General features: G+C 39.0%; 2 protein-coding genes across 4 annotated transcripts; one reads left to right on the forward strand and one right to left on the reverse strand.

Moving 5' to 3' along the window:
- Positions 1 to 11397: 11397 nt before the first annotated feature.
- Positions 11398 to 113942, forward strand: LOC130922844 (stromal membrane-associated protein 1-like). 2 transcript variants are annotated; one of them, XM_057848022.1, is made up of 12 exons: positions 11398 to 11716; positions 23323 to 23456; positions 30005 to 30090; positions 36577 to 36652; positions 46874 to 46939; positions 47064 to 47126; positions 69203 to 69263; positions 70364 to 70470; positions 73492 to 73564; positions 100412 to 100601; positions 106186 to 106373; positions 113028 to 113942. In XM_057848022.1, the coding sequence occupies exons 1-12, from the start codon at positions 11599 to 11601 to the stop codon at positions 113093 to 113095; spliced, it is 1230 nt and encodes a 409-aa protein (XP_057704005.1). In that variant the 5' UTR covers positions 11398 to 11598; the 3' UTR covers positions 113096 to 113942. The 2 variants fall into 2 exon arrangements, with proteins under 2 accessions (XP_057704005.1, XP_057704006.1); XM_057848023.1 differs by lacking the exon at positions 73492 to 73564 and having other exon boundaries at positions 11400 to 11716.
- Positions 113943 to 116760: 2818 nt separating this feature from the next.
- On the reverse strand, positions 116761 to 226847 carry b3gat2 (beta-1,3-glucuronyltransferase 2 (glucuronosyltransferase S)). 2 transcript variants are annotated; one of them, XM_057847624.1, is made up of 5 exons: positions 226006 to 226847; positions 167131 to 167275; positions 148557 to 148705; positions 120061 to 120162; positions 116761 to 119959 (listed from the first exon to the last, which is right to left on the reverse strand). In XM_057847624.1, the coding sequence occupies exons 1-4, from the start codon at positions 226492 to 226494 to the stop codon at positions 120076 to 120078; spliced, it is 870 nt and encodes a 289-aa protein (XP_057703607.1). In that variant the 5' UTR covers positions 226495 to 226847; the 3' UTR covers positions 116761 to 119959; positions 120061 to 120075. The 2 variants fall into 2 exon arrangements, with proteins under 2 accessions (XP_057703607.1, XP_057703606.1); XM_057847623.1 differs by having other exon boundaries at positions 116761 to 120162; positions 226006 to 226846.
- Positions 226848 to 248963: the final 22116 nt, after the last annotated feature.

A 248963-nucleotide genomic window follows, 5' to 3' on the forward strand; every position in this document is an offset into this window, starting at 1 on the left:
ACCAAGTAGATTTCTGACCGTAACTTTGTGCATCGCGAGCGTGATCTGCATAGTGAAGAGACTAGGCAAAATGCCTCTATGTTAAAGTAGGGCTGTACATGTAAGTAAAAGCCACCAAAAATATGACCACATAGGTGATCAAGAGATTTCTTGCCCACCTCGGCAGTGTCATGTCAACCGAGTTCGCCTAAACAGGAAGAGCGCCCTGGATTTGCTTCACTGACCTGCAGTATTTATGAGCACTATAAGCTCACCCCCACCGTTCAGTCAGGCTTCAGTTAAATAGCTGCTCGACCTTGGGACTCGGTTGAGATGACCTTTTTGCAGTAGGCAAGGTGAACCCAGGTTTTCCTCTCCGCGATCTTTACGGCTGTAGGAGTCGTGAGGAGCACTTGGTATGGGCCTTCCCACTTGGGCGAATGCCAGTGCTTCCTTTTGATGCTGCGGATCAGGACCCAATCTCCAGTGAACATCAGGTCATTCTGCTGGGAAGAGTCAGAATCAACTTGTGGCGAACACAAATCCTGTCTCACTTCCAACGTCTTTCGCATATAATCGGCTAAATTAGCCTCTTCATCTATTTCCCACTTAGTGGAGAAAATCGGTAAACAGTATAGTCTCCCGAAAAGAATTTCAAAAGGTGTTAATCCCGACGTACTAGTAATGTTAATATATAACTTTACAAGATCCAAACATTGTGTCCATGGAATTTCTGTTTCATCAGTGCATTTCTTCAATCTATTTTTAATCGCTTCATTCTTTCCACTAAACCCGCGCTTTGAGGATGTCACGTGCAGGGAATTTTTGAAGAAATGCAAAACAATTTCCCAATCATGTCGAATATTTTGTTTACAAAATGTGTCCCATTAGCTTCAGGTATGCCACACCTAGGGATAATGTCTTTACACAATGCCTTTTGCTACCATTAATACATACCCGACGTTGTGAAGCGTTGTTTACTTTAAAATATTTCTGCCCAATTACCATTTGAATAATAAAAAAATAACATTACCCCAAATATCAGCGTGCCCATTTTCCGAGCAAAACCGATTTAAAAAATGAAAGAAAAATCCATTTAAATGTGTATGCCGTTTGGGGCGAACATTGCCATGAGGATTAGGTTGAGCACAGACCATGCAAGCCCCGCAAAAAACATTTGAAAACACATTTCTAACCTAACCATTCCCACTGTTATGACATGAGACCCCCCCCCCCCCCTTCCATGCTCACATAGACCCACCACGCAATGTTACTCCATGTTTGACCCATAAATTGTGTTCCTGTACTGGACATTACAGTCACATATCAATAAGGAAAGTGTCCTCTGGCAGTTTATCCCCAAACGCCCTACCAAAAGACACGAAATCAGTGCATTGCAGCAGTGCAGCGAGTTTACGAATGGCGATTTGGTGTGGTACTTGCAACATGTTAAGGCAGCTCGTCAAGAGACCGGCATGGTGACAGGTTAACCCATAGATGTTATCATAGCTCTATATTTTCCCAATATTGGGCGAAAATAATGCATGTAGAAAAGGCACACTATGCGCATGTAACACTATCAAGGCGCATGTAACACTATCAAGCCGTGAGGAATAGTAGGCGATAGGTCTTAAGTTGTCACCATGTTTCTGTGTTAAAACAGAGGTCATGTATTCACCCTTGCAATCAACTATTTGGACAAAAGGTTTAAAATTATCAGGCAGAGCCAAAGCGGTACTAGATACCAAAGTTTGTTTAATTTGAAAGAAAGCATTTTCTGCCTCTGTTGTCCATGTCAAAGGTGAAGACATTTTTAACGCAGGGTCATACATGATTTTAGCAAGGGGGTTTGTGATTTCAGTGTAGTTAGGAATCCACAGTCTACAGTAATTTGTGAGGCCCAAAAAGGACATCATTTGTCGCTTAGTAAGCGGTTTTGGGGCTTGCAACACGGCAGTTTTCCTATCTTTTAGGATCGTTCTGCCACCCTTGCTCAAATCGTGCCCCAGGAATTTGACTTTCTCCGCCCACAGTTGTAACTTTTAATTAAATTTATAAAACATATGAATTAAAATGTATGTTTATAATCAGAGTTCTTAGTCTTTAAATTTATCTCAAGCTGCATAATTAAAATAAGATTATCCGATTTAACAGCCTGAAACATTGACCTCTTCCCCAAAACAATATATATATATATATATATATATATATATATATATATATATACAGAAGCAAATTAGTTTTTATAAACCTACATAAACTCCTACCCGATTATAACCACAAAAGAAACCAAAAGTCAGGTCAATAAAAGTGCTAAAAATAAAAATATCAAACATAAAAGTAATGCATTCAAAGCTCCAAATCAAAATGAAGAATTAGACTTATATTGGGAGGATTGTAATCATACATTGTAAATTAAAGAATTGTAATGAGCATTATGAAAAGTAAATAACCCATGTCCAAAACCCCATATTATTAGTATTGCATCAAAGAGTGTTATGCTTTGCAATTAACCCAAGGTTTTAAAATTACAATTCTCCCAGCATAATTATCTCCACTTGGCGAAAAGCCAATATATGCTTCCGCTCCCAACTTTTTCAGTTCCGTCTTTTGGAATTTATCAGTTAATTTTGTCTTGGCCTATCATTACAAAATCGGCCACTTATTCCCACTATAATTTCGTAACAACAAAATTCAGAGTTGTCTTTTCATCCCAGAATCCGAATTTGATGAAAATGTCTGTTAACTATTTGGGTCACAGCTGAACAAAGATAGCCAAATTCTATCAGCATGCGATCCAATTACCTTAAGCAATATTTAGCATTATCAATTCCCCAAAAATCTAAATCAAATTTTCATGATGTTAAGAGTAACTCATGACAGTGATTCTATATTATTAATTCGCCACTTTCATACACTCAAAAATGTATCTAAGATGAATCATCACTTTCACTGTCCCCTTTAAAATAATTTGTCAGCACAATCATTTATTTGATAATTTATTCACGAACAGATTCACACACAGAAAGCGGCAAGTTTAAAATTGCTCTAACGTCTGCTAAAACTGGTTTTTCCACCAGCTGTTAATAGTTATTTATTTTGTGACATATACCAAACCGCTGCTCCTTCCTCAACAGGAGTTTGCTAATCAACATTTGGACCTCTTTATCTTTAAGACTTGTATTGATATCTATTATCATTCCCAAGAATTAATGGAAAGTCTTTTGACAGTTCTTACAGTATTTTGCCATGTACTTCAAAATCTAATTTAGTCAATCTATTTACTATGTCATTATGTGTGATTCCTTTTCTCTTTAAATCTACCAATAATGAGTACGTTTTTCTATTTCTAAGTCACCTTCTTCACTGTAAATTTTATAACGTCTCACTAACATCATTTCTCTGGAATCTAGCCGAATAATTTTCCCCACCTTATTTTGAATGTTAAAGACTAGTTCAAAGATTAAAGGCTATTAATGACGATTAATACGTCAGATTACTCTACTTACTTGGAGTAAATATTATATGTTCTTATTTGCCCGATACATCTAAAAGTTGGTCATTTTTCACCTGAATTCAGAAGAATTTTACTTTCAAATAATATTGTTCATAATATTATTTGAAAGTAAATCTTTTCATGAATAACATTGGAACATTTCTAACAATCTTAGTTTCTTTTATCAAACATACTAGCTCTTTGCTTAAATAAAATTGCTTAAAATAAATCTGTTAAATTTGAGACGTAAACTTATCAACAGTTGATCTTTTCCTTCTTCAAAACATTAACTATTTTCTTTCGCTTTTAGCCATTCTCTTATTTTCTTTTAAGAGCATTCTATAAGTTCCAATTGAGCTCAATAGTCTATTTTTATCTCTAAGGATATTCCATTCCAAAAATAATATCCTGAATCGTATAAGGGAAAGGCTGGAATATTCCCAGCTGCAATCACAACCTTCCCTTATAATTAATTTGGGCAAAAACCCAGCGGATGCCGTCGAGGACCCCATGTTGCAATTAGGGGCCACCGAAGGGCCGCACTCCTCATGTTGAAAGAACTCCTCCTTTTTCCGATTTTGCTCATTAACTGGTCAGCTATATACGCAATAAACGGTCAGCTATTTACAAACAATTCCCTCGCTTATTGACGCTCCTCTCCCACGCCCAGAACTTTCTCAGCTCCTTTTTTCCACTTCAGACGTCCACCAAACAACCAAACACATTCGCAACCCATTTTCCTAAGCTTATGGTTACCTCTGCCCTCAATACAACTTACTCAAACTTTCAGCAGCACAATTCACCAATTATCACTATGGTTGGCATAGTAGAGGTTAATTCTTTGGGTGATTCTTTCACTTCCTCTTTTATCTCTTTTATTGTCCCTACTGGACATCTCATCGTCTCCCTTCTTATGGAATAAGGCTTCTGGTTCTTTTCCACTCTTTATTTTTTGTTTAATCTTTCCCGTGTCTCTCCGACGACATTGAGCCATTACCATCCAAAATCTAGTATCCTCATATCCGTCTTTAGCCATTTTTTCCGCATTGTTTTTCCGTTTCATTTTAATTTGGCCCTGCAGGTGTGCGATTTTTTTGGGTATTAAGTTGGCCATTAAATCCGTACTTGGTGATCCAAAGATTTAAAAATCTTATTTTAGTTGGACATCGACTCCCAATGAATTTCCAGACTTTACACACGAGATCTAATTTAGGATCTTTCCCCCCATCGAGATTGCTGTTAGTTTTCCCCATTTGGATGTAAAACTGGATCAAGCCCTGAACCTGGTGTTCCTATGGGCCGATTGTCAGTTGAAAGTGGGGTGACAATTAATTTCTCACAGTGGTAGTGGTCAGGCTTCTACCTCTCAGTATTACTGATAGGCGGACCACTCTTGCTATCCATCCAAAGTGAGTTGCCACTTACCGTCCCCACTTGTTTTATGTTAGTAAAAAGCACACACTCACACAAACCTCATCCACACACCAGTACTGTTTCTATCCTATGTGATTATTCTTATTATCCGTTCGTTTAACTGCCGTGCACAGGCTTTGTAGACACTTTTGAGTTATTTCTGACAATAAAAAAAATTTCAGACCAAGGGTCCCTTCAAAATTTAAAATGTCGTTTTTCGCCTTAAATTCACACAAGATTCTCCTTAATACTATCTAAACTTCGCTAAAAATTTTAGCAGTTTTTGGATGGTATTTTAATTTATTTTTTCCCAAGAATTGAGTTTCCCACTAAAATTTACTCTTTTTTTGTGCTTTATTGAGTTTTATTTAATGTGCACGGGTTTCTAGTAAACATTTAGATCGTTTTTACGCGTTTTCTCGAGTTTCGATTTTTTTGGTGTCGTATGCAATTCAAAATTCAGATATTTTTATTTCTCGTGCTAGAGTGTTCTATTCGTCTCCTAGAAGTTGTTAAACCTTCATAAATCCCTTTTAGTAGCGTTTTAAACTAATTATGAACGTTTTTAGATTTCAGAGTTTTCCTTAATTATTCGCCTAATTTTCAACTAATAACCAAGTTTAATCACAATATTATTTACTTCTCTATATTATTTGTATTATTAATATTATTATTATTATTATCATTATTATTATTAGGACCCGTTGCCCTTATAGACGCGCGTAGGACCCGTTGTCCTGTTACCGATTTACAGACACCTGCCTGACTTGAGAGGGACTAGTATTCTCAAGATTTTACCATGATAGACACGGAACGTGCACCCAGAAAAGACGTAAGATATTGTGTCACCTCCTTTTTAAATGCGTCTACTTTTACCACAATAGACACGGAACGTGCATTCAAAAAAGACGCAAATGAAACATTTAAACTTCAACCTATAGTACTCTGCGTTCGCAGTGTATCACGACCACGTGATACGAGCCTCTTCCCTGCCACACAAGAGCCTCAAGTACTAGATTTAGCTCCAAAGTTTAATGACTAAATCTAATTACTTCCTTCCTAGGTGCGTCTATCAAAATAGACACGGAACGTGCACCCAAAAAAGACGCGAAATATCGTATCGCTCCCTTTCTAGGTGCGTCTATTTATTTTACTGAGTTTAAGTACGTACAGGACACCGTCGCCCTTAAAAATTAATCAGCCGCACAAATTGTGTCCTACCGTGAGATGTCTTCAATCCTTTCGGTTTTGCTTCAACCCTTCGCCTCCAGAAGCGGAGGTGAGGCCAGTCCCCTCGAAAACCGAGGGACATGCACGCTTTGAATAGAAATCCCCTCCGCTCCAGGAAACACCCTGTATGTCGCAATCCGGCTCGAAGGACCAAATAAATGTCAAGTTCAAAAATAGATCCTTAGGTAGACATTGTAAAATTACCCAAAAATAAGGATAGGAGACACTCAGTTTTCTTGGCCAAGGAGAGCAAAAGAGTGACTAGTGCCAGTCACCAAAATTGATCTAAAGAAAAAACCCTCCTTGGTATTTTATTTAGGGGTTTGTCCTAAAAAAATGGATGCCACCCTGAGGGAGAGGGGGAGAGCAAGCTGGAGACACCCATGTGGTTTTCGATTGGATATGTGTGTGCATGTAGGTGGACCTAAGTAAATACACGTGTGTAAGCAAGAGCTCACGTAAACAATCATGTAAACAGTCAAAATGACCCAGACACTTCAGTTATGCAACGCTGCGGCCATGGAAGATGTCCTCGGATGGAAAATTGTCCTAAGGTCTAGACAAAATTCCAGACGCCAGGTGCTGAAGATGCCTCGGAAGGTCTAGTTATGCAATGATGCGGCCATGAAGCAAGGCAGTTGTCATCCCGACCCCCTTTTACTCTTTGTAACACTTAAGCATAATACTACAACCTGGTATGGCAAGCAATAATCATTTACTGGTTATATTAGTAAGAAAAATATGGCAATATGTATTATTTATGGTATATAGGAGCACAAGCAAATATTCAATCAATCAATAAAGCAATTATGTATTATTCATGGTATATATGAGCACAAGCAAATATTCAATCAATCAATCAAGCAAATATTTAATCAATCAAACCTCGATGATTACCTCAACACCATACATGGACGCTTTTAGAGGGCAAAAAGCTTCACTCTACATACTCGTTTTGAGATACGTTTTTTTTTTTTTTTTTTTTTACATCGTTGAGTATGGCAGTCTGACATATATGACAATCTAACGGGTATGACAGTTGGACAGTTGTGGCGTTCTGACGGATATGGCAATCTGACAGGTGTGAGGTGAGGTTAACTAAACCCTGATCGTGAAAAAGAACAAAGAAAAGACAGCCACTAACCTAGCTTCTTACACTAAACATAACAGGTGAAAACGGGTTGAACAGAAATGGCGACTTACCCCTACTGCTTCATTAACAGTGTGAAAAAAAACGATCCAATAATGGCAAAACACAAAAGACCTCACCGAAAAAGCGGGAGTGTATCAAACTAGCGATCAAACGCACACGAGAGTGAATGGTGAGCAAACAGCTGGTGAGGAAGACCACGGCAGAATGCTGTCAAATGCGACCTCCCAGAACGTCGACAGCGGCAGGTTTAAGAAGCTTGGCACCTTTTCGTCATGACCAATCAGCGGCGGCGACGTCGTCTTTCCGTCTGGCGCCGATCGTCTTGCGTCACAGTGGGAGGGGAAGCAGCCAGCTGGCGGAGGCGACGATCGGCTGACTGAAATTCTTAAAACAAACAAAAAAAATTAAACGGCCAGGGCCGTCACACAGTCTGCTAGGTATATCAGTCTGACAAGTATGGCATTCTGACTGGTATAGCAGTTTGACGGGTATGGCAGTTAGGCGGGCAGTCAAGGTCGTTTGGGCGGTCATCAAGGTCACACAGGCAGAAACTCAAGGTCGTTCGGTCGTCAAGGTTAAAAAAAATCTTGCCATACATTGTCGCTTTTAGAGGGCGAAAAGCCTCACTCTACATACTCGTTTTGAGATACATATATATATATATATATATATATTTTTTTTTAACACAAGTTGATAGGTATGGCATTCTGGCGTGTATAACAGTCTGTTACGTCCCACGGACGGCTCGCTAAGGGCGTAACATAAAACGAGCCACACAAATTCACAAGTGGCACAAATTTATTTACACGGTCAAACTCACAATGAACAATATATACAAAATGCGGATGAAGCGCGGCTTCAGGGTAAACCCAGGCCAAAACAACAAACAAAAGGAGTCTACACTTAAACCCCACGCGCTAACTAAACCCTGATCATGAAAAAGAACAAAGAAAAGACAGCCACGAACCTAGCTTCTTACACTAATTAAAACAGGAGAAAACGGGTTGAACAGAAATGGCGACTTCCCCCTACTGCTTCAGTGCTCTTATTTTCAGTGGTGAACAAAAACGATCCATTAATGGCAAAACACATAAGACCTCACCGAAAAAGCAGGAGTTTATCAAACTAGCAATCAAACGCACACAAGAGTGAATGGCGAGCAAACAGACGGTGAGGAGGACGGCGGCAGAATGCTGTCAAATGCGACCCCCCAGAACATTGACAGCGGCAGGTTTAAGAAGCTTGGCGCCTTTTCGTCATGGCCAATCAGCGGCGGCGACGTCGTCTGTCCGTCCGGCGCCGATCATCTTGCGTTACAGTGGGAGTGGAAGCAGCCAGCTGGCGGAGGCGACGATCGGCTGACTGAAATTCTCAAAAAAATAATAATTAAAAGTCCAGGGCTGTCACACAGTCTGATAGGTATGTCAGTCTGACAGGTATGACATTCTGACTGGCATGACAGTTTGACAGGTATGGCAGTTTGACAGGTATGGCGGTCGGCCAAGTATGGCAGTTAGGCGGGCAGTCAAGATCGTTGGGGCGGTCATCAAGGTCACACAGGTGGAAACTCAAGGTCGTTTGGCCGTCAAGGTTAAAAAAAATCTTGCCATACATGGACGCTTTTAGAGGGCAAAAAGCCTCACTCTACATACTCGTTTTGAGATACATAATGTTTTTTTTTTTTTTTTTTTTTTTACATCGCTGAGTATGGCAGTCTGACAAATATGACAATCTGACGGGTATGACAGTTTGACGGTTGTGGCGTTCTGACCGATATGGCAATCTGACAGGTATGACAGTTTGATAGGTATGGCATTCTGACGTGTATGACAATCTGTTACGTCCCACGGACGGCTCGTTAAGGGCGTAACATAAAACGAGCCACACAAACATTAACAGTGGTGAACAAAAACGATCCAATAATGGCAAAACACAAAAGACCTCACCGAAAAAGCGGGAGCGTATCAAACTAGCGATCAAACGCAAATGCTGTCAAATGCGACCTCTCAGGACGTCGACAGCGGCAGGTTTAAGAAGCTTGGCGCCTTTTCGTCATGGCCAATCAGCGGCGGCGAAGTCGTCTGTCCGTCCGGCGCCGATCATCTTGGGTCACAGTGGGAGGGAAAGCAGCCAGCTGGCGGAGGCGACGATCGGCTGACTGAAATTCTCAAAAAAATAATAATTAAACGGCCAGGGCCGTCACACAGTCTGATAGGTATGACATTCTGACTGGCATGGCAGTTTGACAGGTATGGCAGTTTGATGGGTATGGCAGTCAGGCGGGCAGTCAAGATCGTTTGGGCGGTCATCAAGGTCACACAGGCGGAAACTCAAGGTCGTTTGGTCGTCAAGGTTAAAAAAAAATCTTGCCATACATGGACGCTTTTAGAGGGCGAAAAGCCTCACTCTACATACTCATTTTGAGATACATAATGTTTTTGGTTTTTTTTACATCGCTGAGTATGGTAGTCTGACAGATATGACAATCTGACGGGTATGACAGTTTGACAGTTGTGGCGTTCTGATGGATATGGCAATCTGACAGGTATGACAGTTTGACAGGTATGGCATTCTGATGTGTATGACGGTTTGTTACGTCCCACGGACGGCTCGCTAAGGGCGTAACATAAAACGAGGCACACAAATTCACAAGTGGCACAAATTTATTTACACAGTCAAACTCACAATGAACAATATATACAAAATGCGGATGAAGCGCGGCTTCAGGGTAAACCCAGGCCAAAACAACAAACAAAAGGAGTCTACACTTAAACCCCACGCGCTAACTAAACCCTGATCATGAAAAAGAACAAAGAAAAGACAGCCACGAACCTAGCTTCTTACACTAATTAAAACAGGAGAAAACGGGTTGAACAGAAATGGCGACTTCCCCCTACTGCTTCAGTGCTCTTATTTTCAGTGGTGAACAAAAACGATCCATTAATGGCAAAACACATAAGACCTCACCGAAAAAGCAGGAGTTTATCAAACTAGCAATCAAACGCACACAAGAGTGAATGGCGAGCAAACAGACGGTGAGGAGGACGGCGGCAGAATGCTGTCAAATGCGACCCCCCAGAACATTGACAGCGGCAGGTTTAAGAAGCTTGGCGCCTTTTCGTCATGGCTAACTAAACCCTGATCGTGAAAAAGGCCAAAACAACAAACAAAAGGAGTGAAATGGGACACTTAACTTACACAGACACTTAAGGGGTCTGCTTCATAGGGGTCAAACAAATCAAGCATGTATTTTGGTCCAAGGCCATCGATTTTAGATTATGTAAACAAGCAAAAGTATTTTAAAGTCCACCACTTGACTCACTGGAAGCCAGTGTAATGATATCATAAGCGATGTAATATGGTCCAATTTACTTGTATTTGTAAGGACTCTGGCAGCAGCATTCTGTACTAGCTGCAGCTTCCTGACCGATTCTTTATCAACACCTGTAAATTTACCATTGCAATAGTCTAATCTTCAAAAATGTTTTTCCATGTCTTGTTTAGACAGAAGCCCCTTAATTCTGGCTATACGTTTAGGTGGTAATAGGCAGATTTAGTGACGAACTATTGATGGCTGTCAAATTTTAGGTCTGAGTCAATAATTACGCCAAGATTTCTGACTTGATTTGTAGCTGTAAGTGGCATTGTGCCAAGGTGCGTGCTGATGTTTGACCTTTCCTTTTTTTTTTTTGGGCCCAAAAATGACCACCTCTGTCTTCCCTACATTTAGCTGGAGAAAATTCTGGTATATCCATTCATTGATTTGATGAATGCATTTACTCAGGGAGACTAAGGGACTATAATCGTACGTGGACACTGAAATGTATGTAGAGTTGTGTGTCATCTGCATAAGTGTGATAGGACATGCCATACTGTTCCATGCTTTATGAACATTGTATTCATTTATAAATATATTTGCTACTCTTTTAAAAATACTATACTTATTAACAATTAAAATGCATTATTTAATAATAATTGCTAGTATTAAATATTTTTAATGTCACTTGGCCTATTTAGGGTGAAAGGTTATAAGTGTCAAGTTTTGAATTGCTAGCTGTCCACTGTAGTGACCACTGTCCCTGAAAGGGTTAAAATGTGAACCGAATAGCTGTGTCCACCTGTCTCATTAAAATATCCGATGTTCTTGAACGCAGCAGGGATGCTGCCGCTCCATGTTACCTTGTTAGCAGGTTGGATGCTAGCAGTGCAGTCACATTGAGGCTGGGCTTGACGGGCATGACACAACCCTTTTAAACATCAACTTGCTGTCTTTGTCATATTCCTCGGCTGTCAACGCTAAAGGACTAACATCCACACTTCAGCAGACATGACGACGCGTTCTGAAAGAGAAAAAGCCCAGAAACTGAATGAGCAGCATCAGGCCATTCTATCGAACCTGCTGAGAGAGGACGAGAACAAATACTGTGCCGACTGTGAGGCAAAAGGTAAAGTTTGCATGTCTGGCAATCGAAATACTCCAAATGACTGTGCGAAATGTTAAAATGGTGTGTGTGTTTGATTGTAACATTTTACAAAGCTAGCAACCTGACAGTTTCCTATGCTACAACTCTTTCCTGTTCTCAGCATAAAAACGACCACAATACCATAAAACGAATATTTCCAACATCGATGCTTTAATGTTATGTCATGTAACGATCGCGTTTAGCGCATGAATTAATTTAAAAAGGTAAATGACAAAGTTATATCAGTTCACATCATATAATACACATCTTCCGCTAAGTATCTAAAAAGTAAAAGCAATAGGGCGCCTGTAGTGTAACTGCAAACAGGTAATAATTCAAAGGGGTTACTCTTAGATAACTTTCAATACAAAATATTGCTATGCTTATTTATACATTCATCAAAACGTTACAGTGTAAGTGACTTTTGGGAAATTCCTTTTGGTTTGAAATCTATTAGCAATTGCTTCCACTTTTGTTTTGCAAAGCTGTCATGAACTTGACAGTGACGTACGATGATGTATCGATGTCACGTCCTTGGCTGCTTTATTTATGAGCGGAAAGCGTCCTTGTACCTTATTAAATTCTAGCGAAATATTCAAATCAAGGCGTAGGTTTTGTCTTAACATCGGTAGGAACGATATAAGCATTACCTGCATGTACACTTTTTGCTAGGGACGGGACATTAACAAGACCAAACAGATTATTGAACAGGGCTACATTTCTCACGCATATGAACCAAATTCATTGATAGGCTAAATGATCAATGCAATATAAATATGTATTGACTTATACTAACTTTCATGTGTATTGGTTCAGGTGACACAACGTTCGATTTAAACCTTTGTTTTCAAAAGCTACTAAAGAAACGTTTTGAAGTGCAAGTCACTTTATTTAAAAAAAAAAAAAGGAAAAAAAAAGGGAGGTTTCCAAGCTTGGGTTCACTTCTGGGGGACACTGGAGCATCTCTAGGCTCAAACCAAAGTATTGTAATATAAAAGTGATGAGGGAAAAAATTAATGGAAAAAAAAATCTGAGATGTCCAAGGACCGATCTATATCTGAGGCATCCTAGACTACCCCAAGACTGCATTACAGTAATGCGCATAATGCAAACAATGATCTAAATAGGCATGTGCCGGTATGATATTCTAACAGTATGATAACCTTAAGCCAAAATTTCACGGTTTCACGGTATTGCAATTATTACAGCTCTAAAATGTATTACTTTGAGATACCGGTATCTGGGTTTAAAAAAAACAACAAAAGCTTTTTTCCATTGAACAGGATTTTTATTTTTTCAAAACATGAGCAAATTGGAACATAAATATAGTGTTAAGTTAAAAAAAAAACAAAAAAACAACAACAACAAAATATTCAGAATAAAATTAAAATAAATGCAGTCCTTTATCTGATCCTAAACCCACAGCCGCAGCTCAACATTATTTCCGTCAGAACAAAAATAATTGAATTATTTTCCATAAAAAGCACGTGTGTATGACTCGTATCATGTTTACATTATACACACACTCTCTCAACACAGACAGTTGCCAGAGAGGAAAAAAAAACACGTTTTACCACCGCTAGACACACTAAACACGCTGGAGTTAACTTTCTTAGCTGGTGGGAAATGTTCATGACTATGTTTACTAACCTTTAATTTTTTGTATAAATGCGAAATCATATTAGAGGTATTGCCTCCTTGGTAGCCGCTCTCCGCAAACATGTTTTACATGTCGGTTGGCCCTCCTCCTCTAAACCGCGGCAGTCTGTAACTTTTCTGTAGCCGATGTATTCCCATACCAGCAATTTCATTTTCTTCGATGGGGGGAAAACGTTCAGGAATTTCACCTCCTCCAGCTGACTCACTGACACTGAGCAACAACTGGTGGGGGAGGGTTGAGCTTTACAGCTGCAAATGAGGGATTTCTGCATTTTTGGGACATTAAAAATAACTAATACCATAGGGACGGTATGACGGAAAACTTTTGCGATTTTGAAACCTTGACGTTTTCATACCTCGGTATATCTTGAAACTGGTAATCGGCACATGCCTAGATCTGAATGAGGGACGGCTAGCTCGACTTCGTTTTTTCTTGTGGAGGCTTGCCTGACTGCAATAGTTTTGCGGGTTAGCAAGTTCACACAGTTTAATGCTATGCTAACTGTGATGCAGGTCGGACTTTCGGTAGTAAAATTAGTAGTGTTTCCCCCACCACAACATGAGGTCTTTTTTTACCTTACTTACAGTGGCTGGCGCCGGCCGAAAATAGTTCTAATATCCTCTTCGTAGGGAACGTAGGAGGCAGCATATTGTATTTCTGTCGGAGCTGTGTGAGTGTGTGTGTCTGTGTGGCGGGTGTGGCGGGAGAGGGGGGGTCAAGTCATCAGCCAATCAAACGTGCTTTTGGGGGGGGGGGACTGGCACATTCAGCAAGTGAAAAAGGATAAATGTTAGTCTGAACATAATGAAAATAATTCCCTTAATAATGGCGGGGTCTATTCTATCCTTACAACATATGGGAAGTCTATCTAAATTACCTATATCACTGAACACATAATACAGTGCAAATAAGGTTGCTTAAAGGTTGGTGGGGACAATTTCAGCATCTTGAAAACTGAAAAGTTGGTAGTGTTATGTCCCTACCGTCCCTATACAAACCTATGCCCTTGATTCATACAGTACATATAACTTAGTACTTAGTATAACTTAGTACTTAGTAACTTGAGTACTACAAACCCTTGCCTTTGATATTACCCTACGAATCATTCATGATGACAGTTTAAGATTCATGTGCAGTAAATTAAAAATGTTGCTACGTGTGTGGAAGAATCAGCTTTTTAACTCATTGCCTGCCATTGATTGCGATGATGTCGAATCCATTTTGACTGGGAGGGCTGCCAGTCCCCCAGTCAACTCTAATTGGATGTCAAGCGCTGCCTGGCAGTGAAACATGATAGTTAATGCTAGCCATCCCAGTTAAAATTGATTTGATGTCAATCACAATGAGTTAAAAATGGCAATGGTGATTTAAGAGCAGATAAATCATAAAACACCTTTTGAGCCAGCGTCTAATCGCCGTGTTTGACTGTCAGTGAGGGGAAACCCAGCAAATTCAATTGATCCATGTTAGTTTTGAGTAACAGGGCCTAATTGTCAGAATTGAACTAATGAGGCTAAACTTTGTTAAGCATTATTGACCCCCCACAAAAGTTTCATTTCATAATCCTCGCTGACTGACTTAACGATTGACAAACTATGTCAAAAAAACCCCATTACACATTGCAGAAGTGGAGACAGTGATTTTGATAGTTGTTTACCTTGGTCTGGCATTATGAACGTTTTCTTTTAGGATGTTACTGCATCACACTATAAGACCAGTAGATGGCAGCATAGCATCAAACAACCTTCAAGAATGGTTTTGCGTCAATCGATAGATATTTTGTGGTACAGTACTGTACAGTAAAATTGTGATATTTACGGAAAAATATAAGTAATTTTTTTTTTAGATTCAATTGTGTTTCATAGCATGGATTTTCTAAGTTAATTTTTACAGAAACACCCAAAAATTAATTATTAGAACAATTCTCTGCTATATTTTGATTTGATTGTAATGTAAAAAACAAAATGCAAACCTACATCTCTACATTAGCATATAAACATGATTTAAAATGCCTCATCTTTCGGGGCTAGAAAAGGGGATGTGCTTGAACTCCAACCCTGTCTTGCTTTTTATTTGGGAAGTCTAAATGAATTGATAATTTGATCAAACTTGTTCTTTCTCCATGAGTGAGGTCTGTATGATTCAGTCATCCGAATTATGCCTAAGGTCAAGGAATGCGCCAGTGCGTCTCAATATAATGAGTGTTATGATGCAAAACGAATAAGCAAGATGGGGCATTGTGTTAGCACGTCTGCCTAGGACTAAAAATTTCAGTGTTTGAATCTCAACTGACTTTTCAGTGTGACAACTGATCTCCTTGTTTGTGACATGCATGTTATGTTAATTTAAGACTAAATAAATATGACTTTACTCTGTGTTGAGCTTTTGACTGGCCACCAATCCAGGGTCTTACCAGCCAAAAGACAGCTGTAATCGGCTTCTGAGAAGCGTCTGAAAATGCTGGATACAAATTCTAACTATTATCTTGTAGAATTGCCATACAGCGTTGTGACTGAGACAACTGCCCATGTGAATACAGCGTAGCGTAAAAAATAAATGGAACAGCAATACTGGTAGATCAATGATTTCTCCTGCATAAACAATAAGGCTCCAAATAACGATTATTTTTATGATCAATTAATCGGACGATTAATTAAACAATCAGTCGATTAATCGGGCAAATGTCACATTTTTCAATTACAAAACAATTTCAATTATCAAAAACAATATTTTACTACAGCTTCCTGACTTAACCGTAGTCTACAATTGTACTTTTTTAAATACATAAAGATTTCAAGAAAGTTTCTCAGTATAAAACATAAAAAGAATTTCTCAGTACACAAATCAGACAAAAGTCATGTTCATTCAAACAAGTGCTGCTGTATATTGTTTTCTTGCGAGCAAAGCGCTGATATAAATTGTGTCAATGAGTCATTTATTTTCTTTAAACAAACTAAACAACAAAATTGAATAAGGAGGAGGCAGACTGTAATGAATCAGTTTTCTTTATTAAACAGTTGTTCGTAAATATATATATAATCCAAATCCAATTTCAAGGCACACTATATGACAATTTAAAGTTTGAATGGAAGTTTGTGTTGAAAGGAGACTCCGAGCTATTATATGAATGGATTTATGTGTCTGGTTCCTTTATTAAAAGAAATTAGATAACTTTACTATCTAACAATAACTGATTTGCTAATATTCTTCTCTAAAACACAATACAAATTGACAATTAAGACATTGATTTGCATAATTGCTAACTAGCTTAGCGCTCCGTGTGAAGTAGTAACGTCTCATCAACAAAGAATACAAACAATCCAAATGGCTTAATTTACCCACCTCTCAAGGAGGCACAGTAAATTTAACTAGGGCTGCAACGATTTATCGATGAACTTGAGTAATTGGATTAGAAAAAAACTTTGAAGGATTCATGTAATTAGAGTGGCTTTTTAATAGTTTGTTTTGAAAGTGTTTGCATTTAGTTTTATTCATTTGGGTGGATATACTGTCTTCTAGTAGCAACATTAAATATGAACAACTAAGCTAAAATGGCTTTATCCTGCAGATCCCTGTTAAGACCAACATAAGGTTGTAAGCTTTTGTTTGAGCTTATATGATTGTTTATGAATTCGTAATTTAGTTTAGAAGTATAATTATCAGTCTTTGGTGGGAATATATGTTTGAACGATTTGTTAGAGCTCTGGGGGGGGGGGGGGGGGGGGAGACGTAGCGTTTTCTAGCATTTAAGCTAACGTTCTTTTGCCGCGCAAGTTAGCCAATTGTTCTTTTGTTGTACTAAGATCAGCATTCAGTTATTTTTTTGTTAACCGTTTCAGGCTAAGCATAGGTATTTTAATTTATTTTTACAGTGTATCACAAAAGTAAGTACACCCCTTGCAGTTCTGCAGATATTTAAGTATATCTTTTCATGGGACAACACTGACAAAATGACACTTTGACACATGACACAATGAAAAGTAGTCTGTGTGCAGCTTATACAGTGGGGAGAACAAGTATTTGATACTTGTATCAAATACTTGTTCTCCCCACTGTATAATAGAGTTAATTTATTAGCCCCTCAGAACAACTTAAAATATAGCCATTAATATCTAAACCCCTGGCAACAAAAGTGAGTACACCGCATGGGAACCACGTACATCCCTAAATGTCCAAATTGAGTACTGCTTGTCATTTTCCTTCCAAAATGTCATGTGACTCGTTATAGGAGTGCTGTCAGCATTGCTGCAGAGATTGAAGAGGTGGGGGGTCATTCCCACCACAATGCTTGACTGTAGGCGTGACATATTATCTTTGTTCTCCTCACCTAGTCGCCGCCTCACATGCTTGAGACCATCGGAACCAAACAAATTAATCTTCGTCTCATCAGACCATAGGACATGGTTCCAGTAATCAATGTGCTTTGTGGACTTGTCTTCACCAAAACTGTTTGCGGGCTTTCTTGTGTGCCATCTTCAGAAGAGGCTTCCTCCTGGGGTGACAGCCGTGCACACCAATTTGATGTAGAGTACGGCATATGGTCTGAGCACTAACAGGCTGACCCCCCACCTCTTCAATCCCTGCAGCAATGCTGACAGCAGTCCTGTAGCGAGTCACCTGACATTTTGGAGGGAAAATGACAAGCAGTACTCAATTTGGACATTTAGGGATGTACGTCGTTCTCATGTGGTATACTCACTTTTGTTGCCAGGGGTTTATATCTTAATGGCTATATTTTAAGTTATTTTGAGGGGAAAATAAATGAACTCTATTATATAAGCTGCACACAAACTACTTTTCATTGTGTCAAAGTGCTATTTTGTCAGTGTTGTCCCATGGAAAGATATATTTAAATATCTGCAGAAATGCGAAGGATGTTCTCACTTTTGTGATACACTGTAAATGCATTTATTGCTCTTGTGAAATGAAATACATCGTTTGAAGAAACACTCAGGCATTTTGTATTTGCATTTAATGCTCTTTTGAAAGTGCAATTGAAGCAAGCCAAAATAAATTGGCGGTAAGTACTGTTGCAAGCATAAACACTTCTTATTTCTACATTTCCTTAAGTTTTATTTTGCAACGCATTAAATGTTCGTAATCTGATTATTCGAACTAACAAATCAATAGATTAATTAAATAATTGATAGCTTTCGACACTTAGTAATATAGTATTATCGATTCAGCATCCCAACCTGAGTGTTACAGTGACCTCTCTCTCTCTCTCTCTAGTTTTAATCACTGGCGTGCGTGAGCAACCTCACATTACGCACAAAGAAGGACCCAAACAGGACTGCTCACAGCTGCCGGCAAATATCAGATTATGAAATCCGTTGGCAACTAATTTTATTAATCGATTTTAATCGATTAGTTGTTGCAGCCTTAATAAACAAACATCTTCATATATTATGTGATGGTATTTACATGTGTTCATTGGCAGTTTATCCACTTCTAATTTCTGATTGATGCTTCAGAACAGTGTCATAGCACATTACAAACATGCGCACACACACTCACACAGGGTGTCGGGGCTTTAATTTCATGCTCTGCTGGCTGCCACCCTTCCTCCATGTTCTAGTGGAGTTCCACTGTCCCTCATCAAGGCTGCAGGGTATACGTTTGTTTGTGCTTCTCTCGGCTCTGATGACTTTGTTTATGATTGCGTGTGTGCAATTACCCTGTGTTTGTGTGAATGCCAGCACATGTCTGCTTGTATCAGTGTCTTGTGCATGTTTCTTATGTTCTTTCATACTCAAGTATGACTTGGTCCACTTCAGTTGACAGTTTTACCGTCAGCAAGACTGGATGCCCTCATTTTGTCACTCTTCGTGATTTGAACAAATTTACCTGCATGAAAGTGTAAGAGCAATAACGCATTGTGTTGAAACAGGTCAGCAGGATTATGTCAGGGAATATTCTGGAATGTCACAGCATTGTTCAAATCTTGCTATGTTTAAATCTTTGCCTGATGATGTTAGAGAGTTGGGGATAAAGACTACACCAGAGGTACTCTCGTAATGAACTAATTTGTGTTTTGTTCAAAGTACTAGCAGGTAGTATCTTGTTTCGTGGTCATTAGTAACTACCAGTTTGAGATGTAGCGAACATGTTATTATGATCGAATAAAGCAATGTTTGCCCTCTGTTGTGATTATCATGAAAATGTAAGCATGAATTATATTCTGAAAGTAATCCAAATGATCAGTCCATCACGGATTTTTTTTTTTTTTTTTTCAATTACAAAATAAATAAATAAATACAGATGACCTGTCCTGATCCGATCACGTCGTCTCATTCTAACCCCTGCTGTTTTTCCTTATCAGGCAGTGCCTGTTGCTTATTAAAGTTAACAAGATCGACAGACGTTAAGGTTAGATCTTGCCTGAGATGCTTGGAAGCCAAAACTTCAAAGCGCCGCATGCGTCAATATTCGCTTAGCTTGTTAAACAGTTGCTGTGGCAACTCATTGTGTGTAAGTGAGCAGTTTGAGCAGATTTGAGTGGACTCTCACTGAAGCATTTATTAAAGACACACATTTTTCTGCTTTGTTCTTGTTTAAAGATGGGTGGGACAGCAACTTGTTTAAAACTTATAACTATTTGAAGTGTTCAAGAACCATTTATTAAAATATATAGAGTATACAGTGGGGCAAATAAGTATTTAGTCAATCACCAATTGTGCAAGTTCTCCTACTTGAAAAGATTAGAGAAGCCTGTAATTGTCAACATGGGTAAACCTCAACCATGAGAGACAATGTGGGAAAAAAAACCCGAAAATCACATTGTTTGATTTTTGAAGAATGGATTTCCAAATTAGAGTGGAAAATAAGTATTTGGTCACCTACAAACAAGCAAGATTTCTGGCTGTCAAAGAGGTCTAACTTCTTCTAACGAGGTCTAACGAGGCTCCACTCGTTACCTGTATTAATGGCACCTGTTAAAGTCATTATCGGTATAAAAGACACATGTCCGCAAGCTCAGTCCGTCACACTCCAAACTCCGCTATGGCCAAAACCAAAGAGCTGTCGAAGGACACCAGAGACAAAATTGTAGACCTGCACCAGGCTGGGAAGACTGAATCTGCAATTGGTAAAACGCTTGGTGTAAAGAAATCAACTGTGGGAGCAATTATTAGAAAATGGAAGACATACAAGACCACTGATAATCTCCCTCGATCTGGGGCTCCATGCAAGATCTCACCCCGTGGCGTCAAAATGATAACAAGAACGGTGAGCAAAAATCCCAGAACCACTCAGTGAATGACTTACAGAGAGCTGGGACCACAGTAACAAAGTCTACTATCAGTAACACAATGCGCCGCCAGGGACTCAAATCCTGCATTGCCAGACGCGTCCCCCTGCTGAAGCCAGTACACGTCCAGGCCCGTCTGCGGTTCGCTAGAGAGCATTTGGATGATCCAGAAGAGGACTGGGAGAATGTTTTATGGTTAGATGAAACCAAAATAGAACTTTTTTGTAGAAACACTGGTTCTCTTGTTTGGAGGAGAAAGAATACTGAATTGCATCCGAAGAACACCATACCCACTGTGAAGCATGGGGGTGGAAACATCATGCTTTGTAGCTGTTTTTCTGCAAAGGGACCAGGACGACTGATCTGTGTAAAGGAAAGAATGAATGGGGCCATGTATCGAGAGATTTTGAGTGAAAATCTCTTTCCATCAGTGAGGGCATTGAAGATGAGACGTGGCTGGGTCTTTCAGCATGACAATGATCCCAAACACACAGCCAGAGCAACAAAGGAGTGGCTTCGTAAGAAGCATTTCAAGATCCTGGAGTGGCCTAGCCAGTCTCCAGATCTCAACCCCATAGAAAATCTGTGGAGGGAGTTGAAAGTCCGTGTTGCCCAATGACAGCCCCAAAACATCACTGCTCTAGAGGAGATCTGCATGGAGGAATGGGCCAAAATACCAGCAACCATGTGTGAAAAGCTTGTGAACAGTTACAGAAAACGTTTGGCCTCCGTTATTACCAACAAAGGGTACATAACAAAGTATTGAGATGAACTTTTGGTATTGACCAAATACTTATTTTGGCAACGTGATTTGCAAATAAATTCTTTAAAAAAATCAAACAATGTGATTTTCAGTTTTTTTTCCCGACATTCTGTCTCATGGTTGAGGTTTACCCACATTGACAATTACAGGCCTCTCTAACATTTTCAAGTGGAAGAACTTGCACAATTAGTGGTTGACTAATTACTTATTTGCCCCACTGGATATACATAGTTTTTTTTTTCTATTCTACTATGGGGAAAAAAGTGAAAAAACGTCTTATACAGTGTGTATCTCTTTCCAATGGTAAATCTGAATAAAAACAGTGAACGGACAAAAAAAAATTTTAAAAATGGGGGGGTTGGGCGCTACTTCGCGGGTTTTCTACCTATCGCGGCGGGTTCTGGTCCCCATAAACCTCGAAAAACGAGGGATCTCTGTAAGTCCTAATAAACAGAGACAAAATTACATTGACCAGGGGTTGGCAATCCTTGGCACGTGAGTTGCATGCGGCTCTTTCAGCTCTCTGCTGTGCGTCCCTGTGGCCTTTACATTCCATTGAATCACATCACATCTTTTGCAATAAGGAAGTAGAAACAATATCTAAAATGTATTTAATAATTTTTTATGTGTGTTTGGTACACACAAAATGGTCAACGTTCGTAGCAGTTCCTCATCTTTCTGCTTTTATATCTTGAACAATTTTAGTTCACGGTCTGTTGTGTTTTGATTAGATTGTCGCACACTTCAGCAATGATTTTTAAAGAGCCCCGTGCGAGTGGCCCGCAGAGACAATTTCATGCATGCGCCGTCTTTTTTGAGAGCGCAAACTAAAGGGAGGCCAGATATCCAACAGATAGAGTTCTGCTACGGGGGCTCAGCTTGTTGATTTAGGCTTAACACTCAGTCATCCCTGCTTTAATGCCCCTTTAGGCTGTCGAGCGTATTAGTGCCACTGAATTAACACACTGATGCTCTTACCCGACAGGCAGGCCTATTGCTCTAAGCGCAATTCTGCCCCCTTCCAGCAGGCATTGCAGTAATAATATTTTGTAGCCTGGATCTATAATAGTCACTTCAATTTGTCAGGCCAATCAAATGATTTGACATATTCCCTGCATTGACATGCTCATTTACAGAAAATAAAAACCCAAAACAATATTGACCCAGGTTGCCCGTTTGAAAGTCCATGAAATCATCAAACACATTTGCCGTATTAAAGGGCATCCTTAATCCGCTTCTGTTTTTCTTTGATTAGCTCGGAGCAACTTCCAACTACTTTTGATGCAGAGTCACTAGCATACCTTGGTCAAAAATGAACAGTTTTTGTGATGAGAGCTTGTAATGCTGCAGGCAGGCCTTAATAAAACCTGACCTGGCTTGTGTTTCCAAGCAGGTGCGCGGCAAAATGGCAGCATGTAAAATGGCATGGCAATGAATAAAATAGTTATACTTATCAATAGAAAAAAAACATTAACTGTTTTTTTTCCCCTAAATATGCTGAACTAGGTATTTAATATCTTATTTTGATATTCTTCTCTACTTTCAAGAGAAATTTTGACACATGATTTAAAATATTTAAGCCCTCAGGCTCATGTTGCAGCATCTTGTGGTATAATTTAAAATTTCCATCCCTCCTCTCCGGAAGCCGAATGTGTGTCAACAAGAATAAAAATCCAGCTTTCATCTGCCTAGAGGTCCTGGATTTGCTTGAGATGCACAGGCTGCTTATAGCATTGTTTCTTGTTCTCTCCTCTTTTAGTGTTATGTAACTTCTTGGTTGGTCGGCACTCACCGAAAACAGCCTTCAATCCTTAGGCCTGGTGGCCATATAACTTAGTTATGTGATGAAAAAAGCAAATCCTTTGGGAAGTTTTAAAGCAGTAATATTTTTTTCCCTTCCTCTTTTTCTTTTCCAGGTCCTCGGTGGGCCTCATGGAACCTTGGTGTATTCATGTGCATCCGCTGTGCTGGAATCCACCGCAACCTGGGTGTCCATATCTCCAGAGTCAAATCTGTCAATCTTGACCAGTGGACCCAAGAGCAGATGCAGGTACACACACAAACACAAAGACAATAGTTGGCGAGATCGATCTCTCGAGATCCCACTAGCAACAAGTTAATGGCAGTTATTACTAGAGGTGGGAATCTTTGGGCACCTAACGATTCGATTAAGATTCAGAGGCTACGATTCGATTATAAATCGTTTATTGATGACCCCCCCCTCCCCGTTATTAGCTGCTTTTGTTTTGTACATTAGTTACAAAAACTGTTAAAAGAAAAAAAAAAAGCCTCGCAGGCTTAAATAAACGACTATTTCAGTATCAAGTTAACAGTTAAAATCAATAAATGATATACTCAAATCGCCATTCTGTATCAGCAGCTTTAAACTACATTAAATTAATTTAATGTGAATCCACCGTTAAAGTTGTTAAAATTGCTCCCTTTATTCCATAATTTCCCTTCTGACTACTTTCGACATGTGAAAGTTTAAAAACTATTTTAAAGATAGATTCAAGTCAATATTTTGCCGATTTAGGAGTATTTTAGATAAAAAGTTAATTAGGTTCGCTTGGAAGGTTTGCTACAACAGCCTTGCAGGGAAGTCTACTGCTTTAAGATGGCGGCCGTTTACTAACGCCCGCATCTAGCTTTCTGTACATGTGCTGCTAACACCACCGAGTCTGTTATTTTGCATCTAGTCCCATATAAATATGATATATACCCTACCATTATGTGGACGTAGTTTGTAGCAGCTGTTGGCAGCAGTCAGGTATGTTGTTGTTTTTTTATCTCGCGGCATGAGTTGGGCTAGAGCCGTGAGTTGAGCATTGTCATTACCCGAGGGGCCGGGTAATGACAAGCATGATGTTTAGTTACTCTCGCTCCGTTCCTCGTTGCGTGCCGAAGACCGCACGGCGCGCTGAATGTGTTTCACTTCCGCTTTACTTGACATATTTCAATAATCGGAATTTGGATGTTTGTGAATCGTTCTCGAATCTTGCACGGCCGAATCACGAATAATCTAAGAATCGGAAATTTTGGACGCTTCTAGTTATTACTGTAATTTTGGACTCTCATTTTAAATCCTGAGGCTTATAGTCCTGTGTGGCTTAATTCTTGATTCATTTGAGTTAACACTTTATTTGACAGCAGCGTCATAAGACTGTCATAGGACCTTCAAAATTATGACATGACACTGTCATAGGCTAGAATGCTTATGACAGGTGTCATTAAATGTCATCTGGCAAATTTTGTCTGTAACTCCATTTATGTCCAGGATCTTTTACATCCATTAAAAAGTGAGATAATTTGCTGGATGACTGTGGTGGCTACCACTACCACCACAATTTAGTGTTTCAAGATTTAGGTAATTTATGTGACATTTTTTGGACATGTATTTTCTAGAGCTGTCAAAATTATCGCGGTAATTAATTTTTAAAATAAATTACGTTAAAATATTTGACGCATTTAACGCACATGCCCCGCTCAGACAGATTAAAATGACAGCAAAGTGTCATTTCCACTTGTTACCTTTTTTTTGTGTTTTATCGCCCTATGCTGGTGCTTGGGTGCGACTGATTTTATGGGTTTTAGCACCATAATTATTATTGACATCAACAATGACGAGCTACTAGTTTATTTTTTGATTGAAAATTTTACAAACTTTATTAAAACGAAAACATGAAGAGGGGTTTTAATATAAAATTTCTATAACTTGTACTAACATTTATCTTTTAAGAACTCCAAGTATTTCTATCCATGGATCGCTTTAACAGAATGTTAATAATGTTAATGCCATCTTGTTGATTTATTGTTATAATAAACAAATACAGTACTTATGTACAGAATGTTGAATGTATATATCTGTCTTGTGTCTTATCTTTCCATTCCTATAATAATTTACAGAAAAATATGGCATATTTTATAGATGGTTTGAATTGCGATTAATTACGATTAATTAATGTTTAAGCTCTGATTAACTCGATTAAAAATTTTAATCGTTTGACAGCCTTAGTAATTTCTAATGGGTGCAAACTTAAGTTAATATTTGTCCGAATGTTTACTGGATTTTATTTTATAATTTGAGGTAATGACCACAGCTGTGCAAGATGTGGCACCTGCCATTCTGGAGAGGGAAATTTAAGTTGATTTGATTATGACTATTTGGGGTAAAGTTTTCACTGTTTGTTTAAATGCACATAAGTTGATTATTGTTTGAAGTTAATGTAATTTTTCCATCTGTTGTTTTATTAAGTTGACAATGAATGGTTAATTTGTCATACCTCCTTCAGGTGGTCGTTAGTAGAGTCCGCCCTGATTTAAACAGCCACAGAGATGTGTCTGGAGGTCAGTTTGGTTGAAGCTTTTAGTTATGTTGGCCTCTTTTATATTGGGCCCAAGATGTATTGTTAAACTGTTTCTTTTGTGACTTTTATTAAATTGAATTTTCACCTAAGTTGAAACACCAGTGTCCTTGTGTATGTTTGGTCCACTACAATGACATTCATTCATTAATACTCATGTCAGTGCCATGTTATATTTATGACGGTCTTACGAGACAGTCTTAGGTGCAGCTTATCAATGAAAAAATTCCGTTTTGGTGTCAAATTTACGGGGAACCTTATAGTCTGAAATTTATGGTAAGGTATTGTGTGCATAGTATCATATTTATACATTTTAATCTCACACTGAGGGGACTATTGATGTTAATCTAATCTACGTTCAGACTGGCAGCGTTTCTTTCTTGTGCGATGGGCATAGCTGTCATGTCTCCCGTTCTGACCAGGAAACTACGGTATTTTACCCTTTTCCGTCGTCCTCCCGTATCGCTGTTTTCCCGTAATCCTCTCGTATTTATATAAAAAAAAAACAACAACAAAAATACAGTGCCAGTTGTCGCAAATTTAGTGCCTTACAGTGAGAACAAACCCGAAACAACAGAGGGGATGAATGCATGGAGGGAGAAGGCATTTCTGCCCAAAAAACAAAACAAAGATGTCCTGTGAATATCTTGAAAAAATGGACAGCAAATTTACTTTGTTAAAGAGGAGCAGGATGGGGCCAAGTCATAATCACAGCATTTAATATCAACAATGGTAGGCCTACTATATAAGTATAACACCATTTACCATAACACCATGAGATTCTGATCACCTGAAAATGACTAAGCTGTTGATAAGTTGTTTTTTAATATATTTTGTACTGTCCCTTAAAATGTAAGATATACGAGAACTTGATTGGAGTGGTGGGACAGCTCACAGTGAGCACTGGAAAATTTCCCTTCTTTTCAAATTCAAAATTTAACAGATATGGCGATGGGTTTCTGTCCAAAGTCAACGTAATTGCATGTGGAATGGCAACCGGCGGCCTCGTGACCGGCAACACGCGTCAGGCATCGCGCTTAACGAAGTGGCGAAGTCGCCAGTTTGACGAGGTGGGCTGCGCCCCGAGATGTCAAACGTTGAATTCTCGCGCCGCAGAGTAGATGGCTGAGTTGATCTTTCTGCGCTAGATTTCAGTGATGACAGGGAAACAACCAATCAAAATATGTTTTTTTCTTTCATTTGACGTCAGTTGCCGAAGCCAGAACCTTCCTCAATATCCAGTGAATAGAAGTCCAAAGAGAAAAATAGTCAAATTATTAGGAGATTAAAGTTGCAATATTACGAGAATGAAGCCATACATTGTACTATTAAAGGGCGGGGGGGGTCACGTGTCCGCAAGACTGACGCACGACGGATTTTCTTGTAAGAGAAATCAACATGGGTTTCAAGAATGTCAGTGCAGGTGGTGAAAAAAAAGGAAAGAGATGAGGCTTACTAGAAGTGTGCGAAATTTCCGATTCTTAGATTATTCGCGATTCGGCCGTGCAAGATTCGAGAACGATTCACAAAAATCCAAATTCCGATTATTGAAATATGACAAGTAAAGCGGAACTAAAACACAGTCAGCACGGTCGCGGCGCAATGCAGTCCGTTCATCATTGCGTCCCGAGAGCAAACATCATGCTAGTCATTACCCGGGTAATGAGATTGCTCAACTCACGGCTCCGGCTTAACTCATGCCGCAAGATAAAAAAACAATAATACCTGACTGCTGGCGACAGCCGCTACAAACTACGTCCACATCATGCTACGGTAGGTAATAGATATCATATGTATATAGAACTAGATGCAAAATGACAGACTCAACGGCGTTGGCAGCACATGTATTGAAAACTAGATGCGAAATGACAGAATTACCGGCATTAGTAAACAGCCGCCATCTTAAAGCAGGAGACTTTTCTAGAAGGCTCTGTTGTAGCGAACCTAATTAACTTTTTATCTAAAATACTCCTAAATCGGCAAAATCTTGACTTTAATCTATCTTTAAAACAGTTTTAAAACTTTCACATGTCTAAAGTAGACAGAAGGGAAATTATGGAATAACGGGAACAATTTTAACAACTTCAACGGTTGATTCACAACTTTAATTTAATTGAATGTAGTTAAAAGCTGCTGATACAGAATGGGGACCCGAGTATTTTATTTACTATTTTTAACTGTTAACTTGATACTGAAATAGTCGTTTATTTAAGCCTGAGAGGATTTTTGTAACTAATGTACGAAACATTAAAAGCAGCTAAGCGCTTGGGGGGTTTGTGGGTGTCATCAATAATCGATTTATAATCGAATCGTTGCCTCTGAAGCGTAATCGAATCGTTAGGTGCCCAAAGATTCCCACCTCTAAGGCTTGCCATTGAAATGATAGAAAAATATGAGGAGGGTGTGCGCGTCCGGTAACTGGTTCGACAATACGGCCGAAGAATGTCTACGATCTCGACCTTCCTCCTCCGACCTCCGTTCGCCAGGCTTTATAAGTTAAGGTGACAGTTATTATTGTGGTAACATCGTCAGCTTCCTCAAGTTTTTCGATCATCTATTTCAGAAGTTGTGCAACACAACACGCCTACTGTCCGCCGCAGTTGACGTCTACAGCAACAGAACATTAAAAGAGAAAGTAATTATATATATTAGTAATTATATTAGTATTCAGAGTTGTATTCATAATTTATTTGTTTTGATATGTGTAACTGCTGTTTGTAATGGTACCAGCTGTATTTAATAAGGATTTAGTGTAAGTTTTCAGGCTGTGGAACAAATTAATGGAATTATAATGTAGTTTTATGGGAAAATCCTGCTCGACCTGTAACGAATTAACTTCGTATGTAGAGGCGCCACTGTATATAGCTTTCACAAATCAACTAAAGGTAAAAATGTTACTTGAATGGGCTGTAAAATTATACCTTGTACCTGAAACGTAGGCGATACCCCACTTTTTAAAGGATTGAAATTGGCCCGAATATAAGACGGCACTGATTATAAGACGCCCCCCTCTTTTTCAAGACTCAAGTTTGAAAAAACTTTTTGAACACCAAATTATTTTTTATACAGAAAATAATTACAGTACATCTGAAACAAATGATTATAACATATATTTGAGAGAAAAAACATGTTATTTTGCCTCATTCAAATCTTAATATCTGAACATTTAAATATGTAAACTAAAGTGCAATCACCTTCGTAAGTGAATGGCTTCTGGTTTTTGAAATGTAAATAGACCAATCTATTGTGATAAAACAACAAAATTGCAATAAATGCATTAACCATCAAAGTGAAGTCTAACTGTAACTGTAGTCTTGAAACAAATCTGAATAAGGAAAAACATTGCAATGAAATAATGCAAACTGGTTAAACTTGAGAGTAGCTGAGATCTGTCATGACAGAACATCACTTCAATGATATCTGGCGCCATCTAGCGTCGTGAATGGATATAACATCTAGACCGTGAATATAAGACGACCCCCACTTTTTCAGCCTTATTTCAATGCAAAAAACAGTCTTATGTTCGGGCCAATATTGTAATATTACAAGATTAAAGTCATTTTATTGCTCATTTTATGTTACGTGAACCGGAAGTTGTTTGGTTTCACTGGCTGAGACTTTTGGCAATATAAGGTCTGTATCAACATAAAATTAATTTTGGCGTATTATTATGAGATTGAAGTAATAGGGGAAAGTTGTTGTAAAATCACGAGGTTAAAGTCATTATACTGCTTATTTTTAAGTTACGTAAACCAGGAGTTGTTCATCGTACGCGCATGTCAACATTTGGAGACGTAAGGTCGGTGTGAACACAAAATGGCATTTGGCGACGGGCGTTGCGTGACAAAACCTGGCTAGTCCGAATGCAGCATGAAATGAGTTTGTGTCTATTTAACCAACATGTCACATTGATTTAATCCCACACCAAGCAAGGGGTGTGTATAAATGTATTTGAAGTTTTCGTTTAATCATTGTGTGTGTCTGCACAGTCCCTAACTATCTGCTAGGTCAGAGGAGCACCTCATTCTCTGAATGTTAATTGCAGCTCTCGGTAACCAATTAATTATGGATGGTTGAATAGTCTGTCGTGGTCTTGTTTTCAGCTATTATTACCACATTTATCTTTGTCCCAATCCGCCCTCCTAATTTATGGGGTCAATGCGTATATAATGTTGTATTGTATTTTTTTTAATAACTGTTAAGTAATATTTCTTTATTGTTTTTTTTTTTTCAGAGTATGGTGGACATGGGTAACGGTCGGGCCAAGCAGATCTACGAAGCCCACCTTCCAGAGAACTTCAGTCGCCCGCAGACTGACCAATATCCTCTTAAAGCAAATAGCGTGCACTTGGCCTTTGCATATTCAGACATTTGAAGTGCATTACACGGCATACAGATGCTGTTCTTTTAGCAACCTCTCCACATCTTAGCATAAAAAGTCATTACAGTTGAGGCATTAATGCACTACTAGCTCAGACTGTGTATAAGAGTATAACAAGTTTGCCCTTTTCTGCTACACGTGATGAGACATTTGTGCGGTTAACACAGCAGCAAATCTTTGTATTTCCACCAGCAGACTGAAATGAATCGATTCTGATAGTCATAGAGTTGGAAATGGCACTCTAATTACATATCTGACAGGTTGGTGCGTGTGGAAATCATTTCTCAGAGTAGATACTTCATTGGTCGCAGTCAGTTCACAGAGCGTGTTATACAATACTTGTACTAAGTATGCTCTTTGTCTAAATGTCTTGATGCAACCAAGGGTGGAGAGAGGCCTGAGGAACTCATGTCTGCTTTTGGCAGGTGACATGGTCCACCTGTGACCTTCAGAGTTTACTCCTAGGTTACACTGCTGAGTTTTTCCTGCGGTGATGAGAATCCGTACACTCAAATCCGAGGCCATGGTTCTCATCCGCAAAAGGGTAGATAGACTGAGCCCTCCGGTTTAGGACTGAATCATGAGCGAGTCATGTTCAGGAGAGGGGAGACAGTTGAACTGTGAGATTGACAGTATTTTCACTAAGAGTTGAGCTTCATTTAATGGCCAAGCTCTGGGGCACTGACCGAAAGGACAAGGTCACGGAAACAACCTGCAGAAATTGGTTTGCTTTGCAGGGTTTCTGAGCTGACCCTTAAAGATAAAGTGAGGGACTTGGACATCCAGGATGGAATGTGAGTGTGCTCACACTTCTAATTTTTCCCCGCTGGTATGGACCAGCGTAGAATATCATCCATTTAGTCCAGTATTGACAATAGCAATGTTAATGTTAGATAAAAAGATTTTTCAGTGCCCAGTAAAAAGATTATGGTTAAACTCTTTGTGCAATTTGACAGCGCTTGGAATTTTGTGGCTGTTAGGCTGCATACACCTGTTTGATTTGTGTCTGTATTTTGGGGTGGGGAGGTGAGGGAGAGAGGTTAGCTCCTATCAGGATTCTCTCTTGTAAACAGACATAAAAATACTGTCAAGCACTTGGCACTTGCAACGCCTCTATTGACTGCGGTGGTTTTCCATTTGTCATTTGAACACTGGTCCATGTCTGTGCATCATTTATATTTCTGCAGGAATATAACTGCACGTGTTTGAAATATTAACGGATCCTTGATATCAATATTACTATATTAGTAACTCTTTCAGTGCCATTGACGATGTTAGACGTTCAATTATTTACAGTGGTATGAAAAAGTATCTGAGCCTTTTGGAATTTCTCACATTTCCTCATAAAATTACCATCAAATGCGAGCTAATCTTTGTCAAAATCACACGGATGAAAATACAGTGTCTACTTGAACTAAAACTACCCAAACATTTCTAGGTTTTCATAATTTAATGAGGATAGCACGCAAACAATGACAGAAGGGGGAAAAATAAGTAAGTAAACCCTCTGCCTAAAGAGACTTAAAGAGCAATTGAAACCAATTTTTACCAAACATTTTAATTCAGGTGTGTGCCCAATCACTGATGAGTGGTTTAAAGCTGCCCTGCCCACTATAAAACACACACCTGGTAAGAAATGTCTTGAGAAGCATTGTCTGATGTGCATCATGGCTCAGTCAAAAGAGCTGTCTGAAGACCTGCGATCAAGGATTGTTGATTTGTAAAAAGCTGGGAAAGGATATATAACCATCTCTAAAAGTCTGAATGTTCATCAATCGACAGTCAGAAAAGTTGTTTACAGATGGAGAGAGTTTGGCACTGTTGCTTCTCTCCCAAGGAGTGGCCTTCCACCAAAGAGGATGCCAAGAGTTCAGCGCAGAATAGTCAGAGAGGTAAAAAAGAAGACTAGAGTGTCTTCTAAAGACTTACAGAAATCACTGCACAGTCATGACACACATGTAAGGGCGCGAACGGCTGCGCCGTTGGCTCGAGCTTATTGGCGCAGTGGTTACCGAACTTGCCTGCCGACTAGAATCGTCGCGGCGCGCGGGTTCGCGTCCCAGCCTAGTCAGAGGTGGGAGCGGAACGCGGGGCGGCATTGATACTCGGGTTACAAGTGGGGGCTCGTCCGGGATCGGCAGCGAAGGTTTCGGGGGGAGAGTGGAACGGGTCCACACAGAGTGTATCCGTTGTAGCACGTGGAAACCTCCCTGCCGATTCCTTCATGTAAGGACGCCAACGGCTGCGCCGTTGGCTCGAGCTTATTGGCGCAGTGGTTACCGAACTTGCCTGCCGACTAGAATCGTCGCGGTGCGCGGGTTCGCGTCCCAGCCTAGTCAGAGGTGGGAGCGGAACGCGGGGCGGCATTGATACTCGGGTTACATGCACACATCAACTATATATAAAACTATGGCCAAGAATGGTGTTCATGGGAGGACTCTACAGAAGAAATCACTGCTGTCTAAAAAAACATTGTTGCTCGTTTAATGTTCGCAAAAAGGCACTTGGACACTCCACAGACGTTTTGGCAAAATATTTTGTGGACTGATGAAACCAAAGTTGGATTGTTTGGGAATAACACACAACGTTATGTGTGGAGGAAAAATGGAACAGCTCACCAACATCAACACCTCATCCCCACCGTGAAGCATGGTGGAGGGAGCATCATGATTTGGGACAGTTTTGCTACCTCAGGGCCTGCACAACTTGCAATCATTAATGGAATAATGAATTCAAAAGTTTATCAGGATGTTTTGCAGGAAAACCTGAGGTCGTCTGTCAAACAGTTGAAGCTAAAAAGAGGATGGATGCTGCAACAAGACAATAATCCAAAACACAGAAGTAAATCAACTTCAGAATGGTTTCAGAAGAACAAAATACACGTTCTGGAGTGGCCAAGTCAAAGTCCCGACTTGAACCCCATTGAGATGCTGTGGCATGACCTAAGACAGCAATTCATGCCAGACATCCCAGGAATTTGACTGAACTACAGAATTTTTGGAAAGAATGGGCCAAGATTAGTCCTGATCGATGTGCCAGACTGATCTGCAGCTACAGGAAGCATCTAGTTGCAGTTATTGCTGGCAAAGGGGGTGGGGGGCACAAAATGTTAAAATTGATGGTTCGCTTATTTATTCCCCCTTCTGTCATTGTTTGCATACTATCCTTATTAAAATATGAAAACCTATAAATTTTTGGGTGGTTTTAATTAAAGCAGACACCGTTTTTTTCATCTGTGTGATTTTGACAAAGATCAGAGTATTATTATTTTTTTAATCATATTGCTGTATATGTAAATGAATTTATAACTAGTAGATGTGTAATCCATTTGAATTGTGAGGGATGGCAGTGAATGAATGAATGTTCCCAGTTCAAATGGATTGGACGTCTATTTCTGTCAATGATAGCCAATGAGTTAATCGATAGACATTGGCAGAAGAATCTTTTGCAAATACGGCCAAATATTACTGTATTTTTAATTTTTTACTTTAAACCTTTTTCTCCCACTCTGAACCCTGCAGTTTGTAGTCCAGCGCACTTTATTTATGGATTTTGTTTAAAGGGGGAAGTTCAATTTTTGACATTAGGCTTAATTTTCAAGGTAGCAGGGGGTTTAATTTGTCGGTGGAGTTGTTTTCAACAAATTCCGTGCAGTTTGTTGTTAATGGCATGGCTCCGGAGTGGCTGAGCTAGCGAGTGTCAATGGTGCTTGCTAGCATGCCAATAAAAAAAAACAACCTATGCCAGCATGACAAAACACTGATGACCTATACAATCAATGATGTTAGCTATGTTTTCAGGATCAAGTTATCAAAGCTTACCATTGCATGGCAATAATTGTAGTATGGACAGAAACATTTGTAATCCAGCAGCTCTGCAGGGAACAGGCTGTCTAAGCAAGCAGGGCGGATTGTTATAACATTGTTTTTTTTTACCGCAGATTTTCTTGGTTGGAACGAAAGGGACTCCCCATCGCCAAATCAATCACCCTGACACACTCTACTTTTTACTCTTTGCCCACTACATGACTTCATTTGAACAGTTTGATCTGTTAATATCGTTTTTTTACTGGCATGCTAGCAAGCACCATTGCGTCGCGCTAGCTTAGCCACTCTGGAGCCCTGCAACTAGCAAATCACTAACAAACTGCACAGAATTTGTTGAAACCAACTCGACCGTCTAATTAATCTTGTTAACTCGAAAATTAAGCCTAATATCAAAAATTATGAACGTCCCCTTTAATAAGATGGATGTTTTTTTTTAATATAAATATACCATAATGCAGTGTGCACGCACACCTGCAACTTTGGTCCAGTGCATTTTATATGAAAACCTACCATTTTCTTGTAAAGTATGGTTGGTGTGGCTTTTAGTCAAGTGATGCTTATAGTCCAAAGAGTATGGTATTTTAATATTCCACATATTGCACATGTACTAGGGGTGTAACGGTACACAAAAATCTCCGTTCGGTATGTACCTCGGTTTTGAGGTCACGGTTCGGTTCATTTTTGGTACAGTAAGAAAACAAAATGCAAAATATAAATTTGCTAGTTGTTTATTACACACCTTTGTGCTTTCAACAAAAGGAACATTAGCCTATACAAAGCTAGAATTCTGCTCAAAAAGTAGCAGGTATTTAAAGATAATCCAACAACAATTTGCCTTTCAGACCCCGCGTATTAGTTAGCTTTCTTTCTGAAAGAAAGAAGAAAAAAGAAGTCCTGTGCTAAAGAGAAAAGAAATCCCAATGACAAAGATTTTAACATGTATTTTACAAATGAAATGCCTCAATGAATCATTTTTTTTTCTTATGAACAGTTTTCAAAAGCTTTATTGGTGGATTTTCTCAAGTTAAAGCGCCACACAGAAATTATTAAATTTAATTGTGTAAGCAGGATCTGTGTATTATTCTTATTATTTAATTACAGGTGTTTTAGCTCATTTCAATTTATTTTATTTAAATGGGCTATTATTTATTTTATTATGTGTTTATATTTTACAAACGTGATGTAGTATTCATTTATATTGTATATTTTATGTTGTATAACTTTAGTTCCTATGTGAATATTAGTTCCTACTTGTTTTGTTGTGATAGGAGGGTTGTGTATTGAACACGGGGCCGTGTTGGTTATTATTATAGCAGAGAAGACTGCAGTAAATCATCAAAGACAAGTCAACTGTGCCCCAATTTACCACTCAAAGAGTTCTGATGGACTCAAATAGTGGGTTACGATTGCATATTAGTTTGAAAATCGACCGGATCCACCGTATTTTTACACAAGTGACTTCCGGTCTGCCCGATTCTAGCTACCGGTAGTAGTATGGACGCAGGAGGGTCGCATCTCACGTCAAATAATAAACTCTGCCGTTCTTTTCGCGTGCCTCGTGTTGAGTCGCTTCTGGGACGCGTCTAACACGCGGCCGTACTGCGACTGGTGTGCATTGGCTGATTGACTTTAACGCCCGCGTTTCACTGCGTTCTCGTGGCGGCCACGTCGCGCCGTTGACGTTTCTGAGTTATACTGTCGTACCGTGTTGGTCTTCATTATAGTAGAGAAGACGGAGTCAATATAATCTACACAAAGAAACTGTAACCCGATCGACTCACAGCCTCGAAAAGTAAGGGTTACATTACGTCAGAAACTCGTTCGGTACGCCTCCGTTCCGAACCGAGCACCACGTACCGAAACGGTTCAATACAAATACATGTACCGTTACACCCTTAACATGTACATTACATAATTTGGATTTACTTTGAAAATTTTGCTCTTAGGTCCAGTAGGTAAAGCATCCTATTAGAAATGATTGTGGTAAAGTGAAAACAAAGGATACAACAATATTAAAAAACTGGGAATCTATCAAAGAAATTACAAATAAAGCTTAAAAAGTTATTACGAATTTAGAATTTACAGGGAGATTTGCTATCTGCCCAACTCTTGTAATTTACAAATACCGCGAAATACTTCAATAATGATTTTTTTGTTAGTTTATTTGTTAAACTCTTTTTAAATTCCAGCATTTTTAATGCCAGCTAAGCTAAGGGCCCACTTGGCATGGAATTTGCTGAGGAGCACTTCAGCTTGGCAGTGACACTTGAAGCTCTCAGTGGATAGACATAGTGCCAGAGGCTCTGGAAAAGAAATCCATTTTAAATCCAGTCCCCTTTTCCTTGGAAAACAATAACTGCACGTCAGTGGCTTTAACCTTCAATGTCATGAAATCACTGGAGAGGATCAGAATTAAGCAGCTTCATGTTGTTGGGAGGTCGGATCAATTTTCTACAGTTACTAAACCATATCCTAGATAAAATGTTGATAACTGAGTTAAATTGGTTGAAACTTGTGTAGAAAATTGAATTTCATTTTCATATTATTGATTGTATAAAACTGACTAATAACTTTTTATTCCTGAACTGAGATTGTCAGGGCTGTGGAAATATTTATCCGTGACAAATATGAGAGGAAAAAATACTATGACAAGGAGGCTCTGGATACAATCCTGGTGAGTATAAAAATGTTTGTTGTTGTTAATAATGTTGAATTTAACCCTTCCTAAAGAATACATTTAACTCATTCGCTGCCATTGACAGCGCTAGAAGTCCAATCCACATTCAATCTCAGTTCTTCCAGTTCAAATTAATTGGACATCTAGAACTGTCAATGGAGGGCAATGACTGGCAATGAGTTAAATACTATGAAATGGAAAAAAAAAAAAAACTTAGTATTATTTGAGGCCATAACCATTTTAATTTTATTGATTTATTTAAATGAACATTTTATTTTAGTTTTTTAAATGAAAAATATATAAACATAAATATTATTAAATATTTCTTAATACAATGTTGGGTAACACTATTTGACGGCGGCGTCATAAGACTGTCATAATACCATCATAATTATAACATGACAAAATCATGGGCATTTCCGAATGCTTATGACAGATGTTATTAAGTGTCTTCCGGCAAATAATGTCACTAACTCCATTTAAGTCCATATCTTTTACATCCATTCAAAAGTGAGATGATTTGCCGGATGACACTAAATAATATCTGTTACAAGTATTCATTAATGCTCATGACAGTGTCATTTTATAATTATGATTGTCTTATGACAGTCTTATGGCACCACTGTCAAATAAAGTGTTACCAACTACTATAACTAGCAATTAATTAAACAACTGGAACAGTAACTGAAGAAATAATTGGCACAGAACATGAATTTTGATTTTCATTTACATCTGTAGCGTTACAATGCATGCTAGGAGGCATGTTGGACAACAACAGGGTTGGTAGCAGGGCAGCAGAGGTTGACTCTCTCCCATAAGGGAGCAATGATTGCCACATGAAGCTTTTTGAAGCATTGATGGTATCATGACGGTATCATGGTAGTTCATTTGGTCTTAGGACAGTATTATGACGCCGCTGTCATATAAAGCGTTACCGGTTAATATCTTTCGGTGTAAATATCCCATTATACAGTGAGGACAGCTGCCCCTTATAGTCCACTGCGGCTTATTTATGAACAAATGTTGTTTTCGTGTAAAATTTGGTGGGTGGCGGCTTATAGTCAGGTGCGCCTTATACTGTAGTCTGAAAATTACAGTATACATGCATGCATGTACATTTTGAGTCATGGAGGTTTTTTTATTTTTTTTATTTTTTTTTTTAAACCAAATGTGATGTCCACATCTTTGTGGGATTCAGGTTTTTTTAATTACCAGAAAAAGTAAATTGCCCTATAAAAGGTTAAAAGAAACAGTAGAATACTGTTACTGTCAACTGTTGTCAATTTATCACCAATCACATGGAAATATCTGAGGTTTAACTCCAGTGAACGTAAAATACAGTTTTTATTTAAATCTATCTGGCCCTCTGCAACACTAGAGAGTTTCCCAACTAAAAATGGCCATCTGAGCTCATGCCACAACAGTGCCAGTGATGGTGATAGAAATCCAAACCATTTTGACTGGGAAGGGCTGGTAGTGAACACTACAACACAGATTAGCATTGCCTTGACTGCAGAATAACAACAAACACATAAACAACAATTGGAAAGCTCATAACTGCGTGTTCATGAATAATTTGTGCAATAAGGGCTTGCTACTGATTGTTTGATTGACTCTCTGAGCCTCCTTCTATTATCCATCACTTTCAAAGAACTTAATGCATTATAATCAATGTATGATTTTTAAGAAGCACCATTGTTTTGAAATACATACCAAATTCACTAAATGTGAACTCCTGACAATAGTGAACATCCAAAACACAGTTAATGGCATACAGCAGAGCTAAGGCTGCAACAACAAGTCAATAAAACCTATAATTATCCATTAATAAATTTGTTGCCAACGGATTGGATTATCGATTATTGTCGTCAACTAATACAGTAGTTGCGTACCGCTACTCCATGGCAGCGTCGAATGACTCGAGTCCAGCTTGGGCACACAATTGTACTAAAACATCACAAACAAGGCAACATTTCACTTTTCACAAATGCAATATTTGCAAAATTGACTTTTCTTGGCACGAATCATGTAGTCTCGTATCATGTAATCTACGCTCTAAAAACACGAACATAAAACGGGATCAATTAATTCGGCACAGTTCAACAGGTTGTTGAACACTTCGTGCGTGGGTGTTACGTATCACATGGATGTATTGAACTTTTTTGGTTTTGCATGTTCGTTTCAGTTCACTTTCATACGATTTCGGTTCTGTTTCATGCATTTTTTTCCTCTTTAAATTTTGGTTGCAAGCTAAGGTAATCAGAACTGAAGTCTAATGGCAATTTCTGCAAGGACACACAAAGTGTCGGACATTAACTATACAGTGGTACCTTGACATACGATCGCATCGACATACGATCCTTTCGACATCCGACGTAAAATCTGACTCGTCATTTGTCACAACATATGACGATATGCTCGAAATACGACTTTTTATGACTGCGTAGAAATTTCATTGTTTTCCCGCAAGATGAACGCACGGCAGAATTTCTTCGGAGAGTAATCAACATGGGTCGACAATACGGCCAGGAATATGTCTACAATCTCGACGGTCCTCCTCCACCCTCCATTCGCCAATCTTTTTAAGTTAAGGTGACAAATATTATTATTGTAACATCAGTAAGGAAGTCGCCAGCTTCGCCAGGTTTTTAATCATTTACTTCACACTTGTGGAACACAACATGGCTGCTGTCCACCGTAGCCAACAACAACAACAACAAAAAAAGTAAAAATTTCCAACTCTACCGCACCTCTTTGACGCTGTCGTCAGTCACACGGTGCATTCAGGAACAGCGTGCAAAACACATCTACCACATCAGAACCAGATTTGTTAGATAAACAATAATTATTATTATTCCGATTTGTATTTAGAATTTATTTATTGTGCTATGTGTAATTGCTATTTGTAATTGTACCAGCAGTATTTCTTAAGAATTTAGCGGAGGTTTTTGGGCTGTGGAACAAATTAATGTATTTTCCGCTCTATAAGGAGCATCAGAGTATAAGGCGCACTTCAATGAATGGCCTATTTTAAAACTGTTTCATATACAGGACGCACCGCATTATAAGGCGCAGTAGTAGTAGTTGGGTTTGCGCTCTACATTCATTAGATGGTGCTGCGCTAAAGGGAATGTCATTCCATGATTAACCAATATTGATCCATATACTAGTATAAGGCGTATCAGATTATAAGGCACACTGTCTGCTTTTGAGAAAATTGAAGGCTTTTAGGTACGCCTTATAGGGCAGAAAATACGGTAATTGAAATATAATGTGAAAATCCCGCTCGACATTCAACTATTTCAACTTCTAAACCAGGTCCTGGAACATCTTAAACTCGTATGTGTCACGTTTAAAGAACATCAATGTCTTATTATTATTGTTTTATTAATCATTTAATTCATGCTAGAATGTTTAAGTAAATAGGGATGGCCCGATCTGATCATGTGATCAGAAATCGGGCCGATCGCGCCGTTTTTCAGAGGATCGGAATCGAGTGAAAAGGATCGGGTTTTGATTTAAAAAATATTTGTTTTTCTGCCTCATGCTCATACAGCCTCACTCTCACTCCTGCTGCTTTTCTTGGTCAGCAGGCAGCTAGAGATGCTTGTTAAATGATTGACGATGACAGATGTTGAATGTTTGATCTTGCCAGAGAAGCTTGGGAGCGCTACCTACAAGGCTCCGCATGTGTCAATCATTGTTTAGCTTGTTAAACACTAGCGGTAGTGTGTGGTTGCAGCTCATTGTGCGTGTGTAAGTGAGCAGCGTGAGCAGATTTGAGTGGACTTCCTCAATTAAGCATTTAATAAAGGCAAGCATTTTTTTTTACGTTATTCTTGTTTGAAAATAATTCAGATTATAAAGTATGTGAATTTATAATAATAATAATGATAAACACACCGTCTTTGACTTCAACAGAAATGTGTTACAACTTAGCTTGAGAAATGTTTTTCCCCATTTTTAATCAAATGTATGTTATGTAGCTTGTTTAGAAAAAAATTAATCATTGGTACAATTTAAACCAGCACTTTGCCGAGACTTTGCAGAGGGAGGAAAAATGTCAATCAGCAGAACTTTTTTATTTGATTGAACTGGACTTTGCCTGATTAATGTACTGAGATTTGCCTGATTAAATTACAAAGAGAAAGTTGGGTTTTGAACTCCTAACCTTTCAACAAATTTTATATTCTTGAAAGAGTATAGTTGTACACTTAAGTCAGAAAGTTATAATAAAATTAGGGCTGTCAAAATTATCGCGTTAACGCGCGGTAATTAATTTCTTAAATTAATCACGTTAAAATATTTGACGCAATTAACGCACATGTCTCGCTCAGACAGTATTCTGCCTTTTGGTAAGTATTACAGCAAGGTTTTTTGTGCTGTCTAACAGCGAACTCTTGTGGTCGCTTTGCGACATGGTTTATTGCTTTTTTGCCAGTTCAATATGGCTGCACGACGTCTCGGCCTGACGCCTACGTTGTAATGTTGTGCTTATATCATCCTTGGACAAGATTTGTCCGTAAGTATGGTTGTTGTAAAGAATGTACATATTATGTTAGTAAGCGAAATGTTATATTTTTTGTATGAGACGCTTTTTGTTTATGTTTAGTGAACCTGTATAGCGTGCTAAGCTAACGTTGTTGCTAATGCAATGCTTGTGTACTTTTTTTTGTAGTTTCACTACGGTCTAAAGAGGACGATGGTTTGAGGCCATTTTAATAATAAATCAGATGAAAAAGGAAGAAGTCTGATTATTAAGGCGTTGTTCACTAGCTGTCTAGCTTTGGAAAAAGTAGACGCTTCGGAGTGAGGGCAGCATAGACAGATTTAAATGACAGTAGAGTGAAATGCCCACTACAGTCCTTATGTACCGTATGTTACATGTATATATCCATCTTGTGTCTTATCTATCCATTCCAACAAATTATTTTACAGAATATACATATAATTTACAGAAAAATATGGCATATTTTATAGATGGTTTGAATTGCGATTAATTGCGATTAATTACGATTAATTAATTTTTAAGCTGTAATTAACTCGATTAAAAATTTTAATTGTTTGACAGCCCTAAATAAAATTATTATATTTGAAAAAAGTAGTCATTTTGTCTTCATGGTTACTTAGAGCATGCCTGGAACAACAAGTGTCATTTATCCGATTAATCATTTAATTAATCCTCCAATCAATCGATTATGAAAATAATCGTTAGTTGCAGCCCGAATGTGGAGCAAGGGGGCAATTTCGCTACGTTAGTTCACAAGTCCCATTTCAAGCTACAAGGAAGCTGCACACTAATACACACATTAAACACTACGCTGTCAGAGTCCTGCTAAAAACATCAAACATGTACTGTATATGGCGTAACTTAAAGTTCCGCTCTGAGACCCACAATTTGGCCAAATTTCAAAATTGTCTTATATGCATGTGATACATCATTGGAAAGCTTAAAATCTCAATTTTCTGGGGGAAGAAAAAATTTGAACAGGAGGGCATTTAAAAAAAAATGTTTTTTTTTTGAAACAGCTAACCCTAACTGGAAGCGGGAACACGTGAAAGCAGAATTACAGATGCCACGATTTTAACGAGATGTTATCGCGTACTTACCTTCTTTTGATCAAAAAACTTCATGTAGCATGTATCACCGAGTGTCAAGGCACAGCTGTGAATGGGCACGGACGGATTTTTGGGGGATTTTATGGGTGAAGCATGGTGATATAACAAGGGTCGCGATGCATAAATCGCAGACAACAAGGAGTGGTCGAAATGTTCTTTTTCATATATTTACCCTTTGAAAAGTTATTTTTCCATTTTTCTTTGTTTGGATCGGTTATTTATCATCTAACATATTGGGGAAAATGCGACAGTAACAAAAAAAAAAAAAAAATACAATTAAGCGATAGTTATGAGGTAGATATCCGTGACTTATTTACGGACGCCAAATTTTTCATTGTGACGTAATTTGTTTAAAAGTTTAAAATATGCGCGTGAATAATTTTTGGAATGCGATTTATTTATTTATTTATTTATTTATTTATTAAAAATGAAATATTAGACATCAATTAATAAATCTAAGCTAAAAATGACAGACCTTTTGAATAATAAATATAATTACTTACTGTATTTTTCAGACTATAAGTCGCATTTTTTTTTTTTTTCATGGTTTGGCTGCGGGTGTGACTTATACTCTGGAGCGACTTATATGTGAAATTCTTGAAACATTATTATGTCATTTCACATGTTATTTTGGTGTTTTGGAGTGACACTGATGGTTCGGGAAACTTGTTAGCATTTTCTTTATGCTATATTTATCTGAATAACTCTTTATAGCTACGTTACATTAACATACTACACTTATTTAGCATTTTGTCCTTTACTGTATTTTTATTTTAAATTGCCTTTCAAGATGACATATCTGTTCTATGTGCTGGATTGTATTAAGTAAATTTCCCCCAAAAATGCGACTTATACTCGGTGCGACTTACATATGTTTTTTCCTCTTTGTTGGGCATTTTATGGCTGGTGCCACTTATAGTCAGGTGCGACTTATATTCCGAAAAATACGGTACCTTTTTTTTATGGCTAGGTTGAAACTAAAGCGGTTGCGTGACATCTGTAAATGGGGGGTTTCAGGGTAAAACGGACAAATTACAAATAGTTCCGGGGCTTATTGCGCCATTAATCACATGGCGCACACATCAAACACAACAATTCTTTGGGCTTAAAATACAGCAGTGTCTTTTAAAGAGGAGTGCAAGAGCAGAAACTGCTTTTTAAGTCTTGCATGTGTTTTTCACCATATGTAATTTGTATAATTCTAAATCATTTGTCGATGGGTTCTTTCTCATTCTATATTTATTTGATCTCTCTTCCTATATTATTTTCTTCATGTTTCTGTTTGGTTTTCTTTACTCCTCATGTCTTTGATTTCTCATATTTTGCCCCTCCCTCTGTTTTCTTTGGCATTCTCCTAAGCACTGCCAGCAGCCAAACTATGATCTCGGATCTGTTTCTGCCTCCCACTTATATGGTTGGCTTTTATATGCAAATTAATTATTAAAAACAAGTCATTATCACTTTGAGCAATGGTGTGTAGATAGAGGAAAAACAGAGAAGAGACAGACTGGAATAACCCCCAGCCATAGCTTTGGTGCGAGAGCTTGCAATTTCTTTGTTAAACGAAACGTTTTGTGCATTCTTGTCTCATCAATGGCGACATACAGATAGTTCTGAATTTGTAAGCCTTAAAAAAGGCGATGGCTATTGTCCATTTAGTGTGGAAATGAGGAACATTTTCATTTTTTGGACTGAACTAAGCATGTTTTGCCTCTAATTTAGAGAATTATTCACTATCCACGTAACTGCACCAAACCACAGTCACTTTTTTTTTTTTTTTACAATAGAAAATGCCATTTCTGGAAAAATTATGTGTGTAATGCTTATGGGTCCTGTACCTGTGTATTTTCGGTCGCTTCCTATTAATTTTAGGACATTTCCGCTTTTCTTGTTAACTCATTGGCTGCCATTGGCGGCGCTGGACATGCAATCCATTTGGAGTGGGAGGGGCGAATGAATGAATGTATCAGATTCACAGCCAGTCCTTCCAGTTAAAATAAATTAGATGTCAGCTGTTGTCAATGACGAGCAATGAGTTAAGTTTGCGTAACTTTCTTGGTAATTTAAGAGTACTTTACCCTCTAGTGCAGGGGTGGGCAAACTATTCCACAAAGGGCCGCAGTGGGTGGGGGTTTTTGTTCATACCCATCATGAGGACAGCCTTTCACCAATCTGGTTTCTTACAAGTGCAATCAGTTGATTGCAGTCAGGTGCTTCTTGTTTCCACTGAAACCTCATTGGTTAAACTGTCTGTGCTGAATCAGTTGGAACAAAGACCAGGACCCACTGCGGCCCTCGAGGACCGGTTTGCCCACCCCTGCTCTAGTGTCACTTCCTGTACATTTTGGATCATTTTCAGGCATCTCTGGATCACTTCTTGCAGATTTTGGGGCTTTTTCAAGTCACTTCCTATAGCTATCGGGTATTTTTTTGTGTTTTGTATATTTTTGTCAAATTTAAGTGGACGTGGCAACAACTGTGAATTTAGTTATCATATTTATAATATTGTTTGTCTGTGTTCAAATTTTTTTCCAATGGTATATTTGCGTATCTCGTGTATTTAAAGCAACACTAGGTAACTTTTCAACCTTTATAAAATATTTTCATAACATTTGTGATATGTCGACTGACAACAAGTTAAATGACACCACTTTTATGTCTTTTTATGGCTTTTACTGGCACTAATTGACTTTGAGGTGAGTGGAAGGAACCCTTCACCACAAAAAAAAAAAAAAAAACATGTCCTGACTACTTTATGGCATATGTCACTTCCCCCTTACCCCACTATAATAAAGATGGAAGTCGATGCTAACCCCTTTGCGTGTATTCTGCAATCCGGCGCTGACGAGTTCGGGTGGGGTGGTAGCGTATAGCTACACTAAAGCTAGGTTCATACTGCAGGTCTTAATGCACGAATCTGATTTTTTGTCATATGTGTTTTTTTGGCGTTTCAGCAGGAAAAAAAAGTTAGTTCATATCTTTTTCCATTCTTTAGAAATCAGACTGTGTATGTTTTTTGTGAAAGCATACATTTCCAACATAACTTTGACTTCAACACAGCTATTTTTGCTTTAGTTACATCCCAAACATCTGAATAATGGTGTCCTTTTACAAAATAACAAACAAACAGACCAAATGAGCTTTTGATAGCAAAGTAACAATTTTTTTACACATAACTAACTGAGGGATGACACTGTTGTCGCTGCAACAGCCGCGGTAAACTTTTCCCTCATCACCGCCTGTCTCTGCTCGGCGAGCAGCACTGACTCAACGGCATTGCCCGCTGAACTGGTGGTCCCGCTCGTTCTGCTTGGTCATCCAGCGCCTGGCATCCTGGACGTCCATTCGGTCGTCTTCCGTCGGCGCCCCAGGCGTTCGTTCCGTTGAATCTGGTTGCGGGTCTTACCAAATGAGCTACTGCTCTCCAGTGGCCAGTTTTATTGCTTTAAAATGGATTTTCAGCGTTGTGCTTTGGAGCTAAGTTGAATCAGAACCAAGAGATGTTTCTTGAGAAAAAAAACGTAAAAGACGTATTTACGTCTTTGTGACACTGAAACAATTAAAAATAGAAGGTATTTATACGTTTTTGGGAGCAAATGAGTTTAGTGTGTGCGTGTATGTATTCTATCAGTCCATATAAACTTTGAATATAAGACTAAAGGGGAATGATTAATGTCTGTTATTTGTGACCTCTTTTTGGAAATCAAAATATGTTCACCCTGGATTGACATACAGCTAGCATGTGTAATCTATTTTGATGCTTCTGTGCATGCGGGTCACTTTGCTGAGTGCATCTCGGACTACGAATTAGTGCGCATGCATGATACTTGAACGGGCTCAATGGACAAAGGCAGTCTGAACGGGCATGCCAAAAAACCAGATATGACAAAAAATCGGATTTGTGCATTAATACCTTCGGTATGAACGTAGCCTAAGTCACACGGTTGCTTACAGTCATATGCTATTCTTTAACCACAACTGGATTTTTTTACCTTATTACTTTTCGTCCTTCACACAGCAGCTGGAAACAGAAATTTTGTTTAATCCATCTGCAGGCGACCATCATGATTATATGACACTATGCGGGTGTGCACTGGTCCTCATGGGAAACACGGCGCTGGTCCTCATGGGAAGCGCAGTCTTCCTTTAGGCAAAACACTACCGTTTTTGTCCACTGGCGTTGCTAAAAAATACCAAATATCTGCCGTACAAAATAATAATGAATGAATGAATGAATGAATGCATTATTTTCTAATTAAAATCTTTAGACACAAACGCTTTGCCATGCCATCTCTTTGTCAAAGCGTCACAGTCCTTATTGTAATTCCACTCTTGCCCTCTGTCCATCTCAGGGGTCAATTGCAGGTTAATAGCGGTAGTCTGTACAGTCCGTATTTTGAGCATGTGTATGTGAGACACTTTCAACACAATTTCTTCTCTGCACCTGAGACCCTGAGTATAACCTTGGCTTTCAACAAACTGAAGAACAGCGCTTTAGTGTCGCAGTGAAAACCTCATTTGCTTGTCTTTTTTCTGAACTGTGCTGATTTTCTACCCCTTCGTCCCCAATCTTGTGCCCTTTTTGAATTTGTCTTGCAGAAGACAACTGAAGGTGCTCCTCACGCCAACTCTCCGTCCTCCCAGGCTGACAGGAGTAAGCAGGAGGTACAGTTGTTCTTTGTGTTAGGTTTTCTGCCAGTCTTAGTAGCAGTAAAGATATTGATGTGTGCCTTAAAAGTATTTAAATTACAACATGAATTTGACATCCCAAAATGTGCTTCCTCTACAGAAGGAACGTGAAAAGAAGAAAAAAGAGAAGGATTTAGAAAAAGCAGAGCAGCACAACATAAAGGTACTGATTGTTAGTGATGGATTTAACAGTGAGAATTTGGACACAGAGTTGAGATTTCTACCGCTTTAAGCACTAGAAAGGATTTGAAATAAATAATAAAGAGGTTTAATGTTTACAGAGCTTACCATTTTGATTTTCAAATATTTTCTGTCAAAATTTATAAATTATATACAATGTACCACTCTGTCAAAAATGGATTGGATGTGTAGCGTTGTCAATGGCAGCTTATGAGTTACAGTGGGGCAAATAAGTACTTAGTCAACCACTAATTGTGCAAGTTCTCCCACTTGAGAAATATTAGAGAGGCCTGTAATTGTCAACATGGGTAAACCTCAACCATGAGAGACAGAATATGGAAAAAAAAAAAAACAGAAAATCACATTGTTTAATTTTTATTTACAAATCATGGTGGAAAATAAGTATTTGGTCAATGCCAAAAGTTCATCTCAATACTTTGTTATGTACCCTTTGTTGGCAATAACGGAGGCCAAACGTTTTCTGTTACTGTTCACAAGCTTTTCACACACTGTTGCTGATACAGTGGGGAGAACAGGTATTTGATACACTGCCGATTTTGCTGGTTTTCCCACTTGCAAAGCATGTAGAGGTCTGTAATTTGTATCATAAGTTCTCTTCAACTGTGAGGGATGGAATCTAATACAAAAAAACAGAAAATCACGTTGTATGATTTTTAAATAATAAATTTGCATTTAATTGCATGAAATAAGTATTTGATACATCACAAAAATCGAACTTAATATTTGGTACAGAATCCTTTGTTTGCTATTACAGATACCAAACATTTCCTGTAGTCCTTGACAAGGTTTGCACACACTGCAGCAGGGATTTTGGACCACTCCTCCATGCAGATCTTCTCCAGAGCCTTCAGGTTTCGGGGTTGCTGCCGGGCAACACGGACTTTCAGCTCCCTCCATAGATTTTCTATCGGGTTCAGATCTGGTGACTGGCTAGGCCACTCCAGGACCTTAAGATGCTTCTTACGGAGCCAATCTTTAGTTGCCTTGGCTGTGTGCTTGGGGTCGTTGTCATGCTGGAAGACCCAGCCACGACCCATCCTCAGGGCTCTCACTGAAGGAAGGAGGTTGTCAGCCAAGATCTGGCGATACATAGCCCCATCCATCCTCCCCTCAATACGGTGCAGTCGTCCTGTACCCTTGGCAGAGAAGCAGCCCCAAAAATGATGTTTCCTCCTCCATGTTTCAAGGTTGGGATGGTGTTCTTGGGGTTGTATTCATCCTTCTTTTTCCTCCAAACACGACGAGCCGAGTTTAGACCAAAAAGTTCAATTTTGGTCTTATCCGACCACATGGCCTTCTCCCATTGCTCCTCTGGATCATCCAGATGGTCAGTGGCAAACTTCAGACGTGTCTGGACATGCACTGGCTTCAGCAGCGGGACCTTGCGTGCGCTGTAGGATTTTAATCCATGACGGCGTAATGTGTTTCCGATGGTTTTCTTCGAGACTGTGGTTCCAGCTCTCTTCAGGTCATTGACCAGGTCCTGCCGTGTAGTTCTGGGCTGATCCCTCACCTTCCTCATGATCAGTGATGCCCCACGAGGTGAGATCTTGCATGGAGCCCCAGAACAAGACAGATTGACCGTCAACTTGAACTTCTTCCATTTTCTAATATTCGCTCCAACAGTTGTTACCTTCTCACCAAGCTGCTTGCTTATTTTCCTGTAGCCCATCGCAGCATTATGCAGGTCTATTATTTTATCCCTGATGTCCTTACACAGCTCTTAGGTCTTGGCCATTGTGGAGAGGTTGGAGTTTGTTTGTTTGAGCATGTGAACAGGTGTCTTTTATACAGGTAACAAGTTCAAAAGGTGCAGTTACTTCCGGTAATGAGTGGAGAACAGGAGGGGTTCTTAAAAAAGAACTAAGAGCGGAAATATTTACTAGTTGGTAATGTATCAAATACTTATTTCATGCAGTTGAATACAAATTTATTATTTAAAAATTATACAATGTGATTTTCTGGATTTTTGTATTCGATTCCATCCCTCACAGTTGAAGAGAACTTATGATACAAATTACAGACCTCTACATGGCTTGCAAGTCGGAAAACCAGCAAAATCGGCAGTGTATCAAATACTTGTTCTCTCCACTGTATTTTGGCCCATTCCTCCATGCAGATCTCCTCTAGAGCAGTGATGTTTTGGGGCTGTCGTTGGGCAACACGGACTTTCAACTCCCTCCTCACCCCGTGGTGTCAAAATGATAACAAGAACGGTGAGCCAAAATTCCAGAACCACACGGGGGGGGCATAGTGAATGACCTACAGAGAGCTGGGACCACAGTAACAAAGGCTACTATCAGTAACACAATGCACCACCAGGGAATCAAATCCTGCACTGACAGACATGTCTGCCTACTGAAGAAAGTACACGTCCAGGCCCGTCTGCGGTTTGCTAGAGAGCATTTGGATGATCCAGAAGAGATCTGGGAGAATGTGTTATGGTCAGATGAAAATAAAGTAGAACTTTTCGGTAGAAACACAGGTTCTCGTGTTTGGAGGAAAAAGAATACTGAATTGCACCATACCCACTGTGAAGCATGGGGGTGGAAACAACATGCTTTGGGGCTGTTTTTCTGCTAAGGGACCGGGACGACTGATCTGTGTAAAGGAAAGAATGAATGAGGCAATGTATCGAGAGATTTTGAGTGAAACTCTCCTTCCATCAGCAAGGGCATTGAAGATGAGACGTAGCTGGGTCTTTCAGCATGACAATGATCGCAAACACACAGCCAGGGCAACAAAGGAGTGGCTTCAGAAGAAGCACATTATGGTCCTGGAGTGGCCTAGCCAGTCTCCAGATCTCCCCATAGAACATCTGTGGAGGGAGTTGAAAGTCCGTGTTGCCCAACGACAGCCCCAAAACATCACTGCTCTAGAGGAGATCTGCATGGAGGAATGGGCTAAAATACCAGCAACAGTGTGTGAAAAGCTTGTGATGAGTTACAGAAAACGTTTGGCCTCCGTTATTGCCAACAAAGGGTACATAATAAAGTATTGAGATGAACTTTTGGTATTGACCAAATACTTATTTTCCACCATGATTTGCTAATAAATTCTTTAAAAATCAAACAATGTGATTTTCTGTTTTTTTCCCCCACATTCTGTCTCTCATGGTTGAAGTTTCCCCATGTTGACAATTACAGGCCTCTGTAATATTTTCAAGTGGGAGAACTTGCACAGTGGTTGACTAAATGCTTATTTGCCCCACTGTATATACTGCGAAATATATGTAATCTGACCATACACAATACCTTGCTATTGCACGCCTAAAATTTCAGTTTGAGCACTTGCGCTCCTAGTAATAATAACAATAAAAAAGTCCTAAAGTGCTAATATCTATATACTTTAAAATTTACTTTTCGTCACAAGTGAGTGTAGCATATAATCGAATGTCTGTTTCTAGGTCATGGGCACATTCTTGTGGTTGGGAAAGCAACAAGGGAGTTATGCTGTTCTCAGTTGTGTGGGTGCTGCTGCAAACTGTGTGACTGTTATATCTTCATGTGTGGTGTTGCATGATCAAATGCTGCAGAGAACAGAAATTTAGACCATAAAAGACCAACAATATACCTAAAAAACTCTGTTGGGTGTAACATAGCATTATTATAGTCCTTTTTATTTATTGACCCTTTTCGAAATCGCACGTGCATATTTTATGCTAAATATTTTTTGACATTCTTATGAAAATATCTTTAATATGGATTTCAAAGTTATGAGATAAACTGCCTGGAAAATAACTTCCAAAAGATTATCCATTCATTTTGATGATTTTCTTCTAAATACATGAAATATGTTTGAAGATAATTGCTGTAAACATGGGCACAAGCTAAGAACAATTGAGTGCTGAGTTATATAAATTCCTTTTTTTTTTTTTTTGTCTGGATCTGGTTTAAAATTGAATTGTGTGGCGTCACAGGGCCGGGTGTCGTCAAGTCCTGCTAGGGAAGCCGTAGTTGAGTCCAAACCTCACTGGGAACAAATTCGACTTACTACCGGCAATTTGGACCAAACTCTGACACCAGTCATACAGGGACCAAACAGCCCTTATCAAGGGGCTCAGTACCCCGTACTCCTGGAGAAAACCCCACAGGACTCCCCTCGGCACACGGTCGAATGCCTTCTCCAAATCCATAAAACATACAGTGCTGCCCAAAAGTATTGGCACCCCTGTAATTTTGTCAGAAAATGCTCAATTTCTCCCAGAAAATGATAGCAACTACAAATGCTTTGGTCGTAATGTCTTCATTTATTTTGCTTGCAATGAAAAAACACAAAAGAGAAAAAAAAACAAAAAAACATCATGATCATTTTACACAAAACTACAAAAATGGGCCGAACAAAAGTATTGTCACCCTCAGCCTAATACTTGGTAGCACAACCTTTAGGCAAAATGTATGCAAACAACCGCTTCAATGAGTTTTTTACAATGCTCTGCTGGAATTTTAGACCATTCGTCTTCGGCCAACTACTCCAGGTGTCTGAGATTTGAAGGGTGCCTTCTCCAAACTGCCATTTTCAGATCTCTACAGTTCAGGTCTAGACTCATTGCTGGCCACTTTAGAAGATTCCAGTGCTTCTTCTCAAACTCTTTTCTAGTGCTTTTTGAAGTGTGTTTTGGGTCATTGTTCTGCTTGAAGACCAATGACCTCTGAGGGAGACCCAGCTTTCTCACACTGGGCCTTACGTTGTGTTGCAAAATTTGTTGGTAGTCTTCAGACTTCATAATACCATGCACGCGGTCAAGCAGTCCAGTCCAGAGGAAGCAAAGCAACCCCAAAACATCAGGGAACGTCCGCCATGTTTGACTGTGGGGACAGTGTTCTTTTCTTTGAAGGCTTCGTTTTTTTCTCCTGTAAACTCTATCTGATTGCCTTTTCCCAAAAAGATCTTCTTTTGTCTCATTTGACCAAAGAACATTTTACCATAACATTTTTGGCTTCATCAGGTAAGTTTTGGCAAACTCCAGCCTGGCTTTTTTTTTTTTTTACAGTATGTCACTGGGTCAGAAGTGGGGTCTTCCTGGGTATCCTACCATAGAGTCCCTTTTCATTCAGACGCCGATGGATAGTACGGGTTGACGCTGTTGTACCCTCGGACAGCTTAAACTTGTTTGGATGTTAGTCGAGGTTCTTTATCCACCATCCGCACAATCTTTTGTTGAAATCTCTCGTCAATTTTTCTTGTCCGTCCACATCTAGGGAGGTTAGCCACAGTGCCATGGGCTTTACACCTATTGATGACACTTTGCACGGTAGACACAGGAACATTCAGGTCTTTGGAGATGGACTTTTAGCCTTATGATTGCCCATGCTTGCTCACAATTTTGCTTGTCCTCAGACAGTTCTTTGGTCTTCTTTCATTTATCCATGCTCAATGTGGTACACACAAGGCCACAGGACAGAGGTTGAGTCAATTTTAATCCATTTTAACTGGCTTCAAGTGTGATTTAGTTATTGCTACCACCTGTTATGTGCCACAGGTAAGTAACAGGTGCTGTTCATTACAAAAATTAGAGAAGCATCACATGATTTTTTTCAAAGGGAGCCAATATCTAAAATGATAATGATTTTTTTCCCCATTCTATTTAGTGTTATTTCATTACAAGCAAAATAAATGAAGATATTAATACCAAAGCATTTGTAATTGCAATTATTTTCTGAGAGAAATTGAGCATTATCTGACAGAATTGCAGGGGTGCCAATAGATTTGGCCAGCACCGTATGTACCGGTTGGGCGAACTCCCATGCACCCTTGAGGACCCTGTCGAGGGTCTAGACCTGGTCGACTGTTCTACGGCCGGGACAAAAACCACACTGCTCCTCCTGAATCAGAGATGTCTTTCTGACGGACTCTCCTCTTCAGCACCCCTGAATAGACTTTATAGGGGAGGCAGGGGAGTGTATACCCTCTATAATTAAAACACACCCTCCGGTCCCCCTTCTTAAAAAGGGGGACCACCACCCGGTCTGCCAATCCAGAGGCACTGTCCCCAATATCCACGCGATGTTGAGCCACGACAGCCCCACAACATCCAGAGCCTTGAGGAACTCTGGGCGGATCTCATCCACCCGTGGGGTGTTACCACCGAGGAGCTTTCCAACCACCTCAGTGACTTCGACCCAAGAGATGGAAGAGCCCACCTCGGAGTCCCTAGACTCTGCTTCCTCATAGGAAGGCGTGTCGGTGGAATTGAGGAGGTCTTCGAAGTATTCTCCCCACCGACTCACGACGTCCCGAGTCGAGGTCAGCAGTACCACATCTCCACTCTACACAGTGTTAATGGTGCAATGCTTTCCTCTCCTCAGACGCCAGATGGTGGACCAGAATTTCCTCAAAGCCGTCCGGAAGTCGTTTTCCATGGCCTCTTCAAACTCCTCCCATGTCCGAGTTTTTGTTTTGTAAACTTTGAGCAGAAGTATCTTTGCACAACAATCACTATAATTGACAACCAGTCTAGTGGATATTTTTTCCTTATTTTTAAGAAGAAGAACAACATGATTAGTGCAAACAGATTTAATTGCTTGTATGCTCTGCTACATAAAAGCAAGGGATTGTGCATGTTGGGGGAGGGCACATGTGCATTTAATATGATCGTTTCAGTTGTGCATGTGTGTCTTTTCTTGGAGGCGGGATTGGCTCTCCTTCAGCAGTACAAATCCATTTTATTGATTTGCCTCATTGTGCTTAAGTTATCGATCGCACTGACTGCTAGACCTCAAAGAACACTGCTGTGGGGGATGCAGTGTCGTTGTGAGTCACACATTGCTGCTTGTCTGCATGCCCCTCACCCCATCACTTTAACATTGACTACTCACATATGTGTTCGTTTGTCTGTGGCACTTTGCTACTGTTACCAAGGCCTTTTACATCCACTCCAGTCGAGTCATGCCTTTATCAGTGATAAACACTCCCGTCATTTTTGTGTACTCAAAATACCCACAAACCCTTCCACAATCACTCTCATTTGTATATCTAACAAAACCAAGAGCCTTCCATGAACTGGAGCACCATCTTGTTCTCTTTGATAATTTATTCATGAAGTCAAAGAAAGAGACAACATACGCCAGCAGTCTAATGGGATGACAGTGATTTAGTGTCTGTAAAGGGAGCTACAGACAGGAGGAGAGCAAGAAAGGAAGATAATGAGGGAGATAGGTGCGACAAATGAAGGGATGAGAGATGGTAGTGAATCAAAGCATCATGAGGCACCTAAGATATTGTGAATCGTCAGTGTGTGCTTTTCATGACCTTGTGAGGACAGTTCATTATCAAAAATATATTTTGAGCATTTTACCAATGACATTACAGTACCAATGAGCTGAGTTGTGAGTGCGTGCATATGTGTGTGTCCGGCTGAGTAACAAGAAATTGTAAGTGTTGACGAATTGCAGCAATTCAGCACGCATTTCCCCCTGTCTTAATTTCATCAGCATTGCTTTTGTCATTATTTTCTTCCACTCCAGCCTCTGTCATCATCACCACCTGTTATCGATTTTCTTTCATTTTTTTTCTTGTGCTTCATCCTTTTGTTTATAACCCCCCCTCTCCCTGCTCAATTTCTATTTCTCCTTCCCTTCAAGTGTCACTTTACATTCTCCCATAACCTTGCACCTCCATTGTCTTTCATCCACTTTATTTCTAATCACTTAAAATTACCATATTTTCTCTAGAGCTGCAGCTATCGATTATTTAAGTAATCGATTAATCTATTGTTTTATTATTTACTATAATCAAGTATTCGGATTACGAACATTTAATCCGTTGCAGAATAAGAGATGTAGAAAAAAGAAGTGTATATGCTTTCAATAGTATTTATTTTGGCTTGCTAAGATTGCACTTTCAGAAGGGCATTAAATGCGAATAGAAATCAAATACCTGAGTGTTTCTTCAAACGATGTAGAATTTCACTTTCATTTCACAAGAGCAGTAAATGCATTTCAAAATAAATTAAATACCTGAGCTTAGCCTCAAACGGTATAAGAAGAATGCGGATCTAAGTACAACAAAAGAAGTAGGGCTGCAGCTATTGATTATTTTAGTAGTCGATTAGTTGGTCCAAATAATCGAGTAATCGGATTAGGAACATTTGATGCGTTGCTGAATTAATTTTAGGAGATGTAAAGCAAAGGCTTGCTTAGACTGCACTTTCAAAAGATTGAATACGAATACAAAATAAAATACCTGAGTGTTTCTTCAAACTATGCAGAATTGTACTTTCATTTCACAAGAGCATTAAAAGCATTTAAAAATGAATTAAATACCCGAGGTTAACCACAAACGGTACAAAGAAAACTAAATGCGGATCCAAGTACAACCAAAGAACAATTGGCACAAGTTGCACAGCAAAAGACCGCTAGCTTAAATGCTATAAAATGCTAAGGCTTTTTTTTTTTTTTTTAATTCCTGGGTGATTCTTTAAACTATGCAAAATTGCACTTTCATTTAACAATAAATTAAAATACATGAGCTTGGCCTCAAATGGTATAAAACAATTAAATGAATGAGGATCTAAGTACAACAAAAGAACAGTTGGCTAACTTGCTAGCTTAAATGCTATAAAATCCTAACATTTTTTTATTTTTATTTTTTTATTTTATTTTTTTTATACAATGCTCTTAACAAATCGTTCAAACACATATTCATACAAAAACGGCTAAATATACCAATAAACTAAATTATGAATAGGGGTGTGCCATCTTAGGCACCCCACGATTCGATTCGATTCGATTACGATTCAGGGTACCACAATTCTATTATTGAACGATGATCACGGTATTGACGATGATCACGATTATCATGATTATCGATGCATCGTGCATTACTAATTAATAAAGTGGCCAAACAAATTGATGTCCAATATTTATTTAAGATATCTTAACGATTCAACAGGAACAATGGAAACATGCCCATACAACAAAAAGCTGCCTTTAAACTTTTTTTTGTTTTTTTTGTTTTAAACAACAAAGTGCAAAACATTAACCATTTTAAAGGCAGTACTTATTTCTCAAGATGCCCATACAACACACAGCTGACCTTGAAATACTCTTTTTCACAAGAAGGTGCAAAAACATTAGCTGTTTCTAAAGCCATACTTATTTATCTCAACAATACAATAAAATTTACACTGGTGGAATGAATTCTACGTTTTCCGGAAACAAAGTGTCTTTACAAATAAGACTTCTTTTAACCAATTTACTTTGTTTTCACAGATACTATTTCGCATATTTGTCGTGTTACTGCTGTATGTAATCCTGGTTTTAAACGTTCTGCATCTGAGTAACTTTTGTACACCACCAAACAATGCACAACTGGAAATACATGTTAGCGAAGTTGCTAATTAGCATAGCGCTCGGCTCCAACTTTTTTTGTTTTTTGCTCGGCTCCAACTAGTAACATCTCAAAAACAACAATAAAGGCTAAACAGTGCAATAGTGTTCATGTAATCACCTCTGATAGACTGACACGGGATTTAGCAAAACGCTAGGGACTTTCCAATTAACACGAGTTGAACCTACTGCTGGACAACCGATAGACAAGGAGCAACAAACTCTCTTCCCCTCTCTCCCCTCTCTAAAAAATAACTTGCGCACAGAAGCGCGACTGCCGTGTCCCTGCCTGTCTCATACACAAATTTATTTTCGAGTCTTTTGAAAAGGAGTAAATTTCTCGCTCAGTAACCGGCAGCATCCATCATAACGTGCGTGTGTCCGTTAAAGGTGTCCGGGCTACAGACGTGTCTTGAATTTTGTTCCGCTACTAGCGCCTGTCATAAAGTTATTAGGGAAAAATCATTGTTTTTGAACATTTATGAATCACAATCGAATCGTCACCTGTTGAATCGCAATGCATTTAATATTCTATTTTTTTGGCACTCCCTTAATTACGAATGCATTAAAAAACACATTAGCTCAAACAAAAACTTATCTTATGTTGGTCTTAACAGGGAGCAGCTGTACTCAGCCATGTTAAATGCGTTATGACATCTTCACTGTTGCCACTAGAGGGTAGTGTATTCAGCTGAATAAATAAAACTAAATGCAAACATTTTCAAAACAAACCATTACAACGCCACTCTAATTAAACGAATCTGAGAAGCAGCAAAATTGGATTCGGCGCGTTTTTCTAATCAAATTAATAGAGTTAATTGATTAATTCTTGCAGCCCTAATTTCCACCACTGCTCCTGTTTATGTTCAGTAGTATTGACTCATCTAGCCAGCGAGTTTTTTTTATTTTTTTATTATTATTATTAGTATTCATTGTTTTAGTAAGGCAGCTGTTAGAAAATAGGGCAACTGCAAAATGAATAAGGATGCTCGGTGTGTTGATGTTATCCATTGGCTGTCATTGACGGTGATAGACATCCACTCCATTTCTACTTGGACTGAACATGCATTCAACCCTCCCTGTCAAAATGGATTGGAAATCTATTGCCATTATACATAATCTTTCAATTCCAGCCATCACAGTTAAAATGCATTTGAAGTCTATCACCATAAATGGCAGTGAATGACTTTTAATAGATATTTGTGGTCAATCAAATCTTTCTGTTTAACATCTTTTTATAGAAATATCCCATACTATGTCATGGGTTAGTCATCAGTCAACCAAATAATACTGAAAGGCCCAACAACAGTATCTGACTAAACTGCCCATGAAAAGAGACGTAATGTCATAAGCCTCATTTCACGCAGATTAAGATTGCACCATATTGCTGTTAGTGGAGTGTAGCAGCATTCCCTCTTAATGGATTATAAAGCATTTGTAAAAGGCAGCGAAATGTATGAGCGCATGAGAATGTGGCATTTTTCCCAACTGGTATTTTATTCCCCAAATACTCCCATTTTCAAAGGTGTTTTCATCTTAAATGATGGTGCAATACATGGTGTACGACTGTATAAGAGTGTTGCTATTCGCTCAGTTGCACAGAATATCTAATGTGGTCAGTACCCACTTACTCATTTAATGCACTCTGTTTTATGTTCCTCGAATGCCCTCATTTTTTCTCCCTCAGTCTCTTATTTGTCCTCTATTTCCTGTCCCTTTTGTATCCATCCCCTCTTGGCTACTTGCTCTCCCTGCTAGCCAATTGGCAGCCCTCAGCTCCCACTCCTTTGCTTTTGCTATTTGTTTTTCTCCCCCCCCCATTGTTATTTGCTCTTCCCTCAGTCATTGTTTTTCTCTGACAATCAGACCTTTGTTTCATCTTCTCCTCGTACTGTACGCATGAGAGGGAGTTTTACTCATCGAAGCTATGACTCATAACACAACAAGCCTATGTATTTTGTCTTGATTCTAAAAAATGCTCTGGCATCCTCACCATATTAAAATGCTCTAAAGGTATACATCACACGCGTAACAATATCCAGATACACTTTATTTGACAGTACGGTCATAAAACTGTCATAGTTATGACATGACACTGTCATGAGCATTAATGAATGCTTATGACAGGTGTCATTCAGTGTCATCCGGGAAATTACGTCACTAGCTCCATTTATATCCAATTCGCATCTTTTACATCCATTCGAAAGTGACATAATTTGCCGGATGACACAAAATGACATCCGTCATAAGCATTCATTAATCCTCATGACAGTGTCATGTCATAATTATGATTGTCTTATGACAGTCTTATGGCACCACTGTCAAATAAAGTGTTACCAAAACACCCATAACACCCTAAACCCACAACTAGCAATTAATGAAACAACTCAAACAGTAACTGAAGAAATATTCAGGACAGAACATGAATTCTGTCCCTAGAGTCACAATCAGGCATGAAAATCGCTCACCTTTCGGTTTTGAAGTCAAAAAGGGTGACCTACGTGAATTGTGTAGATCCGAATAGAAAATTTTTAAAGGGGGGCGTGATTCCATTTAACCACTAACGACATGTTTTGTTGAAGTTGCTAAGCCTGTCGTGATATGCAATGTGTCCATTTGTCGCAAGGTAAATAAAAATGAGGGCGATAATGTGCGTGCATGCGTGCGTGCGTGCGTGTGTGCAGATGACATATGAGACTCCAGTTGATTTCACAGAAGTTTATTGGTAATCAACACGCTGTAGAATTACAGTTCAGACATACAAAATAAGGAAACACGTATATTAAACACTGTAAACATTAGCATTGCTACATTGAGACTAATGGAGGAAAAAGACAACCTACTTTAGCTTTAAACATTGGCAGTCTTCTCCAAAACGCAAACCTGTGGTTAAAAGGTGACACTTCAAACATTAAAATCGCTGGTTAACAGCATTTGCCAAAAAAAAAAATATATATATATATAAGTGACACCACAAGCAATAGGAAAAGTGCTTTTTTGCGGAGTGTGAAGCTGTTAGCTGTGTAGCGAACATACTTCCGGTGTACATTTAAAAATAAAAGCATGTTGCGTTCATATAAATAACGATTTCTGGAGGTAATCCCACGTACTTCAGAATTAACACTATAGTATGTAAATACTGTAATACAACATAATTAAAATTCTACATTAAGAATAGCTTTAAAATGACACCCTTTTTGAAAAATATGATTAGCAATGTATGTATTGTTATAATACTATTACATATAGTAGTACACTATAATAATAATGCTAGATATTTTCCTAAGGAATTGTTTTGAATAATGTTGGAAAGGCGAAGTCAGTGTTCTGAATCTCTTTACATTGTATTCTTTTGCAGTGCTATCAACATTAAACCTCATTGTTTGTGTGATTATTTATTGTTATTTACATGTTTATTTGTACATTAATAACGAATATAAGTGTTCCAAAATGTTTTTGTTAAGTAAAAAGTGTCAACAAAAATGTCATCGCTATGTTAGTGTTAGTATCAGTATTAGTCGACTAATCATAAAAATAGTCGGATGACTAACCGGGAGAAAATTAGTCGTTTGGGACAGACCTACCGGAACATATTTCCGCCACACCCTTCTCACCTTTTCAACCCCTGACCCATTTTCATGCCTGGCCACAATACATGCTAGGAGGCATGTTAGATGACAACAATGTTGACAGCAGGTGGCAGCAAAGGTTGACTCTCTCCCCCAAGGGAACGGTAATGGCCAAATGAAACTTCTTGAAGCAATGAAGCTTTGCAGCCAATTGGTTCAAAGTTTCATGGTGTTTCATATGGTCTTATGACAGTCGTATGATACTATATAACAACAGGCTAAATATACATCTGTTAGCATAATCTATCAACTTGTTTTTGGATAACTATTGCCTAAACAACACAGCGGACAATCTCACAGCTGTCAGAGTCAAATAAAAAACATATGTTCATGATACAGGTCCAGCCAAATTATGGAAAGAAAAAAAAAAATCGCTTTTTTATTAGCGATAGACCGATGATTGGCGCTGATATTTGGAAATATGACATATATCGATATTGGCCTTTTTTATTCAGTCCGACTGGCTGATAAACATGCTCTAGGCATTGCAATGAAGTCCATTGTTTGCATTATTCATTTTTTTATGCCAAATTTGATACTTTTACTGCCAATGAGTATCGGCTCCAAAAATCAATTATTGGCCCGACTAACTAACGTAATTTTCGGACTATAAGCTGCTACTTTTTCCCCTCATTTTGAATTCTACGGCTTATTTGTTGATTTATTTGTGTTAAGAGGTAACACTTTATTTGACAGCAGCATCATAAGACTGCCATAAGACCGTCATAATTATGAAATTACACTATCATGGGCATTAATGAATGCTTATGACATGTGTCATTAAGAGTCATCCGGCAACTTATGTCACTAATAGGCATGTGCCGGTATGAGATTTTGACGGTACGATAACCGTGAGCAAAAATACCGCGGTTTCACGGTATCCAAAATTTTGAGATGTATGGGTTTAAAAAAAAAAACAAAAAAAAAAAAACTTTTTTCCATTGAACAGGTTTTTTTTTTTCAGAACATATTTGCAAATTGGAACATGAATATAATGTGAAAATACATTAATGTGAAAATAAATAAATTAACAAAAAATAACAAATATTTTATATAAAATTTAAATAAATAGAACCTAGACTATACCCACAGCCAGAGCTCAAGTTGCTCAATAATAGAGCAAGAACAAAATAATTGCTATAAAAAAGTAAGAACACTTCTAAAGAAAATTAAAAATATATACTGTATGACTTTTTTTGAGGGGAAGAAGCTGAAGTTTCGCCATTTTCAGCCACTGTGTCAACTCTCTTCTCATGATGTCATGCCTTTGTGTTAAAAAGAACAAAGAATTCATAAGTTAATAAGTTAGTTAAAAATGTATAAGTTAGTTTTATAAGTTAGTTAAAATGTAAATATTGTTGAGGTTTCAAGGTTTCATCTAAAACAAAAAGTGCGGAGTGAGACCTCCTTTCACAATTAGCGATCTTTGACGCGATCCTTTTTTTTCTCCCCCTTCATTCAAGCTTGTTTCTCACTCAGCGGCTGTGAGACATAAAACGTCGACCAAGCTGCTCTCCCAGCTTAGCCTAGGCTAACATTCGTCTTTGTAAGTTTTAGTTAGTTTGTATATTGAATTTGAAAGGAAAATGTATGTTTTGTTTTTGGCGACCTTTTTCATGGTGCTACGGCTATCCTGTTGAACCTACTCACATGTGGAAAAATACAATTGTATAACGTTTTAAATGTATTCATTTGTATATTTCACCACGATTTGAGAGCTCAATAAATTGAAGAAAAGTACGCCTTGTGTTTCGAGGGTTGGTTTTGGGGTTTGCTGGCTGTTTAGCAGAATAGCGTTACTGACACTCACGGCAACAAACGGGAAGGGTGAGCGCTGCCGCACCAAGCCACTTCGGCTGCATTTTGGCACATGAAAAATAGCGAATACCGTACTAAGGTATGACGGAAAATTTTAGTGGTTTTGAAACCGCGACGCTTTCACACCACGGTAAACCGTGAAACCGGTAACCGGCACATGTCTAGTCACTAACTCCATTTATGTCTAGCTTGGATATTTTACATCCATTCAAAAGTGAGATAATTTGCCGGATGACACAAAATGACATCTTTCATAAGCATTCATTAATGCTCATGGCAGTGTAATGTCTAATTATGATGGTCTTATAACAGTCTAATGGCACCACTGTCAAATAAAGTGTTACCAAATACCATAACTAGCAATTAATGAAACAAGTGGAACAGTAACTGAAGAAATAATTAGCACAGAACATGAATTTTATTGTTATTTACATCTATAGATTGCAATGCATGCTCGGAGGCATGTTGGATGACAACAGTGTTGACAGCAGGTGGCATCAGAGGTTGAATGTCTCCCCCGAAGGAGCAGTAATGGCCAAATGAAGCTTCTTGAAGCAATGAACTTTGCAGCCAATTGGTTCAAAGCTTCATGGTAGTTCATTTGGTCTTATGACAGTTTTATGGTGCTGCTCTCAAATAAAGTGCTCGCGGTTAATATCTGTTGATGTAAATATCCCATAATACAGTAAGGACAGCTGCGGCTTATAGTCCAGTGGGGCTTAATTTATGAACAAATGCCGCTTTTTTTTTTGTTTATTTGTCAAATTTGGTGGGTGGCGGGTTATAGTAAGGTGCATCTTATAGTCCGAAAATTTTGGCATTAATAATCGGTATCGGTCCTGAAAACCCATATCGGTCGATCTCTACTTTTTATACATTCATGACATTGGATGGATTATTTTGGGTTGGTCATTTGGGGAAAAAAAGTATGTGTAGCCACACCTGGTCTGCTCCCTGAAAGCTCCTGTTATACACAGTAAATGTATCGTCTCCTGCTTTGATGGAATTTGGATGCCAAAGAAAACATTGTGGATCTTAGGTCCAATTTCATGTGCTTCATGAATATTTAAAAACCTTATTACCATTTGGAAGGTTTCCTCCGGTCCTAATTATTCTAGACTATCTCAAAGTAGCTCTATGTTGGCTGTAGATGAAACTAAACAAAAAATGAATTAAATACACTATCTGAAAAATCTGTTGAAGCTTCTGTCATGTACATCAGGCATAAGAACACCCTATCCTTTTAAGTGTGACAGATGTGTGAACATGTGTGTCTGGTGTGGATGTCACAACAATCAGATTTGACAGCAGGTATTTCGAGAATAGCATTTCCCTTTAAAGCCAGCATGCAGAGCCTCACCATCAAGTGGGACTTTTCACGTGTTCAGGTGAAGCGCTATCGATTTCTCGTCTTCCTCCCAATTCCTCTTTTACCACTTGGAAGATAAATGATACTGACAGCCTCACGGTCCTTTACTGACTTGCTATCGGCAACATCACTCAGTGTCAGCCCGGATAACTAATTACAAGAGGTCTGTTCTTCAAAATCTCTTTCTAGGGCCGGAAAACTCAACATGTCTTACTAACGAGAAAGTCTGGTCTTGTAAATGGTAGACAGATTTGTAGCCCAGTCTAAAGTATGCCAATTTTCCTTGATGATGGATTGTCTTGTTTTTGTATTATTTTGGCCTCTCCACAGTTAACTTATTAGCCACCATTAACAGGGATAAACTTCCCTCCATCCATTTTCAGAACTGATTTTTAAGGATGCCCCTATCAGTTTTCCTTGTGAGACTGCGTCCGAGTCACCTGATTTCGGGGAACTACTGATATCAAGTCACGATCCAATTATTATTATTATTTTTTTTATTTAAATTTTAACAAAGCTATATCACTAGGATAGCCATACACAGGTAGTCCCCAGGTTACGACGCAAAATAACTATCCAAACATGTGTATTATTCTCTCTCTCTCTCTCTCTCTCTCTCTCTCTCTCTCTCTCTCTCTCTCTCTCTCTCTCTTCTCTCTCTCTCTCTCTCTCTCTCTCTCTCTCTCTCTCTCTCTCTCTCTCTCTCTCTCTCTCTCTCTCTCTCTCTCTCTCTCTTCTCTCTCTCTCTCTCTCTCTCTCTCTCTCTCTCTCTCTCTCTCTCTCTCTCTCTCTCTCTCTCTCTCTCTCTCCCCCTCCCTCCCGTCATCGTACATTACTACTTAATACAGTAGCCAAACAAATTAATGTCCATTATTTATGTAAAATATCCCAATGATTCAACAGGAACGATGGAAACATGCCCATACAACAAAAAAGCTGCCCTTAAGCTGCTTTCTTATTTATTTTTTACAAGAACGTGCAAAAACATTAACCATTTTAAAGGGAGTACTTATTTCTCTCAACAATACAATAAAAAATTTACACAGGTGGAATGAATTCCACATTTTCTGGAAACAAAGTGTCTTTAGAACCAAGACTTCTTTTAACCAATATACTTTGTTTTCACAGAATTCTGTACCATTTCGCATGTTTGTAGTGTTACCGCTTTACTTAATCGTGGTTTTACTCGTTCTGCATGTGTAATACACTTCAGCTAATTAGCTTAGCGCTCTGCGCTAACTGTTAACATCTCAAAAACAACAACAATAAAGGCTAAACAGTACAAAAGGGTTCGTGTACTCTCCTCTTATAGATGCACACGGGTCTTAGCAACACACTCAGGACATTTTTCAATTGAAATGCCTTAAAACTACTGCTGGACATCTAAATGACAAGGAGCAACGAACTATCTCTCTTCCCCTCTTGCTCAAAAAAAATAACTTGCGCACAAAAGCGCGACCACCGGGTTGCACTTCGCTTCCTGTCTCTCTCATACACAAATTTATTTTCCAGTCTTTTAAAAAGGAGTAAATTTCTCTCTCAGTAACCAGCAGCATCCATTATAACGTGCGCGCGCCTGTTAACGGTGCCTGGCGGCAGATGTGTCTTGAATTCCGTTCTGCTACGAGCAGCTGCCATAAAGTTATGAGGGAAAAACATCGTATTTGAACCTTTATGAATCGTAATCGAATCGTCATGTGTCGAATCGCGATGCATGTAATAATCGATTTTGTGGAACTCCTCTAGTTTGGCCTATCATCCACACGCACACGCACATTTAAACGAAGGTTCTTGAAAACTGCACCCAAAGTGAACATTTGTGATTTCTGCATTTGTGGCGCCATCATGTCGACACTGATAACTGAAGATTTTACTGTTGAAACGTCACTGACTGCGACAAACTTTGTCCCTTTGTCACACATGAGACCAATGTATACAGTCGGAGTAAATTAGACAGGTGCTTTTTTGCTTCCGTTTATTTACAAACTCTTGCAGTGCTTCATAATGATGAGACATGCGAAGGATGGGGGTATTAGGTACAATTATTTTTTGCGCATTGTTATGAATGCACTTAAAAACGAATGAATGCGGTTGGCTGTCGAAGCTTTTTTTTTTTTTTTCTACAAACGTACCGGTTTGGACGTAATTGTTTTTTCCTGGCATATGAGGGCAGGATCCTTGGTTTTAAAAATCCCTCCTAGGTGTAGACATGACCTTACACACAAGCTAAAGGAGTCAGCTCATTTTGAAGCACAGCGCTCCGAAGCTTCTCCGGCAAGATCAAAGGAAACCTGTCACTCATCGTTAACTTTAACAAGCAGGTGCCCTGGTGAGTAAGAAAAGTAGCAGGGGGGAGTGTGAGAGGCTGTACGTGGTCGAATCGAGACACGTCTATAAAATACAGAGGTACCTCGACATATGATCGCTTCGACACACGATCTTTTTGACATCGACGTAAAATTTGACTCGCTATTTGTTTCTACATCCGAGGACATGCTCGAAATACGATGATTTATGACAGAGCCGCAGTTGTCTTTGTTTTCCCGCAAGACGACCGCATGCTGGATTTTCATGTGAGAGAAATCATCATGGGTTCCAAGAATGTTAGTGCAGGTGGGGAAAAAAGGAAAAAGGTGAGGCTTACCATTGAAATGAAGATGGAAATGATAGAAAAATATGAGCGTGGCGTGCGCGTCCGTGAACTGGCTCGACAATACGGCTGTAGAATGTCTACGTTCTCGATGGTCCTCCTCCGACCTCCGTCCGGCAGTTTTTATAACTTAAGATGACAATTATTATTGTGGTAAAATCGTCAACAAGTCGCCAGCTTCGTCAGGTTTTTAATCATTTATTTCAGAACTTGTGCAACACAACATGCCTACTTTCTGCTGTAGCTGAAGATGAAAAGTGAAAGTAAAAAGTCCTCTCTCACTATGTGAAGTCAGCCACGTGTGCGTTCAGGTACACCACGCAAAACACATTTGCCAAATTAGAACCCGATTCATTACATTAATAAAGGTATTTTTATGATTATTACTATTATTATATTATTATTCCGGTTTTTATTCATAATTTATTTGTTTTGCTCTGTGTAATTGCTATTTGCAATAGAACCAGCAGCATTTATTAAGGATTTAGTGTAGGTTTTCGGGCTGTGAAAAGGATTAATGGAATTATTAAGTATTCTTAAGGGAAAATCCTGCTCGTGTTACGACCATTTTGACTAAACAAACAAGGTCCTGGAACGAATTAACTTCATATGAAGAGGTACCACTGTACTGTATTTATTTATTTATTATTTATTTTTATTGAAAAAATATCTGTGATGGACTGAGGGCGCGAAGTTGGAAGGGCGCAGTAACTCAGTAGTGCAGTAGAATCACTGTATGCATTTCGCCAAAGGGCAGAACAGTAATATCAATAGAATAAAGTAAAAGAGCGACTTCGAAGAAAAAAAATAAAAACGACTCGAGGCAAAATGGCGGATGAGACTCTGGCGTCATACAATTGAAATTACGTAAATCAGGAATGTCGTAACCCTGGGACTACCTGTAAAGGAGTTGTTGCAGCAGTGTTTTAAACAAAGCAAAAACACACAAATATTTGTTTTTTTTTCGCATCGCAACACAAATTTCGCTTTATTATTGGATATTCCCTCTTTACATAAACTTCTTTCAAAGTGATTTATATACTGTAGAGCGACAGTATTTTGACTGTGATTTTTGTGGCTTTTTTGCTGTCATTGGATATTTTCTTTTCGTTCTATAAATTTTGTATTAGTCAGATTACATTATTGCTTCTTTTGGCAATATCCTTGTACCGCTAGATTTTTTGTTGCTTAGTAGCACTTGAAAATAAAATCCCGATCTTTTTCGCCTGATTCCGATCCTCTGAAATATCATGATCAGATTTTACCACTGTGCAACGGCGTCACTGGTCTGTCGTGAATAAGAGTGAATGAGTTAATAAGTGCTGCAACGATTAATCGTTTAACTCAAGTATTCGATTTGGAAAAAAAAAGATTCGAAATCAATTTTGCTGCTTCGAGTATTCGTTTAATTATTGTGGCGTTGTCATGGTTTATTTTGAAAGTGTTTGCAATCCGTTTATTGATTTGAGTGGTTACACTGCCCTCTAGTCTGCCTCATTTCACATGGCTGAATCCAGCTGCTCCATGTTAAGACCAACATAAGCTAAGTTTTTGTTTGCGCTAATATTTTTTTTAATGCATTCATAATTTAGTTTATGGGTATATATAGCCGTTTTTTGTAGGAGTATGTGTCTGAACCATTTGTTAAGAGCATTGTAAAAAAAAAAAAAAAAAAAAGTTAACGTTTTATAGCATTTAAGCTAGCAGACTTTTGCTATGGAAGTTAGCCAATTGTTCTTTTGTTGTACATAGATCCTTATTTAATAGTTTTTTATACTGTTTGAGGCTCAGCTCAGTTATTTTAATTTTTCATATTACTTATCCGATTACTCGATTATTCGACAAACTAGTTAATCGATTAATAGACTACTGAATTAATCGATAGCTGCAGCCCTAGTTAATACTGCTACACACTGAGCAATGCAGCCAAATGAACTAATTCAAGCCTGCAATACTACCATTATCCGTTGGATGCCCCTTTGATTCTGGCCACCGCTGTTCATGTGTTTCTGCAGTCCCTGCACACACACAGCCAATGCATTACTGATTGGGCATAGAAACTGTAATTGGTTTCATTGCCTGAGATTGGAAAGGTATTGAATTTAATGTGACCCATCGATCTTTTGTTTGGGGGGGGAAATTGGGTTTGTTAGCAGCATTGTAGATCTTTTAAATCCCACACATTCACCCTTGTTGTGGTCTGCTACATCAGTTTTCTCTCTGATATCTCCATCAATGTGTTGCCCATTAGGAGTGGGAACCTCTTGGTACTTCACGATACGATTTGCGATGCAAAGCTCACGATAATGATGATCTGACGATACGGCGATACAACGATTATCGATACATTGGTCAGGAAATCATTCTAGGATATTCTACAAATAAGTAATAAACAGAAAAACAAGCTCCTGCTGTGAATTGGAAGGAGTTTATCACTAGTAGAAGTCCAGCGAATGAACGTTAGCAAACGGATTGAACGTCTATGGCCGTCAGTGGCAGCCAATGCCAGGCAATGAGTTAATTTTGGGCCATTTAAGGTCATTTACCTGCTGATTTTCAGTTACTTCCTGTTGATTTTGGGGTATTTTATGGGTCACTTCCTGTTTATTGTGAGTTACAGAACAGAAAGTGACCTGGGAATCATCTAAATGAATAGGCAGTGACTCAAACTCAACAGGAAATGACCTGTAAATACCCTAAAATGAACAGCAAATGACCTGTAAATGCCCTAGAAATCGGACAGAATGACTGAACGCTCTGGTTTCAAATGGAAGAACGTTCCCAGTCTAAATGGATTGGGCGTCAAGCACCGTCAATGCAGCCTTAGAGTTAATTGAGACACTATCATGGTGGAAGATTTTGATAGCAACTTGTTTTTCATTTCTAAAAAAAATTTTTGACATTGACACCTTTTTAAAACGATATTTCGATTCTTGGCAGGAGCATATAGATAACCTTTTGGGATACCAAGTATCACGATATATCACCATTTCGATATATTGTCACACCCCTATTGCCCATACCCTCTTCCTGATTCAATATTGATGTAATTTCTCCCCGTTTTTCATGTTTGATTCCATTTTCCTATTTGTCCGCATTTTGTTGTCGTCCGTTGCCATATTGTCTTTCTTTGTTCAACATATTTATATTTCCTGATGTATCTAACAATATCGTCAAGGTGCAATTAACATTTTAAGGCATGCTTTAGTAGCCTATTTATTGTTGTTGTTTTTATTTTTGCAGTCTGAGTCAAGAGCCAGTCCCAAGAAAAGTAAAGAGGCTGATGTGGACCTTTTGGGCCTGGGTAAGACATGAAAAATCACTTCTCTTTCTCATGGGAATACATAATTCCATAATATAATAATGTGACAAAGTGAGCTGAGTTTCAACCTAATGTGTAAGATATGCAAATGGCACCCGGTATGTCAAAAGACGTAACTACAGTTCTGGATTAATATAGCTGTCATTTTTAGTTGATTAACATTTGACAATTGAATGCAGTCGAAATCCATGAGCGACATAGCAAGCTTTTGTTAAATGTTCATGACCTGCTAGAAAAGCTTAATGTTTATTGGGTGTTAGTCAAAGGCACTTTAAATGGTGGTTGTGCATTTCAATCTACATATAACATGAAATGTGATGTTTCAGTCTGCAGTTATTAGTGGGCATGAATACTTTTGCAACGACATCATCGGATTTGTTTTTTTTTCTCTCTCTCTCTAAATGAATTTAATGTTTCCCCAATTGAATAAACAGGTTCTGCCACAATCCTACATAAAAATGGACTCTTATTGGACACATCACTCATGTGAAACAAAATGTAAATGCAGTCGTTATCTACAAAAAAAAAAAAAAAAAAAAACCATCGGATTTGAGCATTACATTTAACAGTACTAAAAGCATGTGAAAACTTTCACATAGACTTATGTGTGTGAATTGCTGTGTGTGGGGTAAAGTAATATTGGATGATTACACAAAAAAACACCCACATCTTGTACTTAGTCTGTTTCCATGGAAAAATTTCGAGTGCTCTATACACAAAGCCCCATTTCACTGCAAATATGGCAGAGATGATGATGATGATCGTCATCATCACCATCCTGTTTTCTCCTTTTAGCTCACCTCCATAATGGAATTACAAATGTGGCTAAAAAAAAAAAAATCTAAACTGAACATCTGCAAAAGCTGCAACATGAACAGGTCTTCTTACATACTTTGTTATGAGTTTGGACAAACAATACAATCTTGTACAAAAGCGCTGAACAAAATGGACATGTCAATACTGAATTCATATTAGAAATCTCAGATTAAACCTTCATTAATTGCCGGAATCCCAGAAAGCTTTTGAAAAGACCAGTGAGTTTTCACCAATAATAAAGAATAATCCTCTTGTCTTTTTATCAGATGATCCAGAAAATCACGGAAAAGGTCGAACAATGAATGATGAGTTAGACATCTTTGGACCATTGGTCTCCAACCCTCTTCCCTCTTCTAATACAGCACAAGCTAAGGTAATATACACAGCGACACAAAGTCTTTCATCATCTGCTTATCAGTGTATTCTGGCTGCTTTAGTGGGAACCTACTGAGGCTGATAAAGCAATGGCACACAAGCACACGCTGGGATGGTCTAAAACCGTAGCAACTCTTCAATAATGTATGTCGTGTCAACATGAAGACAGCAGATTATATCGAAACGAATGTCACAGTTTTTATTTTGTAAAACCAATTTGACCATGTCCTTGAAAACAATGTGGGGCCTATCTTACAAAGTCAAACTAGGCAATGAAATAGGGAAATGAAGAAATCAAACATTATAGTGACCACAAATAATATTTAGAAATAAGTACAGGTAGTCCCCAGTTAAAGAACGAGTTCCGTTCCTGCACTGGCGATGTAACCTGGATTTCCGCGTAAATCGGAATTAACCCTTTAAATAACTCAAAACACCCTCTAAATTAAAAAAATATACAGTGGGGCAAATAAGTATTTAGTCAACCACCAATTGTGCAAGTTCCCCTACTTGAAAAGATTAGAGAGGCCTGTAATTGTCAAAATGGGTAAACCTCAACCATGAAAGTCAGAATGTGAAAGAAAAAAAAAAAATCAATTAGAGTGGAAAATAAGTATTTGGTCACTTACAAACAAGCAAGTTTTCTGGCTGCCAAAGAGGTCTAACGTCTTCTAACGAGGTCTAACGAGGTCTAACGAGGCTCCACTCGTTACCTGTATTAATGGCACCTGTTTTAGCTCATTATCAGTATAAAAGACACCTGACCACTGTCAGTCACACGCCAAACTCCACTATGGCCAAGACCTAAGAGCTGTCGAAGGACACCAGAGACAAAATTGTAGACCTGCACCAGGCTGGGAAGACTGAATCTGCAATTGGTAAAACGCTTAAGATGCCTAGCCAGTCTCCAGATCTCAACCCCATAGAAAATCTGTGGAGGGAGTTGAAAATCAGTGTTGCCCAACAACAGCCCCAAAACATCACTGCTCTAGAAGAGATCTGCATGGAGGAATGGGCCAAAATACCAGCAACAGTGTGTGAAAAGCTTGTGAAGAGTTACAGAAAATGTTTAGCCTCCATTATTGCCAACAAAGGGTACATAACAGAGCATTGAGATGAATGTTTGGTATTGACCAAATACTTATTTTCCACCATGATTTGCAAATGAATTCTTTAAAAATCAAACAATGTGATTTTCTGTTTTTTTCCACATTCTGTCTGTCATGTTTGAGGTTTACCCATGTGGACAATTACAGGCCTATTTAATATTTTCAAGTGGGAGAACTTGCACAATTAGTGGTTGACTAAATATTTATTTTCCCCACTGTATATTCAAAAACATGTATTATACGTCATTGTACAGTGGTACCTCAACATACGATCGCTTCGACACAAGTTTTTTTCAACATTCAACATAAATTTTGACTCGCCATTTGTTTCTACATCTGACGACATGCTCGAAATACGATGATTTATGACAGTGAAGCAGTTACTTTGTTTTTCCGCAAGAATGACACGCAGCGGATTTTCTTGAGAGTGAAATCAACAAATTTATCCAAGAATGTTTGTGCAGGTGGCTTAAAAAGGAAAAAGGTGAGGCTTACCATTGAAATGAAGATGGGAATGATACAAAAATATGAGCACGGTGGGCGTGTCCATGAACTGACTTGACAATACGGCCGTAGAATGTCTACAATCTTGACAATCCTCCTCCACCTCCGTTCACCAGTCTTTATAAGTTAAGGGCACAATTATTATTGTGGTAACATCGCAAAAAAATCGCCAGCATCGTCAGGTTTATAATCATTTATTTCAGAACTTGTGCAACACAACATGCCTATTGTCCGCCCCATCTGAACAAAGTGAAAGTAAAAAGTCCTCCCTTCCTCACTCTGTCAAGTCAGAGTTAGAACCCCATTCATTACATTATTAATGGTATTTATACAATTATTAGTATTATTTTACTATTATTCCGATTTGTATTCATAATTTATTTGTTTTGCTCTGTGTAATTGCTATTTGCAATAGTAACAGCAGCATTCATTAAGGATTTAGTGTAGGTTTTCAGGCTGTCGAACGAATTAATGGAATTATTCTTATGGGAAAATCCTGCTCGCCATACGACCATTTCGACTTCTAAACAAGGTCCTGGAACGAATTAACTTCGTATGTAGAGGGACCACTGGACTGTCCTCGCCAAGACGTTAGAGCTAAGTCCTAGCTAGACAGTGATCTAAGCTCCAAAATGACGATGTCGGACGTCTGTGTGGTTTGCTGACTTTATTCAGCTGCTCATACATCAATACTTGCGAACGAAACTAAAATAAAATGAAATTAAATCAGTATCATCGTCAATAACAGCAAGTCAAATTTGCATTTACAGGTACAGTGGGGCAAATTCGTTTTTAGTCAACCACTAATTGTGCAGGTTCTCCCACTTGAAAATATTAGAGACGCCTGTAATTGTCAACATGGGTAAACCTCAACCACGAGAGACAGAATGTGGGGAAAAAAAACAGAAAATCACATTTAGAAAATCACATTGTTTGATTTTTAAATAATTTATTTGCAAATCATGGTGGAAAATAAGTATTTGGTCAATACCAAAAGTTCATCTCAATACTTTGCTATCTACCCTTTTTTGGCAATAACGGAGGCCAAACGTTTTCTGTAATGCGTCACAAGCTTTTCTCACACTGTTGCTGGTACTTTGGACCATTCCTCCATGCAGATCTCCTCTAGAGAAGTGATGTTTTGGGGCTTTTGTTGGGCAACACGGACTTTCAACTCCCTCCTCAGATTTTCTATGGGGTTGAGATCTGGAGACTGGCTAGGCCACTCCAGGACCTTGAAATGCTTCTTACGAAGCCACTCCTTTGTTGCCCTGGCTGTGTGTTTGGGATCATTGTCCTGCTGAAAGACCCAGCCACGTCTCATCTTCAATGCCCTTGCTTATGGAAGGAGATTTTCACTCAAAATCTCTCGATACATGGCCCCTTTCATTCGTTCCTTTCCACAGATCAGTCGTCCTGGTCCCTTTGCAGAAAAACAGCCGCAAAGCATGATGTTTCCACCCCCATGCTTCACAGTGGGTATGATGTTCTTCGGATGCAATTCAGTATTCTTTCTCCTCCAAACATGAGAACCTGTGTTTTTACCAGAAAGTTCTATTTTGGTCAGTCCTGTTCTGGATCATCCAAATGCTCTCTAGCGAACCGCAGACGAGCCTGGACGTGTACTTTCTTCAGCAGGGGGACACGTCTGGCAGTGCAAGATTTGAGTCCCTGGCGGCGCATTGTGTTACTGATAGTAGCCTTTGTTTCTGTGGTCCCAGCTCTCTGTAGGTCATTCACTAGGTCCCCCCGTGTGGTTCTGGGATTTTTGCTCACCGTTCTTGTTATCATTTTGACGCCGCGGGGTGAGATCTTGCATGGAGCCCTAGATCGAGGGAGATTATAAGTGGTCTTGTATGCCTTCCATTTTCTAATAATTGCTCCCACAGGTGATTCCTTTATACCAAGCGTTTTACATATTGCAGATTCAGTCTTCCCAGCCTGGTGCAGGTCAACAATTTTGTCTCTGGTGTCCTTCGATAGCTCTTTCGTCTTGGCCATAGTGGAGTTTGGAGTGTGACTGACTGAGGTTGTGGACAGGTGTCTTTTATACCGATGAGTTAAAACAGGTGCCATTAATACAGGTAACGAGTGGAGCCTCGTTAGACCTAGTTTGAAGAAGTTAGACCTCTTTGACAGCCAGAAATCTTGCTTGTTTGTAGGTGACCAAATACTTTTTTCCACACTAATTTGGAAATAAATTATTTAAAAATCAAACAATGTGATTTTGTTTTTTTTTTCACATTCTGTCTTTCATGGTTGAGGTTTACCCATTTTGACAATTACAGGCCTCTCTAATCTTTTCAAGTAGGATAACTTGCACAATTGGTGGTTGACCAAATACTTATTTGCCCCACTGTAGCTGCTGATACAGCAATAACAAACGATTAACATGTATCAGTTAGCGTCCACACATCATCAAAAACAATCACATAAATTCGCCCCAAGTATTCGACCATAATTGAAAACGCTTCACAAGCAACAAATGTGTGCACAGGCTGTCACCTCTTCACTTAGCTGCTTCTTCATGTGTGCGTGTGCCGTGTGCGGGGTGGGCGGCGCGCATTTGTACATGCACTCGCTTCCTGTTCTACGCTTCCTGTGCCAAAATAAAAGCATGCATCACAAAACAAAAGTCAACATTTGAAAAAAAAAAAAAAAACGACGAGACACAGGCGTCGTACTGTCGAAATCACGTAAGTCGGTTCCGTCGTAACCTGGGGACTACCTGTAAATGGTATTTGTATAATACTAATTATTGCATTTAGTATGCTCTATAAGCTGTGGAGGTAAATGTGTAATGTACAGTATATTTTGTAATTTCAACCAAGTAGTGAGCAGAAAGCATATTATGATTGTGAGAAAAGATGATGCAGTTCATGTAGTGACTGTTGGGCATCGTGTAAAAAAGGCACTGACATTCAACACGGGCCTTGCTGTGAGTCACCGCTGCCCCTAGCGTGTTTCATAGTTGCATATCTGTAAAGATATTATTTTGAGGTGTCAGTTAAGCGAAATATGTTAGTGTCAAAGTCAGTTTCGCTTGATATCTTTCTATTCCAGAAAGACCATTTTCACTGCTTTGTGAGTCAAAAACAGGTGTTTTTAAAGAACCAAAACATATGTTTTACTGCTGATTACTCAAGTAGGGTAAGCCAACCCTTTCTTTAGGTAGTTTCAGTGTTTACACTGGTTTTGAAAGATCAGGTGCTCTAAAATAGATAGACAATAATAGAACGACTGCTATGAAAACATCATTCGCTGTCATGCGACAGACCCTTTTATGTGCGTTATAAACCCACATCAGCATTGCTTTTGGGTTTAGCTTGCGGATTTTGCTTTGTATCTCTGTGATTAGCCTGGTGCATCACAAAATGGTAAGCAGTAGTTTTCTGGTACTTGCGGCTATTAACTGGCATCAGGGAGATCTAGCCCATCTCTGAAAGTCAATTACTAAATTGTGATTACAGCCTTGTGGGAGGGCGAGATTTAAGTTAGTTCTCTCTCTCCTTTGCAAACACATTTCCAGCATGTCTTATGTGTGTTTAAGACCCATCTTGATTTTAAATAGGTTTGTTCATTCATCCATTTTTTGCTGCTTAGTTTGTTCAGGAACCCCGGTGGGCTGCACCCTATATCAGCTTAGTGTGGGCATGAGGTTATGTGCACCAATTACAGAACATGTGTACTTTAGGGAGACAAACATTCATTCCTACTCATATTTTCCTTTGACCAAATTAAGGTTTTCAATTAACCTAACATGCTTATGCTTTTAAACTTGGATTAAAATAAAACACAGTATCCAATAAATTCATGCACATAAATACAAGAACGTGAAAGGCAATTGTGGTGATTTCTTAATGTAAATATCCTAAAAACCTCAGTCTTTTTAAAGACTAACCTCAATAAGTCTTTTTAAAGACTTATATTAACGATCCTCAACTGAGTCGGTCATTTTTAAAAAGAAGTTCATTAACTCCTGTCTTTTCTACTTTGCTCCAACATAAATATCATATTGGCCCGAATATAATATTTTTTGCATTGAAATAAGACTGAAAAGAGGGGGTCGTCTTATATTCACGGCCTATACATTTTCTCATATTCATTTTACTCGGCGGCATTAGCAGCACATATATAGAAAACTAGATGCGAAATGACAGACTCGCCAGCGGTAATAAACAGCCGCCATCTTAAAGCAGTAGACTTCTCTGGGAGGCTGTTGAAGCGAACCTTCCGAGCGAATCTAATTATATTTTTATCTAAAATACTCCTAAATCGGCAAAATCTTCACTTATATCTATCTTTAAATCAGTGGCGCCTCCAGAAAATTTTCATAAGGGTGGCCAGATGGGGCCACTTAAAATCTTGGGGTGGCCAAAACTAAAAGCCATAATTTCAGGTTTTCATTAAATTATTACAGTAAAAAGGACAGAGGAAAACTATCAGAAAGAAAGGAAACAGCTACTGATATATTTTGGTGTATTGTGTAGTATTCGATGTTAGTAATGATTTAATGTGCATAGTCCATAATTGTCAAGTCAACATTTTGAGTCCACAACAATTCTGTTTTATTGTATTATGTATATATTAGGCATAAGGTGTACATTTAACTAGGGCTGCCAAACGATTGAAATCTTTAATCGAGTTAACCACAGCTTAAGAATTAATTAATCGTAATTAATCGCAATTCAAACCATCTCTAAAATATGCCATATTTTTCTGTAAATTATTGTTGGAATGGAAAGATAAGACAAGACGGATATATACAGTGGGGAGAACAAGTATTTGATACATTGCCAATGGGAAAACCCATTGGCAGTGTATCAAATACTTGTTCTCCCCACTATACATTCAACATACTGTCCATAAGTACTGTATTTGTTCATTAAAACAATAAATCCACAAAATGGCATTAACTTTATTAACATTCTTTCTGTGAAAGGGATCCACGGATAGAAAGACTTGTAATTCTTAAAGGATAAATGTGAGTTTGTATATTATGACTAAATATTGCCATCTAGTGTATTTGTTGAGCCTTCAGTAAATGATACTGTAGCGACTGAACTGTTCTGCCCAATTGCATGATGGGAAGTGGTGCAACCATGACTGTGTGTGGTGGCTGCAAATGCTATATCTTCTCTGCGTTGGGTACACTACAGGGTGTTAAGAAAAATATCAACTCCTGTCATTCTTTCCCACGTCGCTTCCCACAATATTTATAGTTGCTGTGGGAGAGATGACAAAGCTTTTGCCAAATAAAAGCACGGCCCCATTGAATGCTTATATGTACTCCACTCTGCCTCTTACCTCTGTATATAAGTAAAGCGGCACCATTGTAGGCTGTTTGCGGCAATGCGTGAATGAGTCGTACCGCGAATGCGTTAATTGCGATAAATATTTTCATGTGATTAATTTTTAAAAAACCATTACCGTCCGTTAACGCGATAAATTTGACAGCCCTACATTTAACAAAACAAAATAAATGCATTCATTTGGGATGAAATGCATAACTGATGCTACAACAATCTAACGATATACTGGCAAGCTGGGTGGCCAGTGGGGTGGCCAACCAATTTATAGGGGTGGCCGTGGCCACCCCTGGCCACCCCCTGGTGGCGCCACTGCTTTAAATGATGAAATAGGTTTAAAACTTTCACATGTCGAAAGTAGACAGGGAAATTATGGAACAACGGGAGCAATTCTAACAACTTTAATGGTCGATTCACAATATGAAATTGATTGAATGTACCGTAGTTTATTAAAGCTGCTGATACAGAATGGGGACTTGAGTATTTTATTTACTGTTTTGAGCTGTTAACTTGTTACTGAAATAATAGTTTATTTAAACTTGAGAGGATTTTTGTACAACTAATGTACAAAAAACCGCTAATAGCTGGTGGGGGGGGGGCATCAATAATGGAGTTACAATCGAATCGTAGCTTCTGAATCGTAATCGAATCAAATCGTTAGGTGCCCCAAGACTCCCTCCTCTAATTTTAAGCATGCACACATTTTTCCTTAATAAATCTCAAGACACACCACCAGCAAAAATGTAAAAATAAATTTCTATAGCACATACAGGTAGTCCCCAAAAAGGGAGGGGCATCGCCGAGCCTGCACCTTTTACCGTTTCTCTGCTTTCTTGAAATGTTACCTGGCATTCACCCCGGCTTCCCAACATGAAAGCAACGCTCGAAACTAACAGAAAATAGTGCTGGCGTGACCTCAAACAAGTCCAAGTGCAACAAAACACACTGTAGTATAATGAAATGCCAGATGTGCATAGAAATTACTGTAGAGATACACCATTAAGATTAATTAGAACTAATAAAAAAATTAATTGACAAATACCAGCAATGCTAAGACGTGGTGAACAAGACACTGTTTCGCGACTTAAAAGAACAACTGGAGGAAAACAGCGGACGAGACTCGCGTCGTAAGGTCGAAATCATGTAAGTCGGGTACGTCGTAACCCGGGGAATACCTGTATTGATATATTTACCCGATATTAACAGGACCTGACCTACCAAATACCCCTAACTCAGCAGGAAGTGACCTCAAAATTAACTGACGTGACATCAACCGGAAGTGACCTGGAATTGCCTCAAACATGGAGTGATCCGTTGTATTAACCATAACAGCAAAGCTACCATTGCCATTTCTCCAGGAATAGAATTTTCTAGTAACCATTTTAAATCGTGGCTTGAATCAGATCGAAATCAAACAAGCACAATAAAGAACAAATTTTATCATCATACTTTTACCTACTCAGTGTGACACCTGGGCCTGTTGTATTGTAGTAAGTATCTTTCCATGCCCGGTGAAAGTTAATCCTGCTATTTCCAATTCTTCTTTAGTCTTTGGCCAATCCCAGTGGAAAATAGCGTTCACTGCATTGCCTCATACAAGAGTCTTTTTCAAACATTTTCGAAAATGTTTGAAAGGGGTCAGATGGTTGCTGACCCCTGTCCTTGTAGGATTTCTTGACCCGTGTATCAATAATAATTGTACCATCGTTATCGTGAGCCTTGTATCGCAAATCGTATCTTATCGTGAGGTACCCAGAGGTTCCCACTCCTAGTCCAAAGACTGCAAAAAGGCCTTTTAATTATGGACAATGGGGGTCAATGCCGTCGAGTTGCACATGGCCAGGGAGAAAAACACCAAGAGTCTGTGGCAGCAGCTCTGTATTTATGGTGAAATAGAATTAGTTTTTTTCTTCATCAGAAATTGTTGTGATGTTTTGATCTGAAATGATATTTTTAAGGTCTTAAAAATGTCTTTAAATAATTAAATTTGACTTGTAAAAGGGTGCAAGAACCCTGTTTATAGATTAATTTTCCCCCAAAAAACTTTGTAAACCAATTATGTGAAAACGGATGATTTTCCACAGCACACTAGAAACTATACTACGGCACAGTAGTGTGCCGCAGTCGCAGTGGTTGAAAATCACTGCGCTAATAAACAAACACATATAAAAACTCTCTCTCTTTTGCAACATACTTTTCAGGTCATTATATCTGCATTGCAAAACGCCTATCCAAATTCGTCTCAACTCTTAAACTAAAGATTGGGTTCAAAGCAAGTCCCCAGTCGCATCTTTGATTAGCTCCAGATACTGGACTAGCTACTCAGTCACGCGCCGTTAATTCTGAGCAAGTGGTGCTGCAGCAGACACACAATTACAAAACACTCCTCTCTTCACTCAAGAAGGCATTTAATTCAAGTCATAACATCAGTATTGAATATAACTGCTTGTAAACTCATTTCAACTATTGTATATATATATTTGTAGACTAGTCATTGGTAGTGCGGACAGTCTCGGCTGCATATTTATGCTTTAGCTCTAAAGAGTGGTGATTAAAAAGCTCAAACCTGAACACTGAAGATCTCGAAGGGGTAGACACAAGATATTTTTAAGGGGTTTCAGTGTCCAACTCAAATTATATTGTACCGGTAAGTCATTTCATTTTTTTTAGTCATAACATAAGATGGATCTAAAATTACAGTTGAATCATAGTTTAAAGCAACACTAGGTAACTTTTCGACCATTATAAAATATTGTCATGACATTTGTGATATGTCAGCTGACAAATTGTTGAATGACACCTCTTTTTATATCTTGAAGGGGTCTGTATTGCTTTCATCGGTACTAATTAACTTTGAGGAGGGTGGCAGGAACTCTGCCACATAAAAAAACTACAAATGTGCTGACTGCTTTACGGCATACGTCACTTCCCCCTTTCCCCAATCGTTATAAAGATGGAAGTCGAACATTTTTGCGTGAATTCTGCAAAGGGGGCAGAGCAACAAAAGCGACAAAAACATTTTGTTTGAAGAGACAAAAAAAAAAAAAAAAAAAAAAAAAAACGGTACAAAATTAAAAATTTTTCACTATCAAAATGTTCATATGCTATTTTTTAGCCGCAATTGGATACATTACCTCATTACTATTCATCCTTCACAACGACGCTGGAAACAGAAACGTGGATTTATCCACCTGCAGTTGACCGGGAGATCATGATTTTACGCAACTGTGCGCTGGTTCATGGAAAATGCAGTCTTCCTTTTGGCAAAACACTCCGCAAGACACCGCTTTTGTACACCTGTGTCGCTAAAATTGACCTAAAATGAAAAGTTTCCTGGTGTTGTTTTAATTATAGAGTACTGTATTTAATCATTCAAACTATTTATGTAGGGGAATATTTTTTGTAAATAGGGGTTTGTTTTAACTCATGGACTTCCACTGACGTGGTAGATGTTCAAACCAATTAAATGGGGAGACCTGGTAGCGAAAAAACAAATGTTCATTCTCTGCCAACCCACCCAGTTCGGAGGGATTGGACATCTAATGTTGACCATACCATACCATACCATCATCTTCCGCTTGCTCCGAGGTCGGGTCGCCGGGGCAGCAACTATAGCAGGGAAGCCCAGACTTCCTTCTCCCAAGCCACTTCAACCAGCTCCCGTGGCGGGATCGCAAGGCGTTCCCAGGCCAGCCGAGAGACAGTCTCTCCAGCGTGTCCTAGGTCGTCTCCGGGGCCTCCCGCCGATGGGACATGCCCGGAACACCTCTCCGAGGAGGCTTCCAGGAAGCATTCGAACCAGATGCCCGAGCCACCTCAGCTGGCTCCTCTCAACGCGGAGGAGTAGCGGCTCGAGGTTGAGTCCCTCCCGGATGACCGAGCTTGTCACCCTATTTCTAAGGGAGAGCCTGGAAGCTCTGCGGAAAAAACTAATTTCGGCTGCTTGTATCCGTGATTCTTTTCGTATTCTTTCGTTCACGACCCACAGCTCGTGACCATAGGTGAGGGTAGGAACGTAGATCGACTGGTAAATCAAGAGCTTCGCCTATCGGCTCAGCTCCTTCTTCACCACTACGGGCCAGTGCAGGGTCCGCATTACTGCAGACACTGCACCGATCCGCCTGTCGATTTCCCTCTCCCTCCTACGCTCGCTCATGAACTAGACCCCAAGATACTTGAACTCCTCCACTTGGGGCAGGATCTCATCCCTGGCCCGGAGAGGGCATTCCACCCTTTTACAACTGAGGACCATGGTCTCTGATTTGGAGGTGCTGAGCTTCATCCCAACTGTTTCACACTCGGCTGTGATCCGCTCCAGTGAGATTTGGAGGTCATGGCCTGATGAAGCCAAAGGTACTACATCATCTGAAAAAAGCAGAGATGCAATGCTAAGGTCACCAAACCGGACCCCTTCAATGCTTCGGCTGCGCCTAGAAATTCTGTCCATAAAAATTATGAACAGAATCGGTGACAAAGGGCAGCCTTGGCGGAAACTCTGACACCGGTCATACAGGGACCGAACAGCCGTTACCAAGGGGCTCGGTACCCCGAACTACTCCAGAGCACCTCCCACAGTACTCCCCGAGGCACATGGTTAAACGCCTTCTCCAGATCCACAAAACACATGTAGACTGGTTGGGCAAACTCCCATGCACCCTCGAGGACCCTGCCGAGGGTGTAGAGCTGGTTCACTGTTCCACGGTCGGGACGAAAACCACACTGCTTCTCCTGAATCCCAGATTCGACTTCCCGACAGACCCTCCTCTCCAGAACCCCTGAATAGACTTTACCGGGGAGGCTAAGGAGTGTGATCCCTCTATGATAGGAACACACCCTCTGGTCCCCCTTTTTAAAAAGAGGGACCACCACCCCGGTCTTTCAATCCAGAGGCACTGTCCCCGATGTCCACGCGATGTTGTCGGCGTGTCAGCCACGACAGCCCCACAACATCCAGAGCCTTTAGGAACTCTGGGCGGATCTCATCGACCCCCGGGGCCTTGCCACCGAGGAGCTTTCAAACCACCTCAGTGACTTCAACCTCAGCGATCGGAGAGCCCACCTCGGAGTCCCCAGACTCTGCTCCCTCCAAGGAAGGCGTGTAGGTGGAATTGAGGAGGTCTTCAAAGTATTCTCCCAACCGACTCATGACGTCCCGAGTCGAGGCCAGCAGTACCCCATCTTCACTATACAGAGTGTTCATGGTGCACTGCTTTCCTCTCCTCAGACGCCGGATGGTGGACCAGAATTTCCCGGAAGTCGTTTTCCTTGGCATCGCCAAACTCCTCTCATATTCGAATTTTTGCCTCTGCGACCGCCGAAGCTGCAGTCCGCTTGGCCAGTCGGTACCTGTCAGCTGCGTCCGGAGTCCCACAGGCCAAAAAGGCCCGGTAGGCCTCCTTCTTCAGCTTGATGGCATCCCTTATCACTGGTCTCCACCAGTGGGTTCATGGATTGCTGCCACGACAGGCACCAACTACCTTACGGCCACAGCTCCCATCGGCCACCTAAACAATGGAGGTGCAAAACGTGGCCCACTTGGACTCAATGTCCCCCACCTCCCCCGGGACAAGGGAGAAGTTTTGCCGGAGGTGGGTGTTATTGCTCTTTCTGACGGGATTCTGCCAGACGTTCCCAGCAGAACCTCACAATACGTTTGGGCCTCCCAGGTCGGGCCAGCATCTTCCCCCGCCATCGGAGCCAACAAACCACCAGGTGGTGATCAGTTGCCAGTTCCACCCCTCTCTTCACCCGAGTGTCCAAAACATGCGGCCGCAAGTCAGATGACACGATTACAAAGTCAATCATCAAACTGCAGCCTAGGGTGTCCTGGTGCCAAGTGCACATAATGTTGTTGTAATGTTGACAAACTATTTAAAAATTACAGCAGCAGAATGAAAAGAGCCACACGATTGGACGTCTGTCTTAGTCAATGGCACTGAAAAACTTAATTACTCACAATATTTTCATTCCCACTGATGCAAAAACCCTTTTGCAGAAATGGTGCCATATTTTTAAGCAGGAATCATTGGTAATCTTGCAACACTATTTCAAGTATTTTCCACCTTCTGCTGACAGTTTCATTTTGTTTTCATTTCACACTTTTAGGTCGTGGATTAAAAATTAATTATTTACAGAAATGAATCTTGAAAGCAGCAGACCATTAAATCAGCCAAATGTCAAACAATTGCCCCCTAAACAAGGCAATATACAACGGATTCAGCCATTAATCTTACATTTCTATTGCTGTTAGAAATGTCCTTGGCAAAGCTACACTAATTAAAACCGTGAAACCGTAACAGCCACGCTGTAGCTGTAATAAATCGAAAGTGAATCATTTCTCCTAGAAGTGTCATTGTTTCCCCTAGCTAGCAGATAAATGACAAACATAAATACAAGCAAAACAAGTAAACAGACAACACTGTTCGGTGTTTTTCGAGGAAAGCTTACTGTACTAGATTGCTAGTTGACCTACTCAAGTGCTCAATTTCAGTGCATCCAGTTAATTGTTAAAGAGGGATTGTTGAGTGAAGAAATAGAATGGGGCAGCCACAGACAAGTGATGCAATGAACTGGTGACGAGTGATTGATTTTCTCCCCTCTTTCCTGGTGTACGCTTTTCTTTGTTCAGGTTTGTTTAGTTTTTTTGGCACGCACACACACTCAAGCAATCTTGCTATGGCTTTATAGACACAGATGGTGTAACAGAGGGGAGTATATGGGTGTCTGAAGCAGTGATGGAAAACCAAACAGGAAAAAGGTTAGTGCGCGTGTGTATTTCTGTGTGTATACATATGTGCATCTGCAAGTGTGCGTGAATAGTGACAGTGAGGACAACGCTGTAAGAGATGGTAATTCACCATACAACACAACACGAGTTGAAAAGAATAGAGCCTTGTTGTAGAGGCTTTCAATCACTCAATGTGCTGCTAGGAGCCCCCCAACATATCGCACACTATGTGGGTGTGCGTATGCGTGTTGAAGAATGTTAAGTCTATGTGAATTTCTCCTCTGCTTTACTGTAAGATGTCTGTGTAGCACATATACAGTACATACACTATATATACAGTGATCCCTCATTTTTGCGCTTAATGGGGAGGCCCACAGAGATAAGCTCCACCTCTACTTCGCGGATTTCGATTATCTACATAAACAAAAATACATATACCGAATTGGCCCAAATATAAGACCCTATTACCCTATTGGTCAGTATATAAGACTACCCTGATTATAAGACGACCCCCTGTTTTTCAAGACTCAAGTTTGAAAAAAGACTTTTTGAACACCAAATTAATTTTTATACAGAAAATAATTACAGTACATCCGAAACAAATTATAACAATATATTTGAGAGAAAACGCATGTTATTTTGCCTCATTCAAATCTTAATATCTGAACATTTAAATATGTAAACTAAAGTGCAATCACATTCGTAAATGTATGGCTTCTGGTTTTTTAAATGTAAATAAACCAATCTGTTGTGATAAAACAACAAAATTGCAATAACTCCATTAACCATCAAAGTGAAGTCTAACTGTAACTGTAGTCTTGAAACATATCTGAATAAGGAAAAACATTGCAATAAAAACTTGCAAACTGGTTAAACTTGAGAGAAGCTGACATCTGTCATGACAGAACATCGCTTCAATGATATCTGGCGCCATCTAGCATAAGCCTGTCGCAATATGCAATAATTCCATTTATCGCACGATAAATAAAAATGAAGGCGGTAATTTTTCCGCTGCGGTTTATCGCCTCGTGTTCACGTGCGTGCATGCGTGCGGCAGACATGCTGTTAAAAGTTCGGATTCCTAGTTACCAACTGTGCAAAATGCATCTTCATTCCAATTCCGGCAAAAAATAGCGCCGGAGCCAATCGTTCCCATTATATCCTATTGTTGAACGTATAACGGCCGCGTCAGTGCTCCGGATTGACTGCGGACCATCTCCGGCGTGCTGGTGTGCAATCATTCCTTGCTACGCGGTGTTCGGTCATTCCTTACTACGCGGCGAAACGTCTTACACAATGCTAAGCGCGCTTGCGCATGCATCCACACTCATGCGCACATCGGTTAGAAGCGGCGAGTACTCACCATTTTGGTTTTTATTTAGTTATTTAGAACGTTTTCACTGCCTCAAAGATACTTTTTGCATGTACTACCTTCTCATATTTTTAACTATTGTGTTTTTTTGTGTTAGCTTTGAAGCAGTTGACCACATTAGTCACGTAGCATATTTAAACCGTCCTTATTTGATATAACTACATTTAAATATTTCCTCCAGGCATTTTTTTAGTACGTTATTCCTGTATGCATCTAAACACAACAAGTTTAGAGCGCACAGTAGTACTTTGGGCGTCAAATTAGACTAATGTAGACATTTCGCCGGTGTTTTGGCAGAACACCGGTGTTGTTGACGTGTGGGCGCTCCCGTCAGGGGTGACATTTTCACGCGGGGCGGCTATTTTTCGGCCCAACACCGGATATTTGAGTGGCAAATTAAGAGCGCTGTGCTTCAAACTCGTCCTGTTTATGAAAGTCGATTGTCATATGTTGGTGTTGTGCAGTAATGAGCAGACGTGACTTCTGTGGCGTTTGCTAACTTTTTTAATGCGTGCACACACTAGATATCATGAAATAGCAAACTAGATGTGCTATGTCCCATGCCATTGGCTACGTGAGCCCAGAGTGATTATGGGACACCTAGTCCATATACGACAACGATGAATTATAAACCCCCATGACTGAATGGAAGTTAGGAAGGCCAAATCAATCCATACCAGTGACTATAGATAATGCTGCAAATATTGTTAATTCAGTACGTGACACAGATGGATTGTGACCACAAATAGAATGTCTTGTTCATGTAGTAAACCTAGCTGCTAAGAGAGCTGTAGCAATCAACAGTGTGCCCCGCCTCTCAGCACATTTATACTAAATTTCTTCAGATCAGTAAGAAGTAAGAGCATAGATATTATGCACTAAAATGCATGTTTATATGATGGCAATTTAATTGTTGCTCTTTTGCACAAAAAAAAAAAAAAACCCGAAACAAAAAATACAGTTTTTTTTTTCCAGAGCATTAAATGTATTGAATCAGATCGAAAATTGTGTCCCCCGTATCGAAAATCGTACCGAACCGTGGGGAAATGTTTTCATTTGCCTAAGTGCTTAAGTTATTAACTGCAATTGTATTTTTTTTTCCTGAAAAACACATTTTATTTATTCTGTGTTTCTGTGCGGTATTAATATTGTTGTCATTTACTTAAGAGGCATGGTCTATTGTTTTTAGTTGTGATTTCTTATTGCGTTTAAATGGGTGTACTTGATCTATTAATATATACGGTATTCTCACTGTGTCGTTGTAAATTGGTTTAAAAAAAAATTGTGGGGGCGCAATAATATTGCATATCGCAATTTATTAGATAAATTATCGCACACTAAAATTTGTTATCGCGACAGGCCTAATCTAGCGCCGTGAATGGGGAGATTAGTTGTGATGTGTCATGATAGAACATCGCTTCAATGATATCTGGCGCCATCTACCGTCGTGAATGGGTATAATGACTAGACCGCGAATATAAGACGACCCTCTCTTTTTCTGTCTTATTTCAATGCAAAAAATACCGTCTGATATTCGGGCCAATACGGTATAATTTTTTTGGGGGTGTGTTCAATGTATTTATTCAGATTTGGCATTGGAAAGATACATATTGGACATGTTTTTACCCATTTTTCTCCCAAAGAATAATTTGAATTAAAAAAAAAAAAGTTAAACATGTTAATCCCCCACCAAATTATTTTTAAACAAGAATAACGTAGCTAAATACTTGTCTTTATTAAATGCTTCATTGAGTGAGCACTCAAATTCACTCAGGCTGCCCACTTACACACACTACAGCTAGCGTTTAACAAGCTCAACGAGCTCATACATTCGGCGCTTTTCAATGTAGGCTCTCCCAAGCTTCTCTGGCAAGATCAAAGGTTCAGAGCTGTCACTCATTGTTAACTTTAGCATGCAGCTGCTTGGTGAGCAAGAGAAGCAGCAGGGGGGAGAAATGAGAGGCTGTACTTGATGAGATCGGGACGTCTCCATAAAATACTGTATTTATTCATTTTTTTAACTGAAAAAAAAATCTGCGATGGACTGAGGGCGCAAAGTTTGAAGCATGAGGGATCACTGTACTGTATATCTCAAAAACAGTTTGATACATGTCTCCACAGCCTCTCTAAATAATGATGATAGTATTCAGTTATTTGTATATAATCCAATTTTGCCAGAGTGATGTAAATTAAATAAAGTCTGCCATCAATTTGAAACCCCATCTGATAACGTACAAAGGAAGAAGTGCAATTCTCAGCAGTTCAAACCGATCTATAACATTCAGGTCAGATTGAGTCATCAACCCATGTACAGTGGTATGAAAAAGTATCTGAATCTTTTGGAATTTTTCACATTTCTTCATGAAGTCACCATCAAATGTGATCTCACAAATCGCACCGATGTTAAAACAGTGTCTGCTTCAACTAAAACCACCCAAATAAGTTTTCACATTTTATTGAGGATAGCATGCAAAAATGACAGAAGGGGGGGAAAATAAGTGAGTGAACCATCACATTTAATTTTGTGCCCCCCCACCCCCCCTTTGGCAGCAATAACTTCAACCAGACGCTTCCTGTAGCTGCACAGCAGTCTGGCACATCGATCAGGACTAATCTTGGCCCATCCTTCTCTACAAAACTGCTGTAGTTCAGTCATGTTCCTGGGATGTCTGGGATGAATCACTGTCTTTTGGTCATGTCACAGCATCTCAATGAGGTTCAAGTCTGGACTTGGACTTGGCCACTCTAGAACATGTATTATTTTTTCTGAAGTTGATTTACTTCTGTGTTTTAGATCATTGTCTTGTTGCAGCATCCATTCTCTTTTTAGCTTCAACTGTCTGACAGACGGCCGCAGGTTTTCCTGCAAAACATCCTGATAAACTTTTGAATTCATTCTTCTATTAATGATTGCAAGTTGTCCAGGCCCTGAGTTAGCAAAACAGCTCCAAATCATGATGCTCCTCCCACCGTGCTTCACGGTGGGGATGAGGTGTTGATGTTGCTGAGCTGTTCCATTTTTCCTCCACACATGACGTTGTGTGTTACTCCCAAACAATTAAAATTTGGTTTCATCAGTTCACAAAATATTTGGCCACAACTTCTGTGGAGTGTCCAAGTGCCTTGTTGCGAACATTAAACGAGCAACAATGTTTTTTAGACAGCAGTGGCTTCCTCCGTGGACTCCTACATGAACACCATTCTTGTCCATAGTTTTACAGTACATATAGTTGATGTGTGCACAGAGATATTGGACTGTGCCAGTGATTTCTGTAAGTCTTTAGCAGACACTCTAGGGTTCTTTTTTATCGCTCTGAGTATTCTGCGCTGAACTCTTGGCATCTTTGGTGGACGGCCACTCCTTGGGAGAGAAGCAGCATTGCCAAACTTTCTCCATTTATAGACAACATGTCTGACTTTCGATTGATTGAATTGAATTGATTGATTGAAAATCTAAACGCTTTGTACAAATCAACAATCCTTGATCGCAGGACTTCAGTCAGTTCTTTTGACCAAGCCATGATGCACATCAGACAATGCTTCTCACCAAGACAATTCTGACCAGGTGTGTGTTTTATAGTGGTAAGGGCAGCTTTAAACCACTCATCAGTGATTGGGCACACCCCTGAGTTAAATTGTTTGGTAAAATTTGGTTTCAATTGCTATTTAAGTCTCCTCAGGTAGAGGGTTCACTTACGTATTTTTCCCCTTCTGTCATTGTTTGCATGCTATCCTCATTAAAATATGAAAACCTATAAATATTTTGGTGGTTTTAGTTAAAACAGACACTGTTTTTACACCTGTGTAATTTTGACAAAGATCAGATCACATTTGATGTTGATTTAATGCAGAAATGTGAGAAATTCCAAAAGGTTCAGATACTTTCTCACTGTACAAATGCACTCGCATCTTTCATATCAAAACCGATTTTTCGGTTCAGATCAGTATCTATTACACCGCTACATTACTTCCTGAAAAAGCATTTCAAAGCCAAACCATAACTTTAACTACACTGTGTTTAACAGTTTTTTGGATTATTTCTTAATGATTGGATATTACGTTCAGTGGAGATTTTATCTTTTTAGCACTAGGGGTGCACGATATCAATTTTTTGAAACCGATACCGATATCGATAACTTCCTGCTCCTCAAAGCCGATAACGATAACCGATAATAAATATATAATTTTTTAAAATGTATATTCACCCGAGTTTTTGAACACCTGGAGGTTAAAAAAAAAGAAAAAAAAACTAGTGGTGGACTCGACATAGATTTTTGCCTTTGACCTCACCGGATTTTTCATAATGACATGAACATTATTATGAACAAAACAAAGACAAGAACTGTCTTGACTTCAAATAAAGTGCAAATATTTATTTTTTTCAAATAAATATAATTTGAGTCAATCACAATCAATTAGTCAATATAATTGAAGATGCGTTTCCTGAATAATGAGCACTGAACTGAAACATAAACCCAACAGGTATTGTGCTTTGTGCTTTGTGGTCTTGGTGTCATGTATCAAGGTTTCAGCTAGTAATGTTTCATCATATAATTATGTTTCATCACATTGCATGTATTAATGTGACACCTTTTGATATTTTAGCATATTGCTTCACACTCATGCATCACAAAGCTCTTGTCACATGTTACTGAGTACCCTTTATTATGTCACAAGGAACAACTGAGAACACTATATAAGCATCGAGCAGACAACAGACAGTGTCAGGTCGTCAGTGATTCAACATATGCTTGCATGTCAACTCACCATTGCCGCTTGACCTGATAGTTTTCCCTTGCCTGTCAACATCAATAAAATCCTGTGTCTGCGATACGCAACTGGGTCCTCCGTCTCGTACATGACAGTACGACCTGACCAAAATGGAACCAGCGTATCAACCCTCTGACCTGGACCGTCTTCACCAAACGGAAGAGGAGGTCTCCCGGATGTCTGGTGACATCGCATCGTTAATCCAGATCGGCAACAAACACCAGCAACAACTTCAGCGACAGCAAGATCAACTGACTCAGGTGATCCAAACTCTCACCAAACTTGCAACTCCATCGTCACCACAATCCAATGGTCTGGTTCCAGAAGCCCCAGTTCCGGTAAATCCAGCCTTGGCTATTGACGCTCCCGAGCCCAAGATTGGAAACTCCGAACGCTTTAACGGCGATCCAACTCAGGTACGAGCCTTTCTGACAAGTTGCAAAGTCCAATTTTCCCTGCAACCCCGGACCTTTTCAACCGAAGGGGCCAAAGTGGGATACGCCATCACCCACTTGACTCGTCGGGCTCGGTTTTGGGGGACAGCGGAATTTGAGAGGCAAACACCAGCTTGTAATAACTTCAATGCCTTTGCCGATGAAATGATCAAATTGTTCGACCCCGGCTTTTCTAACTCCGAGACATCCCGCGCCCTTATGACCATACGTCAAGGCAATCAGTCAGTGTCGGAGTATTCGATTGAATTCCGAACTCTGGTGAGACGCAGCGACTGGAACATGAAAGCCGTGATCGACGCGTTCTATCACAGCCTGGCAGACTACATCAAAGATGAGCTCGTCTCCTATGATCTACCCAGCACCCTTGATGAAGCCATTGCCCTTGTAACCCGCATTGACCGTCGGATTCAGACCCGACGGCGAGAGAGGGGACGTCGGAACGGACCCTCTGCCTCCCAGCCTTTCCCCGTTGTTAATCGCAACCTGCCCAGCAAAAGCCAGAGCTCACCAGACGTCGGGGAGATTCGGGTGAGCTCAACGTGTCTTCTGTCTTCCCCCATTCGTAAACCCCTTCTCCAAATTCGCCTCCTGCTGACTGACACCACCCATCACTTGACCGGCTGTCATCGACTCTGGAGCAGAGGCCAACATCATGGATGTGGATCTGGCCCAGCAGCTCGGCATTCGGCGTCACCAACTTTCCCCATCCGTTCCTGCACGAGCTCTGGATGGACATCTACTCGGCATAGTGACCCACATCTCAGCCCCGGTGACCATGCTTCTGTCCGGAAACCACCACGAGTCCATTCAGTTCCATCTGCTCCCCTCACCAGGTCAGTTTCTCATCCTTGGGTATCCGTGGCTGCGCCAGCACAACCCTAACATAGATTGGGAAACTGGAGTGGTACAAGAATGGGGCAGTAGATGCCACCAGACCTGCCTGAGGGAGGCGATCATACCCACCAACCCTGATTCTGTCAGTCCTGTTAACCCGGAATCCTGCCTAGTTTCCACGCTTACCTGGGACATTGAGGAGCAGGTTAAAGAAGCCATCCGGGATCAGCCTGGCCCCAGCGCCTGCCCCACTGATCGCCTCTTTGTTCCTGATAATCTGAGGTCCCAGGTGATCCCGTGGGGCCACAACTCCCACCTGGCTTGCCACCCTGGGGTCACACGCACCATCCACCTGCTCTCCCAGCGATTCTGGTGGCCATCGTTGAAAACAGATGTCCAAGACTTCGTGAAGGCCTGCCCCACCTGTAGTCAGAACAAGACCACCAGCCATCCCCCAGCCGGCTTGCTCCAACCCCTGCCAGTCCCCAAACGCCCTTGGTCCCATATATCAATGGACTTTGTAACTGGACTCCCTCCTTCTGAAGGAAACACTGTCATTCTCACGGTCGTGGACAGGTTCAGCAAGATGGCTCACTTCATCCCGCTGCCAAGATCGCCCACTACTAAGAAGACGGCACAGGTGGTTATGGAGCAGGTGTTCCGAATTCACGGACCACTGAGGGATGTCGTATCTGACCGGGGTCCGCAGTTTGCATCCTCTCTCTGGAAGGAGTTCTGCCGCCTCCTGGGAGCCACAGCGAGCCTCACGTCAGGCTATCACCCCTAGTCAAACGGCCAGTCGGAAAGGCTCAACCAAGAGCTTGAGACATCCCTCCTCTGCATGGCTTCACGAAACCCCCATTCCTGGACGCAACATCTGCTGTGGGTGGAATACGCTCACAACTCCCTTCCCAGCTCTTCCACCGGCCTGTCTCCCTTTCACACGGTCTTCGGCTATCAACCGCCCCTGTTCGCCAGCCAGGAAGGTGACGCTTCCTGCCCTGAGATGTCGCCGAATCTGGTCTCAAGCCCGTACTGCTCTTTTAAAGTCTGTTTCTGGTTATGCCATCAGAGCCAGCCGACGGCGGACTGCAGCCCCTGCATTTCAAGTGGGCCAGAAGGTATGGCTTTCTTCCCGGGATCTGCCACTCCAAGTGGAGTCACGTAAACTGGCACTGGCCCTCCTCGCCTGGTGGAAGGCGGTCCTGTCTACACAGTTCGCCGCCTGCTCAAGTCACGCCGTCGGGGCAGGGGCCTCCAATATCTGGTGGACTGGGAAGGATATGGTCCTGAGGAGAGCAAGTAGGTTCCAGCTGGCCGGATTGTAGATCGGACCCTCATATCAGACTTCCACCGCCTCCATCCGGACCAACCGTCCGTCCGGCGGGGTCGACCTAGAGCGGCTTGCTCTCAGCCCATGCCTACATCTGACTCTGACTCTGAACCCGAGCCTGTGCCATCGGTAGTTGATTCCTCCACTGGCGAAGAGGAGATTGAGCCAATGCCCTCAGTGGATGAGGCCATGGACACGGACTAGTAGCCCTTGGTGAGCTCAACCCTTGGGACTTCTGGAGCCGTCCCTTGAGAGGGGGGTTCTGTCATGTATCAAAGTTTCAGCTAGTAATGTTTCATCATATAATTATGTTTCATCACATTGTATGTATTAATGTGACACCTTTTGATATTTCGGCATATTGCTTCACACTCATGCTTCACAAAGCTCTTGTCACATGTTACTGAGTACCCTTTATTATGTCACAAGGAACAACTGAGAACACTCTATAAGCATCGAGCAGACAACAGACAGTGTCAGGTCGTCAGCGATTCAACATATGCTTGCATGTCAACTCACCATTGCCGCTTGACCTGATAGTTTTCCCTTGCCTGTCACCATCAATAAAATCCTGTGTCTGCGATACGCAACTGGATCCTCCGTCTCGTACATGACAATTGGTCCATGGAACAACTTTCTTAACCTGGGAGACAGGTTAGAACAGCAAGCCTATCAATAACCAAAAGGCCTCTCAATAACTTACTAACTGAAAACTAACACTGTAAAATACAAGTATTATATTGTAAGGTTGATCACTCATTCCTCATAACAAAAATATGGTAGAGCAAAAAGGATTAATGGCTTTCCTTATAATAATCAATATCAATCCTTAAAACACCATCGAAGCGATTGTCATCTTTTCAGTGGCTTATTAAGATGTGTTTCTCGCTAGCCATGCGGCACACTTGAGCGTGACGTCACAGAAAGGGAGCGCTTGATTTACAAAAGCACACATCCCAATCCACCGACACCATGCCAAACATATTACAGTACATGTACTGCCCAAAACAGTGCGTTTCACTTCTGCACTGCCCGACAGCCATCTAAAAATGAATGCACTTCCATAAACCACAAGGCTTGGTCTTTTCATGCTTTTATGGGAAGACACTCGTCTTAATATTGTGAAAGTACAACAGAAAAATACACATATTCAATAGTCAATATACAACAAAGTGCACAACACACTTATATACACAACTATTATATATATATATAGCATAGCATACTAGCTTGATCTACTAGCCATAAGAATTGGTTGGCTTCTATAACACAACAACTTATGAAGTTCTGTACATATGACCCTTCCCCACAGAAGTAAACATATATTGCACATCCATATGTTATAATAAACATAAAATACTTACAGACATATATTTCCGAGGCGGAAAGCATTCACGATTGTCAATGCTACCGCTAGAAACCGCACTGTGCAAGTGAATGAGCTTGTGAGCAAAACAAAAAATAGATGCAATGAATTATTCTGACCGGCAGGTGGCAGCAATGCCCTGCAAATGGTTAGCTGATTTCCCATACTGGTGTGTAGCACAGCACAGTACATACAGTATTATCGGTCCTAATAATGTTATTGGATTTATTGGGATGACGTCATAATTCCTATTATCGGACCGATAATTATCGTGCACCATTATTTAGGACCCAACACTTTACATCTGTGGAGATGCTGATCAGCTGCTGCTGATTGCTAAAACTGATATATATATATATATAAGGGTTTCTGGTTTTGACTTGTTTGTGGCTCTGTTTTATTTGTTAATTTCCTCACCTCTGATGTGTCACCTAAGACATTTTGGATTTGTTCTCGTGAAAGGCCTATTAGCATGTAAGGATAATATTGTATCTTATGAGAGGTTTGCATGTAACTCCTGTACTTTTCTTCCTGTGGTCTTCTGTGAAGCCACTAGAAGGGAAGAACATTTGACAGCATTAATAGAATCTCACAGAATTGAGAAATCTCTTCTGACCACTTTTTATTGGTACCAAATCTCTGGAGAAAAGATGTTCTCTCCCAAAAGTCAAAGTGCAATGCGATGCACACAACTGAAACTGTGACACATGTAATATTCGTAAAATTGTTTTGTAAAGCCAAGTAACATGCTGTAAAACGGTAATTGCATTGCTTTTATAACACTATTTATTGTTGTAATCGCTTTTAACATGCTTTGGGGGACTAGAAAACCTTTTGAAAGGGAAGGGGCGCAGAACTACAGTATCTGCGTGAGCAGTTAATCTTGAGTATGCATATTAGTTTGGCTTCCAGGCTGACAAATAGCACAAATTTTCCTCACCAAAGTCCTAATTAACCATTATAATCAAAACTATGCGTGCCAAACAGTTGGTTGCCATATCTTAATGCAAACTTAATTAACTTGTAATTCCTCCAAGCAGTTTTTATTGCCGAACGTCTCCATCAAACATAGGACTTTAGCTTCAAAAATGGTTTCATCAGAGAATTTCAGAGCAGACGGATTTGCAAATCGCTGTATTATTTCCAGGAAAGAATAAAGCTTTGGATTTGAAACCTGCTAAAGTTTTTTTTTTCCACTGTGTGACTGATCTTTAGAACAAATATGCTTTTTGCTTTACAATAGTCATTTTCTCTAGGTTGAGATCGGGTTGATCAGTTCAGGGTAATTTACCTTCCACTTACTCCTTAATTTTGGAGCAAGCATGGTGCGTATGCGCTGCAGCTATTAATAGCATCCTGCTTTGGTGACTACCCGACATACAATTACTGGGATCGCTTCAAAGCACTGTGTGTCTTTCTCGCTACAGTCAATGCTTATCAATGTTTTTCAATGGTCTGTTTAAACACAGACCCATTTTTTCTCCACGCTTCTCAACCTTTTGTACTTTATTTTTTCCTCCTCGCTTTCATCCTACTTGACCTACTCCTACTCTATATCCCTACTACTATGACCTTTATTACTACATTATCCTACATTAACTTCATGATCATCCCTCTTTACCTTTGCTTATTTTGCCATCTCTTATCTGGCTTCATACTTTTTCAGTAGGGCCGAGAACCAAAAGTGGTATTTGCTAGCCTGGCACACCAGACTCACCGCTGTTCCAGCTATTGAGTCTGGCCACCATTCAGAGGATAAAATTTCCAGGGCGGAGCAAGCCACAGCTTACAGACAGCGGAGTGGACCAATCAGCGACGGGCGGACGTGACATTAATAATGCGACGAGGGACTTGCGCGCAGAAGTAAACATACGAGGAGACTCAGGAGAGCGGAGTTTATTCATCATGGCTAGCGCGAGACAGACTGTTGTCATTGACTTTTGTCAATGTGTTTTTGGTAACTTAAAACGGATTTTACCGTGGATTGGAACATATTCTTGGCTCTCCTGTTCGCCATCTGTGTTGTTGTGGAGACGACTTCCGACGCGGAAGAGTGACGTTGCTCGTTAAGAACACGCCACGCAAATAAACGAATCTGATTGGACGGTTGATTTTGTTCTTGCACGAGAGGCCGATAATGGGCTGGGTTCCAGACTATTCTCACAGTGTTTGAAAAATACAGTGAGAACAGTTTGGCCGTGCCAGGCAAGGTATTTGCCATGTGGCAAAATGGATTTTGCCATGTGGCTTTTTTTTGCCATCTGGCATTTTTTTCCCCCATGTGGCGAAATAGATTTTCCCATGTGGCATTTTTTTTCGGTGTGTGGCAAAATGGATTTTGGTTTGTGGCATTTTTTTTTTGGGGTAGAAGCCACCCACATGTTTTTCTGGCCTTGAAGATGAATGGAAAATTTGGACGTGCATAGCTGTCAATGGCATAGCCTGACTTGGTTGCCAGTTGAATGTCAGTGCGCTGTAATGCTAAGTGTATGGTCAAAAATCACAGCCACTAATGTTTTTCAGCTATTTGATATAAATGGAAAATTTGGACGTGCATAGCCGTAAATGGCATGGATGTGCATGGCCTTCAAAACTGCCATACACCCCAAAAAAATGCCACATAGAAAAAAAAAATGCGACAAACAGAAATCCATTTTGCCACATACCCAGAAATGTCACATGGAAAAGTCCATTTTGCCACATGGCAAAAAAAATGCCACATAGCAAAATCCATTTTGCCACATGGCAAATACCAATTTTCGTTCTCGCTGTCTCTATTTTTTAGTGGTTTCCCCAGTGGTGCAGCTACACGTTGAGCAGCGAATACGCCGCGAATGGGCGCAAAGCGACAGGGGGCGCCTTAACAAGGAATGCCCTTAATCGCTCCAGATCCCAGTCAAATTTCTTCCACTCACGTTTTTTATTTGTTTTTTTACTTACACCTTTAAATTGTTCATTAGGAAAGTCAATTGATTGTTGCCAACGAATTTGATTAGTGATTTTCGCCAACAGCAATGAGCAGTCCTTGTTTGTGTGTAATGTGAGGCTGTGTGCGCCCCAGTGATTAGAGCAAGAGTGAGAGAAAGTTCACTGCTAGTCTGCTCCACTCAGGTTTGGTAGCTGAATAAATATTATTAGGAAGTGTCGCGGGTTGGATTGTCTTGTGTGTTGTTAGATCCGGTTTACCTCTGTCAGAGGTGAGTAAATGAATCCAATTGTATTGTTTGTATCTTTTGTTGTTGAGACATTACTACTTAGCATGGAGAGCTAAGCTAGTTAGTGATCATGCTCGTCAGTGAGTCTGTTTGTATTGTGTTTTGGAGAAGCATATCAACACTTCAGTTATTGTTATAGTAAAGTTGTGTCATTTCTTTTCATACAGAAACCACAAACATAAACCCATTCATATAGCAGCTTAAAGTTTCAGCAAAAACTACCATTTAAACGAAATTGTCAATATGAGAGTGTGCTTTTAAATTGGATTTGGATTGTATTTATGAACAACTGTTTGCTTGCTGGGAAACGACTTTTTGGCGAGTGTGACGAGAAGAGCCATCGTCCAATCATTATTTTTTGGGGGAAGGTTCCTTCCATGACACAGTTCTTGATTGGATCTTTCCCAGATTACGGTAATATGTGGAATATATTAGTAGCTGATATATGGAATAAACAATCTGGCGTGCCAAGTTAGGTTTTCTCCATCGTGTCCTCCCAAGTGTTGTGCATCTTCCCAGACCCGCTTTGTCCGTATTTCTTTTTATACTAGTCCCTATAGCTCTTAGTTTGCCTCTCCCTTCCCCTCTACTAGTCAAAGAGAGTCAGCTGAGTGAGGCAGAGGAGTGCAGTACTGCCTGCTAAGTAGTTGAACACAACATACTTTCAAAGTAGTGTGGTTGTGTTAGTGTGTTTCTTCGTGTGCGTGTTTCCCGGTGCCCACTATTTCTCACACTGTCTCCTCTTATCGTATTCAAGAAGTCGCCTCTGCTTCCCCTTTTACTTCACTCTTCACTCATGCATGCATGCACGCACATGCACCTGCACTGTGATTCCAAGCTTTTTTATTTTTGGAAGCAGATAAATTCAGATATAGTTTGACAGCAAAAACTGAAATCATTTCTCTCATTTCCTCGAAGTGTAGTTCTCATTACTCAAATTAAGTCTTTGGCTTTCTTTTTATATTTGCCAGACATTTAAAAAGCAGCAATTTGACTGTAAATTGACAATGATTCTATTTTTGTTAAATGTCATCATTGCCTGTGGTGCATCCAGGTTTGAATGTGCACTGTGGCAGGGCTGCTGTACTCATTAAGAACACAATAGTTTACTGATTAGCTGTCGTTAATGGCAACTAGGGTTGCTACGATTAATCAACTAATCAGTTATCAAATGAATAACTTACTACTTTGATAATTGATGAATATTTCAGAGATGTCGTTCACCTCAAAATTGTCCAAAAACCTTTTTATGATCCTTTATTCTTAAAGGGGAAGTTCAGAATTTTTAACATAAGACTTGATCTTCAAGTTAGCGGGGGTTTAATTCGTCGGTGGAGTTGATTTCAAAAAAGTTTTTGCAGTTTGTTAGTTATTTGTTAGTTTCAGGGCTCCGGAGGGGCTAGGCTAGCACATGTCAATGGTGCTGACTAGCATACCAATAAAAAAAAGAAACAACACATGCACGGATGAGAATCACCGATGACCCATTCAATCAATAGTGTTTGCTATGTTTTCAGGATAAAGTTACCATTGTATGTCAATAATTGTAGTATGAACAGCAACATTTGTAATCCAACAGCTCTGCAGGGAACAGGCTATCTAGGCAAGCAGGGCGGAGTGATATCCTTTTTTTCACCGCAGATTTTTTTGGTGGGAACGAAAGGGACTCCCCATCCCCCAAATCAATCATTCTGACACACTGTGCTATTTACTCATGGACCACAACATGGTTTCGTTTAAACAGTTTGATCTGTTGATATAATTTTTACTGGCATGATAGCAATTGGATCGCGCTAGCTTAGCCAGTCCTGGGAGCTGCAACTAACAAATACCTAACACTCCCCTGGACTCCCAGCAGACTAAGCACAAGTGGCCAAAGCACTCCTCTAATATAATCGCGTTACGCATCTAAAAAAAAAAAAAATATATAGTCCTGCAGAATAAATGAATTACGGCAGTTTGGTGTGACATTGTTTTGGCCACATGGGTATTTTGAACAATGTATTTTGAATTTTTTTGACTGTGTTATATCTGTTAATATATATATATATAAATATATATATTTTTTTTATTGGCATGCTAAGCAGGTACCATTGACTCGCGTTATCTTAGCCACTCCGGAGCCCAGAAACTAACAAATAACTGAAAAACTGCACGGAATTTGTTGAAATCAAGTCCACCAACTACGGTAATTAAATCACCACAAACTCGAAGATTAAGCCTTATGTCAACAATTCTGAACTTCCCCTTTAATAGTAAATATTTTCTTATTTGATCGTTATTCTCAAATAATTAACAGTTTTATTTAAAAATAAAAAGTTCCCCCTTTTTAAGAAACAAAGTCGATAGTTTATTTTCATTTCACGAGAAATGTTCATTCATTTTTAATGTTGGAGAAAAAAATGGAAGCTCAGAAATAAACATCTTATTTAATGAATTAACAAAAAAGGAAAATAAACCTTCTGTGTTTCTTTTAAACCATTTTAAATGTATTTTGAATTAAAATAATGGAAACAAATAGTAAATTGTTCTCTTGATTTAAAAAAATGCTTATGTTAAATGTTCTAAAAATGGAAAAAAATAGTACATTTTCTTTCCGGATTTTTTAAAATAAATTTTATTTTATTTTAATTTAAAATTGAAATATATTTTCAGAAACGAAGTCAATGATTTGCTTCCGCGGGCCACGCAAAATGACATGGTGACCCCCATCTGGCTCCTAGGCCCCAATATTGACACCTGTGCACTATGGAATTTAATAAACGAATTACGGAAAAATATGTGTCTTTGTCTCCTAAACTTTGTATATTACACATGATTGCAATAATTCCCCTCAGTCCAGACACGGCTACAGATGCACAGCCTCTATCATGAAAGGAGATGAAAATGTCCAAGCCATATGCATTTCTTTGGTTTACAAACTCGGATTCTCTCCATCCCAACAGCCTGGTTCCAGGACAGCACTTCAGTCATCAGATCCCCCCACCTCATCATCTTCCTCCTCTACCTCCACCTGTACAACCACAAGGGCAGAGGAGAAAAAGCTTTTATCAAAAGACTCCATCCTGTCTCTGTACGCCACCAGCTCAGTGGGCAGTCAGCCACAGAGCCAGCAACAGCCTGCTACTGGGCAAGGTAAAATGCAAAACATATGCACACACACACACACCATTCTGATCAAAACATTGCAGTTTCATGCTTGGCATAGAGAATAATCAAATTGTTCACATCCAATTTTTTGAAGTGTGGTTACACTTCAAAAAATTGGACGTGATCAATTTGATTATTCTAATTATGTCAAACTACACAGACTACTGTTGTAATAATGGTAGCCATTATGATGCTGGTGTACATTGAGCGCTGTCACTGTTTCCCCACTCTACTTGTCATCTAAATACATATGAGTGCATCATCATCATCATTGACTCGTCATCTTTAGTTTGACACTCACTCAACCTTATTTTGAGCAGCCAACCATTACCATTAATCAGCTGGTAACCTTCAACTTCCCCGATAGCGATCCAGACCTGTCTATAGATTAGCTCAAGAAGTAACCTCTTTTACTGCCAATGATGATGATAGACATCCAATCATGTGGCTCTTTTCTACCTCCTGCTGTTATTTAAATGAGGTTGTCACTAGTAGACGTCCAATTCACTTGAACTGCTGAATGTTTGTTCCAGGGCTGCAGCTATCAATTATTTTAGTAGTCGAATAATCTACCAACTAGTTAGTTCGAATAATCTAGTAATCGGATTAGGAACATTTATTGCGTTGCAGAATAAATTTTAGGAGATGTTAAACAAAGGCTTGCTAAGATGGAATTTCTAAAAGAGCATTAAATGTGAATACAAAATTTAAAAATTCCGGAGTGTTTTTAGAACTATGCAGAATTAAACTTTCATTTAAAAATAAATTAAAATACCTGCGGTTAGCCTCAAACAGTATAAATAAATAAATAAATAAATGAGGATCTAAGTACACAAAAGAACAGTTGGCTAACTTGCCTAGCAAAAGTAAGTTTATGCTATAAAATGCTAACATTTTTTTAAATGCTCTTAGCAAATCTTTCATACACATATTCCCACCAAAAATGGCTAAATATATGTATAAACTAAATTACGAATGTATTAAAAAAAACGGATTAGCTCAAACAAAAACTTGGCTTATGTTGGTCTTAACAAGGAGCAGCTGGATTCAACCATGTTAAATGAGTTATGTCATATTCATTGTTTCCACTAGAGGGCAGTGTATCCGCCCAAATCAATAAAACCAAATGCAAACACTTTCGAAACAAAGCATTACAACGGCACTCTAATTAAAGGAATACTCGACGCAGCAAAATTTGATTCGAAGCTTTTTCTAATCAAATTACTCGAGTTAATTTAATTATCGTTGCAGCTTTGGATTGTTCATTTGCTGTGAGCCTTAATAGTTCAAATGGATAGGACATCCATCGCCGTCAAGGCAGTAGCAGAACAAATGTGAACAGGGCAAGAGTGTGGTGAATATAAACGGGCCCGGCAAATGGACTATGTGTGACTGTGGTGCTGGTGGAAAATTTGTTACAGGCCCCTCTAGACGACCATGGGGGCGTCAGCTCTGTACATCATCTTACGTTTCTGTTTGACCCTCTCCTCGCTAGGGATGGGAATTGATAGGATTTTTACGATTCCGATTCCATTATCGATATTGCTTAACGATTCGATTCTTTATCGATTCTCTTATCGATTCTAATTTGGGGAAAAAGAAGAACAAACGTTTTGATTGGCATCGAGTTTGTTTAATCAGAAGTCACAACCTTACAAACTCACAACGAGATCAAAAGAGGCCCAAAGCCTCAATGTTAACTGTGGCAATAAGTGGCAAATACACAAGAATGTGTAACATTTTACTGAAACATTTATCTAATAGAAATAAAAAATATTGGTATATATTGGCAGATAGGTTGTTGTTCTGCTTTTTGCAATATGTGTTAAAGCAGGGATTCCCAAACTTTTTCCTGTGAGGGCCACATAACTTTTCCCTTCTCTGATGAGGGGCCGGGGTCAGTTTGTAACAGAAAAAGTGTGACGATTGCAGAAGTGCATAAATGTAAAAAAATATTGTTTTTCAGAAAGCCACAATCAAATAACCCTTTCTGGATTCTTCACGGAATGAAAGTAAATAAAATAAAAATAATAATATAATATAATAATAATAATAATAATTAATAATAAAAACACTATTAATTAAATAGATAGGGCTTCTTAATAGGACTAGTTGTTATAGATCCCAAAGTAAATTAATCAGCACAGCAGTTGAGGTCCTCTTGGGTGGGGTGGACTTAGTCACTGACTGAGCGGTGCCACCAGCTCGACACATCATCAGTTGTGTGCCCCAGCTTCATCAGGTGTTTTGGCCACTTAACACAATACACCCTCTGCTGGGGTTGGCCCACCACAGGCTGATCAGACCTGGGTGAGTGTCAAGCGGTGGCGCCGCACGGTCACTTGGCAGCCCATGTTGCGTCCCTGCGTTTCAGCCACAGCCAGTGACTGCTCCGCTCTGCTGCAGTGGCAAGTTCTTTGATTGCCTTCCGTTGGGCCTGCCCTCTGATCCCCACCTCCTTCAGGAGCCTTGTGGTGGACCTTGCTACAAAGCCTCTGCAGCCGACCTCCACTGGCCACACCTTCACGTTCCAGCCCCTAAATAGATAATAACCAAATAACCCTCTCTGAATTCTTCAAGGAAAAGGCCAGGAAATAAATAATACGATTGAGAAAAAAAAAAAAAAAAAATCAAAATGGCTGGACCAAATGTGGAGGCGGGCCGTATTTGGGCCGCGGGCCGCAGTTTGGGTACTACTGGGTTAACGTGTATTATTTACCATTACATTGAAATGCATGCCTTTTAGTTTTTGTGGCGCTTACACGCTCAAGTGGGGGCGCCCTTGCGCTTCCTCACGCGAAGAAGAACGCGCTCACGTGAAGAAGAGCGCGCTTACACCCGAAGAAGAAATGCCGCATCCAAGCAAGTGAGCGAGTTAGTGAGAGAGGGAAACACTTCTACGAGCCTACGTTCTTTGTTAACGTTAATATCTACAGAGGCAATGCCTGTATGTATCATCTTTTGTGTTGTTGTTGTTGTGTTTCCACTCGCGATCGGACACTTAAATCCAGTTGTGTAGTGGTTTGAACAATGTGCTAATGCTAGCGAACGCATGCTAATCATTTGCTATTACTGTTATTAGCAGCTAATCATCGCTGATTTACGTTGATGCAAACCTGTTTGTTATTGGGGACGAAATTGATTTGTTTCATTTCTATTCTTAGTTTCACTCTTGAAGTGATGATTGAATAAAGTCAGCAAATTATACCAACGTCTTCTGCATCGTCATTTGGGAGTTTAGCTAGCTGTATAGCCAGGACTGAGCCTTAGCCTCTCTGTGAGGACAGCGCAGTCGTATTCCCTCCCGATGCAGTCATCTCCACCTTGCAATGACTGCAAGTCGCTTTGTTGTAATTTTTCCTCGTGAAGTGAAGACACACTTTCGCGCGTTTGAACCTACGTGCTGTCATTGTTATGTTTATGGCTGCAATGCTCGTGCTTACCCGTCGTAACCTTTCATTTTCACACTCTTTCCTGGTGAAGTGTAGTCAAACTTTGGAGCGAGTGGTTCTTGGCCCCATGCTAGTTTGATGCGTCTGGACAACAAGACACGTCACGACGCAATACGCGTCTTTAGGAATCGTTAAAGGGATCGTTAAGGCTTTTTCATTGTGATGTCGAGGCCTCGAAACACTCGGAACTGGTTCCGAATTGGAATTGGATTTCGATTCCCATCCCTATCGCCCAAACACACCCCCTTTATTCCCGCAAACCAGACCCCCTTGAGGCCTGTGCCCCGGTGCGGCTGCACCCTCAACGCTAGGGGTGTGCCATCTTAGGCACCCCACGATTCGATTTGATTACGATTCAGGGTGCTACGATTTGATTCTTGAACGATGATCACGGTATTGATGATGATCACAGTTATTACGATTATCGATGCATCGTACATTACTTATTAATAAAGTAGACAAACAAATTTTTGTCCATCATTTATCTAAAATATCCTAATGATTCAACAGGAACGATGGAAACATGCCCATACAACAAAAAGCTGCCTTAAAGCTGCTTTTTTATTTATTTATTTTTACAAGAAAGTGCAAAAACATTAACCATTTGAAAGGGAGTACTTATTTCTCTCAACAATACAATAAAATTTACACAGGTGGAATGAATTCCACATTTTCTGGAAACAAAGTGTCTTTAGAAATAAGCCTTCTTTTAACCAATATACTTTGTTTTCACATTTTCTGTACTATTTCGCATGTTTGTAGTGTTACCGCTGTACCTAATCATGGTTTTACATGTTCTGCATATGAAATACACGTTAGCGAATTTGCTAATTAGCTTAGCGCTCGGCGCTAACTATTAACACCTCAAAAACAACTACAGTAAAGGCTAAACAGTACAAGAGGGTTCGTGTACTCACCTGTTATAGACGCACAAGGGGCTTAGAAACACACTCAGGACATTTTTCAATTGACCTGACTTGAAACTACAGCTGGAAATCTGAAAGACGAGGAGCAACGAACTATCTCTCTTCCCCTCTCGCGCTAAAAAATCACGTGCTGACAGAAGCGCGCCTTCTGTGCCAGCCTGTCTCATACACAAATTTATTTTCCAGTCTTTTGAAAAAGAGTAAACCTCTCACTCAGTTACAGGCAGCATCCATTATAACGTGCGTGCGTCCGTTAAAGGTGTCCGGGCGGCAGACGTGTCTTGAATTTTGTTCTGCTACGAGCGGCTGTCATAAAGTTATGAGAGAAAATCATCGTTTTTGACTCTTTATGAATCGTGATCGAATCGTCACGTGTCGAATCGCAATGCATGTAATAATCGATTTTTTGGAACTCCTCTACTCAACACACCCCCTAAGTTCCGCCCCTGCGTCAAGGGCAGCCAAAGAATTAACTATTGCTGTTCATCTGTCAAGATAGCCTTGCCTGCCTTTTGGCTGGTGGATAATGTTAGCTACTCTACTCTGATGGCGCATCTAACATTCTTAACATTTTGATTGCTTCAGTGGTTTTTTTTTGTCAAGTAACCTAGATTTTTTTTCAGTATTTATCGTAGTAATATTAGTAGTATTATGCTATCTGTATTATAAATAATGTAAGTATGGTGTACACAAATGGTAGAGTATCCTCTATAACCAAAATGCATATATGCAGCGTTGGCCCATTGTGCGCTCGCGTACAGACACAGTAATCATAATAACAGATCTGAGGACAGGCAGATGAAAGGTCAGTGTGATGAAAAGCCATTTTCTGCTACCCGACTTCACCATAGTGAAAGCACTCTCCTCTCCTCCTTTTATTATATGCAAAAAAAAAAAAAAAAACGTTGCTCTGTTAATGTGGATTTGTGTATGTCTATACACATGTGCGTATGTGTGGGCATGCAGATCTCTCTGCAAAGTGTGATAGGAAACTACTGTGAGATTTGTTTGTTGAGAGGAGTAGTCAGTAGATTTACACAGTAATTACAGTACATGTGCATATTGATTATATCGCTGTATGATTACACTGACTTATCTCAAGGATTAGAAATGAAAATAAGGATGAGGGGCAGTCTGTTACTTCCGGCTAGAGATCAAATTTTTAATCACTTTGACTATTGTGTGTTATAGGAATGCACACTGGGCAGCCTCAGATAGCACAGCAGGGTTTCAACAGTACCATGATGGGAGGAGGAGCCATGATGTCAGGCATGACTCTACCAAATGGCAGCTTTGTGGACATGCAGCAGAATGTGATGTCAGCCACGCAAGGACAGAACATGCAAAGTGTTCAGCAAGGACAGTGGAGCATTGGCCAGGTAATGGAGGACAATTACTGTGATTTTGTGACTATAAACCACACCCACCAAATTTGACCAGAAAATCAAAATTTCCCCATATATAAGTCGCACTGGATATGCCGCAGCGGGCGTCCACATAAAATGATGGGATTTTTACACCAAAAGACATGCAGCTGAATTTCCTGAAAAAAAAAACAAAATCCATGACTAAGTAGCACTATACTATAAACCACAGGCTTCAAAGGTGGAAGAAAAAAAGTAGCGGCTTGGAGTCTGAAAACTGTATATTAAGACTTATAATAGTGCCAACAAGGTGCACTCTATTAGTTCAAACTCCTTCAATCACTTTTTAGGTGGCTTACAGCAATGGAAGATGATTGTTATTCATTTTATTGTACTGTATTTAAATCTAATATTAGGTTAAAATCCTGTATGTGCAATACTAATTACCAAACAGCTAGGGCTGCGGCAATCGATTATTTTAGTAGTCGATTAATCAATTAACTAGTTAGTTTGAAAAATCGAGTAATCGGTAAAGGAAGATAAAAAATTAAAATACCTGAGCTGAGCCTCAAATGGTATAAAAAAAAAAAAAAACAAGGATTCAAGTACAACAAAAGAACAGTTGGCTAACTTACATAGCAAAAGTCCACTAGCTTAAATGCTAACTTTTTAATTTTTTTTACAATGTTCTTGACAATTGGTTCAAACACATATTCCCACAAAAAAAACGGCTAAATATACCTATAAACTAAATTACGAATGCATTTAAAAAACTTTAGCTCAAACAAAAACTTTGCTTATGTTGGTCTTAACAGGGAGCAGCTGAAATCAGCCATTTGAATGAACTTATGTCATATTCACTGTTGCCACCAGAGGGCAGTGTATCCACCCAAATTAATAAAATTAAATTCAAACACTTTCAAAACAAATTTTAAAATTAAAATTTTAAAACTTTAATTGAACAAATACTCGAAGCAGCAAAATTTAAATTACTCAAGTTAGTCGATTAATCGTTGCAATACTACAAACAGCATTATCCTTTTGTGAGAGTTTCCTAACAACTATTTCAACTTTCGTTTGTTTCATGATATTAAGTTCTTCATTCTGCTCTTAAGACAGTCAAATGCATTCTCTGTTGGGTTTTGGTCTGGAAATTGACCTCTCTTTCGGCAGTGAAGGAATTTGACCTTCTAGCCAGACTGCCAGAAGGGCAAACTCCGCGTGTTCACCTTAGTCTTAACCTTTTGTACTGACTCCATTTTGAAAGGTTTAAAGAAGGCTCACCCAAAACAAGTTTCAGGAGTTGTCAGGGCAACGAGGGTTTTGTATTATTCCATATCAGCGTCAAAGGGGCTTTTGGAGTCTTATCAGTTGGATATCGGGCACTCCCCGGTGTTCCTTGTGTTGAGACAGCGTCCCGCCATTTTTTTCTGGACTGTCCGGGAGAACTGATTGCGAGAGTTGGTGCGTCAGTCTTGCTCAGTCAGTTGTATGACGCACGCACTGGGCTTCCGTGATAAGTATGTGTTGTTTACCTCTTATGCCCTATATTCTGCTTGTTTTCCTTAAACTAAGGTATAAGTGCTATTTATTTTATATTGGGTGTATTAGAGTAATACAAACAGTTTGACGGTGCCTACGAGAAAAGGTACTATCTCCTTCAGCAGTGTGCTGTTTTTAAATTGAAAGACAATGTGGTTTTGTACTGTAGATTTTGCTGTTAGGATCATGTCACTTTCATCAATTTAAGATAAATAAGCACTGCCCTAGAAGAAGCCATGCAAACCCAACCATGACCTCATCAAAATTTGCACAGATTAGTTTATGAGCGGATCCTCCTCCATCACAGTCTATAAAAACTTTCTCCCAAAATCTTCAAGGCATCGCAGTACATTTTCGCAAAAACAGCCTGACCTTCCTGCAGTTGTTGCTTTTGAGTAGTTTAGTTTACACCTCATGGAGTAACTTCAGTGCAGTTCTACAAAGAGTGGATTTTAATATCTCCACTCCTGCCCTCTGGAGGTTATCAGTGATTTTGATGTTTTAGGGTCTTTGATAGATTCTCCCAAGGGCGTAAGTTTGCATAGGGACGGTAGGGACATAACACTACCGACTTTTCAGGATGCTCAACTTGTCCCCACCAACTTTTAAGCAAAACTATTTGCATTATATAATGACTACTGTTATATAGGTAATGTAGATTGTCTTCCCATATGTTGTGAGGATAGAACTGACTCTAACATTACTAAGTGAATTACAGTACTTTTATCATGTTCATACTTACTCCTTTTTCACTTGTTGAATGTGCCAGCCTATTTTTCCCCTCAAGCGCACGTTTGATTGACTGATGACTTGACCCAACACACACAAACGCATACATTCACAGCCCGATAGAAATACAACGTGCCGCCTTTTACGCCCTCTTCGAAAACAAGGGATATTAGACGTTTTTTCCGCCAGCAGCAGCCACTGTAAGTAATGTAGAGAGTTAGCATAACATTTATCTGTGCGAATTTCTCGAACTCGAGGAAGAAGCTGCTTTGAGAGAAATATCCTCCTGTATGTTTTCGTTAACGTTAAATAAACTGTCAGAAATGTAGTGAAGCAAGGTTTACGCCCTTCACCCCAGCTTAGATTCTTATTTTATTTATGTGGTTTTAGATTTGTTGTGTATGTTGATATGATTTGTGTTCAAATATTGAGATTTAAATTTGCTGATGAAATCCAGACATTTATTCTGGAAGCTTTCAAAATGTATCTTTAGTAGTTTTTGAAAACAAAGCTTTGAATCGAACGGTGAATCAACTGAACCAATACATACTGTATGCACTGCAAAAACCCACCTCCTTAAAACTTAGAGAAAAACAAAACAAAACTTAAACTCCCTTGTTCCTAGTGTAAATCTACTAGAAATAAGTGAAATGATCTGCCAGTGCTTCAAGTAAATTTTACTCACTCAGATTTCTTGAAATAAAAAAAATAGCTAGCTGACAATAACCTTAACAGACCTATTTTAAGCAAAAAGTTGTATATTTAATCTTTTTTTTTTTTTTTTTAATGTTTGTCAGAAATGTTCTTAATTTAAGACTAGATATTGTTCAAAACATTATTTGAAAGCATTTTTTTCTTGATTTAGGTGAAAATTTACCAACTTTTAGATGTATGGGCTTTAACAAGAACAAATAGGAATATTGATTTAAAACAAATAGGAATATTGATTTAAAGTAAGTGGAAGAATCTGATGCATTAATCGGTTAACTAGCCTTTAACATTCAAAACAAAATGGAGAAAATTATTCGACTGCATTTAAGAAAACTGATCAGATTAAGATGTTATAAATTTGCACATAACCATTTAGCCTTTCAATTAATTAGGTCCATATTGGTGAGAAATGTAGCCCTGACCCCTGTTACCCAATCGGTTTGCTCATATTAATGTCCCGTCCCCAGCACAAAGTGTACATGCAAGTTATGCTGTTATATTGTCCCTACCAAAATTGAGATCAAACCTATGCCCTTGCATCATTCTCCCAATGTTTCTCCTAGCAACTGCTGTTGTTTCCTTATTCTATCCCTTCAGCATCTTTTAGACAGTGGTTCCTTTTTTCTTCACCAGAACATTCCAAATGGTTGTCATGGCTGTGGCCAATGTTTGTACAAAAGCTTTTTCTATCTTCTCTCAGCTTCACAATGATGGTTTTCACATTTGTTACATGGCCAATTAGAATGCTAACCAAAATAAAAAATTTAGCCTTTAGCTGCAGCTGTACCCTTCTCTGGTTAACCCCTCTGTAATGTGTCATTTTTGTTGAGGATCTGATTATGTAAGATACTATCACTAACCAGTGTTCCTAACGGCGTTATTTTTGTTTAGTGGTGAGTAATCTAATGAATTAATTTGCCCATCTTTGCAACGCCATTACCGTTACTGAAGATGTAAAGGTATGCATTACTACAATTTGGTTGAATGATGCGAGAGATGTCTGAAAGACACGGTGAGAGCAGAGCAGGAGGAGGAAAGGGGGTTGTGACGCCATTGCAAACGCGATGCTAGGTGGCTCGGACTTCGGAGCGTTAGCATAGCATTTGCGTTCTCGCTAGCCTTAGCATTTAGCGTGACGAGCGTCATCTTGAACTCTCGAGCAAGTTCGTGGCGTTCAGCTGGGTACAATTAATTGAAAATAATGGACTGTTTCCCTATTGAGTACGCATTATCATCACCAAGTGTGCGTTGTCCTTGTAGATGCTACATAATAATGTGTTTTGTTTTTTTAATTAGAAAAATAGTCACTTGCCCTAAACTTTTCTTGTATGACATATCGATAAGCCTTGTGTTTTTTTTGTTTTGTTTTTTTTTTTCTTCCCCAAAGATATTCAGAGCCTTGCCTGCATATTGAAAAATGTATCTATATATATTAGGGATGTGACGGTACACACAAATCACGGTTCATTACGTACCTTGATACGGGGGTCACGGATTGGTGCAGGTTTAGTACAACCGGAAAAACACCGCATTTCTCACAGCATTTGAAAGTTGGTTTGTATACAATTACACTGTTTTATAGGTGACATTTTTAAAAATGTCAAAAGTGTGGCATGTTCTTTTTGAATGAAAAAGACTGTTCAATTTAATAAATTATTATAAACATATTTGATGTGAAAAACGTTATAGAATGGAACATGTAATAGCGTGTGGAACATTAAAAAAGCAATGTCAGTTACGTTGCCGAGTAGCTAATTACTCTTGCATTGAGGTAACTAAGTTACTAACGCAATTAGTTTTTGGAAGACATCATTTTTAACTGTAACTAATTACTTTTTAAGGTAAGATTAACAGTACTGTAACTAACATGGAAAAGGATGCATACTTGTCAACCCGAGGCCGTTGGCAATCTTACAAATAGTGACGTATGCCCTTACAAATTGGTGACTAATCTTACAGCGTTGTACATAGCGTGCAATATGAAACAAAAATAAAACTAAATTTTTTAAATAATATGACTTTATTGGTAATATTGTAACACATAACATGATGCAATCCAAGAACAATATCTTCAGCTACATCGTAATTACTGAATTTAACAGTGACTTTTGTTATAATTGTATGTAGCACTTTTGGCAATTTCTAGTCTGTCTCGATGGCTGCACTTCATAGGACTTCAGCTCGCAATTCAGTTTGACTTGAAATTAAAAAGGTCAATTGATAAAATTAACTTACCGATGCAATCTTTGAGTCAGGGAACATTTCTTTTGCTAATTCTGAGAAGTAATCAGCAGTAGTTGCAGGCAAATTGTGTTCGGCAACAAATTGGCAGAATGAAATCTCCTCTTTCGTCACTTTTCATTCTGCAGACTTCATCTTTATGACCAGTGTTGTTAATCTTACTTTAAAAGAAAAAATAGTTAGAAATTACTTCTCCCAAAAAGTAATTGAGTTAGTAACTCAGTTACTTGAAGGTAAGAGTAATTAGTTACTTGGCAAAGTAACTGGTGTTACCTTTCTTTTTTTTTCTTCTTCTTTTTTTTCATTAAAAAAAAAAAAAAAAACATAGTAAACTTTGCTATGTTTGGAAATTGTTTAATATTGTGAATCAACTATTAAAGTTGTTAAAATTGCTACTGTTTTTGCATTAGTTCCCTTCCATCTACTTTCGACATGTTAATGTTTTAAAACGGTTTCATCATTTAAAGATGGATTCAAGTCCAGATTTTGCCGATTTAGGAGTATTTTAGATTAAAAGTTACTTAAGTTCGCTAGGAAGGTTCACTCCAACAGAGACTTTCTGAGAAGTCTACTGCTTCAAAATGGCAGCTGTTTATTAACGCCGCCGTCTGTCATTTGGCATGTAGTTCTATAAGCATTTGATATCTAGGTGTAGATTGTAGGCTGTCGGCTACAGTCAGGCTACATCGCGTTTGCTACAGCGTCACAACAAACACTCTTCTCTCTCAGTGTGTCTGACTTTTCTCGCGTCATTCAACCAGCGTAGTAACGCATCGTAATGCACATTGTCTCGTTGCCAAAACGGTGACAAAATCTGAACGGGGAAAAAAAAAAAAAACGTAATGCACGAAAAACGTACAGATTTTGAACGTACAGCGTACATATTTAAAAATCAGTGCTCACTTGTACAAATTACGCCAAATCGTACTTGACAGGTATGAGGATGCAAGACCCTGCCAAAGGGCTTTGACATATAGGAAGTGATGGAAAATGTTTACATGCAGCTACAATGTCTGATTCCAGGTGCACGAAGGCCTTCAACCCTCGCATTATAATGCAAATCTGCGTATCATTCTTATTGTCACTGGGTGATAGAGTACGAGCCGAGGTATAGTGTCTGAAAACCGGTGTGCATTTGAGATCGCGTCGGCTCTTTGTGTATCCACACATACCTGCACAAAGCTCTCAGATGACCAGATAAGAGAGTGGTGCAGCACCAAGGCACATTCATAATAGATAAGACAAAATGGAAGACTGAGGGCAAGCAGAGGGGAGCAGATGAGTTGCTGAGTAGGGGAAGTGTCAGGAGGTGACAAGAGGAGTCATAAAAATACTTTGACAGCAGTTATCAAGTGAGGTAAAATGTGTTTTCCTTACTATTTCTGGGCTAAAGATGCATGCTTTTAGTGAGTGAATTTGAATACTGTCTCAACGTTCTTCTTTCAGTTATCCCAGCAGATGTCTGGCATGGCCACAAATGGAGGTGCAGCAGCATCGGGCGCCCCCGCAGCTAGTTGGTCCCCAGCTTCAACCGCTTCTGGACAGACCCTCAGCACTCAACTGTGGAAGTGATGAGTAGGCAAGTCCAGAAAATTAGTAGGGCAGCCCGTGGGACCTTCTTAACAAACCTCCTCCACAGCCTCCCAAGGTTCTTTTCAAAAGTCAAGACGATACAGTGAGATGGGGGAAGGGCTTTTTCAGCCATCATGTTTTGTCTTAATTGGATCTTGTTTTGATTTCCTGTTGTCGTTGTGTAAAGAGCAAGTGCAGTTACATCACAGCAAACAAGAGAGAACATTGCTGGACGTAGTATCCGCTGACGTAATGTTATACTTCTCTTAATATCATTATTAAAATGAGTAGATAGCTCATAGTTATTAAGTACGTACAGTAGATATGGTGCTCTTGTAGTGGTTGGTCTCCGCTGTGTGTGTTATACTCCTACCACACCTGCCCTCACCTTCTCAATAGCACCAGCAGAGCATGGTGTGCAGGTAATCGTCTGACCAGTACTGTATTTATGTAAAAACATTAGAGCCATAGCCGGTGGTCAGGTCAGTCATTCATCTCGCCAACATTTGTTTTCTTAGACTTTGTTCATCATGCTAAGAATATTCGAACAGTAAATCCTGAAAGCCAGCTGTGCAATGTGAAATCATTCAGAATTATGACATTTGTTAATTTGGCCAGTAAAACCCTGCTGGTTGACAATTCAAATTTTAACAATGTAGACAGTTGTTGTTGGTATTTTATGGAGTTTTAAATGAAGAACCAACAATTAGGATAGCGTGTTTGCCAACTGTTAAAAACACTTGTACTGTACATTCTGAAAATACGCATTACTATTACTAGGCGCAGCCCCACTATTCTTTGGAGAGTTGTTTGATAGCCTGATTGCCACTTTTCTTGAGCAAAAACAACATGTAGTCTGACCTTGACCTTCGTAATTCAGGTACAACTTGTGGCCCAACAGCGCGCGCAATCCGTCATCAGCTATTTGGGATCTCGTTAAATCAGGCTTTTACAGTTTAAAACTATCCACGGATTGTCCTAAGGTCTCCTAGGAGTTTTATGCGGCTGTGTTGCACGTTGCTTTTGTTTGGTGACCTCTGTTGCATTCTTGAAGGCAAATTAAACCACTCAAGAATCATAGTGATTCACTGTAGTGCACTTTAAGTACTTCTGCGCGAGCACTGTATCTTAAGTGCTTTCTGGTTCTGTCCCAAAGTCTGTCGTCGGAAATAAGTGAATTAAGAGTATCTATTGTCAACTGAAGGGTGTTTACCAAATTTCTTACTCCCTCACATACATAGTTGAGTGTTTATCAAGTGTTCTGCAATCCCATTTTCATTGTGTGTCCTGTTGCGTGCCGTGAAAGAGAAGCACAATTAGTGAGAAGCAAATAAACCTGGATGGCCATTCAGAGAACTGTATAAAGATGCTGGATTGGTCCCATCATTGCTATTGATTTGATGCTAAGGGTAAAAGGAACAGTATCAAAATAGACACCTAAAAAAAATATATATTAAATTTGCTGCCACATTGGTGCAGAGAATCACTTTCACTTGTTACAGGGTCTCTCTGCAATGCAATAAATGTTCACTGTTAAGCTTTCTAACTGTGTGAATGGCGCATCAACACCTGACATGTCCTCCAGGGTTATTTATATTTGTGTTTACATTTTCTGGTGCCTAATACAAAACACGTCTCCTTGCATTAATACCGTAAATGTATCCGTTCATCATTGTCCAAAGACTACCGGTATAATTCCGCTGTATAAATACATACTGTTTTGTTGTTTGGAAATTCCATTTTAATCGTATTGGTCCCCAGGGTTTACCAGATGAAACATTTGGAATAAAGGATGTTGAATCCTTGATTTAATGGTGTTGCTGTTTTTTGTTTACTATTAGTATATGGTGGAAAACACAGAGAAGGCTGAAAATGCAGTTTCTGCTCTTGCACCCCTCTTTAAAATAAACTGCTGTATTCTAGGCCAAAAGAACTACTGTTTGATAAAACAATATGTCTATATGCTTCCATAGCAGTTTCATGGCGCATTAAGCCCCCAAACTATTTTTAATTTGTCCGTTTTACCCTGGAGACCCCCATTTACGGACAGTGCGCAACCGCTTTTGTTTTAACCCAGCCATAAAAAGAAGGTAAGTAATTATATTATACGAAATGTCTATCATTTTTAGCTTACAATTATTAACTGATGTCTAATATTTAGTTTAAAAAGAAAGACTTTTAGAAATTATTCACTTGCATATTTTAAACTTTTAAACAAATTACTAGGGTTATTCCGATCATGTTTTTTTGCTCCCAATCCAATCCCGATCATTCCCGATAATTTTTCCCGATCATATACATTTTGGCAATGCATTAAGAAAAAAATGAATAAAACTCGGACAAATATATACATTCAACATACAGTACATAGGTACTGTATTTGTTTATTATGACAATAAATCCTCCAGATGGCATTTACATTATTAACATTCTTTCTGTGAGAGGGATCCACGGATAGAAAGACTTGTAACTCTGTATATTGTGACTAAATATTGCCATCTAGTGTATTTGTTGAGCTTTCAGTAAATGATACTGTAGCCATGTCCAAATGCATGATGGGAAGTGGAACCGTGACTGTGCGTAGTGCTACCAATTGATAATACCAATTGATTTGGACAAATCGGGGGTCTCAGAGCAGAACTTCAAGTCACCTGAGTGTTTTCCGCCATATATTTCTTTATCCTGTAGTAATGTATTTAGGCCACTTTCACATCAGACCAAGAGGAACAGGGTCCCTAACACCTGCAGATGAGTTGTTGAAAAGCTTCAGCATTCACACTGCTCCAACCAAACTTTCCAAGGCGCATCACGTGGACAATAGGCACACTCATTGATTGGACAAATAGAAGAGGAGGGACGGGAGGGAGCGTGCAGCTTCACGGTGTAGTCCTCTGATGGTACACGTAATGTAGCATGAATAAAGTTGCCGCTTGACCAGATTGAGATTGAAGAGGTGGGGGGTCAGCCTGTTAGTGCTCAGACCATACACCGCACTCTACATCAAATTAGTGTGCAAAGCTGTCACCCCAGGAGGAAGCCTCTTCTGAAGACGGTACACAAGAAAGCCTGCCCGTCTCATCAGACCATAGGACATGGTTCTAGTAATCCATGTGCTTTGTTGACATGTCTTGAGCAAACTGTTTGTGGGCTTTCTTGTGTACTGTCTTCAGTAGAGGCTTCCTCCTGGGGTGACAGCCATGCACACCAATTTGATGTAGAGTGCGACGTATGGTCTGAGCACTAGCAGGCTGACCCCGCACCTCTTCAATCTCTGCAGCAAGGCTGACAGCACTCCTGTAACGTGTCACATGACATTTTAGAGGGAAAATGACGAGCAGTACTCAATTTGGACATTTAGGGATGTACGTAGTTTCTAAGGGGCATACCCACTTTTTTGCCAGGGGTTTGGATATTAATGGCTATATTTTGAGTTATTTTGAGGGGAAAATAAATGAACTCTATTATATAAGCTGCACACAGACTACTTTTCATTGTGTCAAAGTGTCATTTTGTCAGTGTTGTCCCATGAAAAGATATACTTAAATAGGGTATGCATTGTGTTACTAAAAGGGAGGAGGGGGGGGGGGGTTGTTAAAAGCGCAAACTGACGACAATAGACGTCCAATACATTTTGGCCTGGCAGTGAATGAATGAGTTATGATGGGGAAAAACACAAGGCATCACTAAAAAGTTACACATTAAATTTTTATTCATAATTATGAATAAAGACATCACATAATCTGGAAAAAACTAAAACTGAGTTACTAAAGGCAGAAATTGTCTTTGAGACTTTGATGGTGATGAAAAATCTTATTTCTGTGTATTAGGTACTGCGCAAGTATGCTAGCAACAAAACAATCAATTGACCGGTAGTTGTTTTACATTCACAAACGGTAATATTAAAAAAAAAAATAAAAAAATCACATCTTGTATGTAATTTTAACAATCTTGGTAGACATCAGCAGTCAAGACGATGAATCAACTTGTCGTTTTAATTCACATGGGCGTTAGCATCAAAGGTAAGCTTTGTCAAGCGGTCATGTAAATTCCATGACCTTTTCATAAGGGCACCTCAAGCCTTACTGCATGAGCCATTTCACAAATTAATAAATTCCTACTGAAAATCATCCTCTTCCTTTTTTCTATTACTAAAACACACATATGTCTCTCTCTCTGTTAGAAATGGACATTTGACAACATTTACTTGATGGACAAACTCCCATTTACTGAGCTTCACTTACATACCAGTTTTGCATTCAGCAAAATATTGTTGCAAAGAGTTTATGCGGGTTTTGCGTCACTTACATTCCTGTTTTGCATTAAGCAAAATATTGTTGCAAGAGTTTATGCGGGTTTTGCGTCAATTTTGACATAAGCTCCAAAATGCCATTAACTCTCACAGTGCCTTTGACAGTGATAGACATCCAATCCAATTGGAAAAATTTCCATAGATTTCTGTTATACCCTCTGTCTCCATGTATTTCGCCATCGTTTGTGTTCTAATATCTAACCTTTTATACAGGGTTCCCACTGTTCTTTAAAAAGTCTGAAAATGTCTTAAATTTAACATCTGGATAATCAGGGTCTTAAATTGTCTTACATTTAGTGGAAAATTGCTGTCGGTAATAAATTTCCTGACGATGTGTTTAATGCCAGTGAAATCCCTATAGTACGCCGTAAAACTTCTAATGGTGTGTATTTGTTTTATTAGTGCTTGTGCACGAAATACGACAGTTTGGGAATAATATGTTTTACCGTACATTGTCCTCAACCTCACCATACGTCAGCAATCTGTTGCCATGACGCCATTTCGTGGTTGTTCACGGTAGTATAGGTGAGCGGGAATATGCAGAGGTGTGGAAGTGTAAATTTAATCGAAAATGAATGGAGGATGGTTTATTTAAGACTTGGTTGGCCCCTGGTAAAAATAATAGCCTTGCAAAAAGACTTTTTTGTTTGGGACAATGGGGGTCGAAGCCGTCGAATCGCACATGAGAGGAGAAAAAAAACACCAGCGGTCTGTGGCAGCAGCTCTGTGTTTTAAGTGAAATAAAATTGTATTTTTTTCTTCAGAAATTGCTGGGACATACAGTATTTTGGTCTTAAATTATATTTTTAAAGGGAACCTCGGACTTAAAAAATTGTAGGCTCTAATAAGCTATAATTGTTTTCTTTTACTAAAATTTGTTATTAGAAACACATACAGTATATTATTGCCATTGATTTAAAAATCTGTTTCATTTAGTACATGCACATGTGACCTAAGGGAGGCGCCATGTTTTACGCACGCTGGGGGTGATGACACGTTTGGGCTGGACTGGGAGAATAGCTGTGCAAGTTAGTATGATGACTGGCATGATTTTGTCACATTCTGCTGCTGGTCAGATTGTTTTGTTACAGAGCTGTGTGATGAGTTCCCAATGTCGTAGTTGCATCCAATTTCAGCTCATCAATTTCAACCGATCCTAGGCGGCTTGCAGAGATATTGAGTTGCTGCTATAAGACAGTTTGTACAGTATATCCCTTCGCTGCTAGTTGCATCATTGCCTTGTTTTTTTCGTTTGTCTGCCTCTCACCGCGGTTTTCTATCATTTTTTTGTTTGTTTGTTTTTAAATTGATACCGATCTGCTGTTACGGACCCTATTTGTGTCTGTCCTTTCACGATCGTGTGTTTTTTTTTGTGTGTGTTCAATAACCCTTTTTACGCAATCCCTATGTTGTTGTCTGCTTGGTGTCTGAAGTGAGCCGCGTTTTCTAATTCCGTGGTCAAGCCAGCAACACTTTCTTTTCAGGTGTGTTTCCCTTTCAGGTTTTGCCACACAAACAGACAATGCATGTGGGTTGCGATTGCCTCATAAGGCAAATCATGAGTCTAACATCACACGGTAGTCCTGTGGTCTACACGCTTCTCTGTCGCAAGGGAAATGTGGATTCGAATCTTGCTGGAGACCTTCGTTTACGGTCATCGCTTTTGCTGCTCGTTTTGTGAAATATCGACACTGATGGCAGAACCGATGACATGTTTATGCAACTAACAAGTGACACTTTGGGAGTAGGGCAGCGATGTCCAGTGACGTCACCGCCCAAAGAGCACTGCGTCGTCAACTACAATGGCCACCTACTCGTTAAACAAATTTTTCAAATTTTATAAAAACAAATACATTGAGAAGGGGTTTGAATATCAAATTATTATAACTCATACTAACATTTATCTTTTAAGAATTACAAATCTTTCTGTCCCTCGTTCCCTTTAAAATGTTTTAAAAAGCATTACATTTGACGTTTAAAATGATGGTATTTACTGTAATTGGCTGCCATTTTAACTGGAAAGGCTGGCATTTGCATTGGATTGGACGTCTGTCGCTGTCATTGGTGGTATAAATTAGTTTAACCAACTCATCAATATATGATTATCTTTTCTCTATGTCAATACAAATGAAGAAACACCCCGTTATAAAATACAATTATAGAGAATTCATGCATTTTCCAAAATATTTATCCCATGATCATTAACTCTGAGAATGTTACAGTAGCAGTGTCAGACAATGTTGGCAAGTACCTTTAAACAAACCACTAGTCTTGATTGTTTAGACATCACAGTATTACACACCACCGAGAGGGTTTGGAATCACATTTAAACTTTACCATGAGTGCTTTTCCCTTATTTTTCCCCTAGAGTGAAAGAAATGCACAGTTCTAATTGTCTTCTATGGGATGATTGGTGGTGTATTGGTCAATCCTGCAGACTTTCCGTTGCTTGCCGTCCATGTCCCGTTGTTGATGTTTTAACTGATGCACTCCCTCACTGTAATGTTGTTATCCATGGAGGAGAGTGAGCAATATGCCAGAATCAAGGTTCAGCTGAGAAACGTAGAAAATCCAGAATCCTTTTGTGGTTTAACATACCCTTCTTTTCATAGCTCACACCTCGATGACCACCGTGTCCTTAGGATGTTTTGACTCATTTCCGAGTTTTGGTTTCTCAGTACGCGTATGCCAAACCAGCACCTGGTGGGGAAGCAAAAAAAAAACAAAAAAAAAGTTGAATTACTAAAAAGCAATATCACGTTTGTGTAAATGCAGGAACATAGACTTCACTATCAGTTGACGAGACCGCTTCTACAGACATTGTGCCACAGCTTCTCGTCGGGGGCCAGGCCATGCAGAGCTCGTGGCAACTTTCACTGCAATAAACTCAGGCTACGGCTACACTAGGACGGGTAATGTCCTTAAACGTGTAATTAGTTCGACCAGAGATCCCCAACCACTGGGCCGGGGACCGGTACCGGTCCGTGGCGCATTTGCTACCGGGCCTCAGAAATAATAAATCATTTGTTAACGACCGCAATCTGGCCTGTACCTCTTGACACATTAATATGACTAATCTGAGTAGAGATTTGTTTAGGTCGTCATCTAGGTGTTGGTCCTCATTACTGGTGAGTTTGCACACCTACAGCAGCCCAACGTCAGTCAATGTAAACAGTAACGTTACTTGCTGTTAGCTGTGTGCTGCGGGCGGCACACCTCAGCAATGGCCGACACGGTACTCCCAGTAGTCTTGTCCTCAATAATGAAGTAGGCGCATTAGAGTTGTTCCTGGTTATAATAAGCCAAGACTTTAGTGACGATGACTGAAAAATATGTCTTTGGACAGCTTTTTTACCGTGAAAGGTGACCTACTGAGCCAGAAGAGGAGCGTACAACCAAGTCAATTCTGCATAATATGTGGCTAAAAGCATAGGCGGATCTACTATTCAGGCGAAGTAGGCAATCGCCCTAGGCCCCCAACCAGTAGGGGGCCCCCAACCAGCTGCCGTTGCCCCAACGAGCAAGGGCTTGGGCCACCGGAGCCAGCAGCACCCCCAACCATTCGTCATGTATAATTATGTCAGCATACCAAACAAACAAATAACAAAACAAAAAAGAAAGCCACTTGAATGCTGCATTTATATTATACCCCCCCCCCACACACACACACACGCACTACAATGGACTGTTCCACGACGACGGACTGAGTATCAGTCGCTTAGCTTTATTTAGTGCTGTTTAGCTTAGCTTAGCTCCGTTTAGCATAGCTTAACTCTGCTTAGCTGTTCGTTAGCTTCACGTAGCTCTCCCGCGTTTTTCACGCCACTAAGCTCGCTATTTTTACAGCTCACTTGCTACTTTGCACGTCGGCCATCGTTTATGTCGAACACATGAGCGAACGTGCTCTCCATGAGAGCCAAAGTGCAGTGAGTGAGGGAGACGTTGAGACATTGACTTTCTTCTTCACACCGAACATAAAATACACGACAGCACACCCTGTGGCGAAACAATGCAGTACAGTTCCAATCAGTCATACAATAACACTCAACAGCTGGTTAACGGCATTTGCTAACGAAAAAAAAAAATCTATTAGTGACACCACAAGCAATGACGAAGAATGTTTTTTTTTTACGGAGTGTAAAGCTTTCATTTAGCAGTTTCGTGAACGTACCTCCGGTGAACATTTCAAAATGAGCACGTCATGTTTGTCATATAAATAACGATTTCTGGAGTTAATCTCACATACTTCAGAATTAATATTATAATATGTAGAGTAAATACTACAGAATACAGATTCTACTCTAAGAATAGCTTTCAAATGACATGCTTTATGACAAATATGATTGGCAATGAATAATTATTATAATTATTATACTACTATTATATATAGTAGTATACTATAATAATAATGCTAGATTTTTTAAAGAATTGTTTTGAATAATGTTGGAAAGGCAAAGTCAGTGTTCTGAATGTTTACTTTCCATCCTTTTGCACTAGTACATGCTATCAGCATTTAACCTCATTGTTTATTTGTGAATTATTGTTGTTTACATGATTATTTGTACTTTAATAAAGAATTGAAGTGTTCCAAAATGGTTTTGTGTATTAATAAGTGTCAACAAAAATGTCTTTGCTAAATTAGTAAAAAAAAAAAAAAAAAATATATATATATATATATATATATATATATATACTAGATTAGTCGACTAATCGTAAAACTAGTTGGCTGACTAATCAGGAGAAAATTTGTCATTTAGGATAGTCGTAGTGTACCGTAACATATTTCCTCCACACCTTTCTCACCTTTTTAACCCCTGACCCATGAAGAGGGCCTCTGCATATGTTCGCCTTAGGTCCCAAATTTGCAATGTCCGCCACTAAAAGCTAGCAAACGAGGCAACAAAAGCAAATGGACTGAGAGCATCATAACTCGTGAAAAACCATATTTCTAAAGCCAAGAAACCTTTCACAATTGGAGTTCTCTTCATTCCTGCGACAAAGGATATTTGCCATTAAGTTTTAGGAAGAGGCCGCTGTTTAAAAAAATGGTTGGTTCAGCGTTTGGAGTATATATTACATTTTCCCTGCACTTAATGTTAGTTTTTAGCCCCGTCATGTTATTCTAAATTTACTGTAATTTTCTGTCACACATTGCCGGTCCCTGAAAAAAAGGCTCAAGTCACACTGGTCCGTGGCGCAAAAAAGGTTGGGGACTACTGAGTTAGACTATACGGCAGGGGTCATGAATTAAAAATCCTCTGGGTCCGAAATTAAAAAATTACAACAATCTCGGGTCCGGAAATACTTTTAATCCTTCTTTTTTTCCAAAAAACACAAACGTATCTTTACGTGGCCATGCTGATAATTACAACATTCAAAAATGTAAATAAAATATAAAAAATAAATTTATAGTAAGTAATAAATAATTTTTAATAATAATGAATTAGTAATGAATAATAAAGCGATCATATTGAGCCCTTAATTCCGCTATTTTTTGAGAATAGATGGCAGAGTTCATAGGGAAACTTTGTGAAAAAGTGCGTGCTTCGTTTCATAGTGCCTTTTCAAATGACTGCTTTTTGCAAGCGCTTCTGTTGTCCGGCCATTCCTTACTATGCGGCGAAACGTCTACACAACACTCAGCGCACTTGCGCAAGCATCCGCACGCATGCGCACATCAATTAGAAGCGGCGAGTACTCACTATTTTTGTTATTATTTTTTTTTTTAGAACCTTTTCATTGCCTGAAAAATACTTTTAACCATTGTGGTTTTTTGTGTTAGCTTTGAAGCAGCTGACCACATTAGTCACGAAGCGTATTTAAACCGTCCTTATTTGGTATAACTGCATTTAAGTATTTTCTTAAGGCATTTTTTTAGTACGTTCTGCCTGTATGCATCCAAACAAAACAAGTTTAGCGCGCACGGTAGTACTTTGGGTGTCAAATTCGGCTAATGTAGGACATTTCGCCGATGTAGCAGATTTTGGCAGAACACCGTCTCTGAACAGATGAGGCATAGCGGTCTTGTACTCCCGCCAGGTAAAATGAACAAAAATGTGTTGGTCTACTCCTCCTTAAACACTCTGTTTTCTGCATCAATCTTGCGTAGTTTTGAGCACGCCATTTGCCGTACCTTTTCGCCTCTTCCTCCAACTTCATTCGGCTCAGTTTTTGGCTGTCACTCCGCGGAGTCTGGAAAGCGAGTGTGAGACATGCTGTTCCAAAAATAACTTTCAAATGCTTTACTTAAGGTTTTTGTTTGTTGCCCACCTCCGCTCTGCAAACCCGGTAAAAAAAAAAAAATGTTTTGTTGTTGCAACGCATATTAGTCCGGACAGCTTGAGATCCGGTCCAGACAGCTTGGGGGTCCGGAACCGGACCAAGGTCCATAGTTCCGTGACCTCTGATATACGGCATGTCGGCTACAGTAATCTGCCTCTTAAGGCTGGGTTATGCTCCTGCTGCAGACCTGCGCCGTCACTGCAGACCCGATTTACGACCCTCAGCCTAGCCTTTCGCGTTCCTTCACAATTTTCTGACTTCGCGTCGCGTCAACGCGTGTGATGTGGTGGAAAGGGACTGTGATTGGGCCGCTCAGACTGTTGTTTTCGATTCAGCACGAAATCACCGCCATTGTCAAACATTATTTTGCTTCACGCAAAAATGGACCAAGCCGACGATAGTATCAAAATATTGCTATTAATCCTGAAAATATAAATGGTAAATGGTGTTATACTTGTATAGCGCTTTTCCACCTTAAGGTGCTCAAAGCGCTTTACACTACATCGTCATCTACCTACTGGTGACGCAGCACCAGGAGCAATGTGGGGTGATTATCTCTGCATTTGGTGATTTTTAGCCTAAAATCTGAGAATTTTATTGCCATTTTAAGTTTTACATTTCTAGAAAAAAATAATAAATGGGATTTTATTAGGGAACGACTTTGAATTTTTTAATGCCACTGCTCATGGAGACTCATACAAGAGGTGCCTGTTATGTTTTTTTTCACTGGCGGCTTTGGATTTGAAAATATTTGAATTTGAAGTTTTTGAAAATAGGCGCCCTACGGCAGGGGTCCCCAAACTTTTTCTTTTGAGGGCCACATAACTTTTCCCTTCTCTGATGAGGAGCTGGGGTCAGTTTGTAACAGAAAAAGTGTGACGATTGCAGGAATGCCTGAATTTAAAAAAAAAAATATTGTTTTCCAGAACGTCACAATCAAATAACCCTTTCTGGATTCTTTAGGGAACAAAAGTAAATAAAATAAAAATAATAATATAGTATAATACAAAATAATATAATATAATACCGTATTAGCCCGAATATAAGACGGCCCGGATTATAAGATGACCCCCTCTTTTTCAAGACTCAAGTTTGAAAAAAAAAGACTTTTTGAACACCAAATTATTTTTTATACAGAAAATAATTACAGTACATCTGAAACAAATGATTATAACAATATATTTGAGGGGAAAAGCATGTTACTTTGCCTCATTCAAATTTTAATATCTGAACATTTAAATATGTAAACTAAAGTGAAATCACATTCATAAATGAACGGCTTCTGGTTTTTGAAATGTAAACAAACCAATCTATTGTGATAAAACAACAAAATTGCAAAAACTGCAGTAACCATGAAAGTGATGTCTAACTATAACTGTAGTCTTGAAACAAATCTGAGTAAGGAAAAACATTGCAATAAAATAATGCAAACTGGTTAAACTTGAGAGTAGCTTAGATCTGTCATGACAGAACATTACTCCTCAAGTTCAGCATTCGTTTCAATGATATCTGGCACCATCTAGCGTCGTAAATGGGTATAATGTCTAGATCCCGAATATAAGACGACTCCCGCTTTTTGAGTCTTATTTCAATGCAAAAAACACCGTCTTATATTCGGGCCAATACGGTATAATTTATAATAATAATAAAATAGATAATAACCAAATAACCCTCTCTGAGTTCTTCACAGAAAAAATCCAGGAAATAAATAACACTATAAAAAAAAAAAAATAATTAAAAAAAAAAAAAAAATCAAAATACTCTCAGTTTTGTTTCAGGGGGCCGGACCAAATGTGGAGGCGGGCCGTATCCGGTCCGCGGGCCATACTTTAGGGACCCCTGCCCTACGGAGTGGCCCCGCGCCCCATTTCTTGTCAACTTACCGTGAAGTCTATGTGCGGAGAGAAATAAAATGGAATACATAATTTCGCCTTCAAAATTTTCAATACAAGACCTTTTAATGCAGATCATTCCAAAAATGTGACACATGCAAAGATGGAAGCTTTCAACAAGCGCAGCAAGTTACATTTAATTAGATGCCTTTTTTTTTCTCTCACTCTCTCTAACTACAGCTAATTAGCTTATAATTCAGATTTATGCGACATTTGTGGCTCCAAAGCAACATTTTGCACTCTGAGACTCACAGGGGTTTGATTTATAGCCAGCTGCAAATACCACAAGTGTGTGTGGGGGCTTCTTCACTTGGAATATGTCACTTCCTGCCCACTGTGTCACTAATTGGTCCACTTTGCATACTTAACGAGACTAATGTAATGCTCACTAAGAACTATGCCAGAGCTGTGGGGACTGAATGTGTGCACGCACGCGCACTCAATGTATGTGTGTGCGGGTTCACCTGCACTAATCATGCACTTAAGGGTTTCTCCAGGAAAACCATGCACCTTTAAAAAAAAAAAATCACATTTGGCATGTCTGACTTTCTCTCTTATGGCTTTTCATGCCCTCCCTTTTTTTTTTTTTTCTCGTTCTCTTCTTCCCTGAGGCATTTGGGGGAAGCAAAGCTTTACCTGTTTTTTTTCCCTTAACAGCATACAGAGGAAGGAATAAAATCCCTTCCCATCAGAATCAGAAATTGAAGATAGCAAAAGAACCAACTCGATGTCTTTTAATATTAAAGTGTGTTATTGTCGCAAATTTATCAAAAAGTGAGAGGTGAAACCATGCTAGCCATGATAATATACAACCCCTAGCAAAAAGTATGGAATCACGAGCACTCAGACATTTTATCATGTAGAACAGATACTAAGATAAAAAGCTTGAAAAAAATAATGAATTTGTTCAGAAGTGCAACTCTGTAGCATTCAGAAACATTAAAAGAAATGAATAAAAAACATTGTGGTGGTCAGTAAATGTTAATTTTATAGCGCAAGTGCAGGGAAATATATATGGAATCTGTCAAACCTTTTCTTTTATCCCAGGCAATAGTCGGACGAAGGCGGAAGTGCTCGCTGAAACATGTCAGGTAAATAAAACCACCTACTATTGCCTGGGATAAAAGAAAAGGTTTGACGAATTTATAAGTGTAGGCAAAATGAACTCTATACAACTATATATGGAATCATTCTGAGGAAAAAATATGGAATCATGAGAAACAAAGAAATAACAATCAAAACACATCTCTAGTCTTTAGAAGCACCACCTGTGGCTTTTATGACAGCTTGCAGTCTCTGAGGCATGGACTTGATGAGTATTCTTCATCAGTTTGGTGCCAACTCTCTTTGATTGCAGTTGCCAGATCATCCTTGCAGGTCGGAGCCTTGCTGTGGACCATTTTTTTCAATTTCCACCACAAGTTATGAATAGGGTTGAGATCTGGGCTATTTACAGGCCATGACATTGACTGGATGAATCTTTCTCCCAGGAATTCTTTAACAGATTTAGCTCTGTGGCATTATGCATCGTCATCTTGGAAAATTACATATTTTCAATTGAAGGGATAAGAAAGGGGTCTAAAATGTCAATGTAAACTTGTGCACTCATTGAACATTTAACCACAGCCATCTCCCCAGTGCCTTTGCCTGGCATGTAGCCCCATATCATCAAGGACTGGGGGAATTTTTATGTCTTCTTCAGGCAGTCATCTTTGTAAATCTCACTGGAACAGCACCAAACGAAAGTTCCAGCATCATCACCTTGTCAAGAGTCAAGAATCTGCATTGGACAAAAAATGGTCCACAGAAAGACTCCGACCTTAAACGTAGGGCGGACAGGTATAAAAATAGTCAGCAAAGTACCCTAAAGAAAATTATCTGTCCCAGTGATGACGTAGCCTCAAACACGCTGCGTTTAACAACTGATTTAGGTGGAAACAGGACGGAAGTTTTAGTCCATACAAGCAGGCAGGAGAGTCTCAAGAGTCATTTGGTCGAGGATTCAAGGTAATTATGATATAAAATAGCACCATGCATGCTCTTTGAAACGTGAAAAAAATGAAATGAATGGAAAAAGTTAGCCTAACTTCAGTTTGGAATATTTACATAAAATGAATGATAACTGCCCGTTTTTATTTTAACCAATAATCTAGACTGTTTTACATTCATATCTATAGAAATTCTGGGATTTATGCATTTATATACAAGACTGTTAAACATAAAAAGGTCTTTGTTTTGTAATGGCCGCCATGTTGGATTTGGATCCATACACAGTATCGTAACTTTCAACTGTCGGCTATTACGTGTTTTATTTTATGTAACATTTCAATCTAAAAACGACGATGGCCAGATAGCCGGCAAGACTCGCAGAGGCATTAGCGACATTGGAATTTAACCTAAATAAGTTGTGATCGTATGTATATATAAAAAGGAAAACTTGATTATGTTGAGTAAAATTCACAGCCATCTCCCCAGTGCCTTTGCCTGGCATGCAGCCCCATATCGTCAAGGACTGAGGGAATTTTTATGTCTTCTTCAGGCAGTCATCTTTGTAAATCTCACTGGAACAGCACTAAACGAAAGTCCCAGCATCATCACCTTGTCAAGACTCTGCATTGGACAAAAATGGTCCACAGCAAGGCTTCGACCTGCAAGGATGATCTGGCAACCGCAATCAAAGAGAGTTGGCACCAAATTGATGAAGAATACTCAAGTCCATGCCTCAGAGACTGCAAGCTGTCATAAAAGCCAGACGTGGTGCTACTAAATACTAGAGATGTGTTTGTATTGTTATTTCTTTCTTTGTTTCTCCATTTCTTCACCACACACTCTAGTCTCACCAGCCGCCTCTCCCTCCCGCAAACTAGCGAGCTACCTGAAGGTGCTATTTTTAGCCTCCGCAATTAAGTGACGTTACGGTGACAAGTCGACGTCATGAAAAGACAAAAGCCCTCCGGGTTGCATTTTAGAAAGAAAGAAACTTGAAAAAGACAGGTTTGTTCTGACGAAAAATTTTAACTGCATAAACATGTATAGTTAGCGCAATTGTAAGCTAGCGGTTATTTACATAGTTTATATGACATACTGCTAAAGCTATATTATACTAGTCTGTATCATTAGCCAGGCTTGTTTTACAAATATTTTCAGTATTCAGCCAGCTGTGGATTAGGTTCAGTTAAATTTACTCCCCCTCCCATTTTACAGAAAGTTGGACAAATTGTATGGTGGACTAAAATTGTCTTGCTGATTTTCATGTGATGTGAAAAGTTAAATTGTGCTATTGAAATAGATTTGCCTTGCCTAAAAGTGCCAATGTCAGGGTTTGCGGGCAGGCAGGTTGTAAGGACCCAAACGCAGGAAAAGGGAGGCTAGGCAGATGAACGGTGCAAAAAATGATTTATTTAAAGCCAACAAAAAACAAAGTACAAAACAAAGGCTGTGGTAATCCAAACAAGGCACTGAGGCAAACAAAACTGTCACAAACAAAAGACTGCTTTTCAAAAAACTTGGAACACGAGGGCTTGGATATACGCGAATAATGCTGACATGGACATTGACAATGACGCAACAAGGAGTGAAAAGAAACTGGGAGCTTATTTACACACACAAACACAAGGGGTAACGACACAACGGGGAACAGGTGAGCACAGGAGGATGCAGATTGGAGTATACACTAGGAGCAGGCAAAACAGGTGAAATCATTGGGCAATCACAGGGACAAGGTACACTAGGAGAAAACCAACACAAAACCCAACAGCCAAGGTTAATTAAATAAATTCACCATTAAATATGCAATCAATAATTTCATAGTTCTGTGGTACGGGGGACTAAAAGTGCCATAGATTTAAATGCAAACATTTGTTATTAAATGTGTCATTAATTCATTGAAATGGCAATTCCGTTCATGTAAAAAAAATATTTTTTTTTGTTATCATATATGATTTAATTCATTATTATTGGATGGTCCTGTGTAGTTGCAGCGCTTCTTAAATTTATTTTATTTTTCAACCTCGTCCGTCAAAGTTAATGGCCAGATTCGAACATCTGATTGAGCCAGGTACAGTAGGCTGCTAAAGTTAAGCGCTATTATGGTTATGTCATGCTGGTTTTACAGTCAACAGCTATTCGACTAATACAATGTAACACTTTCTTCTCTTTGTAAATGCTCTTCTCAAATATTTTCCTTCCACCTCTGTACACCCTGGGCCATCTTTTACTGTCAAATTATCCACATCTGCATCAAGTCCAAGCCCACCAAGTCCAGTATATTCCCACACACAAAGTGCCAGTGGAGAAAGAAGTGCACCTTCCAAAACAGCTGTCATATGTGCAATAGATGCTTTTGCATCAGTGAAGACAAGGCGAGTAAGGTTATAGGTCAAGGTGAAAAAAAAAGTTTGTTTATATTGGTTTGTAAGGGTGGGTGTTAATAATATTGTAACAATAATTGTCATTTATTTTATTTATTACGTTTGTTTTTGAATTATCAGAGCATTTTTCTTTTAATTTCTGCACTTGTTCGTTGTTTTTTTGTTTATATATATAATAAATTACAAAGAGATGATGTGCTTTTTCAGTGTGTTAAATATTTGTTGTGAAAATAGCTATGGGGTGGGGGGGGGCAGCAAATATGTTGGACAGTGTTTTTCAACCTTTTCTAAATCAAGGCACATTTTTACATTGGAAAAAATCTCGCGGCACACCACAACCCAAAAATGTTCCAAAATTACTTTCTGTACAGCATATTTAATTATAAAATAATTAGGGCTGTCCAAATTATCGCGTTAACAGGCGGTAATTATTTTTTTTAACTAATCACGTTAAAATATATGACGCAATTAACGCACATGCCCCGCTCAAACAGATTAAAACAACAGCACAGTGTGATGTCCACTTGTTACTTGTATTTTTTCGTGTTTTGTCACCCTCTGCTGGCGCTAGGGTGCGACTGATTTTATAGGTTTAAGCACCATGAGCATTGTGTAATTATTGACATCAACAATGGCGAGCTACTCGTTTATTTTTTGATTGAAAATTTTACAAATTTTATTAAAACGAAAACTTTAAGAGGGGTTTTAATTTAAATTTCTATAACTTGTACTAACATTTGTTTTGGGCTTCTTTCTTTTCTCCATATTCAATGTGGTACACACAAGGACACAAGACAATGGTTGAGTCAACTTTAATCCATTTTAACTGGCTGCAAGTATGATTTAGTTATTGCCACCACCTGTTATGTGCCACAGGTAAGTAACAGGTGCTATTAATTACAGAAATTAGAGAAGCATCACATGATTTTTCAAAGGGTGCCAATACTTTTGTCTGGCCCATTTTTCGAGTTTTGTGTAAAGTGATAATGATTTAATTTTTTTTCATTGTTCTTTTTTTTTTTTCATTGCAAACAACATAAATGAAGATAATACTACCAAAGCATTTGTAATTGCAATCATTTTCTGAGACAAATTGAGAATTATCTGACAGAATTGCAGGGGTGCCAATACTTTTGCAAAGCACTGTATATAAAGAGCCTCTCAACAAAGCAAACCGCATCTGCTGGATGGCACAGAAGCATTAAGCCAACATGAATAGAATATAACACAATTTATCGAAAGCCCGAGAGTCAATACAAATGAAATAGACCAAAGTGTCATTTTTCAAGCCTCTTTGAGGCCCATCTCTTTAGTCACTTTGGTCATTCAGCCATTTTCTATTCTGCTTATCCCGTTAAAGGTCATGGACAGCTGGAGCCTAATTCCAGCTGACTGCAGGCAAAAAGCGCTTTACACCCTGGGCTGATTACCAGTCCATTGCATTGCACATATAGGGAAGGTCAAACGCTCACCACAACACTAAATGGCAAATGGACACATGCTTTTTGTCAGGCAAATATAGCATCTGTAACTTCTCTCTTGATTCTATCCACAGTAGGCATGTGCCGGTTACCGGTTTCAAAGTTTACCGTGGTATGAAAACGTCATCCTTTCAAAAGCACTAAAATTCTCCGTCATACTATAGTACGTTATTAGCTATTTTTTATTTCTCAAAAATGCAGCGAGAAAATGGCTTGGAGATGCAGCGCTCACCCCTCCCCCTCCGGTTTCTGCTATGTCGGTGACACTGCTGTTGTTACTACACCTAAGCTTTTTCAAAACCCCCTAAAAAAAAGTGGTGAAATAAAGAGAAAATGGAAATACTACTATACTATACTAGAAATACTCCCATACCAGTATGGGAGTATTTCATCTACCGAAAAGAAACAGATGGTTGCAACTTAAAGGAGGAAGGACAGCCGACATACAGGCAACACCTCCAACATGATTTCACATTTACGTGACCATCATCAGTCACTTTACATATAAAATATAAGGTAAGTAAACGATGTCATGAACGTTTCCCCCCAGCGACGAGAGTTCACTCCAGCGTGTTTCTTGTGTCTAGCGATGGTAAAACAAATACAGTAACGTAAGCTTGTTAATGTTAGCATGCTAAGACTGCGAACTAGATTACTTTTGTAAAGTCATCCGCCATTGTAAGCATCTGTTCAAAATAACATTTTCATAATAAAGCCTGCGGTGTTTATTCTCTCTGGCAACTTTCTGTGTTAAGAGACGGGTGTGTGTGTGTATAATGTGTAAATAATGATACGAGTCATACACACGCACTCTGTCTCTTGCTCTCATGCTCCATTAATATGTAACTAATTGATATTAATAGTAGTAGTGGTATATTAACCGAGAAAAGATGAACATACTCACTGTCCTGCATCATAACTTGGACTGAGATAGAAATGTAGAAAATGAGCAAGTCTCTAAAAATGTTGAAATGGAGCTTTAAAGTCATTGGAGTGCCTGCAATATTACGTACTAGGAGTGTAACGGTACACAAAAATCTCGGTTCGGTAAGTACCTCGGTTTTGAGGTCACGTTTCGGTTCATTTTCCGTACAGTAAGAAAACAAAATGCAAAATATAAATGTGCTAGTTGTTTATTACACACTTTTGTGTTTTCAACAATAGGAACATTGGCCTATACAAAGCTAGAATTCTGCTCAAAAAGTAGCGGGTATTTAAAAATAATCCAACAACAATTTGCCTTTCAGACCCCGCGTATTGTTCAGCTTTTTTTCTGAAAGAAAGAAGAAAAAAGAAGTCCTTATGAGATGCTAAAGAAAAAAGCAATCCCAATGACAAAGATTTCAACATGTATTTTACAAAGGAAATGCCTCAATGAATCATTTTTTTTCTTCTTATGAAGGTTTTCAAAAGTTTTATTGGTGGATTCTCTCAAGTTAAGCACCACACAGAAATTAATAAATTTAATTGTGTAAGCAGGATCTGTGTATTATTTTTATTATTTGATTACAGGTGTTTTAGTTCATTTCAATTTATTTTGTTTAAATGGGCTATTATTTATTTTATTATGTGTTTATATTTTACAAATGTGATGTAGTATTCATTTATATTGTATATTTTATGTTGTATAACTTAAGTTCCTATGTGAATATTAGTTCCTACTTGTTTTGTTGTGGTAGGAGGGTTTTGTATTGAACACGGGGCCGTGTTGGCTATTATTATTATAAGACAGCAGTAAATCAGCAAAGACAAGTCAACTGTGCCCCGATCTACTACTCAAGAGATCTGATAGACTCAAAAAGTGGGTTACAATTGCATATTAGTTTGCAAATCGACCAGATCCACCGTATTTTTACACGAGTGACTTCCGGTCTGCCCGATCCTAGCTACCGGTAGTAGTATTGATGCAGGAGGGTCGCGTCTCGTGTCAAATAATAAACTCTGCCGTTCTTTTCGCGTGCGCCGTGTTGAGCCGCTTCTGGGACGCGTCTAACACGCGGCTGCACTGCGACTGGTGTGCATTGGCTGATTGACTTTAACGCCCGCGTTTCACTGCGTTCTCGCGGCGGCCACGTTGTCGCGCCGTTGACGTTTCTGGGTTATACTGTCCTACCATGTTGGTCCTCATCATAGTAGAGAAGACGGAGTAAATATAATCTACACAAAGAAACTGTAACCCGATCGACTCACAGCCTCGAAAAGTAAGGGTTACATTACGTCAGAAACTCGTTCGGTACACTTCCGTTCCGAACTGAGCACCCCGTACCGAAACGGTTCAATACAAATACATGTACCGTTACACCCTTAATATGTACATATATATTAAATTTTATTTAGAGGTGTATTGACTTTTTTTTTTTTTTTTAATGAAAAATAATTATTTTCGTTCTAATGTTTAGCAACTTGAGCTGTGGCTGTGGGTTTAGTCTATAACAGTGTTTTTCAACCTTTTTTGACTCACGTCACGTTTTTACATTGGAAAAAATCTCGCGGCACACCACAAACCAAAAATGTTCCAAAATCATTTTCTGTACAGTATATTTAATTATAAAATAATTTCTCAGTATGTATACTTACTCGGTGCGAAACTTGAGCCTGTTTAGATGGACACAAAGTCGATGTCCTTATTCTTCAACAGCTCTCAGTCTCTGGTTTTATTTAATTTTTTATAGCAGTTAGGCTTGAAAAAGGTCAGAATTATCAGACAAGGGGACTTGAGCAATGTCTTTAACCACATCAGGGCCGAGCATCTCGCAGACAATGGCTTTGCAGGCAGGTAGTAATAATGTCTCTGTCACGGAGGGGGACTTTTTGGATTAGCAACAAGGTAACTGTCTTTGAGGGCTTTCTCATTTACCTTCGTAGTTTTTATCAAAAAAGTTGCCTGTTTCTCTGTGTTTTCACGAAGGCGAATAAAAAAGTCCATCGAGTACCGTATTTTTCGGACTATAAGTTGCGTTTTTTTTCCATATTTTGGCTGGGGGTGCGACTTATGTGTGAAATTATTAAGACATTATGTTATCATTTCACATGTTATTGTGGTGTTTTGGAGTGACACTGATGGTTTGGTAAACTTTTTAGCATGTTCTTTATGCTATAGTTATCTGAATAACTCAATAGCTATGGCCACGTTAGCGTTCAGCCTTTTGCAATGTGTGTTCAATTGTATTATTGACTTTTTTTATATTGAAATGCATGCTTTTAGTTTGTGGCGCTTTCACGCCCACGTGGGGGCGCACTCGCACCTGTTTACGTGAAAAAGAGCACTCACACGCCAGAAGAAGACGGACAGCTACGTAGGTGTGAGTGAGTGGGCGAGTTAGCGAGAGAGAGACACGGCTGCAAACCTACGTTCATTGTTTATGCTTTCAAAATATCTCTACAGAGGCAAAGTCTGTGTGTATCATGTTTTCTGTTGTTGTTGTGTGTTTTCCACTCGCGATCGGACACTTAGAGCCAGTTGTGTAGTTGTTTGAACGATTTGCTAATGCTAGCGAGCGCATGCTAACCGTTTAATGTCATTGTTCTAAGAGCACCTAATTATCATTTCTTTACGTTGATGCGAACCTGTTTGGTATCAAGCACCAAATTGATTCAGCACATTATACGGACGTCCAGCATCGTCATTTGGGAGTTCGCTGTATAGCCGGGACCGAGCCGTAGCGTCCTGGTAAGGACAGTATATTCTCATTTCGTTGTTCATGCACTGTACACTGTTCATTTATTCAGCATGTTGTTCTCTATTGTATTTTTATATTAAATTGCCTTTCAAGATGATATATCTGTTCTATGTGTTGGATTTTATCAAGTAAATTTCCCCCCAAAATGCGACTTATACTCCGGTGCGACTTATAAATGTTTTTTTTCTCTTTGTTGGGCATTTTATGGCTGGTGCGACTTATACTCAGGTGCGACTGGTAGTCCGAAAAATACGGTAGTTTTGAAGTGACGGGTGTTTAGTTTGGAGATGACGTTTAGGAGAGCTGCTCGTGTCGCGTTCAACAGCTGCTCGGATTTCTAGCCGTCAGCCATTTTGCTGTCGTTGACAATGTGTTGGAATAAAACACAGGATGAAGATTGATGGTTGTCACATATGGATAAAATAGAAAGGACACTTTCGACTTTCGAGTATATCGATATATGACTAGTCTAACAAAACAATGTGCAGTAGACGTGCTGGGGTCCACATTGTCGCGGACAGCAAGGTCGTTGATGGCTAGAAATCCGAGCAGTTTTTGAATGCAACACGACCGAGAACTTCCTACTCCTTCCTACCGCAACTCCGCCCGACGACGTAAATAAAATATTGTCATAGCCCCGAATGGGGAAATAGAAAAGAGAGGAGTCGGTGATGACTTTCCCACTTTATTGTGGCAACAATTGAAAATAATAAAATAACAGCGGCATCCGCAACATGCGACCGCTAACTTCGCTCTCATGCCATTCTCCTTCCCTCCTAGCTTGCTTCCCGCTACGTCACCACTGCAGACTGATGGCCCCTTCAAGGGCCCGCACAGTTACGGACATTACAAAATTGATATATATTTAAATGCGACATTAGATAATTTCTCGCGGCACACCTGACGATCTCTCGCGGCACACTAGTGTGCTGCAGCACACCGGTTGAAAAACACTGGTCTATAAGATCTATTTATTTAAATTTCATTTCAAACTTTTCAGTTACTTATTTTTTTGTTTAGTTATTTTAATATTGTATGAATGTTGATGTTCCAATTTGCAAAAATGTGAAAAATAAAAATAAAAATAATAATAAAAAAAACTGTTCAATTGATTTTTTTTTAACCCATACATCTCAAAATAACTATAATGTCATTGCATCACTGTGAAACCACTGTATTTTTTATCTTCAGGTTATCATACCGTCAAAATCTCATACCTGCACATGCCTATTCCACAGTGAATAACTAGACTTACTTATTGTACTGCAAACACAGAACACATGACTAGCTATCTTAATGGATTTGTAATGCTGTAGAGGTTTTGAGGTTTTTGTTTTTCCCAAATTAAATTGTATTTGTACTTCTTCAATTGTACATACAGTATATCCACTGTAAAGATTGGTGCAATGAAAGTAGCCTTAGAGGATGGAAGTAAGCCATGATTGTTGCTCTCCTTAATAAAGCAGATCTTCCAAGTGCAATAACTGGAGGGGGATGACATTACTATCGATTCCCTGCAAGGCTTTATATGCGCTACTACTGAACTGCATTTTTGATGCTGTAGATGAAAACAGACCAAACAGCAAATTTTATATCACTAAAATGAATATACACATCTTGTACCTGATTACTTCAACCCCATTCATGCACAAAATGTTTTTTTTTTTCCTTAAAGGATACAACAGATAGAAAGACACGTAATTCTTGAAAAATAAATGTTAGTATGATTTATAATAATAATAATATTATGTATAGTATGAGTTATAATAATGATAATAATAATATACTAATTTGATATTAAAACCCCTCTTAATGTTTTTGTTTTAATAAAATTTGCAAAATTAGTTTAACTAGTACATCACCATCGTTGTTGACGATGTAATGTCCTGTAGGTGGAAATGTCACTGGGCGGCGCGGCCAGGCTACCACAGTGTCACTCTTAAGCTACATAAATGTGTCGTCGGTTCTGCCCTTCCAATTTGAACCCTAGCGGAAAAGTGATGAGCAGGATTGCACAGTCGATATTTCACAAAATGAGCAGCTAAAGCAATTAAATGAAGGTCTCCAGCAGGATTCGAACTTGCGTGACAACCAAGCGCGTGGACCACAGGACTAACATTAACATTAGTCGTTATTTTCCTTAAAAAGCAATCGCAGCCCACATGCGTTGTCTGTTTCTATGCAATAAAACCTGAAAGGAAAACGCAACTGAAAAGAAAGTGCGACTGGCTTGACCATGGAATTAGAAAACGTGGCTCACTTCAGACAGCAACTGGAAAACAATAACATAGGAATTGCGAAAAAGGATTTATCAAACACGCAAAAAAACAGGATTGCAACAAGGGAGACACAAAAAGGGTCCATTACAGTAGGTCAGGTTCAATTGTAAAAAAAAAAAAAAAAAAAAAAAAGGAAAACTGCGGTGAAAAATAAAAAAAACAAGGCAATGATGCAACTTGCAATGACGGGATATACAAACTGTCAAATGGCAGCAAATTAATATCTCGGCAAGCCGCCTAGGATCGGTTTACAGACATTGATAACGAGCTGGAATTGGATGCAAGTATGACGTTAGGAACTCATCCCACAGCTCTGTAACAAAATCTGACCAGCAGCAGAATGTGACAAAATCATACAAGTCGTCATACGAGCTTCGCTTTCTAGCTAGCACAGCTATTCTCCCAGTCCAGCCAAACTGCATCATCACCTCCAGCGTGTATTGCACGCGTAAAAGACGTAGGTCAAAACATGTACTAAATATTATAGATTTTTAAATCAATGGCAATAATACACATGTTTCTAATAACATATTTTAGTAAAAGAGAACAATTGTGGCTTATTAGCGCCTACAAGTTTTTAAGTCCGAGGTTCCCTTTAAGCACAGTGGTACTTCTACATACGAATTAGCAGCACAAACGAAACTTTTTATCGCAAAAACATAGCACAAACATGTGACATCATTTTATATAAATTTGCATCTTGATTGGGAGCCAAATTCACAAAGGTGTGATAAACTCATTTACTCATTCACAGCAGAAAGATAAAAAAAAGCAACATGATTTGGGCGTCTATAGAAGTCAAAGGCGGCCAATGAGCTAATTTCATAACTTCAGCCTGGGCAGCAAAATGACTGATGATGTCACATCCAGTTAAAGGCCAGCATTGATATCAGCCCCATTAAAGGTAATGGGCCTGATAATCGTGGTGATAGTTTCAACACAGAGCTGTCAGCAGCAGCTGCAGTGGCATTCGACTGTAAATGATGAGCCAGCAGGTCTGAATATTTATCCTATTCCCTGCAGGGGACATTAAGCAAAAATCCTCCAGGGACATACTGCAGTGCAACACACACTAACACGCTACGATTCTTTACACAGGACGCAAAACGGATCTGGTCTGGTGGTTTAAATGTATCAAAATGCTTGAAAGCGCCCATAGATGATTCAATATTTATTATGCTCCACATCATGTCGTCACTAGGCGGGGAAGCAACATCAAGTTTGGGAGGCTCTTTGACCTTTGCGACCTGGATATTCACTGCTTCATGCATATATTAAGCCTACATTATTGCAGAACCAGATGACAAAGAATTCCATTATCATTCAACTGCCACATAACGCATTGAAAAAGGAGAAATGTCAAATGTGCAGACAAAATCTGGGACTGTGAGGCCAGCGTCTAATGGTTGAATTTGGTAATGTCTAGGGCTGTTAAACGATTGAAATTTTTAATCGAGTTAATTACAGCTTAAAAATTAATTAATTGTAATTAATCGTAATTAATCACAATTCAAACCATCTATACAATATGCCATATTTTTCTGTAAATTATTGTTGGAATGGAAAGATAAGACACAAGATGGATATATACATTCAACATACGGTACATAAGTACTGTATTTGTTTATTATAACAATAAATGAACAAGATGGCATTAACATTATTAACATTCTGTTAAAGCGATCCATGGATAGAAAGACTTGTAGTTCTTAAAAGATAAATGTTAGTAGAATTTATAAAAATTTTATATTAAAACCCCTCTTAATGTTTTCATTTTAATAAAATTTGTAAAATTTTCAATCAAAAAATACACTAGTAGCCCGCCATTGTTGATGTCAATAAGTACACAATGCTCATAGGTGCTTAAGCCCATAAAATCAGTCGCACCCAAGCGCCAGCAGAGGGCGACAAAACTCCAAAAAACACAAGTAACAAGTTGGCCTTGCACTGTGCCGTCATTTTAATCTGTTTGAGCGGGGCATGTGCGTTAATTGCGTCAAATATTTTAACGTGATTGATTAAAAAAATTAATTACCGCCCATTAGCGCGATAATTTTGACAGCCGTAGTATTGTCACATGGTTACTAATGTCGAGACAGACAGATGAAAATGTGCTTCTATTTGGATTGACTAGTCACAACATTAGCTACATGACTTTCACAATTTAATTGGGAAAAAAATAATTAAAAATTCCGTTTTTACATTGAAAATACTCAATTATGATTGACACCGTCCAGTAAAATTTACTGCAGTTTCCAACGTCTTATGTGGGAATCAAAACAGTCTGGGGATTGCAGGGCAAAGTGCAGAATATTACACTATATCTGTAGCTTTCATCACAGCCGTTAGCAGTGTTGTTAATAACGGCGTTAGAATATAACGGCGTTACTAACGGCATTATTTTTTTCAGTCGTGAGTAATCTAATGAATTACTTTTCTCATCTTGGCAACGCCATTACCGTTACTGAGCATAGAAAGGCGTGCGTTACTATGCGTCACTATGTTGGTTGAATGACGTGAGAAAAGTCTGAGGGAGACGGACTCACGGAGACGACAGTGCAGAGCAGGAGCGGGGAGGAGGCAAGGGAGTTGTGACACCGTTGCAAACGTGATGCTAGGTGGCTCCAATAATACCTGACTGTAGCCGATTTCCAACAAACTACACCCACATGATGTAGCTATCACATGTATATAGAACTAGATGCGAAATGACAGAAACGGCGGCGTTAGCAACATGTATACAGAACTAAATGCGAAATGATGGACTCGCTGACATTAGTAAACAGCCACCATCTTAAATCAGTAGACTTCTCAGGAAGGCTCTGTTGTAGAGAACCTTCCTAGCGAACCTAAGTAACTTTTTCTCTAAAATACTCCTAAATTGGCAAAATCTTGACTTGAATCTGTCTTTAAATCAGTACTTCTCAAATAGTGGGGCAGGGGTGGCACGTGTGACCTCGGGGAACATGCTTTTTTTTTTTTTTTTTTTTTTTTTTTTTTTGCCGTACTAGAATAAAGTGTACTTGCACATCCGCTCAGTGGGTGGCAGTGGTGCTCTCATTTTCAAAGCGCGCGCAGTATTTTTGAAGTAAGCAAGAGCACAGGGAAGAGACTCCTGAAGAGCTGGAGAGCTGTGCGCAGTTTTCGAAAGCCGTTTTCCGGCCGGACTCACGCAGCGACCCACTGTCTTCTCCGGTTCTCACGTGTCCGCCCGAGAAGTGCCATTTTCGGCTTGGGATCGTCACAACGACCGCCCTCACCTACGGTTCTCCCTCGGCCTCCGAGAATGCGCTTTTTTCGGGCCGTTTGCCTTTTGGCTTTGACATTTAATACAATGGTAGACGAGGAAAGACCACTGTTTACTGTCTCTAAAAATGATTATAGCAGACAGCCGGAAGCCAAATCAATTAAGACGCAACTTAAAGACATGAGACCTCAATCTCATTGATAAGCCGCTTGGTTGTTTTTCAGCGAAAACGTGTCGAATATTGCCAACAATCATCTCGCTTTGTCAGTGTTATATCAGTAAACCAGTGAGCACAGTTAGCATGCTCAGTGCAATATAACCCCACATCATTGCAAACTGGAGGTGATACTGGGAGCAGTGAGCAGCGAAAATAAAAATTGTCCTTCTGTCCAAAGACAGTCTTTTTTTTTTTTCTTCTATCCAGTTTTGTTTTTTCAGTCAAATGTTTTTGGCATATTGTCCTCATGAGTTAATGTTTCTAATCAATTTGAATTTGTTATTATTTACTGATTTTATTTTTCAGTATCAAATGGTCAAAAATGTACCTTGAGTGTATTTTTACAGTTTGGATGTGATTATTATTATTTATTTATTTTTTAATGCAGGCAAATTGATGCGCGTTAAGTCTTTTCTGTTACAAACGAAACAATGTTAATAAAGTTATACTTTATAAGTTGATCTCTGTTATTTTCTCTAATAGAAAAAATGATACAAAGTGAGGCAGAGGCATACTTATAATAGTAATATTATAGACAAATGATACTATTTACAGTGGCGGCAGAGTTTGGGGGGGGCGCGAAACATTTTCGTCTTCCTTGGGGCGGCGTAACAGAAAATAATTGAGAAGCACTGCTTTAAATGATGAAACAGTTTTAAAACTTTCACGTCGAAAGTAGACAGAAGTAGGGCTGCAGCTATCGATTATTTTAGTAGTTGATTAATCGATGAACTAGTTAGTTCGAATAATCGAGTAATTGGATAAGAAACATGAAAAATTAACATACCTGGGCTGAGCCTCAAACGGTATAAAAATAAATAAATAAATCACGATCTATGTGTAACAAAAGAACAAATGGCTAACTTACATAGCAAAAGTCCACTAGCTTAAATGCTATAAAGTGCTAACGTTTTTTTTTTTTTTTACAATGCTCATAACAAATGGTTGACTCATATTCCCACAAAAAACGGCTAAATACACCTATAAACTAAATTACGAATGTATTAAAAAACATTTGCCCAAACAAAAACTTAAGCTTACATTGGTCTTAACGGGAAGCAGTTTGATTCAGCCATGTAAAATGAGGCAGACCAGATGGCAGTGTGTCCACCCTAATCAATAAAACTAAATGTAAACACTTTCAAAATAAACAATTACAACGCCACATTAATTAAACGAATACTCGAAGCCACAAAATTTAATTTGAATATTTTTTTCTAATTGAATACTCGAGTTAATCGATTAATCGTTGCAGCACTAGACAGAAGGGAACTAATGCAATAACGGGAGCAATTTTAACAACTTTAATGGTGGATTCACAACATTAGATGACTTCCAAACATAGCAAAGGTTATTATCTAGTTATCTCAATATCCGCAATAGTGTTGTGTCTAGTTAAGTTTAGGATAAAGAATTGGGCTACGGCCAAATGTCCCAAAAACCTTTCAAATTTCACATAGTGTGACCTATGTTTTTTGAAAAAAAAAAAAAAAAAAACAAACAAAAAAAAAAACATGAAAATAATCACCAGTTACTTTCCCAAGTAACTAATTACTGTTACATTCAGGTAAGTGAGTTACTAACTCAATTACTTTTTGGGAGCAGTAATTCGTAACTGTAATTAATTACTTTTTTAAAGTAAGATTAACAACACTGGCCGTTAGATGTCGATTTTAAATAGCATCCGCCACACAGAAAAGCAAAGAAATAGAATTGCCTGGACTGGGAGGGTTGGGAACGAACGAATGTTCATTCGCAGCTAGCCCTTGGTCATCTACTAATGACAAACTAATTAAAATCCACAGCAGAAGGATGAAAAGAACCATATGATTAGACGTCTGTCATCGTCAATGGCACTGAAATAGTTAATCAACATGCAATTCCCAACTAACAATATAACAGTAGCAAGCATGCAAAAAAAAAAAAAAAAATCTTTTTGGTCTAAATTTATTCCCGCTCAGTAAACATCGCCAAAGCCAACACTGCCAAAACAAGGGGGAGGGAAAACAAATAAATAAAACCTGTTTAGCCTGGAAACAGCGGACTGTAATACTCAAGTTGATGATTCCCTTGAAAGCGGGTAATAGAATCCATTTCTCAGCAGGTCTTTTGAAGGCACCTCTGTGATGGTTGTCAAGACGATGAGTGGCTTCATAAAACCGAGTGCCAAAAGGGACTTTGGTGATTTAAGATGAGCAGCATCGATCTAAGCTGTCTAAGCACAGAACTACAATTGACTGTGCCACATAAAACAATTTCTAGTCTACTTAAGCTGTGTGTGTCTAAGTTTAGAGAAGGCCACCGGTTTTCGGAATGAGTCATGCTGTCAATACAGTTGTGGGGAGAAAGTTAATGTAGTCTATATTTATTCGCACTCTCCCTTCCCACACAAGAACACTATAAAACCTTTGCTGTGTTGATGTCAGACTGATATGATGAGCCGACCCGCCTGATGCGATAAATTTATGACAAGCTTTACTTAGAGCCAATTTATTTGAATTAATTATATTAACAATTAATGTTTGATTAACATCAACTGGCACAACAAAATTGCCATTACTTTGAAGTGAAATGTAAAGAAATAAAAAGCACCAATTCAAAATAAAGGGCATTATGCGGCTCCCACATTAACTCCAAGCCTTTTTAAAAGTGGGATGTCCTCCTCAAAAGACCTCATTGAACGTGCATGTTTAGCTTTGTAAAATGCGAGCAAAAACAGGTTTGTCAGTGCATGTCGCTGTTCATTACCTTTATTCCGCTCTATTCCGCCACTTGTCCATAGGGCGAGTGGGGTCCTGTTTGAGATCGATAGTTTGCTTAATTGCCACATGCTCTCTGTTTTTTTCGTGCTTTTCAAAGTTTGGATGGCCGAAATTCTTTGACCCTCCATAAAATGCGCTGCTCTTATCGGCGACATTGGGATTCTCACGGCACATTTTGTACCGCATTTCCGTGCGAGCATCATTTGCTTCTAGCTATGGTACCTCCTGTAGCCACTTTTCAGCAAAAGTCCTTTTTTTCGGTAGCTCCGGTGACGTCTCTGTCGTTTGTCTGTCTTTTGACGGGGGTGGGGGAACACGGAAGTAATTACTCAGTGTGGCCTGCCTCTTCGACATTTTGAGAAGTTATTTTCTCGTGTCCGCCGCAAATACAGTGGTCAGCCATCGGTACGCAAAAGCGTATGGAAGCCGTTGTGGGCCAGCGCGTTTGTCTACGTCCAGTACGCATGCGCGCATGCGAACCACTTATGTGCACCCCTGACAATAATGATAGAACAATGCAATATCTGATGTGCAAGTGAGTTTTTTGTCATATACTATATGACTAAAGCTATATAGCTATATGTCACATAGCCGGGGTCCTCAATGAGCGGACCGCGGTTCTAGACCGCACCACGGCACACCTCTCTGCGGACCTAGAGCAAATGGCAAGTGTGTTGATTGGCTTAGAGAGCATGTATAGATGTGCTGATTGGGTGAGAGCCTGCATGCTACTAGCTAGAGTGGACAGACCGCGGCAGTGTGAAACACGAGTCGCACTCGTCGAAGACCGAATCTTACAAAATGGCAAGCTCAAAGTCGACCAAGAGAAGAAAAGTCGTAAACGAAAATCGCCGTTTCAAGTGTACAACGAAAATCGCCGTTTCAATGAGGAATGGACTGACAAATATGCGTCCATTTTACCAACTGCAAGTACCAAACCAACAGTATGTGCTTAATATGCTTCAAGAGAGTTGCTCTGATAAAAAGTGAAAATGTGAAACGCTATTATGTTAAAGAGCAAAGCTCTTTTGAAGATAAGTTTCCTCCTAAATCAGAATTGAGAAGGCAAGAAATTAACAGGTTGAAGCAGTCATATCAAGAATCAAGCAAGGTTATTGTTAAATCTATGACACAACAACAAATTCCTATGGAGGGCTCACTCAGAGTGTCGTGGGTGTTGGCCAAACATAAGAAGCAGTTCTCTGATGGAGAAATAATAAAAGAGTGTATGATTGAAGTGATGGCAGCAGGAAATGTTCGAAGGAAAAGAAAAGGAGGATTTGACAACAAAAATCTAACAAATCTCACTCTCAGATCCATCAACCACAAGACACACTGAAGTACTGGCTGATGACATGAGTAAACAGCTTTGTGACCCCCAAATGCCATTTCTCTCATTGAGCAGTGTTTTACAGTTAAAATTACTGTCAATAATTATTATGTTTGGACCTTAATGACAGAGCTTGTCATTTATGTTCTGTACATGTGAACATGTACTGTACTACTATTTGCACGTTTTCTTTTTTGTCCAGCAGTGTTTTACAGTTACAAAATGTACTGTCAATAGTTATTGTTTGCGCCTTAATGGCAGATCTTGTCAATTATTTAGTGTACATGTGTAAACATTGTACCTGCATGTTTTTTTGTAGTTTTGTTTTCAGTCAAGAAAATGTTTTGTTAATTTATTTATATTTAATCAGAATGTGCATTGTATTTTTGTTTGGTCAAAAGAAAACCACCTTTACCACCTTCGAGTTGCCTTGTTCTCATGAGAACAATGCAATATATGGTGTGCAAGTGAGTTTTTTGTCATGTACTACAATGTATCACAAAAGTGAGTACACCCCTCACATTTCTGCAGATATTTAAGTATATCTTTTTATGGGACAACACTGACAAAATGACACTTTGACACAATAAAAAGTATTCTGTGTGCAGTTATAGAGTTAATTTATTTTCCCTTCAAATTAACTTAAAATATACCCATTAATATTTAAACCCCTGGCAACAAAAGTGAGTACACCGCATTGGAACTACGTACATCCCTAAATGTACAAATTGAGTACTGCTTGTCATTTTCCCTCCAAAATGTCATGCGACTCGTTACAGGAGTGCTGTCAGCATTGCTGCAGAGATTAATTACTTTTCTCATCTTGACAATGCCGTTACCTTTATTGAGGCGGAAAGCCGTGCGTTACTATGCTTTACGACGTTGGTTGACTGACGCGAGAAAAGTCTGAAAAAGACGGACTCATAGAGTAGAGCAGGAGTGAGGAGAAGGCAAGGGAGTGTGACGTGGACGCCGTTGCAACCGCGATGCTAGGTGGCTCCAGTAATACCTGACTGTAGCCAATTGCCTACAAACTACGCCCACATGATGCTTCGGTAGATATCACATATATACAGAACTAGATGCAAATGACAGACACGGCGGCATGAGCAACACGTTTAATAAAGAACTAGATGCGTTAGTAAACAGCCACCATCTTAAAGCAGTAGATTTCTCAGGAAGGCTCTGTTGTAGAAAACCTTCCTAGCGAACCTGAGTAACTTTTGAGTAACTAAAATGCTCCTAAATCGGCAAAACTTAACTTACGGGAGCAATTTTAACAACTTTAACGGTTGATTCACAACATTAAATGACTTCCACACATAGCAAAAGTTACTATCTAGTTATCGCAATATCCGCACATAACCCTGTGTCTAGTTAAGTTTAGGGTAAAGAATTGGGCTAGGGCCAATTGTCCCAAAAACCCTTTAAACTTCACATTGTGTGACCTGTTTATTCTTTTTTTTTTTTTTTTTTTTTTTTTTTTTTTTGGGAAAAAAAAAAAAAAAAATTATCACCAGTTACTTTGCCAAGTAACTAATTACTCTTACATTCAGGTAACGCAATTACTTTTTGGGAAAAATAATTTGTAACTGTAATTAATTACTTTTTTTAAAGTAAGATTAACAGCACTAACTGTAAGTGGGAATCTACTAGAGGCGTGCGAAATTTCCGATTCTTAGATTATTCGCGATTCAGCCGAGGAAGATTCGAGAACGATTCACAAACATCCAAATTCCGATTATTGAATTATACCAGGTAAAGCGGAAATAAAACACAGTCAGCGCGGTCTTCAGGACGCAATAAGGAACGGACCGAGATTAAATATCATGTTCAACTCATGCCGCTAGATAAAAAAAAAGCAATAATACCTGACTACAGCCGTCAGCCGCTACAAACAGCACCCAGTTGCTAGTTGCTACAAACCATACTGCAACATACGGCTATGGTAGGTATCACATATATCTAGAACTACGAGGGGCATTCAAAAAGTAATGCACTCAAGTGCATTGCTCGTACAGGATTTTACCAATCTTGTTTATATTTGGCACAAACATGATAGGATACACCTTTTTGTGATTGTTATATGTGGTTTTCTATTTACAGATTTTTAAAGCTTAAACTAGCTTCCAAAATGGCTGCCCCTCTTGAAGCTCGTCAGAAACAAAGAGCTGTAATTGAATTGGAAATGCAGAGGGAGGAAACCCCTCTGAGGATTCACAACAGGCTAGAAATGTCTACAAGGATGATACCATAGAATATAGTACTATAAGAAGATGGGTACAGTGATTTAAAAACAGTACTGAAGACCATGAAGGAGATCAATGGAATGGCATCACCCAAATTCACCAAGGACCAAAAAGTTCAAGGCCCAAAAGTCAGCTGGCAAAATTATGGCTACCATTTTTTGGGATTCTCAAGGTGTAATCCTTGTGGATTCTTGCCGAAGGGGGAAACCATTAACTCTGAGGTATACATTGAGACTCTTAGGAAGCTCAAAGCAAGAATTTGACGTGTTCGGCCCAACTTGGGCATGGCAAATGTGCTCCTCCAGCATGACAATGCACGTTGTCACACAAGCATCAGGACCATGGAGGTCATCACTTCATTTGGATGGATTGTGATACCACATCCGCCATATTCTCCCAATTTGGCACCGTCAGAGTACCTTCTCTTTGGTCCAATGAAAGAAGGACTCCGGGGCAACCGATATGACAATGACGATGAAGTGAAAACTGCGGTCAAGAATTGGCTTAGAGATCAGCCGGCTGAGTTCTACAACACTGGTATACATGCCCTCGTTCATAGGTGGACTGTAGCTCTTGAGAGAGGTGGAGACTATGTGGAGGAGTAAAAATGTAATCCTCACACTTGTACCTTTATTTTGGTGTATAAATCATGCTGCTATTATTTGTTTGTACATAATAAAGTTGGGTGCATTACTTTTTGAATACCTCTCATAGATGTGAAATGACAGACGACGGCCGCGTTAGATCATATACCATGAACTAAATGTAAAATGACAGACTTTCCCGCGCTAGTAAACTGGCGCCACCTTAAAGCAGTAGACTTCTCTAGAAGTCTCTGTTGTAGCGAACCTAATTACTTTTTATCTATAAAAACAACCCTAAATCGGCAAAATCTTGACCTGAATCTATCTTTAAATGATGAACCAGTTTTAAAACTTTCACATGTCGAAAGTAGACAAAAGGGAAATTATGGAATAACGGGACCAATTTGAACTACTTTAATGGTTGATTCACAACATTAAATTAATTGAATGTAGTTTAAAGCTGCCGATACAGAATGGGGACTTGAGTATTTTATTGACTGTTTTTAACGGTTAACTTGATACTGAAATAGTAGTTTGGTTTAGCCTAAGAGGATTTTTGAACAATTTTGAAACTAGTGTACAAAATTTTTTTAATCGTAATCGAATCGTTAGGTGCCCAAAGATTCCCACCTCTAGAATCTACATTTGTGGACTGAGCACATGCAAGATTTCCATTGCTGCAATGCTCTAAGTGCTCAAAGAGAGGTGGCTTCACACTAACCTGAGTGCAGTTGTTGGCCTTGGGCTCCAACTCCGTCACCTTGGTGATCTGCTTGAGGAAGTCGGATTCTTGCATTCCAGGTTGGGACCCCTGTCTCTTGAACTGTGCCCTCGGATTGGCCAGGATCACTTGAAGGTTCACGGCGAAACCTGTGGCAATGGAGGAAGGGGAAAAGATGACAAGGTGAAATAAGGATAAAGGGAGGCGAGAAGAGGTAATCCAACATGCATTAAAAGCCTATTATGAGGCTATTATAATTACAGCGGGTAATGATAGCACACATTCATGTATCTAATTACTACGATATGGCTGATATGAAATTAATTTATCACAGGGGTGTGCAATTCCTCTGCAGTACTGGCAATATGGAGATGGAACGGTTTCGAAGGCTTCAGAAGAGTGATGACAATGCAGAGGTGAGCTTTAATAGCGCCTGGTCAGACAATCAATGTGGTAAAAGGTTTATTAAAATGCATTCGTGAAGGGACTAATCATTTGACTTTTTAAATGACTGGACGTACAAAGTACTTGAGTACAAAACAGCTGATCTGTCGTTTAGTTATTTTGATCGATAATCTGCTCTGTCTCAGGCTGCAGTTAGTTTGTATTTTCCAGCAATTTTATAAGCATATTAAGTCATTTTTATTGACCGGCGCGTTTAAAATTCAGAATTCAAGACTCTCTGGATATATGACTGCCTCTAGTTGTTTTGAACCTTTAAAAATTGTGATCATCCGACCTCGATGAAAGCTGACTAATGCAATTAATTGGCCCACAGCTCAGTGAAATCGACTTGTTTATAGCACAGTTTATAAATTGGGGAGTTGACACTTCTCTAGAGAGTATGTTTTCTTCCTAAATGTACAACTTCAAGCTAAAGATAAAATATTTTTTTTGTTCGTTCTCCTCATTAACGTAATGTAGCTTCAGTATACCAGCCAATCATTTCTTTTGCAATATTAGTGCTGATGCCTGAGTCTAAGTAGTCATTGCAGAAAAATCCAAAATGCAGCATCTTATTGAGAAGCACTAAAATATACAAGTGTCCGTGCACTTTTACTTTTATTCACGCTAGAGTTAATAATTTAATACCTCAATGGCAGCCCTTAAATCTCTTAATGGCCACAATCTAAAAAAAGAAAAAGAAATACTCCAAAGGCACTCAAATTTGCTCTTGGAATCAGATTACACATTTAATGTACCTTATATGGCTCTCAAACCAAATCAAAAAGGAAAGGTGTCTTTGTAGTGACTTCTTCCGGAGACTGTAATTTAAATGGCTCAGTGAAAAAAATGTTATTTTAATCAAACTATTGTTCCATACTACTTACAGTAGTTACAAATTTTAATATGTGCTAGGTTTATAAGAGTGTAGCTCTTTTCCTCCTTTTGTCATGAATTTAAATGAGTTTATCATTATTAGACATCCAATCCATTCGCTGCCACCCCTCCCACTTCAAATGGATTGAATGCCTAATGCCTTCAATGGCAATGGCAGTTGAAAGTTAAATAAGATTTACATTAAGTTGCTAATTACCGTATTTTTTTGTACTATAAGCCGCTACTTTTTCCCTTCATTTTGAATCACACGGCATATAGTCCAGTGCAGCTTATTTGTAGATATATTTGGGTTAATAGATAACATTTTATTTGACAGTGGTGTCATAAGACTGTCAGAAGACCGTCATAATTATGACATGACACTATCATGGGCATTACTGAATGCTTATGTCAAAGGGTGTACGTTTGGTCTCAACATTGGTAAGGACGATATAACAGCATAACCTGCATATAGACTTTTTGCATGAGACGGGACATAAATAAGACCAAACAGATAATTGAACGGGAGTCAGGGCTATATTTCTCACGAATATGAACCTAATTAATTGATAGGCTAAATGATCAATGCAAAATAAATCTTTATTGGCTTATACTTTCATGTGTATTTGATCAGGTGTTACAATGTTCGATTCAAACCTTTGTTTTCAAATCCTGCTAAAGAAACATTTTGAAGTGCAAGACCCTTAATTAAACGGGGAGCTATCCAAGAATGTGTCCCTCACAAGCAGTGTTGGGCACGTTACTTTAAAAAAGTAATTAGTTATAGTTACTCACTACTTCTTCCAAAACGTAACTGAGTTAGTAACTGAATTACTCTATAGTAAAAGTAACTAGTTACCTGGGAAAGTACTGTATTTTTCAGACTATAAGTCGCACCTGAGTATAAGTTGCACCAGCCATAAAATGCCCAACGAAGAGGAAAAAACATAAGTTGCGCCGGAGTATAAGTCGCATTTTTGGGGGAATTTACTTGATGAAATCCAACACATAGAACATATGTCATCTTGAAAGGCAACTTAAAATAAAAACACAATAGAAAACAAAATGCTGAATAAGTGTACAGTATGATAATGTTACAGGATGCATGAACAACAAAATGCAAACGTGGCCGGTATGTTAACGTAACATAGCTATTAAAAGTTATTCAGATAACTATAGCATAAAGGACATACTAACAAGTTTACCAAACCATCAGTGTCACTCCAAAACACTAAAATAACATGTGAAATGATATAATAATGTGTTAATAATTTCACACATAAGCCGCTCCAAAGTATAAGTCGCACCCCCAGCCAAACTATGAAAAACAAATACGACTTATAGTCCGAAAAATACGGTAACTATTTCCGTTACTCTAAAAAGAAGTTGTTGTACGTCAAAGAATTTAAAATTTTCTGAGCAGTATTCGAGTCAGTTGAATAGAGAAGAACAGACAGGTAGTTGTGTTATAGAACCTTGTAATATTTATTGCACCTTACCAGCAACAGATTTATCCTACACTTGAAGTGCAACAAAAATAAACAGATTTGAATTGCTCACCGCAGATGTCGACAAAAGCTTTGCCCCGGGACATAAATTACACCTTACATGCGCGTTCTTTCCTTTAATTTTGACCAACTTGAAACAGTGTTTATATCTCCACCTCGTAAAGGACAAATTTTCGTCTGAATGCTCTGCCATCATATCCCTCTGCATCTGTTTTGACAAATGGAGTAAAGATATCGACGGGCTTCCACAATTACGCGAAATGGACATTCTGCTGTATTTATTGTTTGGTGTATGTTAGTAAACTCATCAGCGATTCCGAAATTGCAAATCCCTACAAAACTACGAACAGTTTTGCTGCGAATGGGTGCAGAACCTGCACATTATGACCGTATCAAACGGCAACTCCATCGTTCTTGCAAAGGTAGGCTAGGTGGGTTTACTATTTTCATTGCCATGAGCATGAACGCACCCCAAGTCTTGGATGACGAATAAACAGAGCAGAGTAGACTCGCTACCGCTGGTAGTTTCTTCAATTTATTCAAAGTAAGTAACGCACCGCTTTTGACCTTCAGTAACGGTAATGGCGGAATAAATAATTAGTTAGATTACCCCGTTACTAAATAAATAATGCCGTTATGTAACGGCGTTATTTATAATGGCTTTATTTCAAACACTGCTCACTAATAGACCATTCTTGGATACCTCCCCTATTTTTTTTTTTTTTTTTTTTTTTAATAAAGGGACTTGCACTCTGAAGCCACCGCGTTGCATTACCTTAATGCACATCATGCAAAAAAATTATCCCAATTAGCGACGGCTAGCCTGACTTCGTTGTTCCTTTTGGAGGCTGGCCTGACCGCAGTACTTTTGCAGGTTAGCAAGTTCACACAATTTAATGTTATGTAAACTCAGATGCATGTCAGACTGTCAGTAGCAAATTAGTGGTGTTTCTGCCACCTCCGCAACATTGACGTCTTTTTACATTACTTACAGTGGCTGCTGCTGGCTAAAAATATCTAATAGCTTCTAATATCCCACCTCTTCGAAGGTGGTAGAGGAAGAGGCATGTTGTCAACATGAATCTATCGGGGCTGTGCGAGGGGTGGTCAAGTCATCAGCCAATCAAATGTGTGTTTGGGGGGGGTGGACTGCCACATTTAGCAAATGTAAAGAGGATAAATGTAACATAATGAAAATATTTTACTTAATAATGGTAGGGTCTATTCTATCCTTACAACATAAGAGAAGACAATATAAATTACCTTTATGACTGAACTCATTATATAAAAGTTGGTAGGGACAATTTGAGCATCCAGAAAAGTTGGTAGTGTTAAGTCCTTACCGTCCCTGTGCAAACCTACGCCCTTGCTTATGTCATGAAGTGTCCCACCCGCAAATTATGTCACCCTCTCCTTTTATGGTCCAGCTTGGATCTTTTACATCCACTCAAAAGTGAGATATTTTGCCAGATAACATTAAATGACATCTGGTATAAGCATTCATAAATGCTCATAACAGTGTTGTGTCGTAATTATTGTCTAATGACAGTCTTCTGGCGCCACTGTCAAATAAAGTTTTACCAAATACCATAACTAGCAATTAATAAAACAACTGGAACAGTAACTGAAGAAATAATTAGCACTCAATAAGTTTTGATTGTTATTTACATCTGTAGCACTGCAATGCATGCTAGGAGGTACGTTGGACAACAACAATGTTGACAGCAGGTGGTAGCAGAAGTTGACTGTTTCTCCCAAGGGGGCAGTGATGACCAAATGAAGCTTCTTTAAGCAACAAAGCTTTGCAACCAAGTGGTTCAAAAGCTTCATGGTGGTCTTATGACAGTCGTTTGATGCTGCAGTCAAATAAAGTGTTACCGATTAACAGCTTTTGGTCTTAATATTAATAGTCCAGTGCAGCTTATTTATGAACAAATGCCATTTTCGTGCCAAATTTGGTGGCGTCTTATAGTCAGGTGCGTCTTATAGTGCGAAAATTACGGTACATGGGTATAAATTCCAGTGTTAAATTTTTTTTGCGTGAATAGCCAAAAGGCACAGATCCTTTCAGAACCTTCTGCAATCTTCTTGCAAGGTCTACTGTATACATCATTAGTGAATATTTGTTTATGCAAAGCGTTAGTCGGAAGCACGCCTTGGCAATCAAGGCTTTCGTTGGGGAATTCACCTTGAGTAATTCAGCATCCTGACCACTTCTCATTTCCCTCTCCTCCTGTCTGAGCAAAATGTTGTTGACTGCAGCGATCTTGAATTAATGAAACACGGGCTCTCAGACAGCGGTCCTCTGAGATATATGTCAGCATGCATCTCACAGAGACAAACTGCGGCCATGCAAATACTTTCAGCTTATCAACCCTGCGAAGGTCAAGATTTCTCATTTTGAAGCCCCAAATTGCTTGTACTGTGCATTTTTAATTGAAATATGACAAACCTCGCACATGTTGCGCTGTTGAACATTTTAAATCAAAATTTAAGATCATTCCTAAAGGTTATTGTGCATTTTAGGGTAAATTCGTAACGATTCAACATACTCTTAATAATATATTGACGGGACACGGGGCGCGGGCCGATTTGTAGGGAGCCTATCTCCGTCAAAGCTAACCGAGTGAAAACACAGCTAAAGAGCTTTTTACGTTGAAAGTTCATGTGAATTCCTGAATTTTTTATAGATATGAACGTAAAACAGTCTCGATTCTTGGTTGAAAGCAAAAAACCGGGCAGTTAGCATTTATTTTACGTAACTATTGCGAACTATGATGCCAATATCTTAGCGGCTAATTTCTCCATTTTTTTCCACAACGTTTCAAAATGCAAGCATGGTACGAAAAATGAACGTTAAAAAACATGAATTTTGATGCGATTTTGATGCTATGATGCCAACGCCTTAGCAGTTAATTTCTCCATTTTTTTCACAATGTTTCAAAATGCATGCATGGTACGAAAAATAAAATAATTTCCTTGAATCCTCCTGATGCTAGTCTTTAAGCCAATGTGGTGCTGCCTTATCACAACAAAGAGCTTTTTATGATGAAAATTCTTGTGAAAAATGCTTAAATCCCTGAATTCTTTATCGATATAAATGTAAAACAGTCTCGATTGTTGGACCCGTAACTGTAACTGTAACCTGTTGGAACAGAAACTGAAGAATTAATTAGCATGGAACATGAATTTTGATGCCATTTTGATGCTATGATGCCAATGCCTTAGCGGCTAATTTCTCCATGTTTTTTTCACAATGTTTCAAAATGCATGCATGGTACGAAAAATAAACTTATTACCTTGAATCCTCCTGATGCTAGTCTTTAAGCCAATGTGGCGCCGCCTTATCACAACAAAGAGCTTTTTACGATGAAAATTCATGTGAAAAAGTGCTTAAATCCCTGAATTCTTTATAGATATGAACGCAAAACAGTCTTGATTTTTGGTTATAAGCAAAAAAACGGGCAGTTAGCATTTATTTTACGTAAATATGCCAAATGTGCCTACCCAAAGGCGTGGCGCAGTGTCAGCGCCCCGTCTCCTGTCAATATATTATGAAATCTACGGCTTCAACCATAAGTCACATATCTGTAAATGAGTGAGCAGTGTATGTGGCAGTGCTATAATGCCATTATGAAAAAAAATATTTACCTATGCTTTGAGATGGCTTTGGAAAGTTTAACTAAGCAGCTGAATAATTATTTACATGTGAACTGGTTGTGGAAAGTCAATACAATTAAAAGTAACTGAGCACAGCTGGCAGGCTAGTCAATAAAAGCTGCACATACTGTAAGAGCTCAAAGGAAGTCATTCAGGATGGGTTATGTTACTGTATTTTCTTGGCTGTTTGAGTTTCCCTTATAGCGGCGTTTCGTGTCGGTCTAGACTCTTGATCTCGTTTGGTCGTGGAAGAATCTTGGTTTCGGATAGAATAGTGTTGAGTGCAACACTATTGACAATGTAAGAATAATATGTGATGTTTTTTCATTTTTTTTTTTTTTTTTTAATTTTAGGTTCCTAGAATGTGTTATGAACAACTTCCATTCTGTACACTGGCGACGTAAATTGAAATTACCGTAATTTTCGGACTATAAACCGCTACTTTTTCCCCCTCATTTTCCCCAGTGCGGCTTATTTGTTAATTTATTAGGTTAATAGGTAACACTTTATTTGACAGCGGCGTCATAACACTCCCATAAGACCATCGTAATTATGACATGACAAGGCGAAAGGAAAAGAAGAAGTGACTATCATGGGCATTAATAAATGCTTATGACAGATGCCATTAAGTGCCATCCGGCAAATTATGTCACTAAATCCATTTATGTCCAGCTCGGATCTTTTACATCCATTCAAAAGTGACATAATTTGCCGGATGACACAAAATGACATCTGCCATAAGCATTCATTAATGCTCATGGCAGTGTCGTGTCATAATTATGATGGTCTTATGACAGTCTTTTGGTGACATTGTCAAATAAAGTGTTACCAAATACCATAACTAACAATTAATGAAACAACCGGAACAGTAACTGAAGAAATAATGGGCACAGAACATGAATTTTGATTTTTATTTTCATCTATAGCGCTGCTATGCATGCTAGTAGGCATGTTGGATGACAACAGTGTTTACAGCAGAGGTTGACAGTCTCTTCGAAGGGAGCAGTGATGGCCGGATGAAGCTTTTTGAAGCACTGAAGCTTTACAGCCAATTGGTTCAAAGCTTCATGGTGGTTAATTTGGTCTAATGCAGTACTTCTCAAATAGTGCGATGCGATGTCAGGGGTGGCGCATGTGACCTCGGGGAACATGCTTTTTTTTCCCTTTTTTTTTTCCCCGTACTGGAATAAAGTGTACTTGCACATCCACTCAGTGGGTGGCAGTGGCGCTCTCATTTACAGAGTGCGCGCAATATTTTTGAACCAAGCAAGAGCACACAGAAAAGAGATATGAAAAGCTGTGAGTGTGCGCCGTTTTCGAAAGCCGTTTTCCAGCCCAACTCACGCAGCGACCTTCTCCGGTTCTCACGTGTCCGTCCGAGAAGTGCCATTTTCGGCTTGGGATCGTCACGACGACCGCCCTCACCTACGGTTCTCCCTCGGCCGCCGAGAATGCGCTTTTTATCGTGCCTGTTGGCTTTGACTTTTAATACAGTGGGAGATGAGGAAAGACCACTTTTTACCGTGTCTAAAAATAATTATAGCAGACAGCCGGAAGCCAAATCAATTAAGACGCTACTTAAAGACATTAGACCCCAATCTCATTGATAAGCCGCTTGTTTTTCAGCGAAAACGTGCCGAATATTGCCAACAAGTGTCCCGCTTTGTCAGTGTTATATCAGTAAACCAGTGAGCACTGTTAGCATGCTCAGTGCTAAATAACCCCACAACATTACAAAGGAGGTGAGCAGCAAAAATAAAAACTGTCCTTCTGTCCAAAGACAATCTTTCTTTCTTTTATTCGGCTTTGTTTTTTCGGTCAATGTTTTTGGCATATTGTCCTCATGAGTTAATGTTTCTAATCAATTTGAATTTGTTATTATTTACTGATTTCATTACATTTTATTTTTCTGTATCAAGTGGTCAAAAATATACCGTGAGTGTATTTTACAGTTTGGATGTGACTTTTTTTTAGATTCAGGCAAATTGATACGCGTTAAGTCTTTCCTGTTACAAACAAAACATTGTTAATAAAGTTATACTTTATTATAAGTTGATCTATGTTACTTTTTTTTTTTTTTAAATAGAAAAAAAGGACAATGTTAGGCAGAGGTGTACTTATAATAGTAACTTTATAGACAAATGATACTATTTACAGTGGCGGCAGAGAGTTTTGGGGGGGCGCAGAAAATTTACGTCTTCCTTGGGGGGGCGTAACAGAAAATAATTGAGAAGCACTGGTCTAATGACAGTTTAATGATGGACCTACAAAACATATGTGTGAGTCGCGGATGTATTTGTGTGAATATTTGTGAGACAAATCTTCCTCCATAAATTTTTGGGTCACACCCATGAGAAATAAACTGGCTATGGACCCCAATAACACTCTAAAATGTGTGTGTGTGTTTTTTAATTGCCTTTGACGGTGATGTGGCTCTTTTTTTATCGTTCTGCTGTTTAAATGTGGTTACCACTAGTAGCGCCATCAATGGCAACCAATGAGTTGATTGAGTGCCCTATAAAAGGTCAATATAATGACTGAATTGAGTTAGTAGCTAGTCAAGGTACCAACCTATATAATATTGAAGAAAAGAAAATCATTCACTGTGTGTTTTGAAAGAAAGATAATTGCTTTAGGCTTGTACAAGTATTTCAAGTACAAGTACTGGCATAAAAGCTGACAAGGACAGAACACTTGAGGTGTCCTACTAGACCCCGTGTGAACTATTCTTTGGTAATTTATCACGTAGCTAGACTACTCTGACGCTTTTATGTATGAGAGGATGGTCTAACTCCTCCTGCAGAAAGTCTCCATCCTCCTCGCATTTCACTGCCTCTGGAGCTACTGCATCTAAGCAACAAGGTCACTAAGGGTTAAAAGCTTTCATGTCCCCTTCTCAGAGACCACTTCTCAGGCAGTGAGAGCCACTTCAACAAAAGCACCGCCGTCTCAGTGCTAGCGTGTTGTTTGTGTGTTTTGTTGTCGGTTGTGTGTACAAGTGCACAGTTGTCCTGTTTTGCAATGTGACGCTTAGACAATCGCATGCTTGTCAGTAGAGCTGGTGCCAATTGCGATTTGTGTCGGGTCCAGATAAAGGTTTAATTCACGGATCGGATCGACTCCACCTGTAAACATTTCAGATCCATGAGACATATCAAAGGTCTTCTCATTTAAGGTGTGCGAATGATTGGAGTGGAGTGCCTTAACAGCTCTCCAGTTTTATATCATTTTCATACCTGTCAAGTTGTATGGTTTCGGCGTAATTTGTACAAGTGAGCACTGATTTTTAAATGTGTACGCCGTACGTTCAAAATCTGTCCGTTTTTCGTGCATTCCATTTTTTTTCCCGTTCGGATTTTGTCACCGTTTCGGCAACGAGACAATGTGCGTTACGATGCGTTAACACGTTGGTTGAATGACGTGAGAAAAGTCACAGTGTTGTGACGCTGTAGCAAACGCAATGCTAGGCTCGGTGGCTCCAATATTTCCTGACTGTAGCCGACAGCCTACACCTAGATATCAAATGCTTATAGAACTACATGTGAAATGACAGGCGGCGGCGTTAATAAACAATAAGCAGTAGACTTCTCAGAAAGGCTCTGTTGCAGTGAACCTTCTTAGCGAACTTAAGTAACTTTTTTTCTAAAATACTCCAAAACCCGTAAAATCTTGACTTGAATCTATCTTTAAATGATGAAACAGTTTTAAAACTTTAAGATGTTGAAAGTAGACAGAAGGGAACTAAAGCAAAAATGGGAGCAATTTGGACAACTTTAACAGTTGATTCACAACACTAAACGATTTCCAAACATAGCAAAGGTTACTATGTTTTTTTTTTTTTTTTAATTAATTACTTTTTAAAAGTAAGATTAACAACAATGGTCATAAAGATGAAGTCTGCAAAATTAAAAGTGACTAAAGCGGAGATTTCATTCTGCCAATTTGTTGCCGAACACAATTTGCCTGCAACTATTGCTGATCACTTCTCAGAATTAGCAAAAGAAATGTTCCCTGACTCAAAGATTGCATCGGTAAGTTAATTTTATCAACTGACCTTTTTAATTTATAATTCGACACACTAACGAACTACCTTCAAGTCAAACTGAATTGCGAGCTGAAGTGCCATGAAGTGGAGCCATCAAGACATGATAAAAATTGCCAAAAGTGCTACATACAATTATAACAAAAGTCAGTGTTAAAGTTTAGTAATCATGATGTAGCTGAAGATATTGATTGTTCATTGATTGCACCAGGTTATATGTTAGAATATTACCAATAAATTCATATTATTTTAAAAAATTAGTTTTATTTTTCTTTCATATTGCATGCTATATGGAACGTTGTAAGATTAGTCACCAATTTGTAAGGGCATACGTCTCTATTTGTAAGATTGCCAACGGCTTCGGGTTGACATGTATGCATTTTGTCAACACCAGCGGCTGTTTTCGCTTGTGTACAAGTGAATCGCAACTTTAAGCTTAATAAGCCGAGTCCCGGCTTTTGGCGGACATAACCTAGTGTTAAATGCTGTATAAGACTATCATGGAAGGCACTTTACTTTCACAATTTGTCTTTTACTTTACTTACTTTTACTTTACTTTACTTTTTACAATCTGCCTCGGCTGACTCCATTTTTGGCAGTTTTGAGTTTCACCAAGAACCAAGTTTTTATACTGACCCCTTAGCACAAGCCTAAAATGGTGCGACCCAAGCGGCCACGTAAGTGCAAGATAGGCATGTGCCGGTTACCGGTTTCAAGGTTTACCGTGGTATAAAAACATCATGGTTTCAAAACCACTAAAATTTTCAGTCATACCGTAGTACGGTATTAGCTATTTTTTATCTCCCAAAAATGCAGCAAGAAATGGCTTGGAGTGGCAGCGCCCAACCCTCCCCCATCGGTTGTTGTTCGGTCAATGACACTGCTGTCGCTGTCGAAACTACACCTGAGCAGCTTTTCCCCCTCAAAAAAGTAATTCAGCTACCGAAACAAAAAGATGGCTGTGGCTAAGAGGAGGAAGGACAACCGACGTGGATGCAACACCTCCAACAGGATTTCACGTTTACGTGACCATCATTCAACACTTTACACAAAATCTAAGGTTAGTAAACGCTCTCATGAACGTTTCTCACTAGCTACGAGAGTTCACACCAGTGTGTTTAGTGTGTCTGTGGCGACGGTAAAACAAATACTATAAGGTAAGCTTGTTAACGAGGCTGTTAACGTGGCTAGTTGGCATGCCAAGACGGCTAACTGGTTTCCACTCTACAGTCCCTGACAAAAGTCTTGTCGCTTATCCATTTTTTAGATTTTGTAGAAAATTGCTAATAACCTGACTTTTCAATTGGATCGAATGTTTTTGCATATTGAATCGAAGAGGGCGTATTGAACGGTTCACTATAAAACCGAGTATCGTTGCATCCTTAACCCACACACTGTGCTTTCAGGAACAGCATGCAAAACACAACCGCTACATTAGAACCCGATTCTGTCTATGAAATGCAACTACTTAGCGCAGCACGACATCATTTGGCCATGGTTAATTTGTCATCTTGGCATTGTTGACTTTGAATAGCGTGCGCGCTGTACAGTCCCTGACACAGGTCTTGTCGCTTATCCATTTTCTAGAAACAATTGCTAATAACCTGACTTTTAATTATTCAATTGGTTTCAGAAATGGCTCATATGAAAGCGAAGATCTTCCCAAATGATATTGAATGTACAAAAATATATTTGTTTCACTGAAAAAAGATTTATCATTTAATGAAGACATAAAGGTCAAATTTTGGCAAGACAAAAGTTTTGTCGCCTACAGAAAGTAGTGTGAAAATTGAACAAAAAATATACTTCAAATTCAAAAATATGTTACATAACATAAGCGAATTAAGTAGTGGTGCTGTGATATCCAAATTTAATATTTTGTATGACTTCCATGGGCTTGAAGGACTGCATCTATGCGGTTCAGCAAGGATTCGTACAATTTATTGATGAAGACATCAGGAACATCAAAGAAAGCAGCCGTGTGTGCCTCCCAGAGTTCATCAACATTCTTGGGTTTCGTCTTCCATGCTTCCACTTTCATCCTGTTCATGTCTGGTGACTGGGCTGGCCAGTCCTGGAGGATCTTTTTTTTTTTTTTTTTTTTTTTTTTTTTTTTTTTTTTTTAAAAACTGTCCTGTTCAGCTGTTTGACACAGAGAATGGAAGTCTAAGTGCCCGGATTCTGAACAGTTTTAATGTTTCACATTGAGAGTCTGACATACTCCCATTGTGATCATTCAAAATACCTTTTTACTATGACAAAGCAGCGAACAGGAAGGGATTATGGGGGGACAGAAGAAAAGAAATACAAGAGAAGAAGGAAAAGAAACACATACACACACAACAACTAGAAATACATTGAACATCTAAACTAGTTACTAATATGCTGGTGCTATCGTCAGCGAGATGTATTTCCGGTTTACACCATGTGGGGGGCCTATTGGCCAGTGAAAGAGGAGAATGGGGGTGGGGGTGTCTATAAGCCTATAAGCTAAGTGATTGAAAGGGGTCGAGTGTACACAAATCAGTTCTGTGATCTAGAACCCAGTAATCGTGTGAATCTCTTATGAGTGTAAGCCTGTTGGCGACCAACCCTACGCCGCCGCATCGCCAATCCCGGCACCGGGACCCCCAACCCGAGCATGCCCTACCACATCCAGCAGCACGCAGGCCCCACCGGGCGCGCGACAGCCACGCAGACGGGCGGAGAAGCCGCGCGGGCGCCAACCCAGGGCCACGGTCCCCACCCAGCCAGCCCGGGGAGGAAGGGCGGGCGGGGTCGTGGGGGGCCATGCGCAGCCCATCCCTCCTCCCGCAGCCCAGCAAAGGAGCTATCGTCCCCCCCCCAGGACCCAGGGTGGTCCCCCGGGCCACCCGCGCACCCATCAACCGGCCTTCAGGGATGGCAGGAGGGGACGCATCACCAACCCCACGCCTACACCCACCCCCGCCCGCCCATTCGGGCCACGAGCCACAGCCGCAGCCCCCCAACCGGCACGGCACGCCATGGGACCCTCAGCAGCCCACCAAGCCCCAGGCAAGGCAGGGTCCCCCGCCGGTGCAGGCGACACCCCGCTGATACACCGGCGCCCAGCCAGCGACCCGCGACGGAGCGCAGGGCGGATGCCCAGCCAGAGAAGAGAGGGGAAGGCGGAGGCAGGAGAACGCCCAGGAACTGCCACGGGGCAATGCAAGATCGGAGACCCGACCCCCCAACCTACTCCCGCGGCCGGCAGCCGAGGCAGAGGGGAGGCCACACCCCAGGAGCCACGCCATATAGAAAAAGTGTGGGACCCACCTACCACCCTATTACTGTGGCTGTGTCCTGGAGGATCTTGATCTTCTTTGCCTTGAGGAACTTGAGGTAGAGATTGAAGTATGCGATGGAGCGCCATCTTGCTGCAGAATTTTTCCCTTTTTATGGTTAGGAATGTAAGAGGCAGCTGTCCGATCACGTGGTCCGAAATCGGGTTGATCGCGCCATTCTTCAGAGGATCGGAATCGGGTGAAAAGGATGGGGATTTTAATTTTAAAAATATATTAGTTTTTCTGATTCATGCTTGTACTCTTTCACGCTCCCTCCTGCTGCTTTTCTTGGTCAGTAGTGCCATGGAGTTAGCTATTTAAAGTTAATGATGATGACAGGTTTGTAGCTTTGATCTTGCCAGAGAAGCTTCGTAGCTCAACCATCAAAGGCCCAAATGTGTCAATCATTGTTTAGTTTAACACTAGCGGTAGTGTGCTGTGGGAAGTCATTGTGTAAGTGATAGGCTGTTCTCACTAAGCTTGAGAACGATAAACCGATACGACCGGATATCCGGTTTTACAGGCGAGCGATACGGCTGTATTGATAGCAAACTAACCAATCGACAGTAAATAGCCAGTAAATCTTAAATGTATCGATAGTAGATCAAGGAGTCGGCTATCGCGAGAGTAAGAATCGGCTATCAGCGTTGATGCCATTGCTTTGCTAGTTTACGTACCAAGCGATATGTGGAAGAATGACACATAATTAGCATTTACTTCAATCATGCTGCGCATAGCTTCCCCACTGTTCGACCCCAAGGATTGCCGCACTTGGCGTGAGACAGCACACATCATATAACATGGACAGCCACCACTCACAGTCGTGGTTGCCTCAACTTCCCATCATGCATTTCGATCGTGACGGGTGTGTCATAACTACACGAGAGCAAACGAAACCACAGTCGCGCATGCTAAAACAATGGACAAACAGCATGAGCGCTGACGCCAGCTTGCCAGGCGGAAGTTGTGAATGACGCCGATTGATTTTCAACGCACAAGGAAAGAAAAGTCGGACTTTGAAGTGAAGACGGCAGCCAGATTTGTATGGGACAGATATTGTGAGTTTTAAACCCTGAAAAATAACCCACTACAATGGCACGACCTGCTGGAGATATTGTTTCCACGAAACGCAGTCTAGTTAAAAATCTGCCCTTCAAAAAAGATATGGACAGTGATGAGGAATAAAAATGTGGAAGCACGGGCATAAGTGAATGACTGCTGTGTATAAGGTTAAAATAATGGTTATTGACCTATCTGGCTGAAATGCCATGTTTTATTCCCCCAATTATACCAGAGATAAAGAATAATAGCATTATGCTTTATTTATTATTTATTTATTATGATAACACTAGCAGGTTTAATTCTTTTTTTCCTAGAGCTCCTGCATATAATTCTAGTTTGTAAGATGTTTACATTGAAAGGTTGCACTTAAATTACCTATGTTTTGTGTTCAAAACATCAGGAAATACAGAGATTGAATTACTGCACTTCATTGTTGTCTGTCACTGGAGTTTTATTTTATTATCAATACCATCCAACAAAATGATGTTCATCTAGTTGGCCTTATTTTTTTTGTCATGTCTCAAAAATAAACATACATTGGTATGAACTTTTGTTGTTTAATTTTGCTTGTAGAAATGTGGTCTTTTTTATCCGTTTAAAATACTGTAAGAGCAAACAACAAATGTTTACTATCGTATCTTTTTCACACTGTATCGAACCGTATCGTTCTTAAACTGTATCGAATTGTATCGAATTGCTCTGCCTTAAAAATGTATCGTTTTTTAATCGAATCGTAATCTGTGTATCTAGATACATATCAAATCGGCTTCATGCAAGAGATTCCCAACCCTAGTTCTCACCAGCGTGAGTGGATTTGAGTTGACTCACTCAATGAAGCATTTCGTAAAGACAACCATTTTCCTAGTTATTGGTTTTGTTTTTTTTTTAATCACATTATGAAGGTGGCACGGTTGGACAGTAACTTTTTTTTTTTTTTTTTTTAACAAGGAAAGGTAAAGTATGGTACATGATCACTACAGCTACAGAACACCATCCATGGTGGAGTTGATGCTGCTGACAATGAAAACTGCCCGTCTTTACACAGTGAAATAACTCAACTGCACAGATGATACTGTTGTCTATTTGACCTAAGGTGTGTCTGTCTGAGAGCAGGCTCTGCCATCAAAGGCCCAAATGTGTCAATCATCGTTTAGCTTGTTAACTCATTCACTCCCAGCCATTTTACTGGATTTTGACTGATTTTGCAAGGCCCACAGAAAATTCTGTTCTATTGCTATATAAACATGGAACCCACCAAAAGAAAGATTACACTCTCTTCTTTCAGCAGAAAAAAAGTTAGTTCGTATCTTTTTCCATTCTTTAGAGATCAGCATTAGAAAATAGCTTAGTTTGAGCAATTTTCTAAGTTCTGTTGAAAAAACAGAGAAATTGAGCTTTTAGTGAAACCATACATTTCAAACATAACTTTGACTTATACACAGCTATTTTTTGCTTGAGTTACATCCCAAACATCTGAATAATGTTTTCCTTTTACAAAATAAGATAAACAACAAGACAAATAGAGCTTTTGATTGCAAAGTAACAATTTATTTACACATAACTAAACTATTGAACTGTTGAACTATTTGCGCACATAACAACAAGGAAGGCTCTCAGCTGCTCCCGTGGCTAAGCTGATGAGTCCGGATCAAGATCGGTTTCACTTTTTTCATCATCTTCATCATCTTCATCGTTGGTTTCAACCTTGGGCTAAGGAGTAACGCAACGTGAGAACGCGTGTGGACGTCACCGTCTGTCTCATCAAGATAGATTTTTTTTTATCTTTCTTTGACGATGGTTTCGTTTTCTTTTCAAAACATCTTCATCATCTTAATCGTTGGTTTCAACCTCGGGCTAAGGAGTAACGCAACGTGAGAACGCGTGTGGACGTCACCGTCTGTCTCATCAAGATAGATTTTTTTTTATCTTTCTTTGACGATGGTTTCGTTTTCTTTTCAAAACACTCCTCCAGTGTCATTTGCCTTTTTTTCCCGATCAATCTCCACATTTTTCTCAAATTCTCACGTGTCTTCACAAGATGCCTCCAGCTTCTGTTTCCTGACTATTTTTCTTCACCTTCTTTCTTGGAATGCGCTACTGAACTCCAGTGGCCAGTTTTATTGCTTTAAAATGGGTTTTGAGCTTTTTGCATTATATTTCAGATAGATCGGAACCTACAAATGCCTCTTGTCAAAAAAAAAAAAAAAAAAAAAGACATATAAATACGTTTTTGGGACACTGAACCAATTAAAAATAGGATGTATTTATACGTTTTTGGAAGCAAATGAGTTAAACACTAATGGTCGTGTGCTGTGGCAATTCATTGTATAAGTGAGAGGCTGTTCTCAGCAGTGTGAGTGGATTTGAGTGTACTCACTAAATGAAGGGTTTTATAAAGACAAGCATTTTTCTATGTTATTCCTGTTTAAAAATAATTCACTTTATGAAGATGGCACGGTGGGACAGTAAAATGTTTAAAACTTTTTTTTTTTGAACGACACTTTTTTTTCCGTTATCTGATCGGGACTCTATCGGCAGATTCTCAAAATCAAGTGACTCAGACTCGGGTGCAAAAATATGCGATCGGGACATCCCTATCATCAATGGCTCTCTATTCTAGAGTTTTCAAATGACAAGGCCTGGATAATATTAAACAGGAAAAAAAGCTAGTATCAGAATTGCATCAGCGTCGACATGTATTCTGATTCTGGTATCTGGATTGGATCAAAAGTGAAAAATGATGTGTCGGTACTATTACTTGTCAGTTCTCTGGAACATGTATTCAAGTCTGCTAGCATCAATTCATGTTCTGGCAGGCGTACTGTTCTAAAAAAGATTCATGATGAATTTGAGGGTGCATGCATGTGTTCATATGCATTATACATACACTCATACACTGAGACACATATACAAAACTGGTCCAAGCTCCTTTGTGTACAGCTGAATGAGGTCACATTGTAGACGTGCAGCTTTAGTGCTGTGATAACAATGCAGCACTGTGCGACACAAAACTATTAGGACGAGCACTGGCACCCACTCAAGGGTCTACAGTCACCCTATTGTAATCCGTATAAAGAATCATTTAAAAGTGAATAAAGTTTGGTCCACTGATTTGGCTCATCCTTTGTTGTTCTTGCACAATTTAATGCAAAAAAAGCTATTTTACTCCTCCTGCAGTAAGTCTTGGGACAGTGATTTTTTTTTTTTTTTTTTTTTAGTGCAGCGTAAATGTAAGGATGATAATTAGGCAGTATGTGTATGAATGCGAGTGTGTAAGAAGGAGATTAGGTAAAAGAGATGAGCATGCTGGCAGCGGAGCAAGGTAGTAGAATGAAAAGTAGATGTTCACTCTTGTTATGAGAGTTTAATTAACAATAATCCCAGGGGCTGACGTGTGCATCTCGGAGATAATGTGAACGTCTGTGTGGTCGGGCCGCAGTGCAATCAGTTCTGTGTACATATGTGTTTTGAAAGCATTCATGCAGAGAACACTAATTATGCTTTTGTTTCTGGTTTCTAGTATACGTGTGGGTGAAATTATGTTTTTTATGGTGAAGTAAAACAGTACGTTGACCTGAGTGGATGCTAGTAAACTTCAACTCTTCAAAATGTTACGTCTATTATCAGACAAGTATGAATATGAAAGAAACATGAGTTTAAAATCTATTAAGACTTACCTGCCATGTCAGTGGCAAAGGGACGGTCTGGTCTCCAGCCAGTGTACCAGCCCACAACTTTGCCCCCTGACACTAGTGGGCGCTCATATGCTCTGCCGCCCACGAACCCGACTGGCCATACAGAGACACCTCGAGTGTTCCGCATCTAGAAAAAAAAGTACATTTTTAGTGGGATCCATTTCACGCATCAGCTTACAGTGCCTTGCAAAAGTATTCGGCCCCCTTGAACATTGCAACCTTTCGCCACATTTCAGGCTTCAAACATAAAGATATAAAATTTTAATTTTTTGTCAAGAATCAACAACAAGTGGGACACAATCGTGAAGTGGAACAAAATTTATTGGATAATTTAAACTTTTTTAACAAATAAAAAACTGAAAAGTGGGGCGTGCAATATTATTCGGCCCCTTTGCGTTAATACTTTGTAGCGCCACCTTTTGCTCCAATTAAAGCTGCAAGTCGCTTGGGGTATGTTTCTATCAGTTTTGCACATGGAGAGACTCACATTCTTGCCCATTCTTCCTTGCAAAACAGCTCGAGCTCAGTGAGGTTGGATGGAGAGTGTTTGTGAACAGCAGTCTTCAGCTCTTTCCACAGATTCTCGATTGGATTCAGGTCTGGACTTTGACTTGGCCATTCTAACACCTGGATACGTTTATTTTTGAACCATTCCATTGTAGATTTGGGTTTATGTTTTGGATCATTGTCATGTTGGAAGATAAATCTCCGTCCCAGTCTCAGGTCTTGTGCAGATACCAACAGGTTTTCTTCCAGAATGTTCCTGTATTTGGCTACATCCATCTTCCCGTCACTTTTAACCATCTTCCCTGTCCCTGCTGAAGAAAAGCAGGCCCAAACCATGATGCTGCCACCACCATGTTTGACAGTGGGGATGGTGTGTTCAGGGTAATGAGCTCTGTTGCTTTTATGCCAAACATATCGTTTTGCATTGTGGGCAAAAAGTTCAATTTTGGTTTCATCTGACCAGAGCACCTTCTTCCACATGTTTGGTGTGTCTCCCAGGTGGCTTGTGGCAAACTTTAAACGAGACTTTTTATGGATATCTTTGAGAAATGGCTTTCTTCTTGCCACTCTTCCATAAAGGCCAGATTTGTGCAGTGTACGACTGATTGTTGTCCTATGGACAGACTCTCCCACCTCAGCTGTAGATCTCTGCAGTTCATCCAGAGTGATCATGGGCCTCTTGGCTGCACCTCTGATCAGTTTTCTCCTTGTTTGAGAAGAAAGTTTGGAAGGACGGCCGGGTCTTGGTAGATTTGCAGTGGTCTGATGCTCCTTCCATTTCAATATGATGGCTTGCACAGTGCTCCTTGAGATGTTGAAAGCTTGGGAAATCTTTTTGTATCCAAATCCGGCTTTAAACTTCTCCACAACAGTATCTTGGACCTGCCTGGTGTGTTCCTTGGTTTTCATAATGCTCTCTGCACTTTAAACAGAACCCTGAGACTATCACAGAGCAGGCGCATTTATACGGAGACACAGGTGGATTCTATTTATCATCATCGGTCATTTAGGACAACATTGGATCATTCAGAGATCCTCACTGAACTTCTGGAGTGAGTTTGCTGCACTAAAAGTAAAGGGGCCGAATAATATTGCACGCCCCACTTTTCAGTTTTTTATTTGTTAAAAAAGATTAAATTATCCAATAAATGTTGTTCCACTTCACGATTGTGTCCCACTTGTTGTTGATTCTTGACAAAAAAATTAAATTTCATATCTTTATGTTTGAAGCCTGAAATGTGGCGAAAGGTTGCAAGATTCAAGGGGGCCTAATACTTTTGCAAGGCACTGTATATACGTAGCGACATAACATGACAGACATTGGATTAACACTCCACTTCGTATCCAACTGACAGGTCAATTTCCATAGATTTCTATTATACCCTCTGTCTCCGTTTGTTTCTGCACCATTTATGTTCAAATATCCAATGCTTAACCCAGGGGTCGACAACCCAAAATGTTGAAAGAGCCATATTGGAGCAAAAAAAAAAAAAATGTCTGGAGCCACAAAAAATTTTAAGCCTTTTAATAAATGCAAAACATGCTATCTATCTTCGCTACATTAGACTACTATCAAAATGACTAAGTTGGCAACAAATACATAATGAACCTTCTTGATTACCGTATTTTCTGCACTATAAGGCGCACCTAAAAGCCTTCAATTTTCTCAAAAGTTGACAGTGTGCCTTATAATCCGATGTGCCTTATATGTGAATCAATATTGATTAATAATGGCATGACATTTCATTTAGCTGCATTTAATGCAACACAACACCAACCACTACTACTACTACTCCTACGTCAACCATATCACCAGAACTGCCTTCTTCCACCTCAAGAACTTAGCCCGTCTTCGCCCCTCCCTCACCTTCTCTACTGCTGAAACCCTCATCCATGCCTTCATAACCTCCAGACTTGACTACTGCAACAGCATTCTCTTCGGTTCTCCATCCAAACTCATCAATAAACTACAATATATCGAAAACTCCGCTGCACGCCTGCTCACCCGGACCCCCTATAGGAACCACATTACCCCCGTCCTCCACAAACTGCACTGGCTTCCTATCTCATACAGAATTCAGTTCAAAATCATCCTTCTCACTTACAAAGCACTCAATAACTTGGCCCAGCCCTACCTCACAGACCTTCTCTGTCCCCACACCCCTTCCCGCAACCTCTGCTCTTCTAATGGAAACATCCTCGCACCGCCCAAACAAAGAACACACCGAACTAGGGGGGACAGAGCCTTCTACGCTGCTGCCCCCTCCCTTTGGAACTCACTCCCAAAACCCATCCGTACCTGTTCAGACCTTCCCACATTCAAAAAACTGTTAAAAACTCACCTTTTTAAACTAGCTTTTAACTTATAATTATTTTCTTTGTTTTGTTCTGTTCACGTTGTTTCCTGTTTTTGTTCCTACTGTAAAGCGTCTTTGAGCATTGGTAAAAGCGCTCTACAAATAAAATGTATTTTTATTATTATTATTATTACTACTACTGCGCCATATCATGCAGTGTGCCCTATATATGAAAACGGTTTTAAAACAGGTCATTCATTGAAGGTGTGCCTTATACTCCGATGCGCCTTATAGTGTAGAAAATATGGTAAAAGTGTATTTTCCCTGCAGTGCATCCCATAGAGAATGATGCATCACATGACTACACTGTTGTACAATGCCGCCTCAAGTTTTTCATCACAAGATTAATGAATTAGAAGAATGTTTGCGTCACGTTTGTCCTCCTACAGAAACCATATAAAAACTAAAAGTATGTTTCCCTCCCCCAACTTTTTCCATCTTCAAACATTTTTGAAAAAGCTCCATTGAGCCACTGGGGCAGCACTAAAGAGCCGCATGCAGCTCTAGGGCCGCGGGTTGCTGACCCCCGGCGTAACCCTTTATCACTCATTTAACTAATTGGCTGTCATTTGCAGCGCTAGATGTCCACTCCATTTTGACTGGCAGAGGCTGGCAGCAAATGATCACCGCCAACTCTCTGAAAATCGATCGGATTTTACGGATTTATGAAAATGATATTAAAAAATGCTAAATAATAATACTGTTAGTAATACTGTACTACAAAAATAATTAGGGATGGGAATTTCGACTAATTTCCCAGACGACTAGTCTCAGATTTTATTTGTGACAAGTTGGCTAGTCTATCAGCAACTAAGCTCGCAATTTAATACACATAATAAATAAAACATTTAAAATGCATAGGTTTTGTGTATTTACGAACTATTTTAGCCCAAACCCATTTAAGCAATACTGAAATATTGCTTATTTGGCGTACAGAAATAAAACCGAACATTATCAGGCTTATCCTTTTCTTCATTTTATTTATTTATTTATTTTATGACTTTGGTCAAGCCTGCCTCTTGCGTAACAGCCGAGTTTAAGCTAGGCGCTAACGTTAATGCACAGCTATCGCTGCCATCCTGCCTGCCACTCTTGCTCTTTGCTGACATAATTCCTGCATCAATTCCGATTTGGGAGATATGACAGTTCAGACAACCAGCACATTCTAGAAAAGTGTGGTCCAGATCGGATTTTTGTTCAACATGTCCTGTTCAGCTGTTTAGCCACAGAGAATGAGAATCAGTGTCTTTATAGAAAGAACAGTTTTTAGATGGCCAATAAATAATGATATCTGTCCCTATTTTCTCACAGCGTGAATAAGACATCTAGCCAAATAAATGTGTCTGATTTGTAATTCTGTGTTTTTGATTGAGGGAATTGATCGCAATCATTTTTAAGTCTAATACAGTGGCCATTTTTTTTATTTAACTACACCTATCTCAGATGTATTGGCTCATTACCTGCCATTGACAAGGATCCAATTCCAATTCATCCACCCCTTCCAGTCAAAATGGGTTGGACATTTAGCGCCGTCAATGGCTGCCTGAATGGTTTTAATGAACAAATGTCCAGTTTAACATACGAAACAAACCAAACCAACGCCAATCTACATGTATACAATCTATACAGCTACATGCTAATAATGCTAAAGGTCTAAGACAATTAAGTGCCCTCCCACGTGGCTATGACGAATAAGCATATTATTATTTATTATATTATTATTATTATATATTCGTAGTAAAATCAAGACCTATTAAAAAAAAACTTCATTTTCGTGACGGTACATTTACAGTATATGCTACCTAATACAAGTAGCATTGCTGTCTACTCTAACCGAGGGGGACATCATTTGAAGAGGGGATGCTTCATATTAGTGATCATATCTCAAGTTTGTGCTCACAAAGTCAAAGTAAAAAGCTCCAAGGTCTGGTCACTCATATCTCAAGGCACTACAGCATGGAGTTTTTGCAGAATCCGAGCAATTTGTTCCTCTATAACAACTCCACATATACTTGGCCCAGGTAATCCTGGAGCTGGAGCACTTTCCCCCAGTTGTTCTCCTTTCTATTTTCTCTTTCTTGCTTTTTTATTCTACACTATAACAGCCGTGTCCTGCGCGGGCCCCCAGGTCCACAGCCTCAGAGACAGCAACCGCTTTGAAGCTCTGTCCCTCTCCTCACTAGGGCCCCCTCGAGTTCAACCTTATCAGGCTTAAACCTTCTTCTCTGGGCTCTCTGCAGCTGCTTCCTGGCCTCCCTTCTCTTAGGTCATTCTCGATAGACTAGAGCTCTTCTACCTTGTGGAATCAAGGATGAAAAGACGGCTGGGAAATAGAAGAAAGAGGCTGACACTCATTCAGAGATCATCCTGAAGCATGGTTGTTATTTGGCTTAGTGGAGAAGCCGTGTATTGACTGCCAATGAGCTACTGCTTTGAATGCATGAACTCAAAGCACAGTCAAGTTTGACACCTTAGAACAGGGGTGTCAAATTCATCTTTGTTATGGGCCATATTGTAGTTGTGGTTTCCCTTGGAGAGCCATGATGTTGGCCAATCCATATAAACTCATTCGGCTGTTATTGACAGCACAAGACATCCAATTGATAGATTGGACGTATCACGCCATCAATGGCAGTTAAGCTAGGGTCGCCGTGATCAATAGGATAATCGATTACCAAATGAACTGTCATCTAATTGAAATAAATAAATATTGACATAAACAAAAAATATATATACAGTGGTACCCCCACATACGATCGCGTCGACACACGATCTTTCGACATCCGAAGTAAAATTTGACTCGCCATTTGTTTCTACATCGATGACATGCTCGAAATACAACGAAAAATGACAGTGCCGCAGTTTCTTTGTTTACCCGCAAGACGGACGCACGGCGTATTTTCTCGTGAGAGAAATCAAGATGGGTTCCAAGAATGTTAGTGCAGGTGGTGAAAAAAGGAAAAAGGCGGGGCTTACCATTGAAATGAGGATGGAAATGACAGAAAAATATGAGCGTGGTGTGCGCGTCCGTGAAATGGCTCGATCGTAGAATGTCAACGATCTCGACAGTCCTCCTCTGACCTCCGTTCGCCAGTCTTCATAAGTTAAGGTGACAATTATTATGATTGTAACATTGCCCAAAAAATCACCAGCTTCGTCAGGTTTTTAATCATTTATTTCAGAACTTGTGCAACACAACATGTCTACTGTCCTCCGCAACTGAATATGTGAAGTGAAAGTAAAAAGTCCTCTCTCTGTCATGTCAGCCACGCAGTGCGTTCAGGTACACCACGCAAAACACATTTGTCACATTAGAGCCCGATTCGTTACATTATTACTAGGGCTGTCAAAATTATCGCATTAACGGGCGGTAATTATTATTATTATTATTTTTTAATCACGTTAAAATATTTGACGCAATTAACGCACATGCCCCGCTCGAACAGATTAAAATGACAGAACAGTGCAATGTCCGCATGTTACTTGTTTTTTTTTTAGTTTTGTCGACCTCTGCTGGTGCTTGGGTGCGACTGATTTTATGGGTTTCAGCATCCATGAGCATTGTGTAATTATTGACATCAACAATGGAGGGCTACTAGTTTAATTTTTGATTGAAAATTTTACAAATGTTATTAAAACGAAAACATTAAGAGGGGTTTTAATATAAAATTTCTATAACTTGTACTAACATTTATCTTTTAAGAACTACAAGTCTTTCTATCCATGGATCGCTTTAACAGAATGTTAATAATGTTAATGCCATCTTGTTGATTTATTGTTGTAATAAACACAGTACTTATGTACCGTATGTTGAATGTATATATCCATCTTGTGTCTTATCTTTCCATTCGAACAATAATTTAGAGAAAAATATGGCATATTTTATAGATGGTTTGAATTGCGATTAATTATGATTAATTGATTTTTAAGATGTACTTAACTCGATTAAAAATTTTAATCGTTTGACAGCCCAAATTATTACAGGTATTATCTTTATTATTACGATTACTATATTATTATTCCAATTTTTATTCATAATTTATTTGTTCTGTTCTGTGTAATTGCTATTTGCAATAGTACCAGCAGTATTTATTAGGTTTTAGTGTAAGTTGTGGAACAAATTAATAGAACTATAATGTATTCTTATGGGAAAATCCCGCTCGACATACGACCATTTCAACTTACAAACAAGGTCCTGGAACGAATTAACTTCGTATCTAGAGGTACCACTGTATATTAAAATAAGTAAATACATTTTGAAATAAATAAATATTGAAATATTAACATTTTAATGTCACATTAAGTATCTTATTTATGTATTTATTAACTTAATTTTGTCAGTCCTTGTCTTTCATTAGTTGACCTTAAATTGTCAAAATCCATTTTTGTGCCTTTAAATAACATGTTTTATGTTATTTTTATTACCCTTTTTAAAAATATATGTATTTAAAAATGGGTGGGAAACAGTCATTCTTTGGATTTAAATAAAAAACATCATGCTTGTGTGCATTCTCAGTTCCTTCTTCTTTATTCAGCACCTGATTGAGCCGGATGGGCGGGCCATGCGACACACCTGTGCCGCATTAGGAACGCACAATATTTAAGGATAAGAATTTATTTTTAAGCATTTAAGAATTTATATTGGCTAAAATAGAATAAAAAGTGCAAATTGTTCCAAAACTGAAAAAACATCTCTTGAATAGGTGCAAAAATAAATACTCTCTCAGTATTTCAATGACTTCAGCCAAGGGTTAAATCAGTACTTCTCAAATAGTCGGGCGGGCCCCCCCTGGGGGTGCGCAGAGCGATGCTGGGGGTGGCACATGTGACCTTAGAGAACATACTTTTTTGCCTTACTAGAATAAAGTGTAATTGCACATCCACTGAGTGGGTGGCAGTGTCGCTCTCATTTTTAGCATGCGCGCAGTATTTTTGAACCAAACAAGAGCACACAGCAAAGAGCACTGGAGATATGAAAAGCTAAGACAAAGAAATATGACGAAGCGTATGTAGCCTTTGGCTTTCGGCTTTGACTTTTAGTACAGTGGGAGACGAGGAAAGACCAGTCTTTTTACTTTGCCTAAAAATGTTCGTGGCGGACAGCAGGAATTCTTTATTTTTTCAGCGAAAATGTGCCGAATACTGCCAACAATCATCCCGCTTTGTCAGTGTTACATCAGTAAACTAGCGAGCACTGTCAGCATCACATTAGGTGGCATACCAAATAGCTCAATGCAAAATAACCCAACACCACAGCAAAGGAGCTGATACTGCCTGCAGCAAAAATAAAAACTGTCTCTCTGTCCAATGTCACTGTCGTTTTTGTTCAATTAATTTTTGTTTTTTCAGTCTAATAGTTTGGCATATTGTCCTCTCGAGTTAATGTTGCTAATCAATTTGAATTTATGATTATTTATTGATTACATTTTATTTTTTTCACTGTCGAACGGTCAAAAAATGTATCTTGAGTCTATTTTCACAGTATGGATGTGTTCTTTTTACACTTTCTTCTTCTTTAATATTAAAAAGGACACAATGTTATGCAGAGGTGTACTTATAATAAGAAGAATCTTATAGACAAATGATACTACAGTATATTTACAGTGGCGGCAGAGAGTCGGGTTGGCGCGGAACGTTTACGTCTTCCTAGGGGGGGCGTAACAGAAAATAATTGAGAAGCACTGGGCTAAATAAACATTTCCTGATTTGAAAATATAAATTAAATACATTTAAAAATGTTAGTAATACTGCATTTGATAGTTCTCACTCTGTACATTTGCCATAACCGTCTGAGGAGTGAGCTTTACTTCCTTATGTCTGCATTCTGCAACTTCAGTTTTAGAATTTCTCCATCCAAAACAACAGTGGAGCTGGAGTAACATTACTCATAAAAAAGACAATTTGGAAATGGGTTAGGTCATCACGAAAGGGGAGGACAACATGTTCATGAAGGCAGATGTGGAACCAAGCTCGTGCCACCACAAAGACCGGGTGTTTTTGTAGCCATGTTGCCGCATTGTTTTGGAAGATGTATTCTTCCTATCCATGCATTTTCATGTGTCCGGTGCTCGAAAAATACTGAAGCTAAAATTTTGCGCATGAAACGACTTGTTGCCTTTGATATTGTTATTACGATGATGATTGTAATTATGATGATCTTTAATATTGTTTACTACAACTACTGTGGCTGCAACACATCCTATCTGCTGCTAGCCTGTTGCTAATCAGTACGTGTAGATGAAAGTGTCACATCACGCAAGTTTTCGTGTCGTTTGTTTACAGGTGGAAAGCGCTGTTAGGCAAGGGAAGACAACTTGACTTGTACGTTGATGGACATATAGTATATTGAGACTACGTGCGTTCTACCTGGGGGCAGCCGAGAAGCTGGGACAGAGGGTGGCTCGCCTCGCTGCGGACCGTCAGCTCGATCTCGAGATCCAACTACGACATTTTTAACTGCAACAACTTTAAGATACGCTAATGGAGCTGGAATTACCGAGCACAGCGTGAGAAAGCCTCTAGGCCGTCGAGGGTCAGCGTAATGTCGGGTCAAAGTTTGGCGAGGCTCTCAAGCCGCTCCGGAGCTCTGCTCTCTGATATCCATTCTCGTATGCTATTTTTTCTAATAATTTCATAAATTGTGATTTATTGAACTGTTTTGCACATGCACCAATTGTTTTAGATAAAACAAGAAACGGAATTATGTTGTCCAAATGTTTCATTGCGATCAATATCTGCAATAAAAAAGATTAACATACTATTTTTGTTTATATGTACATACCTTGTAGTACCGCATTGGCCCGGATATAAGACGGTGTTTCTTGCATTGAAATAAGACTGAAAAAGTGGGGGTCGTCTTATATTCGCGGTCTAGACGTGAAACCCATTCACGACGCTAGATGGCGCCAGATATCATTGAAGCGATGTTCTGTCATGACAGATCTCAGCTACTCTCAAGTTTAACCAGTTTCCATTATTTTATTGCAATGTGTTTCCTTATTCAGATTTGTTTCAAGACTACAGTTACTGTTAGACTTCACTTTGATTGTTAATGCAGTTATTGCAATTTTTTGTTTTATCACAATAGATTGGTTTATTTACATTTCAAAAACCAGAAGCCATTCATTTACAAATGTGATTGCACTTTAGTTTACATCTTTAAATGTTCAGATATTAAGATTTGAATGAGGCAAAATAACATGCTTTATCTCTCAAATATATTGTTATAATCATTTGTTTCAGATGTACTGTAATTATTTTCTGTATAAAAATTAATTTGGTGTTCAAAAAGTCTTTTTTCAAACTTGAGTCATGAAAAAGAGGGGGTCGTCTTATAATCAGGGCCGTCTTATATAATCGGGCCAATACGGTATTTCCTTGTAACAACAAAATCCGTGTCACCCCTTCTGCATTCAGCAAATGTAATATAATTTGTAATTTCATCTCATTTTGATCACTCAAGTGGCCGACATATCAATACACCTCACGTCAACACAAGCTGACAGGTTGTTATAATTTTGGCCACAAATGATCAACGAAGTGATAAGAACGATCATACAACGTCATCTATGTCTCATCTATGTCGTGCTGAATCCATTTTTGGAGATTCCATGGGTTCCTCTGGCTTGATTTTGCAGTTTTAACTTTGTCAACACATTGCTAACTTCAACCCCAACTAGTGAGGTTTTTTTCTAAACCGGAAGTTCGAAGCAGAAATCTTTCAAGATGGCGCCGCCCATATTTCGCTCAGGAAACTTGTCTGTAATTTTTGTTGTTGGTTTAGGCGCATTACCTTTACATGATTAATCATTGATGTCATCACTTTCTTATGGTTAAGTTTTGCATCGTTGCCATTATTGATGTGGCCATAACAGTCATTTTCATTGTTGGTGTTGTCGCAATTGTCCAGATTCTATGGTTACTAACAATTTTTTAAGTAAGATAGTGTTGATGCTGATGGTTAGAGTTGAAATAAATGGTTATACATATCCATATGATGAAAACTAGCATGCAAACAAGTTTATATGTCTACAAATTCAATATAACTTGGAGTATAGGGCTGGCAAGGAGGAGCTCTGATGCTGGAGGCTAACCTGTTGGCACAGGCTCGCAAATCTTGTCTTTTAATGCACAGTTAGGACACTTAGTAATGGGTGGTCCTGTTGCCTGGGGGTTGCTTCCCTCTGGCAGCAGGTCCACAAATAACATTGGGTAATGAATAATACACATCTCAAGAACAATGGTTATCACTAGGAGCACCAATAAAGCTGTTATTACATATATTTTGACCCTTGACTGTACAATCAATATATGGGGACAGCGATGATGACGACGGTGATGGCGGTGATAATGAAAGTGATGTTGATGACGATATTGGGAAGTGACTGTATTGTCATGGAATTTTTAAGGAGTGAATTGGGGGTAGGACCCAAAAAAAGCTCGCCTTCTTCCCACTCCTATTCGAGCCACATGTATATGTATTTGTTATTATTTTTGTTATAATCATCATTAGAGGTGTGCGAAATTTCCAATTCTTAGATTATTCGCGATTCGGCCACGGAAGAATCGAGCATGAGTCACAAACATCCAAATTCCGATTATTGAAATATGGCAAGTGAAGCCGAACTAAAGCACAGTCAGCGCAGTTAACAGTTAACATCATGCTCAACTCATGGCTCTGGCTCAACTCATGCCGCTAGATAAAAAAACAATAATACTTGACTGCTGCCGACAGCCGCTACAAACTAAGCTCACATAATGCTACGGTAGATATCACATGTATAAAGAACTAGATGCGAAATGACAAATTCGGCGGGGTAAGCACATGTATAGAAAATTAGATGTGAAATGACACACTCGCCGGTGTTAGTAAACAGCCGCCATCTTACAGCAGTAGACTTCTCTGGAAGGCTGTTGTAGCGAATCTTCCGAGCGAATCTAATTAACTTTTTATCTAAAATACTCTGACTGTTTTACATCCATATCTATAAAGAATTCGGGAATATTAGCATTTATTCACAAGAATTTCCCCCGGAAAAGCTCTGTTACATTAGGCGGCCGCTAGCTCCATTCACTAACAGACTAGCATTGTACTTCGACATACTGTATTTACATAAAATAAATGCTAACTGCATGTTTTTTTTTTGCTTTTATTTAAGAATCGAGACGGTTTTACGTCCTTATCTTTAAAGAATTCGAGGATTTAAGCATTTGTTCCCAAGAATTTTCACAGGTAAAGCTCTGTTTACCTTACATAAGGCGGCCGCTAGCTACATTCACTAACAGACTAGCATTGTACTTCGACATATTTACGTATAATAAACGCTAACTGTACGTTTTTTTTTTTTTTTTTTTGCTTTTATTTAAGAATCGAGACCGTTTTACGTCTTTATCTTTAAAGAATTTGGGGATTTAAGCATTTGTTCACAAGAATTTTCACAGGTGAAGCTCTGTTTACATAAGGTGGCCGCTAGCTACATTCACTAACAGACTAGCATTGTACTTCGACATATTTACATAAAATAAATGCTAACTGCACTTTTTTTTTTTTTTTTTTTTTGCTTTTAACCAAGAATTGAGACTGTTTTACGTCCATATCTATACAGAATTTGGGGATTTAAGCATTTATTCTCAATAATTTACATCGGAAAAGCTGTTTACACAAGGCGGCCGCTAGCTACATTCACTAACAGACTAGAATTGTTCTTCAACATATTTACGTAAAATAAATGCTAACTGAACGATTTTTTTTTTGCTTTTAACCAAGAACCGAGACTGTTTTACGTCCATATCTATACAGAATTCGGGGATTTAAGCATTTATTCTCAATAATTTTCATCGGAAAAGCTGTTTACACAAGGCGGCCGCTAGCTACATTCACTAACAGACTAGAATTGTTCTTCAACATATTTACGTAAAATAAATGCTAACCGAACGATTTTTTTGTTGTTGCTTTTAACCAAGAATCGAGGCTGTTTTACGTCCATTTCTATACAGAATTCGGGGATTTAAGCATTTATTCACAAGATTTTTCACCGGAAAAGCTCTGTTTACATAAGGCGGCCGCTAGCTACATTCACTAACAGACTAGCATTATACTTCGACATATTTACATAAAATAAATGCTAACTGCACTTTGTTTTATTGCTTTTACCCAAGAATCGACACTGTTTTACGTCTTTATCTATAAAGAATTTGGGGATTTTAGCATTTATTCACAAGAATTTTCAACGAATAAAGCTCTTTGTCCGTGATTCCACTCGGCCAGCTTTGACGGCCTCGCCAACAATGCAGGCCCCCTAATTAACGGCTCCGTGCCCCATCAATACATTATGAAGTCTATGACTCAAACATATTTGCCATCTGACTGCATACACCAACCCATGAGGCCCGTACTGTGATGGTACGGGACGAATACAAATACCGTTACACTCTTGTTGGACGTCTATTGCTGTCAATAGCAGCCATTGCCAATGAGTTAAAATTGCATTTCTAGGAACAATTTCTTTTTCCAGAGGTGATGTGTGCAACATTTTATTTTCTGTTGTCACCTAAAAAAAAAAAAAAAAAAAAAAACTAAATAAGAAATGCTGGCTCCCAGTACAGCCATTAATTTCCATTATGCTTGTCCTCATTTGGGTTGCGAGTGAGAGGGCACCTATCCAAGCTCATTTTGAGTGAGAGCCCAGGTCCCAGCTACAGTGCACTGACTTGCTATCTATCTTGTAAATGGCAAAAGTCAAACGTCAGATAAAAATGCATTTCTACTCAAATTTACGCCTATGAAAGATCCAATTAGAATATTCAAATCAAAGTTCTACCTCCCTGTCTTTTGTTTACTCAAATCCACACATCATACCATAAAGCCACGATATTTATAATCTTGTTGCATCTCACACATCCTGGATTTAGAGATTTTAAAAGTGCCACCCTGAGCAGAAATGTCCGAAACTAATTGTTTGAAGCGAACAATTCCCGATAGCTATTAAGTCCTCTGCAATGATAGCATTGTCAGACCATACACTACGTATACAGAGAGTACATGCTTTAAACATCCCCACAGTCTTACAAAGGTGACGTTATTTAGGAAAATGGGATGATCACTGGAGCTAGCAGTACTTCAACAGATGGTGCATTATTCTTCACTGTCGCAAAAGCTTTACACACACCGCCGTCTGCACATTACTGCTGTCACAGGAGTATTTTACAACACAAACTTCAAGTTAAAGCTGTATTTATACAAATAGGGTTAGCTGGGCTAATATTTCATGCCATTATACAACAAGGCTGTTGAACAGGACATTTATTAAGTGATTTGACTGGAACAAAACCAAGTTGTTTTGGAGAAATGTTAAGGGCGCTTTTAAACTGGCTCTGTTTGGTCTGTTTTAAACGGACCAGAGTTCTTTTTCTCAAATAGTCCGCTTCATTTTGTAAATGTTAACGCGCATCCGAACACTAGTTCGGACCTAAATAACGAACTCTTGTCCATTCAAAAATCGTGTGTCTCAGTCCACTTTAAGCGAGAGATCTGCAGGGTGGAAGGCAACATAAATAGTCTGAAATATCAACAAATCTTAGCTGCCTCTTACATTCCTAACCATAAAAAGGGACAAATTCTGCAGCAGGATGGTGCTCGATTGCATACTTCAATCTCTACCTCAAAGTTCCTCAAGAAGAAGAAGATCAAGATCCTCCATGACTGGCCAGCCCAGTCACCAGACATGAACAGGATGAAAGAGGAAGCATGGAAGACGAAACCCAATAATGTTGATGAACTCTGGGAGGCATGCAAGACTGCTTTCTTTGATGTTCCTGATGACTACATCAATGAATTGTATGAATCCTTGCCGAACTGCATGGATGCAGTCATTCAAGCCCATGGAAGTCGTACAAAATATTAAATTTGGATCTCACAGCACCACTACTTAATTCGCTTATGTTATGTAACATATTTTTGTATTTGAAGTGCATTTTTTTGTTCAATTTTCACACTACTAACTGTAGGCGACAAAACTTTTGTCTTGCCAAAATTGGACCTCTATGTCTTCATTAAATGATAAATGTTTTTTCCGTGAAACAAATATATTTTTGTACATTCAACATCATTTGGGAGTGTCTTAGCTTTCATATGAGCCATTTCTGAAACCAATTGAATAATTAAAAATCAGGTTATTAGCAATTGTTTCTACAAAATGGATAAGCAACAAGACTTTTGTCAGGGACTGTACAGCGCGCAAGCTATTAAAAATCAATAATGGCAAGATGACAAATTGACCATGGCCAAATGTTGTCGTGCTGCGCTAAGTAGTTGCATTTCATAGACTGAATCGGGTTCTAATGTAGCTGTTGTGTTTTGCATGCTGTTCCTGATGCATAGTGTGTGGGTTCAGGATGCAACAATACTCGGTTTTATATTGAACAGTTCGATACGCTCTCTTCGATTCAATATGCAAAAACATTCGATCCAATTGAAAAAGCTCCCAAAATGTATTTTCCAAACTTTTTTTGTGGTCTCTCTCTCTACAATGTCCGGCGCATCCTTGCCCTGTAAAAATTAAGCTAAGAGATGGCTCCTCCCCGCTAGCAGAGCCCCTCCACTCCTCCTCCAAACTGCCTGAAGTGCGGGAGCCGTGGCGCACGGGCATCATTGCTCGTGCGGAAAGACAGAAGCTTAAGGAGGCGGCTTGCCAGCTTCAACGTCGTACAGATCTGTTGTGTGGCATCGTTTTGGGTTTCGCTGGTACGCTATCCCCACTCGTACATATTTAACAAAGACTGTCTTTACGGATATGTACAGCAATGTCCGCCAATATATTACTGCCCACTTGGCTGCTACGAATAGCCTTGGTTTGACACCAGACAGCTTTACAACCTGGGACACAGAGAACTAACTCACAGTTACGTGACGAACAATGAGTGGCAAATTATTATTATTTCATACTCGTCCTGTTTATGAAAGTTGGTTGTCAAATGCTGGTGTTGTGCAGTAATGAGCAGACGTGACCAGTGTTGTTAATAACGGCGTTACAATATAACGGCGTTACTAACGGCGTTATTTTTTTCAGTAATGAGTAATCTAATTAATTACTTTTCTCATCTTGGCAACGCCGTTACCGTTACTGAGGCGGGAAAGGCGTGCGTTACTATGCGTTACTAAGTTGGTTGAATAAAAAAAAGTCTGAGAGAAACGGACTCACGGGGACGAGAGCAGAGCAGGAGTGGGGAAGACGCCGTTGCAACCGCGATGCTAGATGGCTCCAATAATACCTGACTGCAGCCATAGCCGACAAACTACGCCCACATGACACGGTAGATATCATATTATAGATTTAGATGCATATGACAGACACTGCTGCATTGCCAACATGTTTTAAGGACTACATGCGTTTGTAAACAGCCGCCATCTTAAAGCAGTAGACCTCTCAGGAAGGCCCTGATGTAGAGATCCTTCCTAGCGAACCTAAGTCATTTTTTTTTTAATCTAAAATGCTCCTAAATCGGCAAAATCTTAACTTAAATCTATCTTTAAATGATGAAACAATTTTAAAACTTACACATGTTTAAAGTAGACAGAAGGGAACTAATGCAATAACGGGAGAAATTTTAACAACTTTAACTATTGATTCACAACTTTAAATGACTTCCACACATAGCAAAGGTTACTAGCTAGTTATCGCAATACCCTTGTGTCTAGTTAAGTGGAGGGTAAAGAATTGGGCTTGGGCCAATTGTCCCCCAAGCCCTTTAAGCTTCACATTGTGTGACCTGTTTTTTTTTTTTTTTTGGGAGAAAAAAAAAAAAATCACTAGTTACTTTGCCAAGTAACTAATTACTCTTACATTCAGGTAACTGAGTTACTAAAGCAATTACTTTTTGGGAGAAGTAATTTGTAACTGTAATTAATTACTTTTTTAAAGTAAAATTAACAACACTGCATGGCACTAAATGCGTTAGTAGACAGCCGCCATCTTAAAGCAGTAGACTTTTTAGGATGGCTCTGTTGTAGAGAACCTTCCTAGCGAATCTAAGTAACTTTTTATCTAAAATACTTCTAAATCGGCAAAATCTTGACTTGAATCTATCTTTAAATGATGAAACAGTTTTAAAACTTTCATATGTCGAAAGTAGAGAGAAGGGAACAAATGCAATAATGGGAGCAATTTTAACAACTTTTAACAGTTGATTCAGGGTAAAGGGTAAATTAGGGTAAAGAATTGGGCTCGGGCCAATTGTACCAAAAACCTTCACAAAAAACTTCACATAGTGTGGCCAATGTTTTTTTTTTTTTTTGTGTTTTTTTTTTTTTTGAGGGAAAAAAAAAAAAGTAATTATCACCAATTACTTTGCCAAGTAACTAATTACTCTTACATTCAAGTAATTGAGTTACTAACGCAATTACTTTTTGGGAGAAGTAATTTGGAACTATAATTAATTACTTTTTTTCAGTAAGATTAACAACACTGGACGTGACTCCTGTGGTTTTTGTTAACTTTTTTTTTAATGCCCCGACTGTGAAAGAAATGTTATTCATGCTTATAAAACACATAACTGCTGTGATATTATATTCATTTGTTAGACTGTATTCATCCATGTTCGTGTGCTGTATTTCTTTGAACATAATACAAAGAGTTTCTGTTGACTGTCTTATCAGATTTTCACTCCCATTTCGTGCCAGCTCCGGCGAAGTTCCCAAGGTCATAACTCATTATGTTTTTCTGTGGAAAACCACCAGAGGAGATACTTAAGTTTCACTTTCGTTTTCGTAGGTATCGTTTCACTGTAAGTATCCTTAGGTAACGCCCTTTCAACAGTATAAATGTCCAGTCTCTATTGTACTTTTTTGTACTCCTGCATGTTCACAGCACCTGGCTGGAGCACACCATTGTACCCTGGATATATATCTTGTTCATAAAGTCTTCGAAGCAGGCAATCCTTGGCTGTTTGATTCATTATTCTCATTTTGAGCTATCGACACTTATCTTCGAGTTCAAAGTTGAATTTCTCTGTCACTGACAAGACTCGCGCGCACACACTAGATATCATCAAATAGCAACCTAGATGTGCTACATTAGATCCCCCAAGTCCCATTCCTTTGGCTGCGTGAGCCCAGAGTGATCATGGGACGCGTATTCCATATCCTACATCGATGAATTAAAAACCGCCATGACTGAATGGAAGTTAAGTAGGCCAAATCAATCCATTCCAGTGACTATAGATAATGCTGCAAATATTGTTAATTCAGTACGTAACACAGATAGACTTGGACCACAAATAGTGGTGTGGTGCGGTAAATTTTAAACATACCTGCTATGAGAGCTGTAGCAATCAACAGTGTGCCCCGTCTCACTTTACAAACAGTAAAGATTGTTCTCAGCAGTTTTATACAAAATTTCTTCAGATCAGTAAGAAGTAAGCACGCAAATATTATGCACTAAGATGCATGTTTATGTGATGTGAAGAATGATTGGAAACAATAAAACGCTCATTGTCATCTTATCATTATAAATATTTTTGTAAATTAATTTTATTGTTGACGCTGGGTTTCGGGGTCATCAACATTTTGTGCCCTCCCTGTCTTGTCCATGGCAATAATATTTTTGCTTGTTAGCAAATTAAAAAAATGTAAATAAAATAAAATAAACAACACTTGTATTTTTTTCGAAAATCGTGTCCCTCGTATCGAAAACCGTACCGAACCGTGAGTTAACTGCATCGTTGCGTCCCTAGTGTGGGTGACAGTGGCCGAGACAGCCGGAGGATCTCGGAGCGGCCATTTTGTGAGTCTCGATCTCCTGGAAATGGCGACAAAAAGTCATGAAAGTGACAGCGACGGCGCGCCTGTGTGACTTGTGGTACCACACGGTTCCCTTCCTTTGTTTAATTTTCCCCAATGCATTCTTTTTGTACTCCAGTTCACTCGGTATACAGTCAAATAAATTTCTTGCTCAATGGCCACCTTCATGTCGGGGAGTTCCGGCAAGAAATTCTAGCCACTTTCACCCCTGTCAAAAGGTGTCCTCTTCATTGGTTAAAAAAGAAAACCTGCACCCACTTGGCCAATTATGGAGTCAATTTGACACCAGTGGATTAAAGTAATCAAATATATCATGCTTCATTTAAGCATCTTTCAAAATCCCTACGCAATCTTTTGTTCGTACAGTGCGTCGATAAAATTCCTTCTTCGAGCCAAGCACTTAGCAATGTGATTTCAACGCATGTCATGTCTGCAGCTCTAATAATGTTGAGTAGACAGTTTGCTTTAAATGCTGCTGACAGTGGAAAAAGAAATATTGCGCTGAGTATTTCTCAAAAGAAATTGTTCCCAGAAATTCAGTGATATACAGTATAATGACTGAAGAGGAGACGGCACATTCTGTCATTCGGTGAAAATGCAGACGTGTGGGACAGTAAATGGATTCTGTGCATCCCCATGATCAATGATGATTTTAGACACACGCACAAGGACCAATTATAAGCTTTCAGCCTTCTTTACTGCTACACATAGAACAATCAACAAAATTATATTATACTGTATTGCATTGCAGGTGCCTGCAAAAGGGATTGCGAAGAAATGTACTCTTCAACCTTTGGCAAATTCATTTTGCAAATAGAATGTAAACATTAGGACGATATTGTTTATAAATTGGAAGAGACATTGAAGATTCTAAACCACTCTCATCAATCAGATTTGAGATTTAAAAAACAGGAATTATTCATCTAGGTTTATGGTATTACAGTGTCAGGTATCAGGATACTGAGTTTGACTTTTGAGACAGGGAGGGCACAAAATGTTGATGACCCCGAAACGCAGCGTCAGCAATAAAATTAATTTACAAGAATATTTATAATGATATGAGGACAATGAGCGTTTTTTGGTTTCCAATCATTCTTGAGGGGAATTCTAAATCAGTGTGCTTAGGCAATACTTTTCGCCAAGATCGTCAACCATTGAAAATGGTACCCCGCGGTTGTCGTGCCAATGTAGTTACCCCAGTCAAAAATTGTATCCCCAGGGCGGAGCCATATGGAGGTAGAGTTGTGTCTTTATTATTCAATCAAAAAAAAAAAAAAAAAAAAAACAGTTGCTTCAATCAAAAAAACTCAATTCAATCCCCCCCAAAAATGTGTTTGAATGTAAAAATAAATTTGAAACTCAGAAAAATGCATGTGAAAGCTATTTTTCTTTGAATTATTTAATTGTTTGATTGGATTCAAGTTTTTTTTTTTTTTTTTTTGATTGAAGCAACTTTTTTGATTGAAGTAATGTTGATTTGTGTTTGGGCCAAATTTTGGCTAGGACGTTTTTGTCTTTATTATTTAATCAAGAACTAAGTTGCTTCAAAAAATACATATTTTCAAAAAGAAAATCACTTCAATCAAAAATAGAAAATTTTCAATCATAGAAAACGTTTTTAATGTGAAAAAATATTTGAGATTGAAAAATTTGCATTAAACACTTAATTTTTTCATTCAAAAAGTTTTCTTTGATTGAAGCAATCCTGTTTGTGTTTGGGCCATATAATGGGCAGTGTTGTCAGTAACGCATATCTGATTACTTTCTCTCAGTAACGAGCAATCTAATGCGTTCATTTTTCCAAGCCAGTAATCTGATTAAAGTTAGTTTCCTCAGTGCCTGTGCGTTACTATTTTGTTGTTGCCTCATACTGTATGTAGAATGAAGACTACTGTAGTCATGTACGAAGAGCATTTGAATAGAAAATACTGCTCTTGAGTTTGGGAGTGACATCACATCTCACGTTTTCTCATCGGAAAAAAACAGGTCACGTGTATTACCATGCTGTGTGAGCGCCATCTGCCACGGCGGTCAACAACATAGGCTGGCTACCTATTAGGATGCTAACAGTAAAGGAGCCGGAGATATACCACAAACCGCTGCATTTGCTCACTTGAGATACAGCATTACTTCGCATATCCGTCCAGTAAAGATGACAAAAATATCTCCGTGCGTTGCAAACTCTGCGCTGGCTCAGAAAGACTGCCAACCGTTAAAAACTCCACATCCAATTCAACAAGGAAGCACTTGGAATTACAGCACATCGCAAAAAAACTCAAAACAAAGCCGACAGGTAACGAGACAGCACTTCTACAGTTTGTAACCAGCCTTCATAATATGTGTAATTATGTACATTTTATAGTCAGAGTTTGTAATCATAGGCGGAGTTTTACATTTGTGGGACTGGGGGGAGAAGCATATTGAAGACTGAAACGAGAGTCAAAAATTTGGACACACTTCATCATTTTTGCGTTTTATATATTTTCACTACTATTGTAAATTCTCACTGAAGACATCAAAACTATGAACGAACATGTGGAATGGCAAAAAAGTGAAATAACTGAAAATAGGTTTTTTATTCTACATTCTTCAAAGTATCCACCTTTGAGGTGTCTCCAAACTTATGGCTAATACTGTACATATATACACATCTTGACACTGTTCGAGTTCAATCAACTGTTCAAGTTGTTTTTGGTCTTGTTTGAAAGCTTTGGTTTAAAGAAATTCTAAATATCCATCTTGCCTCCTCTGGTGTAGTTTTGGCTAAGGAAAGCAAAGGATAGTCTCCAAGGTGCTAGTCACATGATCTGTTCGAAAAATGATTTTGACCCATTATAAAAACTGTACGTTGTAGGATTTTTGTTCATTTCATTAATTTTAGTTGTTCGTTTTATTGCTTTACAACTTTTATAGACAACATTTTAACGGCTAGTTCTTTATTTCAAAGGAGAAATTCAGAATTTTTTACATTAGGCTTAATATTGGAGTCAGCGGGGGTTTAATCAGTCATTGGAGTTTGTTTAAACAAATTTCGTGCAGTTTGTCAGTTATTTGTTAGTTTTAGGGCTCCGAAATGGCTAAGCTAGGGCGAGTCAATGGTGGTTGAATTCAACTCCATCGACTAATTAAACCCCCGATAACTCAAAGATTAAGCCTTATGTGAAGAACTCAAATTACACGCGATGACATTTTTTTGTTATTTTTATGTTGAGGCAGCAAAAGGAGAAAAAATGGTAAAAAGTAACTGGTAAGTTACTTTTAAAGTTACTTAGTTACTTTGATAATAAAGTAATCAGTCAAGTAACGAGATTGATTTTTTGAGGTGTAATCAGTAATCAGTGATTAAATTACTTTTTTAAGTAATCCGTGACAACACTGATTATGGGTAGAACATTTGTGTCTAAATCATTCAATCCCAAATAAGGTTGCTTCAGTCAAAAAAAATATTTTCAATCAAAGAAAAAATCATTTGAAAAATTAAATTGCCCTCCCCTAATTTTTTTTGGGGTTGAAAATTATATGCAAAGCAAATGACCGTCTAAGGTGCTAGTCACATGATCTGTTTGAAAAATAATTTTGACCTATTATAAAAATTAAGGGTTGGGAATCTCTGGCATGAAGCCGATTCGATATGTATCTGGATACACAGGTTACGATTCAATTTAAAAAAACGATACATTTTTAAGGCCGAGCGATTCGATACGATTCGAAACAGTTTAAGAACGCACGGTTCGATACAGAGTGAAAACGATGCGATAGTAAACATTTGTTGTGTGTGTTCGTACAGTACTTTAAACACATAAAGAAGATTAAAGATTAAATTAAACAACAAAATTTCATACCAATGTTATGTTTTAGTTTTTTATGAAAAAAAAAATATAGCTTACTATATGACCGTCATTTTGTTGGATGGGATTGATAATATAACTCCAGTGACAGGCAACAATAAAGTGCAGTAATTTAATTACTGTATTTCCTGGTGTTTTGAACACAATAGGTAAGTAATTTAAGTGCAAACTTTCAACATAAACATCTTACAAGCAAAAAATATTAATTATATGCAGCAGCTCTAGAAAAAAAAGAATTAAACCTGCTACTGTTATCATAAATAAATAATAAATTATGCTTTACCACTGGTATAACTTGGGGAATAAAAACATGGCATTTTAGACAGACAGGTCTATAATCATTACTTTAACCTTATACACAGCAAAGTCATTAACTTATGCCTGTGCTTCCATATTTTTTTATTCCTCATCACTGTCTATCTTTTTTTAAGGGCAGATTTTTCTTGAGGAAGATCAACTGATCCACATGTTCATGTTTAAGTATACTGCGTTTCGTGGAAACAATATGCTGCCCTTTCCACCTTTGTAATGGGTTAATTTTTAGGGTTAAAAACTCACGATCTCTGTACCGCTTCACACTTCTCACTAGCTCTGTCCCATGTGAACAGATCTGGCTGCCTTCGTCACTTCAAAGTCCGACTTTTGTTTTCCTGGGTGCGTTGAAAATCAATCGCTGCACGTCGCTGGCGTGGTGCGCAAACTGTCCATTGTTTTAGCATGTTGCTTCTACTACTAGTTTTGTTTTGGGCTGTGAAGAAAACGCTACGGAGCTTGCGTTACAGTGGTTTTGTTAGCTCTCGCGTTGTTATGACACGCCCGTGATGATCGGGTAATGACGGCGACTACTAGCGGGCCGAAATGAATGGGAAGTTGAGGCAACCACGGTCCACGACGGCGGTCACAATCTAAGTGCGCTGTGTGGTGAATGACACAAGCGCAGCATGTGAGGTAAAAGCTAAATTATCATATTAAGCAATGCATTGAACTAAGCATTAGAAGCCGATTCATGTGCTCGCGATAGCCGAATTCTATCTCTACTATCGGTTCATTGAATATTTAATGGCTAATTACTGTCGAATGGTAACTTTACTATCGATACTAGGGTTGTTCCGATCATGGTTTTTTGCTCCCGATCCGATCCCGATCGTTTTAGTTTGAGTATCTGCCGATCCTGATATTTCCCGATCCGATTGCTTTTTTTTTTTTGCTCCCGATTCAATTCCACTCATTCCCGATAATTTTTCCCGATCATATACATTTTGGCAATGCATTAAGAAAAAAATAAATAAAACTCGGACGAATATATACATTCAACATACAGTACTTATGTACTGTACTTGTTTATTATGACAATAAATCCTCAAGATGGCATTTACATTATTAACATTCTTTTTGTGAGAGGGATCCACAGATAGAAAGACTTGTAATTCTTAAAGGATAAATGTGACTTTGTATATTGTGACTAAATATTGTATTTGTTGAGCTTTCAGTAAATGATACTGCAGCCATTTAACTTTTGCCCAAATGCATGATGGGAAGTGCAACCATGACTGTGCGTAGGGGCACCAATTGATATTTCTTCTCTGCGTTGGGAAAGAACATAGGGTGTTAAGAAAATGATCAACTACTACCTTTCTTCCACACATTGCCTCCCACATTATTTTTAATTGCTGAGAGAGGTATTGTAAGGCTTTAGCCACATAAAAAATGGCTCCAAAGGCTGTCAAAATTCTCTCTACTCATTATACGCTGCCTTTTAGCGCTATCTATAGGTAAAGCGGCGTCTTTGTAGATTGAACGCGACAATGCGTGAGTGGGTCATGCAGTGCATGCGTTAATTACTTAACGTGATTAATTTAAAAAAAATTAATTACCAATGTTAACGCAATAAATTTGATAGCCCTACTTTAAGCCAAAACTACTCTGGATGAGTGTAAGACATTTTGTCTGTAACGTTTAATACAATTATAAAACGATTTAAATAAAAAAATATATATATATATTAAAAAAAGGCATATCCGATAATTTTTTGCCGATTCCGATACTTTGAAAATGACGTGATCGGGACATCTTTAATCGATACAGCTGTATCTCTCACCTGTAAAACCAGATATCCGGTCGTATCGGTTAATCGTTCTCAAGCTTAGTAAAAATATTTTTTTTGTTCAACTTTTATATATATAGGAAAGTCAATTTCATGCAATGACACTTTTCGGCCACCAAAAGGGACCTGGCCCCCCTGCCCCCCCTTACAATCCGCTTATGGGTATCACGCATGACTTTAAAAAAACAACAGGTGGCAGGAATCATGTTTATCGAGTGGCACCTTCTGACAGAAGAGAGTCGCGGAAAACACCTACCAATTCTATGGAGTTGTATCATTATCAACAAATACAGGATTTGATACATTTTCCTCAGGCGCACAGTTTCGGAGAAAAATACGTGAGATGAGCTGCATGTAACTGTTTCCAAGCTTTGTTATTTCTAGTAAGCCTTTGCATTGTGGTGATGCAGTATGAATCCCTATTGTTTTGTTTCTTGATAGTGGATCTCCTATTGAGAAACTTTCCTTTTGTCTCTATATTGTTGTTGTGTACTGGAGGTAGGTGGTGCAGTAATGTGGAGAAGACTATCAGATTTGTACATGGTAAGGAAGGTTCCAAGCCTTTCAGACCGCACCCCGCCATATAAAGCAAGTCTATGGATATGATACATAGATGACGTACTAGAAATGACAAAAGACTGGTCACAGTTACATGTAAAGGTTGGATGATGCCTGGGGACATCTTTGGATATCTGTTGACAGGGGATCTGTGTACAGAAAAGTAAACCCTAAATTGCTCCCATTGGAACCCGCTGCTGGAAAAATGGTTTCTGTTAAGTTTTGCTGGACCAGCAAGATCGCCGCAAATTCCGATTCAGGTTATGCCATTGCTAAGAAGGCCCCCTGACTGCCAATTTGTACATATATGACAATGAATTCTATTTAAGTCTTTATAGTGCACTCATTTAGTAAATCATTGGCTACCGTTAGCGGCACTACTGGTCCAATCCATTTTGACTGAGAGGGCGCGAATGAACATTCCTTCGTCAAAATGGATCAACGTCTAATGCTGTCAGTGACACTGAAAGATGAGCATTCAAGCTCAATTCTTCCAGTTAAAATGAATTGGACGTCCATTGTTGTCAAAGCCAGGCAATGACTTAAATACAGGTAGTCCCCGGTTTACGAACGAGTTCTGTTCCTGCCCTGGCGATGTAACCCAGATTTCTGCGTAAATCGGAATGAACCCTTTAAATACCTCAAAACACGCTTTAAATTAGAAAAAAACAAAAACAAACATGTATTAAACATCATTATACTGTCCTCGCCATGACTTTGGAGCTAAGTCCTAGCTAGACAGTGAGCTAAGCTCCGAGATGACGATGTCAGATGTCCGTCTGTTTTGCTAACTTCATTCAGCTGCTAATGACATCAACACTTGCAGAATGAAACAAAAATAAAATGAAATTAAATCAGTCTCATCTTCAATAACAGCTATTCAAAATTTGTTTTCAAGTAGCTGCTTATACAGCAATACCAACCTATTACTGTAGCATGAATCAGTTAGCGAACATCATCAAAAACAATCACATAAACTCGCCCCAAGTATTCGACAATAATTGAAAACGCACAATAAACAGTACAAAATTGGTTATATACAGCCGCCCCCTCTGGATGCTTCACAAGCAAAAAATGTACGCGCAGGCTGTCACCTCTGTCACAGTGTCACTCGGCTGCTCTGTGTGTGCGAGTGCGGGGTGGGCGAGTGAGTTTGTACAAGTGCTGGCTTCCTGTTATACGCTTCCTGCCCCAAAATAAGAGCATGTAACACAAGGCATAAGTTAATATGAAAAAACAAAACAAAAAAAACAACAACAAAAAACACGAGCCGCAGGCGTCCTAAAGTAGAACTCGTGTAAGTCGGGTCCGCCGTATTACTACTACTTGTACAATGAAATATAAAAAAGAATGTTAGATTGTTTTTGAGGGCCATAACCAAAGTGTATTTCTGTTTTTATTATTTTAATTTCATTAGTTTGGTTTCAACTATGGATGTACAGAAAGCAAAATTCTTGGCTGAAACTGAAAACCAAATATTGGAAACATTTGGCTTTAAAACCAAAAACTGAAAGGCCTAAAAACACATTCATATAATTCATTTTTTGTTTATTTTTTATAATTTTTTTATTTCATTGTTTTCCGATTAATGCCCTTTTCTTTGGCATTGGTTCTACAACTCCAGAGGGTCGAGACATTTAGTTTGAATGGTGCCGATTCTGAACCCCCATGGGAGGGTGCGTTCCAGGTGTTCTGTCAGATATTTCACCCCATCAGAAATTCCAACTCACGGCAAGTTTGGGACACTCGAAAAATAGGTCTCACACCTTAAATTGCTAAGCTAAATGAGATCTCGAGATACGTTTGTGTGGGAGTGTAGTTCAGAACAACAACAAAAACTAGTAAAGCTCTTTACAAGGCTATTACAATATCTCGTACTCCTTAGAATAAGACTCGGCGTTTTCTTGTGCAACAAGTGGAATCGATCAAGAGCCAGGCAAGTGGACTGAGTTCTAGCGGCGATGAAGCGGAGTGAAGTCGCTCTCAGCCAGATTAAACGGCGACTGGCAGAGGGGGGTGTTGAAGTTGCGGAAAAAAGTGACAAAAAGATAAATGTACTGTACTAAACCACAGCAAATGCACATGTATTCATTTAAATACTACTTTAATCAAGCCAACAGTATACAAATAAACTGCAAACTACTCACGCACGGGCTCAAATGGTCTGTATTCGATGTGACTCGGGACATCAATGGAAAGGAACTTCAGAACGAGCGTGTAGCAACGATAAAGCAAATTTATTGAATTTTTCCTCACTTAATAATTAATTTTTTTTTTTTGATACCTCAAAATACTTCCAAACCGGTGGACATTTTGGCTCTGAGCCAGTCGTGTTAGCTCGCCGTGTTTTGATTACATCATCAAAAGAAAACGAATGTTCTTCACACTTTTCAGTGGTAAACTTTCGGCCTTTCAACCGAAAACCAAAAATGCATAGCTATTTTCGGCCGAGAGTTTTCAGTGCCAAAATTTTTGGCCACATCTCTAATTTCAACATTAACGTTATATATTTATTTATTTTTAAAAAATATATATAGTATTTAAAAAAAAATACAATAATGTTAAAAGAAATAATACAAATGACATTTCGCGTTTACATTTTGGCTCATGTAGGCCTAAATAATACGGCTGCAGCTATCGATTATTTTAGCAGTCGATTAATCTATCAACTTGTTAGTTCGAATAATCGAGTAAAGGATTTAATGCGTTGCAGAATAAATTTTAAGATGTAAAACAAAGGCACTTTCAAGAGAGCATTAAAAGCGAATACAAAAGAATGTTTCTTCAAACTATGCAGAATTGCACTTTCATGTAAAAAATTAAATTAAAATACCTAAGCTTAGCTTCATACGTTATAAAAAAAAATAATAGTAAAAAAATGAGGATCCAAGTTCAACAAAAGAACAATTGGCTAATTTGCATAGCAAAAGTCCTCTATCTTAAATGCTATAAAATATTAACATTTTTTTTTACAATGCTCTTAAAAAATTGTTCAAACACATATTCCTACAAAAAACGGCTAAATATACCCATTAACTAAATTACGAATACATAAAAAAAATATATATAATAACATATTAGCTCAGACAAAAACTGTTGGTCTTAACAGGGAGCAGCTGGATTCAGCGATTTAAATGAGATATGTCATATTCACTGTTACCACTAGTGGGCAGTGTATCCATCCATATCATTAAAACTAAATGCAGACACCTTCAAAACAAACCATTACGCCACTATAATTAAACGAATACGTGAACCAATAAAAAAAAAGATTAGAAGCTTTTTTCCAATCCAATTACTCGAGTTAATCGATTCATCGTTGCAGCACTACTAAATATTAACATTTGGTATACAAGTGTGGCCTACATGACCCAAAATGTGATGTCCACTTATGTGTATGCCAGGTCTTTATAAGGTGAAGTCTTTTCTTTTTAATTACTAAAATTAATCACTTGCCCTATAAAGGGTTAAACACAGGAATAAAATCCGATCCACTGAGTACACTTTTGCCACTGTGAAATGAAAGAATACAACCAATAAACACTGCAAGATAATTATGTCAGTAAATTTATATGAGACATTTGAAGTGATGGGAACTACATTTATTACAAAAGATCACAATTTAGGTCGCTGTTGAAGAGTTACTTGAATTGCCCTGGATTTACAATGCTCATACTTTTATGAGCACTCATTCAACCTGCACTTGTGAGAGCTGACCATAGCCGAGCCTCTCTGATCTGTGTTTCAACATCACTGATGAATCAGTAAAGGCTTCTGCTAAACATCAATTTAGCTTTTATAGCTGGGAGCCAACGGCAGACAATGATGTGTATTAGAAATTCTCAGTAGCTCCCATCTCATTATCACTTCACCTGGGGGCTCACATTGCCCGGCAATAACAAATCATTCATCGTTCCTGCGCATTAAATCACGTGCGGCTAGTCGTGACAAACGACACCTGCCTAGACAGTAAACACATGTGACACACAAAAGAGGATAAGGGATAATATTCGTCGGACCCATAATGTCTCAGAGCAGATCAGGTGCATCAGATGACCAACTCTGACTTCTCGCCAAAAGACCGAGAGGTGAATTGTGTATATGCTTATTAACCCCTTGATACCTGGATTTGCTTTTAAAGCAATGTTGTTAATCTTACTTTAAAAAAGTAATTAATTACAGTTACAAATTACTTTTCCCAAAAAGCAATTGAGTTAGTAACTCAAGTTACCTGAATGTAAGAGTAATTAGTTAGTAAGTAACTGGTGTTGCCTTTCATTTTTTCATTCCAGAAAAAAAACAACAACATAGTAACCTTTGCTATGTTTGGAAGTCATTTAATTTTGTGAATCAACAGTTAAAGTTGTTAAAATTGCTCCCATTATTGCATTAGTTCCCTTCTGTCTACTTTCGAAATGTGAAAGTTTTAAGACTGTTTCATCATTTAAAGATGTCAAGAAGTCAAGATTTTGCCAACTTAGGAGGATTTTAGATTTTTAAAAAGTTACTTAGGTTCGCTAGGAAGGTTTTTCTACAACAGAGCCTTCCTGAGAAGTCTACTGCTTTAAGATGGCAGCGGTTTAGTAACGCCGGCTAGTCTTATCATTTCGCATCTGGTTCTCTATACATTTGCTCACGCCGTCGAGTCTGTCACTTTGGCATCTAGTTCTATATATACGTGATATCTATCTGCCGTAGCATCATGTGGGGCGTAGTTTGTAGGCTATCAGCTACAGTCAGGTATTAATGGAGCCACCAAGCATCGCGTTTGCAACGGCATCACAACTCCCTTCCCTCTTCCCCACTCCTGTTCTGCTATCTCCGTGAGTCCGTGTCTCTCACTTTTCTCTCGTCATTCAACCAACGTAGTAATGCATAGTAACGCACGCCTTTACATCTTCAGTAACGGTAACGGCGTTGCAAAGATGAGAAAAGTTATTAATTACAGTGTATCACAAAAGTGAGTACACCCCTCGCATTTCTGCAGATATCTAAGTATATCTTTTCATAAATATTTGGGACAGCACTGACAAAATGACACTTTGATACAATGAAAAGTAGTCTGTGTGCAGCTTATATAATAGAGTTAATTTATTTTCCCCTCAAAATAACTCAAAATATAGCCATTAATATCTAAACCCCTGGCAACAAAAGTGAGTACACCCCTATGAAAAAAACGTACATCCGTAAATGTCCAAATTGAGTACTGCTTGTCATTTTCCCTCCAAAATGTCATGTGACTCATTACAGGAGTGCTGTCAGCATTGCTGCAGAGATTGAAGAGGTGGGGGGGGTCAGCTTGTTAGTGCTCAGACCATACGCCTTACTCTACATCAAATTGGTGTGAATGGCTGTCACCCCTGAAGGAAGCCTCTTCTGAAGACGGTACACAAGAAAGCCGGCCCGTCTCATTAGACCATAGGACATGGTTCCAGTAATCCATGTGCTTTGTTGACATGTCATCAGCAAACTGTTTGCGGGCTTTCTTGTGCACTACTGAAAAAAAATAATGCCGTTAGTAATGCCGTTATACTCTAACGCTGTTATTAACAACACTGATTTTAAGTACTTAAAATAGTGCAGTGGTACCTCAACATACGAACAATATAAGAATTTTTCGACATACGACGTAGAATTTGACTGCATCCATCACAATTATGACAAAATGCTTGAGATACGACGATTTACGACAGCGTCGCAATTTCATTGTTTTTACAGCAAGACGGCAGACCGTTGGATTTTCTTATATTATCATGGGTCCCAAGAAGGTTAGTGCATTTGATAGTAGTGGTGGAAAAAAGGAAGAATGTGGCGCTTACGGTTGAAATAAAGAAAAAAATTAATAGAAAAATATGAGCATGCCGTGCATGTGAGGGAAATGGCAAGACAATATGACTCAAAACATGGCTCACCGTATTCTCTTATCCCTACACGCCCGCTGCGAGTGAACTGGCTAAACAATACGGCTGGAAGAGGTCTACAATCTCGAGGGTACTCAAGCAGATGGAAGCCATCAAAATGGTCAAAGCATCCACGGGGACGACTATCCTCTCTAAACATCGTAGCGCTATTTCGGAGGAGATGGAACCCTTTTTGCTGAAATGGATTAAGGATAAAGAGATTGCTTTAAATGCATTTGTTAAATTTGACGGAACATGGTTCACATTTCCGATTTAGTCATAATTTATTTGTTTTGCTAGGTGTAATTGCCGTTTGTACTTGTATCTGCAGTATTTATTAAGAATTTATTGTAGGTTTTCGGGCTGTGGAACGAATTAATCGAATTATAATGTATTCTTATGGGAAAATCCCTCTCGACTTACCGTACGACCATTTCAACACACAACCCAGGTCCTGGGATGAATTAAATTCATTCCAGGACCTTGTTTGTATGTCAAAATTATAAAACTATTAAAAATTATGAATAGAAATGGGTATAATAATACAGTATAATTATAATAATAAGAAGAATTGCTGTAATAATGTAACGAATCGGGTTCCAGTTTGTCGGATGTGTTTTGCATGCTTTACCTGAACACACCGCGTGGCTGACGTGACTGAGATAGGTGCGGTAGAGATTTTACTTTCTCTTTTGATGTTCTGTTGTTGTTGGCGTCAACTGTGGCAGACAGTAGGTGTGTTGTGTTGCACAAGTTATGAAATAAATGATTAAAAACTTGCTTGCAACCTCTTTGCCCGAAAACAAAGAAACTGCAGCGTTGTCATAAATCGTCATATTTCGAACATGTCGTCAAATGTAGAAACAAAAGGCGAGTCATATGTCGGATGTAGAAAAGATCGTGTGTCGAAGCGATCGTATGTAGAGGTGTCACTGTATTAGTAAAAGAAAATGAAAAAAAAAATACAGTGGTACCTGTTATTACAAAATTAATTGGTTCTGGAAGTAGTTTCGTAAACTGAAAATTCCATAAGTAGGGACCCGCTTTCCATCTAAATGCCCCAATCTGTTCCAAGCCCCCCAAAGTTCAGACATATATATCTTTTATAAAGCATAAAAATGCATCAAAACATGTAACAAATACATGTTACTATTACATTATTGCACAATAACAATAAAATGAGAGTTGTGCATAATGTGAAAAAACAAGGAATAAAAGTTAATACACTCATGTAAAGCTGTTGGAACACGGGCGAATGAATAGGACGCTAGGATACACATATACAGTAGAAGTTCCTCTTAGCCAATTGGATGCTAGGCAATAGCCAATGGCAATGCAGCAATACGTACTGTATGTTACAGCGAGTAGCAGCCCATACTGTATTTTTGCCTTTCGTATTCTGAAATTTCTTTTGTAACAAGAGGAAATATTTTCCCCGTTGAGGCGTGTCTTAACATGAAAATTCCTTATGTAGAGAGATTTGTAAGTTGAAGTACAACTGTACAGCAAATGAAATTCAACAATGCTGCTAAAATTGAATCATTAAAAAAAAAAAGCAGAAATAAAAAAGTCAGAAATATATTTTTAAAAAGAAAATGTGGAAAATTGAATAAAAATAAAAAATGTATATTTCAAAACTGTTTTGAAATAAATACGAATTTCAAAAATAATAAAAATAGAAGAATTACTCCTTTTCATTGAGTTTATATTTCCCCCGCCCCCAATTATATACTTTTATTGAAAATATATATGGTGGAAAACACAGACAAGGCAGAAAAAGCCGTTTCTGCTCTTGCACCCCTCTTTAAAATCAACTGCTGTATTTTAGGCCAAAAGAACTGTTGTGTTTGATAGAACTATACGTCTATATGCTGCCATAGCAGATTCATGGCGCATTAAGCCCCTGAACTATTTTTAATTTGTCCATTTTACCCTGGAAACCCCTGTTTACAGCTTTTGTTTCAACCCAGCCATAAAAAGAAGGTAAGTAAATATATGTATTATTCAAAATGTCTGTCATTTTGATCTTAGAATCATTAATTGATGTCTAATGTTTCGTTAAAAAAAAAAAAAAAAAAAAAACGGCTTTAAAAAAATTATTCACTCGCATATTTTAAACTTTTAAACAAATTAGGTCACAATGAAAAAAAATGGTGTCTGTAAATAAGTCACGGATATTTATCTCATAACTATCGCTTAATTGTATTTTTTGTTTGTTTGTTTGTTACTGTCGCATTTTTCCCGATATGTTAGATCAGGGGTCCCCAAACTACGGCCCGCGGGCCGGATACGGCCCGCAGCCACATTTGGTCCGGCCCCCTGAACAAAAAAAAAAAAAAAAATTGTAAAAAAAAATTTTTTTTTTTTTTTTTTTTTTTTTTTTTTTTTTTTTTTTTTCCAATAGAGTTATTTATGTCCTGGCTTTTTTCTGTGAAGAACTGAGCAATGGTTATTTGGTTATTATCCATTTAATTAATACAGTATTATTATATTATATTATATTATATTATATTATATTATATTATATTATATTATATTATATTATATTATATTATATTATATTATATTATATTATATTATATTATATTCAGAGGTGCACATAAGTGGTCCGCACATGCGTACTGGACGTAGACAAACGCGCTGGCCCTCAACGGCTTCCATACGCTTTTGCGTACCGATGGCTGACCACTCTATTTGCGGCGAACACGAGAAAATAACTTCTCAAAATGTCGATGAGGCAGGCCACACTGAGTAATTACTTCCGTGTTCCCCCACCCCCGTCAAAAGACAGACAGACGACAGAGACGTCACCGGAGCTACCGAAAAAAAGGACTTTTGCTGAAAAGTGGCTACAGGAGGTACCATGGCAAGAAGCGAATGATGCTCGCACGGAAATGTGCCGTGAGAATCCCAATGTCGCCGATTAGAGCAACGCATTTTATGTAGGGTCAAAGAATTTCAGCCATCCAAATTTTGAAAAGCACGAAAAAAACAGAGAGCATGTGGCAATTAAGCAAACTATCGATGTCAAACAGGACCCCACTCGCCCTATGGACATGTGGCGGAATAGGGCGGAATAAAGGTAATGAACAGCGATATGCACTGACAAACGTGTTTTTGCTCGCATTTTACAAAGCTAAACATGCACGTTCAATGAGGTCTTATGAGGAGGACATCCCACTTTTAAAAAGGCTTGGAGTTAATGTGGGAGCCGCATAATGCCCTTTATTTTGAATTGGTGCTTTTATGTTTATTTCTTTACATTTCACTTCAAAGTAATGGCAATTTTGTTGTGCCAGTTGATGTTAATCAAGCATTAACTGTTAATATAATTAATCAAAGTTAATTGGCTCTAAGTAAAGCTTGTCATAAATTTATCGCATCAGGTGGGTCGGCTCTCAAGCTCAATGAGGACAAGTCACATCTCCAGGTCCTCCTCTGAGAACCTGGGCAAAAAAAATATGTGCACCCCTGATTATATTATATTATATTATATTATATTATATTATATTATATTATATTATATTATATTATATTATATTATATTATATTATATTAAGGGCTGTCAAAGTGATCGCGTTAACGGGCGGTAATTAATTTTTTTCATTAATCACGTTAAAATATTTGACGCAATTAACGCTTATGTCCCGTTCAAACAGATTAAAATGACAGCAGTGTCATGTCCACTTGTTACTTGTGTTTTTTGTCTCCCTCTGCTGGCGCTTGGGTGCGACTGATTTTATGCACCATGAGCATTGTGTAATTCTTGACATCAACAATGGTGAGCTACTAGTTAATTTTTTTGATTGAAAATTTTACCAATTTTATTAAAACGAAAACATTAAGAGGGGTTTTAACATAAAATTTCTATAATTTGTACTAAAATCTATCTTTTAAGAACTACAAGTCTTTCTACCCAGGGATTGCTTTGACAGAATATTAATGTTAATGCCATCTTGTTGATTTATTGTTATAATAAACAAATACAGTACTTATGTACAGTATGTTGAATGTATATATCCGTCTTGTGTCTTATCTTTCCATTCCAACAATAATTTACAGAAAAATAAGGCATATTTTAGAGATGTTTGAATTGCGATTAATTACGATTAATTTTTAAGCTGTGATTAACTCGCTTAAAATTTTTAATCGTTTGACAGCCCTAATTATATTATATTATATTATACTATATTATATCATTTTTATTTTATTTACTTTGGTTCCGTGAAGAATCCAGAAAGGGTTATTTGATTGTGGCTTTCTGAAAAACAATACATTTTTACATTTAGGCACTCCTGCAATCGTCACACTTTTTCTGTTACAAACTGACCCCGGCCCCTCATCAGAGAAGAGAAGGGTTATGTGGCCCTCACAGGAAAAAGTTTGGGGACCCCTGTGTTAGATGATAAATAATCGATCCAAATAAAGAAAAAAGAAAAAAAATGTTTAAAAGGGTAAATATATGAAAAGGAAACTCTCGACCACTCCTTGATGTCTGTGATTTCTGCATCACTACCCTTGTTATATTACTGTGTTTCACCTGTAAAATCCCTAAAAAGTCCGGTTGTGGCCATTCACAGTTGTGTCTTGGCACTTGTTGAGAGACATGCTACATGGAGTTTTTGGATCGAAACAAGGTGCACAAAAATATCTCGTTAAAATCATGGTGTCTTTAATTATGCTCTCTCATGCTCTCGCCTGCAGTCAATGCCCTCCTGTTCGAATGTTATCTTCCCCCAGAAAATTGAGATTTTACAAGTTTTATCACACATGCATATAGGACAATTTTGAAATTTGGTCAAACTGGGGGTCTCAAGCGGAACTTCAAGTCACCTGAGTGTTTTCCACCATATATACAGTGTATATATATTTCTTTTTTTTTTTTTTTATACGAAAGAGTTATATGTAGCCTATGAAACCAGTTCCATCTAACGCCTGCCTTGAAGAAAAAGCCATCATTGGGTGGTTTGTGTACCATGAGGGTTTGGTTGTGATTTTAATCACGTGTAATTTTATCTTTGTGTTATTAATATGCATTGTTGAGGCGAAAGACTGAAGAGGGAAGAATTGAACTAGGAGAAAATGAATGAATCAAATTAAGTGGGCTGCTTATGAGCATGGAAACGAAGACGCAATGGCGCATTATGCGCGAAAGGTGAACGCTTCATGGCTTTATGTGTTGACACAAAATAGATGAAGGTGATTTCATACTGTGCGCTCCGACTGAGCATGCTTCATAGAGCGCAAGCTCCATTTTAAAATGGAATTTTGCGGGGAAATGGGCAGGTTTTCAAAAATAATGACACCAGAAGACTTCCTTTTAGGAAATGCGTTTCAGTTAACCCAAAAAATAATTACAACTCATCACTGAATGGCTGCATATACCAGAGTTTCACTTGCATAAGAATGATAAATGTATTGCTGTTTTTCTTCAGTATTCCTGCTGCATGTCTTTTTTTTTTATTCACTAGAAACTACACAGATGGAAAGTAAATGTTATGCTGATAAGCCAGCAGTAGAGGTAGCAACCATGCCAAATTGATGTCAGGGACAGGCAGAACAGTGTGGCAGCTCATTCTATGTGCCAACCTTGTGATGCAGCACATCAGCAGCTCCGTTGTAGAAAGCGCAGTTGAGGATTGCATGCTGGATCCACAATCACAATGTCACCACCAATTTTAATTTCAGTGCGAATATTCTCATTGGCTACCACACTAGCAACACCAGCATGAGTTCATTCAGCCATCCTTTTCGTATATTGCATATCCTGTTTAAGGTTGCAGATAGCTGGAGCTGATCGCATATTTTATCATATTTAACTCATTGGCTGCCTTTGATAGATGTCCAATTCATTTAGACAGGGAGGTCCCAGGTCAAATGGATTAGACATCTAACCCTGTCAATGGCACTGAAACGTGAGCATCTAAAGACTGTCCTCCCAATTTCAATGACTAATTGTTTAAAAATGTTTTTATTCAGAAAAAAAAAAAGCTTCTATTAAGCTACACTTATACTGAAACAGGCACAGAATGATAGATAGAGGTAGCTTATAACATAGACAGCATGTCTAATTGCCAGATTAGAAAAAAATGAGCAAAGAACGGATGCATAAAACCTTTTTCCCCATTTACATCGGCCCTTAAAAGCCTTGCCGTCACCATCCTCTCTTCTCCATTCTCATCCAGCCGCTCGCCTAACTACGAAGGATTTCCGCCAGCGAGTTTTGTCCCCTTTCCGCTTCACTTCTCTGACATTACAACCCCCACCTTCACGTCTCCCAGTGCACTATGTAATTATGATAATTGCTCATAGAGACTTGAGAAAATTGAATTTCTCCTATGCCCCCAGTCCCTTGATCCCACCAGTTCCTCTCTCTGACGCCTGGTTCTGGATTTTTTTTTGTTGTAAGCCCGATTTGTGTCTTTGAACAAGCCAATAACTGACTTGTTTAAAAGAAAAGGGATATGTCTTTTTTTTTTTTTTTAACCTGTTCTGTTCAGCTGCTTGACATGCAGAATGGAAATCAGAGTGTCCTATTGGTTTGAACAATTTTAATTAAGGGTGTAACAGTACATGTATTTGTATTGAACCATTTCGGTACGTGGTGCTTGGTTCGGAACGGAGGCGTACCGAACGAGTTTCTGACGTAATGTAACTAGGGCTGTCAAACGATTAAAATTTTTATTCGAGTTAATTACAGCTTAAAAAGTAATTAATCGTAATTATTCGCAATTAATCGCGATTCAAACCATCTATAAAATATGCCATATTTTTCTGTAAATTATTGTTGGAATGGAAAGATAAGACACAAGATGGATATATACATTCAACATACGGTACATAAGTACAGTATTTGTTTATTATAACAATAAATCAACAAGATGGCATTACAATTATTAACATTCTGTTAAAGCGATCCATGGACAGAAAGACTTGTAGTTCTTAAAAGATAAATGTTAGTACAAGTTATATAAATTTTATATTAAAACCCCTCTTAATGTTTTCGTCTTAATAAAATTTGTAAAATTTTCAATCAAAAAATAAACTAGTAGCCCGCCATTGTTGATGCCAATAATTACTTACACAATGCTCATGGGTGCTGAAGCCTATAAAATCAGTCGCACCCAAGCGCCAGCAGAGGGCGACATAACTCCGAAAAACACAACAAGTACACATTTCACTGTGCTGTCATTTTAATCTGAGCGGGGCATGTGCGTTAATTGCGTCAAATATTTTAATGTGATGACTTTAAGAAATTAATTACCGCCCGTTATCGCGATAATTTTGACAGCCCAAATGTAATCCTTACTTTTCGAGGCTGTGAGTCGATCGGGTTACAGTTTCTTTATATTTACTCCGTCTTCTCTACTATAATGAGGACCAACACGGTAGGACAGTATAACCCAGAAACGTCAACGGCGCGACAACGTGGCCGCCGCGAGAACGCAGTGAAACGCGGGCGTTAAAGTCAATCAGCCAATGCACACCAGTCGCAGTGCGGCCGCGTGTTAGATGCGTCCCAGAAGCAGCTCAACACGACGCACGCGAAAAGAACGGCATAGTTTATTATTTGACGCGAGACGCGACCCTCCTGCGTCAATACTACTACCGGTAGCTAGGATCGGGCAGACCAGAAGTCACTCGTGTAAAAATACGGTGGATCCGGGCGATTTTCAAACTAATATGCAATTGTAACCTACTTTTTGAGTCCATCAGAGCTCTTGAATGGTAGATAGGGGCACAGTTGACCTGTCTTTGTCGATTTACTGCTGTCTTCTCTACAATAATGATAACCAACACGGCCTGGTGTTCAAAACAAATCCCTCCTTCCACAACAAAACAAGTAGGAACTAATATTCACATAGGAACTACAGTTGTACAACATAAAATATACAGTACAATATAAATGAATATTAAATCACATTTTTAAAATATAAACACATAATAAAATAAATAATAGCCCATTTGAATAAATTGAAATGAGCTAAAACTACGGTAATACTAAAACTAGCTAGCTAAAACTAGCTACAATAATAAGAATAATACTCAGATCCTGCTTACACAATTAAATTTATTAATTTCTGTGTGGCGCTTTAACTTGAGAAAATCACCCAATAAAGCTTTTGAAAACCATTCATAAGAAAAAAACACAATGATTCATTGAGGCATTTCATTTGTAAAATACATGTTAAAATCTTTGTCATTGGGATTGCTTTTCTTTTTAGCACAGGACTTCTTTTTTCTTCTTTCTTTCAGAAAGAAAGCCGAACAATACGTGGGGTCTGAAAGGCAAATTGTTGTTGGATTATCTTCAAATACCCGCTACTTTTTGAGCAGAATTCTAGCTTTGTATAGGCAAATGTTCCTATTGTTGAAAGCACAAAGGTGTGTAATAAACAACTAGCACATTTATATTTTGCATTTTGTTTTCTTGCTGTAACGAAAATGAACCGAACCGTGACCTCAAAACCGAGGTACGTACCAAACCGAGATTTTTGTGTACCATTACACTCCTAGTTTTAAGGTATTACATGGGAGTGTGATATACTCCCATTGTAGTTCATTGCGTTTTATTTATTAGGAGAAAGCAGCAAGGGGTTACAGGGGGACAGAAAGGGAAAGAGAAAAGGAGAGAGAGACGGAAGAGAAGAACAAACAACAACAAGAACTACATTCAATGCCTGCACTAACTATTAATATGGTAGGTGCTATCGTTAGCTAATTGTAATTCCGGCTGACACAAAGTGGGGGGCCTGATGATTTTGGAGGGGGGAGGGGAGTCAGAAAGAGATGTGATTAGATGGGTTGGAGCGTACACAAATAAGCAATGTCAGGTGAAGAACCCAGCATTATGCGCAGTGTTGTTTTTAGCAGCCATTTTAAGTTTCGTTTTAGTCTTAGTCTTTTTTGGACGATAATACTTATTAGTCCTAGTCATATTTTAGTCATTTTTAAAATATGTTTGTCTTTGTCTAGTTTTTGTTAATGAAACATTTACTCAATATTTTCTTGATCTGATTACCGGTTAACGACTTGTTTTTCCTCTCGCTCCAGGACCTGTTTTATGCCCACCAATTGTCGGATTCTCCGCATGCCTCCTACCGAGCCTCATCGTCTCACGCCAGCTCAACTACCCCGAGCCAAATGATCTACACCCACCCGCTGCCTTGGCTTTCACACCAGTCACATTTTCTTTCTTGTGATTGCCATTAAATTATTATTACTCATCACGACTTTGCTTGTCTGTTTTGGGATCCCCTCCTTCTCGCGCCACCTAACACTCCTTTAACTTTTTCCGATATATTTGGTCAATCTCCGAATGTCAAAATCATTTGTTCTGACTCAAAGTGTAAATGCTAATACTGTATGATCAATATTTTTAGTGACCATGAAAACAATGCATCCACTCGTTATTTTAATCTGAACTGTGATAGGATTAAAGGCATTTTGTCCATGTAACCTGTGGTTAACCTTGTTGAATGTGTTCTATTTCAAGTCTGATTTTTTTTTTAGATTATTTTTTTTTTAAACATCCCTTTAGCATTTGTTTGTTTTGGGGGAAAAAAAATAAATGTTTATTCTTTATTACACCCTATTTGGCTGCTCGAACAGCTTTTTTCCATCAGATATGTTAAAAACAGTAACAAACTTGAACCAGTTTGAAATGATCGAGACAAAACTTTACAATGGCTCATTGCAAATTTCCAGAGTTCCAATTCCATCTCAGTATAGGATATTCACCACCACACCTGCTCCCTAAAATATGCGACGTGTGCTGTGAAGCAGGCAGGGCTTGGTGGAGTTAAATTATTGAAAAACGGTCTGGAGGAAAGTCTTGCGTAGATGACAGGCTTCTGCAGCTGCATCAAACGCTTGTGCTCTGCTGCCGTCAGCTGAAAGCCCCTCCGTTCCCACAGTCAGCTTTTCAGGAACATGGAAAGGAGGTAGCACTAACCACTCATGTCTTCATTGCATTCAATGTTCCAAACAAAACTCCAATAGTTAACCATCACAAATGGATAGAACACACAGATCATGGGATTACTCATCACCAATATTAAAGGTGCTGTCCAGTTATGATTTTGTTCTAAATATGTATGGAAATAAGTGCTGAAAACATGGGCACAAGCTGAGAACAAAAGTGCTGAATTTGAGTTATAACCAGAAACTCTTTTTTTTTTTTTTTTTTTTTTGGCCTCGATATTTTTAGCATTTCTTAAAATTGAATCGGGTGTCGTCACGTCCTGCTTTCTGACCTCTGGTTAGTCAGTCATTTTTCCATTTTAGGCCAAGGACCAATACCACAATGCCACATCCCAACAGAGAAAACATGCTAATCAAAATAGCATAAATGCTAGCAAGTGCAGGTAGTGTGATTGACAGCACAGGAGAGGGGTGTTTTGAGCGCAGTCACACCTATGGTGTCCCAGCACTAACAACCCAAGCCTTTTTTCTCCTTTTTTAAAACCTTATTACATACTCTCACTAGAGTTGTCCACTATTATTGGGTAGCCGATAATATTGCCCAGTAAAAGCATTTTAAGATGCTATCCGATAATATCAACGGCTGATTTTCATCATCGGTTTTGAGCCAGTATGCACGTTGCCTTTAAAGTGAATTTAGAATCCTTCTACCTTTGAACATGCGCTGGTGACAGCTTAGCACAGCAGTTATACTTATTGACTAGTAGATTAATCCAAACTAAGATGTTTGGGATTTGTTACGCATGAAGAACATTTGCATTCATGATGCAAAAATCAAAGGAACACTACAAGTAGTCCCCGGGTTATGACGTACCCAATTTATGTACGTGATTTCGACTTTGCAACGTGAAAGGAATAGTTATCTTCCTCACACACACCATATAATTGTTTGCATTAGTCTAACACATTCATTATAGTAAAGCATGTAACCATAGTTTAGGCAGACTTCACTCCATGTCCTTTGACACAGTAAAGTGAATCACCTTATCAGCCCTTGCCTGATAAAACGAAGGAAAGGACATAAATGGCTCTTTGGTGGGTCAGGGCACTCTTGCCCTACCGAGGCAACAACGTGCTGATAGCGCGGCGCCTTGGACGTCAAAACATGCGTCGGTAGCCGTGGCAACCACGAAAGATGACGCACGAATTTGACTGCCCAAACCTGCCACAGAAGGAGAATCCCAAGACAACACCCAGGCACGCCTTCGGCCACTCCACCGCAGCTTTCAAAAGACTGAACATTTAGATAACAACTATCGCTTCTCGGGGACATTTCTATGTACCCGTTGTTTTGCCGACCCTGGATCCAGCATTGTCTCTCCGTCGTCTGTTTTTGCCTTGTTTTTGACCATTGTCGACGAATAAATTGTCAACCTGTTTTCGGTGAGCCTTCTTTAATCTGATCAAAATGGGAGTCAATACAAAGGGTTAACACCGGAGTGGACGCGCGGGATTGGCCCCTCCCAGCCGACTTGCTGGGGCGGCGCCAGTGGGACGCCATTTGGTTCGGCTGTTGCTGTTCCGGCGTCTTGACCGGGGGGCCGAATTCCTTCAGTCAGAGTCTCATCCGCCGTTTTGCCTCCAGTAGTTTTTTTTAAAGTTGTGTAACAGTGCCTTTTCCGCCTCCTCTCAGCATTGATGGTAAGTACAGTATATTATTCGTCATTTAATTTTGTTATTCATAAAATCTAAATGGTTGATCTCTAATTGCTATGCATATCTGGTATTTCATTATACTATATGTACGGGCCGCTTTCTTTTGTTGCACTCGGACTTGTTTGACGTCACGCCAGCTTTACTTTCTGTTAATTTCGAATGTTGAAGGCCAGTTAACATTACAAGAAGGCAGAGAAAAAGGTAAACTTATTTTTAAAATCTTTATTATTTATCTTTAACATCTTTTTTTTTTTTTACTTTATTTATTTATGACGTCTAATACATGTTTAGAATGGTTATTTTGAGATTAAATGTACTTAAAGGGTTAATTCAGACTTGCACAGAAATTGGCCAGCGTAGGAATGGAACTTGTTCGTAAACCAGGGACTTCCTGTAAATAATTCAAAAATATGAACCCACTACATATAACTGCTGGTCACCAGAAAGACATAGTCACTAAGAAAAATAGAAAAGTAATAAAATACAAACATCTGTGCAGAAAAGCAGCAAAATGCATTTTGAGAATTTTCATTGCTTTGGCATGTCCTATGATTGCCAGCCTGTATTTTTAATGCTTTGTTCGCCCCCTAGAGGCTCTCTAGGGCAACTACTGTAAACGTGTTTTAATTGTGAATGATTCATTTAATTCAATTATGGACATTTTAGCTCATTTTAATTGATATTATTCATATTGTACATTTATTTTCTATAACTTTAGTTGAAATTGTTGTCTTATTTATTTTATTATTTTATTTATTTCTTATCATCGAATGTTTATTTTATTTGGAAAACCTTGAGGTTGTTACATTTATCCTTATCAAAGCATCCAGTGGGGCATCACAATACAATTAGTAATAATACGTCAAGTGCACGACCTCATATATCGGTATCGGATTTTTGGAGTTGGACAATATCGTGATATCGGTTATTGGTCGAAAAGTCATTAATAGACAACTCTAATACACTTTTTTTTTTTTTTTATTCATGCAAATTTGACAGGCTTATTAGCAACGGTCTTTACTTTCGCCCAATCAAACCATTTATTTATTTTTTTTTAGTTCGACTGAACAGTCCCTTTAATCAACATACTGTTACCGTATATCAGGGCTAGCATGGCCTTCTCTGAAAAACAATGGATCAGTCTATTTACAACAGCACTGATTTAGTGTGTTGTAAGAAGTAAGTTTTTCTTCTCTACTATATGAGGATAGAGACTGTTCACAAAATACTTGCGATATAGCAACATTTTAACTCATTGGCTGCCATTGATGGTGCTAGAAAAACGGAACCTACTCTTAAAACCAACTGAACTCATATTACTACTGACAACACTGAAACCAAGAAGCAACAACCCTCATACTGTTGTAACAGCTTTAAAAATATTTCATAAATTGACTCATTATCTGCCATTGGCGGCGATAGCCATCCAATCCATTTTGACAGGAAGTCGCCCCTACCTGTCAAAACTGATTGGACATCTACTGCAGTCAATGGCCCTGAAACACAAATGAATCTATAACCCTATGCATGATTTATTGTTCGCGGCTGTTCATTTTTTATTTTTTATTTTTTTTTTTTTACTTCCCATTTGCTCCTGGGAGACCTCGTAACATTATAATATGCATAATAAAGCATGCAAAACAATGACCTTGCCAACATCCACTAACCGAAAATTACACCTCTTTATACTTGTTCTAATGCAAATTGTCTTTCCACCTGATTTCGCTCCAGTCAGAGAGTGAGGAGACTTGTTAAACATTTGCTACGTACCAATGTTTTTTTCATAAGAGGGAAGAAAGGTTGTTTGTAACACATTTAGCTAATTATTCTGCTGTAGTCTCTTAGGGCAAAACAGACTGGGCAGTCTCTTTCATGTGTAATCAACAACAAAGCAGAGTAAGGGTACGAATAGACTCGGCAGTGGGATGGATTGTGTCCCCGCCATGGGTATCTAAATAATTGGCCAACTGCACATTCTTTCAGTAGAAACGCTGCTTGTCAAAATAATGCTATATAATTGGACTATGGCAGAATAACAGTGATGGGTAGATCAATGTTTCACAGTTGGGAACATCAATTTGCATTTCTTAAATACTGATGTGGCTTGCAAAAAAATAAATAAATAATGTGAATGTATGTTCATTTGATGGAAAGATTTAATAAAGGATCTACATTTGTAAATGTGTATTAATTAGCATGCTGATGGACTGGTGCAAATATGGGGAAACGCCATTGTTATGCATTAGTGAACAACTAAAAAATGGCTTACTGATCAAAATTGTGATCCGAAAAAAAGACACACCACGTGACAATTTTAATTAATTAATCATTTGTTTGGCTTTACGCGATACCATTTACGATATGATGTAAATAAAAACCTACCGTAATTTTCAGACTGAAAGGCGCACATGACTATAAGACACCACCCCTGAAATTTGACACGAAAATGGAATTTGTTCATAGATAAGCACTGGACTATAAACCGCAGCTGTTCTCACTGTATTATGGGATAAGTAAACCAAAAGATGTTAACCGGTAAAACTTTTTTTGACAGTGGCATCATAAGACTGTCTGAGACCAAATGAACCACAATGAAGCTTTGAGCCATAGGCTGCAAAGCTTCATTGCTTCAAGAAGCTTTATTTGGCCATCACTGCTCCCTGGGGGAGACAGTCAACCTATACTGCCACTTGGTATCAACACTGTTGTCATCCAACATGCCTCTTAGCATGCATTGCAGCGCTACAGATGTGAATAACAATCAAAATTCATGCTCTGTGCTAACTATTTCTTCAGTTAATGTTCAAGTTATTTCATTAATTGTTAGCTATTGTATTTGGTCACACTTTATTTGACAGTAGTGGCATAAAACTGTCATAAAACCATCATAATTATGACATGACAGATGTCATTTTGTGTTATCTAGCAAATTATCTCACTTTTGAATGGATATAAAAGAGCCGATCTGGACATAAATGGAGTTGGTGACATAATTTGAGGATGATACTTAATGTCATCTGAAGGAGCCTAAATAGCGTTTGGTTAATTATTGTTGTTGGTTGTGAATGATTTTTTTCTGGTTCTATGGTACGGGCTTGTAAGGTCACGTATGACGACGTACTTTATAATGTGGAAGTGGCTGTGTGGACGGGCAGTTGGCACTAAAGCAGAGAAGTCGGATATAGCCAGATAGTTATATCCGATTATAAGATGGCCCTGATTGTAAGACGACCCCCTCTTTTTCAAACTCAAGTTTGAAAAAAGACTTTTTGAACACCAAATTAATTTTTATACAGAAAATAATTACAGTACATCTGAAACAAATGATTATAACAATATATTTGAGAGAAAAAGCATGTTATTTTGCCTCATTCAAATCTTAAGATCTGAACATTTAAATATGTAAACTAAAATGCAATCACATTCGTAAATGAATGGCTTCTGGTTTTTGAAATGTAAATAAACCAATCTATTGTGATAAAACAACAAAATTGCAATAACTGCATTAACCATCAAAGTGAGGTCTATCTATTTGTAACTGTAGTCTTGAAACAAATCTGAATAAGGAAAAACATTGCAATAAAATAATGCAAACTGGTTAAACTTGAGAGTAGCTGAGATCTGTCATGACAGAACATTACTCCTCAAGTTCAGCATTCCCTTCAATGATATCTGGCGCCATCTAGCGTCGTGAATGGCCATAATGTCTAGACCCCGAATACAAGACGACTCCCACTTTTTCAGTCTTATTTCAATGCAAAAAACACTGTTGTATATTTAGGCCAATACAGTAATTTTTCATTTCCTCATTCTCTCTTTTGCTCTTTGTTGGATAACGTTTTGTTGGATTAAACCAGCGGTCTCCAAACCGATCCTCAAGGGGGGCTGTGGATCCTGGTTTTTGTTCCAACCGATCGAGTACCAGCAGTTTAACCAATGAAGTTTCTGCTAAAACAAGCAGCACCTGACTACAATCAACTGAATACACTTGTAAGACACCAGATTGGTGCATAGGTGTTATTTTGTTTTGTTGGAATGAAGTCCTGCACCCACTGCAGCCCTATGTGGAATAGTTTGGAGACCACTGGATTAAACAAACGAACTCAATACGCGAGTGTGGGAGTATTTCTTTTGGCTGCTGAGGAAGATGAGGAAGAGAGTGTCGGAACTTGGCTTTTTCGTTTTGGAATCTATAACATCTGTCATAAGCATTCATTAATGCCCATGATAGTGCCATGTCATAATTATGACGGTCTTATGGCAGTCTTATGACGCCGCAGTCAAATAAAGTGTTACCTACTAACCCAAATAAATCAACAAATAAGCCGTACTGGACTTGCCTGGCACGGCCAGACTGTTCTCCCTGTATTTTTCAAACACTGTGAGAAATAGTCTGGGACCCAGCCCATTAATGGCCTCTCGAGCAAGGACAAAATCAACCGCCCAATCAGATTTGTTTATTTGCGTGACGTGTTCTTAATGAGCAACGTCACTCTTCCGCGTCGAAAGTCGTCTCCACAACAACACAGATGGCGAACAGGAGAGCCGAGAATATGTTCCAATCCACGGTAAAATCAGTTTTAAATTACCAAAAACACATCAACACAAGTCATTGACAACAGTCTGTCTCTCGCTCGCCATGTTAAATAAATTCCGCTCTCTTCGTATGTTTACTTTCGCGCGCAAGTCCCTCGTCGTTTTACTAACGTCACGTCCGTCCGTCGCTGATTGGTCCACTCCGCTGTCTGTTTGCTGTGGCTTGCTCCGCCCTGGAAATTTTATCCGCTGAATGGTGGCCAGACTCAATTGCTGGAACAGCGGTGAGTCTGGTGCACCAGGCTAGTACTGGACTGTAAGCCGCAGGATTCAAAATGAGGGAAAAAAGTAGCGTCTTATAGTGAGCAAATTACTGTAATATATTTATTAACTCCTTCAGTGCCATTGACAAGAGTAGACGTTAAAATCATGTGGCTCTTAAAAATTAAATTAAAACTCTTTAAATCAGCTTATTACAAACAGACGTCCAATTCATTTGAACTGGGAGGGTGGCAGTGGCCGCTAGCCCTCCCACTTCAATAGATTGGACATCTAGCAACATCAATGGCAGCAAACATGTTCACAAGGAAAATGAAAAAAATGTCCAAAAATGTTCCATTAGTATTAAAAGTAGTGCAAAATCAAATTTACCCCATGAAAACACATTTCTGGTGACCTGTAGTAGTAGCACAGAAACAAACAAATAAATACCTATTGATAAATTTTAAATCATATATTGTATCCCGATACAGTAGTTTTGGGGGTTTTACTTGGTATTTAGCGGGTTCAGATAGGTGGATATCTGTCAACTGTGAGCCTGTGAAGCCTTTTGAGATATTTGCTGTGATTAAGAGCTATAGAAATATTTCCAACATGCACATGCGACAACCCTAGCTGCAATGCAACCAAATTCAAGGAAAAGTCAACAAAGGTACAGTTACAGTAGACGCTTCAAATTCTATCAAATTCCACTTTTCCCCCCACTGTTTTATGCTTAACATGGGTCAAAATGCTTGTGTAACCTGATCAACAATGTGACAGGATTGTCACCCAATTAACTTGTGTGCTTCGTGCTCATCTCATGTGAGATGACAGATAGACAACGAAGCTCACCGCTGCATTCATGTACAAACTCAGCCAACCTCAGACGAATTTAGAAATGGCTTCAATTTATTTTGGGAGGATTCCCAAAGCATTTCAAAACTAGGATTAAGCAGCGTTCGGGCCCATTTCGTGAAGACTGAATTCGTAAACAGTAGCTTTTACAAGGCTTTGAAGAGCATTTCCTATTTGACAGCTGGCTGCTGAGCCGCGGCCAAGCCTAACATATAACAGTAAATGCATACATTTGTTTCAACATTTCAAATACTTCATTTAAAAAAAATATGTATATCTATGTAGCAAGCAGTTCATCACTGGGTCATTCAATTTTATGTCATCTTTATGAAAACATTGCTCCATCATATTCTAAAAATTACAACTGGTAAATATAAGTCAAAAAATATTTCTGTTATTTCTTGCCATCATCCAGCCTAGAGCTCACCTCGGTTCGCTCCAGGTTATTCCTGCAGCATGACAGCCCATTGTCTCTCTATGACAGACCATTAATGGCACAGCAGTGCTGCTAATGAAATAGGCAGCAAGTGAGAGGGAGGACAGCCTTCTATCCCAGATAATAAAACAGATGCTCTTTTTACAGAGCTATAGAGTGGCACATTCACCACTGACATGAAGCACACGGAGTGTGAATTTGTTCTTGCGCAGCACACTTCCCAACTGAGGATGAACCCTTGGGGAATAAAACATTTAAGAGAACGTCGTCCACGTTTTGCTTTACCTTATCTAAAAGTAACATGTCCATCCATTCACGTAGTTTCGGTAACCATTAATTCTGTTCTTGGTGATTTAGAGTTCCTATAGCCCAGCTGACTTAAGGCAAAAAAGGAAGACAGCATCCTGTAATGGTTGCCAGTCAATCACTGAGCACACACAGAGATAGACAACCATTTACACTCAGATTGGCAGCATGACTGAGTAGGAGCTGAACCCATGTTTCCTGTACAGATAAATAAGGCAAACTAAAGCACTGCACTATGAGTGACCAAAAATATTTTACTTTTGGTTCGAATACTTTAAATATGTAGTTGAAAACAGATACGGTGTCCTCCAACGGTGATAGACCCGAAACGATTACTCGAATAATTCGAGTAACTCGATTTTAAAAAATGATCGAGGAATTTTCCCCGCCTTGAGGAATCGTTTAATTTCGCCAGCTCTAAGCATGACGTTTCACCCGGACTACTTTTAATGTGGCACAACGCGCTGACGTCACAGGAAGAAGACAGAGGCGGCGGATATACAGTGCCCTCCATAATTATTGGCACCCCTGAAAAAGATGTGTTTTTTAGCTTCTAATATTTTTTTAAAATTCAAATAATATGGGACCTTAATGGAAAAAAAGAGAAAAATCCAACCTTCAATACAAGTGCATTCATTCAGTGGGGGAAAAATCCCACATAAAGAAAAAAATATTTGACATCAAATAATGTGTGTCACAATTATTAGCACCTCTGGTGTTAATACTTTGTACAACGCCCTTTTGCCAACAAAACAAGGTCTGGGGACTGAGATGGCCATGGGAAGAGCTTGATTTTGTGTCTGGTGAACCATTTCTGTGTAGCTTTGGTCATATGTTTAGAGCCATTGTCTTGCTGAAAGACACAGTGACGACCCATCTTCAGCTTTCGGGCAGAGGGCAACAGATTTTGATTTAAAATGTCCTGGTATTTCAAAGCATTCATGATGCCATGCACCCTAACAAGGTTCCCAGGGCCTTTGGAAGCGAAACAGCCCCATAGCCTCACTGACCCACCCCAATACTTCACTGTGGGTATGAGGTGCTTTTCAGCATATGCATCTTTTGTGGCACGACAGACCCACTTAGAGTGTTTGTTGCAGAAAAGCAGGGGCTAGGTCTTTTTCAGGGGTGCGAATAAATATGGAGGGCACTGTATTTGATTTCAGCCACGCATGGATGTAGCGGTAACGACGAAGAAGCCGACAAAAGCGAAGAGAAAGGCACAGATAAAGAGCAGAAAATGTCGAAAGTGTGGGAGCATTTCAAGCTGGACACCAAGGCGAACACTGTTTCATGTATTCACTGTATGACAGCGCTTGCATAACTCTACATCACTTCTTCAATGCTGCAGTTCTACCGAAGGCACCTGGTTGCTCCGAGAGTGGAGGAGCGATACTCAGGAAAGGTAAAATTAAGTTAATGTGGTGCTAATGAATAAAATTAACATTACTGTACCTTGCTAACGTAACGTTAGCCCTGCAGAGGGATGGGTTTCGATTAATTATGACTACTGTCGATGCGTGGCTAATGCATCTTTCATACAGGCTTTATTTAATCTGTAAAAACACAGCGCTGTCGAGTGATGAGGGTGTAAAATAAAAACATAATAAAGCTAATTGTCATTTATAGCTCAGTAGTCATTGATGGATAAAACACCAAGTAGCACTGGTGCCTAATGTGCTCCAATAAAGCAGGTGTCATACATGTATTTTGAACACTGCAAAAACTAAAAATATTATCAGGATTACAATTTAGACTAACTTAAAACTTAACTAGAATTTGAAATTAGCTTGACACCAGTGTTGTTTTTGGCAGTCCTTTTAATTTTTGCCTTAGTCTTAGTCTTTCGGACAATTATACTTATTAGTCTTAGTCATATTTTAGTCATTTCAAAATGTGTTTCTCCTTGTTTAGTTTTTGTTGACAAAAACTGACTAATTTTGTCGATGTCTACTCACCGTTTTCGTCTGTAAAATTAAAACATATATAAACAAAGGTTTCCAACTATTTTGAATGAACATTGAAAGACGAGCACATATTGTAGCTTCTACGAGCATCAACAAATATATAACAAACTTGATGATAATATTGACTGATAAAACACAGTCAGCAGGAAAACATTATTTTCAATTAATTATACCCATCTGACGCCACGAACTGTATGTAAAAAAAAACGAAGTCCGAGATTTTAAGAAGACACTCGCCATTAGCATTACCCTAATGCTAACGAGAATGCAAAGCTAACACTACGAGTTACATTTAGTGTGTGATCAGCACTTAGCACAGACCTTTAAAGGCTAAAGTAGCATTGCATATTCTCTCTTTCCCAAAAAAGAAAACAAATCTTACCGTGTGTGTTTTGTAACAAGCAATGGGGAGACTGGAGATTACACTGGTGAGTTGGGGAAGCGCAGCACGTCACTTTAGTGACACCACCAGACAATGGTACGATGCAGGCTAACTACACATAAAAATGTCACACATTGTGAACATGTGACTTAAACTATGGCGCATTTTCGTCTCGTTCTCGTCTCATCAGACGAAAACTGGCGTTCGTTTCGTTATGTTTTAGTCCCCGAAGAGACATTTTTAGCTCGTTATCGTCTCGTCATGATCATGAAAAAATTGTTCGTTGACAAAATATTTTGGTTACAGTCATCGTTGACGAAAACAACACTGCTTGACAGAAATGGAAATTCACTTGAAACACGTGGGGAAAAACACCTAACGTTTAAGTGATGTGTGTATCAAGCGTAATTACATGTTTAGGTAAGAAATAAAACATTTCCTTCATAAGATCTTAAGTTTTTGGAGGGAAAACAGTGAATTTGTTGTTTTACCTAATCACATCTGGGATCCAATTGTTGGCTGTTTTCAACAATGTACATCTAAAAAAAGAGACATTGATTGTCTAAAAATGGTTCAATATTAGGTGAAATGTCTTGTTTTCTCATGTATATTTATTATAGCTCTTTACACATGTTTTAGCCGATTACTCGATTAAGCAATAGAATTTTCAGTAGAACACTCGATTACAAAAATATTCGATAGCTGCAGCCCGACTTGTCAGTGCCATTTCCACTCAACACAAGATAAACAGATATCTTAAAACCGCATGTGAGACTGAGACTACGTTTATATTTTCGATCAATGCCAACCTTTGAAAACTGCGACCTGCTGCACTTCAACTAACCACAATTATGACTTAGTAATTCTGTGCAGTGTGTGACTCTGATTTCAAAGAACTGGCAAGAACAACCAAAGTGCACGCATCAAACTTGTCTTCTCGTTTAATCTTCATCGCAGCTCTCACACAGCTATCTCTGACGTGCATATCCGTTCCAGGTAACGCCACACAGCCATGCAGATTTACGAGCATAATAAATGGGTTCAATAAAGAATTCCCCTGTGAAATACGGTTTCAGTCTCCATGGGGAAATCAGGGCTCCCATAAAAATAAAAACACTTTCGCCCAGTATTCCTTTGAATTTGTCCCGTTTTGGGAATACCTTCAGATGTCTCGTCTCAGCAGCCACATCCTGGCATAGGTACAATCAAGACCTTAATCTCCAGAGCGTTGCTGCTTAACAGCATAATTCATTTTGTGGTTGGATTATCACGCCCAAGTCACTAGTCTTCGAATAACACAATAAAAATGAAGATGTAGCGTTACATATAAGCAATCTATTTCTCTAGTTTCGAACATACAGTATAATTACTCTTTTGTTTGACTGCTTTTGAGAAAACAAAATGTTTGTTGTATGACTGCAATATAACATTATTTTCAGGGCTGAAAGTGGACCAGAACAGTCAGGAACGCAGTTCCGGTATAAGATTCAGGGCCAGAACGCAGTTCCGGTATAAGATTCAGGGCCGGAATGCTGTTCCGGTACACGGTGCTTTGATTCCGAAAATATGACAACTGTCAAAACGCTATGTAAAAAATTAAATAAAATGCTAAGCTGCCACACATGCATTTCATCTCCAAGAAGAAAACAATCTACCAATATTAGATTTACATACACATGTGTTAACAACAAGCATAATAAAGTGCTTATGTAGCGTAATCCGTTTCCACCAATATTTATTATTTATTTTATTCCACGGACGGCATGGAGGTTTCCCCAGCTAGTGCACTTATCTGAGTCTGACGATGAAGAGTGAAGTCAATGTGCGAATGCACGCAGCAAAGCAAAATGCCTGGACTCATTTATCTGTCCAATTGGCTGACATACTGACATGTGATCAGCAGAGATAGTTAGCTCTGATTGGTTCAAATAAATGTGCATGTTTTCTGGAACAGCAAAAAAAAAAAAAATTGTTGAATTGATGCGACAAAAAAAGGAAAATGTAACATAAAATGGATCAAATCTTTAAGAGCAACCAAAGAGTTGAGGAGGCGTATTTATCATATTTAGTTTTATTTGCTCTGATGGGGAGGTTCAGAACATCTTAGCTGTCAATGTGCATTTGGACTTATATTTGTTCATTTATGTTAGGCTACTTATTCATTTCTTTATGATTTAAAAGAGTCAATGTTTGCGCGATCTTCAAAATATATTCCATTTCACTCTGGCTGATATAAGTCATTCGTACTTATTTTTCTGAATGTTACTTAGATCTTTATTATTTAAAAAAATAATAAGTAAATGTTTACATCAACTTCAATTTTAATATACATCCTATGTTCTTAGGTAGTTAAAATTGAGATTTGGCATTTAGTATGTGAGGAAATGAGGGAAAATAAAAATTAGGAGATGGAGGTTGGGGTTATTGCTGTTTTTGTTAACTTTTATTTTGCAGATCATTGAAAAAAACACTATTTTGAATGAAAATCAGTTTTAGCATGTGTTATGGAAATAACTGCTTAAACAGTTTTCTTTCAGTAGTTTCAGTATTTCAGTAGTTTAAGAGGTTGACCCCCCCCCCACCCCCCCAAATGAAAGAATAAATAAATAAATACATAAAATTCCTCGCTCTGTGGTGACCTTCACGTCGTGGAGTTCCAGCAAGAAATTCTAGCCACTTTCATCCCTGATTATTTTGGAAATCAAGGCACCTATCACTTAAATTTATAGCAACCTGACAGGAAAATCTGGAGAAACAGCAATGCAGGGAAACGCACAAAATATGAACAAATTCCTATTGTGGTCTAGGAACCAAGAGTAATTTAATTCATATAGGATTTTTTTTTTTTTTTTTGGACGATTTCAAGCACCAGCAAAAACTCTGAAATTTAATTCTGCTGCTTAAATGCATATGAGCCCAGTGGCAATTCTGTATGCGAGTCTCTCTTCAGTAGGCATGGCTTTATATTCTCGCCAGTGTGTATTCTATATTTAAACTGAGTTGAGATGGGTACACATTGACTCTTTCACCCAGCTTGTCGTTGCTGAATAATACCTCAAATCACACTATTCAGTACAATTAATTTTTTTTTCTGAAAGCTAGGTGAATATAATGGTTGTGTCAGGAAGGGCACCCGATGTAAAAGTACCATAAAAGTCATGATATTTAAAAACATGACTTGTTGTGATGACCACAAACAGAGGTTGAAGGACTTGTGATGACTACAAACAGAGTTTGAAGCAGAGTTTCAGGGGATTTCCTTAGAAATGTGTTGGATTTCACAAAGTGAATTTTGGTTTGTGTGAGCCTAAGAGTAAGTTTAAACCTAACATTACGCAAACTAAAATCATTTTTCTTCATTATGTTGCATGACCGGTCAATGAAATCGGATCCAAAGCGTGAACTTCAAACCTATAATGTATTAAGCCTTTATTGGAAAAATGTCTATTTTTGGTAACCAAAAACAAAAAACATACATACATACTAAGGGTGTAACGGTACATGTATTTGTATTGAACCGTTTCGGTTCGGAACGGAGGCGTACCGAACGAGTTTCTGACGTAATGTAATTACTCCGTCTTCTCTAGTATAATGAGGACCAACTCAGTAGGACAGTATAACCCAGAAACGTCAATGGCGCGACAACGTGGCCCCGCGAGAACGCAGTGAAACGCGGGTGTTAAAGTCAATCAGCCAATGCACACCAGTCGCAGATCTCTTGAGTGATAGATCGGGGCACGGTTGACTTGTCTTTGTTGATTTACTACTGTCATCTCTGCTATAATAATAACCAACACGGCCCCGTGTTCAATACAAAACCCTCCTACCACAACAAAACGAGTAGGAACTATGTTGTATAACTTTACTTCACATAGGAAGTAAAGTTATACAACATAAAATATACAATATAAATGAATACTACATCAAATTTATAAAATATAAACACATAATAAAATAAATAATAGCTAATTTAAATAAAATAAATTGAAATGAGCTAAAACACCTGTAATTAAATAATAAGAATATCCTGCTTACACAATTAAATTTATTAGTTTCTGTGTGGCGCTTTAACTTGAGAAAATCCATCAATAAAGCTTTTGAAAACCGTTAATAAGAAAATAAAATGATTCATTGAGGCATTTCATTTGTAAAATACATGTTAAAATCTTTGTCATTGGGATTGCTTTTCTCTTTAGCACAGGACTTCTTTCTTCTTCTTTCTTTCTTACGCGGGGTCTGAAAGGCAAATTGTTGTTGGATTATCTTTAAATACTTGCTACTTTTTGAGCAGAATTCTAGCTTTGTATAGGCTAATGTTCCTATTGTTGAAAGCACAAAGGTGTGTAACAAACAACTAGCACATTTATATTACGCATTTTGTTTTCTTACTGTACCGAAAATGAACCGAACCATGACCTCAAAACCGAGGTACGTACCAAACCGAGATTTTTGTGTACCGTTACACCCTTAATACATACATACAACTAGACTTGTCCGATAATGACTTTCTAAATGGTAAGCGATATTCCGAAACTCCAAAATCTGATATCGATATCAAAACAAACATATTTAACACAATATGGCTAGTTGTACTGTGATGCTCCACTGGAGGCATTACTAATGATGAATGTAACAACTTCAAGGTTTTCAAAAGAAACATTCTGTGAAAAATAAAGAGAACAACTTCAACAGAAGTTATGGGAAAAGTCCCTACATATATTGCAACATTGTTGAAATTAAAATAGACGCTGGAGTCGTGAAGTTGAAATCGCCTAAATCGAGTCCGTCGTAACCTGGGGACTACCTGTACTGTATCCTGTCAATGGCAGGCAGTGAGTTAAAAGTGCATGTGACACACACACACAAAAAAAAACATGTTTGTTTGTCCACCGAGAATGCACTATTTTCGGCACTCATTCCCCTCTGCGTCCCAGGCGACAAGAACTGCCTGCCTGCCAGGGAGGCAGCAGAACGACAAGCTGAAACTTGCTCGCCGGCGGGGGCTGGCTGATCGGTGAAGACAATCACCCTCGCCACCGTGTGTGACATGAGTCGGGATAGTTTTGCGTAATTTTTCGTTTTCGAAAGGCGAGGAAGAGACTTGGAAGAGCCGTTTGGTTCGGGTTAGCATGTCACCTAGCTCTCACGGCTCCTGTTTCGTTTACGCTCTTTCCTCCGTCTCCGAAGCTGGGACAGGGAAATGACAAAAGCCGGACTAACTCCTGTAGCATAAAATACCGTTTGGGAGGTTTAAGAAGTCGGCAATTTGACCATTATGCAGTAATTTAGCCCTGTCGTACTGAATAATTGCATTTTTATTATTTCATATTCCATTTTTCTTGACCATACAATTTATTTAGCAATTGGTGAATAAACTTTTTGATAAAAAATAATGTCCTGTAAAAATATTGGATTAGAGAGACAAAACCAATGATGACAGTTTGCTGCTCTCTGTCGCATTGCAGCTCTGTCGCATTTTCCTCGTTCTGAATCTTCCTCCTCCATTGGACTCAATTCTAAATCAATTGAAATTGTTACTCTGCCTATGTCATCAACACGATAGCGGCGCCAGAGTGCTATAATGACAAGAGTAGCTGAACAGCACATTCAAAGACTCATTTCTCTTCATTTGCGCTTTGCCAAATTGTTGTATTGTATACAGTATACCGTATTGGCCCGAATATAAGACGGTGTTTTTTGCATTGAAATAAGACTGAAAAAGTGGGGGTCGTCTTATATTCGTGGTCAAGACATTATACCCATTCACGACCCTAGATGGCGCCAGATATCATTGAAGCGATGTTCTGTCATGACAGATCGCAGTTACACTCAAGTTTAACCAGTTTGCATTATTTTATTGCAATGTTTTTCCTTATTCAGATTTGTTTCAAGACTACAGTTACAGAGAGACTTCACTTTGATGGTTAATGCAGTTATTGCAATGTTGTTGTTGTTTTTATCACAATAGATTGGTTTATTTATATTTCAAAATCCAGAAGCCATTCATTTACGAATGTGAATGCACTTTAGTTTACATATTTGAATGTTCAGATAGTAAGCAGTGGCGCCCCCAGGGAGTGGCCAGGGGTGGCCCCGGCCACCCCTATAAATTTGTTGGCCACCCCACTGGCCACCCCACTTGCCAGTATATTGTTGGATTGTTGTAGCATCAGTTATGCATTTCATCCCAAATGCAAATCTGCCAGCACCTGCTTTTCCCCAATAATTATTTTGTTTTGTTAAAAGTACACCTTATGCCTAATATATACATAACACAATAAAACAGAATTGTTGTGGAACTCAAACTGTTGACTGGACAGTTATGGACTATGCACATTAAATCATGAGTAACATCAAATATTACACAATACACCAAAGTATATCAGTAGCCGTGTCCTTAAGTCTTTCTGACAGTTTTCCCCCTCACCTTTTTAATGCAATAATATAATGAAGACCTGAAATTATGGCTTTTAGTTTTGGTATGCCACCCCAAGATTTTAAGTGGCCCCATCTGGCCACCCCAATGAAAAATTTCTGGAGGCGCCACTGATAGTAAGATTTGAATGAAACGAAATAACATGCTTTTTCTCTCAAATATATTGTTATAATCATTTGTTTCAGATGTACTGTAATTATTTTCTGTATTAAAATTAATTTGGTGTTCAAAAAGTCTTTTTTCAAACTTGAGTCTTGAAAAAGAGGGAGTCGTCTTCAAATCAGGGCCTTCTTATATTCAGGCCAATACGGTAATTGAATCGTCTCAAAATATGTTAATATATTTTAATTCACATAATAATGCTATTTAAGATTTTTTTGTGGTGTCACAGGCACTTTAACATTTGGTATACAAGTGTGGCCTTTGTGACGTCCACATACTGGACTGTCTCAGAAAATTAGAATACACAATATTCTAATTTTCTGAGACAGTCCTGTACATTAATCCACCATTTAAAGCAGGGGTGTCCAAACTTTTTGCAAAGGGGACCAGATTTGGCGTGGTAAAAATGTGGGGGGCCGACCTTGGCTGACGTCCTTTACATAGAACAATCTACAGGACTGTCTCAGAAAATTAGAATATTGTGTATTCTAATTTTCTGAGACAGTCCAGTATATGTGGTCGCCAGGTCTCAATTATTATAATTGTTGTTCATTATTTTTAAAATTATTTTTAATATATTTTTGTATGAATAATTACAATTGTAAAATTTAAATATATTTATTACAAAACTGATTATTTTTAATGTACATACAGTATAAAACAGATGTGTTTTTAATGATTGTTTTTGGTGAACTGATTTTGATACTTTTTCAGTTTACCTCTCTTGGAATCTAGAGCTAGTACATTAGTTTCTCTCTCTGTCTCAAAGGTCCTCAAGTAAGTAATGAATACATCAAAAGGGTCACCTCTTGAAACAGCTCCAGGCTGTAAGTGTTGTCATCATCCGCAAAGAAAACCACCCCCGAGTCCCGGCGTGTCCGGTGTTGCCTGAGCCAAGCCAGGGCCGCGTTCCTCTGCTCGGTGGCACGAGGCATCCCGGCGCGCTTGAACCTGCGCGGGGTGAAGACGTGCAAGTGCGTGTAAGGCACGCCGCACCGAGCTAAGAAGCGGCTCACCAGATCCGTTCGTATCGTGGAGTCCTCCACCACGATCCAGTGGAACTGGGGCACCTGGCGGAAAGCGTGAGCCAGTCGGGTCAACTCTGCTTTCTGCACCGGGCGCGTGTAAGTGGGAGTTATGGCGTAGATGACCGGCAGGGCAGGCCGCTGCCCCTTACCGCGCGTATTTGCCATTGGAGTCCAAATCGTTCTTTTGCTGTCGATATCGATCATGATGATGACTATTAGGACCCAAGGCAGCAGTATAAAGAATCGGCTGAAGAACACGTATTTCATGGTGAAGTTACAGAGCTTCTACTCCCAATCACTTCATCGCGACCCGCTCCCACTATTTTTAATTAACCAAAGAACATGTTAATACTCCAGCATCAGCATGATCTTTTTTTCGGTCTTCTGTAGAGATACAAAATCCGCTGAGCTCCACGCTCCTGGCGGTCCCGTCTCCGCGAAGTCTCTCCCCTTTCCCTCCCAACTCACAACGTGTTTCTTGTCGTCCTGTCCACCTCCATCCGACTATCACGGGAAACTCATATGTCCTTAGTCCCGTAATGCCTGCCAGTAGCGGGGCAAAAAATAATCCTGAGATCGGTCCTGCGAGTGGTATGTCTGCAGCACTCCGCGCTCGTCGCTATGAAGCATCACTTGGAGCGCATGTGGATAATAAGGCAGGATGGGGAGGAGCAGGTGCAATGGAGGAGGAGGGATGGAGAGAGAGTGAGACTAAAAAAATACACTAACTCTCCACCTTTAAGTTATGTTTAGAATTTTGGGAACTTTAACATAATAAATTAAACCCTACTCTTTATACAGTAAAGCTTACTTTGAATAATCAACCAAAATTTACTCTTTATGATGTAAATCTTGCTGCAAAATGAATGGCGATAATTAGACGAGAAACATTGCCACATGAATAGAGAAATAAAGCCAGGGGTCAAAGTGGGCCAGAATGGTTAGGAAAACACTTTCGGTATAAGATTCAGAGCCAGAACGCAGTTTCAGTATAAGATTCAGGGGCAGAATGCTGTTCCGGTACACGGTGCTTTGATTCCGAAAATATGACGGCAACTGTCAAAACGCTATGTAAAAAAAAAATGCTAAACTGCCACACATTTCATCTCCAAGAAAAAAACAATCTACCAACATCAGATTTACATACACAAGTGTTGACAGCAAGCATAATAAAGTGCTTGTGTTGCGTAATCCGTTTCCACCAATATTTATTACCGTACTGGCCCGAATATAAGACGGTGTTTTTTGCATTGAAACAAGACTGAAAAAGTCGGGGTCGTCTCATATTCGCGGTCTAGACATTATACCCATTCACGACGCTAGATGGCACCAGATATCATTGAAGCGATGTTCTGTAATGACAGATCTCAGCTACTCTCCCCATTCACGACGCTAGATGGCGCCAGATATCATTGAAGCAATGTTCTGTCATGACAGATCTCAGCTACTCTCAAAATTAACCAGTTTGCATTATTTTATTGCAATGTTATTCCTTATTCAGATTTGTTTCAAGATTACAGTTACAGTTAGACTTCACTTTGATGGATAATGCAGCTATTGCAATTTTGTTGTTTTATCTCAATAGATTGGTTTATGTACATTTCAAAAACCAGAAGCCATTCATTTACTAATTTGATTGCACTTTAGTTTACATATTTAAATGTTCAGATATTAAGATTTGAATGAGGCAAAATAACATGCTTTTTCTTTCAAATATATTTCTATAATCATTTGTTTCATATATACTGTAATTATTTTCTGTATAAAAAATAATTTGGTGTTTGAAAAGTTTTTTTTCAAACTTGAGTCTTGAAAAAGAGGGGGTCGTCTTATAATCAGGGCCGTCTTATATTCGGGCCAATAAGGTATTTATTTTATTCCACGGACGGCATGGAGGTTTCCCCAGCTGCTGCAGTTATCTGAGTCTGATGATGATGAGTCATGTCAATGTGCGAATGCACGCAGCTAAGCAAAACGCCTGGACTCATTTATCATTTCATTTGGCTGACATACTGACATGTGATCAGCAGAGATTGTTAGCTCTGATTGGTTATAAATGTGCATGTTTTCTGGAACAGCAAAAAAAAAAAAAAGTTGAATTGATGCGACAAAAAAGGGCAATGCAACATAAAATGGATCAAATCCTTAAGAGCAACGAAAGAGTTGAGGAGGCTTACTTATCATATTTAGTTTTATTTGCTCTGATGGGGAGGTTAAGAACATCTTAGCTGTCGATGTGCACTTTGGACTTACATTTGCTCATTTATGTTAGGACACGTATTCATTTCCTTATGATTTTTTAAAAAAAGTCAATGTTTGCGCGATCTTCAAAATATATTCCATTTCACTCTGCATAATATAAGTAATTCGTACTTATTTTTCTGAATGTATGTTACTTATATCTTTATTATAAAAAAAGTAAATGTTTACATTAACTTCAATTTCAATATACATCCTATGTTCTTAAGTGGTTAATGTGAGGAAATGAGGCAAAATAAAAATTAGGAGATGGAGGTTGGGGTTATTGCTGTTTTTGTTAACTTTTATTTTGCAAATCATCGAAAAAATATTTTGAATGAAAATCAATTTTTGTATGTGTTATAGATATAACTGTGCTAAAACAGTTTTCTTTGCATTTTAGTAGTTTAAGAGGTTTGACCCCCCCCCCCCCCCCCCAACAATGACAGAAAAATAAAAATAAAAAAATTAATAAAATATAAAATTTCTGGCCCCGTAGCGACCTTCACGTCAGGGAGTTCTGGCAAGAAATTCTTGCCACTTTCACCCCTCAATATAGCCCGTATGTATTTAAGTCAAATCGCTTTGCTGATACGGTGAGTTCCACCACAAGTGACCACCAGCCGTTTTATGGCACCACAGGCGGAGAGGAACAGTTTCCACCTGTAATGTGTGCGCAGAGGAACTGTCTTCCATCCGTTTCACAATGACATGTAATAGTACTGTATGTCATTAAATCGAAGGTCATAACAACAAACTAAATATCTTAACTAGCAATTAATGAAGCAACTGGAACAGTAACTGAAAAAATAATTAGGGCAGAACATGAACTTTTATATGTCATTTACATCTGTAGTGCTGCAATGCATGATAGGAGGCATTATTTTTTTGGGGCATCCCTTTTCATTTTCATATTAGTCTTTTGGACAATAATACTTATTATTCTCAGTCCTGTTTTAGTCATTTCAAAATGTGATTGTCTTCGTCTAGTTTTTGTTGATAAAACTCAACTAATTTAATCTAGTTTTAGTCCAGGTTTTTACTCAATATTTTCGTCTGTAAAATTTGAACGTTTCCCTCCAAAAATAAGTAAATAAATAAAGGTTTACAATTATTTCAAATGAACATTGACAGACTAGCACATACAGTAATATAACATCTACAAATCTACCTATTGTCACGATTGGTATCCTGATACTTGTGTGGCGAGCCAATATGTATTGCAATACTTAACTATGGCAACATGTTACTTTATCAAATGTCTAAAAACACAGAGGCATCTCCGTTTAAACTAGATGCCATTTGACCTTTATTCTTTTTTTTTTTACATAGAAAAGTGCATTAACTGTTGCTGCAACTGTTCCTGTGCAAACTAGAACAAAAAGTATTTAAAAACCTTCACATTTTATACCTAGTCCCAATCCGATAACGAAAAAAAAAGTCACACTGAATTATTTTTAAATAGGAATAACATAGAAAAATACCTGTCTTTATTAAATGCTTCACTGAGTCAGTCCATTCAAAATCCGGTCACGCTGCTCAGAACACTTACACATACACAATGAATTCCCACTCACACAACGGCAAGGGTTCAAACAAGCTCAGTGATACAGCGTCTTTGAAGTATAGCGCTCCCAGACTTCTCCGGCAACATCAGAGTCTCAACAGCTGTCACTCATCGTTAACTTTAACACGCAATCTAGAGGGCACCAAAAAAAGCAGCAAGACGGAGAGTGATCGGATCAGGACATCTCTAGTTTGTTGGCTTTTGACTGCATATTAGAGGTATCTAAATTATCGATCCTCAGAAAAAAGTATCGATACTCGGATTGTGACATAAAGGATCGCAATATATCGCTAGATTATATTTTTTCCCAGCTCTTGTAAAAACCTAATTCGTGTGGTTTGGATTAAGATGAATATGTCCATTTTTGTTTTTTTATGTAATGTAGATTACAATTTATGACCAAAAATTCAGGCAATTGCAATGGGTTTACATACTGGACTGTCTCAGAAAATTAGAATACACAATATTCTAATTTTCTGAGACAGTCCTGTAGATTGTTCTATGTAAAGGACGTCAGCCAAGGTCGGCCCCCCACATTTTTACCACGCCAAATCTGGTCCCCTTTGCAAAAAGTTTGGACACCCCTGCTTTAAATGGTGGATTAATGTACAGGACTGTCTCAGAAAATTAGAATATTGTGTATTCTAATTTTCTGAGACAGTCCAGTATATGTATGTTATGTAACATCTCAAAAATTCCTTTGGAAGTATGTCAACAAAATCTCCATACTGACTTGGATACAGATCGACTTTCATGAAGCCTCAGTGCAATCCACAGCGGAGGCAATTTATGCACTTGAACTTGTTGACAAAGGATGACATAAAGCAAGCACTTCAGTGACAGGAACAATCTGGGCTCCAATTTGTATTACTGTTGTAACATTGTTGCATGGTTGAGCTTTTCCAAAGTTTGTCACACCAGCAAAGAAGCTAATCATTGATGGTTAATTATGCAAACGACACTGATAGAGAGATCTGTCAAGAGGAAAAAAAATGCAAAATTACTGAGCCATTACAATTGGTTCACACGAGTGCTGTGCGATATGGATAAACACTTATGAAACCAGATAATATATAACCTTAGACAGTATAATTCCTTACTTAGCAACTGAAAAGAAACTACAGGAAAACAGCACAATAAATAATGTTTATATCTTATCCTGGATGTGTTGCATGTGTGTGTGTTTTTTTTTTTTTTTTTTTTAACCACGTTACAATATATATCGTCAAATATATCACACAGCAATAGTTCTTACCAAACTCACTGCCGGCAAACGCACTAAAAATTTCATGAGAAGATAGTGCCTTTTATCGTTTGGATTAGAATCAGTCAGAAAGAGAACATTATTTTAGAACATGTACTCAACAAATTATTGGATGTTCCACTGTCCTCTGACAAAGTGGCTTTGGGAGACGAAAATCAATCCTCTGCTTAGTGATTTGGATGAAACCCATTTAATGAGTTCACCCAGGGATAAATCACTTCTGAGACTGACGGGATGACAGCAAATGGTTTAATAGGCTCCATTCCAATACTAAATTGTCAAGCTTGATCAACCTTGATGGCATGTTCCGCCATCAGCTCAGACACCATGTGAATTTCTGAAATAAAAAATATCAAGTATAAAGAACTTAAAAGATTAATTTTCAATGGATTATTATCAGACACATAGTTAAAAAAACTACCACACAGAAAATGTGTTAAATACACAACACCCTAATATTCTGCCAGAGCAATTAATCAACCACAGTTAATTGCAACCACCCTGCACAAAATTGAAGGATTATCAAAAAGAATTTGTGAATACATTCGAAAAACCTGATTTTACTATACAGTGGGGCAAATAAGAAGTCAACCACTAGTTGCGCCAGTTCTCCCACTTGAAAATATTATAGAAGCCTGTCATTGTCAACATGGGTAAACCTCAACCACGAGAGACAGAATGTGGGGAAAAAAATCACATTGTTTGATTTTTAAAGAATTTTTTTGAAAATCATGGTGGAAAATAAGTATTTGGTCAATACCTAAAGTTCATTTCCATACTTTGTTATGTACCCTTTGTTGGCAATAACGGAAGCCAAACGTTTTCTGTAACTCTTCACAAGCTTTTCACGCACTGTTGCTTGTATTTTGGCCCATTCCTCCATGCAGATCTCTTCTAAAACAGTGATGTTTTGGGGCTGTCGTTGGGCAACACAGACTTTCAACTCCCTCCGCAGATTTTCTATGGGGTTGAGATCTGGAGACTGGCTAGGCCACTCCAGGACCTTGAAATGCTTCTTATGAAGCCACTCCTTTGTTGCCCTGGCTGTGTGTTTGGGATCATTGTCATGCTGAAAGACCCAGCCACGTCTCATCTTCAATGCCCTTGCTGATGGAAGGAGATTTTTACTCAAAATCTCTCGATGAATGGCCCCATTCATTTTTTCCTTTACACAGATCAGTCGTCCTGGTCCCTTTGCAGAAAAACAGCCCCAAAGCATGTTGTTTCCACCCCCATGCTTCACAGTGGGTATGGTGTTCTTCGGATGCAATTCAGCATTCTTTCTCTTCCAAACACGAGAACCTGTGTTTCTACCAAAAAGTTCTATTTTGGTTTCATCTGACCATAACACATTCTCCCAGTCCTCTTCTGGATCATCCAAATGCTCTCCAGTAAACCGCATACGGGCCATGTACTTTCTTCAGCAGGGGGACACGTCTGACAGTGCAGGATTTGAGTCCCTGGCGGTGCGTTGTGTTACTTATAGTAGCCTTTGTTACTGTGGTCCCAGTTCTCTGTAGGTCATTCACTAGGTCCCTCTGTGTGGTTCTGGGATTTTTGCTCACCGTTCTTATCATTTTGACGCCACGGGGTGAGATCTTGCATGGAGCCCCAGATCGAGGGAGAGTATCAGTGGTCTTGTATATCTTCCATTTTCTAATAATTGCTCCCATAGTTGGTTTCTTTACACCAACCGTTTTACCTATTGCAGATTCAGTCTTCCCAGCCTGGTGCAGGTCTACAATTTTGTCTCTGGTGTCCTTCGACAGCTGTTTGTTCTTGGCCATAGTGGAGTTTGGAGTGTGACTGACTGAGATTGTGGACAGGTGTCTTTTATACCGATAATGAGTTAAAACAGGTGCCATTAATACAGGTAACGAGTGGAGTCTCGTTAGATCTCGTTAGAGCTCGTTAGAAGAAATTGATTAATCTTGCTTGTTTGTAGGTGACCGTATACTGGACTGTCTCAGAAAATTAGAATACACAATATTCTAATTTTCTGAGACAGTCCTGTAGATTGTTCTATGTAAAGGACGTCAGCCAAGGTCGGCCCCCCACATTTTTACCACGCCAAATCTGGTCCCCTTTGCAAAAAGTTTGGACACCCCTGCTTTAAATGGTGGATTAATGTACAGGACTGTCTCAGAAAATTAGAATATTGTGTATTCTAATTTTCTGAGACAGTCCAGTACTTATTTTCCACTCTAATTTGGAAATAAATTATTTATAAATCAAACAATGTGATTTCCTGTTTGTTTTTGTTTTTTTCCACATTCTGTCTCTAAGGTTGGGGTTTGCCCATGTTGACAATTACAGGCCTCTCTAATCTTTTCAAGTAGGAGAACTTGCACAATTGATGGTTGACTAAATACTTACTTGCCCCACTGTAGGTATTAGTTCCAAAGCAATATTTTTCAGTATTGTGACTGAAGGTGTACCTATGTCGAGCCCACTTCCTGCTTTCAGTGCTTGTGAAGCATCAAAATAAAAGCAGGATTTTTACAAATTAGAGTGAATGCATGAATACATTAAAATTTGCATGATAGGCAATTAGCCAATTAGAAGGAAAAATGAAGACTCCGCAGTAGCTGAACACATATTAAGTAACTTTCTGTGCTTGTGTTGAGTTGTATATTGTCTCCTCCATGTCATTTACTCCAATAAAACTGACAAGTGCTCACCTTTACTAGATAAGCCAAGCTTCTTCTGTTTCTTCAAGTACTACTCCTACATGCTCATATTCTTGGTATTTTTTTTCCCTGGAAGACTGGATGCCCTGTAGCACCATGCTTCCATTTACTGGTTTGTTTTATATCAATTGCTGTCTTTTGCCTCGTCATTTGTGGGATCTTTCAGTTAAAAGAAACAAAAAAAAAAGACAGCAGTTCAGCTTGTCTAGGAGCTCATAAAGTTAAACATTTGGCTAGCTTCTTGTAATGTCAGACTAATGCATTGACTGAAACAAGTAACTCCTAGTCCGGTCGACCTGGATTACCTTTTCAGCCAGCTTGAGGGTGCAGACTGTCACCAGTGGAGCGTTGGAATTGCTGTTGATTTAGCTTCGCTGGTTTGGCAATTATGTGACATAATTTCCAATGTCAATCTGTGAGAGGGCAGCCAGGGACACGTGGAGTCCTATTGGTCACAATATCTCAAGTGGGCAAATATGTTTTACAAATACAGAATAAAATGTAATATGTAATGTATAAAAAATGTATAAAACTCAATTTTTGTTGTGCTTTGTAAAAAAATCCTACAGGAACATGCAGGTTGCCTTTATTATAAAAAACTAAAAACATAATGAAAAGCAACTATTTTAGCCTCCTACTGTCTGCAGGAACTATGTTTTCAGACATTATAGTTCGTATAATTGTATGTTTAAAATTGTGTTGTGCTTATTGCATGCAGATGCAGAATAAAACAGGTTCAAATTGAGCTAAGACCGCCTAGGTCTCTAAATACCAGATCAGCCCAGAGACACGAAAAGCACAACCGAAATGGGTGTGACCTCTGCTGGCCAACTCAGAAACTACAGGCAACAATAAGTCTGCAATGAATTAATCAGTCCAGAGACAAATAAATCAAAAACCAAGCTCCAAGGATCAATGCATATACACTCCGAGAATATACAGTACCTACCAAATTTCATTCTGATCCATCCATGAATAATGGAGGCATAGCCATTTTAGTTAGGATCCTAGCCAAGGAGAAGAAGAACAACAAAGCAAATTAGATCTTCAGCCCTCTTTCCGGGCAGTCTAAAAAAAACCCCAAAAAACAAAGCACAATTAAACAATTTGTTGATCACTGGTGAAATGATTTCATAGTTCACTTACAGTAATATACTATGCATAACGCTATGCATTTTTTTTTATATCCATCTAAATTAATATCCATAGAATCTAACAGAAAATTTTAACAAATCCTTGATATATATGGAACGCTTACAATGAGTTAATTCATTTAATGCATCTAAAAACTTTTATTCTAGATGGAAGGCAGCGTGCCCCAATGTTTTGAACGTCTGCTTTTGTCACTGTAATGTCTTGTTGAGCTAATTCATACTTCCTTGAGGAGCCATAATGGACGTCTTCATGGACATAGCTCAATTCCTAACAGCTTTCCTCACTGCCAAGTGTTTCACTCCATGCCTTGAGTTACTTAAGAACACAATTAATCACACTGACAAAATCTTAACGACCTATTAACGAATTATTATACCTATCGCAAAAATGCCGACCGGCAGTTGATGATAAATACTCTGTGATATTATACAGTAGATCTATAGCAGGAATACTAGCACAATAGGACCAAGTATGTCCAGAGTTGTTTCACTCCTTACCTTTACTATAGCACAGAGAAACAAGCTAAAGTAGACAATGGCAGGCCAACAAATTGTGTCTTTATCATTGAAAATTGTATACTTGGCACATGGCTTAGATTGAGAAAGGAGTTAACTGTGTGGAACAGATCTTAGAATCAATTTCCCACCCATTCTTCTTATCCTGGACTGGAGCTTATTCCAAACTATCATTCACACTTGGTTGATTCTCCACTTTACGTGCATGTTTTCTGCACTGTTGGAGGACACACAAAGTCGACACAGGTAAGAAAGCACACAAACACAATACAGAAAGCCAGTTTTTTAAGATGAGGCAGTAACACTGCACTCCTATGGTAGAAAATTCACAAGCATACAAAAAGTCTTGCAGTTTCTTCCTAATACTCTATCATATCAGTTGGGTATCAAGAACCAAACACTTATTACTGACATCCTTGAAATTAATTTCCTGTCCATTAAAATGTTATTCTATAGTATAGCAATGATTTTGCTCTATTTCAGAGGTGGGTAGAGTAGCCTAAAATTTTACTGATTAAAAGTATGCATCCCAAAAATATACTAAGTACAAATAAAAAAATTTTTAAAAAAGTATTTGGTGAAGAACTTTGTAAGTACCTGCTTACAATGGATGATATTTTTTTTAAACAATGATATGTATTTTTTTCTCAGCACAACATCCTTTATATCAGAGGTCACGGAACCGCGGACCTCGGTCCGGTTCCAGACCCCCAAGCCTTCTGGACCGGATCTCAAGCTGTCCGGATTAATACACGTTGCAACAACAAAATCATTTTTTTCTGCGGGTTTGCAGGGTGTAGGTGGGCAACAAACAAAAACCTTAGTGGTGACGCGCGTGAGCCAGCCAATGGGAGTGAAGCATTTGAAAGTTATTTTTAGAACAGCATGTCTCACAGTACATTCGCTTTACAGACTCCGCGGAGTGACAGCCAAAAACTGAGCCGAATGAAGTTGGAGGAAGAGGCGAAAAGGTACGGCAAATAGCGTGCTCAAAACTACGCAAGATTGATGCAGAAAACAGAGTGTTTAAGGAGGAGTGGACCAACACATTTTTGTTCATTTTATCTGGCGGCAGCACAAGACCGCTATGCCTCATCTGTTCAGAGACGGTAGCACTTGTAAAAAGCAGCAATTTGAATAGGCACTATGAGACGAAGCATGCAGCTTTTTTGCAAAGTTTCCCTATGAACTCTGCCATCCGTTCTAAAAAAGTAGCGGAATTAAGGGCTCAATATGATCACACCTCAAGGCTGATGGTTCATTAATTCACTGCACAGCAACGCGCAAATGAATGCTCCCTCAGAATAGGGTGGATATTGGGTCAAAACAAAAAGTCTTACAGTGACGCACCGATTGTCAAAGATTGTATGAGTGCAGTTGCTGAAACTTTGCTTGATGGAAAGCAAAAAGAAGAGGTCTGTCAAAAAATAAAGCAAATCCCCCTGTCAGCATCCACAATTAAAAAAAAAAAAAGTCTTGAACATGCTCTTATGTTGCTATTCAATGATTCAATTAAAGCACTTTTTTAGTTTTATGCACCTTTTATATTGTATTTATATTTTTGAATGTTGTAATTATCAGCATGGCCACGCAAAGATATGTTTGTATTTTTTGAAAAAAAAACAAGACACATTAAAAATATTTCCGGAACCAAGATTGTAGTAATTTTTTAATTTCGGACCCAGAGGAATTTTAATTCATGACCCCTGCTGTATATGAACCGTTATTACTATACGGTACTACAGTATATCCTATTACAAGACCATATTAGGCCACAAAAATGAAGATCATCGAATTTCGACTAGAAAATCTACAGAAATGGAACATCACCACTCCAAAGACCATGAGTGCCCTCTAGTGGAGAAAACATATTTCCTACAATTGAATGAAAATGATCATATCTCCGGTATTCTGAGGTCTATCGGTAGCAAATAAAAACTAGGAGAGAGGTCAAAATTTGTGCTATCGAGTAATGCTGACCCTATGTCAAGTAGTTTAAATTTTACGGCGCTTTAAAGACATCGCGTGATCGAACAGGCTGAAGCAAACGAGGGCGAGGGTGACGTCATACTGCAAGCTTATGTTTTTTTAATTAATCACGTTAAAATATTTGACGCAATTAACGCACATGACAGTATTCTGCCTTTTGGTAAGTTTTACAGCAAGGTGATTTGTGCTGTCTAACAGCGAACTCTTGTGGTCGCTTTGCGACATGGTTTATTGCTTTCTTGCCAGTTCAATATGGCTGCACGACGTCTCGGGCTTACGCCTACATTGTAATGTTGTGCTTATATGATCCTTGGACAAGATTTGTCTGTCAGTATGGTTGTTGTAAAGAATGTACATATTATGTTAGTAAGCGAAATGTTATATTTTTTTGTATGAGACGCTTTTTGTTTATGTTTAGTGAACCTGTATAGCGTGCTAAGCTAAAATTGTTGCTAATGCAATGCTTGTGTACTTTTTTTTTGTAGTTTCACTACGGTCTAAAGAGGACAGTGGTTTGAGGCCATTTTATTAATAAATCAGATGAAAAAGAAAGAAGTCTGATTATTAAGGCGTTGTTCACTAGCTGTCTAGCTTTGGAAAAAGTAGACGCTTCGGAGTGAGGACAGCATAGACAGATTTAAATGACAGTAGAGTGAAATCCCCACTACAGTCCATATGTACCGTATGTTGAATGTATATATCCATCTTGTGTCTTATCTTTCCATTCCAACAAATTATTTTACAGAATATATATATAATTTACAGAAAAATATGGCATATTTTATAGATGGTTTGAATTGCGATTAATTGCGATTAATTACGATTAATTAATTTTTAAGCTGTAATTAACTCGATTAAAAATTTTAATCGTTTGACAGCCCTACAAATTACATCATTTTTGATTGGCTGAAATGACACCTACTGAGGTCAAACTGTACAAAAATGTCAAAAATTAAATTTAACTTCTTTTAATTCAAGACTCACTGGTACAGTAGTTAATTTACTTAGTACTTTCTGTCAAAAATGAGCTGACTTCATTTTCAGTGAGGAACTTCATAAAAAAAAAAAATTCATAATTATCACAAGGCGTACACTTCAGCAAAATTACGTTTGCACAGAATATCCAAAGAACATCCAGTAACACCAGAAAAAAACTGCTTCTTCAAACACCAAACAGACAGAAATTGTATGCATCAAGTAACAATGTTGGAAATCAGTATGCTCTTGGAATCATCCAATGAGTCACAGCAGCTGTGAATAGCTCGCTGTCATCCCTTCAAATACAGCTGACATTGTTTAAAGATGATGGAAAATATGAAAGTGCAAGTGCAACTATCGCCTGCAGGAAAACGGAGGGTGGAAAAAGCCAGCAATAAACGAATGAATGACGGTGAAAAGCACAGGATGCGAGAAAGCATGAGCGTATAAGTCATATGGAGCTTAAACTGCGACAAGAAATACTGCTAAGTGGGGCACCTTGACCTGATGTGCGCACGAAAATGCAATTATATGATAACTCAAAGTATAATGCAATTCTGTGGGGCAATTTGATTGTACTCTAAAACGGTGACTCAGTAAGAGCACATTTGTCAACACCATTAGTAACGGAATACATTTCTTTTCCATACTTTCTTCACTCGGATGAGGGAGAAGCGACGGCTACTTGATGACAATATGATTATAAAGGTTAATGAGTTTAATTTGGCTTTTTCACTTCTCGTTGCTCCAATCATTTTGGTGTGATGAAGAATAAATATCTACAACCCACTAAGAAAGCGACTGATTGCTGTTGTTGTACTTCAATGTTTTAATGCACACATTATTTATTATAATTTATGTTATTTTATAATTTATTATTATTATTATATACTATCGTTATTTATTTACTTGTTGAATAAAAAAATTAAAGGTCTAAAGTGCCAACTTTTGAATAGCTGTCCACTGTGACCACTGTCTCTGAAAGGGTTAAAGGAGACAAACGGTATTATTTAACTAGAAACCCATGCTTGTTAACAAGATTTATCATATAGTAGCTATATAGATTAAATCATATTTATAGACCAAATATTGCAATAGCATTGTATCGTGACTTGGTATGTAGCCAAGAATATCTTAAAGACTTAAAATCTAAATGTTCCAAGTGCCTTAGGAGAGTTGCTTCATGAATTATGAACAAAATTCATTGTTTTGAATTATATAGGGCAGAAAATCTGAGGTGTCAGTACAGTTAGACATGGAGGTCAGCATTTTTAAGTCTGTAGATGAAGTTTCAAGAGCAGTGTTAGTGGTTTATCCTCTCTGCATTAGTTGCAGTGATCAACAAAGCACATACTGCTAGGTTCTCCACAATAGGAACACCAGTCTATGCAGACTGAGGTCTAGACATATGCATAAACGAATGACCAAATGGCTTCAATAAAGAGGTTATTAAGAGTTTATATATACAGTGGGGCAAATAAATATTTAGTCAACCACCAATTGGGCATGTTCTTCTACTTGAAAAGATTAGAGTGGCCTGTAATTGTCAACTTGGGTAAACCTCAACCATGAGAGACAGAATGTGGAAAAAAAGAAAAAGAAAATCACATTGTTTGATTTTTAAAGAATTTATTTCCAAATTAGAGTGGAAAATAAGTATTTGGTCACCTACAAACAAGCATGATTTCTGGCTGTCAAAGAGGTCTAACTTCTTCTAACGAGGTCTAACGAGCCTCCACTCGTCACCTGTATTAATGGCACCTGTTTTAACTCATTATTGGTATAAAAGACACCTGTCCACAATGTCAGTCAGTCACACGCCAAACTCCACTATGGCCAAGACCAAGGAGCTGTCGAAGGACACCACAGACAAAATTGTAGACCCGCACCAGAATGGGAAGACTGAATCTGCAATAGGTAAAACACTTGATGTAAAGAAATCAACTGTGGGAGCAATTATTAGAAAATGTAAGACATACAAGACCGCTGATAATCTCCCTCGATCTGGAGCTCCATGCAAGATCTCACCCCGTGGCGCCAAAATGATAACAAGAACCGTGAGCAAAAATCCCAGAACCACACAGGGGGACCTAGTGAATGACTTACAGAGAGCTGGGACCGCAGTAAAAAAGGCTACTATCAGTAACACAATGCACCGCCAAAGGACTCAAATCCTGCACTGTCAGATGTGTCCCCCTGCTGAAGAAAGTACACGGCCCGTCTGCGCCTTGCGGTTTGCTGGAGAGCATTTGGAGGATCCAGAAGAGGACTGGGAGAATGTGTTATGGTCAGATGAAACCAAAATAGAACTTTTTGGTAGAATCACAGGTTCTCATGTTTGGAGGAGAAAGAATACTGCCTTACATCCGAAGAACACCATACCCACTGTGAAGCGCGGGGGTGGAAACATCATGCTTTGGGGCTGTTTTTCTGCAAAGGGACCAGGACGACTGATCTGTGTAAAGGAAAGAATGAATGGGGCCCATAGAAAATCTGTGGAGGGAGTTGAAAGTCTGTGTTGCCCAACGACAGCCCCATAACATCACTGCTTTAGAGGTGATCTGCATGGAGGAATGGGTCAAAATACCAGCAACAGTGTGTGAAAAGCTTGTGAAGAGTTACAGAAGACGTTTTGCCTCCGTTATTGCCAACAGAGGGTACATAACAAAGTATTGAGATAAACTTTTGGTATTGACCAAATACTTATTTTCCACCATGATTTGCAAATAAATTCTTTAAAAATCAAACAATGTGATTTCCATATCCCCCCCCCCCAATTCTGTCTCTCATGGTTGATGTTTACCCATGTTGAAAATTACAGGCCTCTCTAATTTTCAAGTGGGAGAACTTGCACATTTTGTGGTTGACTAAATACTTATTTGCCCCACTGTACATAAACCAAACATATACTGGACTGTCTCAGAAAATTAGAATACACAATATTCTAATTTTCTGAGACAGTCCTGTACATTAATCCACCATTTAAAGCAGGGGTGTCCAAACTTTTTGCAAAGGGGACCAGATTTGGCGTGGTAAAAATGTGGGGGGCCGACCTTGGCTGACGTCCTTTACATAGAACAATCTACAGGACTGTCTCAGAAAATTAGAATATTGTGTATTCTAATTTTCTGAGACAGTCCAGTACTATCCATCAAGACTCTTGCCGAGACTGCAGTTGTAGGTCAGCTGACACTAAAATTTTCTTGGGAGTCGTCTATTGTTGAAACCCGAAGCTGAAAAATGACCGTGGCATTAACTATACGTTACCTCAGTTTGCACACGCGCACGTGCACACGCGGGGTTTCATCAGTCACATTCTCTGCTGGCTCGTGGCCTCCCTTCTCTCTCTGTGCATTACACAAGATGCAAAGAGCTAAACAATCGTGCTTATTGACATTGATGGCTGGGCAGCTGTGCCTCTGTCAGCTTGTGTAGGCAGAATTGGAAGGCCTGCAGAGAGTTTTTGACTCTTTGAGTCATCTGCAGGGATGCACCAAGGCTTAAGCGATCGAATGGCGAATCATGGCTGTTGCGCCGAGCGATAAGTCATTCAGTATATCTGCTTCACTTCAGCTGTAAAACAAATTAAACAATAGAATTTGTTGGAGTGATGAGAAAGGCTGACTTTTCAGATACTACAGTACATGCTGATGATTCATTTCCAGTGGCAATTATTGTATTTATTGTGGATGAGTTATTTATCGCAATCACCATTCACGCCTGAAGCGTTTAGTGTCTGTAAACAGGTCAATGTGGACAGGAGCCTCATCAGTTACATTGACACTTACCATTAGCCAGACTGTCGGGCTGAGAGATTAGCTTCTTGTGCACTGCTACTTTAAAGCTCTGGGCAAAAGGAAAATGGAGGTGAAATTCAACTAAATATATTTGGGTGTGACACTGAACATCAATAAGGTCTGCGGTAAATGGACTGCATCTATAGAGTGCCTTTCTAACTCAACAGAGTAAAAGAGGTCTTTGCAAATATACATTCTGGTATTGATTGTTATCTGTCTTCTGATGAATAGGGCTGCTTGTGCAATTGTAGCGCTGGAGGCTCAGTTATAATTTGCATTTGCAAATTATTTGCATACATGCATTTGGTTGATGCAAATTAGAAAAAACAGAGGGGAAGACAGTTTCATTGAGTCAAAGGTAAATATTGCTACATGTACATGAGATATTATTTTAGACACCACAACACTGCAGTAGCAAATAGTTCTCTCAATCAAGTTAGAACGTATTGCCTTAGAAAACACTGCTCTCTAGTGGCAAAACTAAACTAAAACAAAAACCTCCGGTACTCTGGTGCATTCAGCCTCTCAAAAAACTCTCAAAAAAATTGGTTAGAATATTTTTTGTAATGGTTTTGGGTTGAAACAGTTTCAAACAATCACTTGCAATATATAAATAATGTGCCTATCATGAAGAACTACGCCTTACAGACAACTGTATTTATTTATTTATTTTTTGTTAACACATATTGTCCTCTTGTTTTCTCTAATGAAATATTACAATTTCTGAACCATATGCACATCCATTTCTTAATATTGAATTTCAGCATATATTATATGGGTGTAAGACCCATACAATATATGCTGAAATGGTTAGGGTTTACTTATATTATTAGTCATCACTTTGAAACTGCGTGGCCCGGTTCATTGAATGTCAACATGTTTCCCATCATAGTATATAGATAAGGTATAGGATATTCTAACGTACAGTCGGTTCCCATGACTGATATGATAAGGTCAAATTAATCTTTTTTTTTTTCCAAACTGTCCTGTTCAGCTGCTTAGACTCGGAGAATAGGAATCTGAGTGTCCTTATGGTCTGAACAGTTTTAATTCATCACATTGGAGTTTGATGTCGGAGATGTTCATAATGTTTTATTTATTAGGAGAAAGCAGCGAGCAGGGAGTGGTTATGGGTGGATAGAATGAAAGGAAGCAGACAGAAGAGCAGAAGAACAACAAACAACAACAAGAAATACATTGCTCCACGCCTATGCGAATAGTGGTGCCATCGTTAGCTAATTGTATACAGTCTACCCGTGGACATCATGTGGGGGGCCTGATAACTGAGGAGAAAGAGGAAAGGAGGTGAGGTAAAAGGATACGTGATTAGGTGGGGTGAAGCGTACTCAAATCAGCAATATGTGGTATGGAGCACAGAATTATGTGTATGACATGTACGTGTGGGTATGTGACATCCTATTCTATGCTACCTGATCGCTAATCCTGGCACCGATGATCTCTCTACCTGAGTGTGTTTGTTTGCACCCATTCCTGCGGGAACCCACTCAGACGTGAAATAGTCCTGCAGAAAAGTGGAAATGATGTGCGGGGGCCACCCCAGGGCCCACCCCTCCTCCCACAGCTCCGCCAAAGAGGCCACGTCCATCTTCCTGAGACGCCAGTCCCCCGAACCATCCGCTCCCCCATTAACCTGTCCTCAGGGAAGGGATGAGGGGATGCGGCAGTGCCTCCCACCACTGCCCGCCAGCCTGGATCCCCAGCCACTGCCACAACCCCCTTACCGATGCTGCACACCACGGGACCCCCATGGCCCACTAGGCTTGGGGCATGACAGCATCCCCACCCGGAAGAGGCGACATCCTGCTGACCTGCCGGTACCCAGCTGGTGATCCACGCCAGGGCCCAAAGAGGATTCCTGGGTAGAAAAGAGAGAGGAAGGCGGAAGCAGGAGAACACCGAGAGTCAATCCACGCCGGAGCCCAAGGAGGATGCCTGGGTATCAAAGTGAGAAAGGCGGGAGCACGAGAATGCCGAGAGGCCGCCGTGGGTCGGCACAGGAGCAGAGCCCCGACACACCACCCCCACAACTGACTGTCACATCACCCCCGTTACCAACTGACCCCAGTCACCCCACATTTTTGGTGTATGATGCATTAAAATCAAGGGGAAGCCGGCCTCTTTATCGACTGTACGGCCCCGTTCTGACTCTCCCGGAAACAGTATCAAAAAAGTCTTTGATACTGTTAACCACAATATCTTATGGTAAATGGTGTTATACTTATATAGCGCTTTTCCACTGGACAAACTAAACAGACTTGGACTTCGAGGCGTCGTTCTAAATTGGGTACGTCGCTACCTACATAACCGATCGCAATATGTAACATTTGATGGGTGCAAATCAACTACACGTCAAGTCACATGCGGCGTGCCCCAAGGCTCCGTCCTGGGACCGAAACTATTCATCCTATACATAAATGACTTTTACAAAGCATCTGACCTACTAAAAATTGTACTTTTTGCGGACGACACCAACATCTTTTGTTCAGGGAAGGACCTAACAAGTCTCTCTAAGCAAATAAATGCGGAACTAGCAAAATTGCAACAATGGTTCGACGCAAATCAATTATCTCTGAATCTCGAAAAAACCAAATACATGTTATTTGGCAGGAAAGGTCTCAACGAGCACTTAAACATACAGATAAACAACGTTGTGATACAGAGAGTACGGCAGCACAAAGTCTTAGGTGTAGTTTTAGATGACTTATTAACATGGAAGGCCCATGTGGAGCGGCTGTGCAATAAGCTTGCTAGGACCATCTCCATTCTCTTTAGAGCACAAAATATGCTAGAGGGCTCTCCAAACTCTTTACAGCGCACTTGTCTTGCCGCACCTCAGTTACTGTTCGGAAATTTGGGGACACACACACAAAACTCATCTTTATCCACTTTTTATCCTTCAAAAAAAGGCAATTCGGATCATTCACAACGCACCGTTCAGAGCACACACAAATGAGCTCAACATCAAATCCAAGCTATTAAAATTTCATGACTTGATTAACTTCAAAACTGTTCAAATGATGTACAAGGACCACGCAAACTGTCTGCCGCCTAACCTACAAGCTCGATTCCAACTGAGGGGATCAAATTACGACCTAAGAGGAATCAGATTGTTTTCCTATCGGACAGTTAGGACAACCCTAAAATCTTTCTCGATTACAAACAGTGGGGCTCGCCTATGGAATACATGTGATGCAGCACTTCGAGTATAGAATCATTTAGTTACTTCAATAAGATGTACAAGGAAATCATCCTTAATCGCTACTCGAACCAAAATGACACATAACTCCACTGCACACACACATCCGCAACAAAATGTTCCCACAACAAAAAGACAACAAAAGGATGATTAAATGTCAGGGACAGAGACTAAGACATAACATCGCACGCCCTGAAGATATGCCCTGCAGCTAACTTATATCACTAATGTGCAAGTTCAAATGGAGCTGCTTGACTGGACGCTAAGCATTGGACAGAATCTTCTCTACAATGCAACCTCATGGCAATCAATGACTTTTGGGAGGATCTACAAGTGAAAAAACGGACAAAAGCAAAAAAAAAAAAAAAAAAAAACAAAAACGGAAAATAAAAGCTCATGTAATGTGACTATGCAACTCTGCTATGCTAGACTGTGCATCCCGGGCTGTAGGGGGACGGGTATTGATAAGCATCTGCTTTTTCCCCATCTTCCTTTGTCTGTCATCGGTCTTTTCGGGCAAATCATTCCATATTTTGTGACTGTCAATGATACCGATGATGATGCCAATAAATATTTCATTCATTCATTCATTCATTCAAAAAACCTGAATGAGTAATAAAATAGTAAAATAAATCCATATTTTCATTATGCAATTGAAGTAGTCAGGAATTTTTCACAGAGCACAAAATATCGGGTGACGCCACACATCCATTGTCTATCTGCTGGCCCTCACTAGGACGAGCAAATGAAGCTGACTATGCAAAAGATGCTGGGAACAGAACACCCTGCACTGGTCATCAGTACATACTTAGTGTATGGTCATACAGAAAAAACGGGAAATTCACTTTAGTTCCTCTATAGAAGTTCTGCAGTAAATGCCATAATTGCCTAATTTCCCAGTTTCATTTGACACTTACCAACTGTTTATGCATTCTTGATTGTTTTTTACAAAATATTTTACTTTTATTGCCAATTAATTTTTTTTAAATGTACTCATTAGGAGAGGGCACTAAACAACAAGCGTTTAACGAAATATTTTGAGTCGGGGTGAAAAATGCATGGAATTAATCACTGAGAATAAACATTTTATATTTACTTGGGTTCTCAATGCAGTATATTAAAATTTGCTTGATGATCTGAAATAGTAAAACAAGAGAAGAAACATAACTGGGTAAAAGTCAAGTCAGCATGCAGTCTCATCAGGCTCAGAAAGCCTTTGCAGCTTTCTGTCACTGTGCTGACTGTACAGTCATGTGAATCAGCTTTGGTCTCCACGCTGCTGTTACTGGAAAGAGGAAGTGAATAATGCCACCGAAGAGCAGGCTGAGTGATGAACTACGGTTAAGTGAGCCGTCCTTTTTCTTTTTCCAAAGTCCAGCCAGCCGGTCTTTATTTTCGATTGCCCTTTTCCTTCAAAGTTTTGGATTTGTAAATACAGTCGTACCTCTACTTACGAATGTCTCTACATACAGAATATTCAGGTTAAGACACACCTCAACTGGAAAATATTGCATTTTGTCATGAAATAAATTTCAGGATACAAAAGGCAAAAATACAGTATGGCTGGTACTCGCAGCTCCCGTACTTTACTGAACGTAACATACATACAGCTGCTCTGCTATTAGCTATTGCCTAGCATTCCTGGCATCCAATTGGCTAAGCGGGACCTCTACTGTATGTGCATGTGTGTATCCCAGCGACCTCTTCATTCGCCCCTCGTGTTCCGACAGCTTTACATGAGTGTATTAAGTTTTATTCTTAACGCTATTATTGTTTTTTTTACATTATGCACAACTGATTGTATGTGTATTGTGCAATAATCTAATTGTAATGTATGCATTGTTGCATGCTTTGATGCATTTTTATCCATTATAAAAGATTCATGTCTGAATTTTTGGGGGCTTGGAACGGATTAGGCCATTTACATGCAAAACACATCTCTACTTACAGAATTTTTAAGTTACGAAACTACTTCCAGAACCAAATAATTTCGTAAGTAGAGGTACCACTGTGTGGGAAATTTTCCAGCACTCGCTGTGAGCTGTCCCACTACCCCCCAACCAAGCTTCAGTATCCCTTACATTTTAAGACAGGAGTACAAAATGTCTGAAGAAAACAACAACTTGTTAACAGCTTACTAGTTAGGTGATCAGAATCTGACAGGCCTACATTTGTTGACATAAAATTCTGTGAACATGAAAGTCCCATCCTACTCCTCCTTAGGAAAGTTAACTCGATGACCCATTTTCTTTCTTTGTTTTTTTATTTGCAAGATTGCATGTTGTTTCGAATTTGTTCAAGTTGTAACCTCACGGCAATTGCCACCCAGGCTACTGCAGGTGGCATTTCTCACGAGGCTAGTGACAGTTGTTACCTCTGCTTGTTTTGGGCAACGGTATATGGCATGATGGCATGTTTCGCTACTGAATTCATGTTTTGCTCAGTTTCTGCTACGGACTTCCAGTGTTCTGCAATTCCTTCCTACGCGGCAAGATGTCTACACAATGCTCAGTGCGCTTGCGCAAGCATCCACACGCATGCGCACATCAGTTAAAAGCGGCGAGTATTTACTATTTTTGTTTTTATTGAGTTTTTTATTACCTTTTAATTGCCTCAAAAATACTTTTTGCTTGTATTTACTTCTCATACTTTTAACCATTGTGTTTTCTTGTAGTAGCTTAAAGCAGTGTTACATAGTACATATTTATTTAAAAAAAAAGTTACCGAGAGAGAAGTTTGGCCCGACCCGAACGTAAGTAATTTACATTTTGTCCCTGACCTGACCTTGCTGGTGCACAAAAGGGAAGCTAGTAAAGAGGCAGGGTGCTGTGGTCAATTATTATTATTATTACTTATAATTTCATGAAAGTTGCACTGTTTGGCCTTTGAGAGATTTAAAAAAGTTCAGTTCATTCAGAGTTTATTATTATGACTGTATTTTTTCTTTCTAACGATTGGGCTAGTATAATACATGTTTTAATTTCACATATTTAGCACCAATTTGGCCTGTGAGGGCCAAAGGTTTATTTAACTATTGTCACCTAGACCAGGTATGCAATAAAAAGTTCTATTGGATTCACTTTGTTTTAGTCTTTTTCCTGTTTCGCAAAGGTAAGCAGCGGCCTGACAAAGCCATGATAGCAATGATTTCACATCCAAATATGTAGCTCTTTGGAAAAAAAAAAAAAAAAAAAAAAAAGAACGAAGTGGTATCGGTATCGCCCCCCACTGCATCGCTCTGCGCCCGGCGCACCCCACTATTTGAAAAGTACTGCTATATCCAGTGCGACGCTACAATAGATATTCCCGACATTTTGATTGGGTGG

Source organism: Corythoichthys intestinalis, chromosome 10, assembly GCF_030265065.1.
Source record: "Corythoichthys intestinalis isolate RoL2023-P3 chromosome 10, ASM3026506v1, whole genome shotgun sequence".
Lineage (NCBI taxonomy): Eukaryota > Metazoa > Chordata > Actinopteri > Syngnathiformes > Syngnathidae > Corythoichthys > Corythoichthys intestinalis.

Coding starts and splice junctions, on each gene's coding strand:
- b3gat2 (XM_057847624.1), bottom strand. CDS start 226,494: ATGAAATACGTGTTCTTCAGCCGATTCTTTATACTGCTGCCTTGGGTC. Junction 148,706..167,130: donor CTTTGCCACTGACATGGCAG/GTAAGTCTTAAT, acceptor CCATTGCCACAG/GTTTCGCCGTGAACCTTCAA. Junction 120,163..148,556: donor AGGCCAACAACTGCACTCAG/GTTAGTGTGAAG, acceptor CTTCCCCACCAG/GTGCTGGTTTGGCATACGCG.
- LOC130922844 (XM_057848022.1), top strand. CDS start 11,599: ATGACGACGCGTTCTGAAAGAGAAAAAGCCCAGAAACTGAATGAGCAG. Junction 23,457..30,004: donor GGACCCAAGAGCAGATGCAG/GTACACACACAA, acceptor TTTTTTTTTCAG/AGTATGGTGGACATGGGTAA. Junction 73,565..100,411: donor ACCCCCATGCTTCACAGTGG/GTATGATGTTCT, acceptor CCATCCCAACAG/CCTGGTTCCAGGACAGCACT.